The sequence below is a fragment of the Gymnogyps californianus genome, chromosome 20, assembly GCF_018139145.2.
Source record: "Gymnogyps californianus isolate 813 chromosome 20, ASM1813914v2, whole genome shotgun sequence".
In the NCBI taxonomy this organism is placed as follows: domain Eukaryota; kingdom Metazoa; phylum Chordata; class Aves; order Accipitriformes; family Cathartidae; genus Gymnogyps; species Gymnogyps californianus.
Genome location: NC_059490.1, coordinates 3,429,918 through 3,658,416, shown reverse-complemented (window position 1 = coordinate 3,658,416; position 228,499 = coordinate 3,429,918). Strand labels below are relative to the sequence as shown.

General features: G+C 46.1%; 5 protein-coding genes across 8 annotated transcripts; 3 read left to right on the top strand and 2 right to left on the bottom strand.

Annotated features, from left to right (window-relative positions):
• Positions 1 to 11,001: 11,001 nt before the first annotated feature.
• On the bottom strand, positions 11,002 to 72,307 carry MYBBP1A (MYB binding protein 1a). The gene is made up of 27 exons (XM_050909101.1): positions 72,140 to 72,307; positions 71,950 to 72,045; positions 70,998 to 71,081; positions 70,523 to 70,597; positions 69,985 to 70,092; positions 68,982 to 69,172; positions 68,523 to 68,690; positions 67,049 to 67,166; positions 64,361 to 64,650; positions 63,352 to 63,459; positions 62,622 to 62,747; positions 61,639 to 61,842; positions 60,861 to 60,969; positions 60,384 to 60,471; positions 59,115 to 59,266; positions 58,309 to 58,398; positions 57,481 to 57,621; positions 56,602 to 56,766; positions 55,383 to 55,540; positions 54,398 to 54,532; positions 53,033 to 53,141; positions 50,578 to 50,709; positions 48,628 to 48,696; positions 26,734 to 26,847; positions 14,954 to 15,055; positions 13,649 to 13,773; positions 11,002 to 11,656 (listed from the first exon to the last, which is right to left on the bottom strand). The coding sequence occupies exons 1-27, from the start codon at positions 72,305 to 72,307 to the stop codon at positions 11,122 to 11,124; spliced, it is 3,960 nt and encodes a 1,319-aa protein (XP_050765058.1). The 3' UTR covers positions 11,002 to 11,121.
• Positions 72,308 to 73,545: 1,238 nt separating this feature from the next.
• On the top strand, positions 73,546 to 85,578 carry EIF4H (eukaryotic translation initiation factor 4H). Of its 3 annotated transcripts, none has more exons than XM_050908816.1 (7): positions 73,546 to 73,615; positions 79,326 to 79,507; positions 80,482 to 80,546; positions 80,656 to 80,755; positions 81,429 to 81,494; positions 83,388 to 83,546; positions 83,671 to 85,578. In XM_050908816.1, the coding sequence occupies exons 1-7, from the start codon at positions 73,557 to 73,559 to the stop codon at positions 83,805 to 83,807; spliced, it is 768 nt and encodes a 255-aa protein (XP_050764773.1). In that variant the 5' UTR covers positions 73,546 to 73,556; the 3' UTR covers positions 83,808 to 85,578. The 3 variants fall into 3 exon arrangements, with proteins under 3 accessions (XP_050764773.1, XP_050764774.1, XP_050764775.1); XM_050908817.1 differs by having other exon boundaries at positions 81,429 to 81,500; positions 83,397 to 83,546; XM_050908818.1 differs by lacking the exon at positions 81,429 to 81,494.
• Positions 85,579 to 92,897: 7,319 nt separating this feature from the next.
• LAT2 (linker for activation of T cells family member 2) lies at positions 92,898 to 110,313 on the top strand. The gene is given in 13 exon segments (XM_050909185.1): positions 92,898 to 93,017; positions 98,484 to 98,589; positions 99,365 to 99,404; positions 100,967 to 101,010; positions 101,902 to 101,956; positions 102,608 to 102,651; positions 103,232 to 103,270; positions 103,852 to 103,882; positions 104,027 to 104,082; positions 105,920 to 105,985; positions 106,821 to 106,883; positions 107,757 to 107,841; positions 110,251 to 110,313. Coding segments are annotated over 13 exon segments (768 nt in total). The 3' UTR covers positions 110,270 to 110,313.
• Positions 110,314 to 114,544: 4,231 nt separating this feature from the next.
• Positions 114,545 to 122,699, bottom strand: RFC2 (replication factor C subunit 2). Of its 2 annotated transcripts, XM_050909015.1 has the most exons (11): positions 122,578 to 122,699; positions 121,629 to 121,698; positions 120,342 to 120,383; positions 119,826 to 119,932; positions 118,553 to 118,654; positions 117,840 to 117,940; positions 116,996 to 117,153; positions 116,562 to 116,627; positions 115,996 to 116,076; positions 115,535 to 115,648; positions 114,545 to 114,857 (listed from the first exon to the last, which is right to left on the bottom strand). In XM_050909015.1, the coding sequence occupies exons 1-11, from the start codon at positions 122,697 to 122,699 to the stop codon at positions 114,747 to 114,749; spliced, it is 1,074 nt and encodes a 357-aa protein (XP_050764972.1). In that variant the 3' UTR covers positions 114,545 to 114,746. The 2 variants fall into 2 exon arrangements, with proteins under 2 accessions (XP_050764972.1, XP_050764973.1); XM_050909016.1 differs by lacking the exon at positions 118,553 to 118,654 and having other exon boundaries at positions 122,578 to 122,696.
• A 22,942-nt stretch (positions 122,700 to 145,641) lies between these two features.
• On the top strand, positions 145,642 to 227,793 carry CLIP2 (CAP-Gly domain containing linker protein 2). The gene is made up of 16 exons (XM_050908906.1): positions 145,642 to 145,701; positions 162,004 to 162,225; positions 183,738 to 184,276; positions 196,023 to 196,147; positions 200,605 to 200,818; positions 201,805 to 202,002; positions 203,167 to 203,270; positions 205,695 to 205,755; positions 211,863 to 212,807; positions 215,433 to 215,490; positions 217,224 to 217,307; positions 217,744 to 217,900; positions 218,416 to 218,575; positions 219,172 to 219,357; positions 222,825 to 222,887; positions 223,521 to 227,793. Exons 2-16 carry the CDS (start codon positions 162,114 to 162,116, stop codon positions 223,530 to 223,532), a joined length of 3,018 nt encoding a protein of 1,005 aa, XP_050764863.1. The 5' UTR covers positions 145,642 to 145,701; positions 162,004 to 162,113; the 3' UTR covers positions 223,533 to 227,793.
• The last annotated feature ends 706 nt before the right edge of the window (positions 227,794 to 228,499 follow it).

The window sequence follows — 228,499 nt, the reverse complement described above, 5'->3', positions numbered from 1 at the left end:
TCCACAACTCTCCTCATCTCAGTGCCCTGGTATCAGGCCCTGCAAGGGCACCGTAGGAAGACTTCCAGTGGATGACTTTTACCTGTCACCTGAGGCTGAGCAATGGGACAGAGGAGAGAGTTTCACTGCACTGGGTATGCTGGTGGTTGTTACAGAAAGGCCCAGAAGAACTTTGGACAGAGATACCTAGGGGCTCTAGAGTTTGCTCACTATGCTAAATTCAGCCTTGCCTAGGAGGTTCACAGGTTTTTAAAATACCAAAATCCATCTGGCTGAATTGCTTTACCTAGGGCCTGGTAGTGCAATACTGCTGTGCCAGTGACACCATGCTTTGTTTACATGCATATCATAGTACACGGATTGTCAATGCTAATTCTCCCTCTGTCAGTATTTTCAAAGCAGGTGGCCGATACTCTACCACAGCTGTTTCCTTTGGAACAATGCTTAGGTTTAATGCATGCCACGCACAGTCCCAGACTACTCTTACTGGGGTGTCACTTTTATCTTTATGAAGATGCATTTGAGATCTTTAATATACAAGGCCAGTGTCTGAACTGTGTTAGTCTCAAATGCAGAAATGTGTCTGTAAAACAGTCAGAGTGCCATTTCACTAGAGTCTTGGTTCCTGCACTTGGCCTCCACAAGCCGAATTTATGCTCTGTCAGCTTGATGCTGCAACAGTGTGGGGAAGGAAGGCGAGCACGGGCCCTGGAGAAAGAGTCAGGCTTCCAGAGAAAGGGCACTGGTTCAGTGAACTCCCCACTCCCTTTTTCCTGTTTAGGTGTCCCCCGCGGTTTAGATACTCCCCTCCAGTTTAGCACACACCTCAAGTAGGTGAATGCACCTCGCTCTTGCGCTCATGTTTAACAAGTGGCTGCAGTTGGGCTGCAAGTAGGACTAAATCAGAAAAGGAAATGCCAAACCGGGACTGGATGCGAGTGAAGGCTGGAAGCTGGCTGTCCTGATTGTGGCGTAAGTTTGTTCAGGGACACAGGAAGGTACTGTTAGTAGATCTGGGTTTTATCTCTCATTCGCTTCCAGGATGTGCTAGGACTTACAGTACAGCACGGTAGCAGAGATGGTCGGTAATTCCAGGTACCGGCGAACTGGTGAATACTCACTGCATAGCCAGTCTCTGCCCAGGCAGATGGGTTCTCAGGGTGACTCCTATAACAACGTGAGCCCTTCCTCCTCATCAGACTCCACAGGACTCTTCTGCACAGGTTGCTCTGTCACCTAAAATACCTTAACAATAGCTTTAAGACTTGGCTAAACAACTGGAGCCAGAAATTTTCCTCGAGTGCCTGGGCATCCTCTGGAGAACAGCACGCGGGTGCTAGAAATAATAAAGCAAAGCAAATCCAAAACAATGCTTCATTTCCCACCTCGTGCCACTATTTACATTTGTAGGGGAAATACCGCCTCTATAGTCTAGGAGCCAAACACTTGGCTTTAACAGCACATGAATTTCTGATTCTCATTAAGAAATTCCTTGTTAAGCTGTTTAAAAAGAAACAAAAAGCAACCCGACAATTAGTCATTTCATCTCAGAGACCAAAGAAGATTAGTCCCATTTCCTGAATTGCTTTTCTGATAGGAGCTCTCTGTTGTAGCATTTACTGTCAACAAAATGAAGCATTCCTGCTGAAGTTCAGAGATTAGGAATTGTCCTTAAACTTAATTCTCAGGAGTCAACAACGAAAAGGGAACTTAAGTGTTTTGTAATTTCACTAGCTCTCCTTGTTCGTGACAAGCCCCAATCCTTGTTGGAGAAGCACAGCGCTGTTACAGGAGGCCAGCTTTATCTGCTGTGCATATGAAGGAAATTGCTGTGGCTTTCTTTGTAACAAGGAAAGAGGGAAGGGAGCAGGCAACGGAGTGAGAAGTGAGTCCTACCTGCAGCAGTTCCACACCAAGGGATCCCTGAATCCCCGCTCCCACATGTTCCAGGCTAAGACAGAGAAGCCAAAGCAGCAGCTATGACAGCTCAGAGGAGACGAACAGAACAGAAACTCAGCCTTTCCACCTCCTGCGGATGCTGCTGCTCCTTTACACGTTGATGACCCGTATTCGAATGGCCAGAAGCTGAAAGGCTGCATTTCTTGTGGAGTGTTTCTTGGTTTAGCTGTGAAGAATTGTTCAGTTAGTGCTTCTAGAAAGGTATTTGGTCTATTAGAGGGAAACCAGCTCACTTAGGTCAAGGGTCTGTAGATTAAGGCAGTAAGAGGTACATCAAGTCCGGACATGAAACATATGTATTACTGACAGAAACTGGACCTATGTTGCCATATAAGTCCCTTCCCTGGATTCTAACGTACTGTTCCCTGTCCCAGGACATCGGCCCACTTCTGCCAGTATGTGACTTGGGGAAAGTCACTGCCTAGCCTCAGTTTCTTTCTGTGCAAAGCTGAGATACTCGCTGCTGAGATGCTGTATAAACAAGCAATGTTGTGTTTCTGTACTCTAGTAGAGGTCAGAACTTCCCCGCTATTAAAAAAACAGACTTACAGTATTGCATTATACTGGTGCTGAACTCTGGACTTACTTAGCAAGCAATATTGTGCTGGTTTCCCCTATGACTCCATTTTATGTCGGTATAGATGTAACCAGGCGTGGAAGCTGTTAGGGCCATTTGGTTGTTGACCTTGTGGAGCAGTGGAACAATTTTTGGTATACACATAGGAAGTGTTTCTGGAATGAGAAGTCAAGTCTAGACTGAATGCATATTACTTATATCCAAGCTGAGTAAGAGCCCTCATTAAAATTAGTATTTCTGGTTTTATAAAGAAAGGCTGTTAATAGGAAAAGAGAATTAGTTTTTAACAAAGAATCCACGTATTTTAGTATCCATCATACCGAATGAAGCAAGATTCCAGCCTGTCACTTAAATAAGTAGTTGTTCAGGTCATCAAGGTTATGTTTGTGGTTCTAAACTTCTACACAAAATTAAATAGTCCCAATAAGGACAGAAATACCTTTAAAGCCACTGATCTCTTGGACGTATAATCACTTCATGTGAATGCCTGAAAATTAGAGTACACAAACAGGAGCCCTTGAATGCATTTGAAAACATAGGGGAAAATACTACCAAAAGGCAGCGAGCACTACTCACGCCCTCTCATCCCAGCACATACACATCTCCTCCGGCCAGGGAGCCAAGCGAGGGGAAAGGTCTCCAGGCTATCGGCTGGTGCTGCTGTGTCTTGCCCCCACTCCCTGGTACCTGCTGCCTCACCCTGCTCCTCAGGGCTGCGACTGCTCCGTCCCCAGTGCTCTGCCCTGTTCCCCACCTCTGCCCGAGGGCTGACCGTCTCCGATGGTTTGGCGCAAGGCACAGGCTCCTTCCAACGTCCCTGCGCTCTGGGGGACTACAATGTTAGATGTGGCCTTGCTGCATTCATCAGGGTCCGTGCAGGGTGCAGGGTGTCCAGAGTGCACCAGGGAGGCTCCAGGATGCCCCTCAGTTAATCATGAGGGCTTTCTTCTACTCCACTTCACAAACGGTATTTTTTTGTAAGCTAGCATTAACTCCCTCCACAGCTAATACTGCATTCGCACCGATGCACCCACTACAGAAGCAATTAGGTGGCTAGTACACAGCGAGAGGAACAGAGGTAATGGGAACTGCACAGAGAGGCAAGAAAATTACCCAAAAAGCAGCAAGCTGCCAAGCCAAGTAACTACAGTGCCTCCTGCTGCCATCGCTCACAGAGCTAGAATCTGGGTGAACCCAAGGGCCTCTCCCCTTTTATAGACAAGCTAAGAGAGAACCTCAGGGTGACTAAACCCTATAAATGAACGGCTGTACTCTGGAAAGCAGAGTTCCTCTCTGCACCCTCCGTCCTAATTGTTTTCTTTTCCATTTGCTTTATTGTTTGGTAAACCAGCACTTACAATCACTTTTACTACGTGATGTACGGGACTATTAGTATATTTTCTTGTTATACAAGGGAGGAGTATAAAATAGTTTTCTGATTTCTTTCAGAAGCAAATGACTCTTTTATTTTTTAAGAGCAATTGATTGTGAATCTCAGAGTATAAAAAAAAAAGATAAATAAGCCAAATATATACCTTTATGTAAATTAAGAAATAAAAGTATTTAAAACATACCTCCTGGCTCCCTTTCTTGTGTCACCTCTTGCTCTGGTTGCGCGCTCCCGTGGTTGCTGTCTGCAGGGCTGGTGCCTGGGACAAGGCTGCCCCGAGCTCCACCAGCCACACAGCTCCTGCCAAGAACACTTTGATGTGGATGGCAATGAACCTACCTGGACAGCAGCCCGCCTGGAGCTCCTTTAAAAAGTAACACCACGAGCCGGGAAGGTCAGCGGGAGCAGAGGGGTGGTGGGTGGGAAAAGGCAGCCTCCTTTTCCCTCCGAGTTGGCTGCCTGGATCCAGCCCGGGATCAGAGCAGGGGGGGAAGGAGTCAGCGGTGGGCACAGAGGCAGGGTCCCGCTCCATCCCCTTCTAGGCCCCTCACTGCACAGCAATGACCCATGTCAGAGCTAAAAGACCTGGCTGATCTGACGGATGAAAACAGCTAACGTGGTGGTAGCTATGGGTCAGGTGCTCGGGAAGACGGGCAGGGAGCAGGCCGGGAAATTGATCCCCGAGTGGTAGCCATGGTAGGCACCAAGGCTGCCCTTCTCCAGGGATCCTGCGCCAGCCACGCCTGCCAGCTTCACGGGATGGTGGCATCTCGCTTGTGGGCGAAAGAAGGAGCGAAGGGGCTGGTTCTGCTGCTTCAGGAGCACTGCAGCTCACCTGTCCTCCTGCCCTGGTCTGCAGTGGCAGCACAGACAAGGCGGGTTTGAGTCTCCCCGTACCAGCCGTGGAAGAGACCTCTCCTACTGTGCCCTGCAGTGCCTCCCTTCAGCATTCTTTTCCTTCAGTGCAGCGCAAGTGTCCTGGCCAGGACACCCCTGCAAGCAAAGGATTTGTCACTTAAAACAACCAACCCTGATCACCTGTTGGCAGTGCATCTCAGGGCTTTCAGCTTAATCATACTGTGTAAATGACTTTATTAAGCATAAGTTTATAAACTCTGATGTTCCAGCAGCTAAGCTTTGAAGCTCAGCAGCTTTAGCTTCCATCAACCAACAACTGCTAACATGACTGTTCACATTTTTTTTTGCTCATGGACATACACGTGTGTGGGTGCGCACGTGCACACACAAACACACACACTCATCTCCACCCCCCTCGCCCTGGTCCTCCCCACGCTGTTTCGCAGCGCGCTCACCAAGGCCAGCTGCAGTCTGACAAACAAGACAACCACCTCGCTGCATGGGCTTGCACAGGGTGACTACCCTGACCACCTCCAACTCATGCTGACACCAGAGCTGCGCGTCACCTTGCGAAGCCCGAGCTGGCTCGTACAAGCTGACGCCATTTATGCTGCAGGTGTCCTGCTCTGACTGCTGGTGCATTTCCCACGGTTGTACAAAGAGGTCCTGACTGCATGGCAACCTCTCTTTCACTCCCGATCAACTCCAACGCACTGCAACCATCTCCTAGTGTCCCTGGCAAAATCTCTGTATGACATGTAGTATATTACTTCAAAAATAAAACATTAAAGTTTTAGCATTTGAAAATAAGCTTAAAAGGACACACCGTTTACCTCACTAGCAGTCCGTTCAGCCTTCCCTGTGGTTATATGCAATGACCAACAGATGCAAGTCAGGAGGAAATCCCTGTGGCCAGGCTTTTCCCCTGCCAAGAAGAGCCATAATGTGAAGCTGGTTGCTGGGGGCAGAGGTTCCACGTGGCTGGGGAGCCCGGGACACCCCTCGCAGCACAGCCAGTCTGTCAGGAGAGTCACTGCCCCAATCCAAACCAGCACCAAGCAACTGGGAGTGTCCTGCCACCCCCAGCACATGCTGCTGGCCTCCTGCTGAACAGTGAACTGGCTGGTCTCTCTAGTCTCACAGCACAAAGCAGAACACTACAAACTGTGTTAACACCCCAGTTTGACCCAATTCCTGTAACCTTAGGGCTTCTGATTATAAGGAATTACTCCTTTAAGAGACAGGAGCAAAATGTCGCCACTAAGCCCTGCTTCCACTACAATTTGGGGAGGACAGGTTCTCCTTTGCCTGAGAAAGGGAGAAAAATAAAAATACAACTCGCCATTCTGCATGCTGGACTCACAGTGAAGTGTTTCTGAAGACAGCAAGACCAGGTATGCGTCTTCCTTGTCTTTTAGGTGTCTCCCAGTTGTCGTGAGCCTGTCCCAGGCCATATTTTACACATCTGGAACAGCTGAAAATAAGCTTGGGACTCATGTCTTGGCAGCAAGAGCAACTCAGAAAAAATCTCTGGGTTTGTCCCCCGACACTTCAAAGTAAAAGCTGTTGCAGCTACTTTTCGCTGGAAGAGGACTGGCTGCTGCTGAGTTGATCACAGCTACTATATTTGCCACTTAGCATCGATGCGCCGAAGCATATTGGCCACAAGCGACACATCAGCGCCAGTGCATTGCCCTGTCCTATGCCACTTCCCACCCCACAGGAACGCGCTGCTGGCACTAAAACCCAGGGCTTCTCCTGCATCACCAAGATCCCACCGCTACAGGGCAGCTAATTCCCCACCAGCCTTGTTAGCAAAGTGGCTGAGCTACTGTTTGCCTTGACCCCTGCGGGGCCTCCTGCCATGGCAGAGGTTTGAAAGCGACAGGCTGATCAAGACTGATCTCATCTGCAAGGATGAGATTCAGAGGGAGGACGGAGACCTGAACACGCCTGTTCCAGGACAGGCTTAGCTTGGGACAGGTAGATTTTTAATCCCCTTTGCAGGGACCACATTTTACTGCCCAGCTTCACCTGACTGCCACATGCAGCCTTACTCCCCTCCAGAGACGAGCCAGCCTTGTCCCAGCCTTTATGCCCTGTCCAAATCCTCCACTGGCAATTCAGCACGGACTCTTCTGCCAGTCATAGGCAGCGGAGAGAGTCTTAACCCACCTTGGGACCAAACGATCATGACTTCAGTTAAAACAGTCTACAGCCTTCACACAAGAAGCAGGCACCAGGGGAAAGCGGTTCATAGCTCTGCTCCTCCCAGGACTCCACATGCCTGGGACAAAGGCCAGGCTCCAGCAGTGCACCCGCAGAGGAGCGCTCCCTTGAGCTCAGTGCCCCAGGGCCTGCGGCTATTGTCTTGCATTCAGAAGAACCCTTGGGCTCTTATCACTGCCAAAGAGCTTCCGAGCCCAGGACAGCTGAAAAGAAGCTTCATTAAAATCAAAGCATGCTCTATCCCCTGAAGCCCTAAAGGTCCAGCGATAGACAGGACATGAAATCAAGTAAAATGAAACCTTTGTGATTGTTAAAAGGCACAAATAAGTGCCAGTGAAACACGATTTGACTTGGTGCATTAGTGACTGCTTTCGATAAACTGTGCATCAAAGCCAGCCTAAGGTCAGGTAATTTAATTGGCAAGAGAGTTGTTACCGAAGCACAACTCACACAATGCCTCGCAGCTTTCCTGTCCCTTCTCCCCTTGACCGCTCTGCAAGCGCTGGAGACTAAACACACACGGGAGCACGGCAGCCTCCACACTGGCCCGGCGGAGGTCAAAGTCAACCTCTCCAGCCTGGCAGCCGACAGCTGGCACTACCCAGCTGCCAGCCCTGTCAGAAACAACCGCTGGCACGGCTTCGGCCTCATGCTTTGACCTTACCTGGTCTCTTCCCAAAAGGACAGTGACAAACTGATCCACATGGACTCTTAACCTCTGTGACCCTGGCAGATACCCTGGAGTGGCTCAGGTAGCCTCCGTGGCCCCAGCTCACACTCATGTGGGCAAGAACTCACCCGGCAGCAGTGGCCATGGCAGGAGCGTGGCAGCTCGGGGGTGCCGGGCAGATGCGCTCTCTGCAGAGACATGAGGGTTCCCTCCCTTTGCTGCCTGAGCTGCCTGGATAGAGTGCTCTCATCCAGCTCACTCCAGTGAGCTGTTCAGTCAAAACCTACTACTTAAACCAGTCACATATTGGCAGCAGCAAGCTGGAAAGAGTAGATACAGAAAATGCTGCCTATCCCTAGTAAAAGCACTGGCCCTGCCATGTGCCATGTGCAGGGGAAGCAGGCTTCAGCCTGCTGCAGCAGCTCCGCTGAGAGCACGGTGAAAGGCTCTTTCTATAACACTGTTACTGTCACCAGGACCTTCTGCTGTCCCACAGCTTGGCTGTGGTTGCATCTCTGAGCCTGCAAGCGATGGAGAGCTCAACTGGTCCTTAAAACAACTCAGCATGCTCTACGGGGCAGAGAGGGGGGAAACACTCGTAGGCAAGGCTTCACCCCAGAAGGCTCACAGAAGCAGAAGCCCCTGTTGTGAGGCCACAGTACCTGCTCTGCCCATCACCTGCCAGGCCCAGGAGCAGGCTCACATTCCCACAGAAGAGTGAGGTGGCATCATCCAAACTGGAGAGCCTGGTGCGGCATGGCCCTGGCACTGCTCCAGGCTGCTCAAGGCCCTGTTGACTTGAGCACCAGGCTCAGCTCCCACAACACAATCAAGCTGCTGCCCTGCTGCACATCCGAAGAGACAGCCCGGTGGGCTCTAACGCTGTCTTCCCACTCCCAACACACCCACGTACCTGTGCGCTCACCTTGCTTCCCACCCACCGCACCTGCAAGCCGATTCTCCTCTAGTTCTGGAGGGGCACAGGTACAAAGTCCCAGGCTGTCCTACTTCCAGGCACAGAAAGAAGGAAAGAAATTGTTAGTGAAGACAGTGTTCAGATTTGAAAGCCCTGCTCCCCTTCAGAGCATCTCCGGATCATGAAACACGGATGGCCCTGACCTGCTGGCCTCTTGTATGCTCCATTTGCATAATACACGAAAAGTCATCACTCAGGAGACATCTGCAGGGGCTTAGCTGGGATTAAGGTTTTAACAAGGCAATGAACCAGCTTTCAGCATTAAATGGCAGAGGCAGGGCAGCATCCCCAGTGCCAACAGTCCCCTCTGAAGCAGAGGCGCCCTTTTTCTTGGAGACAAGATTGGCAGTAATAATTGCCAATACCTCCTGGCTGGGAACAAAGACTTGCAGCTCTTCTGCAGGCTGCAACAGCAGCTATTGCAGTCAAGACCCTACAACAACCTTCAGATTCGTAAGTGGCTTGGGAGAAAAGGTCCAGCAGGACGAGTCCAGCCCTAAATTGCTCAGGGCTGGTTGGTGTTTGAGGTGAGGAAATTCCAAGTGTGGGAGCACCACACAGAGATGCAGGCACCAGCCACGTCAACTGAAGGTCTGATCTGCATTGTCCTGGCCACCTACCTGCAGCCTAAGCCTCCATCCTGCTTGGGGACGAGGGGCTTCCTGCAAGCCCTGCTGAGGCTGGAGGCCAACAGTTAGTGTGTGCGGGCAAAAGGAGAGCTTCCCTTCACATGCTAAGGGACCTTGGCAACCTTGCAGAGCTCCCCTTCACCTCCTGCCCCAGTTTGTGCCACTACCTGAAGGGCGCTTGACTTGCAGAGTCCAGCTCCGGTCCGCCTACTCCTCCTCCACACAGGCTGCGTCCTCCAAGGCAACAACAAAGTGCTCCTCAGTCCTGCCTCCCCTGAGGGCCAGAGGAAGCCAGCTGTGAAGGCAAAAAGCGAAAGGCAGGGAAAGGAAGGACGTTCTCTGCTGAACCCCGCCAGCAGGTGGGCACAGGAACTCCAGGCCTCACCTGCTGCTAACAGGAGCCAGCGCACTTGCAGGATCCCTGCTGTGACACGGAAAGGAGAAGAGGGCTGCACCTACCCAGGGTCTGCAACCGAACGTGTCTGCGTCGCTGCCAGCAGCTGTCTGCCAGGCAGTTTCATGCCATTTGAGAAAAGAATCATTGCAAAGGCAGATAAATAGCCAGGGGCAAACACAGCCCTTTGCAGCTCTTCTCTCACTCCCTCCAACAGCAACATGACATTTCCAGTGCCCTTATCTATGTCTGGTGGTACAGACCCACCTGCGGGACGAGAGCCGAAGGCACAGCAGGAACAGCCCTGCTCCAGGGCCCTTCACTCTGCCAGCAGCCGCCTGCTTCTCACAGGAGCCAGCACCAAACTCCTCTGCAGGAGGAAGAAGAGCAACTGGGCCTTCGTGGGGACTGCTCCCTCGGGTGCTGGGAGAGGAGTCAGGGCCAGCCACCAACGCACACCTTCCGACCTCCAGCAGCAAGGTGGTCAGCAGGTGGGGGTGAGGAAAGGAGGGAGGAGGCTTTAGAGGCAACTACAACATGAGCAGGGTTTCAAACACTTTGAGACTCAGCTCTCAACAAGAACCAGGTACCCAACAGATCTGAGAACCGGTCCTGGTGCTCTCCAAAGGGGTGACGGCATTCTGGCATTCAGGAGCCTGGGGATAAATAAGCAGATGCAATGCCAAGCAGCCACCTTCATAAGACTGTTGTAGGCCTGCTGGTAACAGGTGCCTTGCATGGCTGCACAGAGCCTGCTGGCCTGGCAGACTGGCAAATCAACCAACCAGTCCAATTGTTTCACTGTTTTGTTGATGTCCCTGTGCTATCACAGGGGCCATCACCCCTCCCGCACCCAGCAGCAAAAAGGCAAGAAAGGCAGATCATAGTAGTTACTGATGACACCTGAGTGGCCAAACTGTATATATTTGACTCCAGAATGTGCATGTGCAAGCCCATTTAACCCCAGGCATTTAAAAGGCAGCATCTCCCAGACTGGAAAAGCTGTGAGTACTGCTGGGCCTGCGCAGGACAGAAATGTGCCTTCAGGGGTTACTTCTGAACCTCCCACAGGACTTGACCGCACGACTCAGGTGTGCTGGCACACCTACCGCAACTCTCCAAGAAATCCAAACAAGCCTCTCACTTCTGCCTTGGGAAATCGTGGAGACAGGAGTCTGTGCTCCCAAGCACAGGCTGTTTGGCACTGCCAGAGAAGAGAGAGTGGGCATCTACCAGAGCCTGGAGGGTATGTGACCTCCTGAAGCTCCCTGTGCTCTAGGCTGAACCCTCCACACAAGTCAGACCCGCAGCTTTAGAGCTCAGCATCATGGAAGGTTTATTTAAAGTCATGGAGGACATAAAAACTATAGTTATAAAAGATATTAAAACAGTCCTCTGAGCCATGCTAGCCATGCCAGGTCTGGGTGAGTCCATGGAGTTTACTCCTGTGGCACTGGAGTTTTTTCCTCTTTTCTTTTCTTCTTGGCTTTGCCCTGCTTCTGCTGGTCGGCTTTGCCCTGCTTCTGCTGGGTCTCCTGGCTGACACCCCCCTTGGTTTTCTTTGCAGCTGGAACCTGCTCAGCTTCATTGCCTGCATCACCTTTTCTTTTTCTGTTCATTTTCTTCTTCTTCTTCTTCTTCTTGTCAGCCACAGCATCTCCTTCATTAACAGCTTCCTCCCCACTGCCCACCATTGCCACTCCATTCTCCCTGGCCCCTCTGTTCTGATTCTTGTGTTTGCTGCTACCGGGCACGAGGCCTTTCTTCTGCTTGGGGGTTTCTGTTCCCAGGGGCTGCTCCTCTGGGGCTGCTGGTTCTCCATCTTCACTAGTTACTGGTGCTACCCCATTCTCCTGGACGCCTTTCTTGCGATTCTTGCGTTTCTTGGTCTCTGGCAGGAAGCCTTTCTTCTTCCGCTTAAGCGGCTCTGCTTCTTGCACAGGCTTATTGGCTGTCTTCTCTTTCTTGGGCTTCCTGCAGAGAGAACACCACAAATCAAGAGCAACTTAGTTTACAGCCAGGGAGCAGTGTGATCCATGCTACAGGCAGTCCACGAACAGGCAGAAGCACAAGAAAGGTGCAGGAAACACAGGCATGCTGCGAGGATGAGCATTATCCCTGGAGGTGGTCCTCAGTCTGCACAGGGACTGGTTAAAAGAACAGCGGGAGCCGGACCAGGACTCAAGAAGGCACACGGAGACTTGAGGAAGAATCCCCATTCCACAGACCAGATAACGCTGGACTTACCACCTTCTCGAGCGCACCCACCTATGGGCCCGTGCAAGGCTACTGAGACACTGTCTGTCCAAGGTGACAGCCCCAGCAAGGCCTTCCCTGTGCTAACAATCCCAAGAGGTCTTCCAGTAAGAACCCCCAACTGACCATTCCAGTCTTATCTAGGCAGCCTTTGCACGCATGCAAGACAGCCTCTGCTGCTGCTGTTCTCTGACAGAGTCCGTCAGCAACTTCACCACCACCCAGTCTATGCTGCTCTGCACCAGCTCAGTCCCCAGACAGGAGTCCTGAAAAGGAACCAGGCTCCAATTCCATGGCCTGGTTTTCAATGTGAAGCTTTTTGGAGAGTTTTTCAAGCTGCGTCTCTTCAGGGTGGAAAAATGCTATCCTGACAACCTGATGTTAGCCCTTGCCTCTCAGCACTTCCACCAGGATCCTGTGCACAAACCACACCTGCTGTAGGCTTGTTCCAACTCACCTGCACAAAGATCTCTGCGTGTCACAGCAAGATGGCACCAACAGTGATAGCAGGCTGCACCCCTGAACCCCAATCCCTTCCTCAGACAGCAAGCACAAGCTCAGCGTTACCTACCTCATCAATCTTCCTCCTAGCTGCAGTCTCTACTAGCTCCTAAACCAGGCCTTATCATTGTGCCAGCCCTGGCAGCACGATGCCAAGGGACCTGTGTGAGACTGGAAAAGGGCCCGGAGCTGTGTCACAGGGCTGGGTGAGGCCACTGTGCCCTCCAAGCCTGTTCAAGGCATTAGCAGGGGCCACAACAACAGCTTCATCTGCCTTGTATGATCCCTCCCTGCCTGTGAGCCCTCTCACAGCGAGCCACATGCAAGCATTTCCCTCGGAGCCTCTTTCTGGGCTGAGATACCACAGACCAGGCCACCCACACACTGGGACCGCAGCTCCCAGTCATGAGCAGAGCACCCAGCATTCCCTAATGCTGTGTGTCTCACTAAATACTGCCAGCAGCAAGGGGAAACAAAAGTTCTGATTGCAAGCTATTGATAGAAAGGAGGAAAAGATCCTACGCTTTTTTTTTGCCCTGGAGCAAAAGTCAAATCCAGCTGCCATTTAACACAGGAGCACTAAAGCATAAACACTGAATGCTCCCCAGCTTTCAGAGCTGCAAGGCAACCACTCCAAGCATCAGGCTGGGGATCCAGACACTAAGGAGCCCAAAAATCACTGGAGAGGACTGAAGGTCCTGGCGTGCACCCTCTGGTATCCAGTCACTTCCCAGGACAGCTACGCATTCCCTCCAGCCTCACATTTGCAGAATCAATCCATAGTGATGCGGGTAGGAGCTCAGTGACTCATCCTAGCCTAGAAATTCCTCTGCGACTTTGGCGATGGCTCTTAAACCAGGCTACCACTTGGGACTGCTGAAAGCAGGCACTGTATCCTTGGGTGATCAGCCGTCTTACCTCTACTGGCAAGACATGATCAGATATCAGACATGCCTTACAATCCTTTCCCATCAAGGACCAATCCTAAGCATGTAAGCACCTGGAACAATGAGCCTAGCATTGTTCCAAACAAGCAAAACAAGTGTTTCAACCTCACCAGCCCAGAAGCTCCATTTAACTCAAACTCCAGCCTGAGCTCAGTGCCTTGACTTCCTTTCTCTTCCTACTTCCCCACATCAGTGAAGACAAGTAGGACAGGCAGTCAGTCCCCCAGGCAAGCCAAGAAGCCAGAGTGCCAAGCATACATACGTATAATTCAGCCAGCGCATGACGTTCCAGTAGAGAGAGTCGAGACGTGCCGAATTCCCCATGCCTTCTGGCTGGTTCAGAGCTACCAGCACTTTGTCCAGCTCCGTCAACTTCACACGCAGCTTCTGCAAGAGGCAAGTACAAACAGACAATCTGCAGAGTGAACGCAGAAGGGGCACTCACAGCAGCAGGGCACAGGCCATCCTCAGGATAAGACTATGGCAGGAATAACCAATCCTGCCTGACTTCTCCAAGCCGCTGCCCTGAGACCATTTGCAATACCACTTCAATTTGGGGGCAAAAATTGGTGAGTCACACCACGCCATCAGGTACAGGGTTTGCTTGAAAACTCGGTCTCTAGCATGAGAGGCATGAGTCTAACAGCTAGAATTGTACTGGCATAAAAGGGACTGAAAGGTCCTTTGGTCCTCTTTCCTTTTCAGTCCGTGGCTGGGAGCAGGGGGAAGATGACACATGACTATGTACCTATCTAAAAGAAAAGCAGCAGCATTTTCAGTCTGGTTTCTAAAGGACGCAATCATGCTGCCTCTGGCTGCCTCTACAGCTTCCGTAACCCACTGGATAATTTCAGTAAAACCAGACAGAACAGGGTGTCTCAAAGGCTATTCAGTTCTTACCAGAGCCTTGGAAATAATCTCTCTCCTCCACCCACTTTCCTATTAGGTCTTCACAAAGAAACAGGCTGTGGCGTGAGCTCAGGGCTTATCAGTAGGAAACTGGGCTTCAGCAGTTCTGCTGCTTGTGGTATTTTGCTCCAGTAAATAAGACCATGCTGGAGACTTATTCTGTCACCTATAGGAAAATCTTCTCATGTTCAAAAAAGCCATTTTTCATTAGGGAAAACAAAGCCCCAGAACAAAGCTTCACTCTCGCTCACAAAGCTTCTGAGTAAGTCTCAGTTTCTGGAAACTAAAATCTCTGGAGTTCCGTGGAGGGGACAGAACAATCATCTGGGACAAAACCCAGCTCACCCTCACTGTACCCCAGGCTGTATTTCTGCTGATAAGAAAGAAGATGCCACATGTGTTTGCAGAACACTGCACAATCCTTCAACAAGCACTTGGAGATCAGCTCACAAGAGCTATGGATCACCGCTTCAGACATGAGGGCTTTTCTGTCCTCAAATCCAGCTAGGCATTCCCTCCAAGGGTACCTTCAGTAAGAAATGAGGTGGGATGTAGCGATGGAGCAGCCACAAGGTAAAATCCAAGCATGACATTTAAAAGAGGCCTTGGTGGTATTCAGAAGTACAGCCATTTGCCACACATCAGGTCACAGACTCACCTGCTCCGTCACAGTTTTGAGGAGGAAGTTCAACAGCTCCAAGCTCTTGGCAACTTTCTCTCTGTCAGCCTTCAGGATACACTTGCCAACCATTTTCAAACTCTGCAAATTAAATGGGGAGATGAAGCATGCATTACATGGGGGGGGCGGGGGGGAAATCACTCTTCTCAGGAGAAAGCAGAAAATGAGTAATGATTGGCAGGATTAACCTGTCACCAAAATGACTCTGGAACACAAAACCCACCAAACTCTGAAAATGCTCCAGGAGGGCACATGGTGGAAGCTGCTGATGCCCAGGTTAATTAAGAAACAACTGGACAAAATAAGAGCAAGCATATCACAAAGGCACAACCCTGCTGCTCTCCCTAGTTTCTAAGCTAAAGCACAACTGGCGACATGTTGCTGCCTCCTGGAGAAAAAGAGGAAAGACAATATCCGCCCCTGCCCTGGCAAGGCCAGGAGGCTGCCAGACAACAGCCTCACCTGAGGGACAACAGCTACTCGGCTGCAGAAGCTGGGATTTACATGTAAAATGCTAATGTAAAAATCCATTAACACTTACGCCTAGGAAATCCCAGTTGCCAGCACTGGAACAGCGCTTGTCAATCAAGCTTAAATTCACTGAAATGACTGAGAGAAAAATCTCATCTTTTTGTGTTCCCTTTATGTGCTGCAGGGTTTCTGAGACACTGAAAGGTGATTAGAGGAAAATCACTCCAAAGATAGGTCAAATAAAAGCCAGAGTTATTTACAAGTGGAGAAGGGCAGAAAATAGCCATAAAAAGGCAGCTGGATCAAAGAGGCGGCCCAATGGCTCAGGGGTACTGATCCTCTGCCTGCAGCTGGTCCTCGCAGCCCCGCTTACATGGTAGTTTTCTTCCCCACTATATTTCTGTGTGGATGCATACACCACAGCAAGCCCTACAGCTTGCATGGATTACACTAATATGAGAGAGGATTTGCAGGGACAAGCTTATTGGAGACAGTGGCGTGCCCCATCACAGCCTATTTCTCTAGAGCAAGCTGCACTTGCAGCCAAGCCTGCCTTTGCTTTGAATTTGAACACACCAACTCCGTCAACGGGTCCACCCCAACAGGTCCACCCCAGGCTCAGCATCCTCGGTTCCTCAGGCAACACGCATCGCTGATAAGTCACTGCACCAAACCTGTACCCAGCGGTGGAAGGTCATAGTTCTCCAGGAGATGCAATCTCACCCATTAGACCATCTATTGCTTTTGCTCCATTCAGACTGGAAGTAATTTTAAGGACTCTGAGCAAACTGTTCTCCATCTATATCAGCATAAAGCTGGCAAATAAAGTACAAATCCTTGCAGACACTGAGATGTAAGAAATTTATTCCCCAAAGCAAGCTCTTTCAGTAACGACGCCCACAACAGAAAAATAATGATGGCCATCAAGAGCGTAAGGAACAGCTTTAGCAGAAAAAGTGGGGAGACCCGATAACATATCTGCACGAACAGCAGCCTTCAAGTAGAATTATTTACTATCTGTACAGGACTCCACACCCTGGGAGTATTTTTTTTCAATAATAAAGATACAGTTATTTCCTGACCTGGATGGTCCACTCAAGCCCTGTATTAGAAAGCCACCATTGTTCTGCTTGCTGGAATTCATGCCGCAACTTCATCTGACTATCAATAACTTGCTAATTACTCTCTCCTGATACAGATAGCTGCACTGCAACTCTATTCCAGAGCTGTCATTAACCTACAAGGTCATACAATTCAGCAGCTCTAAAGTCCCTCAGGTAAAATGACAAACAAATATAGGGCGTGTGATTTAAAAGAAAAAAGTATTCACATGTAGGATATAACACTCCATGGGCCATGCACACTCCATTTATTAGGCTTACCACAATTAATAATAATCATCATCAAATCAATAACAAAAACAAAACAGCCTGATTTGCATAAAAATTTTCTTTGCAATTTGAAGAACAAGATACTGCCAGGCTAACAGTCATCACTTGTGCTTAAAGTAGCTTTCAGAGAGGCTATTAAGTTGATATCCCTGTTTTGCTAAGTTGCATACAAGTTCACAGTGAGAGAAAATCAGTATGGATTGTCAGCTCTTCAGGACAAGAGGAATCAGGGCAGTACTGTGAGAAGGAGCCACAGTGAAGTCAACTGTCATTTCACCTTTTTAATATACAAACATTTTAGAATTAAGAAGGTGTTAAAAATAAATTGCATTTTCTCTTCACTGTAGACGAGTGATGTAGATGACTGCATTTAAATTGTGCTGGCTTGATTCTGTCTCTTCTTCCTGCCATCCCTACTTCCCAGAATTGCCCTGATGCTTTGAAGGGCTTGAAACAAATCCTACTGAAGTCAACAGAAAAGTCCTATAGCTCTCAACAACGCCTGAGGGGCTGATTTTCAGACGTCTGCAAACAGTTTTAAGTGCTTGGGCAACTGGGACCTGCATCTAGTTTGGGGTGCCCAACCAAATTCATGTAGACCTGCAGAACAAAAAGGGTGGCTTGCCCAGCTGGAGATGGAAGATATCACTGGTGTAGCAACATCAGTGCTGTAAGATTAAGCATCTATATTAAAAGCAGTGTTTTGCATGAGTCTAGAAACACAAGCACAGTTCCACCAGCATAAACAGCCAGAAGCAATCCAGTACAATTTAGGTGCTCTGCAAACAAATAGCTACCTACTGAAATGGATCACTTTTAAACAGCTCTCAAAGACCTGAAAGGAACAAGGAAAAGGGTGGGGGTGGGTGGAGAAGCCAAAGGAGCAGCAAAGAAGCAGCAGATAATTCATTCCCACAGAATGCACAATTTTCTCTAGTCCAGAAGCAGAATGGATTGGCTTTCAGGAAGCTGGATTCAGATAAAGCCTTACTATTTCTCAATATGTGTCTTTTCCCTTTCCCTTCTGCTACAAAGGGTGTAAAAGAAATTTACTCCAAAGAGCACAAAAATGCCAGCACCTTTGTATGTGGTATGGTTGAGACAGTCAAGCTTCCTTAAAGACTTGAGTCCAATTCCTGCTCAGCTCAGTGTCACTTATTATCCTGATCTCATCACCACTCAGAGGACTGCCCCATTACGCATTCCATGAGATGGTATCTTCTGTCAAGCATTGCTTCACCCTTGTCCTCCCATAGCCCGGAGTGTATAGAGTGGAGCGTTTGCTTCCATGGGATTTGCGTTAGCATATGACATCAATACAAACATGCTGCGCTCTGGTTACTAAAAGAAGCTGACTTTGCGCTGGGGCTGCTGGCAAGCCTTGGGGAACTGCTCCTAAGGAATGAAATCCCAAGTCTCTTCAATGGGAACTGGGTCCAAACCTCAAAAGCAGCTTTCCCAAGTATTTGTCATAACTTCTTGCTACGTAAGGTACCGACCATTGTCTGTACGTTGTGGGTTCGCAAAGCAGATTGCTTTGGTCTGCTCCCTCACTCAGCTATCCGAAAGATGAAATTAGCACTGCCACCCCAATTGCATAGGTCAATCATTTTACAGACCTACCATGATTTCACTTGGGGAATGTATAAAATACAATCATAAAATTAAAGCAAAAGCTATTATGTAACAGATGGCAAACTGCAACACATGGCAAATATGCCTTAAAAAGAATAGTATTTCAGTCATCTGCAGCATCCTTAGGAGAGCCTCAAACACTGATTAGATCACAAAAGACTTGCACAAGGTTGGCAAGTATCTCCATTTTACATAGCAAGACTGAGGCACAAAGCAGGAGTTTTGCTTCCAGCTATGCTACAGGTCAGTGGTGGAGGGTTAAGAGAAGACCCAGAAGAACTTGACTAACCACCCGTTCTGTGATTCTCTGCCATGTGCTGTTCACAAAGGTATCCAACTCTCCCTTCCCCTGCCCTCTGAAAGCATTACCAACCTGAGTCACATAACCCAATCACTCAACACGACAAGCAGAGAGACCACGTGACTTACACTCAACAGCTATGCTTGCATCCCTTGCTGATAATGTTGTTTTTCTCCCATTTTCTGCTCTTCTTACTCTGCTCCTTCAGTAACAGCCAGTCCCACTTTACAGGGAATCTCAGTTCCAGTTATAGCTCAGTAATACCTGTGGCTGTTAATCATGCCTGTACATCTGAGCTGTCAGCAGATCTGGGCAGGTCATTTTCCAAAAGGAAAAAATATGGAGGCAGTTTTCACAGCTGGAACTCCCATCTCATCTCAAGCCAATACAGCAATACAGTTCCTGCCTCACCCTACGTGGATTCAGCTGGCAGAGATGGTTTTGTCTTGTTATGTCAAACACGCTACTTCCAAAAGCGTGCTTCTGGCTGTTTCTGGTGGAGGGCACTCCTGGACCCAAGGTTCTCTGCTTCTAGGATTTCTACAAGGAGAACAGCACACCCCCAGCATCTTATCAATTAGTGTTTTCTCTTATATTCCTAATTCCTGTATCACACATGGAGGTATCCCAACTACTGCAGGATCCAACCTTCGTTCCATCTCTCATTGCACTTCACAGCATTCCTTCATCTTCACAAAGTATAAAACAAGTTTGTTAGAGCACAGGAGGTGAATACCTGCAGTAATTCAGTCATACAAGTAGGACAGAGGGCTAGCAGCTAGTTAACCACACAGCTCCATGCCTCAGTTTCCCAGGTAGGATTTTAGTCTAAGTCCAAGACTCCCCTGAAACCTGCCATACAGCAAAAGCGGTGCATGTGCATCTAGAGCCACTGCCCAACTTTCCCTGCAGGGGAGATGGCAATATGCTGTTATATGGAGTCAGGGAATGTTTCTGGAAATCTCCACATTCACACCCGCCTGCAATCTCAGCCTGCCTGCACCTCTGCCCCTTTCACAGGTACCACAGTGGGAGACACACTCAGCCCAGACTTATAAGACACAGCAGTATCTCAAGGGTGCAGAGGAGTGTTCTGCTACCAATGAGCACGTTTCCTAGCTGGAAGTTTGAACACCATTTAATATTTATGCATTCCCAGCACGTCCTTCAGCCTATTTCATTGTTCAAAACAAACAGCCCTTCCCCTCCGTGGGATCAGCCTGACAGATCCATCACTGCTCCGTGAGCTGGAGAAGCCCAGCCAACTTGCATTCTTTCCGCACGCTGTGCTATCTCCATCCTTCCCCCTCCTCCCCCATAACAGAATTGATGCTGATGGATAAATGTGCAGATTCATGGCTGAATACAGTGCCAAGTGCCTTCCGCAAAACACATACCTCCACCCACCCTGCACGACCTTACACCCCCTGGCACAGCCCAAGGTTGCTAAGGTAAACTCTCTTCTCCAGCAGCAAATAGTTCAGCAAAATTTCCACCCTACTGAACGTCCACAGTCACGACGAGAAAGCGCTTAAGAGGTCTGATCTCAGTACGCTGGCTGCTTTCACACTGACTGTGAAAGCTAAAGCTTTGCCCCAGCTCCATGCTGCATGCAGGGTCCCAGAGCAAAGACACAACCTGGCATTTTGCTGCCGTTGTGGCTCAGGTCCCTACAGTGGAGTCACACCCAGAAGGGCCCCAGCAAGTGGGTTTGGGGCCCTACGAGTGCATGCCCATTACCTGAGCCAAAGCACAAGATTTCCCATGTCAACATACAGGTAAGCTGAGAGGTTTGGGAGGGGCACAGCCTTCCTCTGCTATTTAGAGGCTAATAACAAACTGACAACCAAATGAAGTATTTCAGTATTCTGTATGCTCATAGCTCCTGTTATTATCCAATGTAAGCACCCTCGCCTCACCTGTAATTATTCTCACATTTCTCCTGAGAGGTAAGAGGTAAGCCAGCATCATTCCCTCCATTACACAGAGGCTCAGAGAGGCCAAGTAACATGACTGAGTCACGCAGACCATGACAGAGCCAGGAATCAACTCTGAGCTTCCCAAAACCCAGACAAGCCACCCCCAAATACTTCCTGTCATGACAATATTCACTATACAACAGAAGAACCCAAGCTAGAACTTAGGGCTAAATCATGGAAGACAAAGAAGGGAGGAGGGAAGAGTATGCTTCTTCACACCAGTTTCCGTCTATCCACAGAGCCAGATCCATTTCCAACTCCATGCACACAAGGCACACAAGCACACAAGGAGAGGTTCTCACACCACCCACCTGAACAGCACAGCAGCTGCTGCCGCCGAGAGCACTGAAAGGGGGAAAAAGAAGCACTGACGGGGGAAAAAAAAGCACTGACAGTCCCTCCTCCCTCCGTTCTCTCTCACCAAGTTTCTGAAGACTGAAAGTATAAACGTTCAAAACTTTTTTCCTTGCATCTCTAGCAGAAACAAGTCATCAAGAAATGCTCACAAAGGGAAGGGAACCACCAAGTTTCTGCCTGTCCTTGACCGAGAGAGAGGGAAGGTAGGGGACTAAGCAGACCCACATGCTGAAGGGTATAAGTAAAGGGCATTTTTTTGCAATGTTTATTTTGGCTGTTATTCGAGGGAGGAGCCCAAAAATCCAGAAGCCATTCTCACAGAAAATGTCAATACTTTCCCAAGTTTAAAGATCTGATTTTTTTTTTTTTCCATAGACCATATGAAAATGCAGCAGGGAAAAATCCTACAGGACAGCTGAGGCAACAGAAGAGAATGAATTCTCCACAGAGACATCCAGTATTCTGAAAGCACGTCAAAGATATCAGTTAAATCGCTACTGGCCTCATTTTACAAGCTAAGAGGCTGAGAAAGGTCAATGAATTAAGAATTTATAAAGACGGACAGATAAAAGTTCAGGCAATCTTCAAGAAAAAAATTGAAGAATGGCTTTTTTAGAGATTTGATGAAGTCACTGTTAATAATTTATCTCCCTACAAATTGAGACACCAATAATCAAATGTGATGCCCTTCAGAAATGAAGGGCATGTCTACACTGGAAGGCTATATAGTATATCCCTCTCTCCCCTCCCCATTCTGAGCGGCTCCAGCTAGTTATTTTAAATCCCTAGCTGAACAACACAATAGCAACAAAACCCTCTAATGCCATACAATAAAAGTCTTCAGAGAGCATACAGTAACTTTCAAATGATATGAGTCTTGGAAAAGAGGTCTTGGGTTATCTATACCATCCCTTGCACAGGCCATGTAATCCCCTGTCTGTCTACATTCATGCCTTTCTATAGAAACACGGTTGCCTGCCCAGTCCAACTCTACGTAACCACCTAAGTGGAAGGAGGCATCATATGCGTCTCATTAGGATTATGTGTATATTTATCTGAAAGTCTCCAATACTGGTGACCTGGAATGCTTTGGTCTTGCACTGAACTTAGGTATCAGATTCTGTGAGTATTTTTACATTCCAGGATGCTTTGATCCTATTTTGGTTTCAAAAAGCCAACCTGAACACTATCTGCTCTGCCCGTCTCTTATGACATTGACAAAATAAGCAAAGGAAAAAATAGTAAATTTGGGCCCTTCCTATGATGTACTTACTGCAGAAGACGGACAAAGGAAACCCTCAGGAAACTGCTGTGTACAAGCCAGAGAAAGCAGTTTTAACAACAGTTTTCTGAGGGCTGTTTTGAAGTTGCTCAGCTGTGAAAATATATGTTTTCTGGAATACTCCTCAAAATCCTCTCCCACTTCTCCCTGACTTTCACATCGTAACTGGGAGTTGCGGCATAAGTTGGGAGTTACACAAAGCACCTCAGTTCAGGAGGGCAAGCCAGTGCCTGGGAAAGAGATGACATAAAAAGGTAATGAAACTTTGTATTCAGATCCTGGAGCTTCCTGCCCCAAATCTGTCAGTGAGTTACTAAAAAGTTGGCAGGGCTTCAAGATCACTCTAAAGCCAAGACAGCAATTTTGTAACGTATCAGAAAGAAAACAGAAATATATCTAACAAGGGGAACAAACACCAAAAAGTTCCCACAATGACAACTAGGAAAGCTGAAAGACCAAATCGACAGGTGCTTGATAGAGTCAAAAAGACAGCGTGAGCCCTAGCAGCAACCCCAGAGATCCCTCGCCAAAACTGCGCGACGGTTTCCTGCATGAAATGGGGAACTTGTGCCTCTCAGGTTCTGCCACTAGCCTCATTGCATGACTCCGGGCAGTCTGAACTCACAACCGCCAGCATCCTCCTTAGATAACATGGGGACAGAGATTGCTATCCAACACGCTGGGCAGTTCTGAAGCCAAGTTAAGAAACACTCAGATTGTCCATGCACAAAGAGGGTCTCTGGGATGTCTCAAGAGACCCAAGTTTGATTCTTGGCTCAGCTCCCAGCCAAGCACGTCATCTGTAAAACAGGGTGAACGACTTTAGTAAAACTAAATACATTAGCTCTTGGGCTTCTGCAAAATGCTTTCTTCATTACATCAACAACTCACTGCTTTGAATTTCCTTTGTAAAGTGCTTTGAGACCTACCAAGAAAAGAACAAAGCTCTCAAGGAGGAAGAAGTCTCTGTCAGATGCTCTAACATCTCAGGTGAGCTCTGTCACTTACAACATGAAGCAACTCTTTATTTCTTTATACTGTAAACACAACCGAGTGGTCTAGACACCCAACATTAGAATAAACTTGAACTGTAGCAAGGTTCTGCTTTGTGTAAAGTAACTATTTAGGACTTGGGAGGCCAAAACCGTGCCAGAGCTATTTCTCTGCTTCCTTACCTTTGCAGTCCCAGGGCTTGTGGACAAGGCTTTCTGCCCAGGTGACCCATCATAATAAGCCAAGAGCACCAACAGCAAGCAGGGCTCTCACAAGAACAAGTCATCTCCAAAGTACCCGCCAGGATATCAAGACTTCCCTCGCTGACAGTAAGGAGATGGCAAACGTGAATCCCTCATGACTGTGATATGTGTTTTATAAGCATGCTTAAACATTTTGGGAACAAATAAGGTCAAGTTAGCTTATGTAAGCACAAGAGCCATTGCCTCGCAGCAGCCGGAGCTGCTATTTCAGGAAGCTGTCTCTTCATTTAAAGTTCCCGGCCATTCATTCTCCCTCATCTGCCTCTTAGTTTTACATGCATAATTCAATGATATCCAAGACTGGAGTTTTCTTACATTGCTTCTTTCCCAGTTCCAGCACATATCACTGCCTAAAACCATCCCAGGCTCCCTGCTCCTCACCAAGTGATCTGCAGGTATGCAATGCAATCACTGAGGCAAGACATGAGGATGAGAAAGCAGACACCAGGAGATAGCATCCTCTCCTCTCTCACAGCCTTACACCTGCAATGGCAATCCTGCACTTCAAGAGCTACGAGCCCCATAGCTGCAAATCTGACCAAGGACACAGAGAGCATAGCAAAGCCTTCAGGTGACAGCTTCCTTGTGAACAATACTGCTGCTTGAATTACAAGCGTACATCAGTATAGTCAAAGAGTTGGCCCTCTCAGGTTATTTCAGACTTCTCCCTGGGTCAAAGAAAGGTATAAAATTCTGCATTAATTTTTTCCTCTTAAAACAGCTATTTGTGAGGGATGGTGGCAGGAATGGCCAATGACAGCAAATGCAGACCTTTCAACCAGAGGCAGGACAACAGAACTTCATCATTTTCCACAGCATCATGAATTACAGCTCTCAGTCCAGGTTCTCATGGGTAAGCACTCACACGCCAACATCTGCCTACTTACATACCCAACTCCGAAATCATGGCTGACCTGGAATGGCCCGCTGAAACGTCTCAGATGAAAAGGGACAAGACTGAGCTGCAGGAGAAACTCTCAGTAAGGAGAGGCATGTGTGGACATCAGGGACAGAAAGGCCTATCGTTTAGCCCAAGCTCTTGCCTGACACAGTCCAAGAGAACTCACCCCATAATTTCAACATCAAGCCCATAACTTCCACCCAACCTGCAGTTTCTCTTTCAGTCAAGCACACAATCTCCACCTGGCGATTCAGAGCTAATAAACTCTTCAGCAAGTTATTTTAATGGTGGATTACTCTCTTTGACAAATACTACTTTCTGCAGGTTATAAATTTGCTCAGTTTCCAGCCTCTGACTTCTGCTACGAGTCATTTTTTACTATCTCCAGAAGAGATCAGTCATGATATGAGTACTGTTCTACTACACCCATAAAGCCACTGCATGTTTTTACAGCTATTACTCAGATAAGTGAGCATTTCTGCGCCACCAAAAAGACACAGAATACCTTTTGCAGCTTTAGAAAGTTTTGCAGCACAAGTGTCAGCCTTTGGCTATGAATCAAAACTATTATATGGAATATAAAGTCGTTGATCCCTCCTAATTACAGCAACATTTAAAGACACGCAGCTGCCCCAGCTCCAAGGAGCCATACCAGCACTGTGTTAGTGCAAGGGGGGAGCAGGAGGAAGGGAGGCAAAACCCAATACATATATGTCCGCCAACAGAGCATTCTGTAAAATTATTATGTCGGGGCTTTTTCAGGCCAAAAAGAGAACTAGCACCTATATGCCACTGCCAGCTAATAGCATGGGAGGCCTCCTGCCCGCAGGGTATACCTTGGACAGCCCAAACAAACTGACAATATTTCCCAGGAATTTTTCTTTAAAAACAGATGACCACAGAAATGAGAAGCACTGAGGAAGCTTTGGTAGCAAAGCTCATTAAAATACTGGATGGGTTGCAAGTTGCTAAACTTTCCCTGACAAGAACAACATAAAGGTATTGTAAATGTTTGTGGTTTCCCAGTGAATCACCGAGTCCTGCAGGTATTCAGCTGCTAGAGAGGAACATGGAGATGACCGGGTTGGAAGGAGTGGCATGTTTTATGTAGCTGGAAAATAAAATCATACCTCACTCCACCCATTGGATTCCTGAGGTAACCATTAAATAAAAGCTATTTAACGAAACCCAGGATTACCTGCTTCCTCAAGAATTATAAACAGCACCTCTGAATTCCTTGATTTAAACTTGCTTAGATTTTGTCCCTCCTTGACAAAAGAAAACAGAGCTAATCATTCTGTTCCAATATGGTAAATTATAGAATGGCCTAAATTACCATGCAACCAGCATTTGAAGAAGTAAGTAAAGAATGAAAGCTACACTTAGAAAGAGGTCAATACTACAGTTACGTAGGAACACCAAGACTGGAATCTCCCATGTCATCAAGTTAGTCACCACACCATAACATTCATTTGGCTGCTTGGTTCTCCCCACGTCAATCCACAAGATATATTTGAATGGTATTTGCTTCTTCAGTCTCCTGTCCCACAGATCACCTCCTACATAATAGCTGCACCCAAAAACTGTCTTCGGGTACAATCCACACTTGCCACTGAATCAGGAGCCCTGCAATTTCTGTCACTGTTTTTTCTGTACAAATTATTTTCCAATGTATTTTAAGGTTTCCCTGATAAACAATATTAGCAAGGGAGTCTGATCCAGAAGGCCTGCAACGCACCAGGAGTCAGAAGTCTAGTGCACCTCAGCTCTATCTCTTTGGCCCTGAAGTTCATTCAAATACAGAACTTCCATTACATTTTCTGAAATTAAGTAAATGTTCACAACACCTTTCAATTCAAAACTTATTTTTTAAAACCACCTTAAACTGATCTGTATGAGTGTATTCCCTAAAACTCGAGCTCTGTCTCTTGGATCCATACACAAGCACCGCTGAGCTGTACCAGGCACATTTCTTGCACTCTGTGAAAATACATCTAAACAGTGGTGTTACAAGAATGCTGTAATCCTGGTGGACACTACTCAGACCTGGTGCAAACAAGCACAACCCCCCTAAGATCTGTTAAGGCGAGCACAGCTGCAGACTCCAGCTGAGAACAAGCACCACACTAGTAAAAGCAGCACCCATTAGGTGCTATCTATACGTTTAACATGTTGAAGCTTGTTACCTCTGTCACTTGGCTGATGCTTTCTCTGATCAATTGCTCCCACTCCTCCTCTGTCATGAAGAGCTTCAGTTCACGAAGTAGCAGAACCTTGTGGAGAAGCAAACAGGCCTGGGCCTGAAAGAGAAAGGGGAGAGGAGACATGAAACTCCACACTTTCTAGGGAAGGTGCTAGCAATGCAAATACCCCGCTGAAGCAAACAGCTAAGCACACCATCCAGGGAATACCACGTTACAGATGCTGCATATCCTCACCAATACGTATGTTGCTCTGTTAGAAAACATTCTCTGGATCCTAAGAGAGTCACTCCTCAGGAGACAGGGTGGTGGGTTTTGGTTGAATGCACATACTTAAAAGAGAAGGTCAAAGGGGAGGGGAAGGATCATGCCACTTCCAGATTTAGGCATTAATATCCAAAATATGCTTTAGTAGCTGCTCTGAGTGCATCACTTGCAGTCTCCGAAAGTCTTCAGGCAGCCCTTCGTGTGACTGTACCCTTTACCATGCCCTGATGAATGCAGTAGGCACAAATAAACAAAAATAAAAGCCAGCAGGTTAGCAAATGCTTCGTTTCAAAGAAACCCTAGATGGAAACTGCTGTTCAGAGCAGCACTCAGCCTTGCCCTGGAGTCAAACTTGCTCATTAAGCCTCTATGTTAACACAGCAATGAAAAGAATAGCCACTAGAAAACCAACAGTAATCTGCAATCTTCTTACAAGTCCTTTTCTACTCCAGAATTCCTATTTTAAGGCTTTCTTAGGTACAAGAAAAAAGCAGCAATGGACAAAAGCAAATGATAGAAATGCACAGAATATACTAATGAGGATTAGTGCAAATAGTTTAGAGGATTTAAAGGGAAATTTTTGGTAGCAGCATGGAGTTAGTGAGCAAATTCTACCCACATATAAAGAAAAAATGTTGCCTCTAGCTGTCAGCACACAGACCGAAACTGATGCAGGTACAAATACCAAAAATCATTGGGAATTACATCAAGAGTTAATCTCATCCAAAGAAAGCAAGGGCTGCCGTTTTCTAACCACACATTGCAACTGAACCCACCCTACAGAAAACAACTGAGCAGAGTTTGTAAAAACTCCTCATCAAAGACACCATTGAGATCAAAAGTCTAAGAGGCCTCAAAAAAAAATGCAGCCTGGTGATACCCATCCTGGCCTCCAGATACCTCTTGGGTCCAAAGGACGCAACCTGGAAAACATGTAGCAGGAGGCTAAAAACTGGCCATATGGTACCCACACTTCTACTGGAGCATTTTTAGGGAACTATTTACTGAAGAATTCAAAGTGAGGGAAGAGAAGAAATCCTTGGACCTCCTGAAAGCAATAAGACCATCCAAAGTTGCAGGCAGTCAAACAGACCACCTCAAGCTGAAGGAGGTCTGTGTTTCCTATATAACATACTCAGGCTTCTGGGAGGGACAGGACACTGAACACAGGCCCCCACCGGATAATTCCAGCACTTGTATTTGTGTTACAACAGAGTAATGTCACACATCTATGTAAGCTTACCTCCAGTTTGCACCAGTATGGCCAACAAAGAGAATTATCCAAATAGAGCGAGCTTTCACTCACAAACAGAAATTCTGTTCTTTACTCGAGGGAGAAAATGCGGCAGGGAACCAACAAGACTACGTCAAAAGATTTACGTTGATTTAATGAGAGAGAGCACCCTAATGTCATATTCAAGGCAGGCAAGCTTACATATTCCTTGTAATTATGGGGAGGCTGTGTCTTACAGAACAAATTATGGCATGTCTGCACGCATGTACCAAATGTAGTGGAAAGTCACTTCAGTGCAATTATAAAGAGAACGTGACCCTCAGAGTAGATGAAAGGTCATAATTCACTCTGAAAGGCTCAGGCAGGGTCATAAACCTCAAGGCACCGTCTCTTCTTTGACAATTACAGAAGCATTCATACTGCAAGTGGGTGCAAGCACAGAGAAGGGTCCTGTTAAGCTATCCTGAGAGTACCTCAGGACTACAGACTTACTCAAGAGGCGAACAGAGGACCAGAGGCAACAGTGACAAGGGCCTGCTCAGGAATTGTACCAGTCAGCAGTGGATGGGAACACTGCAAGCCAATGAGGAAAAGAACTGGAAAGAAATCAAAGCCATCCAAAGGAACAAGGAGCTCTGGAGACCTGAGACTCAAATGCTGGACTGATGGAACAGACCCTGAATGGGACCTAGTCCTCAGTAAGCACTAAGCTTGAAAATGACTTTAAAAGAAAGGAAAAAAACCCACTGAACATTCTCTTCTCTGTGTCATAAATGAGGAAGTCAAAACACCCAGTCATCTGAGAATCCTGGCTGGTGCTATCATTCTTTAGTAATTTTGTCACACTCATAGCTTTCACACCTCCAGCCTGTATATTAGATTCAAGCAAAGAGAAAATACGTTTTGAGTTTCATGTAATTAAAACATTGCTATTGCTGTACTCAAGACAATCCTGTGTTTCCTGATTGTTTTTTAACCCAATGATAATTTAGTACTAAGCATGATCAACTTTTCTCTTTTGAAAGAATAAGAATAAAATAAAAGATTTACTTGCTGGTTGAAATAAAATTTGGCTTAAGAACACCTCAGTCAGAGAGCAAACGTGACACTAATAATTACAAGGTCTTCAGTGCCCAGTACCATGCTATGCTGTAGTTTAAGGTTATTATATTCATCACAGAGTCAGTGACTCTTCTATTCCTAGAGCTAGTTATTAACACATAGCTCTCATATAGCCTATTTTTCCAGAGCAAACTGCACAGTTAAATAGCGAAAGTTAAACCACAGGGAGAGGAACTGATGTCAGCAGAGTCAGCCAGAAAAATCAGGGGCAGAAACAAAACTAAAACCCAGTTCTTCAATTCCAGTCCAAGGGTAAACCCAATAAGAAACAGCACTTCCCACTCCTCCGGCTGATGCCATCCCATCTCAGCAAGTTCAAACCAAAACAGGAGGGGCACCAAGTTTCTTCTTTAGAAAGAGGTGCAACCATCACATCTCGCTCACAGCATCCATCAGCATGTGAAAAAGGATCCTGGATGTCATCAGAAGATTGCTTAACAAGTAAATGTACTCAGAGAAAACAATCTAGCAACCATGACCACAAAACTGCCACTGTCAGGGCTGAGAAATGTCAAACCACTGGCTGGAAGGGCATGAAACAGCTCCCCATAGAATAGTCCCTGGCAGGATTTGCAAAAAAGATTTTAAACACTCAAAGAGGAATCGCTTTCATGACCTCCAGGAGCTGCACCAGGTAACATATGCTTTATCACCTAATATAAGAGGGGCTAAGAGTATGAGCACTTTGCAAAAGTAAGGAAAGACCCAAACTTGAGTCAGATCTCTAGGAACCATTTCCTTGAGGTCACAAAGAAACAGCGCTCTCTTTGTAGTTCATTTTCCTTGTTTTATCTTCTCAAATAAATGGCCACAATGCAGCTGAAAGTAGACACGTTAGAGGTGTGAACATCTCCGCATTTGGAAGTGAATGTTCATCTCCCCCTCGCACCTGCTTTAGAGGGCTAGTCAGAGTTCCCAGATCCCACAAGCCATCTTACTTGCCCATCTTGACACATCACACTAGCTTGATTTTTGGGAGCCCAGACACTCAATGTTTTTCATAAAAACAGCCTCAAAAAAACCGAGGCTACTCAGAGGATTTTTCAAGCCATTTCCTGGAGTGAGGCTCTTCCCATTGCTAGCCACTTCTGAAAACACACACCACTACCATTTGGTGGTGCTCCTGTGACAATACTCACAATCCAAAAAGATCCTTTAGAAATAAAAAATAGTCACAAAATCTACCTATTTTCTTTTCTGTGAAACAGAGGTTCTAGTGTGTGTGCGCATGCATGCAAGAAAATACATGTGTGCAAGAAAATTGCATGAATGCAAGCATGCAAGATGTTTTCATTCACACACATTTAAGAAACATACAAAGCAGCATTTTACAAGCTCGTGCTCAAAGACGCAAGCCCTCTCCTTGCTGAGCAGTAGAGAAAAGAAACAGTAGAAAAAAGAAACTTTCCCAAAGCACACATCGCCTGTCTGATTCCTGTCTACTTTCTTACAGCTTCCTCAGAAGCAGCTGGGACCTGTTCACCAGAGGAGGCACTGACCTTACACAACCAACCCATTCCTACTTCCTCACCAAGACTTTTGAAGTGCAAGGCCACACATGGAACACCTTAGGAGAAGCCAAGCCACCCCAGCTAGTGCAAATCTTTTGCATCAGAACACTATCAACCCCCATAATTTCTCACAGTCCATCATTTACCCTTACCATGTTCACAATGTGTCTTTCATACATCATACAGGGACCAGCTGCACATTCTACCATCACATCACAGACCAGCAGCAATTCGAAGTTTGGAAAGTACTCCCACAAAATTCAGCACAGCCCTGGAGCTCAACAACTACTTAGTTCTGTCCCTCTCCCTCCTGCCCTCCCCAGCATCACTGGTATTTTGGAATGTCTTACAAGCATTTGGCAATTTTGGAGGCTGCCAGAAGAATACTGTTCCCAAGAATATCATAGAGGATTCTCTGCATTTTCTCAGTGCCAAGTCAAGCCTGCTGTGTTCATGACAGCCCTACGAGAGAGCCAAGTATTATCAACACTTCGCAAATGGACAAAAATAGCAGAAGACCCAAGAGTCCCAGCTACCAAACGCCAGTCCAGTTCAGAAGAGAAAGTTGTCGTCCCCCCATATGCACAATTGTTGAAATGAGAATGTGTGAGAATAGTTAGAAGCAGTTGACAGCCACATTAGAGCTTTTTATTAAGGGCGGAGGAGAATGCTGCAGCCCATCCTGTGCCCTAGGAGCCACCCAGTTGCCCAATCAAAACATTTTCTCCTTAATGTCAGTTTTTAAAAAGAAAGACCATAAAATAGTACAAAAATAAATAAAAGTGAAGTCTATTCAAGCAAGGATAGTAGATACATATATACACTCCCACGTATATCTATCAACCATATGACTAAATGAGGTAGAAACGCTCATTATCAGTCCATGTGGGAGAAGAGAACAAACGGTAACTAACTGCAGTGCTGACCCTGTGATTTTTCTGCCAGCTTTGTTTATTTCTTTCTTATCTACAATGATTACACAAAATGCCATTCAGTATAAACGGTCAAGATTTCTTTCTGAAATAGTAAATGTGCTCACTGCAGTAACCGAGATGTGCTGGTAATTCCCAGATGGGCTCACCTACCTTATTTAGATGCTAAAAAGGAGTGCAAGCTGGCAGGGTTGCTGGGTTATACAACCTACCTTTACCCTTCGCAGTAAAGGACAAGACATGCAGCCTGACTATTAAAAATGGCAAGCAACGGATTAACCCCTACCAATTCAGCCACTGTTTTCTTATTGAAAGCAAATATCTAGCACAGGCATAGTAGCCATGTAGGTCAGAACAGCAGCTCTCCCCAGTCACCATCCAGGTGACTCAGCACCCAGGTGAGCTGGATGGAGGGGAATAGATCAAGATGTCTTTTAACCACTGCAGTTGTGAAAGAAAAGCCAAAACCAAATAAGCCTTTGCAATGATGTAGAGATTCTGTGTGCAATGGTGAAGAGATGAAGGCATGACCTAAATTCAGGGTTGTTTTTCAAAGGAAAGCACACTGTTAATAGGAAGACACTTGTTTCTGACGCAAAAAGAAACGCTTTTCTCAGTCCCAAGTGTTTTAGGAGGCTGGCTGGAGGTGGCTTTGCAAGCAAGTGAAAAAAGATACCACACAGACACACTCCTGTGAGAAAAGACTTTGAAATCAGCAGTCACCCACTGCCACCATCAGAGGAGCAAGAAACTGAAGATATGCCCACACTGCAACATGCCAAACACCAAGTCTGAGTTTTCACACAGCCATTTTGTCAGATGATTGCAAAGCAGCTTGCACGCCACATCTGATTAATCCTTCCAAATTCCCTTATGGCATTTGCAGATTACAGGAACGAGGCAGTAAGTTTAACTGGCTTGCCTGAAGCACATGGCAGGACAGAAACGTCTCATTAGGTCTGACCCAGGACAGTAGTTGAGCTACATCAGACCTCCTTGCACATTGTAACAGAAGCAGTAGGAAGTTTAAATGCTTACCAAAGACATCAAGATGGACTTTCCCCACCTTATGCCTATCATTTTTGCATCATGGACAGAGTTTTATCAACATGAAGCATGTCACCAGTGTGGCAAGAGCTTCTTTTTCCCGTTATATGTATAATACATGTATTAAAAGAAAACATTACCTGGAAAATTACAAGTTTGTGCAACTCTAATATATTTTCAGAACTGAAGAAGCATCAGGAGCTTTAGTGCTATCATCATTTCACTGCTCTTGGAAGTCCAGGAGACAAAAATATACAGGTGGTATCACACCACAGAGGCTACTGGTATTTCAGAGCACTGATGTCTCCCTTCTGGCATACACTCTACAGCAGCAAAGCTACAGCATAACCTGACCTGCCAGCACATCTGATTTGGTGCCAGCACACGTTATAAAACAGCAGCTCTCAGTATGTAATCCTCAGCATTAAGACTATTCTACAACCATAGGGATATGGCAAAAAATAATTGCACTTCTAGAAATTCTCACCTACCAAGCCCTTTGAGACTACAATCACATGAATCACATACTGCATTCGTGACAAATGCTACCAGGAAAGCTGGGGTAAAAGAACATATGCCAAGAATATGGGAAATTCTAAATAAGCTTTCTTTGAATTCTAAGAAATAGTCAAACTATGAAATAAATTCCTCAGCTATCTGCAATTTGTTACATGTTTAAAACCGCCCCCCTACCCCAAACCCACAGCAAGCTCCAGCTTACATGACTATTGGTTATAGGAGAATAACCTGTCATTTATTACTACAGGGCAGGATATCCAGAGCACCACAGCAAAAGTCTCTTCCAATTACTGTCAAAGCTTTTGTAAAAAGAAAACAAACAGCACGCAAATCCACGAAGCAAGTGCCAATCTATCCCCATTTCTGCTCCCACAGTTAAACTACTCTATTTTTACGTTTACATTGGGTGTGGGATGGAGAGAAAGGCTCCAACAGAGCAGTCTTGAGTTTCAGGGCTTGCTTTTCATTTCTCTACCACATTTGTTTCATACATTTGAGCATTTCTGAGCCTGTAAGCTACAAGCCTGTTTGACAATGGTTTGGCAGGCAGAGTCCAAGTTAGGAACAGCCTAGAAGCTTATTCAAAAGGACAAATTATGAGAGGAAAAGGAGAATAAGGGCCACAACAATGGTGCTCCCTGTTCCATACAGCAAATTCACAGCAGGCTCTTCAGAAGCAACGGCAGTTCAATGTATGCTATATATATGCAAGTTTCCTAACCTTCCTTGACACATTATAATCAGAACTATAAAAGACTGAGCACTCCAACACTGCGGGCAAGACAGTCTTCTTGGCTGAGAACTGTCATGACAATATTTAACAGAGGACTTAAACTTGTGACTAACTTAAAACTCTGCAGTTTCACACAGCCTGTTAACCTCAACAGGACCAAGCTGCAAATTCTCTGGGGGAGGCGAGAAGGAGGAAAAAAAAAGGATTCTTTCCGAAGTCAAGGACAAACGAAAAATTAGCCTTCAAGATCCTTAACAAGTATCCTCACTGAACAAGCATCAAATGCCAGTTATTTACTTAAAACATACAAAACTTATTTGAAGGCTTTAGATGTAAAAAGTGAAAACCAGAGGTGATTGAGAAACATCTGCCATATCAATTTACCTCAATCCACAAGCTGTAACTGCAGTATTTCTCACATGGCACATGCACACACACATTCCATATATGTTTCAAATTCAAGGGGAAGGGAGGATAAGGCAAGCCTTTTCTTAAGCCTGGCTGTGGCTTAAGAAAACTATTTTTCAGAACAGAAACTAATTTTTAACTTTCTAACCACTGCTGAAACAAGGCACACACAAGCAGTGGAGGCAAGATTCTCATTTAGCAGCTACCTAAAAGGTTTCAGAGTGGAAAGTGCTAGCGCCTTCTGGGCTCAGCAGGACTGTTATGACAACATGGCTGGCATGTTTGGTTATGCAGAACTGCCCAGGCCACGACACCTGAGCATCTCCATAACTATTTCATGGTTTAAAAAATATGCTGCCAATGCTCCAAGGCAGCATCATAAATTAGACATCTACTTTTACCCCAAGTTTACCCTGTTGTCCCCTCTGATTAAGGGACCCAGGGAGTGCCTTTCCTGCACCCTGTTCCTGGCTGCCTCCTCTGTCCTGCCTGGCCCAGAGACATTGCCAGGCTAAAGCGGAGCTTGAAGCCCCGCTATGCACCACGCTGCAGCAGCCAGTATGAGAAAGCCTGCTGTGCAGAGCTCCTGTCTGCAGGGCCTGTTGCACACAGGGACATGGGCTAAACAGGCCTGCGTGACAGCACTGCCAGAGCGCGGTGCCTAGGCTGTGTGGCTGGCTCTCAGCAGGAAAGCCGTGTGATCCGTCACTAGACAGACTCCTGGTGCCTGCAAGCAGAGTCAGAGAGAACTCATGCTGGCCCAGGAAAGACGATGAAAATCTCTTCTGCATGATCACCTGGCTCAGGAGCTGAATTCAATATTTCCTGCTACAATCTAGTGTCTTCAGACTAATCAATCGGCTTTTTCAAGACATTCCCTCAGCCAGCCTTGACAAGGTCCAATATTGTTGTCTGAAGCAGGCAGAACGTGAGCAGGATACAATTTGGCCAGCACCGAAGTTGTCCTACCAGATGCCAGTTTCCAAGTCTGCAAATTTGCCCTCCTGCCTCCAGGAACAGACAAGGCACAATAATGCAGGAGAAGTAAACGCTGACCAGAAACCCCCACCCATCAAGCACTACCCCCTGCTCCCACACCTTCCCTGTGCACCAAACACCACACTCTGGGCCAGAAAGGGGTTTCCTCTTAGCCCTCCCTCAGTCTGGCCTTGCCAAAAAAACCACCAAATAGGAGATTTACGAGCCCAGGAACAAAATTCTCCTTGCCAAGAAGTGAGCAAAACAAATGATATTTTACAGCTTAAATTAAGTTCCTGCGACAAATGGATGAGAAAAATTCTGCAAGGCTAGTTAATTACAACATGTAAAACGTTTAAGTGACACCTAAATCACATTTTACAACTTTGGATGAGAAAGGCAATCTTACTCAGTGTACTCCCACCAAACATCCTAGGTCATCAAGCTCTTACAATTCTCAGTGTTTTAGAATGCACTGCACTGCAACCCAGTTTCATGCAAAGTTGATTGTTCCTGTTCTTCCTTCCTAGTAAAAAAGCAGATCTCCACAGATACAGCAGGATGCTTTCCATCCAGGAACCTTTAAACAACTCACAACAGCTTGCATATTAGCACTTTGAAAATAATTGTCACACATGAGACATTTTGCTCATCTGATCATGTAGATGATCTGTTTAGGCCTTCTTGAGTGCAAAAAATTATCAATGAACTCTGTTGGGTTTGTGGGGTTTTTATGTTAACTTTGATTTCTAAACCTCTGAAACAGCCAACATCCCTCTCTCTAGCTAGTTTCCAAACAAGCTAAACAGTAGTTTGCAAACATAAAGGTTTGTGTGTCCCCTTAAGCTGTTGGAACACATGACCCTAGTAACTCCTAGTGCAAGCTGACTTCCCAGTCACTATCTCAGCAATGGAAAAAATGGAAAAGCAGTCACCTGCTCATCACCTGCTAGGGAGCAGGTGAATTGGGTCTCTCACCTCCATGAGAGAGGCTCAACACCAATAACTCAGGGATGGTGGAAATCTCTTGCTAAAATGCCTGCAAGTAGGGGAAAACCAAATACACAGGATGTGGTGCTACACTCAGATCTTGGTCCCCGCTTCGGAAGCTCTGCTTTTGGATTTGAGGTTTCACTACCTTGCTTACCGAAAAAGAACAAAGCTCCCTGGAAGACAGCAATTGAGACAAAGCTGACTGTGAAGAAATCTCCATCTTTCTACCCCTCCTGCTGACTCCCCTCTTCTCTTTATTTTTATTATCCTTCATAAACCTCTTCACTCATGGCTCAGATGTCCTGCTTTAAGCAGCAGCAATGAGAAGTTAAGAAATCTATACAATTCTACTACTATTCCCAAGGCTCTGAACAGCAGCTGTCGCATCGATCAGATGGGCTGTTAACTTCATTCTGCTGCTACTGAGTACTTGCCTATACTACAGAAAGTTTTATCACATTAGCTACGCTGGCACATCCTCCTCCTCCACAACATGAAAACAGCTATTGCAAGACACAAGCACTTAAACCACCACCGCTCAATCTGGCTGCAAATGTGGAATGAGCTACACCCCACAGCAACCACCCTTATATAATGCAGCTGCACCTACACGAGTTATGTCAGCCTTAGCCCTACAGGTAAAAATAGTCATTGCCTTCACTGACAAAGTCACACCAGTATGGTTTTTTTAAATGTACTTGAGCCAGCAGAAAACCCAGGGCTAGCAGTCAAGACACTGGAGCAGCCTGCCTGCAGACCAGGGCATATATACAGTATTCACTTACATACAGGTTTCTTCATGCCCTAAAACATCATTACTTAATTTGTTTAATCAGGGACTCTGCAAATCACTTTCTCTCCACTGCTGCTGAGGAGTGGATTTTTTCCGTGCTTGGTTCCCCTGCAAACAGTGCTCTGGAGGATGTTCTTGTCAGAGCAAAAGCCTCATCTTGCACTTGCCTAACCAGAGGAGCCCATTTGTGAGAGCCTGCTCACTGTAACAGGACATTTGTGCCCAATCCAAGTAGGCACACGTACAGCTGCTTCCTTCAGCACTGTTCTGTTGGCAGCTGGGAAAGGAGGGGGAAAAAAATAATTAAAAAATAATTAAAAAAAAAAAAAAAATCAAAGCTCCCTCCTACGGTGACCACAATCTAACAAGAACTAGTGAGAGAAATAAGATGTTGCTAGATTTTAAAGGCAGTAGAGATGAGTCAGTACACACAGGGAGAAGATTTGACACTGCAATTTTTCAGAGGATACCTGCACGTTAAATACTGGGCTTCACTGGCAGGCTTTCTGCCTGAGATGAAGGGTCTGCAGGACATTTGGGCAGTCAAAACAATGCACATATAAAATAGCACACTGGACTACTGGGCCAGGCCTGGCTGATGGTATTAGATGCTAGCTTTGAATATTTCATTTGCATACAACAAAGATACAGCTAGTGAGCATTCAGGGCAAGGGAAGACATTATTTACCTTGTGCTCTTCCTTTCACCAGAGGCCAACAGACAGACCCTCAGGACACAGCAATCCATACAGAACAATCCATATATTGGTCTGCTGCTTTGGTGAACACAGAGATTCATTTCTCCCAGGGGAGAGAACTTACCATATCAGAAAGGCCAATCAGTCTTAATGTTTCCCTCAAAAAAAAAAAGTCAATATCTTATTATCCTAAATTCTTGAAAAATAAAAAGATACCATAATTAAGTGAGCCATGAGAACACAAGATAAATCAGTAGCAGAACACAGATTAGTGCCTATGAGCACTGATGTTTTCTTGCTCTTTCCGCAATGCCCAATTACAGGACTGAAACATTGGTGGGGAATACTCGTACCACACGGCATACTGAGAGCGGAGGAGAAAAGAACAGCAACGGATTCTGTGCAATGCATCCAAGCCTCTCCCTTCCCACATTAAAAAATAATAATAGTAATAATCAGGAAATATGCCCATTTCGCTCTCCACTCCCAAATACACTTCTCTCCCAAGTTAAGAACAAAGTCACAATTTAAAAAAAAAAAAAAAAATTCTAAGACAATTTGGTTTCTTAATATGGCCCTGTTTATTTTGGAGCATTTCCACATAGCTTTTACAAGCTCCTTACTCTACACACCAGAGTAAGAAATGCTCTTTTGCTAAGAAATCAAAGCAAACATTCTCACAGAATGTCCCAGTAGCTGAGGCTCAAACAAACATCACCAAATATCAAGAAACCTCTTGTGAAATCATCTGGGGTGCTTGCTATTATTTCTCTCGACCCTGGCCTTCCTCTTGAAAAAAAACCACATCTATCCCCAAAGCTTTCATTTTGTCAATTTTTATTTTACACACATACACATTGTATTATCAAACGTCAAGAAGCTCCACTGACACCTCAAGTTACTTGCACACATTGCTAAGACTAAAACCAAAACTGTCCCCTCCAGTGCCCTCACCTGGCTGCTCCTCCCAACACTTTCTAAGTCAGATGTCTCCTCTGCACAACAAAGCCAATTTTCCTCAATTCAGGAGAGACATGCAATAGGATTTTCTTTAGGCTATTCAGAAAGTAGCTACTGCATAATGCAGCCTCTTTAAAGAGACTTTGCTACAGTCAAATTTAATAATTTAGGAGATTTAAGAGCAGTACGCATTCAAAAAAAACCCCCATGTTGCCTAGGCACTGTGTGCCTTTTAGCTGCTGTCCCCAATTCACTAGACCAGTCTTGATGTTGCAAGGACAAAGGTTTTCATCTTTTGAGAATATTTATCAGCAGATAATGAGAAATTAGAATTCCAATTCACTCAAACATCAACTATTGAAGTTTAGCTTTCAAGAAGTATAAAAAAGAAGTACTCACACGTCAGTAAAATTGTTAGCTTGGAACATTGAAACAAACAGCATTGCTAAGCAAAAAAAAAAAAAAAAGTTGGAAATTGTACTGGGTTGAACTTTGTAGATTCATCAATTCAGACGCTCGCCAGCAGACCTTTTCATTTTGCAGAATCCACTGAGAGAAGCATCGTGACATGACAGACTGCACATCGCCCTTGGGGAGAGGGACGTGGCTTGAGACCCTATTCTGCCAGGAGGTTGCTGAGAAATCCTGCAGAGAAATCCGAACTCTTTTCTTGTGCTTTAACTTTTGCAGAGTGGCATTTTAATATGTGCCAAGGGAAAGCAGAAACAGATGCAGCCAAACCCCATTCCTCCCACATCACCAAACAACAAAATGGACCTACCACTTTCTACACGAACTCTTAAGAACATCCTTGTCAGTGAATACAGCCCAGGTTGGCATTTCATTTTACGCTGCAGAAGCCCTAATCTTTCTTCACTTGCCAACAAAACACCCTTCCAACATGCTTGCTAGTATTTCCAAACCAAGATCCAATACTCCACTGTAAACACAGCAGAAATCATTACCCAGAACTTCAACAAAAAAGGATTCTATCCTGATGTTTTTGTAATATTTTGTAGCATGAATATAACTTGAGCCCATATGACTGAGATAGTCACCAATTTCATCACAACCACAGAGATTTCTTGCCCTCCTGTTTTTGTTATGCTGTTATTAAATACATGGCAATGACCTTGCCTCCAAGCAAACTCTTCCCAGTTGCTCTACACAAATATCTACTCATCAAATTGTCAAAGGGGCTATGTTTGTCAGGCTGAGCAGAACACACTTGGGTGGTTCACTCTCTTTTTAAAAAACTATCAACTCCCCATGTGTCAGATGGCAAGTTTAATTTAGTAGGCTAGGAAACTACTCAGTCTTGGAAAATCACTGCAATATGGTATATATCGAACTCGGCAAGTCCATCTGATATGCAGGGCTGTTAATGCTACTGATCAGTCCCAACCTTGGATAGCTCTTGCCAGCAGCTGTGTCTACAGTAACAACTAAAGCATATGTGACCTTTTAATTTTCTTATTTCTTCCCAGCAACAGACTAGAATGTTTCCTCCATTACTGAGGATTTGCTACATGATCATCAACACAATCAGCTGAACAGCAGTGAGCAGAATAAACACAGTCTATATCTCCAGAATCAGAATGAAGAGGCAAGTAGGAGCTTTTTCATGTTCTGTTTGTGCTGCACTGAGTATGGTGGAATATAAAGTCTGGGACTGCTAACAGGGCAGTTTCTCTGTGCCAGTTCAATTAATGCCTGGTATCATTATGGATTTGTACGTAGGCAATGCAGGCATCTATCTGCTAGACACTTTTTGCAAAAGACACAGGGGCCATTAAAAGGCACCAAGAAATACAACAAAAAAACCCAATATGACAGAAAAAATAAACAGACATAAATAGCTAACAACATGCATGATGCTCCAAAGAGACCCTGCAGACTCACTGACAGAGGTCCCTTGTTCAACTGAAATGCACCACGAGCACACAAAGTTCTCAATGCAAATACAAGTAAAAACTCATGCCATGGGATTTCAAGCACTCAGCTTAAATGCAGTCAGGAGGACCTGAAAAATTTAAACAGATCTTTTTAAATTTTCAACCATCTCACACAAGCGAGAGCAAAGGGAGACAGAAATGTGGCCTATAAAACAGTCCATCAGAGAGAGCTATGTCTTACTATGGCATCAGACACCTTTCCAAAGAACATCAGAGACTATTTATAGATTCTGTCGATGTCCTCCAACTCACCAAAGGAAGATAGTTCCTTTGAGCTATCCCAATGCAAGAGATGCTCTCAAAAGTGAAAGGTTGGGATGCAATAATCCACATCCACAACCATCCTAAAGGTCTAGGAATTAAAAATCTCTACACAAAAACGTAGAGCGCACTGGCCCTGACCCAGCAAAGCACTTAAGCATTCAACTGTTTCCCCTTTGACTTCAGAGGGACAGTTTACATACCTAGAGCTAGTACATGTCACAGGGCTTTGCTGGCTCATGATCAGATAGCTCAAAAATGTGCCAGAGCCCAGCCATAGCTCAGCTTTACCTTGCAAAACACAGGATCTCCTTGACCATCTCCTCACACAAAACAAAAACAGGAACAGGAGCAGGACACTGACTGGAGCCAAAGCATGTCAGTTTAACATACATTTTCCAGCTGCAAATGATTTCTCTTCATTGAAGAGAGGGTGCATACTGAACAGAGGAAGAGAAAAAGGAAGAAGTCTGCAGGCAACAGCCACCGTAACACTGTATCACACAAGAAGGTATCACTGCCTGTGGGTAACTCACCCTCTGAAGGTCTGCTCACCTCAACCGGACCCCTAGTGACACCTCTATGGTGACAGGCGCAGCGTGTCCTACCTCTGCCGAGGGGATGGAGGATGCTTTGAAGGAATGGTACCTTTCAGCCATGGCCTATTGCTTAGCTAGCATCAGCAGCCCGGTTCTCATTTCTGATGCAAAGGAGGTAGAGCTGAACCGGTGCTGGCACCTATCTGGGGAGGTTTATTTTGCTTCATTGTTAGCAACAGCTTATGCAAAATATTCCATAACAAGTCCTTCCTATACCACTTGCTGGAAACTCTCTGTGAGAATGCAGGCAAGGCACGGTGCATTAATGTAGTGATCCATTCATCTATCACAGCACGAGGAAGAATACTCCCAAACATACACACAGAGGGGTGCTGGCATTTGATGCTTTGCAGTGGTTTTAGTGTTCTTGCTGTATTAAAGTTTAATTACTTTTTAACTTCGATATTTACATAGAACATAAACTGTTCAGAAGGATAACTGTCAACCAGCCAAGACCTCTTTGGCAGGACTTTGGGATCATATTTTATTCTTCTGGTGATGGCAGCTCTGGCACAGAATTGCTTCAGTTCTGTAAAATTATGTCTATATATGTTTGATCCCTTTGGGGAGACTGCCAAAGCACCAAGATTAATTACCAACTTACCTAAAATACACTCTCTATTAGATAGATCTTAAAGGGTTCCTTGTCACAGACTGCTTTATAAGAACACATTTTGAAATATTAATGAATCTATATGACATAAGATGACATTTTGAACTCTGTCTCAGTGCCCATTCCCATCTCCACACTAAGTAAAATGAATTTTATTAGTTTCATGACAGCTGTGCGCTTGTATCAGCTTTGCAGAGTTCTAGCCAAATCATAGAAAATAAACTCATTTGATGGACAAATATAGCATCATTATGCTCCCAGCTACGGCAACATCCTCAATCAATATAGTTTTAAATGTAAATAAGACAGGAATGTATTCAAACTGATGTGTGACCACAGTGCAAAAATAACTGCAAAGGCTCTTAGTAATTGTGTTGAAATGTACACTCCTAGTGCCCTTCCCAAAGGAAAAGAACAAGGGACAGGTATCAAATCATTTGCGTAAACCCTAGGAAAAAGTCACAGACTAGAAGTGGTCTAAGTGTCTGCCAATACAAGCAAGATGGGGACAACACCTTACTCCTGGTAGCAGCGGATGTTTCATTTACTAGTCTTCCTTTCCAAACTGGTTCCAATACCACTGGTCAACAAGCTGGATTTCTCAGGGAAAAGCATGGTTGTTCCAGTCCAGGCTTCCAGAGAGGCTGTGCTTCAGCCTGTTTCCAGTTCAGAGCTGGCACGTGGAATATGCACTTGCCTGCAGAAGCCTGCATCAGCAGTAAGCCTGGGTACTGCAATGCAACCAGGAACACATTTCCCTTCTTCACCTGATCCTCAGACTAACAGAGTAAGTTTTTAGGGTAGAAGCATTAGTTCATGGACTCATCCAGTCCTCTGGCAGTCGGAGCACGTATGAGAATGGGCGGGGGGCACTGCAGTAAGAACCTCACCACAATTAGCAATGCACCACCGAGGGGTCTGTGCTGCAACAGCATCAGAGGGACAGCACAAGACTGCACAATTACAGAACTAGATGTTACTGTAGCTATGCTCATCATACTGATGCTGCTAAAAATAAACCAGGAAGACATTCCTCACCTAAGGCTCAGGAGGGTTCTGGTATGTAGCTGAGTCATGCAACAATCATTAAATTAAACACATCTTGATCCCTGGTTTACGCTCCAAGAGCACAAGCCAAAAAAACAAGCCTTTTGTGCGTATTGAAAAAGCAACACTGCACCCACTGAAACAAGGCACAAGGAAGTAATTTGAAGGTCAAGGTCTCCTGGAAAACAATTGCAGTAGTAAGATCAAATTGCATTAAGAAAGGAGGAAGCGAGAACAAGCTCACAGACATTTTTTTTCTAAACAGAATTTGAGAGAATGTGTTTAGTGCTTGTGGAAGACATCAGACTGACAGCAACATCCTTAGTCAACAAAACAGCACAAGCTTCCCCCACCTGTTAGCACCACACACATTCTGCTTGGCTAACTGCAAGGCTTTGCACTGCCCATGGGATCATCTGTGCCAGAAGCTTAACACAATTCATTAGCACTAGGTCAACTCAAAGGTATAACACAAGCTCCATCTTCGATGACTTGTCATTTTCCCATACCAGTCTTATCATTGAAGACTACATCTCTAGCTGTCATTTGTACCTAAGCTACTTAGAGCACATGTATGTATGCAGGTATGCATGTAGGTACGGGATTCTAGAAATGTTAGCTATACTTTACTCAGGTGTAAGTACCTTGTCGGTAAGAGAAAGCTATCAAATCTGCCTATATGTAGAAAAAGATTGTGATGTGTGCACTGGTCCCATTTTCCTACCACTGAAGACATTTCTGCTGGCCATTACAGCAAGTACAAGGTCATAGTGCGACTGGTTTTCAGGACCTCAGTCCTCAGAACTGCATCCAACAAGCTAGATCAGACTACCCAAAAAATGTCATCCTTTACCAACTTCTTTCTTTTTTACTTTAACTTGTAGCACTTCTCACACACTAAAGGTCCTCTTGAAAGGCTTCACAGTAGCTGCTTACAATCTAGTGATTTCATATAGTTTCTATTCACTTCTTTCTACAGTAGACAACAGTGCAAGACCACATCCCAGGCATGAGGCAGGTCATATTCTGAGAAGACAGTGCAGCTTTAAGTTTTATGTTGGTTTAACTTATACATACGGGAAAGCAAGGATCAACAAGAGTTTAGGAAAAAGATCCCAACTGCTACTGTAGTAAAAAAAAAAAAAACAAAAGACCAAAACCAAACGACAGCAAAACCCACCAGATTTCTCAGTTCAATAAATGAAAGACATCCAAACATTAGTGTGTTCATTTTTTAAAAGCCTGAAGTATTTTAACTTGCACACAGGCACCTTTGGGACAGCAGTCTTCTTTAGCTCCACACTTCAAGGAATGCAGAGTTTGAAAAATAGGCCAGCCAACAGGTAACACTGAGCATTCAAAGCACCAGCTGCCAGAGTCACAGTGCATTTGAACTGGCAGAATATGACTCATAGTGTCCTGCAGTCAGTGTGGTCTCAGAAAAGGTGAGAAGACCAGCTCAGATGCATGAACTGCCTGAAACAAGGTGATTTTGCAGATCCACTGTCACACAGATCTTCATCTTGTATCTTTCTGATGTATAGGTTTAAACAGGTACTAAGTGAATTCAGGGTGGGATGACAACCCTCCTTCCTTGGTCAAGCATCCCTTGCCCTTTGTTCTCACAAATGACACCAATCTCTCCAGCTCTTTCATTTTCCAGGGAAACTGCTGTATTACTGTCTCCTGCAGGCATCCGTGCTCCAGGAGTAACATCAGAGGAACAGAACTTGGCCACACGTACAAGCTTCAGTTTCAAGTTCAGTCTCACTAAGACCATTGCAAATTCACCTTTCCAGTTTAAAACTTGTTATACAGGTTGAGCTTACTGCTAGGAAAACCTACCAACCCAACCACTGTGCGCCAGGTTTAAAACTGCCTTAAGAGCTCTCACCCCCCAAAATGCTGTTCGTTTTATCTCACAAATTACTTCAATATGGAGGTGAACAACCTTACTGCTGCTTTAGGCATGTAGAAACAGTGTCAGAGAAAAAAAGGGCTGATGATGTCAGTCACACTGTCTAAAGTTTTTGTTCTAAAGCTTCCTTTTTTTCTGCTAAGCTTTGCATCAAGATGCACCCTCTGATACACCTGCCTTTGGATATCTCCAAAGGACCCTTCCCTCCAGCAATCACACAGGCCAAAGCAATGCACCTCCCAGAAAGGCATGTAATACCCATCCAATAGCTACAAACACCTCTGTCTTTACAGACGCAACACTGCTGCTGAGGGTTCGACGTTCTCTGGGTTTTAGAGGTGAGAAACTGAGGGAGACAGGATGCACAGAAAGGCTGCAGCAATGCAAGACCCAGTTGCCCGAGTCATCGGCTACAGCCACTAGTCCACACAGACAAACTCTCCTTTCCAATATTCTCATACTCACTTCACAGAAGCAATAATTTCATGTTAACGAACACTGCCGTTTGATGAAATAAATCACAGCTTTCACCCAGCCACTCCTGTCCCTGAACTGACTATCCCTGTGCCCTGAACAAGACCAGTGAATTGATCAAAGCTAATTTTAACAATGCAAAAGGGGGAGGGGGGGAAAGTATGTGTGCAAGGGGAAGGTAAGTTTTGGTAACAAATGGCTGGGGTTGGAGAGGCCAGACTGCTCCTCTCCAAGCCAATGCCAGCTGAGCAGCATTTGAACGGCTCCTGAGTTTCCTCCTCAGTTGTAACTGAGGATCCGCTCTCAGTTACAACTGCCCAGAAATTGAGTTTGACAGACCTGCAGCAGCCTACAAGAGAAGGCACAGGAACAACATTTCACGTACAGTTTGGGTTCGCTGTTGCTTGACAAGAGCCCAGGCAGATCCAGGCCTTGCCGTACACTGTGTGGCTTACTGAGCACACAGGGAAACATGCTGCAAATCACTTCAACCAGGCTAGCCCAGGGCCATCACTTAGTGATCAAGTTTGACTTTACACTAGAGGCCTCAGCAAGAGCAGAGACCCTGAAGTACGAGCTGGACATGCACGCCAGTGGCCAAAAGATCTTGCCTTAAAAAACTCAGGGACCAGTCTGGCTGAGAGGAGAGATGGAACACACCCCCTGCCTCCACACTGCTCTCACAAACTCCCAGGTATTTGGGGTGAGGAGGAAGGAACACCCCTCCTTACATCCTGCTCATGAACCACACTACCTTTTGTTCAAAACCACCTAAAAGCCCAACCTGAAGGTGCATCCGCTTCTCCTACCCCCTTGGGAAGGGCCTCCCCCAGGCCAGCTGGGATAGTGGCCAGCAGCCCTGCTGGGCCACAGCCCCAGGGTTCATTACCAGGCCAACACGAGACACCCGGCCAGAGCTGTGAGCCTCCACCTTCCCGTGCAGAGCACGGCTCTCCCCACCCAGCACGGCCCCGAGGACTCCCTGCCAAGGGGATGTGCAGAGCCAAGAAGTCAAAATCGCAGTGGGATTAGCTGTTCATACAGATGCAGCAGGCATAGCCACAGCGATCAGCATTAGTAACAAGAGCGTTAGAAGGGCAATTAAGCCTCATGTCTCTGGGACTAAGCTAGTTTAATGATAGAAGCCAATGTTCAGGGGCTGAAAATCGGAGGCTACCCCACTTACCTCTTGACCATTGGGGCTGGCCAAAGTCAGAGTATCAGGAGACCTTTGATGTCTTCAGGACTCTGAGTTAGGACAGCCCTTTTGGTAGCTGAGCCCCTCTACCTCACTCCCTCAGAGGCTGCCAGGAGCTGCAGAGACTCCAGAGAAGTTATCCCCCTGCTTTACCCACGACATCACTTTGCCACATACACCCACCTAGCTTGCCCCCTAACCTACCCCCAAGGATACCACCAAAGCACATTTGCATTGAGAATCAATGGGAAAATTTAATTGAAAACCTGGCAAATTGGTCATTTGATGAGGGGAAGCCAGAATTCCTGAAAAGGAAGCAGTGTGCAAAAAACGTAAAGCTGCAACTCCAAACTCCACAAGCTTTACACAGCTTATTCTCCATGATGCCTTTGTTTAAACAGCAGTATATCCATGTTCTCTATCCAGTCTCCCACACACAGTGCACTGCACATCCTCCCCTACTCCTCCCACCCACAGATAAACAGGCTCTGGAAACAAAGCTTGAGCAGATAGCTGTGCAAGCCCTGAAAGAAGGACAATGCTATTCCCTGTGGGGAAGCAAAGATACCCACATAATGAAGCTGTCTGCTTGGGATGCTGTTCTGGTCTCTTGAGGATAGATCAAGTATGTGCCTTACAATTAATTTGTTTGTTATTTGTGTAACCCATCCTTATTTCTATCCACTGAAATTAATAATAGCTTAATTCACTCTCTTTTTTTGTTCTTCTTTAAATCAGAGCCATTCCTGTTGGGTAAAAGAGCCTGAAATGCAATTTACACTGACAATGTAAAGCAGCCTTACTGTAAACACACACCCTAGCCCTTCACATTCCCTCCAGTGATCAGAAATAATAAAACAGCTATTTATGAAACAGAAAGGTCAATCTAGGATGCACTTCTGCAGGGGACAGATGCATGTTACAGCTAGGTGGAGGGAAAGTTTGAGACACAGTGCTACTGACCTAAAGGGGTTTTGGTTATTAACTGTGTGGAAGGCACCCCCACTGCAGTGAAAATCCAGACAGGCCTCATTCCCTGCTCACGCAACAGTGAGCTGTGCACTCACCCTGCAATGTTTTATTGATAAGGCTCCACTAATTTTGTATTAGTCAGGCACATGCAATCAACCATCAAAAATCAGATCTATAGTACAGGTGGTTTTAAACTAGACATAGAAGCACATGGCCTAGAAAACACAGGACAGCTGGCAAGGCACGGAACAGACTCAAGAAGCTAACCTCGAGTTAGCATTAAGAGGCAAGGATTACAACAAGCTGCTTTAATACAGAGGAATATCTTACCAATAAGAAAGTAACCAAGGAATAAGTGACTGAAGGCAACCCCTACAACAATCAGGCCTCAACCCTGAAAGCTGCAGGCAGTTTTTAAAGGAGATGCTACCAAAGAACCCCCATAAGCTAACTCCACAACTTCAGTCACATACCTGAAGCAGCAAGGCAGTATTTGCAAAAGCTCTCCCACCTGGAAGCCCACTTCTCAAAACTGGGCAGCCCTAAAGGCAGCAATAAGCATATTAAGCATCATCTGCGCTGCTGTGACTGACTGACTTCTCCGACTGACTGTTTAATACAGCTTTGTTTGTTTGCTTTCCTTCTTACCTGCTGATGTTGCCTGGCTCCCGCTGTGATAGACTTGACAAGAGTATCTACTAATGGCTTACACATGATCTGTAAGAAAGACAGACCCAGTCTCTTATTAGTGGTTTGCTGACAGACAGGTTTGTTTTTCAAGCAAAACAGTCTATATTTTACACAGCTTCTTGAGCGAGAAGAGAATGCCACAAGAAAGAAAAGTGCCCAGAGATCAGCAACAGCTTATTTGAAAATTAACAGCTTTGCTCACACGAGCCCTGGGTGAAATCTTGATCACAAGGAAATCAGCAGCAAAACTCTTAAATTGGAAAAATCAGGCAAAGATTGCACCTCCTGTGTTCTGCCTGGTTCTTGATTTAAGTCTGCATCTGCCTGATACTTTACGCAGGCAGTTCACTTTGCACAGAGGAACAGTCCCAGAGGCAAAGGAGAACATGCTGAGTTAGACTGGAGAATGTTAGAGCTTGGGGAAAGATCTGAACCCACGTGCTAAAGGGGCCAGAAACAACCGCGTCAGGAGGAAAGCCTCCCTGGAGACAGGTTATCTTAAAGTTGTCCCCTGCAACAAGTCTTAATCAAAACAACCTTTCTACAGGAGGGGTAACTCTCAGCAAAGCTTGATGAACCTCTGTTCTGGCCTAATCCGCCAATTTCTATGTTTATTGGCAAAATATTTCCAAATTGAGGGGCACAAGGAATCCAGACACAAGAAATGAGAAAGCATCTGGATTTCAAATACTTTACTGGCATACCTCTAATGTCATCTATCAGGCACTGGAAGGTCTGGCCCTGACAAAGCACGGACAGCAGTTTGCTGCACAGTTTACTGACATATTGTGCAGATGGTTATTCCAACCACACCACCTGAAATGGCTTCTTTTTTGGGGTAAGAAGACTACTAAAAGAATAGACAGCTCTAGCAAGTGGGCAAAGCCCAGATTTAAACAGGCCAGTATCTGTGTATATCATTACTTTTGTTTCATAAAAGGGATGAACTTAAAGACTTTAAAAGACATTTCTGCAAGGAACAGTGATGTGGAATCCACAGGCTCTAGAAACCTGCAGATGGGATCTTAAGCTTGCTGTCCACGTGGGCAGCACACAACCCTTCTCTTCCCCCTATTTCACTAACTTACATAGGTGGCATCGTGGGCTGGTGTCCTAAGAAACCTGGTATGCGAAGGAACTCTCTCCTGGATGGATTCCCTCAGAGTCTGAAAGCATCCTCCCCCAGTTACACAAGCCTGTGTCTCCCCCCACCCTCCCGTCAGACATCAATTCTAAAAGGTTGAAGCCCTTGAGAAAGGGTTTCTGGCAACTGTCTCTATCTCACTCTGACCTAAAAATCCCTAAAGAACCGTATGACATTCAGACCCAAGGCCTGTTTCTTAAAAACTGGCTGTCCTCATAGTGGAGACCAGCTCCAGGCATAGGTCAAGTTTGCAGGAAATACCTCAAACATTTCAGACACTGACACCGTCTGAACATCCGGCTTGCAGATTAGATTCCAATTAGACTCTATGCTCTACAGCCTTCTTGGAAGAAAAATGATAAACTGAGCATGCAGTCAGAGCAAAGCTGGACAGCAGCTACATTAGCTGTTTAAACAAGCTGGCCCCTTCTGCCTTTGTGCAAACCTTGCTCATCCACATTGTCTTGAATATAGTAAAAAATTAGAGCTTCTTAGGCTATGCTTTAAAGAGCAGCTTTCTGTTCATCTACATTCTCCATACAGTATCCCAATCCAAACCACAAATGAGATTCTGGCCTTCTGCAGCACTGCTATCAAAACATGCAGTATTAAGAGTCTGAGCAGGTGAAGATCCTAGGAAACCTTACAGCAGTTTTAAAAGCCCGCAATAAAGCGGAGAAGTTTCTCTCCCTACTTTCCCCAGAATTACAACTGTACTTTGGAGCCACCAGAAGACAACAGAGCACGCAGTCAGTAACACTTACCGGGAAGCGTCTGAAGAGATCATGGAACATGGAGCTTGTAAGGGCACTGTTCCGTTTAGTCAAGAATTGTGTCAGTGCTTGCTGATATATTACAGTTACCCTCTCCATATCCAAACAACCTGTGCTCAAAAGCTATAGGGAAAAAGCAGAACAAAAAAATTTCCAGTGAAACACAAGGATAAATCACTAGCAATGAAGTAATTAATTCCTACCAGTGCACACAGATTTTTCCAACAACTAGATATTCTTGGTAGCTTATATGATACAGGCATATGAGATACAATACAGAACCATGAAGAAACAACAAAGTGGGCCCCAAACATGCTCTCCCAAGTACCGATAGCCATACGTCCATGTTAGTGAAGGGCAGCACAGCTTTCTAGTAAGAGCACATACACTGCATGTAGTGTGGGGGCTGTACTTCTAGGTTTGTGGTGGACATGTCTAACACACATGAGGTTCACAGAGCACTCAAAGACCATCCTGCAGCAGCTGTGATGTGCACATGGTGTTCTCAGCTGTAGAGCTATCTGAATCTGTAGATATTAGTGTATGTAGATATCTAGATCTACATACACTTAGCAGCTATGTCCAGGATTTCTAGGTACCCAGCAGACAAGCCCTAGCTCTGATCAGGGATCCAGCAATCCCAGACTGTGTTAATGCTCCAATATCCCCCTCTGGTGGGGAACAAAAAACCCAGACATGCAGCAACCAGCACAGGCCACACGGATCTAAACTAACCACACAGGGGTGAATGAAGAGCGAAGTGTGGAGCATCGCATCCCGACGTTCCTGTCTGTTCTCACATAGCCAGAGAAGCACAGCTCTCTGGGAAGAAAGGAAAATTAAGGCCCAGGAGGTCAAAGCCATGATCTTCACAAGAGTGGATGGGCCTTTTGTGAACCTCTACCCAAGCAATTGTTCGATGGCCCCATAGCAAGTTAAAGCCATGTTAATGTTGTATCCCGTTCTCAGGTCAAACTCCCAGTGCTACTGCAGCTGAACACAGGCTAGAGATGGATCTTGAAATACACGACCCCAGTTTCCTAGTGAAGTGTCTATACTTAACACTGATTTGACATACACATCTGCAGGGAAAAAATGGATTCCTCCTCCCATGCAGATGTTTACTCTAAAAAATGTCTTCTGTAGTAATAGGCTTTTCCATAAATTTGGCCACTGCGTCATAGGGTCTGCTCTAGTTCCACTTTGCTGCTTACTGAAAAGCTCCAGATTATGCTCACAAAGCACTGCTCACTGGAAACACACCACACCTTTGTCTCTGCTTCCCCACTGCAAAACCTTCCTGGCCTCAATACAATGTCAGCGCCAGCAGAATCACACAAACTGAACTGTGTTACTTCCCTCAAACCAGCAACTCACTTCAGCTGCTGGCTGTGTCCTTGGCTGATCGAGACCACAGCTCTGTTCCTGCAGGAATAACAGCCTTCCCTGTGAAGGACAAGGAAGAACAAGGACGCCGCGAAGCATGTCTCACTCTAGCCTCAACGTCAAGTATGTTGTTTATATTCCCCATAGATCTCTGTTTTTCTTTCCAGAAAGGCCCATCACAGAACAAGAGCTGCTTGGATTAACACTCTTAGTCTCTCACTAAGCCTTAGAAACATTGGCTATCTTTTCAGCTGCTAATAATATCTCAATGTTTGTAATTTCCAGGCCCTCCCTTGTCATGAGGTAGCCCTGTTTATTTTCCTTCCCCACAAAATGTCAACAGGATTAAGGCAATAATTCCTGCACACAATTCGAGAGGTTCAGAGGCAAGTATCAGGCTAGCTGGTGAAACACTACTTGCCAGGTTTCTAGTGGAGGTGACTGCACTGGGCTGCCCAATATATAGGGTCACCAAATTCAGAGACCTGTGAAATTCAGCGGACAGTTGGTAGAAGGGAACCAGACAGTAAGGCTCCCCGAGTAATAGACACCCATAGCACAACCAGATGAAGAGTCTCCCTGCAAACAACTACCACTGAAATCAGGGCTGCTCCACACTTTCTTCACCCTGAGATAACTCAGCCCAAACCTCTGAGAGACAGGAGTTCACTCTCATCCACCACCGTCCTGTGCCTCCCTGCTCCTCAGCACCCTCCCAGAAAAGAACTCAAGAGTGACTGCCAAGAGATTAATGGAAAAAATAGCAAATCAGCCAGGAGAGCAGCATAAATATACATCAGGCTTCTCAGGCAATTAACCTGGATCCACTGTACATCAGCAGCCCCTGGTGGCTATGGGCAAGCAAGCACTGCAAAGGCAGGAGGGCAAGGGCCAGAAGGGGATGGGGAATGTGACAGCTTTACAGAAAAGAAATCATGCAGACAGGTATCTGCAAGCAGCAGGAACAGTGAGACCGAATAAGCAAGGCCCACTCAGCGAAATGGGGTAATGCAACTTTACTGGCAAAAAACACTGCCTCAAGAGCAGCCTGCTGTCTAACCTGAGAAGCCTGTGGGATGTCGCTCTGTTTCTCTGGCAGAGGGGTAGGAGGAGTTGATGACTTATCGGACGTGTTTCCTCTCAATACTTTGAGCAGGTATAATGAGGCACTAAAAAAGAAAAGGAAAAGGGGAGAACATAGCAGTTACCACAGTGTCACAGTGCCACTGCAAAGCCACCTGAGGGCAGAGGTCAAGTCATGCAGGCAGCTTATTCTGTACCAAGGGGAGTTAAAGAGTCCCGAGAGGGCCCCTTCTCTCAGTCTAACCCACTCTTGCCAGACCTGAAGACAAATTAATCTTAGGAGGCTGCATCATTTCATTATCTGTCACTGCAGTCAGACATCCCCACTATCAGCCCGGTTTCCTCAAGCTCATGCTTTTGACTAGCACTGCTTGAGGACTTCTGCATTTGCCCAGGATTTCTGAGCCTGCACAGCTCGGCCAGCGATGCAGTGCAGCCCTCTCAGCCCAGGTTGCTGTGTGCCTGGAGAACTCAGGCATACCAACTGAGAGAGCATGCAGACAGTCTGCTGCTTTTGAGAAATGCTGTATTAACTGGGCACGGCTCCACTCAGGACTGCCACTGCCAGGAAGCTGTCAGGGAGCCATGCGGCACACACAGCCAGCCCTGTGCTGCCAGGAAGCACCATGGTTCCTGCACAGCCACAAGCCAGGTGTGCTGCAGAGCCAACACTGCCCGATGGCACTGGGTTGACCATGCAACATGGCACCCACTGCATACACAGTTGTGTTGAGAAATCCCAGACGGACTATGAAAGTCCTCCTGAAACTACCTGCAAGTCACAAGAGAGCCTACTGGTAAACGGCACTCCCATTTACACCAGGAAACAGCAAGATTGCTCATGTTTCCTAACAAATACACATACGGCTTATCCTAATTCACCTGTATTCACCAGCAAAGGAGTGAATACTGGTACGTACAGTCAGGACACATGACCATTATTGTCCTCATTGTGCTATCATGGAGACAGTAAACCACTGTATTTACAGAATGATCAATGTAGACTGACTATAAGTTACACTCATCCCCGCACTGAATCACACACAATTCATTACTCCCCGATGAAGCCTCAAGGAAGCGCTTCCTATCACTATCAGCAAAGCTGTACCAGACCATTTCTGTATCACAGAGCCCACAGAAGATAATCACCAAAAAATGGACATCTGTTTGAAAATGATTCAGACTGCCAGGATGACTGACTAGTCCTCATGTAAGACACCGGCGCTGGCACCTAGCCTTCATCAAGTCTCTCGCTTCGCTTAACTGTTTTAACATGCAACATTATGCCTGCTTACAGACCAGCCCACAGCACCGAGTAGAGACGCTCCTTTTTAACATTCACCTGAAATAATAGAGAGCCACTGAAGAGTCAGTGTGCTTGCAGGCTTTCTTCACAAGCCTCTCCACAAAAGCGTGCAAATCGTCTCTCAGGGCATCCACTCTCTTGCAGTACTGCTTAGTTCGGCACAATGAGTTCCTGAAAAAGCATTAAAAACAAACCCAAAGCCATTACCTACAGAAAGAGCTCTGGGAAACAGATTGCTATGAACCCTTATCACTGGGCTCAGGGCGACACATAAACAAAAATGGTGCTAGCTGTGGGCAGCAAAAGAGGCAGTCATTGCTGTGGCAAGAAGGGTGAGAAGACATATCGCTCTTCGCCCTCAAGCACCTATTTAGGCATCAGAGTCAACTTTCCCCCAGAGCTCCCACAAAGGGGACTGGCTGCCTCAAACCCTGTTACTGCAGAACTGCTTCTCAACAGGGGTACAGAGCAGCACTGAAAATGCTTTAGAGCAGTGCTGAGGATGTCAGGGAGTGGTGTACAGAGGACACATCATGACACACACCATGCATTATGTCTGTGCCTAGCTTGTATCATGCCTCACTTCTGGCCGTGAACAGAGAGAATTTGCACTCTGCCTGTCTCAATAATAACTTGTTGGGAGTTTCATTCCAGCCACAGCAGCAACTCTGTAAGCCTAGGGAGTTGTTGCATGGTCTGACTCAGAAGTCAGAGGCCTGTGGAGATATTCAGTGATATGGCATCGTGCCTGACATACCAATGTTTGCTCTTAAGGTTTCCACCTGCAAACAGGTTTGACACTTGAAGTCCCTTAGACTACAAGACCCAGATCCTAATTTCTTTCCTGCAGGTTATGACTAAGCATTGTGTGCGTGTGTGGTGCTGGTAATCTAACTCTTCACAATCTATAAGCATAGCAATTGTCTTCAATCTTAGGAAGACCAACTTCTGGGATTCAACCAACACCACTGGTGTCTATCAAAAGCCATTGCCTATTATCTGGAGGACTAAGGACACTTACTTGAAAATATTGGCTGTTTTCTGGAGGAAGTCAACCTCCTGCTTGTCAGAGTCTGAGCTCATGCATTGTTCAATCACCCGAAGCAGGGGCTCAATGATGTCAAATACCAAGGGGTTCTCCGATTGCTTAGTCAGGAACGCTTCAATCAGATCCAGCACCTGCAAAGAGTTACTGACGTGAGAACTAATGCAGACAGGGAAACATGATGGATCTACCCAGAGCAGCTCCTTCAGACTGGAGCGGGCTACACAGCAGCTGGAGGGGGCTGAAGAAAACTATTTGCAGCTGAGATCTGTAACTTTCTGCTATCATTTGTACTGTTAGGGCATGAGAAACTGAAAATTAAAAATTTGAAACTGAAGATTAAAGGCTGTCTGTTGACTTCAGCTTTATTTTGTGCAGTGACACCATTCAGAAACAGCAGTTATGAGAATCACTGTCACCTGACCAGACCTGCAGTCACTATAACTTGGCACAGATCTCTGTTAGCACCATTGACTGACAGCTCTCACCCCTGCAAGCCCCCCTTGACTTCCAGACAGTGCATTAGCATAAAATCAGCCTCTTATAGCATAGCATCAGAATGAAATGCAGTAAAGCCAATGGCTCGCTACACCGTTCAGCCTTCATCTTGGCTAATTTGACACCAGATATTTCCATACGTGAGCGGCTGGAGCTGTCCCTGGATGCCTGAATATCCTGGACAGTCCATGCTGACACCAGGTGGCCTGAAGTCAGTATTACAGTCACAAATAACTAGGGGGTGTAAAAGATAATCCTCCTGATTATACTAGCATAACAAGCCAAAAAAAAAGCTTACACTGCAAAATTACCAGAGGGATTTTATGCATGTCACACTAAGGCACGTCAAGCTTGTCCAGTTTACAAAAACTGACAGGCACCTACCTTTGGGTAGGTCTGGGGAAGGATCTAATAAATTGAAGCATTTCAGATCAGCAAATGGAAACCACGGTTCACTTTCTGAAAGCACAGTCCTGTTTTTTGTTTTGAAGTAGGCCTCTGAAGCCCCAGTCACTGACCACGATATTGCTGTGCCAGGTGCTGTACAAAGCCAGAACAATCCAGTCCCAGCCTCCAGGAGCTTATGACATACATGAATGTCCAAGCTGTTTAGTGTTAAGTAGCTCACGGCATGCAGTAGGCTACAACTAACGTGCCAGTAAGCCAGAGGTCTTCACACCAAACACTTATCTCCCACCTTAATCTTGAAATCCCTCCGTAGGATCTTCTCTTTCCGCATCCTGTCTTTCTCATCCTTCTTCGCCTGGATCCGTTTCTGCTGCTCCGCAAAAAGGGCTGAGATGTTCTTGTCAAGAGCCATCATAGCCTCATCATCCAGCTCTTCATCGCTCTCATCTCCTCCCTTTTGTTTTTAGAATGCAAAAACAACATGTCATTTCATGTACTTCAAAAAGACAGTGGGGAGAGAACCACAGCCAAGAGCAGACTCACAATCACAGTAGGGATGTAGCTTCCTCTAGACCCAGAATAACAACATGGGGAGGGAAAACAGATGCTCAGATCAATGACAAATCTAGCTCATATTTCCTGTCAGGTAATCCTGGCTGCACAGTACTAATATGTAGAGCTAGACGATCAGGAGGGGGAAGAGGCTGAGGTTTTGACACTGTGCTGTTGCTCCTTCAGTAAAGAGGTTAATATGTTACTATGTCTGTAGCCTTTATAGGAATCATTAAACTACACTCCAACGCTGCTACAAGAAGTCTCCAGAGTGGCCTACAGAGATCACGCTCCTCCACAGAGGCCAGCCAATGCAGGCACAGTATCTCGGTGCTTCAGTTCACATCAATCTCGTTTATTACAGGCAGGAATACAAGCTATATCAGGCTAGACTGGACAAGCAAAAGCACTCAAGACACACTAACAATAAATAAAAGAACAAGTGACTTATTCCCATAGCTTGCTTTGAAGATCCTGACCTCCTGCTTCAAATGCCATACAAAGATGACTGCCAGGGTTATCACTGCATGGGCTCAGAGAGGATATGGACATTAGATAATCTTCCACCACCCCAAACCTCCTGGTATTTGTATCGAGGTAGGCAGTGAAAACATACCAATGCATTCCCTGCTTGGAGAACATTCATCAGCTGACTGCGAAAATCATCATCAACTTCTTCATTCTTTTCCTCATCTCCGCTGTCATTCTCTTCTTCAGTGTCGCCTTCATCTGAGGAGTCCTCGCTTCCTTCCTCGTCCTGAGGAAGGAAAGTTCATCTCCTGACCCCACCATTCTTCAAGCCCTACTCAATTCTCAGGTGTATCACTGTTCAGAAATAAAAACTCAAGTCTCCCCTCACCCCACTGCCCTGCTTCCAGCCCTCAGATTCAAGTAAAGACACCTCAGATAATGAGATACCATGTCTTGACAAGAGCTAAAAGCAGAACATAACACAGACTTCTCTGTCATATTAAATGAGTATCAAAAAGAAGCTTCCAAGGAACATCTAAAGTAACAGCCCCCATCTGACTCTCCTTTCTGCTAATGCTTGTAATGCTTTGTGACTCGAATCTCTGCAGTTCTTAAAACCCAAGATCTTGAATTCAGATGGCTGTGCATCACAGCAACAATTCAGTCTGTGGCTGCAAAAAAGAGGGGCCTGTGCTCATTTCAGGATGCAGTCATTTGTTCTCAGGAAGTCATCTATTCAAACAGCCATACCTACAACAGCATTTTCCTTCAAGGCCAAGAGACTAATAAACATGCACTTCCAACAAGCCATTTGTGTCTTGCACTTTTGAAATAAATCTTAATAGAGCAACAGCCATTTTACTCAAGACAGCGAAATGCAATTATGTCTATTACCACAGATCACGAGAAATATAATTTTTAAAACAGTGAAGGTCTGAAGGGTATTTGTCACTGGCAATAGCGCATCAATTACCGTGTCCTGTGAAGATTTGATCTTTTTGTCCGATTCTTCCATCACAACAACAGCACTTTCTTCATTTTGCTCTTGGTATGGGTCAAGAACCTGCAAAAAAGAGGGACTTGTGTTTTTTCAGTGTTTTGTTTTGATGCATTTCCTGTGTACAACAGACAGGAATTTCAGCACAGTAAGCCAATTGAATAATGAAATAGTAAGTAAGGGCATTCAACTTTCTGGCTTATAATATCATGTTCGTTAGTATGCTAAGTTCTTTCTATAAGAAACAAAAAAGGTGGAGAAAACTGAAGAGGTTGGTGACATCACACATTCTGATTTGTTACAAATGAAGTATTAGGTTCATCATATAAAGTACCTGACATCTCATCTTTGCAATCCACATATTACTCTCTCAGAAGACACCACCTTACTCAGTGGTACAACCAATTCAGATTTTCAGTGTCACTTATTTTTAGCACCTCTGTGCTTAGCCTTTCTAGAAAAAAGAAGTTGTTACCATTTATACTCACATATAAAATCTATCAGCTATATAAACTGACCCAGGAATTCCTTCAGCCTAAAACTACCAAAGAATACAGCTTAAAGTTAGCAGATCTCAGGCTCCCATAAAACAAAAAAACAAACAAAAAAAAATCCAAAAACACAACTTTCTGTAAGCTACATTTAAAATTCAGTAGCACACATTGTCAGACATTTTCTAAATCAAGGAGGCTTTTATTTAATCCCAAAATAGAGACATGCTTGTATATCTGTTAGGGACAAGACAGGCGAACAGTACAACGCCCTGCTAGTGCCTCACTTACATCCAGGATCAGCTGCAAGCCCCTCTTGGTCAGGTTAGGGCATATCCGTACAAACACGCTCTTGGAAATCCGACGTATGAGTAGGCTCGGCTGGGCAAGGAGGGAAAGGAGGATTTCCACCATCACCTCAACCCATCCTGGCTCTGTGTTGTCTACACAGGAACAAACAAACAACGACAGGAAGGGGCAAAAACACTGCACTGGGACATCAATAAGAGACTACAGAAAAATTCACCAAGGAAAAAAGATAGTCCATCTAGCTGACTATTAGAAGTAGTCATTCAGCAACACAGATCAGAAATAATCAAGCATCAAGCTAGAGACTGTTGCTGTATTGGAAGGCTACTAACCGTAGGGAGAAACATGCTTGACATTGTCTTTAGGCCACTGCAAAGCCCTACCAGGTAACAAAACCTACTATTCATTAAATCATTACTTAGATTAGCAGTTCTGCAAATCGTGTAACACTGACTTGGCCGCATTAAAGCAATCAGCAGCTAGTCAGCAAAAGTATATACATCTTACAGCGTTTCCAATGAAACCAGGAGTCACAGCAGCCCATGAAAAGCGCTGACATTCGAAACTGGTCCATTAGTCCAAAAGTCTGGGAATCCTGATCTACATACAACCAAGCCACCATAGAATTACAGCTTTTATTTTCACAGTACTCTCAAATTTACACAGAGATTTAAGGAGAACAAGACCACAGTTAGAGAGGAAGTCAAAAGACCAAGCCAGGTTCTTTCCTGGTCAAGTCCCAATCTAGCTCCGCAGGCCCTCCACGAGGATTAGCCTAAATCGGCAAACAGGCTGTATCTACACACAGGACACATGTAGTCTGCCCAGAACTTGAGCTCTGAAAGCACCAAGTTTCAGGCCTGCTGGCTGTTAGGAGAGCCCACAGCTTTGCCCAGGCAGATACCACCACTTCAGTCAAGCTCTTGTCCAGAACAGAACAAGAACTTAAAAAGAGTGAACTCCCTTGGACACTGCTCATCTGAACAATGACCAGCTCTGAAGCACACCTATCCTTTAAGAGGCACACAGGAAAGCAGCCCACTGAGGATGTGGACAGAGAGCTGGAGCAAGAGACAGGAGATTTAGAAAGACAAGGAAAGAGAATGAAGGAGAGCGGATTCTCCTGGGGATAAGTGCATCAAGCCAGAACCGATGCAGTCAGAGTGCTTCACTAATGCAGAACTGCCGTTTTCTGTCTTTTGATAAACCATTAACAATCCCACTCCATTTCTTTCTGTGAGAAGGACTCACCAGTCTTTTTCTTCTTAGGTTCTTTGCTGAATGCCCTCTCTGTGCAGTTCAGAAGGTCACTCAGAACATCCATTGTTTCAGACTGATTCTGTTTGATCACAAGCAGACAGTAAACACCCTGTCTGAATTCCCCACTACCGACAGCAACAGAAGGAATATACCCTGAATCTAAGGCCCTCTCTAAATATATACAGATATTAAAATCAGCTACTACAGCCCCTTTGCAGAAGAAAATATGAAACTAAGTAAAAATTGCTCCACTCAGAAGCAAGTCAAGGGCAAAACTAATGCTCAGGCCAAACTTTGCCTCTAAGTTGTCCACAGTCAGTGTAAGATTATTAACTGCCAATTGCCCATTTCTAGAAGCCAGAGGCTGTGAAAGATTGGATCTCTGAGCACAAACTCTCCAGCTCAGTGTTCAGAAAGCCCAGCTATCAGCCCATTTTACACCACTCAAATATGCTTCAGAGGTCTTACCTTGAAAAGATGAATGGCCATTAAAAGCAGAAGTTGCTGGAAAGCAACGACTTTGGCACTGTCTGATTTCTTTTCCTTCTTCTGCAGATTCTTCACAGACTGAAGTGTTCTGAAGAAAGAAACCCTTTTGAGTCTTTCATAATTACAACAGCAAATCCTGTCTTACGATCAGACAAAAAACATGACCAAATCTATAGTACCATTTTCTGTACTTAACATTTAATTTATTGAAATTGGACATACATACAGTACACAATCTTAACCCAACAATAGTATCTCACCATGTGTGGCTTATAAAAAACTCTGCACTTGGGCACGGGCTAGATTCCTAATACTACAGCCAAGGCACAGACCTTTATGGAAAATCAAGCTCAGAATAGAGAGCCAGAAAAGAGTCACTGAGATGTTAGTACAGGCATTATTAGGAGAAAAGATTAGCAGAGTTACTATCATGTTTGGGAGAGGGACTATGAGCAAAAATGGAAAAGTACATGGCCATCTACACATAGTTAACACGCAGAAGGAACAGGAAGAAAGGAACGGGGTGATGAGAAACCAAAAGGCATCCTGAAACCCAGCCACACGTGCAGATACTCAAAGGGAAGAAACAGAACTGCCACTGCCTGTGCAATGGCTCTGCTACAGCAGCCAGAACAACAGCAGGAGGATGAGAGAATACAATCTCTCTTTTACTGGCCCAAAGAGAGACTAAGACTAGGGCTTTTCCACCTTCTTCATCTCATCAACCCAGCAGCACCCAGCCTCCCAAGCCTCTCACCTCTCCCAGGCATCCCTCTGTTCCTTGGTAAAAGGCTTCACAGCTTTGACATGCTCACTGGAGAGCAGCTTGTTGGCATACTCAACAAGAAGAAAGATCCACAGCTTCCCATCTGCAGTCACACCATGGATGTGCTTCTCCCTCAAGGCTGCAGCCTTCGCTGTATCCCCCAAAACAGTCAAGGTGTTTAAAGTCTGAAGTAACCTGTAAAGAAAAACAGCCAGCACGTTACGGTCAGAGGAACCAGACGTCCTTCTCACACCTTCCAAAATAACGCCCACCGGTAGAGCACTCTCATCCCAGAGCTCTAGTCACTCACTGCAACCCAGATTCACAGCGCCTAAGTTTCAACCCATGCACGTATGCAAGCGCAGTAATGTATAGCTCACTGTCTTGGTGTCCCCAAGCACACCTGGTGCCCCCAAGGACACTGATTATTATTCTCAGTTGTTTCCCATTCTGTGTCCCACCATGTCCTCCGCTTTCCCTCTACTGAGGTTGGAGCACCAGCTTTGGCAATCACCTAAAAGCATCTATTATTACCAACTCCATCTGCCTTAGTACAGGGAGGACTGCGGGGCCATCAGCAGCTTGCATGCAGAGCGGACAGAAAGCCAACAGCAACCCGCACAACCACACCACCTCTCTCTTGGATTCTTCCACTTCTAGCTTGCAACAGAGGCAACGGAAATCTTATGAAAAAAAGCAGTCTGAGCTCAACTCTACACCTACCTGATCATCACACACATACTCAGTAGGTTTGCCATGCAAAATTATGTTTTTATTGGACAAAACTTAAGGATCTTTGGGAAATCTGTCGAAGATCTCCTTAAAAAAAGCCGTTCCCTGGTCCTGGAGTCAAACAAACACTCCAATAGCACCTCACAATCCCAAACCTCTTGCCTTATCATTTGCAGGCCGATCTTATCCTCAGGAAAAAAAGAGACATTTCCAAGCTTAAAGCATGCAAGCAAAATCCTTACCCAAAGAAGTAGTTTTCTGCCATTGAATGAGCCTGTTCATCTAGGGGGTCTGATGGAAGGACACTTGCCTCACGTATTTGGGAAGTCTTTTTCTTAGTCTCAAAGAAAGCATGGAAGAAGCAAAACCTAGAATGGACAGAAACAAGAACAAAACTAAGAGCCAGCTTGGTCATAACAAAGCAAAAACAGCCCATGTGTGCAAACCAAATAGCGCCACATATTCACCACATTTTTATTCAAGCACTGGAAAAAAGTCACTATTTACAGTAAGACCCTTTCCTCAAGGTACACAGGGTAAAGAAGAGAGAAGGATACTCAGGACTTGACAAAAGCGAAGTGCCAACACTTGAGGCCACACAATACCATACTCAGACTGTCAGATTTGGGTCATATTCTCCAAGACTTTTAAACTGACAGATAAACACTTATTAAGATCTGATGCAAAAATTACAAGTAATATCTTCAAGCAGTCTGTGTAACCAGGAACCTAAAATTTACTGAAAACAAATGGGACTAAGGTGATTTTAAGTGCCCGAACTACTTACGACAAGAGTTTGTCCAAGTTTGCAGAAGGTATTTTGAAAACAGAACCTAGTCTCCTAAATGATTTATGTTATGGAATATTTCCACTACTGAATTTGCCTAGTGTCATGGGGACAGCTTACTTGGAATATTGCTGTAGAGCTAAACAGAATTATTCCAAGCACATGTGGCATTAAGTCTTTCTCACCTGGAAATGTCCATCACAAGGCTCTCTTCTTTTTTCACGGGACTTTCAATGATGTTAGCAAGTCGGTGGACGATCCATTTTCTTAATCGAGCAATCTTATGTTGTGCTCTTTCAATAAGGAAGTGGACATAATCAACAATTTGAACACTATCCCAAAATAAACACAAACCACACAATCCCCTGCAGCAAGAGGTGACTTCCAGATATTTAGAGGCTTTACACTAAAGATGCCAAAGTTATGTAGTAAGAAAGCAACAGGTACATAAGAAGAGATATAATCTTCCCAAGTTTGCTTTTTACTATGCAAAAGACAGTCTATTTACCCCACTGAGGTTCTGCAGTTTAGCAAAAAGCACTTCAAGAATTGCAGTAGTCAGTAGAGTGAGCTTATAGCTGCACAAGTAACACACAGATCTACTGTTTTAACAGCTTACAACTTCTTTGGAAGAGGCTAGTAAGTAACCCAGTACCCACAGCACCAAGTTGTGGGTATTCAGCGAGCAGCAGCACCAAGGAGGATAGAACTTTTCTCTTCTCACTACAAATGCCTATCAAGGATATAAGTATTCACAGGCTACTCCTGAGACATGGAAGCGGCTGCTTTGTGTGGGCCAAGGAGACAAGAGCACTCAGGCCAGTTTAATAGTCAGATAAAAGGGATGCACAATTCCTACAACGACTTGAGAGTCTGTAGTGAAAAAGGAAGCCACTGGACATTTTTGCCAAAGCAGCTGTCAGGGCTAGAAAAAGGCTTCTTTGGTGATCCAGTCTGCTTTGGTCAGGCTGGCTGGTTCTCACGTGCTTGCTCCTATTTGCAGAATTGAATTTCGTCCCAGCAAAAGTCAGATGCTGGGGCTAAACCTCCTGGAACAGAGGAAATAGAACAGGCGACAATTGTCAACTCATGGCAAGGGAACCAGCAAACGTTGGCTGTCCAAACCAGACTTCACACAGGTAGCTACTCTAACCACAAAACCGAAAGAGGAAGGTGCATCATCTATACACTCACATGTTTACATTTTCTTGGTTCTGTTTTTGCCGGTTACTTGAGAAGTCTAAACAACAGTCAAAGTCTGGCCTGAGGAACATGTCTTTGAGCCATTCAACATATTTTTGCAATGCCTCTGGCTGCAGGTGTCTGACTACCCTGGAAGAGCTGGACAACACTGGATAGCCTTGATTGGTGAGAGTAGAGAAGCCGATCATCACTGCCAGCTGCCTCTCCAGGTCATCACAGCTGTTCAGAAATTCATCTATATACGCTTCCATCTCTGGAGCAAACTTAAATCGGTCTGGAAGCTGAAAAACACAGTCAAACAAGCAGGTTAGGAACCTCACACTGAGTCTGAGTGCCTTTGTAAGTACAAATCACTTTACAGATTTGACTGCAGTAAGTAAATTAAAGTCACGTGCCTGAACTTTTGTCATAAGGCATACAGCAGGTCATCAATTTCACCTCATGGTCTTCCTCACATAGGAGCAACCACTGTAAGCACCCACAGAATCCTGTCATGTACCAACTTCAACCCTTTAATTCGCACCTTCCCAAACAGTCAGGTTTCAGCGGGCTGGACCACACGCTGGCCAGCACAGCTAAGCTCCTAGGCTGATCAGCTCTTATTATGGGTGAAAGTCCAGGGTGTTTCTCACATCATCTGCCTTAGACTTTCCCTTGATTTGGGAACTCCCCCACATCAATTCCGGTCTCATCTAGCAGCCCTGGAGCCTGCTGACCTACAGTGGGTAGAACAAATCCCACCTCCTCTCCCTGGTGTCTCAGAAGTGTTGAGGCATTCTGAAAGGAGGGGGAGTTGACACGTTTAACCTAAAAACCATATCCTGAGGTGTTGCTGTTTTGTGCCAAGTCCTATCCTCAGTCTTGCGACTGAGCCACAAGGCATACAGCTGGCAGGCTGCTGGCCTTGGAACACTGTCCAGCAGCATGCAGACCACCAGGACATGCCCCACCTCACCACACATCCCATTTCCTTATGTTCTTTCATAGCCCACAGTGTTCAATCCCACTCATTTGTTCTGGAAAAAAACAAAAGCATAATTGGAGAAACCTCGAAGAGGGCAAGCTGTGGCTTCGTTCCAAAAATGCAATGCAACTTTCATAAATTAGTAAAACAATTTGTTTGGTATAGTGTCACGATCAATACAGTGACCTGTCGGGAGCAGAAACGGTAACAAAAGTCTAGGGAACACTGTTTTTTTAAACAAAGGGGCTATAAATTCCTAATTAATGACAAATCCATCCAATTATAACGTAAATACCCCTGCAAGAAATCTCACACAAAACACAACTTAGCAAGCTCCTGCTGCCACTGTTGGAGAACTCAATACTTGTGCATCAGTATGAAAACTGGGAGAAAAACTCCAGGAGAGACTGCTGTAAACAGGCTGGTAACTCACAACAGGAGTTTCATCAATCATCTCTCAACAAAAGCAAATCAAGTACATTTGCTCCCCTGTTAAAAAAAATTGGATTCAGGAAGATAACTGTCAGTAAATATCAGACTCAAGCTTTGTCTAGTTCCATCTCCAACAACCAGAATCCCATAAGAAAGTACAAGATAACAGTATTTGCTTTCCAAAACAAACAACCTGTGTCAAGGAACAAAACAAAACAAACCCACAAAAACAACAACAAATTCAAACTAAGATCTTTTCTACTTCCTCATCATCAACAATATTAGGGCTTTCTCTTTCCATTTAGTCGATCATTGTCTTCAGTGGATTTGTACATTTCAGATAGGAATTAAAGAAATTTTTGATGCACGTGGAAGAACACAGCCTAATTCACTGTGCAACAAGCATAAAAAGCAAGAAACAGGAAAACAACTAAGTCAGTGGATAAACCGTGGAGAAAGTTGGCCCCTACAGGGAGGCACCATGGTAAGCATTATTTTCAGAGCAAACCCACACATGTATTGCTGCTTTGATACCAGAACAGAAAGACTGCAAAGTCCTATTCCTCCCAAGAGAGGGCAATGCTTTTTGGGCCCACATGAGGAGACTTAGGATTATGTTACCACAAAAAGCCAAGCCAAAGCCTGGTTTTATCAGTATTCCCCTTTTATTCTTCCTCCCTTTATTGCAGGGCTGTGTTGCTTGTTGGCTTCCCAGGAGGGAAGGAGGAAGAGGAGTTCCAAAATCCAATTCCCAAATAAAATTTGTGCTTAAACCTCAAATGTGCTTATTGAAACAAGCACTAACATAAACAAAAGCATGAGTTGTCCCTTTTTGTCTTTGCCTTCAAACGTTCATGCAACACCCAGCACAATGACAGACAAAAAGGAGCTTCTGGACACGCAACATCAAAAGGACTGTTAAAGGATGACATATGACATTGTCAATATGCTGAGGGCTGCCCTTCCTCTGCTTCCCCCATCGTTAGAGCTTTCTCAGCAACATCAATGAAAGCAGGTGGGTCAGAGCTGAACAATTTCAAAACCCTTAAAACAAGTCTGAACGAAAAATACACAAATAGGCAATGACAATTAAACACAGTCTATGCTCAGCCCGCTGCAACCAGTGGTCATACAGTAACGTTGCTTTCAGTAAGAGTCCAAAGTCTAAAATTCCATAAACTTTTTTTATACAAGACAACGTGAAACTAGAAAGGGGGGTGGAGAGGACTTCTACTCAGGACAGGGTCTTTAGCCCTGAGCACGAGTACTTTCAGAAGACCTACCTGAGTCGTTACCACATGTTCTCCATAGTGCTGCATCACCTTCCCTTTGAGAACCATCTGTAGCTGATCCAGAGACAACAAGGGGAGAGCACTGCCCAGCAATCGGTAGCACATGTAACTGAGTGGAAACAAAGAAGATTCCCTCAGGTAGAGGCACAGCAGTAAAGCCACACTGGGTAAGACAGAGAAGAAATGCTGGGGCAGGCTACATGGAGCACGTAGGAAGGCAGAAGTAAAAAATTCATGGATCCTATGTTCAAAAATCCTACTGCCCAAAGTTTCTCTTCTGACTAGCACAGCTGCTAAGATCTCTCCCCGTAGCATGTCCTCCGCTGTCTAGAAATAGATAAGTCCTCACCAGCAGTTCGTTTCTCAGTCCACTTTCTGGATCTCTTTCTCCCCAGGTATTTCATTTCCACAGGCCTAATAAAAACTTAGCTTTTGACTACACAACTTTACTTAGTTTTGACAGCAACTTGCTGTCAAATTTGATCAGAATTGCCCAACTGGCTCAGGAGTTATTAGCTGGATAGCACTAGCCTCATTTCTGCAGGAAATCAGGCTAAAAAAGCCACACTGTTGAGCATACAAAGGGTATTTGCCGGCTTACCCAAGCCAAGTCAAACAAGACTTAAACTATACTCAGCCTTGGAAAACGGTTTCCTTTCACTGTGATACTCATATAATATGTTAAGAAAATTTTTTGTAGGTGCACCTTTACAACTTTTAAACTCTCGATCTAAGAAAGATTTAAACCTGGCCACAGACTGCCTTGCTACAGTCCAAATTAAATTATGCTCCCCCAAAATGCTCACATATTTGTATTGCGGATTTAGCAGCATTTTTATACAGCATGAGTCTCAACAGACAACTTAATCCTACTAAGATCTAGTATTTGACTTGGAAAAGGAGCTGAAATAGCTACTGTTATGATGTCAGCCATAGCCATATCCTACTTAAAAACACGGACCATGTCATAATCCAAACGTATCCAGGCTTTTTAATTCAATCCATCCCACAAAGCACAAGTCTAGCAGTATTAGACACAAATTTCAGAACTCGGGTTTGTCTACACAGGAGCTGTCCTAAAACCACACAAAGCAAGCCGAATGACTCTCCCTCTCAACCACTTAGAAAGAAAGGGACAGTACAGCTCCTCTGACAAGTCTTGTAGAAGCAAGCTATAGATTTAAGACACCTTTATGCCCAATGAGGTGCATCATCTTTATGTGCTGTCCTAGTTAAATTTAACCCAAAATTTGTTATATGTCGCAATTCTAAGAGAAATCTTACTAACTGCTGGATTTAGGCTCCCTATACAGTTTCTCATGAATACCTAATCAAAAGCAAGTGTTCTCACATTGTTCATGAGAAACCATATGCTCCATCCTACCACAGGGCAGCAGCAGAAAGACTGGGGCAAGAAACAGAAGGATAATATGGAAAACAACAAACAACGTATGTTAAAACAAACCTCACAGGTCCCGATTTCTCCTTCAACAGCCCATTCTCCACACCTTCCTTCCAGAACAGTTCAAAGGCACCTTCCTTCAGTGAAACTTGTAACAAATCAAACACTACACTGGGCAATTTCTTGTCCTTCTTCTCAGACTTGGCAGCACTTTGCAGAAGCTCTACAAGCCTAGAAGAAGAAAGAAAATAATGTGAGAGATCTGGCCTGGAAGAGGGCTGCTGAAGGCCAAATTCATCCTGCTGAAGGACACAGAACATTTCCTGAGCACTGCAGGCTGTGCCTCTTGGGAGAAATGACAGAGCTATAATTTAGGAGCCCGCGTAACACGTTAGCACCTAACTCTTAACAGCACCTGCAGTGGCAAATACAGGCAGGCATCAGAATGAAAGCCACATTTCTCTCACTGCTAGCCAAGAGACCAAGAATGTTGCATTTAATGCTCCTTATTTAAGAACTTACCTGGGAATATTTTCCTCATTTACAACAGTAGGCGAGCCAAACAGCTTCTTCAGATTTTTAGGTTTCAGAACACCAGGGAATTTCTGTATGCCCACAAGCAAAAGGTGCAGGTTCTCTGGAGATGTGAAGGCTGAAGCGAGGTCACTTTGCAAGATGCCAAACAGGACCTCCTCAAACACAGTTTCAGGAACCTAGACAGGAATGAAGATGAAACCATATGAGAAACATCTGAGGGTATTTTACTAACTTGCTGTGTAGTATATTCAAATATCTGCATTGTAGGGCATTTTACTAAAAGCTTGCAGTGTTCTGGAAACTTTAGAAATAGTCTTTATGGTGACACAACCAAAAATAAATAATGGATGTGTCCAGCACTGCCATACAGTCCCCAGGTGCTTAACCACGTGGAGTAGGACAATATGTTGTCAGCAGACAGCAATTCTGGTCAACTGACTCCAGCTGCAATTGTTCTCTTGCTGTCTGACTGCTCCCGTCTGTACAGCTGTGCAGCTCAGGGAGGACGAAACACTCTTGTATTACCCTTTAATTATATTTCCCAAAAGTAAGTTACTTGTTTCAATAGGATTTGCTGGTAAACAACAGTGTTCAATGGTTTTAGAGAAAAAAAACATCCTTTCACTCCGAACAGCCCAAATTTCAACCTTAGGCCCAGGCTTGGTGCATAAAAAAGGAGGTTTGCTGTCCAGAGTTTTCAGCATACTTCTACTCAAAAGAGCAGAGGGTCTAACGTACCACCCAAGCAAGTCAACTGGGAAGAAACAGACTACGGGTTTGTCCATGATGAAATCAGACTAAGCTAAACCAGAGCATCCTTCCCAGAATAAAAGCATCTGCCCACTGACAATATAGAAAAGAGCCCCCACAGTTTAAACTCACTCTTCCACACACCCCCTTTAACTTTCAGCTATGAACAAACTAAGGAAAAAGCAGTCCCCGAAGCAAAGTCCTCCCTCCTCCCACCCACCACATGCTGTGGCTATACCTCAGACGTGATGTCAATAAGAGTTTTGCGAGGGAGATCTCTGAGGTGTGCTTGGTGATGTGCCAGCTGCTGGAGAAGCTGGATGCTCTCCAGCAGAGCTTTCCGGTCCTAGAAAGGAAAGGTAAGCCAAAAACAGAGGACATATATCAAAGATTAAGCTGAAGGCTCAAGTAATAATCCACTCTTGAGACCCTTACACCTACTTGTAATAAGAAACCTACGCAATTGCTTCCCGATAGGCCACTCAGCTTTTCCTAAAATGGTGTTTTCTGGCTGTATATGACAACAGATTCCTTCCTTCCAGGAGAGGCAGGAGCCACCTGTGCTATCTGACACAGTTCCTACATTCTAGTCAGGAACAGACATTTAAAAGGCACAAAAAGTCCATGGATAACGCAGAAGAAATGAACTGAACTTGATGCTTCAAGTCCCATCTCACCAACTAGCCAATGACCCAGCCTTTCTCTCTAGATCCTCTCTCCACTTCAGACAGCCCTAGAACCAGGACTGACAAACAACATAACAACAGTAATGTTACCTTAACAAGCCGGCCAGATTGAAACAGAGCCATAACTCCAAAAAAGTTTCCAAAAGCAGCATTTCTCACAAGTTTCTGAAAGGCAAAAAAAAAAAAAAGGGGGGTTAAAAATCCACTTCACTGAGCGGTTAGATTTCACGTTCAGCTACAGCTCTGATCAGTGGAACAAAATGGCTGGAAGATCTAGCCTTGAACACCCCGCCATATGAAGATAACATACCGAAAAGCACCCCCCTGCACTGTTTAAGAATTGTCCTAGATTATCTTTCCGTAACACAGACGAATCTCAGCTGAAACAGGGCCAGATGACAATGTCATCAACTTCCAGTTTTCAGAAATATTTCCATTATTTCATTATAGTCACGTGCTTTAGCAAGAACCCCAAAACTACAGTATCCAGGCACAAAGCCTTCAAAGAACAGAGAATGGTTAATTTAAACTAACTGTTGGCCAATGCTGCTATGAGCCGACTCACCTTTTTCACTTTTTCCAGATTGTGTTTTTCTTTTATCTGTTCCAGGACACTGCAAATTGGAATTTCCTCAAAAGCCTGCAAAACCTGAGGAGATGGATGGAATAGCTCAGTCTGCAATTCTTCCATTTTATGAAGTTTTATTGGGTTCAGCCAAAATAGAGCTGAACAGTTGTTCAGCATAGCAGCAGATGTGCTGCTTTATTAGGCCAGAATAGAGACAACTAGATCAGTAAAAGATGTGTCAGAATAGGAACTAGTGTAGACATAAATATACCTGCTGATATTCCTTTTTTTTTTTTCCCCTGTACATGACATAGCAGGATTAATAATGAGAACATTTTGCTGCAACTGCATGACCCTGTAACAGAAGCAATGAAACTTTTCAGCATGGGCAAGGCCCTGAACTAAGCAGGAAGAACACAGGCTCTTCTACATTATCCACTTCTTAGGCAAGATGAGGTCAGATCCCACTGCTGATCCCAATTGCTGGGACTCTTAGGTATGTTACAGACTCAAACAGCACGGAGAAAAAAAACTTTGAAGTGTGTGTTAAAGGGTTGCCTTTTCAGATCTCGCACATAAACAGCCCAACACCAGGAGCAAGTCAGTTTTAAGAAGTCACAATAGTTCTAAATGCAGCATATTTGAAAACCTGGTCAAAGTTTGCAAATTAAGGATGGTTCTTGAAGCAGGGCAGAATTCTGTAGCCTGAGTGTGATACTGGTATAGCTTATACCTTTATAAGTGTACTGTTTCCAAAACAGGCTAGCACCATTTAAAACCGCACAGTTTTTCTATGCTGGCTGCAAGAGCCTTCCCTGCCATCTGCATGCAGAAGTTGCCAGAGGGGAGCCCTCCAGCCTCCTTACCAACAGCAAAGCGGGACCCCAGGAATCGACTGGGGCTGGCGAGGGGCCGCAGAGCGCTCTGCTCTGCTCTGGGAAACACTGACCTGCGCCAGGGCCAAGCTGAAGCCTGGGCGGGCGGCCTCGCGGGTGGCTCCCAGTCCTTCCACCAGACGCTTGAGGGTGTACTTCAGCTCATCGTCCTGAAAGAGAGACCCAGCTCCGGCGGTGCCTGCCCGCACCCACGGCCCCTCCGGCCGGCCCGGCGCGGCCCCGGCCCCCGGCCCCCCGCCTCACCTTCCTGCCCTCCCGCAGGTGCCGCAGGAGGTTCTCGGTGGCCGCCAGCCGCACCTCCTGCTCCGGCTTGGCAATGTCCCAGAAGAAGTCGAGGAAGGCGCGGCCCTGCCGCAGCACCCCGCGAGGGTCGGCGACCACGCCGCCGCCCTGGCCCTCCAGCTCCGCCATGCTGCCGCTGCCGCACGTGGGGCCGCCGCCGTCCTCCGCCCGCCCCGCCTCTTCCGGGGCAGCGGGGCCCGACCGGGGACGGGCCTGTCAGCCCGGCCGAGCCGCGGCCTCGCTTCCCCTCCAGCGCCCCGCGCTCCCCTCAGGGCCGCGCTCCCCTCAGGGCCGCGCTCCCCTCAGGGCCGCGCTCCCTCAGCCCCGCGCTCCCCTCAGCCCCGCGCTCCCTCAGCCCCGCGCTCCCCTCAGGGCCGCCCCTCGGCGCCACATTCCCCTCCCGGTCTCACAGCCCGGCACCCCCGCAGGCCTTGCTCGTCCCTCCCCTGCCCCAAGGGCTGCCTTTGCTCCCCCGTGCCCTGGTTAGCAGCTTTGGAGGGAGGTTTGAACCCTCTCCCCGCGGGGAAGCGGGGCTCGGTGGGGGAAGGAGGCTAAAGCCCTGCGGGGCAAGTGGGGCACGGAGCGTGCCGTCTGCCCTTCTACAATACGGTGGTCCCCAGCCGTGCGGGGCCAGAGGACATGAAGCATGTTGGCACCGTTGGCTGTCCTATGAGAATCTGTATGTCTCGTGGTTTTATTATAAAACCTGAAATAATAGCGTAGGAAAAGGTAACAAATCAGCCTGTGCAAAGGGTACGTTTTTAAGGACACCAAGAAATGTTCCGGTGCAGCCCATTATCTTTATTTACAATAAAATCCAGCACTATTCTCCAGCTGCCGTGCAAAGATTGTGCACGTTTGCCGCCTTCCTTCCAGACTCTCTCAGCTGATGCCAGTCGCAGCAGCGCAGAGAATAACTGTAACGCCTGGAGCACGAACCATCTCTGCCTTTGATCTTATCCGCAGCGACAGCACGACGGTCTGGGGACACACGAGAGGCCAGTGACCAACACACCGGGGCGGTTCAAGCACGCTTCAGAGCCAAAGGCCTAGGCTTGTGTCACCAACAAGCGCCCAGCCCTGACCCCCGCAGCCCTTACCGGAGGCTATCCCGGGAGCCCCCGGCAAGGGCGGCGCAGGCAGAGCCGCGGCCGGGCCGGGCCGCGACGGCCGGTGCGCGTCCGTGACGGCGGCAGGGCAGCGCCCAGGCGCCGGGAGTTCCTGACAGGCAGTAGCATAGACGGCCCCGGCGGGGCGGGGAGCTGGAGACAGGCACCGCGAGGGGCAGCCCTAGCCCGGACTCCGCCGTATATAAGCGGCGCGGGGTCCTGCGGGCGCGGTCCTGTCACGCTCGCACGGGGAGGAGGCCGCGGTGGCGATGGCGGATTTTGATCCTTACGACGATCGGGCCTACAGCAGCTTCGGCGGCGGCCGGGGGTGAGCGCGGCGCTGCGAGCGGCGCCAGGGCCTGGGCCGCTGGGGAGCGCCGAGGGCTCCCCCTGGAGCAGGGAGGGAAGGAGGGAGTGGCGCTCCGCGCCCCCTCGGCCGGGCGAGGAGGGGGCGCGGCCGGGCAGGGCCTAGCCTGCCCCTTTGCCTGTGGAGATGGCGGGCGGGTGCGGCGGGGGGGGGGGGCGGGTGGAGAGAGGGACGAGGGGCCGCTGCCTCTAGGAACCTTTCGGGCTCGTCTGGCCCCGCTGCCTTCCCTTTTCCGGGGGATGGGGGTAAGCCCGGCGGGGCGCGTTTCCCTCCGGCCATGGCGGGCCCGCTTTGTGACGCGAGGAGGAGGCTGTGGTGTCCCGGGAGGGGGTAGCGGCCGTCCGCTCGCTACGCGGAGCGAGTGCCGCAAGGTTTAGGGCCTGGCGGCTTGGGAGCGCCGGGAAGGGGCGGGAGGAGGAGGGTGTCGCTGTGTTCCCGCCGGCCCGGAGGCGAGTGGAGGGGGGGGGGGGGATTTAGGGAGGTGCTGGGCCAGAGCCAAGGTAGGCCGTGAGGAGCTCCTGCAGGGACAGACTGGGAGGTGGGCGCTTCCCGTGAAGGACTGTAGGGGGGCGAGAGACCCCTGCCTTGGCGGGACGAGCTCCGCACGGCCAGGTGCCCGGCGGGTGGGGGGGAGCTGCTGCGGCGCCCCCCAGAGCGGGCAGCATGGTGATGCCTGCAGCGGGGAGGAAATGGGAGGGCTTTGTCGTGCCTCCGGTCGGGGAGGGCTGTGAGCCGCCGTCCTGCGTTATCCGGGGCTCCGGGTGCTGACTCCAAATCTCTGATCCTTAGGAATAGGGCTTGTCTCATCTCTGTTTCTTTGCTGGAAAGTGCGTATAGGGGAGGAGCTGCAAAAATAATAACGAGCAGTTACCAAGTTTGTCTTAAATCAGGTTAGGAAGACACAGTTAGCAATTGACTTTTTTGAAGGTTGGTGCCATATAAGTTTCTGTGTGCACTAAAATAAAACAGTAGGCATAAAACTATGAAATAAACTGTCTTTGTGAACAAATCTTAACAAGTTTGCTATTTTATAATCTAATCTTCCAAGATATGTTTCCTGATCAACAGTGTTCTTGTCCTTTCCTGTTCTCAGAGGAATAAATCAGTTTCATTTCAGACTGTTTGGGCAGCAGGGAGGAGCTACTGCTGAGGTTATAACAGGAGTAAGTTTTCTTGTCTTTGGAAACACTCTGACACTTAAGCTTTGTAAGCTCATTTTTATGCATAGATACCCTTTGTGTCAAGAGATGTCCCAGAGCAAACAGATGATGTAGCCACTTACAATTCTGTTATTTTTTTTAAATCCTGTAACAAATAACCTTGACAGCAGCCTAAAGTGGCACTTGACACTCATAATAAATTCAGATGTTACTATACAGTCTATCCTAGTCAATGTAGGCACATTCTGTGAAGTAATAAAATTAAAGTTAAAATGTTACTTTCATATTCAGATTTCTTTAACAGAGTACTTAAACTTGCTCTCAGGCAAGACGTGGATACTTGTTTTGGTGAACTAAAGGTGTCCTGCTCATTAGCAGATGCCTTTGCAGATGAGAAAATGTACTTACTCTGAATTAGCTGTAGTTTTAAGCCTCAGATGCTACTAATATTAGAGTGCAACTTGTACTTGCATCTAATTTATCATTATTAGTAGTAAGTTACTAACAGGTAATTCACAATTTCAGACCTTAACAGGTCTCCGTGCTTTGTATAAAGTCTCATAATATGTGTACCATAATGAAAACATGACTGTTCTTCAAGATTCTGATTAAAGAATCCCATGTTAACTTGAAGTGACTCCTAGTCATTTTTAGGCACTCTAGGACTGTAAGAATAGTGTAAACTCAGGTGAGATATAACAGGTTTTGTGGAAGTTGCATTTTGCATAACCTTTGGTCTGTATAGAGAGTGAGCATAGGATTTAAGTGTGACAGATAGAAAACAGTAGTGCCCAACAAGTTCTAATGTATGTAAGATATCTGCCTCTTTCTCATACTCTTCAAAATTATGGTGGAAGAGCAACAGAATATGACTGTGGTGTGATGAGACAGGATTTTGCTACACCTGAGGTGTCTGGTAGAGCACTGATTAAGAGCTGAAGCATAATACTATGGTATGCAAAAGTCACTTTATTCCAGATGAAGAGCATGCTGCTGACATTAATAACAAAAGGCTTACTATAAAAGCTTTTTAGTAAGTGTTTTGGAGCCCAAAAATTGACACAAAAACCTGTAATTGAGCATACTGAGGCTTAGTTGAAACTCTGAACATCTGTAGAGCTGCCCAAAGTTGAAGGAAACTGAGTATCCCTCCTGACTTGCTGGTAGGCTGTTTGTTTAGGTGTGGCTTTAAGCACTGGGCTTAATGCTGGGCACCTTACTCAAAGGTTAAGATTCATCTGCTGATGTGCTGTACAAGTGAGTGAAAATGGAGAGCTAGTCTTTGTCCTTCTGGCATTTTGTGTCCTGTGTCTTACCCATTTAGTGTTAATAAGTGTCTCCTAATTTTTAGGCTTGGGTAAGCTTTTTGTTGAAGACATCTAATGCTTACTGTAGAGACGTACTGGATTGCTTGAATAAATTGGGTATGTATTTAGAGTTGTGGTCTTGGAGACTCTTGACAAAACTTGCATCCTGCTGAGCCTTATGCTGCCTCTGGTAAAGCACTAATGTTGGAATCCAGTTAGGCTGTTGTCTCTGTGCTATGCAAAAAGATAAATACTGAGCTATTGTTTTGATCCTTAGTGAAAGGCTATTAAACTCAAATACTAGCTTTCAAAATATTGTTTTGAACTTTTGACAGATCTTGTTTTCTGGAGAGAATAACTAAACTTTCTAAAAGAAGCTTCAAAATGATAGTTTAGTTGTTCTTTCACCCCAATATGGCCTTACAATGTCATTAACTCAGTCCACCAAAAAGTCAGTCTAATTATAGGGATGTTTGCTTCTGCATTTGCTAGAAGCAAGCTTTCCTCTTCAGCTTTCTGCTTTGGTTTTCTGAAAAAGAAATCAAATAGTTGTGTTTCAGATTCCCACATTAAGATGACATTATTACCTAATTGTGTCTGAGCAAAAGTTACACTGAGTGGGAAATGCAGATATTCATTTAACACTTTGGTGTGACCCACTTCACTTAGCTCAGATATGTTTTTAATTATAGTTGACTTTTGTCCTATTTCGTTACAAATGAGAGCATCTTCTTTCAATCTCATTGTTTGGTTACTGAAGTCAGCCTCATTTATTTATTTTTTTTTTTAATTTCACTGTTTCAGTGTTGAAAAAAATGTAGAGAAGTGTAGAAACAGTTTCTTTGTGTTGCTATACCTGGATTCTGTAGGAAACTTAGTTTGGAACCTAGTTATTGACCATTCCTGTTCCTCAAATAGAGACTAAAATACCAAATACATAGTTATATATTTGATAACTGAGGCCTTAGTGGATCAAATTCAAAAAGAATACTTCATTTTCTGACTTAGTATCAGTAGGGATTGCACAATAGGGCATGGATTTCCACACACCCCATGAAGTTCTGGTGTGCTATGGTAGAAACAAGGTTTGTCTGTAGCGCAAAAAATTCTTCTGGGGATTGCTAACTTGCGGGTGTGGTTTCAGAAGCAGCTCAAATTGATCTGAGTGGAGGCTGCTGTTGAAAGCTGTAGTTCGAGCCCTTGCTTTCGTTCTCCTTCCCGTGTTGGCGTGAGTGCTCTTTGCAGCTGTCCAGATCACCTTGTTGATCTGGCTGAGAATTCAACTTTAGGGCGAGTTTTTAGGCAAATCAGCTCACCGAACGAGATGACTGGCAGTTCAAGGAATGTGTAGAAGGAGGGAATGCTCCTTTTAAACTCAGCTGAAGCAATTGTGATGTTCCTATAGAACATAAAAATTAAGAATTTTTTTTTTTGCTGCAAATTAAATGTATGGTATTTTAATAGCTGGTTTTAAGGCCATAGATGAGAATTAAGGACAAAGGCGTGGAACTGATTCTATGTATTATGGAATTCTTTGGAAGGGTAACTTGGCTTTCTTGGAGTTCCTCCTTAAAACTTAGTCATGTGGCTAAAGTTAATTCTGCTCTACATCCACAGCACCCAACTATAGCAGCTTTAGTTCTCCAGTATGTTTTTGACTCTGACTTGTTAATGAGACAAAGGCAGATGAGGAATATTGTCAAAAATGCTAAAATATGAACCTGGGTGGACACTAATTAAAGATATGTAGGTTGTGATTCAAGTACATTTAGCAGCATGCTGATAGAGTTGGTAACAAATGACTCCTGCGTGGAGCTGCTACCATAAAAAGGCACAAATGACAGGAAGAGTTAATGAATCTTATTTAAGATTTCTGTATTATCTGATTCATTAGTAATAAAATATTTATTCTGGAATGGCAGACAAGTACATTGCTTGCCCAATGGATTTCCCGGCTGCATGCAACCAGCCAGAATAAAAGGAAATAATAAAATTATTTGACCTTCTGTATTTTAGGTAGGACTCCTCAGAAATCTAATTAGTCCATGTCACACCAGCAAATCCTCGTTTGGTACAGTTTGTGTTCCACCGTGCTTTTAAATCCACAGTGAGCCTCTGGGAAAGGGAGCGGACATGAACAAAGCCCAGTAAGAGTAAGGCGTTGAAGAGAACATGGGCAGAGTAGTAGGTAGGCATCTCAGGTAAAAGTCGGAAGATTGCTTAGGTGGGGCAAATGGTGTTGGAACCAGTGACAGCGGCATCCTGTAGTCTAGAAGTCCAGGAGCTATAACTTAAAGTTGCCTTGTGCCCACAGTGCAAATCTTCCTCTCTGTAAAGGAGATCAAAGTCGGCTTTGGAAGATTAGGCTCTACAGGAAATTAACACACAGATGTGTTACATTAATACAGTAAAGAATTTAGCTGGTACAGTCTAGCTTTTCAGCAACCAATGCCAATAGCCTTAACTGAGACTGGGGGAAAAGATAGGAAAACTTAACCTAGTTTACCTCAGCCTGTAATTCATGAGACACAAAGGAAGAAGTAAACATCCAAATAGCACTGAAATTGGTTTCTCTGCCTTAGAACACCTTCTTCAACCAAATTTTTTAATATGTGTTCAACTCGAAGCATTCCAGTCCAGATATCTGACAGTTATGACAATAACTTCAGAGTTAGGAGAAGATGTTTCTGTTAAGCTAAAGGCTGCTGGAATAATATAGATGATTGTGGAGTGGATGTTGATAATATACCATTTAGTTAAAAGCATTGGATCTAGCTTAATTTCAGGATAAGATGACGAACCTGTGCCAGGCAAGTATTTCTTCACTGCTATAAACTGATCTTAAAATCTGGTCTAGGATGTATTTTTTAAGAGGTAATGTTTTTGAGTAGGGGCAGTAGAGATAACCTTACGTTGCTTTTCTTAATGGATTGTGGGATGATGAAGTAGTTCATTCATCGCTTCGTTACTGAGTCACCTGTAATGGGTTTAAATATATTGTTCATTTGTTTTTCCACTGAAGTACTGCATCAGGTAATACTAGAAAGGAGTTGGCCAGTAGTGGAGGTGGCAGGTACAGGCAAAGGGATAGAAAACTAAGGGAAGTTGTGGAAAAATCCACTTCTAAAAAGTCAAACAGCACCTGAGCAGTGCTATATGCTATATTACTGGCTGTGTTGGGAGTCAAGTTCTTCTTTTCAACAGGTCTCGCGGTGGCGGCCTTGGTTCCCGCAAACAGAAAGAGCTGCCAACAGAACCCCCTTTCACAGCATATGTGGGAAATCTACCCTTCAACACTGTTCAAGGAGACATAGATGCCATCTTCAAGGATCTCAGTGTAAGGAGTGTACGACTAGTCAGAGACAAGGAAACAGACAAATTTAAAGGTGAGTGTTCACAGTTGTTTTAGTTGTAGATGGCTAACTGGTTGGAAAAAATGAGGAACTTCTAAAGTCACTTTAATGGGGCATTTCAGTCTAAAGCACAATTAGCTTGTTAATCTGTGTTTGTTCTTTATGTTGACTTATGCAGGCTTCTCATTCACTAACAAGTAAACATCTCATTTGAATGAGATTCACTGTTACTTCCATCATTTTAAGATACAGACTAACCTGAGTGACAAGAGTCAATATTTGCCCTGCCATAAAAGGACTTTCTCAAACCTTGTTTGTCTTGTATAAATGCTAAAAAAGCTGAAGTGTCTGACCCACTTAAGATCCAGGACCTTAAGTGTTGAGTACTTACACAATCTTTCTTCAGTTCAGAAGACTCCCATTGCTTCAGCTCTTTTTTTAGTAGACAGGGAGAAAAAGCAAGTAGATAAGCCATTCAGACAACTGTTTTGGAGGATGCAGATCTGATTTCCATTGGAATTGGCCAGTGGAAAGGGAGTATATTTGTAAGTTAGGGGAGAAGAAGGCTTAACTCAGATAACAGAGGGTCTTAGAAAAGGAATAAATTCACTAAATGATGTGATGACACAAAATCAGACTGCTGGCCAAGCAAGTACTTCAGCTTCTTGTTTAAAAATACTAGTAACCAAATGTCAATATTCAGCTAAATAACTGTCTAAAGGCATAGATCAAATCTCATCTGTAACGAGAGCCCTATGGTAAAGGGAATTAATCAGGCTCTTGGCATTTGTGTAGTGCCCATACAGAGTTCTATTTCAGGATTTGTCCCCATCATTAACAGGCATAGGTAAATGCATTCATCATTAATGGTGTTTGGTTTCCGAGTTGTGTACATCTTGCACTTATGTCATAGCTAATGTTTGAAAGAGAAGGGATATGCAGGAAGAGTAGCTTCTTACAAAGGCCTTTTAAAGTGCTGGTATTAACTTGTGAGGTTCTTCTTACAGGATTTTGTTACGTAGAGTTCGATGAGGTGGAGTCACTCAAGGAAGCTCTTACGTATGATGGTGCAGTAAGTATACTTGCAATTAATTTGTGAAATAAAAAGATGAGCACAAGTCTCAAACTCCTTGGCAGCCCATATGATACATTCTGAAGAGATTCTCCCCTTTATTTAATAGCTTTTGGGTGACCGATCACTCCGAGTGGACATAGCAGAAGGCAGAAAACAGGATAAAGGTGGCTTTGGCTTCAGAAAAGGTGGCGGGCCTGATGACAGAGGTGACTTCCGTTTTTCTAAATAACTTCTTAAATGTAACGGTTGTAGTTATGACTTCTGATGCTAACTAATGCTAAGACAAGGCGTGCAAGTAAACACGAAGATTACATAGGAAGGAGAAATTCTGTATGTATATACACATTTCTAACCTAGCTGCTGCCGCTCCTGAAACGTCTGGAATATAGATGCGCTTTGTGTCCAAAAGCTGAATATGTTGTCACTCCTAGCCCAGGAAGTGAGACCAATACCCCTAGTAATATACAGTGTCTTGCAGAGGACAATCATAAGCCCAACAGTCTGATCTGCTACTATTTTATTATGATGTAAGAAAAGTGAGTAAGCTAAGTAAGCACAAGTAGACAAATACTTATTTTGGACTACCTGTCTCCTGTTCCAGTGTAAAAACAGGCTTTGCTGTAGTTGAAGCTTAATTGAACTAGACTCACTAAAGGTTTCCATTGAATGTGTATTAGAGAAACTTTTCTGACCGCTTATTCTTGGTTAACTTAAACTGACCTTTTGTTCCTATGCAATGGAACTTGGTAGTACCAAAACGAAAGGATTTTCCAGCAGCATGACTTTGGATATTGAAGGACTGAAACTTTGGTTTGGTATCCCCTTGATCAGTCTTTCCCACAGCTTCAGACCTGAACACAATTGTGGCTTTTTTCCTAGGAATGGGAGGAGGTTCCCGAGAATCCAGAGGAGGTGGATGGGATTCCAGAGATGACTTCAATTCTGGTATCAGTATTAACACTTATACAGATAGGCAGCCCAAAAGGCACAGAAATGTTCTCATTTTCATGTCAGCTACATTTGTCCCCATTACTGTTTTGATTGAATCTACTGTGTGCCAACTTTGGACATCCTACAGCTGCAGTGGGATTCTTCAGGGGGAATGTTCCATTGCCTTATAACAGAGGAAAGAGTCTTGATTGTAAATTTTATGAAACAATCCTAAATGACAGAATACTGGTTCAAACGTAGCCTATCGTGTCTAGGTTTTAAGCATTTCTCAAACGTGTGGCCAAGTACATTTCTGAATAGTAGCAGAAACAGACAGATCATGTGGAAAAGCTGATATTGTATTCTTTCAGAGCAAAGGCTTTCCCCTTCTTAAGGAGATGTGACATCATTATATGTGTACCCCTGAAGCAACTGACTTCTCCAAAGATGTGTTAGTGTTCCAAAGCACTTTTAAATGCAAAATGTTCCTAAACTTTTAGACCTGTTAGGGTAATACAAGTTGCAGCAAATGACTGAGCTTGCTGAGTGGAAGGTAGTGATGGAGCCACCAGGTTTGCTCTTGACTTCCAGTCAGTTTCTAGCTATTAGAAGCCAGGGTGACATTAACACAATTGCTGTTGTCCTCTGAAATCGTGGGTTTGGTCCATTTTCTGATGGGGAGATGCTGGCAAGTGCAACTTTGCCATGTCTGGTCTCTGCGTAAGTGGAATGGACAAAGTAGAAGGAGCGGTAACAAAGTGTGCCCTTGCTGCTAGCATGAAACTGAAGCATGGTGCTGGAGAGAGGAAGCTTGCTACAGCGCTGTGCTTAACCTGCCTTCGTAGCTAAGCATTCTGGTGTCATAGCTTTATACCTTCTTTGGCAGCTTCTTCAAATGTGGATGCATTTCAGCTTGTTAGATGCTGGATGAGTTATTTGTGAGCCGAAAGTTTAGCATTTAAGTCTTAGTTGCTACAGAAGCTTTTCTTCTCAGGTTGTACAGCCTTGCTCTGGATCAAGGCTTTAAAGATGGTGGTTTGGCACTGAAGTAAGGGACAGTCCTGCAACTCTGCCAAATACTGAAGTGGAAAGAAAAACCTCAGATGGGAACAAAACAACTTTCTCTTCCAGGTGGCTTCTGAGAAACTGAGTATATTCCCCTTAGGTGTGCTATTAGCCTGAAGTATCCTCCTCCCATTGAATGCTGGGGGGGGGGCTTGGAGAGATCCTCTACGATAGTCATTGGTACAGACTGGAACTGTGGTCAGTGACAGAGTTCTTGATTTTTTTGGATACATAAACTGAAGAAACACAGTCGGTTTCATATTTAAAGTCTGAATTGGGTTTTTTCCAGCTCTTTAATTAGTCTAGTAAATGCCTGGTCAGTTTGTAGTACAACTAAAAAGCCTTGGGGTTTTGCTCTGTTTTTCAAAGGCTCTGTTTTATAAGGACTGTGTATTTCATGACTCCCTAGCTATTTTCCCATTTGCTCTGCTCCTGCAGATTTCATGCTGAGGCTGTAGCCAGTGTGATCATCTGGCTACAGAAGTACTCTGAGTACTTCTAGTGTTGTCTCTGAATTCAGCTAATGGTGCTAACAATCTGAAGTTGCAGCTGAAGCTCGTATTTTAAGCTCACTTGATGACCCACTCTCCAACACTCCAATAAGGCTCTAGGTGGATAAAGCAGTTTCTGAACTTGGCATAGTATACTTGGTTTCAAATGGAATCTGTATGACTCTTCTAGAACGTGATAGAGATCTGTGAAGCAATCTGTCTACGAAGGCTCTCAGTGCATCATCTTGGACTGACAGCAGTGATTTGCAAGGTTTTCCGGTCATCCAGATAAAAATCTAGATTAAAAGCATTGCAAAATGTGGTCTTTAAATTCACTGTCTTCCGTCTTCAGGATTCAAAGATGATGACTTCTTGGGAGGCCGGGGTAGAGGAACCCGCCCTGGAGACCGGCGACCACCGGGTGCCTCAATGGGAAGTGGTGGCACTGGTCGCTTCAGAGATGGGCCTCCCCTTCGTGGATCTTCCATGGACTTCAGAGAGCCAACAGAAGGTAAACTCGTTGTGTCTTCTGTAATTCAGCCTTCCTTCATGAAGGAGACTCCTGCTTTCTTTGTCAGGTTAAAGCTACTACCCTTGACAGACAGATCTTAAAACCTTAATGTTTTTTCTTTCAGAGGAAAGAGCACAGCGACCCCGACTTCAGCTCAAACCTCGAACAGTTGCTACTCCCCTCAATCAAGTAGCCAACCCAAACTCTGCTATCTTCGGTGGAGCCAAGCCCCGAGAGGAAGTAGTAAAAGAGCACGACTGAGTTTGGGGTTAAGAGGGAATGGGGAGGCGGGAGAAAAAGCAAGACAGTACAGAGTGACTAGCTCTGCTGGAATGTCAGCCCTGCAGTTTACCATTCCTGCCATCTGGTATTTGTCCTCTTTGAAACCGAAAACACAGAGCTTGTGAATGCATGTCAGCTGTTAACAAGTGGTTTTTAGTACGTTCTTGGCTTTGCTGTATCTAGTGCCTGCTTTGTGCTGAGTTTCCCTCTTCTGTTTCCTTCCAAGCAGCACAGTTGCCAGTAGATAAGGCAGTGTAGCTGCTTCCACCAGTGTGGAGGTCTCTGGACAAAGGTGCTGCTTCACTTCTTCCTTTCTGGGTTTGTTTTACTTTAGAAGCACAGGTTAGACTTAGTTATTTCCCTGTATTGTTTCCTTTTACTTCCTCAGTGCTCCTCTTCTGACCTGCATGTCTTGTTCTGTATTGCTGTGGCTCTGAAGAGGAAAACTGGAGAGTCCAGATGAGTTGAACAGAGAAATTTACAGTTCTAACCAAGTAGTGAAATACCATTTATGACAATTGGTGATAGAGTTACTGTGTACAGCAGAGACCCTTATAAAACTACGGGGGACGGCTGCCCTTTCACACAGGTTACCAGGAAGTACCAATTTAATAGATGCAAATAAAATTGGCGGACAAGAAGCCTGGTGAATAGGTGGTGGAATCGGTATGGATAAAGCATCTGCCAGCAGACTCTGGCTGGTGGCTGTCTATTGACTTCAAAGTGGTATGATGCTACACCTCTGAGCTCAAGGTTAGTGCTGCCAACATGTGCCTGTTTGAGCACAACTGCTCACTGGCTCTTTCTGCTTACTTTTTTGGGTTTTACATGTTTGGTAAATTTTTAAATGAAGTTTCTACAAATAAAACGGACTTTTTTTATTTTTGTTTAAGGAGTGTATACTTTGCCATGCAGTATGTAATCGCCATTATCCCCTGTATTTCTTTGCCCAGTGGTGTACAGTTTTAAGACCTCTGCTTTCAGAATACCTTGAAAATGGGCAGATTAGAAATGGTTCTGCTATAGATTCTCTTCGTGTAGAAGTTTGGGTAAAAAGCATCTCTTAATTGCTGCATCTCTCTTCACTTGGAGTGTTTCTTGCCAGTGTTGTGTGAGAGGAGGGAGGGGAGGGGAGGCTGGAGCAAAAGGAGAGGGATCATTAATGTTTAAAAACAAAACCTGGGTTGACAACACTGAAGTGTGGATCTGTCCAATGCATGAGAAGAACTTGGGCCCCTAACGCTAGCGCTGACTGCTTTCAGATAAACCAGCCAGCACACCAGAGTACTTTCTTGCAAGAGGAGTTTGGAAGCATGGCTGCTTCACTACCAGCATCACTGCTAGTAGTGAGTTTCTTCCCTGAAGTTACCTTTGTAATGTCAGAGTCCCAGCAATTTACAGAACTACTCTTTCCTTCCTTCTGCCTGTCACTTAATCTGCTTCTGAGATAAGAACCATTTGTCTAACACTAATACTTAATTTAAGACAGACATGCATTTGTGTGGTTGTATTCCAAACCAATAATTGATCTATTTACATCTTCAATGTGGAAAAGATTTTAAGAACAAATTCCCATATAAAAACTCACCTCTAGTCAAGACCGTTGACTTTTAAATGTAAAAAAAAAAAAAAAAAAAGGAAAAGAAAAGAATTCCAAACACTTAACACGTTCTGCTTCATAACAAAATAAATTTATGGATATGGTATTTTGTGAATGATCTTTTAAATAAAAGAAAACATTAAGTAATAATTAACATTGGTCTTTATTTGAGTCTGCTATAGCATGTTTTTTTCCTCCCCCTCAGTTTTCAAACGTTGTGTTAATTTGGAAATTTGCTTCTGTAAATTTTATGGGGAAGCAGTACCAGACCCATTCTTACACAAATAAGGGCGGGGGGGAAAGATGAAGGGGAGGAATCTAATCTAAACAAGTGCTGGAACACGCAGGACACAGTGAAGTCAAAATTGTGTACAAGTGGAAGTAAGCCCAAGTTCTTTGTCCTGTGGCTTCAGTGTAACTTCAGTTATATTGCTAAGGCTGCCAGGCAGAATTTGGAAGTACTGTAGCTTGCAGGTCGTACGGCTCGTCGTGCCGTTTCCCATCGGCTGGGTTCTGCTGCCCTCTGACCAGAAGCCCCTGCCCGGTACAGGGCAGAATGTGTGTCCTTCCAGTTTGAGTCGTGATCAGTTTAACGTGGAGTCTTTGTGGCAAGACAGAGTAAATAGATGAGCTTGCTGCTGTCTTGCCCAGTTTCTCCCAACTTTTTCAGCTGCCCTGTTTCCCACTAGACGTAACTTAATGGGGCTGTTGTCCTGTGTCTTTGAAGTATATGCATACTGCAGGGTAAGCTAAAAGAGCCATGGTTTTATTGAGGAAATGAGCTCTGACCTTCCTGCTGGTTTTACTGCTTTCCATAGCATGAAAGGATGGAAAGTGTTCCTGCCTTCCGGCTGCTCAGTCCGCTCTCTCTTCAGAGCTGCTCTTACAGCAGCCTGAGCAGAGAACCCAAATCCTGCTCTGGAGCCACTTGCTGAAGCAGCGTGTGCCCTAGCACCTGACTGTCCTACACGAATAATAACCTGCGTTTTCTATGTGAGAGTAGGGCTAGCTGGGTGGAGATAAGTGTCCTTCAGCTGCTACCACAGGGCTTGCTCATAGCTGGTCTTTCAGACCTGGTGGTGGAAGCAGTAATTGCATCACCCTGCCTGGCGGGAGGTAACGCTGGTTTGTGAGAAAGGTAGAGAGATGGAGAATGGCTCGTCTTAGTCCTACCAATATTTTTCTGTATCTGCTAATATTTGTTTGGTCAAGGGTTTCCCACTAGTGCATGCAGCCTAAACCCAGTATCATTTAATATCTTTTTTTTTTTAGCAGTTCTTTGTATGCAAACGTTAATGCATTGCCTGGTTTCTTTGGAGCATTCTGCATTATGCTTCCCGTATGGCTTAGGGTCAGACTCCTCCAGTCCTTTTTCTTTCCCCCCTTCAAAAATTTAATTGATTAATGTTTTCCTCTACAGAAGCATATCAAACTAGCTTGTGTCAACAGTTGACAAAACTATATTTAATATATGGATGTGGCATTTAAGTTTTGAAGGAGGAAGCAAGATTATTTTTTCCCCATCCCACCAGCAAAAAGCAGTTAAGGTTTAATCTGTAATGCTTAATTTTACCTGCAGCTTAAAGCTAAGCCTGGCATGGCAAAGCCTAGACTGAAGAGGTTACCAGCAGTGGTAACAAATGGATAATTCACTTTGTGGCTATTCCTATTCTCACCAAGTTATTTCTAGTAGCTGTGCAGAGCTTTCTTCAAGCTTGAACTTTAAAAAAATAAAACTGAAGTCAGGAATGCAGCAGACAGGTTTTGGAACTGGAATTGGCTTGGCTTTGCTACTGTAGAAGGTGCGTTGTTGTGTTTCCGCAGTTGGGTTGCAGGCGGGGAAGGCTGGTGCGGTGGCTCTGGAAGAGCGGTGGGACAACGCGGGAGTAAGCATGCGTCTAACGTGCTGCAAAACTCCAGTCAGCCACCAAAAAATAAAACCCGCTGAGCTCCCAAGGCCAGGAACGGTCCTGGGAGAGCTAATCCCAGTCCTCTAATGGCAGCAGCCCAGTGCTGGCACGGGCGTGTTGCCAACTCACTGGGCCGTGTCAGTCTGTAACAGCATCCGAGGGGGCTCTTCGTGCTTGTGGTCGTGAATGTTGTTCTGATGGCTGAAGAAGGAGGCGGAGGAGCGTTCACGTATTCAAATGATGGGCTGGTGATAGAGTCAGGTTGAACGTAGGCCCTCGAGGGTGGCGTACTTGCCTTCCTGAAGTAGCAACGAGATGTTAACCTACTACTGAGATGCGCTGGCACTACTAAGAGAGTCTCCAGTGCTGACTGTGAATTTCTGAAGTTCTGCTAGGTGTCCCAGAGCTGGCTGGGGTAGAGAGTGAGTGTGGCCAAGACTCGCCGTCCCAGGGCAGTTTTGGATGATGCTGATATTTTTCAACTTGTCTTATGAATTCTATTATAGTTTCAGTCCTGACTTTAGCACATAGTATAGTAGGAGCATTTGCTACCTGTAGTACTAGCTGCTGACTTGTCTTCAGAAAAGATGATAAAATCGTGAGAATTTTAGAGCAAATCCTGTGATATTGCAACCCCTCCTTTTTGTAGAAAAGATTTAATAATAAAGCCAGCAGATTTTGAAATGCATGTGCGACCCCCTCATCAGAGCGCTCGCGTGTAGCAACTCGCAGAGCAGCCCTTGTCCCGCTGGCTGCTTTGAACAGAGCTGTTCGGAGTGACTGTTGTCCAGGAATCCCCGTGTTCACCGAGAGCGTGTTTTGGACAAAGGCTGCCTGCGTCAAGTTTGCTCCAAGCAGTGCAGTTTGAAGCCAGGCATAGATCACTGGTTTTCTATCCCGACCTCATTCCCTCTCAGTGTGTGAGGGTACGTCTCATGATTATTCACGCTGGCTTACAGCAAGAACACGGGCAATAAGCTGTTAACTGCAAGCATCTCTAAATTTGTGTGAAGTTTGTGTTTTACATTCTGATGGTTTCTGTGTGTCGCTACCATACGAGAGCGAAGGCTCTGAAGGAACAGGGCTGTTCGTATATCCTGGCAGATTCTAGCGCAGAACCAGTTACCTTTGTAGTTCTCAAGGGCGCTTCTCTGGGCTGGATTCTTGGGATGCAATTTTGTAGGTGATGCTTGTCTTCAATTTTTAGAAGGGGGAGTTTCTGTGGCTGAAGAGGAATTTGATCTCCAGCTGAGACCGGAATTTTCTAATCTGGTAGCTGAATCCTTCCTCTCAAATGCCACTTACCCACTGCAGGATTTTAAGGAATCAAGTATATTTGAAGTGGCAGAGGGCCATCTTTTATTGGGTGCATACATTTTATCTATCTAATCTGCAATTTATTGTGTTATTTGTGATACCACTCACTATAGCGGTATTAAACCGAACCAATTAGAAGCATGTAATCATCTTCTTTGACCCTGCTTTCTGAAAGGATTTAATCCTTCAGTGCCAGACACGACTCTCAAGCCTGATGCACATTAGTAATAGCAATATCTTGATGACATTATATGTTCCGGACTAACTGGAGAAACGTGCTACCAAAGCTATAGGTGTATAGCTTGCACCTATCCTGCGCATTAGGGATCGCAAGGGAGCGTTGCTGGTTCCTCCCCGTGTCTGCTCACTTAAACCCGAAGCTGAGATGGGCACAAGAAACGGGAGATCAGGTTCTGGTTGCACATGCGGTGCCACGGTGCGCGTACGGTGTCGCTGTTATTAGGTCTAAGATCATGTTCCTCATCTTATTGTAGCTGTTTGGGTGACTAAATCTAAAGCATTTTATGGTTTCCTTTTCCATAGCTGCAACGACACTGTTACATGACATTGCCTGCTCAGCGGCAGGTTAATTTTAACATCGGCTTCCCTCATTTCTGTCCCCTTTGCAGCAAAGTGCATCCAAGGGCTTTAAGGACTTTCGGCGCCGTTACAGGAACAACCTGCTTACCTGTAAGCTCACAAATTCGTGTGTAAAGCTCTAGAGTATCCCAGGGTTGATGTTTTGGGTATGTTACTGCCGGGAACGCTGCCACCACCTTTCTGCCTAGTAGGTTTCAGCCGGGTTAATGTTCCCTGTGGTAGGGATTTGCTTCCTACTGTGAGATTGTTTTGTTCATGTCACCGTGCTCCCAAGATCTGCCTCTTTCTTTTAAATAAACCAAAAAATCACTAAGTACCTCTATAAACCCCTGCAAAATCTGTACTGTAATGAATCTGTATAATTTGTATTGCTGTATAAAAAAATCAAATAAAAGCATTCAAACCTTCTAGGTTTTTGTGTTCAAATTTAAGAATTATTGTGTCTACAAGGATGAACTAAGCAGGGTAAGAATGGGAAGAAGCTTTATAGCGCCATAGGGATGTAGAGGATTAGTCTTTGCAGACCTTACTTGGCCAAATTTTTGTAAAGCACCCAGAAATCCTAGCCGTGAGCTGTCTTTCCACTGGGTGGTAGCAGCATGTATCTTCAGCTGTAACGGCGCTGCTTTCGGTTTCGGCTCGGTGAGATGAGATTTGCAGCGGAGCGTGCAGCTGGGGCAGGGGAGGGGGTGGCACTTCCCCTTTAGCTGGGGAGATGCTCCTGCGACTGCAGCTAAGAGGAAAGCCGTTTCTTGGTCTGTACAAAACCGCGCGTGCAGTGCTTGAGCGCGTCAGAACATTTCCTCCGAGACGTGGCTTTCGTGACGGCTGCCGTGAAAATTTGGCGAAACAAATAATTAGTGGTTGGGATGAGACGCGTGCTTATTCTGGTCCCAAAGCAAGGGGGGATTTGAATGCTGGTTTCCTGCGAAGTGGGCAGCGCTCGACTCGCAAAGCTCGTGAGCGTTGGGAGAAAGAGCCTGTTGGAGCTCGGAAACCTTTCCTCAAAGCTGTCAGCATTGGGTGTGTTTCTGCAGAAAGGTCAGGTTGAGGTGCTGCGCTGTTTTCTAATTGTTGTTTCACTGCTAATTTCTGATCGGCATTAGTCACACCACCTGGTTCAAGCAAAACCAGCTCAGGCCCCACCTTTAGCTGAAAGGATGTAAACTGGCCCCCAGGGCATTCAGTCTCCCAGCCCCAGCAGGTAAGCTGGGCAGGGCGGAAGGTGGGAGTCTCACAACCTCTCTGGGCCCGAAGAGATCTCTCTACGGCTGGTTAGCTAAGTGTCAGAAGGAGAAAAAAGAGGGTTTGGTTAGCTGGTAAGACTGACTGAAGGAGTAGATGCTATGTGCTTCTTATGGGGGGGAAACAAAACCAAGCTGAAATGGGTAAGCTTTGAAAAGGACAGGGAAAGGTGAAATTGTAATGTGGCATTCTATATAATTTGTTGCAGTAGATAAAAGCATGATGCTCCTGTGTCTTTGACCTTTTATCAGACCAGAAATGGTTTCTAGCAGTAGGTCTAGATGAGGCACAGGGGTTACAGGAGGGAGAGGACAGACACAGGGTAGACGCTGGTATCCCGAGCTGGGTTTGGTGTCGGAGGGGTTACTGTGTGTGCGTCGGGGGGGGCTCGGTCTGGCCTTGCGAAGAGCAGAACCCCTGGTTGTGTTGGTAGGTGCTCGGAGTGAGGGCTCTCGTCTTAAACCCCCACATCAAGCCTCTCGTGAGAAATACAAAGAAGGGGGATGGTGTCTGTACCGCTGTCTGTATGACTGCAGCAGCTATCTTCTAATCCAAGTTAGAAATCAGGGTGGCTGATCTCTCAGAAGGACTGATGTCTTCCAAGGGCATCGCTCTACCCAAGAGCTGTTGTTACGCACTGGGGGTGACCCTGCTGCTCTGCACCGTCACCAGTCCTTGCTCCCCGTGCTGCTCCCCGGGCATGGCAACAGCCTCTACCTGCTCTAGAGAGGCTGAGCAGTCGTCTGTGTCAGTCCAGGAGACAATGAGGGCACTTAACGCGAGGTGCCTTAGCTGCAGCCCGTGCCAACTGTGGTAACGTCCGTACTACAGCAGTGAGTCATCTCTGAAGCTGTGAGACCCATCAGAGAACCTGTAAGCAAATACATGGTACCTTTTTAGCAGTGGCTGTTCCTAATGAAATAGATTTCTGGTACGAAAGACGAACTGTAATTGTCTCCAGCATATTCAGAGCAACAGTTCTGCTATAAAGAATGCTTTTGTAAAACTTCTGTTGTCAGCTTATGTTTAAATACGTAAAAAACCTGCTAGAAAGCCCCTAATAAACTACTTCATAGCTAAGACCTCTGCTAGAAATGCCGATTTTGGAGCAACTGTTTTAGCAGTCAGAAAAGCATTTTGCATTATATAGTATCCTTTACACAGAGGCCAGCCAGAAACCATGCAAGCAATTCAAAGCTGGGTCTTGCTCGTCTAATCTTTGGTCCAGGTTATATGTACTGATTTCAAGATAGGCTTCTGCACCCGAATTTTGTGTGGGAACGGCTCTGGAAGGTGCATCAAAGCAATTATTTTTGTACCTCGGGTTAGAATTGGAAGAGGGAAAGTCTAAATGTGTTTGCACATACAGTGGTTAACTATCTTATCAAAGCAACGTTTCCTCTGAAAGCTTGATGGCAAAGTTCCCGTCCCAGAGTTGCAAAAGTTGTAAACAGTTGGCTGTTTCATCATTTTTATGATAGAAGAGGCGCCTTCTGTCATAGAGAGAGATGGATGTAGATGACTGGTTGTGGCAGCCTGAGAGTGCCCTCATTTAAATATAACAGAATTTCCCTTTACTGAATAACTTACATGCCCGTATGTAAGAGGCATTACAGAGCCTGAGTGAGAGGCAGCATGAAATGTCGTTTTGTTTCCAGCTGTAGAGCGTGTGCCCAGCTGTCAGTAGCACTCCGGTAGCTACAACTACTCAGGGCTGTTACGTGCACGTGCAGGCTTTCCTGTTCCTAGAGCAGGATACATATTTCATGTACTGTAACGGGGTTCTAAGCCAGTCGATAAATTCCCCGTTATTCATAAACCCTCTTATTCTATTCAAGCACAAAAAAAAATTAAGGAACCACTAAGGAATTTTTTTTTTTTTTGGAGTACAGTGAAATTGTGTCTGATGTCTGCAAACTGCCAACGCTGGAGCATAGGGAATAGTTTTGTTCTTACAGCTCCGGACAGGAGCTCCAGGTTTGGCCGTTAGCAATGGTGACCTCAGGCTGCCTTTGAGACTTGATATCATCTTTTCTGTAAAAATGAAGAGAGGACTTGCTATTTGCTTTATCTGCTATGAGTTTTTCCAGGCAGCATCTGCCGCTTCCAGTGTGCGGTGTTAAATCCTGCAAAGGCTCTTTGCTTAAAGGAAACTTGAACTTTTTGGGGGCACTGGGCCCATCTGAAACTCAAGGGCTGCTTGGGAAGGGACCTTGGCGGTGTGCGTGGTTCCTCACCATCCGAGCCTCTTCCTTTCCCTGTGGCTGATCAACCAAAACGCTCCTGCGAGCGGCTGCCCAGGGTGAGTTTGTGTAAGCACCGCCTGCGGGTCCCGCTCGTGAGCCGGCGAGGGGCTGACCGACCGAGCGGCGGATGTTGGGGTTAGTGATTCAGATGATGACAGGAAACCAGAAACTGGCTAACGAGCCCCGGAGGAACCGGCTCCAGCGTCGGTGGCTGCGGCCGTGAGATGCAGGAGGAGATGGGACGGATGGGGGAGAGCGGCTGAGGCTGCAGGTAAGGTGGGAGAGGGAGGGATGGGGAGAGAAAGGCGCCCGGGGGTGCGTGGGGTTTGTGTGAAGGCTTTGGGGCGGGTGGGGTGTCCCGCTGATTTCGGTGAGCTCGGAGATCCTAGGCTAGACCTCGGTGACCCTTTTGAAGAGGGTTCAAGGTCAGCCCTGCAAAACTCCTCTGAAAAGCGATGTGCTGGATGTTACTCCTCGCTGCTGCTCATGGCCATCACCTGACAAGCTCCAAGGTATGAAAATTACCAAATATATCTTCTCAGCAGCACTTACACGCCTCTGGACCCAAGGTGAGAGTGCCCCGTACAGTCGGGATTGCCCGTTTTGCAATGCTGTTCTTTACATCTCCCCACTCCATCTGCTGATGGCAGCATGGCTTTTTTTCATTACATTATTTCTGCATTCGCATCTACTAAGACATTCTGGGAGATTCAGGCTGAGCTGAGCTGCCCGCATCCCAAATCTGTTCGGTCCTGCTTCTGGCTCCTGCCTATGGCTTCTGGGGCGACTGCAGCCCGTGCTGTCTCCCCCTCCAAAGCCCAGTCCTACGAAATAGCCGACTTGACCTGTACTTTCTGGGTTTTCCATTGGTTTCAGGGCTGACTGGCATCATGTACATGAATATATTTATTTTACTGCATGTAAGTGCTTGAAATTGCTAATCCTAGATGGAAAGAGCTTTGTCTTTGCATCAGTTTTCTCTTGTGATCGATGTTCAGTGTAATACGGGCCGTGAGGTAGACACTTCAGCGAAACAGGATAATTATGGGATAATCTTGTGTGATATTGGCTCATTTTCATTGCTCTGGACTACGTAGGAGTACTTAGTTACATACGTACGAGTTGCCTATATCCGCAATTGCTAATGCGGCGTCCCCCTGGACTTGGCAGCAGCGGCGGAGGACGCTGCATGGCTTTGCTGCTGCCGGAAACAAGGGAAGTTAAGGACAAATACAAGCTATTTCTGTGACTTACCTCCTTATGCTGGCGTGCTTGTTGTGATTAGGATTTGGCACTGTATTTTTCCACCTGAGGTTTTTTTAAAGCGTTTTACAAAGTGATAATCTATGTGAAAGCTGATTTATCAATTCCAATTTTCCCTCTTGTCCTATGTTCTACCGAAATGCATCTCCTGCTCCCCTGGTATGAAATAAAGCATGGTCTGCTTGAATAGCTGTACAAACCCCGACTTTATCTATATGGCAGCAGCTTTCCTAAGAAAACTTAACGCTGGTATAAAATCTGGTAGGAAATGGGACGTGCAGACCTCTGGAAGGGAGCTTTTCTGGAGGCTCAACGCTGGTCATTGAAGTGGTTCCAACCACAGGAGCTTCCTTGGTCTGAGACTTTAATTTCTAAATTGATGGGACTTTCTGTGGCAATCTGTGCAACATAGACAAACAGAAAGCAGCGTTTCTTTTCTTAGAAATGTTAGAGACATTGAGTCAAGCTGCATATTGCATCTGTTCAACAAGTCTGTGCGCTAAATCTCATATGGCGAGGTTTTAAATAAACTCTCCACTTTATATTTCATGCCGGTGACTCATCCAATCAGTCTGAATTAGCCTTCGTGTATTGTGAACTGGTGCAGACCACAAAACTTGCTGGAGGGGAGAGAAGACTGTTCTATATTTACCTTTTGGGCATTTTTTACAAATAGGTTGAACACATGACCTAACCCAGCAATTTCGGTCTTTATCTTGCAATGTGAACTTGGGGGGTGGGCTTGATGTCCGCAAAGGGCTCAAATGACTTCATCAGAAATGATCTTACAGAAAAGCAGCCGTTTTTGCCGATGCCACATCAACACGTTCCTCACCCTCCTGGATTTTCAGCAAAAAGTTTGAGTACGTTTTAAGTACTCTTAAAGGGTTTTTAAGTGAGCTTTTTGCCTCTTCTGCTGCTGTTGGAAACTTCTTCCAGACTTCCCATCCGTTAAGAATTTTATTTCTAGCCTGTGCTATACCCACTAGCCAGTGGGGTTTTTTATTTCTAGCCAGCTTATTCCCACTCATTTTATATGCCAGTGTTGTCTTATTTAAATGTAAACAGCTTTTCTCACTTTGGTGTTTCTCTCTTGGACAGATTGACAGTGAATGTCCACGTACTCTCACTCTCCGCTTTAGTAGACTTAGAAGCGAGAGACCTTTCAGTCTTCCCTGATAAAACAACCTCTCCTTCCCTTCGCTCTTTATAGTGAGCCCTGTTACTGGGTTTAATCCTTATTTTAGGACTAGAAACCTTCCGCACCAGCAGCCGGGCTGACAAGACCTGGCACGTACAGAGTGAAGGAGCTTTTGCAAGTTTGTTAATTCTTCCCATTTAAAAAAAAAAAAAAAAAAAAGTCTCTTTGCTTGCTAAAAATATCTGAGGCCATGAAAAAAGCAGCCCCTGTTCGTGAGGGTGTGCTTCCCCCTCGCAGGAGAGGGGCTGTGCTGCAGAGATCACGACTTTATCCAGCCTCCAGCGCGTTGCTCTCCCTGGAATCGCTGATTCGGAGCAGCTGCTCCTGGGGATTTTGCGGGGCCGCGGTGCTCGGTGCTCAGGCAGTGCTCGCTGCCGGAGGCACGCGCCGTGGCCACGCCGGCTTTCTCGTGCAAGGAGAAACTTCTGCCAGCGCAAAAAGGGGAAAAAAACATACAAAAGGAGAACAGAGAACTGTATAAACAGAATCAGGGCATTGCAACACTGTCTGAATTTCACTCCTGAAACTGGATGGAAATCTGTTTTCTCCCTGTGTTTGAATTTAGCATCTTGAAAGCAAGGCTGATCAGCAAGTCATTAACTCCGTACGTCCTTCTGATATACTCGGGCCTCATCACAGACCTTAGTGGCTTGAGTCTATTTATTCTCCTCTCCTGTCTCCCCAAGGCGGAGAGCAGGGAAAGCACGTTCAGCCTTCCAAATATTTTATTTATATCCCGCCAGCCATGAGTAAGTGCCTCCAGCCTTCTGCTTGTCATAAATCTGTTCATCGCCTCCTTCCGTCAGCTCCTTACGAGAGGAGGTTTTGTACCAAAAGAAAGGATTTCCATGGGCTTGGGTGTTTGGCGAACACAAATAGTAACCCCCGGGCTGGCGGTGTGCTTGTGACTTGGTGCCCGGGGGAGCTTGCAGTGTGGGGGACGCCACGATGGGGATGGGACGTGCGGTGCCCCGCTCGGCAGCCCCTGCAAACAAGCACCTTTGGTGTCCCTGTCGAGTGAGGGGCTCGGGAGCAGGCTGGGTTTGCTGCGTTACTGCCCCACTGCAGAAATAAAACCAGCTCTAGAAGGGAGATGGCGGCCTGTCCTATAATGGTATAAACTAGGTCAGCGTTGTCAGGCGCCTTCAGCTCTGCCTTGCCTTAACTTTAAAAAAAAAAAAAAAAGAGGAAAAAAAAACCCCAACAAAACCCACAAACAAATCAGCAGTGTTACAGCCCTTTGTATAATGAATTCCGGTCACCAGCATTGGGCCAGCTTCCCTTAGCTGCCTCTTGCAGATGCTTTAGAGATGACCCACAGCTCATGATTTCCAGGGGGGATGTTGAGCCGAGGAAAAATGATGTGAGAAACCACATGGTTTTGACCTAGGCTCCGTCCCCGACATCCTGGCTGCGGCTGGGGGTGCTGGTCCCGGGGTGCTGGTCCTGCACCTCTGAGGTGGGTCCGTGGGGGTCTGGGCATGTCATTAGTCTAAAGCGACTCCTCCCAGCTTCTGCAGAAAGTGCTGAAAGAAATTTTGCAGGGAACGGCCCCCAAGGGGTCTGTAAAGAGCAAAGCCATGGTGGCGCGGGTGCCGGGAGCTGCCACGTCCTTGTGAGGCCAGGCAACCTCAAAAGGAGTAGGAATAAACCCAGTTTGCTTACCAGCAGAGAGGATGGTCTCAAAGCCAAGGCATCTTCCCGCTGGGTGTAGGGTCACTTTTGGGCAGCGAGGTCGTGCTTGGGCACCGCTGAGAGGACGCTGACACCAAAGCCCCGGCAGCTCGTCCCCTCCTTCAGCGATGGCTCCCTCCTGGCAGGGACAGGGCAACGCTGTGCTCCAGGGGCTGCCTGGAGCAGAAATGGGGGACTGTGTCTTTCCTTCCCCTGCCGCACGCTGATTTACACCATGATTATTTACACAGTGCCCCGGTAATTGGGACACTGGCACAGGACTGGGACTCCAATGCCAAACTGGACCACAAACCTCCCGCCGGCATCCTTGGCTGCGGCGCCGAGCGACTGGCACGGGCAGGAGGGTGCTCGCTCAGCACCGAGAGGCTCGGCTGCTGTGAGGAGGCCTTTGGGCTCTCTCCCGCGTGAAAGGGGTGTCGGAGTGGCTCGCAGTTTCGGCAGAGAAATGTTATTTATTCCGCTTTACACAAGCAGAGGCAGAAGGTGCTGAGCAGGGCAGAATCAAGCTGCTGTTTTCTATCATCTGTTATTGATAGTTGTTTAGTTATTTCTAATTATTTTAATTATTAATCATTTTTATATATATATTTCCCCCTAAATATATATTTCCTCTCCCCATCCATAGTGGCTATACCAATGCAATACAGGCTTAAGTTGTAATAATGGAGATTCAAGTTAGGCGGTAGGAAAGCTTCCTACCGGGCAGAGCAGCGAGGTACTGGCCTTTGGCAAGTTGAAGCGTCTCCATCCCTAGGGGCCAAAGAAGATTATTAAAAACAAAAATAAATTAAAATAATCTGTAAGTAAAGAAAATCTGGCCCCGGGGAATAGGAGTGGGCTAAACGATCTGTCCCAGACCCAGCAGGCTGTTTTCTGTGATATTTATAGGATATATTTTGTGTTTTAAAGGAAGAAATGGAAGCCAAATCATGCTGATTATTACAAAATGTTAGCTGCTGTTTGTGGAAGAGCCTGTCATGGAAAGGAGGGGAAGAGCTGGTGTCTGAGCCAGCTCAACGCAGGAAAAGGTGTGGGGAATTTAACATTTAAAGTAGCTCTGCGCTGCAGGGAAATAGCTGGAGCGCCTCATACGGAGGTCTTGGCAGCTTTGAATATTTCCAAGTGCCTCCCTTTTTGCCCTCTCTTCTAGCTGTTAAAAAATAGTGTCTGCTGACAATGTCTGATGATGGCAACATGGGTTATGGGATTGGGAATGAGTAAATCCAAGTGGGTTTTTCCTTTTGGTGCTGATGTCCTCAGGGGAACCCCATGAACCTCTTCTCTTTCCCTGCAGTAAAATGGGCGTTCGGCTCCGGGGTGTGCTCAGGTCTTACTGGAGCGGAAAGTGTGTGCGCAGCCCCTCGGACCGGAGCAGCACGGGGAAAGGGCATTGCTTCTGCCGCCCCGTAATAGAATCCCAAAGTCTCTTCTGCATCCTCAGCAAACGCCCAGCTCTTTGGGGGTGTAAGGGCAGATAGCACGTGGCTCTTTGCGGGGGGTATAAGCTTTCCGAGCGGCGGCTGCGCAGCCCCGTGTGTCCCCGATGCTCACGGGATTCCCCTCGCCGCTGTGTTTCAGGCTGGATGCGGCCGGGCCATGGCGCAGCTGGAGCTGCTGTGGGCGGCCGCCGCGCTGATGCTGCTCGGGGCCACCGTCAGCCTCTGCGTCAAGTGCCAGCTCTCCGGTAAGGTCCTGCCCGCGTGCTTCGGGGTCCTGCCCACGGCTCCTGGCTGGGTTGGGGGGGGTCACGCTGGGCAGACCCTTTCCTCTGGGGCTGTCCCCCCTGGGCAGGTTTGGTCCTGCTCAGCCACGTGCCAGCTCGGGGAACTTTGTCCTTGCGGGGATGCTCCCAGTAGCTTGAGCTGGGAAGGGTCTCTGCTGGTGGCCAGAGAGCAGCTGGGGGGGAAGAACCCCCCCGACCCTGCAGCACCCCTTCCCCAGGGCGCGTGCAACGCCGTGGGCTGCAGACCCCTCTCCATGGTCACCGTGGTTGGTGGCTTTGGGACAGCCCACCCGGGAGGACCGTCTCTGGATGCACAGATCCTGCAGAGGCTCTGGGGCAGACAGGCGGGAGGAGGGCAGGCACGGGAGGAGAGTCTGGGGGATAAATTCATATATACATTAAATACAAAGAGAGTGGGGTGAGCACCCACCCCAGTGGGGGTTTGAGCCCACCTCTGAGTACTGGGTGGGTTTTACGAGGGGAGAGAGGCTGCAGTTTGGGGTTTTGGGGACAGGAATGGCTGGCTGGCTTGCTTTGCGGTGCCTGAGACAAATACTACAATTAAAAATGGTTTAAAAAAATTAATCAAAACCCTATCGCAACTGCTGCTCGTTGCCTCCGCTGTGCTCCCGTGCTCCCGGTTGAAGAAGTTTTGTGAATGTGTTTTATTGGTCTTTCTGATCTTTAACTCCCAAATCATCCTTTTGTAAGAACTTTTCTTTCCCTTGTCTTCCAGCTACCAAGCGAGAGAAGCAGCCGAGTAAGCGGAGGAGCCAGTAAGTTGCCTTTCACAATCGCGTTTCTCCCCCAAACAGCTCACCCGGGGTGAGACCCTGGCCACAGCCAGACCCGCTCCATGCCTCACGCCTGAAATCTGGATTTATATAAAATAAAATAATCCCAGAACGGGGTGTGCAGGGCGGTGTGCCCCGGCCCAGGGCGCTGCTGAAGGGGTAACGCCTTGACAAAGAATAACCCAAAATGAAACTGAAGCTCTGACCGTGATGCCTATGAGTCATTAACTAGTTGGAAAAAGGTCTAGGAGAATTGGAAGGGCGAGTCCTTATCCTGTCCTCTTGTGCCCCAAGGTGAGGCAGGGAGGTTGGTCACTTCATAAACAAGACCTTGCCCTTGGCTGGTGCTGGTGGGACCCTGTGCCAGAGCAACCACCGACCCCGCAGCATAAGCAGCGAAGGAAATGCGATTGTACACACACGCACACCCCCTTATTTCCTTCAGCAACAGACAAACCACAGCTAAATGATATAAAGAAAAAAAAAAAAGCTGGCTTGTAACCTTTGATATAGGAGCAAACATGGTGCAAAGGGGCTCTGCAAAGGCCTCCGTGGGGTCGGGGTGTTTGCTTTTGTCTCGCTTGCCCGGGGCCGGGGGAAAGGCTTCGGTGTGGTCCATCGCAGACCGATGGAAAAGCCGGCACGGGCTCCATCCCCCGCGGGCTCGTACTGAATCGTCCCAACTTCTTGAAATTTATACCTGGATTAGGTGGTTTGACTTCAGGCTCGTGGTATCGCGTGCTCTTTTTAGAGATCTGTTTTGGGTTAGTTTGGGCTTTTTGTGAGCAAAGTGGCTTAACTCTACGCATTTGCAGACTTTACAATGAGGTCCTTTGACCCCTCATCTCCCCGCCAGCCCTGTGCCGTGAATACCGGCTTGGGACGCGGGGGGTGACCCAAATGAAAGAGGGGGAGGAAGGGACACTTTCAGGGTCCCAAAATCAGAGTGAATAAGTGCCTGTATGCACCTGCAGTAGAAGAGCCATTGAATCCTCTTGTGCTCTGAAGAGCAGCTCTCCCGTTAACTAAAAAGTAAAGAGGTTACTGGACATGTATGTGATTTTTATTGTTGATCACATATTTTATTTTTTTCAGGTTGATGTTAAGGGATTTTGGGAGGGGCAGGGGCAGCAGTGGAGGTGAAGCAGTGGGGCTGGAAGCCATTTCAGGGGTGAACACCCAGGTTTTTGTGGGTGAAAATGCTCTTCTGGCCATAACTGGTGCATAAAGTGTCAGAGTAGGAATTATCCTAAATGATGTTTTCCTCATCCCTGGGTCCTTCCCTTAGCTGATGTTCGCTGCTCTGCCAATGGTCCATAAGCACATCTTGACTTTAAAGGGTCAAAGAGGAGTCTGGGAAGCTGCTCCCAGCTCATTCGGGTCCAGCATGATGCGCTGAGCGATGCACCTCGGCATTTCACCAAGCCCAGCGTGGAGGCTGTGCTCTCTTCCCTCCGCTCACCAGACAGGGAGGTCTCTTGCATCTTTTTCCCTTGTCGTAGACCCCCAAATTCAGCTGAGGTTGTACCTCTATTTTTTTCCAGGCTCGAAAGCCAGCAGAGGTTTGAGGTGATTCGATCCCATTCCAGTGAGTATGAATGTTGCACGGGGCTCCTGCGTTGCAGGGTGGGGGTCCTGTGTGCACAGAACAGGGGGGAAAGTAAAAAAAAAAAGGGTCACCTTGAAGCCAGGTGGTGAAATAATATGAGACCGAGCTTGTCCAAGCCACCTTAGATGCTTCTAAGGATGCGAATTCTGAACTCTAGGAAAAAATCTCCCTTCGCATTGAAAATAAATCACTAAAGCTATGTGATTGAAATGCAACGCCTTATTAACTTGGGCTCTTCAAACCGCGCTGTTCGCCCTGCGAAAACGACAGTGTGGGTGAACCTGAATCGATAGGAGTGACTCATTTATCATCACCCCCTTACTGCTTCCTGTGGCAAGTGGGGTTAGGCGCTGACCTTTTGATTTTTATCCTGAAGCGAGCTGCTGACAGGGTCTGTAATAAATGTCACCGTCTGCAGACGGGCTCTGCGGGGCCGCTCCTTTCCCTGGGACCTTGCTGGGCCCGAGCCCCATAACCCCCCTACGAGGCTTTGCTTCAGCCCAGCCCGACCAAAGCTCATGACGTAGCGATGCATCTCGCAGTGTGAAGGGAGGGGTGCTGAGCGCGGGAAAGGCCCCCGAATCAAGTGGGATTGGGGGAGAATAGGCGATAAGGCAGCAGTTGGGATTGTAGCTTCCTCCGGTGTGTGTTTGCTAGCTCTGCGGTCTGCACAGACACCAGCTTTTCCTCTATTTGTTTCCCGTTTTGGCCATTTATGAACTTTCAAGGAACGATTTGGAAGTTTATTTTGGGTTGCATTAGAAAAATGCTTGCCAGTACCGGGGAATCCTCTCTGGTGGATGCTCTGTGCTCTTTGGAATATATGCTGCTGCCATAATAATTAACACCTCATTTTGTTCTTGGTGCTAGCTACAACCCGAAGGCTGGAACAAATTAAGGAACCTGAAAACTTGTCAATAGCAAGGTAGGTAAAAAAACCCAAACAAAATCTAGCTGTAGAGTCAAGGTTGGATGAAGTTCACCCAACAAGTGCAAATGTTTGGGATTTGGGATTGGGTTCTGGACCCTATTGATGTGCCTTGGGCTATACTTAGAATCATAGAACAGTTTGGGTTGGAAGGGACCTTTAAAGGTCATCTAGTCCAACCCTCCCTGCAATAAGCAGGGACATCTTCAACTAGATCAGGTTGCTTAATTTATTGATGGTCAATAGTGGGTTTAGACTTTTTCTGGATTTTCTTCAGTCTGACTGCATTCTACGGGCAACCATTTAAATTGAACCTAAGGAAATGAGCTGTGGCTGTACGTAATAGGTACATCACGAAAAAGAAATGGCCATTCTTTGCTTATAATCAGTCTGACACAAGAAATCCCCTTCTCCCCATCACCAAAACCCCCAAGAACTACGCAGCCGCAATAACTCTGCTGCAATATTCAGGCATAGTTATTCCCATCTTCGGATTTGACCCCAAACTCTTCATCTCCCATTACTCGATGTGTGTCCTTGCAGGAAGGTTTCATGGATGGTCCTTCTGGCTTAGTCGTTGCTGTGGTTTGTAACCCCTGGTATGGTTTGCTCAGACCTGGGATTTTAGCTTCCTTTTCTCCCTTTCAGGAAAACCACTGAGGAGCTCGGCGCCTCCCGCCATACGGGATACGGTGAGCATCTCCCCCGGGACAGGCACCGGTTCAATGCTCTCCCCATCCACGCAGCCGTGGGGGAAGCACCTACCGCAAAATTCCTAAATGAGGATGTTGCAAATCTCAGCTCGTTTGTGTAGGTGCCTGCTGGGAGTTCCCATCGGTTTTGGGAAGACGGAGCCTCCGAGAGGCTGTTTACTCACTGCCGGACCCTGGGCAGGGCACGGGGGGTTATCCTGGAAACAAGCTGGGCAATGATAAAATTAACTCTTGTTATTAGCACCTACCCACGATGCTGCACAGCAACGCTTAATAAGATCTAGCCTGGGTCTGAGTTTAAAATCCAGTGCTCGTCCTGCTACGGCTGACCAGTCGTGGTTAGAGCCACAGGGCCAGATTATTTAAAATATCACCCCTGGCTGTCCCAACACCTCTGCCCTGGGGCGTCCAACCTTGCAGCCGTGTCCCTCGGCCCCGAGCAAAGAGCTGAGCGGGGGGCAGAGCTGCTGGTGCCAAAATGCTCGGTGGCTCCGTCATCGAATTGCTCCCGTCGCTCAGCCTGAGCCCGAGTTTAACGTGCCCCTCTGCTTTTCCCCAGGGAGCAGGACCGAGCCCAGGTATCAGAATTTCCTGACAGGTAAATGCTGCAGCCGCACGTCCCGGGGCTTGGGGAGAGAAGGCTGCCGAGGCGATGAGAGGTTACCGGGGATGAGAACCGGCGGGGAGCGCGCAGGCAGCTGACACTGCAGCTGGCAGAGCTCCAGCTTGGTTAATTTAGTGATTGCTTTATAAGACACGCGCTGATCTGATTAACAGTCAGAGCGGAGGGGGACGGGATGCTCGCGAGCCCTCCGCTCCCTCCCAGGGCAGCGTGAGCTGGCGCTCGCCCCAAGAGGATTATTGGCGTGTGGGGCTGTGCTCTCCTTTCCCAAACCGGGGACGATATTCCCGATCTCCCTGCCAGCTGGCGGGATCTGTCCATGAGAAGTGGTAAGCCCTGGTTTTCTCAGGGCCTGGGGTGGATCGGGGCTGCCTCCCCCTGCTCCAGCCTCCCGGCTCTGCTCGTGGATGGGCTTCGGGGCCGTGCCGGGGCTTTCTGGCTGCTGGGGGTATCTGCTCTAGCTGTGCTCGGGGAATCTGTCCGGCTGTGCTTTGGGATGGCGGTGTGAGGTTATGCAATGGTATGGTGTGCTGACAGCAAACCCTTTGTGCTTGCAGAGGACTGCCTGCAAGGGGACGCTGCCTATGTGTAAGTAACCGGTTGCTGCCAGCCAGCACGATCGAGCGGAGCCGTACTGGTCCCAGTGTGGTCCTGGCTCTCTTGTAGCTCAGGCTGAAAAGCCCGTGGGCTGCCTCGGGCAGGAGGAGCTAATGGCGGCTGCTCTTCTCGCAGGGAGCCCATATCTCTGGATTACTACAACTGTGCCAGGTTCTTCACACCACCCAACGGTAAGGTCTCCACGTGAGCGAGACGGGTTTCTTCTCCAGCCACCAGCCCGGCTCTCCCATGGCTCCAGGGAGCTCGCAAGACTTTTCTTGCCTAGATCTGAGCATTATTGCCGTATGGCCTGAAGCAAGCGTGGGTCCAGGAGGCACGTTCGTTAAGGGGTGTACCAGAGCCATGGGGTGTGAGGGATGGCCCAAGCCCCCATCAGTCCATCTGTTGGCTATAAACAGGACAGCGCAAACGCAACCCTGGCTCCGATTGCACAAAACACTTTGTTCTTACTCTGTTTCATCTCTGGGCAAATTATCCATCGCTGCAAGAGCGTACAGGGTAACGAGGCCGTTTCCCTGTTCTTAGCTCAGTCTGGTTTGCATGAGCAGAGGTTGCAGCCCCACAGGGTCCTGCCCAGATGCACGGGAAAGGGCACGTCCTCGTCCAGAAGCTTTTTGCCAAAGGGCAAATATTTTGTGTCCTTAGTTTAGGAAGCTAGTGAATGGAGGTGGGATGAAACGTGCCACTCCATTCAAATGCATCTTTTCAAGGCAAATATTGCATCTGTGAAACGTTTTCGCCTCCCTGGGTACTCAGCACTTCTCTGCACTGACTCAGGCATCAATCTATTTTTATCTAAAATGAATTTCAAAACATGAATTCTATTTCGTATTTAAGGAGACTAGTGGGAGAAAAAAAAATTCAAAAAAAGAGGAAAAAATACCAAAAAATTTACCTTATTTAAGGGAAAAAAAAAGGAGAAAGAGAAACCTGAATGTATTAACATGAATGTTTTTATATCTCTTATTAGTTTTAATGCTTTTTCAGTGGCTGAGGTAGTGTCAGGGTGTAGCTGTTGCGGAGCTGCTCTGAGTGGCTCACTTGGCTAATGCCTTCCCCTCCTGCCTGGCGTGGTTTTGGGCAGCAGAGCCCTCACTCATGCAGGGACTGCCTGTCCTGGCTGAGATCGGTCAGCTTGCTGAGCTCGGTGCTTCTCCCCTTCGATGAGGCTTTGGAGAAGCATTGGAGGGTCGCAGGGTGGGCAGCAGCGGTGCTTATGCTGTCTGCAAACTTTTCCAGCTTAGGTGCTGTGACCACACCAACTGTTGGGTGTTAGTGGTGTTGTCAGCATCGGTGGATGCAGGTTTTGAGGTTAGCAATATAGGAACTCGTGTGGTTTAGCTGCTCACGGGCCCATCCAAAGAGCTGAAATAACCAGCAACAGAACAAAGAGCTTGGACTTTTAAATTCTCTCGAGCAGATTTTGGTTCTAGATGCTGTTAGATTTTACGTGCTTGGACTGGGGCTCAGTTCCTTCCCAGAAACTGAGAAAAAGCCCAAGACGACACTGCAGTCGCAAGTTTAACACTCGCCAGGAAGGAAAACCCCCTCCTAACTGCTAACCTGGGCTGGGAGCCTGGAGGTTCACTCCTCGCCAGAGCCAGCCCTCCCCCTGTTCACCTTAGGGGCTGCTGTAGGGCTAGTAATTATGCTTATTGGTTTTTATTCCTATCCTTAGAAAAGTCCCGGTGCCTCAGGACCAGCTTTGGCCGCTCACCCTCGGGTGGCTCCGTGGGTGGTGCCGTGGCCGCAGAGGCTCGGCCGGCGCTCCACGGCATCGGTGATGGTGCTCCCGTGGGGCGGCGATCACCTGGTTTGACTGCGTTGGGGATGCCCCGTCCCTGGGTCAGCGCAGGCTGTCACAAAGACTGACGATGTTTTAGTTAACGTGCGTTTCGTTGTGGGAAACAGCCCTCTCCTGCAGGTGCTGAGGGATCTTCCCACATCACCTATGCTTCCTTAAGTCAGTCAGTCCTTTGTCGTCCCCCCCTTTCTTCTCTCTGCCAGAGAAAGAGGAGGATTCCCATTCCTATCAAAATGTCATCATTGGAGTGTCTCACGGCTCCGATCCGGGTAGGTGTCTCGCTGTTGTGGTTCGTGCGTGTCGCACAAAGGTATCTGGAAGCACAGACAGGGATGGTGACCTGCTCAGCCGAGGGGAAAACCCCCTCGTTCGCAGGCTCAGCTCTTCCTATCAGCTCCGTGCAGGCGGAGCCGGGGTGCAGGGGCTGCCACAGGCACAGAGTAGACCTGGAGCGTTTCCCCCTTCTGCAGGAAAATGCACGTGGTGATACCTTACTGGCCGAGAGCTCACCTCCAAGCTGATCCCTTTGACTTGGAGGTTTCTGCAGCAATTCAGGAGCTTTGGGGTCTGCATTGCTTCTCTAGGTTTTTAGTGTTGTTACAGCCAAGACTGATCACGGTTCTAGCCCCCAGCTCAGGTTTCTCACCACGTGCAGCCCAAGAAGGCTGCAGCCAGTGAGCCGCTGGAGGATGACGTTGGACCACAATGTCTGCTTAAGGGCTTCCAGCTTCTGTCCTGGGATGTTGCAATCAAAATAGGAAGTCGATTTGGTTTCCTTCAGCAAATTAACACAACGCTTTCTGCACTGCTAAAGCCTGCCCCGCTCTTGCCTGGCTTTGTACGGAGCAATTAGAGGAGGCAGGAGCAGCAGGGACCAGTCTGATCCCTGTCTGTGCCTGCAGATATCCAGGCACGTGGTCAGGGCTGGAATAGCGATGAGGCAGCATCAGCAGACCTGCGGCAGGACGGCAGCCGCCCGGCTGGAAACTCAGCCACGTGCACGGGGTGGTTGGGGTGCGGCGGTAGGAGGGGGGTTTCACAAAGGTCCATTTTTAGTCCACTTACTGTTCAGCATCATCCTGTCCAAACTCTTCTTAGTCACAGATGATGCTGTAGACTATGAGAACAGCACAGCGATACACGTATGGAAACTCCAGCAAGTGGAAGGTATGTTCTCAGCAATTGTTTACTATTTAAGGATGGGGCTCATGGGCAGGGTGCCTGTCGCACTAGACCAGTATAGACCACGCTCGGGGCAATGCAGCCATCGCCCCCGTCTTGAGTTATTTTTTCCCCAGTCGTCCGTGATAAACATCTAAGGCAATGTGCAAATTGCTACACGCACTTGTAACTGAATGCTGCGGTGATGGGACGTGGTGTTTCTTGTTCTCGAAAGGCCACCATGTAGGTGGCTGTGCCTAAACCCTGACCATGGGATGCTACAGAATAATGTCGCTCTTCCTGTCTTATATCCTCTTATGTTTGGAAGTTGCCCCGGTGCAAGCTCAGCCTTGTAATCCCCTCTGACAAAGAAATGTGCAGCACGCGCATCCAGTGGGTCAGCCCGCCACTCTCCTGCAGTAACCAGGGGGGCATATTTCTTAAGCTAACCTTTAAACAGCAGTTTAATCTAACGTGTGGCTTCCTGTGAAGCACAGGGTGTAGTCTGGCCTGGGAGATAGTGGCGAATGTATACGTACGTATTTAAGAGCTTTCTGTCTCTGGTGTGGAAGCTGCCTAAGAAAACTGATTCTTGTTATCCTGTTTGTGCACTCTCTAGATTAAATCTAAGTCCGTCTCTTTTGGCTCTGAAAAGCTGTCCATGCTCGCTGCTCGCAGAGCATTTGCAAGTTTGCTGTGACCATTTTGAAGCCCCTTCAAGGAGACCTTGGCACCGTGATCTGAGATTTCTTAGCCCAGGCGCAAAAACGTGTCAGCACCAAAGGCTGAATATTGGCAGGACGCACAGCGTGTCTATGGCGTGTATGTGGATTTAGATCAACCCGCTTACTGACCAGTGCTTCCCATTCTCGCTCGCAGCTCTGCAGACAGAAAGCCCGGATGATGAGCCAGACTACGTCAACACGGCTCCTGCGTCAGGCCTTGCCCCTCTGTCAAAGCAAAGGTAAAAAGAGAGCAAACGGTTGATGTATTTATTTAGGGGTGGGAGGATTGTGTTTATGCCGAAGAGAGCTCAGCTGGAGCTGTGTACCTTGCCGGTGGGGCCAGCCGGTGCCCAGCAGCCCACGCGGGCAGTGCAGGGAGCAGGAGCAGCCCGCTCTGTGCAGTGCCACGTCTCTGGCTGATACCAAGCTGACTAACGCAGACCGTGGAGACAAATTTGTCAAAGTCTGTGTCCCAGCGCTGCCCTCCTCCAACAGGAACTTAAAACCGCTTCAGAGCAGCTTCGGGCGGCGCTGCTACGTGCTGCTGACGGGAACCCCCAAAACCTCTCTGGTCTGTGCAGCTCAGAGGCTGAGCAGAGTAAGGGATTCCCTGGGCTGAGCTGAGCCCTGCCTGCTCTGCTACGACCGCATATCCTGCTCCGTTATCAGCAGCAACCTGATGCTGATGATAAAGAATTACTCAAGGCAGTTGAACTAAAAACCATCTGCGGAGAGCTGCAGGAAGATTGCATGACAATGAATAAGTGGGCGATATAACACAGTGTCAGTAAATGCACGGTAATGTATGGAAGAAAAGCAGCGCCAGATATACCAAACACAGGGACAGGTTCTGCATGAGTTGTTGCGGCTCAAAACGGGCTCTCGGAGGCTTTGCAGAGAGCTCGCAGCAAACACTGGCTGAGTTCTTGGCAGATGAGTGTATGTGGATCGCTGGGAAAGGGAAAGAGGAAAATAAACCACCGCTGTGCTAATGTACAGATCTGTGGTGTCTCTACCTGCTGGTTAGAGCATGTAGTGCTGGTCACCCTGCTCCAGACTGGACTCCAGTTGGGAGGGGGACTGGGACCAGTATCGCTCTCCTTGTCGGGTTTTTACCCTCCGAGCACCTGCAGAGACCCAGCAGGATCATCCTTATGCCACATGCTGGCAGCTCCTGTTACAGGGTTTTATATTCCCCAAACAGCGGACACCGGCAGTGGGCAGCCCCCAAAATCAGATCTTTCTGAAGCCGTGCAAAGTGTTAAAGATTTGTCCCCGCCATGCAAAGCACAGTCACCCTATTGTCCACGTTACAGCGTTTGCTTTGAACTTCAGCAGCCCACCCCAGCAGTGTTAGCTCTGACAAAGACTGTGCTGGAGGGGAAGCTGCACCAAAGGCAGGTTGTGCTTTTTGGTCAAGGATTCAGTGTGTGTCACCCGTGGCACGCAAGTCGCTTCCCAACAGCATATGCACGTGGTCTGGCTGGCAGCAAATACAGCTCAGCCTGCCGGACGCCTCTTCCCCTGCCCACGGACACCCACTGCTCCCCACGGTCCAACACCAGCCTCCGCTGGGATGCAGCTGAGCACGGGAGCCCCGGCCCGAGGAACCTGTCGCAGCGGTACCTCGCTGCCAGGCATCCCTCTTTGCTTGAGCTGGAGCAAACCAAGAGAATATCATAAAAAATGGACTGTTTCAGATGGGGATGCAGAGAAACTTGCTTTTTTTGCTTTTACTTCTTCTTTTCGGAAGGTTTTTATGGAATAGCCAGGCATTGTATTGGCTAAGCATCTGGAGGAAGGAAGCCAGATTATCTATGAAAAAATGAAAAGTGCTATAATGGTAACTTTTATAAGCACTTCTGCATTTATTCCTCTTCCACAGAGAAATTTTGAGGAGGAGGGGCTTACATTTCTGCATTAGTCACAGCGTGGCCCTGCTTTTTGTTCTGATAGTGGCTCCATGGCACCGGGCACACCAGACTGCTCTGTTTGCTGTTTGTAATGGGGAGAGCACCCACCTCGTTCAGAGCTGCGAGAGGAACAAGCAGGGCCGATCGATAGATGCCCAAAATGTTTAGCAAAGCTGCTGCAATGACTGCACCTGATTTGGTGGAGAGCCACCATAAATCCACCTCCCAAAGTGATAAATGATGCTGGGAAGGTAGAAAAGGGAGGAATAGCTGTCCTGCGAAGCACTGGTGATACAGATTGTCTGGGAAAACCTCCAGTCGTAAGCCCTAGTAAAATGCTATCGTGGCTGTATGTGTAAATAGCTTCTGGCAGCTCTGTAAGTAAATTACAATTGCCAATGCAATTTTTTCCATTATAATGATGCCTCTGTTACAGCCTTTGCTAGCAGAGTAACGCTATAAAATCCCCATGTCCAACCGACAAATGCCAGCACAAGTTCTCCACCAAGGGAGGGTGAATTCAGAAATGGGCTCCTGGCACCTCTGTGCCCTCTGCTCTGCTCGGGGATCATCGTCCGGGAGCACGGCTGGGGCTTCTGCTTAGACGTGGACATTTTGTAGCGTACCTCACTACTTGTCCCTGGAAAGAAAACGTAACAGGCAGCAGAGTTAAGAAGTTGAAAGCAGGGATTAAAAGTCAGTGGACTCACTATTTTTTTCCCCTCTTCTTTCAAGTATTCTGCGTAAAGTCTGAGGAAGTCCTTTGCTGAGCTGTAAGAGCACACCCAGCGAGCGTGCACACAGGGAGAGGGGAGATTTCGATCCCTCAGTGAAATCTCTTCTCCAAATTGTGCCCAAGATCACGTAGAAGGGGTGCTGCTGAAAGGAAGAAATGCTCTGCTTGAAGTCCCACAGAAGTCCAACTGCAAACCTGCAACTGGAGAAAGCACTCTGCCCAGCAGTGACCACGGGCAAGCCAAGAGCTCATTATCCCATCTCATTTCCCTGCACGTCTACTCAGGGGACGATGGCCAGTCCGTGCAATCTTTTCTCCTGTCAAGCATGAAATGAATCTTTAAATTGCTGAGCAGTAATGCAGCCAGCTACTTAATTTGTCAGGGTGACTCGTGCACGATGGTATTAAGACATAGGGATTATGTTCTGATCTAGTTCCTATGCTCTCCCACAGAAGGGGTTCCCTACAAGAGAGGACGGAGCAAGGCAGAGGTTGCTTTTACAACAGCAGTGGTTCTCTGGAACTAAATGGGGTATCAACCTGTTCACAAAAGCTAAAGACTAAAGAGGATTAAATCCCTGCCTTATCCACAGCCTGTAATTCACAGTGTCTGTCTATGGCAGTTTTCCTTGTGTTTCGGTATCCGTTTTATAACGATACAAAGACCCTGCAACAACTGAGAAGGTCCGATCCGCGGCTGCCAGCCTCAGAAACTGCACCCGTCTTTCAGTATTGCCGTAGGAAACATCAGCCCTGAAACGTAACCCTTGTCTCTTGAGCCCTGATGCACAAATTTGGCACCGTTGTACCACTTATTTATTAAAATTGAAATGCATCCAAAGAAAATGTGGTGTTTTATTACAGTTTGCTACGATGCAGACATTGTCTGCGTGGTTGGGTGAGACAGACTGAGATGGGAGCATGTGAGATGACACAGAATGGTGTGCGGGATCTGACGGGGAGAAAACGTAGCTCCTTAAAGCCTTCTTCCTCAAAATCGGTTCAGAAAACTGTGCTTCAAGAAGGGACGCAGCCCACACTCACGTCTCCGGGACAGGTAAGAGTGAGCAGAGAAGTGGAGCTAAGGGCAAGCGAGCCCTGGAGCGGGAGAAGGGGATGTCAGGTGCTTCCTGCTGCAAATGACTGGGCTGTATTTTTAGCAGAATCGCTGAGACCACGGGTGGCCACTGTTCGTGTAGCTGAAACAGTGGGTGGTTTGGTGTTTGGCTTAGGAGAAGATATAGTTGTAGCTCCTACAAATGTATTTGTTCCTGCTTCCACAGGACTTCTACAACAGAGAAAATCTAGTGCGCTTCAGGGAGGTACGCAGGCAGGGAGCTGCAGTTGCTTTCTGCTTGCCCCAGCTCCTCCCAGCCCCGCTTCTACTCACACCCTCTGCTTTCCTGATGTTTAAATGCTCTGCAAAAGGTTTGCACGGGTGGGGGACACCAGTGTCCCAGTGAGCCTGGAGCAGACACGGTGACAGCCACAGCCTGCGCTGGCTCTGCATGGGCTCACAGACAGGCAAGGAAACGAGGAGATGCCTTCATCACTGAAACAGCGTGCCCGGCTCTTGCAGGGCTGTGACATCCTTGGTGACCCATTCAGCACCTGAAGAAGCTCCCACTTTCCATGCAGTGCTGCAGACTGTGGATTTTTTGCTGGAGGGGAAGGGCGAGCTCCATTTTTCAGTGATGTGCGGTGACGTTACACCTCCTGGTGATTCATCTCGTAACTGGAGGGAGCCATTAAATGATTAGGAGAAGATTAGCAGCAGTAAAAGATCCTTGGCACACAGTAATAGATCCAGGTAGAGCTCCCAGAAAGTTCCAGCTGTTAGGTGAGTGCGCAGCCAAAACATTAAAATACAAGATTTACTGCTCTCCTTGCTAAGCAGGGAGGAGGATTAGACCAATTAGATTTTCCTGGTATAAGGTTCCTCCACTGCCAAAATGGGAGTTTGAAAGTTGTGGAGCCGAAGCAGGCAGGGCAGGAGCTGGATATGGATAGCTTCCCTCCTCTTCCTGGGAGTCTGAGCAAATCCCCCCTTGCAGCTCTCCAGAACAGCCAGCTGTAGCGAGGGGTAAAACCGTTCTTAGCTTTGTAAAGCTCCTGAAGTACTTTTCAGCCAGTGATCTCATTACGCTGGAAGATATCCAGGGACTGTTAGGGGAACTTTTCATTGATGTTATTACAGTCTTGTTCTGAAACACCTTACGGTTTTTCTTCGCAGTGGGTGAGTACGTACGTGTGAGTGTGTTCACTGACACACTGTCCTTTCAGGACTTGTTTTTAGGTGTGCAAGGATTTCTGGTGCTCAGTCAAAACTGCCAGATCCTGTGTTGTCTGAACGTAACGCAAGGAGAAATGACATCTCCCCTGGGTCCATGTATCTCTTTCCTCACATTAGGTAGGCAGCCAAGTGAGCAATTCGCTTCCTGTTTTCAATTTAAGACACATTAGAAAAGTAGTTTTGGCACTGCTGGTGCGGCTCGCAAATGGAGCTGGGGAGCCTTGGCTAGCTGCCGGAAAGCAGTAGCTCTGCCCTCAGAGAGGGTGAGCAACCACCTTTGGCAGAACCGGCTGCGTCGGTGGCCTCTTGGACCCGTACTATTCCTCTTCTCCGAACAGTGAGTATGATTATGTCCCCCCAGTGCTGTAAAGGATTGGCCCAGAAGAGAGTCAGCTCCAAACTGGAGCTGTGAAACACAGCTACTGAGTATAGGTGAGAAGAAAACCACTTCAGCCAGGTAGGAACAGGAACTGTGACCCTCCGTGTTTCTCACCCTTCCACTGGCACCAGCACAGCAAACCAGACGATGCGCAGGTAGGTACATCCACTGGGGTACGGAGCAGCCCTATGAATCCTCCAGACACGATGTTGGCTATTTTATGAAACTTCCGCAGTAACACCTCTTCCGTCCCTGTTCAGCAATGAACATATTTAACTAGAAAGCAAAGACTGAGTAGGCTGGCCGTGATGTACAGCCAAAGGAAAAGTAACCTACTCTTTAAATGTGCCTTATTTAAATTTTGGGGGACGAAAGCTGTGATGCTGTGTCTGTAGAGAACTCAGCAGCTTAAGGCCCTTACACAACTAATAGTTTAGTATTATTTAACAGTGTTTGTGCTAGTAGTGACAATTTGCTGGCTAGGAATCAAAAGGTAAGTTCGATAAATTGAGTATTACATCCATTATTCTGAGAGCTGTTTGCTTTATTCCATTTGGGAGCAAGCTCAGATGCGTCTGCGCTTTAGCTGTCAATTAACGTGCTCTCCTGCACTTTCAATTAAAAAGGGTTGTCTTCAGGCTCCGTCAGAGGAGCTGCAGAAAGTCTTGACGGGGCAATTTACGACGCTACCAGCTCTTGCTGCTGAAACTCGTCACCCCTGTGGCTGAGTCAGAGAAACGGAGGGTGTAACCGGCCACTGCTTCAGTGCAGGGGCCAGTCTTCAGGCTGAAGCCGACTGAACGCTGCCAGTGAAGATCAGTTTGGCACTGAGACAGCTGTGGTGCGGGCAGTTGAATAGTTGGGGTGGAAAGCGTCAACAGAACGGGCAGGGTGACGTGCAGGCACCAGTAACTTGTACCTCTACCATGCTTTCTTTGACTGCTATAATCAGAACGTAGTTAATTATACGAAGATTGCTCTGCTTGGAGACACGTATCTCACATCTGATATGGAAGTGGTCAAATTCAATTTATATTTGCTTTCACTCTGCATTTCACACTTTATTGCGCATCTGCGCTGGCAAGGTGGTTTCCAAAACTGAACAGACAGGAAAGCATGATGCTGTAGCTTTTTGGTATGCTGAAACTACAGTAAAATGACATTACCTAACCTGGACAAGCAAGAACAGAAAAGGGAACTCAAATGCACGGCATCCCAGAATTTGGTAAATTTTTAAAAGAAATATCCAAAATAAATAGCTGGCACCATTAAGAAATGTGTAATATTTCCCCTGTATTTGTTTGGTGAAAATATCCTCCTTACCCACAGCACATAAACAGCACCCAGGAGTGGCACCTGCTCAGCATGCCTCAATTACAACTTCATTAAATGCCTTATTTCGTGCAAGTTTTTCCTTCTTGGTCTCGGTAAGACCACCACTCATGACCAGGCTTGAAGCGCAGTCACTAACAAGGGGATTCAATTTTTGTTTCTCCTGCCATTAGGTCTCGGTACCACTGACCTAAGCAGTTTTGTTGAGTGCACTGGACAGACCTCATTGCTCTGGACTGGCACAGTCCTCTCTTCTACCTCGGTTATACAACAGGTAAGAGTTCTTGGGTTAAAGTAAATTTTAAAGCTTTAATGGTCTAAATAAAAAAGTACAAACCAGTTTTACAATAGAACCTGGTTATTTTTCTGCGATTTAGCAAAACCAAGGGAACAGGCTCTTTGCATGCAGAATTCAGGACACACACGGAGCTGCTGCCCTTGCACGCCAGGCCTTCACCTTCCAGAACGCCGGCTTCAGCTCAGTGAAACATCTAACTCGCTGCAGGGGCTGCGGTCTTCTGACACAGCCTGGCCAGCAGTCCAGCCATTTGTAAAAGTGAGTTCACACCTTCTGCTATCTTCATATGAGTGTACCCGATTTCCTGGGGATAAAGACATTGTAAAATCTTCCGTTTTCTCCCCCAGTCTACGTACAGTATGACTAACGACTAAATAGAACATATAACCCTTACTGCTAAGAGACCACCTTCGAGTCACTCGAACTTCAGAGAAGTGTATCTTCTCATGTAAACCAATTAGAATGCCTTTTTTTTTTTTTTTTAAATCAAAGCCTGTATTTCCCCACTTCCTTTATATGCAAGGCGCATACATTTGAAGACAGGTTTTAAATATGAAAAGTGATTCCATTACACCAGTTTACCATTTGTCAACTGGCTCTTAATACAATTTAATATTTTACTATCTATTGGACTAGAATCAAGTATGCGCTTGAAGAAAGTTCTCAAGCAGTTAGTTGAGGCTTTGATGTAAATAATAAATTCAGCCAGCATGACGTTTGTTATTAATTCTAGTTGATCACTAAAGTGACTTTTGGCACTTCTGTGGGTGGTTAGACGTTAAACTTCAAGTGACCATTCTTACTGACAAACTGATGATGCAGAGTGGGAAAGAAAGCAGTAATGAGTTAAGGAATACTTTTTTCACGCTAATATATAGCAAATCTTAAGGAGAAAACCCTGAGGATGCCCCTGTATTAGGGATCACATCCTCTTCTTAAAAAGCCCCAAAAGACCCCATGAGGAACTAGGTTAGTACTAACCTTGATAAATTCCAGTTTCAGATATTCTGGCATTTGAAAGGTTTTACACACACGGAAGATGTTGCCAATCACATCTTCTGGAGCGTATCCAAGTCGCCACAAGTGGGCAAGAATCTGTGCAGGCAAGAATAATCCCTCATTTATCTGCAAAACTTATCAGCTGAGTCAAGTATATTCACTTTTGGAACAGCTGTATATAACTACTGGAACTGCATGTACTATTTATCAGATGATTTAACCTCAATTGTTTAGCAAGCAATTTCAATACAACTTGCTTTTTTGCTTGTTTGGCTTATTCATCTGAACAAACCTCTGCATAAAAAGGATTTAATTCATCAACTCATCTACATGGTATTGCCCTTATCTTAAAAAACAACACACACTGTGAATTCTTCAAAACAAACAAGAATTCTGTAGAGAAAAAGTGTCTGTCTACGCTGACACAACACATGAAAACCAACCTTGTACGCTTCATCAATATTTGCATTTACGCAGTGTTGTATCATTTCTTTCACAAGCAGAGGATGAGGCTCGTCACATACCTATATCCAAGAGAAATATTACCCTTCAAAATATTAGAAGACTCTGCATTAAACCTCTGGTATTTTCACTGAGCTTCTATACAGTTGAAGTACTGAATCAGACACATTCTATAATACAGATTAAATTTTAAGTAATATGACTTTTCAACTATCCTGCCACGGCAGACTCAATAGCACGAAATGAGAACACCCAAGCAATAGATTCAAAAGTTATCACTGTGCAATTTCCCAGCAGTTATGTGATTCGTGTGCTTTGAGAGAGCTGGAAAGCCACAAAGTCTCGGACGCACCATTAAGGACTGCTAGCGCTCTCTTCCTTTTCAGAAGGCACATGCACTTCTTTACAGCCTAATGCTGTAATCGCTACATACATAGTGCTGTCTGCAAACTGGCAAAGCACCTTCAAAGGCTTATATATCTGATGGAAGTTCTCACACAGCTGTAGCGCTAAACTTCTAGCATCACTCTTTTACGCTATTACTAACCTTAAAGACGTTTTCACTGTTTATAAAGCCAAATCCAGAATATGTGGACTGTAAGTTGTTTAATGCCTGTGAAAGAAAAAGTAAGACTTCATTTATTTTCTGAAGTGCTCTATTTCTCATTCCCCTCCTCAGGATGAAATACACTTTTCAGAAAATGATGCCAAAGAAGCAGTTTTCAATTAAGCAACAGAGTAAACCGCAAATGTATGCAGACTTTGTTTCCTCCCACAAATTTGGTATCCAGTTCTCACCAATTCACTTTTAAGGAGCAGATCCACCTTAAAACCTCACAAAACCAAGTATCTTAGTTACTCTTGTGCCACAGGTCACAGCCCCTTTGCTTTACCTCTCCAAAGATAAATCCTTGAAAGCCACAATTCAAAGGTATTTTGCTTTAAACAGAAGTCTTTGTTTCATTGCCTTTCCTCTTTTACCTGTCTCATATCTCCTTGGGCTGTGAAGATAATGGCTTCTAGTCCATCATCTGTATATGGTACATCCTCTTTCTCAACAATTTTCAGTAGCCTTGCAAGGATCTGTGAATCTGTCAGCTTGGTGTAACGCAGCACTGCACACCGGGATTGAATAGGTTCTGAGGACAGAGAAGCGTAATTAGCATTTCCCTCTTTTCTCAAAAAAATACCATTTGTTTTCATCTTGGAGGAAGATATCTCAGCTTCCAACTCTTCATTTGCCTTCTTTTAAAGAACATGTCAGCTCCAGACAGAATACAACATCTCCTTAAGCGTATACAATTGTTACAGTCCTTCACTTGAGCCCAAACGTGCTACTTGAGTTTTCCCAGATATGTGCAAATATATATGAAGCTCAGCTTCTTCTGTTCTCTTGGTTTTCTGAATGTATATGTTTATCATTGCTAAACAAGAAAAGTCTAAAAGTCTACAATATGTTAGCCTATAGGCAAACTTTTATGTTTCAGAAAGCAGGACAACAAAAGGGGTTCAATACCCATCAAACAATACATCAAACATCTTAAACTGTAGCAGGGTTGGATGGAGATTAAGCCCAACGTATGAGAAATCTGCTTCTGCAGTCATCCATAGCACTATCCATCAAAAACTGCTGTTCAGAGGGTTCACCAGCTACACAAATATACTGTTCTTCTATTAGCTGGAGGTACTGGTGGTTTGATTTTTCAGAAGTACCACGGTTTCTTGCAACTAGCAGGTCCAAGGTATTTCTGAAAACTGCCTTGGAAGCTAGCCAACAGTATGGAGAACATATGACAAAAACTCCCAGGGACTAGCAGCACCTTACCTATGATTTTGTCAGAGGCATTGCACGCAAGTGCGAAGCGCGTTGTTTTGGAATAAATTTCCATTGTTCTTCTCAATGCTTGCTGTGCTCCATCTGTCATGCTGGGGGAGAAAAGAGTTAGGACAGATTTTGCCCTTCACTGACTTATTGGTGCAGCCTAATAACTATTTTTATACAAGCTTCAGAGTTTACTGATATTAAACAGTGCTTTGTAAATTACTTGATATTCTGGCTTGATAGACTAAGCAGCTTTTTCTAGTCATGAACAAATCACCCCGCAATGCAGGTAGTCACCGAGACCTGCATAAAACTAACACGCAAAACTAAATCATTCATACTCTGAAGAATACTGCTAAGAATACTACTACTTATACGCAGATGGAGGAGAATGTCCTGTTTTCATCCAGTGAAATTGTCTATGTAAGCCAGACTCTTTTCCAAGGGAAAGAGCCAGTAAACTGGAAGATGCTACTTCATATCCAGCTAAATCACAAAGTGTTTTACCCCAATATTCAGTATCTCCTTTGAAGGAGTGATCTCTGCTTGATATGAGTAATGTCATAAGAACACTGTTCAATGCATATTTATTTCCTAAAAAATTATTTTTGATAGCCTGATAGAAACATCTAAGACTGTCCAAGACAGCAGCTCCACAGACAGGATAGATGCAACACATTTCCATAGTAGCTGAGGTTAAGAAGAAAACAACGTACCTGTCTGCTTCATCAAGGATGATTATTTTATGCCGACCTTTTGGAAGTGTGACCTTTTGCTGGGCAAACATTTTGATTTTGTTTCTCACAACATCAATGCCTCTGGAACAATAATTCAAGTGATTCATGATCAGCTGGGTGAAATTACATAATAGATTTTATTCAGCAGCCACAGTGGCTAAAGCGCTCCTGAGCTCCCTATTCTCCCGCTGTTTGTTCCTGCCCCTTCAGCTGTGCCAGTATAACTGTTGTGAAACCATGTTGTAAGCCAGGCTGCCGAACTGATTCAGATTTAAACACCAATACTCCTCGTTTTTGGAGGCTTTGAAAAAATAATTTAACAGTATCAGTATATATGTATCAGTAGCCTTACAGTACTGCCACAAAATTACTTATGTTTGGCAAAAGGCAGGAGTAATAAATGAACAAGGGCAGAAGCGTTTAATGCTGCTTTGCTACTTTGCCAGTACTTCACACAGCTACATCCACAGTCCCAGCTATAACTCAGAAGAGTTTAAGAAAAACAGCTGGACAGACTGCACCATTTTAGCGCACCACGGGTGCTTTCCCAGACAGAGTCCCAACAAAGACTTACTTTTAAAAATAAAGGATTTTACTTTTTTGTTCTGTTCAGAAAATGAATGTTGTGATTCTATACTCTTCTATAACTGATATTAACAAAGGCAGGTAAAATGTATTGTACTCATAAACAACCCTCTAGGAAATGTCCTCAGAATACTTCACGATGGGTCTGCTACAGAACTTGGGAAATATAATCAGCCCTTAGTGCCTGATCCTTGGAGTAGAGTCAGTGTCCTCTACATACCTAACACCCTTATCCCACATTTTAATCTCCAACTGCCCTTACAGCGCTAATTTCTATCACTTCACTTTTTTTTCTTAAGCATTTAAGAGTTCCATTATAAACAACTTGTTCACTTTTTGTTCTTAGGAGGATCTTCATGAACACAGGAAGCTTAACTCTTTAAAGTAAATTCAAGAAAACAGTACCATTCTGGATTCTGCACTCCAACTGTTTATATTTTGGTGTATGAAAGTATCTATCAAGTTTATAAAACATCAAGTAATAATATCTATGTTGATAGGTGGCCACCAAAGATTGCCTAACTTTTAGTTGGAAAAGCGGCATTAAAATAAGTACTAGAGGCCTTACCATAGCATTAAGCCCCTCACACTGGCCTGAGTTGAACTAAAAATAAAAATGGATACTTGCTGCTGCATGAAAAGTTTGATAAGGTTTATTCATTCTCACCTGTCATTTGAGGCATTCAGCTCCAGAACAGCATCCTTTAATGCAGGACCAAGCAAAGCACGAGCCAAGCACAGGATACTGGTGGTTTTACCTGTTCCTGGGGGACCCTAAAAATGCAAAATGCAACAATTGCCGATAAGTTTAATGTCTTTTTCTAAGCTGTACTCTCTACAATGCTCCCCAGTCATGAAAAACAGCTGCCACAGAGGAACTGCAGAGAGAACATCAGACTAGAGGTTGCCTGAGTTCAGGATCCTGCCTCCAACAGAGGAGAAGCTGCAGGGAGAAGCACAAGACATGCTTCAATAAGCACCTGAGGGCCAGGTCAGTTTTTAACAGAGCGCTGTTCACTATTTGTGTATTCTGCCAAGAACAGTGCTCTGTGACCATACAATCAACATCTCTCTTACCAATACATTCAGGCACAATGCAAATCTATACTGGGAGGCTATTGTGGCTAGATTTCAGAAGTCAGGACCAACACAGTGAAATACAGCACAAGACAACAATACTTACAGCAATTATAATATTTGGTACGTTGCCCTCTTTTGCAAAGACCTAAGAAAGAATAAAAATTTTAAAAATTACGTAACAAAATAGTGGGAACAAATAGTTTCCAATTCTATTTTAATAATGAGAAACAGAGCTACAATTTCTTTTCTTCCCTCCTGCTTTCATTTTTTGAACCTTGCTGCTTTCATGGGTTTTTTTTGTAATTGAACCGTTAGAAGTCAGTCTCTAGAATAATATGGGAAAACTTAAAAGCACTTAATCCCACAGGTCTTTAGTACTCTTGCCTTTCCTTTGCATCTGTTACATTTGCTAGTATAACCTTTCTGTTAACAAATACTGTGTTCACAAACTAATTTGTCAAGGAAAATATTTTTCTTCCAGAAAAAAATTATATTTATGTTTCTTTCTGTTGTTACATAAATTATATTTATTCATTGAAACAATATTATTATAACAGCTACAAATTTTCTAAGCTGTATCAAAACACGGCCAATTTAAAAAACATCCAATTCAGCAAGGTATTATTTCCTTAGAACACCACTCAAACATGTCCTAAAATAAGTAATTTCTTAAGTATATGTCGTGGTTTAACCCCAGCCAACAACTAAGCACCACGCAGCCGCTCGCTCACTCCCCCCACCCAGTGGGATGGGGGAGAGAATCAAAAAAAAGTAAAACTCGTGGGTTGAGATAAAGACAGTCTAATAGGACAGAAAGGAAGGAAATAATAATGCTAATGATAATAATAATAAAATGACAATAATAGTACTAAAAGAATTAAAATATACAAAACAAGTGATGCACAATGCACTGGCCGACCGATGCCCAGTTAGTTCCCGAGCAGCGATTTGCCCCTCCCAGCCAACTCCCCCCAGTTTATATACTGGGCATGACGTCATATGGTATGGAATATCCCTTTGGCCAGTTTGGGTCAGCTGTCCTGGCTGTGTCCCCCCCAGCTTCTTGTGCCCCTCCAGCCTTCTTGCTGGTTGAGTATGAGAAGCTGAAAAATCCTTGACTTCTTAGTATAAATGCTACTTAGCAGCAACTAAAAACATCAATGTGTTATCAATATTATTCTCACACTAAATCCAAAACACTGCACTATACCAGCTACTAGGAAGAAAATTAACTCTATCCCAGCCAAAACCAGGACAGTATATCAGAAAGTTTTTTTCCACATACTCCAGTATGGATGTAAAAATACAAAGTGCTTTTACTGGTCTGTGGATCTATACAGAATTGGTTTTTGAGCTAACCCCTAAAAAAAATGAAGGGACAGCTACACACCTCCAATCGGCTGACTGTGTCTTCATTTCCAACTATTTCACATAGTTTCATGGGTCTGTATTTTTCCACCCTGTAAAAGTAAAACCCCACACACTTCAGCACATCTGATAAAACTTTAATAGTGCCTTACACTGACAGAAAAGGGGGATTACATTAAAATAGCATGGGGGAAATCCGACTGGATGTGTCTTTAGTGCAAACACTGCAGGGTCCCCCCCTCACTGCTAAGCACAGCATTCCACAACACTAATTCCTGAAAGGCTGTTTTACTTCCATTAGTATAAAAAAGAAAACGGAAGAACAAAATGCTCAACTCAGACACGAGTTTGGTGCCTCAGTCTGACATGACAGGGCTAAGGGGAGATACCGCTCTGTGCACCCTCTCATGGTTAACACAAGGCAGGGCTGACTTTGTCTGGACTCGATAAGGACTTCTTGCTTTCTACCCTAGGCTGCCCGGTGCCCTCTCCCCGCTCCCACCTCACAGGCCCCAGCCCTGCCTGGGCAGGCTATTAGGTGCAGGCAGAGCCCTCACCGCTGCCAGGACCCCCCACTTCCCAGGAGACCTAGCTCCTGCAGCTCGGCGGGCACGGGGGAAGGCCCTAAGCGGGCCGGGGCCGGGGCCGGGGCCGGGGCCGGGGCCGGGGCCGGGGCCGGGGCCGGGGCCGGCCCGCAGAGGGAGGCAGGTGCCCGCCTACACGACCCCCTCAGCGGAGACGCCGTGCGGCTACAGGCCCAACAGTGCGGCGCGAGCCCCCGCCTTCCCGCCAACAGCACGCCCCGCCCCCCGCTCGCTCCATAGGCTAACCACGCCAAGCCCCGCCCCCCGCCACGCTCTGCACCAATGGCCCTCTGCTCTTCCTCCCTCCCCCGGCCCCATCTCGCAGGCGCCCTATGGCCGCCCGCGCTCCCTCGCCAGCAGCCGCTCCCCGCCGCCTTCGTTGCTCACCAGGGCAGCTCGTAATGGCCGCCGCCGGCGGGAGCGGCCCCCGGCGGGTCGGCGGCCCCCCGCTTCTCGCCTGCCGCGGGCCCGGCCTTCTCGTCCTCCGCGGCCTCCACCTCCATCTCCATCCGAGCGGCGGCTAGCCCGGTCCGGCCCCTGTCTCCCCGCCGCCTCCGTGAGGGGAGGGCCGCGCTCCCGGGCCCGCCTCGCGGGGTGGGTCTTCCCCCGCGCTCCCTGCCCGGCCGGGGCGGCCTGCCCGGGGGCGGGCGCTGTAGGCGCTCTCCCTCCGGCCCTGGCGCCTTCGGCAGCTCTGTGAGGCCGCTGAGGAGAGGCGAGGAGGCGGCAGGCCGGGCCCGGGGGGCGGCAGGGCTGGGCTTTGCTGAGGAGGGACTGGCGGTTAGGCGTGGGGGCCGCTCACAGCACGGCGGGGTGGGCTGGTGCTCCGCTGTTTTGGAGTCTGGTGGCTTTTCCTGCCCTACTGACTGCTTAAGTGTTAAGATAATTAATAAAACCATTAATATGTTTGCACTTCAGGAGTCTAAACCTTTGTTTCATCTTCTAGCTACCTTTATTTCCCCCTATAAAATGAAAATAAAAGATGTGTCGCAAAATACCGTAAGTACTTATGTTATAATGGGGGCATGTGGTTGTGGTGCTACTGTTAGAATTTGGGTGTCAGTACTAAACTTCAGTAGTTACTGGGGCCTTGGTACATCTTTAAGCTCTGCTTATGCTCCACATAATCAATGACATTTGTGTTAGCTCAGTGAGCAGAGGATCTGTCCTTCCATCTGGGCTCTGATTCCTTGGGAGGTGTTTCCAATTTAAGATTGGTGTGAGGCAGGAACTTGGAACTGATCGTATTTGAAGCCCTGTGTGAGCTGTGATGCTATTCTAAGGGAGTAACTTCCTATCGCTTGCCACAACGTTTGCATTCCAATGTTATTGTCAGTGCCTGTTACTTGGTGTTTTGAGGTTGGCACCTGAATGTTTGCAGAAGAGAGCATTGCCTTCAGCCTGTGGAACTGCTTCTGCCTGTGGCCTGACAGTGATGGAGTTTGCTGAGTTTCTTACAAGGCTCTCAAAGTCCAGAGGGTGAAGCTTACGTTACACAAAGTGCAGTCTCATACCTGAGTTTTTGTGTAGGGTGGTCAGTGCTTTAATCTTGTTTTGCGTATTTATTAAGAGCTGTACGTGGTTCCTAGTGGATTTAGGATAAGTGTTATTTAAGGTTGAAATTGTGGTCTACAGCATTTACATGGCTGGCTGAATTAACTGTGGATTAACTTCGTCTCCGTTGGAGGAAAAGTAGAAAATTAAATAACAACACAATTATGTGGCATATGAGGGTGAGACAGTTGGCATTTTTTTCAGTATTCAGACTGTTTGTAGCACACATACCGGATGAATACATTGTTCCTGTGATGCCTCAAACTCACTATGTTACCCTTGTCTTTGGATTTAACTTACTGCAGTACTCAGCAGAACCCAACATGAGACAGTGAAATAGTGCAGCTGCATAGAGCACTGCTGGTCATCAAAGTCTGTCAGCACAGCACACTGGACATTCTTTGGTTTCTTGCCAAATTAAACAGTTGTTATGCTCTTAGGAAGTACCAGCCTCTAGATAAGATATGATTTTCCTGGCCAGCATTAATTCTCCCACTATATGTGTAGGATTGCTGCTGATAAAGCACCCGAAGGGCAGTAAGAAAGGCTGTTCATAAGAATTGTTGCAGAGAGCCTGATGACAGATTTTTGTGATGTGTTTCTACTAACCAGTTGCAATGTATGTTTCTTCGGAGCACAGTCTTCTAAAGCACTGCAGCCCCTGTGTAGGCAGTAACACCTCGCTTATCCACAGAGGTTCTGTAGTTTACCAAACACGGAGCAAGTATTTATTGAGGGCACAACAATATTGATAGGGATGTGTGGCAGGCGGGTAGGCAGACCTGAGCTGAAAGTTTTAAAACCCATCTGTCCCAAAATCTGACCTGTTTTTATTGTAGTCTGTCTGTTGAGATCACAGGACACATCCCGGATAAAATGAATTCCAAGTTCAGTGCTGAAACGGCAGAACTCTTTTGATGTGTCATCAACAGTGCCCGAATACACATGCATGCAGATGTACTGTATTATCCTGAAAGGAGAATAACCCCGAGTTTAAGATTATTCTTTCTGACCTATCTCCCTCCCACTCCAAAAGATATATAGAAAAAGCTTACTAAGTATTTGTAATCAGTATAGAGTACAGGTAAAGGCTTTTTGCTGATGATTTAGTTAGCAAGGGGAATGTTCCTCTTGAGTGTATTCAAATGGCATCTACTACTAGTAATGGAGATCGCCATCAGAGAAATAAATAGTGATCTTGTGGTTGTCCCAGGAGCAAGGAAGTCCCAGCTGCAGGTGCTTGATGTAGGGAACGGGTCCTTTAAAGACCGTATGGAGGCTCTTCTCAGATCAGCTCCAGTCAAGGGTCCGTGCTCTAGCCCCTAGAGGGAAACTGAAGCCCAATGCAACAGATTTCGTCAGAGGGTTGGGTAAATGCAGAAGTTGTGGCACAAGAATTGCTGTTTTGCATGCTGTGGTTGGTGAAACTGAGGATAGCTTGTTTTGAGTTTGAACAAGAAGTTGAAATTAGTGAAGACATTAAAAGTGAGGCAGTAGTTGAAGACAGGGAAGAGCAACAGTGATGAAATTATGATGGGGGATGTGAGGTGTAAAATCCAGAGGCTACAGAAATAAAGCATAAGAGAGGAAACTAACTTTAGGCAATCATTAGTGAAAAGTATGTATCTGTACTGCATATTTAGTACAGATAAGTAATAAAAAAATTCGTATAAACAGTGGTTTTGGGAGGGAGGGGAGAACTGTTTAGTATTCAAGGTCATTTTGCTTTTGGGTTAAATCTGTGAGTTCAGCTTACCGTTATTGTTAGGGCTAACGCTAATACACATTATCCAGCAGATCTAAAAGGCCAGGGGCTGAGATCCTAAATTATAGGGTTAAGAGAAGCGCAGAGTTCCTTCGGCTGTCCATTCCCCGTCCCCACCAGTCCTGCAGTCTCAGTTAAAGCTGTCACCTCCTATTGCAGCGTGCTGTTGTTCAGCAGCCGCAAGTAGGTCACGTAGCACAGATGGTCTTGCTGCCAGGGAAATGCGGAGTCTGCCGTCCCCTTTGAGGCTATTCCCTGTTCGCTTGCTCTCTCTGTCGCACAGTTAGGTTGGAGACAGTGGAATGAATTCTGATGCTACCAACCATTTTATGTTGTGTTCGCTGAGGCTGAAAGCATAAAGCAAAGCTGGTACAAATACCAGGAGTGAAAGTAATGATGGGGCGGTTAGAAGGGAGGCTGGACTGGTGCTTTATGGAATAGGGCATCACTGTATTAGGGGGTTTCATGGGCTTGACGTGTCTGCACCCAGACTGACAGGGGCCCTGATTCCTGTAGAGCTGCCGTGCTTGAGCTCTAAGAGCAAAACCGGGGATGACATTGTCAGTATACGCAGGGTATTAATTTGTTCTCGTAGCATCATAGCACCCTCCCTTCTTCATGTATTTATCCATAGGCTGTCCCTGGGAGGTACAGTTGTGCTGATGTGAGCTAATGTTATGTGTGCCATTTAAAATTTCTTCCTAAATATAAAGGCTGAGGTCACACATTCACTCTCTGAGTGTGCACACTCACCAGCACACTGCCATCTCCTAGTTTATTTCCCCATCCACTGCCTCATCCTTCCTCTCTCCTTAGCATCTCTAGTAGCTGCAGAGCAATGGCAGCTCACTACAACAGTGTGGGTAAATACAGCATGACATCTGCCCACCCTGTTACCTGAGTGCTTTTATTTACAGCATCTCATTGCTGTTTACATTTTCATTAAGTACGTTTAAATGTTTTTTCGATGCTGTCACACGAAATTATAAGGAGCATGCTGTCTCAGTCTGCAGTTAGGAAATTCATACTGCTAGAAGTGAGACAAGTCGCAAACCAAAGTGACAGAGTAGCTGGAAAGATCAGTTTCAGCTTATTGCTACCAGGAGACTCTAATGTTGTATACCTTTACAATTCTTTTCTATAAGCACCTGAAAATACTTAAAACAGTGGGTTTAGATCACTGCAATTTTAAGCCAGAGAAGCTTTATTATGATTTTTATGCATGTGTTAAGGAACAAATTATAATTTGTCCAGTGCTTTACACTAGGTCACAAGAAAAGGATTCAGGAACAGTGACCTGCTAGTCCTACTCTCCTGCTCTTTGGATGCTTAAGACTAACAATGTAATTGAAATTTCCTTTTTTTTTTTTTTTAAAGCATATAATAGAGAATGACGAGTGTCCAGTACAAGACCAGACGTGTGGTTACAGCTTTAGTCAGTAGAGGGAGTATGGACACCTGTATTAAAAGCCACACAGGGTCACCCGTGACAGCCAAGAGAATAGACTTTCTCCTAGAATTCCTCTTTTGTCTGCAAAAAAAGGTAAATTCTTTAAGCATACATTTTCCTAGGTGCCAAAATGCAGCTGTTGGCTACTAACACTGTTGATAAAGCTGGAAGCGTAGGGGAGGGGAATGATCCTTTGTGCTTGCCATGCTCTTCTCCCTGTGGCAGTCGCCCTGTGAGCACTGGGCTGCTTGCACCTGCAGCTTGGGGCTGGCATGGAGCAGTACCTTTTCTCCTCCATGTCAGGATCTCGTGTCACCATTAGTGACTGTGGCAGGGTTCTGTTTGCACAAACACCTGCCTCCGGGGAGGACACGGACTCCCCCTTTTCACCGAGGAAGCCAAGAAAGTGATTGTATGCATGACTTCTGTTGCCAAACGTAGATGTTGCGAAGAGCATCCTGCAGCAGCGAGTGCCTTGCTGGGACTCCCTTGCATAAGAGGAAGGATCTTGATGAAGAAGAAAGAACCTGATGGCTCTGAGAGCCTTCTGCTTGAAGACTCAGCCCCAAGCTGGTGCAAAACCAGAGGAGTGATTTGAGGGCTGTGTGAGCTAAGCTCTGGTGAATGGTACCATCCGATAGTTTGAAATGGAGGTAGACAGTCTGGGTTCATCCATTCTTTTACCAGTGTGCCACTTAGTTTGTGTTTTCAGATGTAACACTTAGTCTCCGTGGCCTCCATTTCCCATAATAATGGGAATATGGACTGACTTGATTGATGTTTATGAGAAACTTCAAAAGAAATTTGCAATGAAGTTGATGCAAAGTGGATTTTATTTTTTTAGTAGCTACAGTATTGCTTGACTTTTGATCAGACACAGTTCAGCCATGATATAGTACGATACTTCTGTTTAGTGCGTCCAGCATTTGTACTTTCTTGTGTTCTTTCCTCACATCAGCAGTCTGGTAATATTCTCCACTGACTGTCCCTAATTGGTACTGCGTGACATTACGCAATCCATTTCAGCTGTATCTAGTCTCTTAAATGCTGGGCAAAACTTGATCAGAGACCTTGTTTGGCTGAATGCAACAAAATAAGTATTAAATAACATTCATTTGCATTCATTTTCTGTATGTAAAAGATGAAAATGCAATAATGTTGTTTATCAGGAGCCCAGGAACTACCAGGCTGTAGCACTCTGGATTCCTTCAAGTCTGCAGAGCATGGATTTAGAAATGTCAGAAGGAAGAGCTGCAGTATTCCAAACCAGGAAGTTCCTAAAGCATAAAGGAGGAATTTAGCAAAAGATTAAGGTAAGGATCGAGTCTGGCTTGACTGTAGAGTGTTCATGATAGAGGAAGTGAGAAAAATCTGACAAAAATAAAAAAGTGATTGTTATCTTCAGACCTCTGTGTGTACGGGTGAATTTTACTCAACATGTTTGGTGTGGTTTTGCCTAGATATGCAATGAAAAATAGGACTTGTACTCTTAAGATTTGTTTTAGTGGCTGCATATCAATTGGGGATTTAAATGATGACATGGTATATTATATTAAGTCTAGAGCATAATACCAAAATATGCACTAGGACTTTGATTGTCCCAAGAGAAAATGGCTTGTGAACCTTTCCTTAGTCTGGGAGAACAGGAAAGGAAACAGTCCTGCATTACTGGGTGAAGGTGTATTCTGTTTTACGATGTTAAGGTCTAGCAAAACCCAGGTGCTGCACTAGCTGGCACGGCACAGTTAGAGTCGGTCACAGCCCAGCGTGGTGCCAGGTCAGCCCTAGAGCTCCAGGCAGCATCTTTCAAGTGAGATGTGACAGGACACTCCTGTGGAGGTAAACCTTTGGATATTAACCCTGCAATCCAGGCTCCATTCCCTAAATTTAGGGCTGCCTCCCTGAATTTCCCTTGCCTTAATTAGGTTCAGTATATCCTCCAATTAAAGACATTTGTTGTTCATTGTTTCTAGTGCTACAGTATTGAAGTTATTACAAAAGTCTGAGAAATGGGGGTGAGGAGAGAAAAAGTTTCCCTTTCCTGCATTAGTCATCTGGGTTTTGCCCCTTCCAAGTGAACAAATCCTATCAGAGCGCGCCTTACCGAGTAAGTGAGACTCACCTGCCGGTTTGAATACAGTCAGGTTGGAGTATATCCTGGTGTTCAGTGACTTCCTTGAAAATACCCGATTTCCCTGCTGCCAGGTTGCTCTTTTTCTACCGACCCATTGTAAGGTGGTGGTCCTCTGAAACACAAACGCAACAGGAAAGGGCAGCAAGTTCCAATGTCGAGAGAGCTCCATTTAAGCAGTAGACTAATTTGTCACTTCATTGATACTGCATTTAAGCGCTATGTAAGAACAGGACATTTTAAACAAAATGAGTCAGTTTGCCTGTCTTGTCTAGTATCCAGTAAATCTTGCTTTAATGGTGTGTCAAAGTAACAGAGTTAATCTAATCAATTAAAGTTAAACATTAGCTTATATATCCCTTCTTTTGTAGTTTTTTTTACCTGCACTTCCTCAAAGCAGCTTTAACTGTAGCAGGAAGGGAAAATGAATTGAAAAATGTCTGTTTAAATTGACTTCTGGTTAGAGCACTTAAACTACTTCTCTATTCTGAGAGTTTTTAAAGTGGTTTTGTTGTTTTGGTTTTTTTTTTTTTTTTGTAATCTCTGTTGTAGACATTTGTGGCTGAATTTTGTTGAGGGAGGAATTGGGGTGCATACGTTGGTAAGGGAGAAACTGTCAGTAACTGAAGAGCAGAGAAGTGTCCTGGCTGTGAAGGCTGAAGTTTCTGATACCAACTCAGAATTTGCCTGCCTGAACTTCAGTTTCCAGTGGGCTTTGTGCATTTGCATGCTGGAGGCAGCTGGATGCGTTTGAGTGGGATTTTTAAAATAAGCTAACTAATGAGAAATGAGTGTAGTTCTAGTCCTATGGCAGTGCAGGAGAAAACTCCCACGGACTTGAGTAAAACCAGGATTTAATTTAGGGGTGGCCTTTAGGGGGTTTTGTTGTTGTTAAAATTTCTTTCTACAACAGTAATCTTAGGTGATGCTTGCACTGATAGAGAATTATTTCTTCTGCCCCTCACCCCCCATACCATAAAGAGCACCTTAAATATTAATTTATTTTTTATCTAATCCCACCATATGCCATTATTAATCCATATGCCCCATCCCTGAAAGTGTTCAAGGCCAGGTTGGATGGGGCTTTGAGCAAGGAAGGTGTCCCTGCCCATGGCGGGGGGGTTGGAACTAGATGATCTTTAAGGTCCCTTCCAACCCAAACCATTCTATGAGTCTATGATGCTATGATATGTTTTACTGCCACCCAGGAAAGCTTTGCATATAAAATGTTGACATTATTAAATGAATGTTGGCTGCGGCATCCCAGGGCGCATTTTTCTGCCTTTCCTGATGTGTGGGGTTTTTTATTGTCTTGTTTTTTTCCCTTCCTTTCATTCTGACTGCCCTGCTATGACTTGTTTCTCATTTGCTCAGCCCTGCAGGGGAGATATTCTGAGGGCTAATATTCATTAGACAGTAATTAAAACAATGAAGGATGGATGTTAATGTAAAATGCTACATTTCTTTTGTAATTTTCAAGAAATAAATCTTCCCCTGCATGTATCCTCTTTTAGGAATCTGTCAGAAAGTAATAGGTAGCTTCTTTCTTTCCCTGCAGATTCCAGAAGTCTGCAAGGAGGAGTTCAGGCTTCTCAGAAAGGTCTTTTTATAGTGTCCTGTGCAAAATAATTGGAGTTCAGAAACAGTCAACCCCGATGGTAAGGCTTATGAAATTAGGAACAGCCAGTGCTGGGTGATAGGTTTGAGCTGTGAGGGGACTGACGGTTGCTCCTCTGCACACAATTAGAGCTTACAGGACACTTCTGTGTCTCCAGTTAGTAGCCAACAAATGACATCTGCAGCTTCACATCGGTCTTCTCAGGAAGTGAAGGATTGCAGAAGATTGTTTTCTCTACTGATGTTAAGGGTGGTCTTTGTTATTGGGGGCACAAGGAAATGGAAGAGGGCTGTCTGTCTATGTGGGAAGACAAGATCTCTTCCCAGGAAGGTGCTTATTCTGAGCTCAGGTGTGCTCCTATTCTGAAGGCACATGCAAAACAGCCTTTAGGGTGATGTAGTTTTAGGACATGAGAGGAGTGTGGCAAAGTGGGGAGAGAGATCACCTGGAGAACTCAAAGCAACAGCTTATGCAAACGGCTGGGGTAAATATCAACCTCTCCAAACCAAACCTTGGAGGGATCCCATCCTGATGTGCATCCACGCCAACCGTGCAGCACGCATTCCCCCTGCGATGCAGTGACTCCCTGCAGGACCCCCGCTACAGGACAGCAGCCGAGTTTGTTCCCTGCTGCGCTGGGTCACCACACAGGACATTCAGGGTGCTGTTTGCCCTTTGTGGTCCTCGCAGGGTCGCAGGAAGGCTGGTAGGAAGGGAGCTTTCATGCTTCCATCCGCCACCCCCGCCTCTCCTTCTTGGTGTCCTGGACACTTGCCAGCTTGCAACCAAGTGCCCCCAAGAAATATTTACTTCCTGTTTTTTTGCTCAGACCTCCAGAGGCCTCATTTTTCATGAATAAAATATGAGCTGTTCTCCTGGAGCCATGAAGGGAGGAAACCACTGCCAGCTGCTGTGGCCGCTGCTTTTTATTGCTGTGGTTGCTGATGCCTCCGCCCTCGCAGGCAGGGAGGGCAGAGAAGAGAGGAAACAGCTCCAGGGTATAGTCTAGTGACGGTTTCCAGTGCGAACTGTGCTGTCTGGAGCCAATACTGAGGAACAGCTCGCTTTGTAGTACCTTGTTTCAAGCAGTTGTAACCGAGTTACAGTTACAGTAACTTGGTTGTAACTGAGGAATTTAAATGTTCAGTTTGAACTGAAATTATCTGTGATTTATCTTTTGCTCAGAACACATCACTGGCTAATGTTCAGTTTTCAGACTGTTGTAACCAGCGGATATTTCCCTGGTGTTCCCCCTCCCCCTTTTTTGGGGGGGAGGTGGATGGGGGTGGTTGTGATTTAACCCCAGCCGGCAACTAAACACCAGGCAGCTGCTCGCTCACTCCCCCCACCCAGTGGGATGGGGGAGAGAATCGAAAAAAAGTAAAACTTGTGGGTTGAGATAAAGACAGTTTAATAGGACAGAAAGGAAGGAAATAATAATGATAATGATAATAAAATGACAATAATAGTACTAAAAGAATTAAAATATACAAAACAAGTGATGCACAATGCAATTGCTCAGCACTTGCCGACCGATGCCCAGTTAGGTTCCAGAGCAGCAATCCACCCCTCCCGGTCAACTCCCCCCAGTTTATATACTGGGCATGACGTCATATGGTATGGAATATCCCTTTGGCCAGTTTGGGTTAGCTGTCCTGGCTGTGTCCTCCCCCAGCTTCTTGTGCCCCTCCAGCCTTCTTGCTGGTTGAGTATGAGAAGCTGAAAAATCCTTGACTTAGTATAAACACTACTTAGCAACAACTAAAACATCAGTGTGTTATCAACATTATTCTCATACTAAATCCAAACCATAACACTATACCAGCTACTAGGAAGAAAATTAACTCTATCCCAGCAGAAACCAGGACATTTTTGTATTTGTCCAGATGAATGTAGAGTTGTACAATTACTTGTCTTAGCTGAATCACATCTTGATTTTTCCATCTGTTTCCACAGTTTATCAAGATTATTTTGCATTAGCTTCGTTTTTCTGCTTTTCTTGCAGCTCCTCTTGTCTTGGCACCTTGTTCAGATTTAATAGACATGATATGCAAATAATAATGTTAAATAATAGCATTTACCCTCTTGGTGACTGTACTTGTGCTCCCATACTTTGAAGACAGAACTTAATGGATGAGGTGAAGGGATGTCGAATGCCACTTTCTTACCCATATGACTAAATAGCAATGCATTGTCTTACCCACAAAAGTATTTAGTATGTTCTTCCTGGGCTTTGGGAACTATTATCTCCCTAAACATCGTTTGTCCTGGAGATTTCCAGGCTGCCAAGCAAACCCTTTCATGCAGGTATTGCTTTTGACTATTAGACTGGTACCAGAGCTGAGAACAGAGACTGATTCCTACACTGTTACTGCTTCCCTCTCTTGATCTTTCTCTTAACATAGTTCCTGAATTCAGTACTCATATCAGCTGAGAACAGGCCAGTTTGCTAGATATAAGTATATTTTTATAATAGTTTCCAAGTCTACTCTGGGGTGTAGTTTTCCAGTTCTGCATGTATGCTTGCTAGTAATATTTTGATAGAATCTTTAACTGAATGGCTAAAAATTTCATTCATCCAGGCAGCACACTTGCTGGAAAAAAGATACTGCCAATATACAGGTGGTGAAACTGAAACAGGAAAGGTTGAAATGTCTTGCACGAGAAGAGAGAGTTTTGGCCTAGAATGTGGCCTTTGTCCACTATATTGAGTACAACTGACTTCTTCCTTTAATTACTTACACAATTACATTTGTGCAGGTTTTATGCATGTTAATAAACATGCCTATACGCAAGTATTTACATGTTTGTACATGCAGGACATTTGTGTATGACACTATATAGGTTTACTTGGTTAAATACAAATTGACCAGTAGCTCAGAAAAAGATCTTAGACGCTGAAAAATACTATTTTTAACCCCTAAACATGAAACACAGATTCCCCCACCCCTACAATGGTTATTTGGTGATTATTTGGTTATTTCACTCACTTCTCTGGGTGCTAAAATGAAACAAATGCAGTTGTTCAAGTTATTTGTTCAGTATTTAAGTTGTCATTAATGTAAGATACTGTTTACTGCTGCACTACAGGAGGATTCAATCAAGTAAGTTGCCTCCCAAGCAGACAGAGCCGTATAAATTGAGTGTGCCATAAGTCCTCTGTGACTATACCGTTCTTCAGAGACAACCCTCTTTGTCCGATCAGTGAATTCCTAGTTAACAACCTCCTGAAATGCATGCTGACATCAGGTGATAAACGTGCTGAAAGGCCAGAAAATCTTATATACTGTCATTAGGGTGAATATGAGCTGGGCTTGAGCTGTTGGCTTTCTCTGCCGTTCAGGAGTTCATCTCCTGTAGATAGATGATACAGTAATACAAATGCCACCTGCACTGAATTACTTCAGTTTAGGAGACATGTTGGAGTGGAATGGAGAAAGACAGAACTGCACACACAATCTTTGTTGAAAAATTAATATATAGCAGCTATACGAACAGGTTTGATTGTATGGTTTATCAGTCAGCTGCTTCACTGGGCTTAACTGTTAGTGGATGTGAAGGTTTGACACAATACAACCAGAATACAGCAAAATGCCCTTTACGAACATCCCTTGTTCCAGTGCATTGTAATATCCACAACTGTGCTTAGTAAATCTCATCTCAGAATGGAAATATTATTATTACTTCTTGAAAATAACCTCATGATAAAGGTGCTACAGAATGTAGTGTGCGTATGCATGCACATCGAGCGAAAGCAGTACAGATGAACTAGACACATCTCATCTGGCAGGACTGTAGGTTATAAATTGGTTTATTAGAACTGGAATTTTATGGAAGTGAATGATTGAAAAGACATCTCAGCTGCCAGAAATAGTCTTTATTTCCCCAGTACATCAGTCAGCGTAACCTTGAGCAAGGCATTTGACTTCCTTATGCAGCTGGAAGACAGGAATATAACTGGAAAATCAAATGCTGCAGCAAAGTGGATATTTCTTGAAGAAATAGGATTTACAAACTAAAAGCTTAGTGCTGTCTCTAATGGCATCCCATTGCACCGGTGTTCTGCTGCCTCAAAACAATATAATGCAGGGAAAGGCCTGATCCTGATAGGGGGCTGTGCACCTGCAAGCCACAATACAACAGTGCACACTTGGTATGGAGTTGACTTTCATGATGTCATTACAATTAATGTAATTAATTTAACGGGGATTGCTCCTACACGTGAAGTTAAACCTGCACTTACAACTTTCACTAAATTGGGGCCTCAGTTCCCTGTTGAAATCAGCAGACTGGGAGCATGACGTGCTTCCCAGTATCGGGTGCTTGGATGTGATTTCATTGCAATGGGTGACAAAACCACCCTCTGCTGTAGGCCAGAGGGTTGTGGAAGTGGAAAGTGATTGCAAATAATCTGCTGCAGAGATCAGAGACTGGCTTCCAGCAGAGCTGGGTGGCAGCACATCCTAGCTAAGCCCATGGCTTTGGCACTCCGCAGGCACGGTTCCCATGAAAACAAATGCCAAAATTGCTGTGGGACAGGTCTTGTTTTGTGTTGGGAATGACACCCGCCTCCTTCAAGCCTACACTGGTACGGGAGAAGTATTTCACCCTTCTGTCTCCTTCTGGGATACAGGTTTACAATATTTTTTATGCACTCCACACCTCTCAAAACAATACAGCCTCAAGGCAGCAATGATGGAATGAATCCAACAAGGTTCTAGTTTCTTTTCATCTGCTGCCCAGATTGACAGTACGTACTTCTAGATCTACCAGGTACACAAACTGATCTTTAAATACAGTGATACTTTTTTTTGCAATGTGAGGATAGGAAGAGTGAAACTGCCCTGCAAGTTTGAAGTGCTGTTTACAGGGTTTAACATTTAATATCCTCTTCATTTTCTATGGAAACAACTGCAGGGCAGAGCCCTGCATTACAAATCTCCTTGGCTGTTCTTCCCCAGATCAGTCATGTCAGCTCTGTGAAGGGGGATCTGCATGAGCTGGGGATTGTAAGTGGAGAAATTGTCAGACTTCAACTCCTTGACTATTGGGACCTAAAGGTCACTGCAGTATGTCATTCTCAAGGCAATTTTCTCTGGAATTGCAATATGATCGTGGCTTTGTTTTACGACCTTGATGTCACAAAGTATTAATAATCTCTTAAAACAAGCCCACTTGCAAAAAAAAAAAAAAAAAAAAAAAAAAAGAGATTTGATCGTTTGTTAGGTTTTTTGGTCAGTATTTATAGTCTGCTTAAATATCATAGCTTTTGGTGTGATACATAGGTATGGATGCGAGTGGGTGGGTTTCTCTGCCATACTTGCCTGTATACAACAAGGAAATGAGTTTTCAGTCTGTTGGGAGGGCAGCTGTTTCCATGACATTTTAAGCCTAGTTTGCAAATATCTTCATCTCTTTTCTTTAGCTATACATACAATTTGCATGCTAGATGGGTGTGACATGGTTTAATTCATATTTTTAAGTGTTTTTCACAAAAAAAGACTCTATTAATTTCTTATTTCCTTTCTTCAATAAATATCTCAGATAGTAATCTGCTATTTCTGTTCTTTTGCCACAAGCATTCTTAGATGTATTGCAAAGGATATAAAATGAAAAGTACAGGCGAATTACCTACTGGAACAGACCAGAAGCCTGTTAAAGCGAACATCCCCTCTGAGAAGCTGACTGTTATGACAGGCTCAAAGAAAAGAGAGGCAAACCTTAAGTGTGATATCAAACAATTACAGAATCTGTTCAGAGAAGTTTATTTTTCATCAAGAGTTAAGGGTTGTCTCATACTTTTTTATTCTAATTAGAATTAACATGGCTACCGCTGCAATATAATTATCCTAATTACCTTTACTATATTCTGGCATTGAGTTCCACTGGTTAATTTACCTTAATTGTATTTTTCCACTTGTTAAGTTTATATTTATTGCCACCCTCCTCAGATTCTGTTTCTTCTAAATAGGGTAACAGAACACAAAATTTACCTCCTTTCTTTCTTTTATATCTTCACAGCTAACAACTTGGCATTTTCTACCGGCCAAATCCGAGACACATATAGTGCATTTGCATTGTCTGAAGTTAGGACTGCAATGCACGCTGGTGTGACTGAGCCCTGACATTTGCAGAGAGGGACACGTAGCACAGTCTTGTCAGGAATACTGGGCGTAATTACTGCATCCCCTGTTTCTAAACACGGTTCTTGTGTGTCTGCACGCCTTTCGTTATGAAACGGAATAAGTGTGTGCTTTACGGGCGCTGTGAGGACTGTCAGGTTAGCAGCTGTAGTGCACACTGAAGATCAGGGCTAGTGTTCAGTTCTGACAGGACTGAGAAGGACTGAGCGTTTGCACTATTCATTGAGCTTGTCTGTGAGTATTTAGGACTGAGACAAATATTAGAGTAGGCAGCATAAGCTATTTTAACGTGTACCTTCCACATTTAGTCTGGTCAACTCAAAGCACTTTACAGATCAGGCCGGTATCATTGTTCCTCTTTCACTGGTAGTGAAAACAGTTGTTGAGATGGAGGGAGTTTTCATTTTACACCAGCAGTAAAACGAAAAACTAGATTAGAGTCCAATTGGCATGCGTCCCCGTACAATGCTCTATAGAAAGCCACACTGGCAGCATTCTCACGGTGATTCTTCCTTATTGGAATATATAATACCATTTGTGTAGTGTAATTAATAAGACTAAATTGGCAGGAACATGAAGAAGTGTGTGCAAGTTCCTGGATCTGGGTTATATCATGGCATTTGACAGACAAAATCCACATTATAAAGGATTTTCTGTAATAAATAATCTAAAATGAAAATGAACACCTGGCAAAGGATCAGGCTTTCTCAACCTTTCTATAGCCATTTCAGTAAGACTGAGATTTTTGGGAGTCATGACTGCCCTTGCCACCTGGCAATCACTGCAGCGATATCCAGTCGCTGAGTGAGGTCATTTGGGGCATCTTGCTACTCTGCTGTCACAAGACATATTATTTCTGTGTAAAGAAATAATCTCCTTTTAATAAAGACATCACACCGAGTCTTTAAACCTTTTAATGTCATACTGAAAAATGACAGCTGGGATCAGTGGATGGTTGAATGGGTTGATGGTGGAAACATACTATGGTGGGAAAACTGAAATTCTAACATATGGTAGATAGTTCCTCTGTACCAGAATAGCATGCTTCTGTTGCAAATGGACATCTCTGTGGAAAGAGAACAAAATGCAGTTTAATTACCATCCAGCACTCTGCCAGAGACAGGATAGCAGCCCATTCCCCTGCACCAATGCTGAAACAAGACGTGCTGTGGGTTTTGAGCTATGTATTTATGCTATGCTCATTACTGCAGTATTTCAGTTAGGTCAGGCAGGGTCTTTGGTTGAAACCTCTCCTTAATTAAAAACATACATATGTTTGCAGGAAGTAGAAGGCAGCTAGTTGTACTGTTGATGGCCTCCTACCTTTTCTGTATTCCTTCTGCCTTACACAAGAAAATTGCTAATACTCCACACCTCGGTATGGAGCCAGCACAGCTCTAGCAGAGCTCATTAACGTAGGCTTACGTCTCGCCCAGTATGCAAAGCTGGCTGGGAACCACTAGCTTATCGGCTACTTTAATGACTGGAAATGAGTGGACTGTAGGTGATCCTGCATGGGACTGCGTGTCATGTAAACGTCTTTATGCTTCAATTTTCTCATCTGCAAATTGTTACAAAGATTGTTTCTTGTGTGCTTTGGGATCTTCTGGGAAAGTGTGCCCTATGTTAAATTACAGTGTCAGTGCCTTTTTGGGGATAGCCTTGCTTTTCTGGAGAATTAAAGGCTAAGAAACTGAAGTGGCAGGACTGGATGTTTCAGTGGTCAGTGCCTGCAGCCAGGCCAGCTGTCCAAACCACCTCCATGCATTGCCTGCTGAAGATGTTTTAAAAGTCTGGCTTTTCTCTGAGTGTCAAAACTGGAGCTCGTTTCCCTCCCCTTCCTCAATAAACACAGCTTCAGTTGTAGGTACTGAGATCTTTTTTCAACTTCTAGGCACAGATAGGAAGCTTTTTCGTCCTGGCTCCCGTCCCTCATCTTTGATCTTCTAACACACTCCAGTTCATGCAAAGGAAACAGGACTCTCTTGCCTCTCACAGGAGCTGCATGTTCTGTAGCTCTGGTAGAAAACATCTGGTGCTTCTATTTGGTCTGAAACAGTATTTGTGTCAGGGCCCAAACAACAGGGAAATAGACTGCTTTTTTTCATAAAGTTACAGGCTGGCTCCAATTTGTTACAGACCCTGTTTGACCAGGTCAGAGAAAACAATAAATCTTCACACCCTTGGCAACAATGAGAAAGGTCTGGTGGCGTGTACTTGGAGCAGCAGCAGAAGAGGGGAATAATTTTTTGACATACAATGAAAAACAGTAAGTAAGCCAGAAGGGATTTTGATTTGCAATGCACAGAGACAGAGCTTGGATGGTTTGCAAACGACTGGTGCTGGTATACATGATGCTGTGGCAACTGGAAAAATGCAGAGTTGCCCCATTATGAGTGATCTTTGTCTCCCTGTATTTTCCTGAGGGGACACTGAGCTATACAGAGGTATACAGAGAATTACCAGAGGCTTTATAAAATAGGCTGCAGCTTCACCTAATGAATAGAGTATAGGACACCGTGCTGGGAGCTCTAAGGCTGGCTTTCTTCTCTAACTTGAATGTGTATAAAAAGAAATGCATGAACTGAGTGAAGTACAACATGATAATGCCCAGAGCCTGGCCACCGAGGTTCTGCACCCAGCTGTGCTGCTGCGTTAGAGTGGGCCTTGGGAAGATAAACTAATCCCTCCCAATTTCGATTCCTGAGTCTACAAAATATAGATGATGTTTGCTCACCTTTGAGGTCAGCAGGCATAAAAGTCCCTTTATTTGTGCAAGCCTGGCTAAGTGCAACTGTCAGTTGTCCTGATCTTTAAAAAATGGACTAAGCAAAGGACAGCCTGATCTTTAGTTTTCATTCAGACAAGCAACAAGCTTTAGGGCAATCAGAAAGAAAATGAAAATAAATATGTGGTACTGGGATGGGATGGGAGGGCTGCTTAGAATGGCTTATCCACTACTTAACCTCTGGTTTTTTGCTGTGTTGTTCCCTGCCCCCCACCCATAAATAAGATATTATAGTTGTTAGTGCCAAATCTCCCTTCAGTCTCTCCATGCTCTGATCCTCCTGTATTACTTTCTTTTGGTCATGCTTAGTTGTAGATGTTCGACACTGAAATGTAGATGTCGATCTGATACCATAGTAAAACTCTATGTAGTGATTAAGTGTTGTCTGCTAAATATTAGGCTACCAAATAAGGCATGCATTGTCCTATTCAGTAGATAAGAGGAAGGATATATGGTCAGGATGTCCTTGTAATTAGAAACTAGGTAGGCTTCAGTAGGTCTTTATCAGTTTTGGGTATTCGCAAGAAATGCAAAGTATGCAGAAGTTAACTGAGCCTGCGCAGAAGCAGAGTTCAACCAAGGGACATCGTGAGGAAGACTATCGAAGACCACCAGAGGACCCCCAAAGACCACCTGAAGGGTCAACTGTGCATGCGGATCACTCATTGAGGACGCTGCAACTTTACGTGGAGATGAGGCTTGCGAGAACCAATAGGAACAAGGGTAACCAAGCGAAACTGTAAAAATACTGATAACTGTTGCTCGAAAGGTATAAAACGCTTTACCGTGTGTTAACCAGGTGTGCACGTTAGGTGAAGCAATTCCCCATGCATCCGGTGCCGTAATAAAGAATGCCTGCTTTCTAAAACTCCAAATTGAGTCTTAGAGAGTTTTTCTCACCGACTTTTACGGCAACAGATCAACATATTTCTGTTTCAGCTGGATGATCACAGGTGTGTTATTTTTTCTCTCCATGACTCATTTACTTCATCTGTAAAGAGGAGGTTCATCTTTAGATGAAAGATTAGTGATAATCTACTGACTTCAAAAAAAAGAGCTGTTCCAAGTTCTCCACTGCCAGTGTGATCTTGTGTAGGTCATTTGGACAAACATGGTATCAGAGGACAGAATTTCAAGAGGCCTCCACTTAATGGATGTTGAATTTCTCTGAAAATCCACTTGCCTTTGGACTCATGGATAGGAAACAGTCTTTGTGACGAAAATTACACTATTTCTTCGATCATGCAGTGTGGTCCATTTTATTGTTTTGCATTTGTGTGGAGTGCTGTCCCACATTCCTCAGAATCATTGCTACTGCAGCAAGGTAGTTTACTTTAAAAATGTAGAACAACAGGAACCAGACTGTGCTAATGATTAAATTATACTGATAGTTTAAGTAACAGTTAATGCACTAATTTCAGTATAGGAAATACACTAAAAAAGCAGTAAGAGCTCCTTTTGATCTTCATAATTAATGAGAACTGCCATGATCCTTCAACATATTTCCACCCACACTTTCTTTTATGTTAACAAGTGTGTAGGAACGCACAGCAGTCAGCCTAGTAGAAAGCCTTCTTTCAGAGCACTTTCCGTCACACTGTACAAGCCACGTGCGCTCCCCTGAAGGATCCTGGAGCCAGATCTTGCCCGTGTTGAATCCTGGCCGGCAGCCTAATTTCTTTCAGTGAAACAGAACAAAGTCAGGCCTTCAGACAAGAACGTACCCAACACGTGTCTGATCTACATGGACCCAAGTAAGCATTATCAGCTGTGCTGAGCGTTTCTGGAAGGAAGATGAGTGGAATTTATATCACTTAACTTTAAACATCTCATTTGGGCTAATTCTTGACCACCCCTGTAATTCATGGATGGAAACGAGCATTGTTAGAAAGTAATTAATCCATTTTAAATGTCTGCAATATGATGAGGGGAATTGCACCCCAGTGCCTGTTTCTCTGCACTCGTTATATAGCAAGTCCAGACAGTTGGCTCGGATATAGATGTCTGAAGATAGACGAGAGGTTTCTTTCACCTAAGGAGATACAACAGAATCTGCTGGATATTAGAGGCTTTGCAGTGGCTCTCGGCTGGATAACAAATGCCTGAAAACATGGTGCCACTTGGCTGAATCGTTGCAACTGTGCAAGATCGTAACAACGTAAAAGCTGTTTACAAGAAGTTTCTGAACTGTAGTCTTGGCCTGGAATGGGTAAGGCCTAAAGCAGTCACTGATCCTGAAGATAAGTAGTTCTTTCAGCAGCTCTGTAATCAAAGGAAAGAAAACCAGCTTTTCTTTAAATCACTGCTTTAATCTTGTTTCTCCCACCAATGCTGGAATTTTGTGCTCTGCCACCAAATGCAGCAGGCTATTTATAGCGTCAGCTTGAATGAATTGTAAGAACTTACGCTCTTGTTGCGGCTGCATCTTTGAGATGATGGAAATCACATAACTGCAAGTTGACAGTAATGAAGTTGCACAATATTGTCAAATATAGTTCTTTCTGCCACCACTCAGTTTCCCCAGTACATTGGCAGGGCAAAGGGACATATTTGGCAGGGATTTCTAGGCACGTAGTAGGGAAAAGGCTGAAAGGATTCAACTTGGAAGCTTTTGTTGACTTCTGGGGTCCTGATGCCACCACTTCATGTGGCCTATATGCTCTCTGTAGCCTTCAAATGTAGCTGCCTTTGGGGAACAAGTGCAGAATCAGGGCTTTAGGAAGCGTAACCTATTGGTACGTGACAAATCAAGTGTCTCATCAGCTCTTTGCGGAGAGGTGCTTCGTCTCCTGCTGCTGAGTAATAAAATGGAAAGATACTTGAATGCTTTGGCCATTTCTTATCTGCTGTCCTTATTCAAACATTATAGATAACAGCAAAACACAAAATGTTTGCTCTTTTTGTTTCCCTAGATGCATGCGTGAGTATTCCCTTGGTTTTTACATTGCTTTGTCTGTGTAATGCTTCGGTTTGTCAGGATAATTTAAAAGAAAACAGCTGTGAAGCTTTTTAGTGATCCCAACAGCTAATGCAAATACTTACCGAATCAGAATAATGGATCAGTCAAGTGGAGACAGTTTTGACTATCTGTGAGAAGCCACTTTTCAAAACAAAATATATATCATATCCATAAAATAGGAGGGTAGTGTATAGCAAGAGGTTTATCAGGCAAATGTGATAGCCCAGAAATGTCAGAGATTGCGTACCAGCTTTCTACACGTAATGGTTTAATTGAAAGTCATGGCTCTGCTCACGTGTGTAAAATTAACAAGTCCTCATATATTCATAGGCTGAAACTTGAGTGTCTCCTGTGCTTCTCCGTGTCTGGGATCCTCAGTGCAGAGTTGTTTGCCTGCACGCAGCCCCTGTGAGTAAATAAATGGTTATTGGGAAATAGTAGTGCCGTTCTGCAGAATGATGGAATTTCAACATTTATTTTCATCCTGAAGCTTTGTTTGTGAAAAGCAGGTCCAACACAAGCTGAGGGATAGCTTTGTGGGAGAGCACTTGATGGCAAAGACACAAATTCAAGTGTATGGGTACTTCAGCTACATCACTGCGAGTGCTCTGGCCCTGGATGATTTTTCCTTCTCTCCCTGGAAATTCCCCTGAGAAAGCTTAGTCAGAGAGGCAGATTTGTCCAAATGATTCAAAGAAATGACTTAAGAGCTGTGAAATTTTTCTAGCTTCATCTTATTGAAGCCACTGGGCTCGATTCTCCTCTCGGTTTTGCATCAGCGTTGCAGAATGCGTGAGCACGAGGGAAACCTGACTCCGTGGTGTGCAGGTCTGCCTCTTCTTCAGGGAGCGTGCAGGGCCTGGCACAGCGGCCTTGGATCGCAGGACGCCTTGAGTCACTACTGGACCATAAAATATAACAGTCATTACAATATATGACTATTTGCACACAGAGCCCTTGGGACGACTGAGTTCTAAAGAAGAAAACAAAAGCGCTTGTAAAATTCAAGACTTCTGCCGCTGAAATGGAGAAGCAATGAGAAACGCGGCAGCTTGCAACGTAGCGTGTCAGTCCTGGGCCCCCGTCCTGCAACAATTCGAGACTGAAGACGGGAAACGGCCTTGAGCCGCTGCGTGTACCACAGACTATTGGCAGGCAAAATATAACCCAGACTTGCTGACCTTTGTCGTAATGTAGACATGGGGCTGTAAATTAAACGTTTATACGGAGGGTTTTTTAGTAAGAACAAATTAGCGTATATAAGATACAGCATAAAATTGTGCAATTGATCAAAAATGAGAAGGTTTAACTTCTGAGCAATACCTGATTTGAAATCCTACCCTGAAGCATCTGAAAACATTAAAGAGGATTTTTTTTTTCAAAACTGCTTTAAATTTACACTCCTCCTTCTTAAAAAAATGCATGGCTCCATGTAGCACTTCTCGTTAGTCTCTCTAGAGCTCACAAACGGAGGTCACCATCATCGCTCCATCACCATTTTGCTAAGGAAAGAAACTCAGACCTGACAATACGGACTGGCAGAGCTGGCAAGCCTGGGCCGAAGCTGGATGGAGAGGTGAGACCTCCTGTTGGAGTCCAGAGCCTGATTCACTAGGCACCTTCTCATCTAGCTCTTCTCCTGGTGACATACTGTCTCCCTAGGCAACTACAGATTAGAGAGGAGACAAAAAATCTTGTATCAAGAACCGCAAAGCAATGACTTGAGCTTGGATGTAGGGAAAATATCAAGGAAAGACAGTGAACTAACAGTTGAAGCAGAGGCGTTGGAGTCAGGTGCTTCAGGTTCTATTTTTGGCTTGGACCAGCCATTTCACTTCTCTTCGCTTTGGCTTCCCCTCTGGAAGATGGAAAATGAGGATGCCTGCGGCTGCCTCGTGGGGCTGGATTGTCTTGCTGAGGCCAGGGCTGTCAAATCTCGTATTCTGGATGATGCTCAGTTGACCTGAGCTTCATTCTTCTCTGCTTTGCTGCATCTCCTTCACTTGCATCTCCGCTGTGCTTTCCTGGGCCCACACAGCGGGTACAGAGCAGAGTCACAGCACCAAATTTCGGGACTGTTGCCAGGTGGGACCCTCCTCTGTTGCTGCACGGCCTGGGGCCTTCCACCATAGTGTCTGATGTGCAAAATCACTGCCCGTTGGGTGATCTGAGGTGTCTGTAGAGCTAGTAAAGTACACTGGATACAGTTGTGGCCCTTGTAGGAAGCACTTGCACTCCTGTCTGGATTAAAGACGCAATCTCAGGGCACAGGCACTAGAAATGACCCTGCATAGTTGTATCTCCATCTAATGTCAGCCCAGGAACGGCTCTGGGAATTATCAGCAGAGAGGTGGTGAGGGACCAGTGATGATTTATCAGCTCAGCCCACCCTTCCTGGCTTTGAATGAACGAGTTCCCAAGGCTGCAGGTGCTTTCTCTTTGCTGCATTCCCCAGAAAATCCCTGGTAATTAGGGCTCTCTCCTTTTTTCCAGGAAGCACCGCCAACTCCTCCTGCCCTTCTCGGATCAATCGAATTCGCTAGCACGTTAATTCAGGTGTGCCTAGAGAGCTCCTCCTTTCCGGAGACCAGACCCAGAGCCGCAAGGAAGGGAGGCCGCATCGCAGCCGAGCAGAAGGTGAACTTCACGATTATTTCTTTTTTAAGGAACGAGTGCTCAGGGCTGCAGGCAGCCAGGAGGAGCCTCCGCGCTGTCTTTCCACCCTCCCACCCGGCTTCCGGCGGCGCCGGAGCCCGGCAACCAAGAGGATTTCGGCGCGGGGCGGCCCCGGGGGCCGGCCCCTTTGTTCGCGCGGGCCGCAGGGCCCGGCCGTGCCCCCGCAGCGCCCGCAGGCGGCGGCGCCCGGGAGGAGGAACGGAGCGAGCGAGCGAGCCGCGGTACCGGCCCCGGCATCCTCCTCCTCCTCCTCCTCCTCCGCCCCCAGCGTCCCCCGCCCCCGCCAAGCCGGGCCGCCCGCCCAGCTCCCTCCTTCCCGGCTCGGCTCCGCCGCGGCCGCGCAGGGAGTGGCACGGCGGCCGCCTGCCAGGGGCTGCAGCCTGCGGCGGCACGGAGGCTCCGGCTCCGCTCCCCGGCGGGCTGCGAGAGGGTAAGGGGGACGGGGAGCGGGGCGGGGGGAGCGCCTCTGCGAGCCCGCGCCGCGCCGGCAACAAAGGAGGGGATGAATGAAGCCGGTGCGGGAAAATCCCGGAGGCAGCGGGGTCTGTGGCGCTGTCCGCGCCGCCATCCGCCCCGCGCGGGCTCCTTGTGGGAGGCTCGGCCGCGGCGAAGCATTGTCCTTGGCCGGGGGAGGAAAGGCACCGTCCGTGTGGCGGGGCTGCGTTGTGTGCGAGGAGGGACGGTGCTGCCGCCGCTGCTCCCCGCTGCCTTTGCAGCCCCGAAGGCTGGGGAGGAGCGGGGCGCCCACCGGCGGGTGGGGAGCGAGCTCGGGTGGGAGCGAGTGCGCGGCGGCGGGGTCCGCTCGGCTGCCGCCTGGCCTGCTGCACACCCACCTGCACACATACACACACACAGGGCTACAGCCCTGACAGGCACCTCCGCAGCTGGGTGTTGGTTTGGTAGTAAACACACCCGCTGGGTCACAGCAAATGGCTCTGGCTGGGAGCAGCTGGAGAAGCAGGGGCCTGATGCTGGGAAGATGGAGATAAGAGTGGGTGTCAGCATTGATTGCTCAGTGCCGAGTGAGTTTTGGTTTTGAAACGGGAGGAAGATTTTCTTTTGTCTCTGGGAAGCTGGACTGCTTGCCGGGCTCGGTCTCCTCTATGGATTTTTGTTCTTTAATGATCCAGATATCAACGTTAACTACATACTGCAGGATTTGATGGGGTTTTTTGTCTGTCACAAGGAGGTGTGCTTCTGAGGAAGGCCCAGTTGGGTCGGGCTGCTGGCACTCACATGCTGCTCGGGTTATGAATGGCAGGGCGGATCGAGCAGGTCTCTGCCCCTTGCATCTCCTGATACAAAACAGCAAATGGTCTGTTTGGGGAAGCATCCAGGGATGGAGGCAGAGGCACGCGTTGTTACCTCCGGGGTGTCTAGGCAGGCTGCAACGGCGTTTCGGAAGTGCTGGGAGACAAAGCACTGTGTCGGCACCGACTGTTATTTGCTGCTCTGTTGAGTGTCAGTCTTGTAGGCCTTCAAACCTTGTCTCAGAAACTCATCCTGCTGGAATGGATGTCAAGTTTCACCAGCCCGTCCGTTACCGTTGGCTAGAAGCAGTTCCTTGAGGGTGACTTGCAATTTGGGAAGAATTGGTCTGTGTGTGGACAGAGATATATTCGAGGTGCCTGGCCAGGCTTGTTGGCCTTAGCCTCTGCCCTGCCGCCTGCTAGGCAGCATTCCTCTACCCAGCGGTGCTCCACGAGAGCCTCTTTAATCAGCACGGGTCAGTGCTGCCCTGTCATTGCTGGGGAGGTGATCCTTTAAACATGGTGCAGCTGCCCGGTCTTAAACTTGGGTCTGGGATTTGGCATTTTAAGAAATTACCTGCCTGCTGTTATAGGTATATACTTGCCAGGGCTAGGAAGGAGAGAGTCTGCATCAAACAGCTGTGTTCTCACGAAAAGGTGTCACTGTGCCTGCCAGAAATCACTGAGAGTACAGGACTTCAAAGGCTCAGCTCTGAGACAAGCCCCAGGTTAAAATGTTAGCACCAGCCATTACAGGCATGTCAGAGAGAAGCTGTGCTGGAACCAGTCTGTCACCGCAGGAGCACTCGTGTGGGGCCTGCCTTCAATTAAGGGAAAACCCGTGTGTTTCAGGAGATGCTCTTAGGATAAGTATGGACTGGATTATCTACTGAGGCTGAGGGTTGGTATGTGCTTGGCTTCCTGCCGCCTCTAGCCTTGGAGGCTGCCATAATTTACTCCAGCAAGTAGCAGTTCCTGGTGCATTTCCTCTTTCTCCCCACTTGTGCTTTTGCTCTGGCAGAAGAAACGATGAAGAACCCAAAGGGGGATTTTCCAGTGTCAAGGGATGCGGCAGTTCTTCTTCCCTTGTGTTACTGGGTGGTTAAAATGGGTAAGGGCACAAATTCCACCTCCTGATTGAGGTTGCTGGTTTTAATTATCAAAATGCCTCCTCTATCCATGAAGCTCAGGGGAATGAATAAATTCCTTTGGGGAGGGGGATGTCGTAATTCTGGTGAGGACAAGAGACTATATAAAGCAAGTTCTATCCCCCAGATACATGGTGTCGGTACCACTTTGCAGGCTGTATACAATACATGGCAAGGTTTATATACTTTTAAAGCTCTGGGAAAGCCCAGGTACAGGTAGCTAGACCTGAACATGACTTGTTGCTAACCTACGTTAGACACTGGTATGCACTTATTTATAGAGATATCTATAGGTATTTATAGAGAGATCTATTTTTTTTTTAAATATCTTTTATAAATACCTTGTGGCCCTTTCCCCCCCTCCATCTCCCAAGGGGTCTGAGCACAAGAATGACCAAGGAAGTTGCTGACACGGGGAGAGAAAGCATGTTTTCTGCTGCTCTACTGCTGAGCTAAAGACAGCCAACAATCTCTGGCTCTTGTTCTTTTATCGCTGTTCTTGTGATATTTACAGTAGAATTTCAGGTCTTGTTTGCCTGGGAGAGCACCTTGGCTGATAGTACTGGTGATGTCAGACCCCAGCAAGACTGGGGCTTTGTTTTACTGGTCCGTTTTCTAAAACAACCAAATTAGGTAAGTTGCTGAATAAAGACGACAAACTGTCCGAGGTCACTCCAGAAGCCCAGGTTAGAGAAGGGAATTGGACTTGGTCTTCCTGAGTCCTACTCTAATCCCGCCTTCTCCATGCGGCCGTCCTTCCCATCCTGCGTGAAAGCTCTTGTCTCTGTGGCTGATGCCGACAGAGAAACACAGAAATCTGTCAGGGCATTGATGCACAAAGTCTCTTTCTGCAGTACCACTGTGCTCTCAGAGCATTTCCCCCTGGTCTGCTGAGGGGACCCTGTGTGCTGTGTTTGTCTTTCGTACTTTGTTGAACTGCGACGCTAAACAGGACAAATCAAATTTACTTTCCTCATAGTTGGATTTAATTTCTTGCTCTTATATTATTGTGCAGTACCTCTTGCTGTAGCTACCAGTGGAAAAATGACTTCATTGCATGTGACTCTGAGTCTGGAACCTTAAACTGATACTGCTATTCCTGAAAAAAAAAACCAAACCAAACCAACCCAAAACAACCCAAAGAAAGCCCATTAAAAAAACCCCAAACCCACAATATTTCTGCATCAGACTTTTTGGAAATCATTCCCATGCAGTGGCACTGGTTTTGTTATCTCCCTCTAAATGAGTGAAACTGTGTCTAAAATAGCCATGGTTGTTTCAGATGCAGCATAAGCAAAGAAAGATGTGTGAAGAAATAAAACCAAGCATTGTCATATTTTGTTGTCACAGTTAAATTTTTTTACTTCAGTATGTTGGAATAAAATATGATGCTGACTTGAAAAGGCACTGAAAATAGGTGGTACTTTCAGTGATTTATTCTTATTATGCTAGTGTTTACCCACCTGGATAGTTGTAGAGAAATGTGGCACAGACTAGCAAAATGCCCTGCTGCGGGTTCTGAGCCAGCAATGAAGTCCCCATCTCCCCATCTGTGCTGAAGCACAAAGGGAATCTGAAGTTTGTTTGGTTTGAGAGTTAGTGTTCTGAACTCTATTGACTCCCTTGATAACTCCATTTGTGCCTGGGAAAGGCACAAATCACGAATGATTATTTTTGAGAAGTATTTATGCTCTGTGTCTATAAAGTAAACACTTCAGAAAGACTTCCCAAGTCCTCTGATGTGTTGGATATTCAGAGATAGTGATGCCTAATAGAGTCAGGCAACTAGTCATCTCTGACACTGTTTTTTGAGTAATCTTGGGAAAAATCTTTTCCTTCTCTGTATCTGTTTCTCCCAGGTACAAAATGGGTGATGCAGTTCTGACCTCCTTTGAGGTCTGTGAATGAAATGATCTGGGGATGTTGGATATTTGGATCTTGGAACTCTTTAATCACTTTTTGGTGCTTTTTAATCCTTTTCCTGTGCTCCCTCACACCGTTCCTTTAAAAAGATAATGCAAATAAAATTGTACTGCTTGTGCCAGAGCTCTTGGTCAAAATTAATCCTATTTTATTTTGGAGAATAACTTGCGTTGTGTAGTAAGCGCTACATGGATATTGGTTACACTGAAAGGACTTTGCAAAAATTTGGGGTGGCAGAAACATCAAGAGGTCATCTGATCCATCTGTCTGTTCCAGGTTAGGTCTGTCTTCATCTCTGCCATTCAAGGCAGAGGTTTGAAGATTTTATTTATTTATTTATTTATTTTTAAAGACTAGTGTGGGCAATGAGGGAGTTTCTACAGCCTCTCTGGGCAGTCTAGCTCGGTTTGAACTACTGTTGCAGTTAGAACTGCATAGTATGTGTCTTCCCCTTTGTTTTATTTGTTGTCATTGTCACTTTGTGTGTCTGTCTGTTATTGTACAAAGGACAAGTACAAAGGTGTTTCATTGACAAAACCAGCACAGTTTCTTTTGCAGCACATCCTCTGGAGCGGCAGAGGAAGGCTTCCAAATGAAGGCACCAACTTCTGGCATAGTCACTAACAAAGGCTTTCTCTGGCTGGTCTGTTCTTTTTCTTCCTTTGACATATTCCTCCCCCCTTTATTTGTTGCATCATGCTCTGAAAAATTCGGTGTCCGCCAATTAGTGCTGGAAACTTTTCAGTAATCCTGACAGGCGCAAAAAGCAGCTGCCTGTTGAAACAAACAGCGCTTTCCCATCCCTTGCAAATACTCCCATTCATGACCTGCAAGCGCATCCCCTGGATGCAGAGGCTGTCCTGGCTGGGGAACAAACCTCCCTAGAAAAAGAGGCCTCTCCTGGAAGATATGGAGAGGCACTTATGTCATGAGATGTATCTAATGGGCTTTTTAGCCTCATATTTGGCTGTCAGGTATTGTGTGCTATACTACCTCAGTGGCTCTTGTCAGCCCTCTGCATGAAGCCTATCCTAGTGATTAATGTCTGCTCCTTAGCTAGATTTAGCGTATAGCTGTTTGTTTTATAACTGAGATCCTTGCTGTGCAAACTAGAGTAGGTCAGTCTGCAACCTTGAGTAAGTGGGTTTTTTTTCCTCTGGACTTCTGTTTCCCAGCTGGTAAATTTAGGATGTTCTAGCTGATGACCAATCTGCCAGCCGTTCCTAATGGAGATTTAATGATGGACAATATGGCACAAAAAGGCAGGCTTGTGTGGAATATGTTGTTGAGGCAGATGAAGCTGTTTTGCCTTACCCAGTTCATATTTTACATGTCCATTTACATAGGCTTTTACTGGGATCTATGAAGTAGCTTTTTGAACTTGCTAAATCTCTTCCATAGGAAAAATTTAAGTTTATATGTATATTTATATATATTTCCAGTAAATGATACTGACAATAAGCTCGCAGGAGGCATTGCTTAATCTTGATGTCTCCTCAGCATCTGCAAGCACTTTTTCCCTTTTTATCTCTGAATTCTCCCTCGAAGCACATTGACTAGGCCGTAGGAAGGTGTGGGAGCACTTCCAGCACACTGACATGGAAATGTCAAAGTCAAATGGTGCTTTTGGGTGATCATATGGTTCAGGTTTATGGAGTCCTATGATATACTCTGCCTTAGGGTGCCGGAAACATTGATTGCCATTGTTAGAAGAAGTGACAACTTGGTTTTTGCTCTTCCTTTTTGATTGAAACAGGACCGGTCTGCGTTAGAGATGTCGTGCCAGCACTCTGCATTGTAATGTACTCAGGCTGCTGCTTGTAACTGCTCTATACTTGCTTGGCTAGATGAGATTATATCTTGATCTCTGTACAAAATCATGATTGTGGTCTTGCCTGTGTTAGAGGAGAGATTAATGACACTTGCGGTATAGAAACAACCTGTTTCTGTAAGAAGTGAAGGAGCAGCTAGGGACACGTGGTGGCTCTGTAAAGCTCTGACTAGAATATGTAGTGCTGCAGTACTTCAGGAGTGTGGTGGGTTGATCCATCTGTCCTGCCTACCTGCATGCAGGCCGGGTTCACCCCGTCAGCATCACTCTTGTCTCCAGAGAGATGAAACTTTACATCCCATTTTCAGCACGGACCCATGTAGCCAGACCTGTTCCTTTTGGCCGCCAGCGTCTATACGTCGAGCACTGCTGTATGTGTTCTTCCCAATGGCACGGTCATGTATAGATGGAAATGCTGATTAAAACTGGGCTGTGGAGCTGTACAACTCTTGCAAGGTCTCTGCTGCTGCTGCAGGAGGCTGGGATTGACAGCCTTTCCCAGATGTGTGCAGCCCGTGCTGTGACAGCCTCCCTTGTCCTAGCCAGCCCAACAAGTCCCGCTGGAGCACGGGCAGCACGCTGAGCACGTTCAGTCTCCACACCTGCTTTGCAATCTGACTGTGTAGGATGGTGTTTTCTTTTTTCACCCCCTAGAAACTGTAATCTCTAACCTCCTCTGGTATAACATACTAGGTAGCCCTCCCATGGTGCTGATGTGGCTTAGTGCCTAGAGGCTTTGAGCTGGGATCTGCTTCTCTACACGTAATGCAATCCACAGTAAATGACGGGCTCTGCAAGGCAGGTGGTAAGGTGTGGGTGACAGGAACCACAAGGCGGGAGGGGATAATGTAACAATGTTGCCAGATAAGATCCAATTTGATATAACGTGCCAAAATTATTATGGTTTTGGTCATTGATAGGGATGTAATTTGAATAAGAGACATGTTCCTTCTTGTACTATAAGGTTTGCCAGCTATCTAAACTCCTGGCTTTTCTAAACACCTTTGTATTGGGGTTGCAGGTGGTAAAGTAGGAAACTCCATGATTAACGCGTACTGGCCGAAAGCAAACTTTCTAGATTACTGGCCTCCCTGTCTCCACCACTGGTTATGGTGGGAGCTGTGTAGATATGTCAGTGTCAGCTGAGGTCTGGGGAAATCGCAGTATTTGTAGAGAGGCTCAGGAGAAAACAGCAATTAGTGCATGTAGCCCAGAGGTCAGCTTCTTAAGTGGGAGGCTGAGTGCAGGCTGGTGAATCAGCAGGGAGGAGGAGGAGGATGCTCCAGGGAACAACTGCATCCAGCATTGCTCTGCTGCCGCCAGCGCAGCGATGGGAAGCAGGATGCTTGAGTGTGGGTAGAGGGGATGGGGCTTACACAGTGCCTTGATGCTCCGGAGAGAGTGGGTTTGCTCCTCCCTAGCATCTTTGGTTTGGTGATCTCAGATCATTCGGTAGGTACCAGTGGTGTAACCCTCCTGGTCTACCACCCTTCTATTCGCAGGCTTGGTACCGTTATCATCCCTCTTTATGTGGCAAGGAGATTACTGACCACTGTGGAAGAAGAAAGCAGGAGTCCTGGCTGTCAGTGCTGCATTTCAGCTGTGAGATGATGGTCTGTATTTCCTTTTCAGCTTACCTCCTGTTGTATCTCAGCTTACTCTTAGCAGTCAGAGGGTGAAGGTGGGTTAGTTATTCTTTCAGCTTTTGGGAACAGTTGCCTTGTTTGAAGGAATGAAATTATGTTAGCTCATAGTATTTGGCATAGTTTGTCCAAGGCCTGGTGAGACGTCGCCTGGGATGCAGCATGCATTTTGGGTTGCCCATGTCTAGAACAGACTGAATTCAAGTGATGGAGATTTAGAGAAGGTCTTCTAAGATGAACCAGGAAACGGTGAATCTCGTCTCGGGACCTCTCAAAGGAGAGCATTGCTTGTTCAAAATGACATAGTGAAGGCAGAGAAAGGGTAGAGCTGTCTCATGGGGGTTGGACACAATGGGAGAGTGTCAGAGTTGTGCAAAGGGCACAGTAGGTACGTGGGCAGAAGGTTGCCTTGAATAAATCTGGACTGGCAACTGGTGGGGGGGGTTCCCAGCCAGCAGAGGCTGAAGCTAACACTGCTGAACTGTAGGAATGAAAAATCTTGTAAGGTGGTTTTATAACTAAACAAAAGGGGTTGCATCAGGTGCAGGGTGGGCCCTTCCTATCCTGCATCCCTGCCTGAAGTTTCAGCAGCTTGTGGAGAGGCAGGGTTAATTTTCCCTTAATGTGACATTGTTTGCATTGGGGTTCTTCTGTGGGGGTTTCTGTACTAGACATTACACCTACAGTACCAGTGGCCCAGGGCAAGGCTTTGCTCTTGTTCCTGCTGTAATGACCAGGTCTCCACTGCATACCGAATTGCATTAAATGTGTGATTATGTTAACATGGTGTCTTTTCCTAGTGCACTTGAGGGTGTGTGTAGCTATTGGGCAGCATTAGTGGAGCACAGTGGGGACTTCAGTGGCAAGCCCAGTACGTCCCAAGGTATTTTCTGTTACACCAGAAACATGTTACATTCCACTCCTATTTTCTTTGCTTTTAACCAAATCATCTGCAAGTTAAAACCAGTACAACTGCACTACCATCAGATAGGCTGTCATAACACCGCACTGAAAATGAACACAAAATTCCTAGTTTCAAAAAAACTTCAATGTGCAAAGAGAAAGAGAAGAAACTTGCAAGACCCCTTGTTTCCTATTTTCAGCTATTTGTTGCTCCAGCCTTTCAGTTACAGTCTACAAACCAAGGCTGGCCTGCAAAGAAGTCTTTGTTGCAGGTGCAGGCTGTAAAAAGGGGGAAAAAATCAGGGTGGGAGGGACCTGGGTCCTGTTTTTGTTTCATAATCGAAGTCCAGGGCAGAGGTTAGATTACAGAAGTGCACAAATCAAAATCTATATGTTAACCTGAGCTCTAGTGAATAACAGCTTAAGTGCCAGGGTGAACTTTAATGCTGCACTAAATCAAGCAGTCAGAAGCCAGGAAATTCCAAATGTTCAGATCCTTCTGCAGCTCTGCAGAGGGTGCGTAGCATGGCTGAGTTATTGTAGAGCTCATATTTAATTAAATTGTTTCTCCAATAGTAAAATACCAAGCCATTATAATGGAATATGTTTATCATGTATCATTGTCTTTCCTGCACTCTGCCTGCTCTCCTCGTGTTTCTTTTTCAGGTATTGCTTATGACAAATAACACTTTCTGTGAATAGGAAACTTGGATTTTGTCAAAGCCACTTGAATTGTAGAGAAACCTTTTATGGAATTGAGTAGCCATTGGATCAAATCTGAATTGACCTGGAGGACAGCAGTTCTGAAATCTCTGTGTATATTCTGTTCCCTTCCCATGTGAGCTGTGCAATTTTGGTGTGGTGCCCCTATATATTTCTGTAGGGACGCTGTTCCATGCCCCCGGGGCTTAACTCCAGGGAGCAGAAACTCATGTAGATCCAAGACCATCGCCAGGATTTTCCCCACAAATTAGAGAGAGTTTTGCTCTGCAATTAGTGCAGAATTGTTGCTATCTACTGTGTCAGTCTTCAGTAGGTGTTTTGCCAGCATGGGGAGCGTGAGCTCATCAGCAAGCCCATAATTACTCCCCAGTTTGTATACGATGACTTCCGTGAATGCCCTTTGTTTCCCCCCCCCCCCCCCACTTTGCCTCAGGTTTTGCCTTGTGGTTTTTAGTTACTGCAATGGGATGTTTTTGCACATTCTTCTTTAATAACCATTGTTTTATAACTAAATCACAGGGTGATTAGTCTATCATAGTGGTTAGAACTAGCTTAAAAAATATCTTAAGTTTTTAAATAAAAGGCCTCTAGGCTTTCCCTTTGTGTTCTGTGCTAATTATTACAAAACTTGAGTGAGAAAGACAACTAAACACAGGCTTTTTTAGAGGTTAACAACCTTTCAGACGTGTAAGGGAGACTACATAGTACAACAGAGCTTTATGGCTGAAGAACCTATGTGAGTTCTTCAACTGCAAGGGAGAAAAAACCTGACGGCTGACAGAGGATACCGGGATCCCCTGGTTTTCCCTGTGTGTAACTGAAGGCAATATGCTCCTTTCTTTCATTCCTGTAGTACTCTACCCCCATTCCCTCTATGGGAGAAGGAAAGGTTTTCTTGGGAGAGGAGTCTGACCTTAATTAAGAATGAGTGTCTCTTTTATTTCCTCTATACTTCAATTCAGTGAAAGAATTTAATCCTGATCTGCCATGTGCTTCAGAAATGGGTTTCTGATTGCTTGTCAGGAGGAGTAACTAATCAGAGCAGTGAGAAGGCGATGGTATGATTACCTTGGATCGGATGGAACATCTTAAGGGATTAAAAGATAAAATTGCCCTTTCTTCTCAGCATAATCTCAGTCTCTATTGGCAAAGCTGCAGTTTGGCTTTATCAGATCCTGTCTCTGTGTTGATTGGATTCATTTCCTGTCCCTTTCGCAGAAGACTGATCGGTTTGAGTCTGGCCTTCGGATTTTGAGCTCAAGGCAAAATTCTGTTCTTAAAATCCCTAGCCCATCTTTGCAGCGTGGCCAGTGTTGTGGGGTTGTGAGCCTGGGGCACCAAGTCTTTACCTGTCCTTGCCTCTGGCATGCAATCCGTTGGGCAGTAATGTATCCTAGAGTAGCAACTCTAGGAGATGGAGCTTTATTGCCTGAAAATCTCATTTTGCTGGGGGTGGAGAAGGTGCAGAAAAGCTTGGAAATATGAATTGGATGCAACCAAATGCTCAGAAACAAGAAATGAAATAACTTTACATAACTTAAAAAAAACAAAAAACCCAATATCTTTAGGCCAGTAAAGGTTTTGTATAAGGCCTAATAAATGAATACCAGAGTTGACACAGAAAGCTTTTGGCCTTTATTCTGTATGCTTACTGTTGAAGTTAGTGAAGAGCTCCTCCAGCAATTAGTGGATCAAATTCTTCTCTAGCAGTTTGTTTTCAGGGAGATGTTGGGCTTCAGGTATTGTTTTCAACACTTACAGTGCCTGATGCTGAAGGTTTCTGCAAGCAGTAATGCTGTTTTCAGTGGGAGATTCTGCATGGGGAGTGTGACACGTGCGAGAATGAATTGCTGGAACAGGCAGTTGTGGGTCTTGTGGGGAGCAGGGGTTGGTCTCGGGCTGTGCTGAGGTAGGTTCACTCTTGTCCAGAGTCCCAGAGGTTCTTGAATGACAGAGGCTAGGGGACCAAACCCAGAAACCTCTTCAAGGCTCTGTACTCTTTCTGAAATACAAAGCCAGAACATGGGTAGAAAATTAAGTTCCTGCTTTTATGTTTAAGTCTCCTGAAATGCGTGCAAAGGATGTGTCAAAACCAAAGTGCTGTTGGACCTTCCCCAGCTACACATTGTATGGCAGCACGTGGGATTGTTTCTCTTTCCTGTAGAGGATGGGGATTTACCTTGCAGACGTAAAATGCACTTTCCATTACTCCATATGGAGTCGCTGTTATTACATTGTCAGAGCAGCTGCAGACAGAATTCCTGGTCTTTCCAAGCTGTATCTTTATTACTAATACAAGTGTCTTTGTGCAGATTCAGCCACACCGCCACATCTTATGATAGCCCTGAAAATGTCTGACACTCTGCTTGCGGACGTGCTGCCATGGGGCTGCATCCCAAGCCCTGGTGTTCCTCATCCTTAGTATGAACATGAGGAAAGCTGGCATAGCGTTTTAAACAATGGCACAAACAATTGCTTCTCAAAAGATTATCTTAGATGGGAGTAGGTAAAAGCAGAAAGACTTTATTGTGCAAACCTTTCCCTATCCAAATAGTTGTCTTTGAAGTCACTGATTATTTACATGAGTCAAGATTGTTTGGAAAAAAAAAAAAAGTGTTTTACTGCTTCTCTGCATTGTCTTTATCATTAACTTTCTGTACAACATGATAACCTTGATTTCCTTCAGTCTGATACCTAGGTACTGTTCTTTACCTTGTCCTGAAAAGGTGTGCGCATGACTAACTGCAAACTTCAAATTTAATTTCTTACATGTGGATTTCCAAATTTAGAAAATTAGAAACCTAAATCTTGGTACTCACTTTTTTGGCTACATATTTGATTTTGAGAAATAAGGAGTTATTTCCCCACAAAATACTGTATATACCCAACTGTTACAGCAGTGTTCAGATACAGCTGGTCTAAATTCCACTTGGGTCTGCATTCAGAATGAAATCCCTGTGCCTTGCCTAGGGCTTCGTGTTGAGTAAACACTTCTTACATCAAGATCCATCCAGAAGGAAGCACCAGGCACACAGGACGGGATTCAGGCCAACTCAGTCTGGTGTCTGGAAACTTGTTCCTGTGTCTTGCAGTTGTTTCACTCAATATGTCGAGGTGAACAGATCCTTAGATTGGCATATACCCCTGAGGGCTTTCTCCTGGGGAGTGTGCTGAAGCTGGGAGTCTGTTTTGTTGCTTATGTCCATTTTGAATGGGATGGTATTCCATGTGGCAAGCAAGTACTCATGTGCCTTTTTGAGGGTAGGAGGGATGGATGAAGCAGAGAAACTTGCAGATAAGCTATATTGCCAAGACTGACAAAGGCTTTTGCTTCCAACCCTTGTTTTGTGTTATTCCTCTAGCACATTTGAGAAATAATTGAAGTCTAAGCACCTCCAATTGTTTCTCTGTTTTTAACGTGTGCTGTTCTGATGCCTGGCCAGTGTTGTGGATACTTGAGCATCCAGATACATTGCTCCTGGTGAAAGGTATTTTTTGGATGTACCTCTGTATTTAGTTGAGAACCGTTCCCCTTTTTGAATCTGAGCCTAGGTGACTCAGATCCAGCTGTCCCCTTTTCTGATGGAAAGATGGAGAACAGAATATTTTGGTCATTTGAAGCAGGCTTTCATATTGTGCATTCCTGGGATGCTTTTCTTGGTTGTGGGAACAGACAGAACCATTCATCCTAGTACGAAAAGATTGCAGGAAGAATGTAGTGGAGATCTAGAAAATCCTTGTAATCTGTGTCATCTTGGAAAAGGAAGAAAAACAAAATAAGCAGAGCTGGTGGCCCTGCAGTATCCACAGGGGCAGATGGGGTTTTTTTACAGTGTGCTGGAGAAAGTCACATGTCCATGAAGTTATATGGGAAGGCAAAGCTTACAGCTTGTGCAGGTAATATAGGGAGTAGGAAAGAGAAAATGGCTCGTGTTTTTTAAGCCACATGCAGCATCATATTTGCCTGTGTTCAGCATCTACTGCTGGAAACAGATTTTTCAGAAGGGCTCTGTTAATAGAGCCTGTTGGGATGGTGAGGGTACAAGACAGGAGCTCGGGGCAAGTTGTTATCTCTAATGGAGCAGGGCAGTGCCCTGTGGAGATACTGGCCTGTGTCCCAGGCCGAGGATATTTCTGCAGCACAAAAGCTGCATCACTCAGCTGGGAGCTAACCTGGGACTTGGATGGCTCAGGGCAGCGTTGCTCTGGGCAGTGAAGATGACCTAACGGTGTAATTCAGAAGAGCTCTGTGCTCGGTATTCAGAGGTTCCTAAAAATCTGCTCATATATTTTTATGTTGAAGTGGGGGAGGAACTAGTGACAGAGGAGGAGTATCTGTCCCTAGCAGCAGGCATAGACTTCTTTAAAAATGTCCCAGACATTTATTTTTATCTATGTATTTCTAACAAGCTGCATTTACAGTAAAATTTACTCCAGCTCATCGTCATTTCCCTGTGTGGTAATGAGTGTGCAGGTATACGCTAAGGCAGTCGTCCCCGGTTCCTGGCTTTGGTCAGTCTGCAGCTCGTGGAGATGAGAATGACACTTTAGATACATGAGTTAGCCCCCATCAGACTTCCCTGTGAACCGACATGCAGCAAGCATAGCTGGGCAGGGAGTAGCTGGCTGTGATGCAGGGTGGCACTTCAGAAGTTTTTGAATCTGATGTGTGGCGTGGAGACCCCAGTGAGTGCGGCCGTGAACTAGTCGTGGTGATTGTATTTCAGGATAAAAGAAGCTATCTGTTCGGAGGGTAGCTTAATTAGCAGCCTGTGGAGCTCATTTGTTTTTCAGCATTAGTATGTTGAAAGCAAATGTGTTTGCATAAAGGTTTCTGGCAGAAATCTTTATGCAGTGGGAATGCACTTCCTCTTATTTCTCTCCCCCTGCGTAAAAATAAAACCCAGTCATCCGGAGAAGGAGCAGAATATCACAATATCCTGTGACTTGTATGGCCAGCTGATCTTCAGGGATAATGAGTAGTGGAGGGAGAATGAACTGAAGTTCCCTGTCTCTTCATAGATGAGCAGCAAAATAGAGGAACAGACTAAATTCACTGTCTCCCTAAAGTTTATGTGGTTCTGGCTGCGAAGTTAGGGATCCAGAGACTCCCTCTAACAGAGGCCTGAAAAACTGTAAAATATTTTCATTCTTCTGGCACCCTTTCCTGCTTAAATTCTTCTTTACTACTGTTTTATCCTTCTCTTGTGTCCTTTTATCCTTCCCCCATCCACATTCCTGGTTGTGGATTCAACCAGCCATCATGTTTTATCTGGAAGAACCAGCATCCCCACCTTGCTTAATCGCAAGTACGGCATCAAACCTTGTAACCAAAAGGTAGGACCAGGCGATGAGATGTGTAAATCTGGGAGTAAGGGCATATTGTGAAGAGAGCACACCTTCAGGTTGAAGGTGATAGAGGTGGGGCGAGACCTCTTGGTAGAGCACATCGCCTGCCAGCAGAAGTGCTAGAAATCAAGTTGCTCTGTAAAATCAAAGCTAGCCCTGGGCAAAATGTGTCATATGAGATGGAGTGGGTGGGAGGGAGATGTCTGATGGCTTGACAGATAGGAGGAACCAGGCTGATCAATGTTTCTCACCTCCAGATTCTGTTACTCATCTCCCTGTTTTATGCTAAATAGAGCTGGAAACTGCAGCCTCCTGTCCAGCTCTGTGCCAGCACCTGGTCCTCGCTGGCTCTGTCGCAGGAAGGCTGTTTTCTCTCTTCCTTAACAAGAACTGCTTGCTCTTGTCCATTGTTCCTGCTGCTGGTGATGTGATCTGAGCATCCCGCTTCTCATGAACAGCCCTGACTTCTGTGTAAGCTAAACACTCCCCAGTTGGTGCTGTCTGCAGGTGTCTGAAGCCACCCCAGGTGTTGAACACCCTTTGTGGGGGACGTGGGGAAGAGATGGGGCTTGATCCCTTGGGTTTTCACTCAGACTCCCTCCCCAGGCTGTCTCTGCTGATCCCTCCTTTCTTTGTCTCTCTAAGCCGGTGTGGGACGACTGACTCTTACTGCCGAAATACTCTTCGGTGTCGCAGATATTTGTGAGCCCTCAGGAATACAGTTTTGGAATTCTCCTTGCGGTTTTTCCTCCTCTGTGTCTGCTTGCAGCTTTCCCTGGAGCCCTGCCAGCCCTCCCCTCGCTCTGACCTAGCCTGTGTTGAAATCCTTACTCATGCCTTAATCACTTCCCGTCCCTGCTATTGCAGTTCCCCCCTCGCAGCATCTGTAAATCTTTGCTACATTAATTCTCTGGAGTGCTGCCTGCAGCAGGCTGCCTCCTTCCTTGGCCCGGGAAGCAGGTCTGGGTGTCCCCCGGCTTCTGGCTGGTCCTTGGTTTGCTCTCCTTGCAATTCCCTTTGCCGTTATGTCGGCGTTGTCCCTGGCTCACTCTGCTGCCACCTTCTTTCCCTCTGCATCCCAGCCTGCTCAGTCAGCCAGCGTTAGCTTCCTTTTGGCTGATAGTCTCAATTTTTTGATTGTTTTTCTTTATCCATTAGAAATGTTTTTGCATTTTTTTAAGCAACTTAGTCATTTCCTTTATTTTTCTTTTCTTGTCATAAAACTTTTTGCTTGAGGAGTTGTGTGCTTGTTAATGCAACATCCTTGCAAGGAATTTAGAGGTTTTATTCTGTTTGCCTACCGGGAAGGGAACGGCATAGGGAAGGGTTATGTGACTTCACTAATGAGCAGTTGGTAGACTCATGCTTAGGTTTCAGAAAGTTTTTTTTGCGGTCTTACTGCAAATCCATGGGGTCAGATGCCCTTTTTCTGTAACAAGGTTTTGGATTTGTTCTTAAGGAAAGGAGCTGAAAGCCCCATCTTGGACATTGGCCTCTTCCTTCTCCTGTCAATTTGGAGAGGCCGCCCTGAAGTCTGGTGAAAACGGGGGCCATGCACCAAAAGGTCTGGTGCCAAAGGTCATTAGTGTGCCTTTGGTAAGGGCTCTGACAGCAGAAGTGGGTCTTGGCTGGTGCATGAACTGAGACTTTAGAACTTAAAACCAGTCAACGATTTCAGTCACTCAAATCCCAAACTGAATTTAAATTCTTGTTCGGTGGTTCTAGGAGGTTTCAGCTTTGGTCCAGGACTCCAGTGTTAAAGTGAGACTGCAAGATTGAGGAAAAGAATGTAACATTAAGATGGGAGATGAAGGAAATGATCACCCTTGTTTTACAGGAGAAGAAATGAAAGATCCTGACTCTCCTAGGGATGTGAGGAGGGAGCTGGGCACTGCTTTCTGGGAGCCTGTTCAGTGCTCTCCCACCCATTCTGTCTGATTTCTTTGTGCTCTTCTCTCCCAGGTCTGTGACAATGGAAGAAGAGGTCCATCATCGAGAAGCCTGAACAGTGATACCAGGACAGCTCTTTGAGACACTGGCAATACGAGCCTGAGATACAGAACACAGCAAACATGCTGAAGCCAAGTGGACTTAAAATCCCCGGCAGGGCTGGGAAACACTCCAGCCCAGTGGGACGGGCATCAGGGACCACTGCAGCTGCCATCACCACTGGTTCAAAAGAAGGTAAGGACTTGATTTGGCAGGGGCATGAGCTGACCCAGGTGATTACCTGGCTTAAAGGCAAAGGCCTCGTGGTGCCAGTGTTCAGTAGCATGTGAAATTCCCCATCTGTACATAGACTGATCATGAGCACGGATCAAAACAAGTGTAATGGGGTGAGTAAATGGCCTGCCTCTCCCAACTAATGCACAAACCAGGCAGGTTGTGGAGTGGGTGGGAGACAGATGGATCATCTGGTGTTTAGGGCGACAGAGAGAGGTGCTGCCTCCTGTCTTGCTTGTTTGAGTACTCGTACCTGTACAGACACTAACACTTGAGAAGCTGGTAATAATTAGGCAGATGGGAACCTCCCCCATGACCTCCTTAAACACTGTCCCATAGCCATTGCTTCTGGCCTGTGATAATGCAAGAGTAAGAACCAGGCACTTAAGGTGATTTGTCCTGTGTGATTACTTCAAATTAGTGCTTTTGTTTGAACAGAATCACTTGAAGCACTGGGATTTGAATAACGACTTACCTAGACATACATACACATGCTTTACTCTCCCTTGATCTATATCCAGTGTATACATAAGCTATACAGACTGCCATTGTGCAGTATAATTAACACTTCAAAAGCGTTTGAGATGTGTTTTGCTTAGGACTCATTTTTCTGGCTTCTTTGACTGATGGATTGTTTTTTTATTAGATACAATTTAGCAAATATTCAAGGTGCAAGTTTTGTATGTAATGGTTTTTGTTTCACTTTGTTAAAAAAGGCTTTCCTCTTGATTCTGGGGAAAAGCATCAGGATGATGTATATCCTATCAATCACTTGTACATCCAGTATATTACACTTTCATTTGAGAATGTCGCTGGTTGCTTCTTGAGATCTGTCAACCTCATGTCCCGTAATAATTCAGGCCACTGCCCACATGCCTGGTTACTTTGCTATATGTTTCAGTCCCAAAAATATATAGCGTTTGGCAGAAGCAGGAAAGCCTTGTACCTGTCAGACAACATTTTTAGTAAAGGGGATAATATTGGACAAAATTTGCTTTAGCATGCTATGACAAATTAGTCTGTGATAATGATACTGCAAAAATGAGGGTCACCAGACAATGCTATCTCTTGTCAGAGTAATGCAGAAGTGTTAGTTATTTAAACAAAACAAACAAAAAACCCCATCTCTGTGAAGTTTCTGTTGTGCTGGGGCATGTGTCCTTGTCCCATGAACACCCGCCATCAAGAGGGTGGTTCAGGCAGAACCTCTGCACAGGACTTCCATGCAAAGACCCTGCTTGCTGCTGAGCGACCCTGGCTCTGCTGCGTTATTACGTATCAGGGGCTCTGCTTTGCTCATGGATTCCTTCAGCTGAGCTTTCTCTTCTTTCAGCGACTGATAGCGTGTATATCATCGCTCCCACTCCGTAAATTCTTTCCTTGAACAGTATTGCAAAGGCCATAGTTTTAACTTGGCTTTTTGCACATGTGCAAGATCTTGTTTGAGGGGCCAGTCACTGCATGAGATCATGGGCTGAGTTCCAGATCCTTTGGTGTAATACAGCATTGTAGGGAGTGGAGCGGCACTGCTCTTCCTCGGCTGAGGGTTTGGCCCTACATGTAGACATAAACGTTTGAATTGCACTTTTCTGTGTTTGAGTGGATTTTAATATTAGAAAGACTAATTTCTTAATTTAGTATCCAAATCAAAGATACTGAAGTCTCCTTATATCTATTTGCTAGAGGGAAGCACAAATTGACAAAGGAAATTCTGAGTATAAGGTTTATAGGTGTGGCTGTTTATTTTGAAGTTATCCCCCAGACCCGTTTCTGTATTTCCCCCTTGTTTCTCCTAGCACCTAGCTGCGATTGAGAAAAGAACTTGAAGGACGCCAGTGAAGTGACTATTTAGCTACCAGTTGTGAATCTCTCGAGGTGCTTCATGCTGGATCTATAATTGCAGTGTGGTGTGAAGTTATTTTCAGTTGATTTTTATCACTTAAAAAAAAAAAACCCAAAAACCAAAATGAGGGAAGTGATCCGAGGCCTGTCCTCTCCTCGGAGGCTTTGCACAGAGGCATCTCAGCAAACACAGTCGATGTGTGTGTTGCGGTATGAAAGAGTTAGTCAGCACCGATAGTCAGCACTGGGGTCCGATGCAGCCTTTCAGCTGAATGCAGCGCTTGTTTGCTGGAGCTTCTTTGTGCCTTGTTCAGCTATAGCCATCTGTCACTGTGATAGATGTGCAGCGAAGTCGGCCGAGCGCAGGCAGAATCTGCACCAAACTGAGTTTGACCTTTGCCTGAGAAGTTCCAAAATGAGTTTTATTCCTGGAAAAGTGTGTGTATGGAGAAGGGGAGAAGTCTCAGGATGGTGGGTCGGTGCTGTGCAACCGCTGTGCTGTGAGCTGCGCTGCTGCTCCTCGGCGTGCCTCTCAGGATGGTGCAGGGGGCTTTTGGGAGTTGCAGAGCTGCCGGAGCAATCACAGCACTGAGCTGTTCCTACCTGGAAGGTGAGAACAGAGCACAACGGGGCTCTTTACCCAGCGTGTGCTAGGTGGGTAGCTGTGATAGTGCTTGTAGCATCATCTTCTTGCTCTGTGTCCTGCACAAGAGCTACCGCTGTGCCTAGGCATGGCCTGTATCTGCTCTTCCTCCTGCAAATCTCTCCAAAGGCCTGGCCAGGCCCTCACTGCCTCCTGCTCCTCTCCTTTCCAATGATAATCTGAAGTGGTGAGCAAAGTGTGCATCCCAAAATCCTGTTGACTTGCCTGTGTGCCCTTCTCTGAGAGTGGCAGCGCCTGTGCTGGCTGCGGGGCCCAGCCGCAGCACAGACAATCAGGAGATTCAGCCTTTGGTGGGGAAAAACTCCAAGAGAAAATACTCTTTTTTTTCTGTCAAAGTGGTTTAATTCTATTTCAGAGCCAAGCGTCCACATTGCTAAAATCCTAACCACAGCAGGCACTGACGTAAGCTTTGAGAATGCCTGCAGCCAAAGGATCTGGTGGTAGATGCCCATGGAGACTGGATTTCATTACCTTTCCTGGGATTAATCAGGTCTGGGCCACAGGAGGGTGATGGACCTTTGCCCCATCCTCGCTTCCGTCTTGCTAACCTGCATCACTCAACCTGTGGCCTCTAAGTGCATCGCTGCTGTTAATTCATGGCAGTACTGATAACTCAACTTTATCAAGAGGAGGTAACTGTAAGCCAGCATGAGGGCTGTTAGCTCTGGTAGTGTGCAGTCAGCACTGAGTGCTTTCCCCAGTGTCACGGCATTGGAGCCTTTCTCACGTACGGAGGGACAATGGCAGAGATGGAAAGGCTGAAAACAATTTTCTTTTGTGTGTTTAATGTGAATTAATTTCTTCCCTCTTCTGTCACTGTCCAGGGAAGTGTCTTCATGTGATATATTGGTGTCTGCTGGGATGAAAAGATCCTCTGAAGATACCAAGCTTTACAACAGGTCTTAAAAAGTTGCATGAAGGAGGCTGTGTGTGAGGCATTTGAGAAACACTGCAGAAACCATGAGCTCTGCTCTGTGCTGTGTTTGAACATTTCCATGAGGTCTGTGAACTGTGTCTGTGTGCTGAGAGCGCTTCCTGGGAGACTGTCAGGGTTTGCCTGACTCCAGGGGGATCGGAGTGTACTCGATTTTTGTGAACTCATGTGTTGCCTCCACACTTATCTGCCTCTTGCCAGAAATGCCAAAAGAGACTTCTCCATTTTCTTAGGCGTTTGGTGAACCACCTGAGCCCTGCAGCTTGATGGAAGAAAACCAGTGTGGTTTGGATTACAAAATCCAGAGCTGCAACACTGGTCTCTCTGAATTTGCTACCTTGGGGGGAAGACAGAAATCTCGAAAGCTTGAAATACAGTTGCAAAAGAAAACCATAAGTCTAATAAAGTGCAGAATTAAACTGTAACAATGTACAGTCTGTTGGCTCTGAGCTGTCTCTTGGCTCTGGTAGCCTGGGGCTGGCTCAGAAAGACCCCATATTGAGGTTATGTCTTCCAGATTGGGTGTCAAAAGAAGGTGCTCGTTCTCCAGTTGTACCTGAGAGTTGTCAGAGAGCCATTAGATGCAAATGAATTTTGAAAATCTTCACACTTGCTTCCTCCTACCCTCCCATAAGCTGATCAGTCTTCTCTGCAAAAGTGCAAGTAGATGTACTTTCCTTTATTCTTAGTCTGGAGTACACAAAGATGCTTTGATTTCTTCTTTCTCTTTTCTCCAGCACTCTGTTCGTATTCTTTTGTAGAAAGTCAAGTGTCTCTCAGCCATCTCTCTTCCTTTCCCAGGCAGTGGAGGTGTACCCTGTTAAACATTTCCATGTACTCTTGACAAATCACATCTTATGTAACAGAACAGAGGATTGATGCGGATGTAAGATGCTGTGTGTGCATGTATATATAATTTCACAATTCATGGCTGTAGGTTTCTATAGAGACCAAATATGATGTAGTCGTAGCATGTGCAACAAGCTGGCTCAGTAGATCAGAGTTATTTTTCCTGAAAACTTATTCGGAGCCCCTGTTTCCTACCAGCTCGTGCAGTGTCCTCTTTGAAATTTCCTAGAGTGGAGAGTTATTGTGTCTCCTATCTGAGCTGGCACTTTCAAAGACCCGTGAGGTGTAAGGGCTTTTTGTGGTGGTATTCTGGGTTAGGTGCATTGGCTTGTTGTGGGTGGCCGCTGGTTTTTTTGTTTGGTTTTTTTTGTGTGTGTGAAGGAGAGCTGAAATGTTTTTTTCCACTGAAAGTCAGTGGGGGACTGGCACCTGACATAGGTTCTTGGAAAACATTAGCCTCGATGAGTGGTGTCCGTGCTGACTATCCCCCTCCCTTCTCTCCCATAAAGCTGGAACAATGGAAAAAATAAATTCTGCTGCTTTGTGGTAACTATTTTCCTTAAAACCAGACTGGAAATTCATCTCTAGCTGTCTCAGGAGAGGACTTCCCACAAATGCGTTGGCTTATTTCCCATGCTTCAAGTAAAGAAAGTTACTGCTCTCAACCCCACGTGCAAGAGAGGTGTCTGTGCAAAAGGTGGGGGTCACTGGTAAAGGGCTCAATATAATGTTTGGATTTCTTGTTACTTATGAAGTTCATGTGTCTTGGTTTCTTTCCCACCCTCCTCCTGGAAAAGCCTGCTTTTGCCTGGAGTTGCAAGATGGAGAGAGAATGGAAGCTGTGATGAATGGGTCCACACAGTCCTCCCAGCTGGTGGAACAGGTGAAAGCCGCTGGGAAGGGAAGCGTTCACATTTCAGAGTGGTTTTTGTCTGCTCAGAGCGGCATTAGAGTAACTTGGTTAGAGGAGGAAGTCTTGCCTTTCATACCGCGTTTTGCTGTCAGCTGGCTCTGGTGTTCATTTACAGTGCTTTTTATGGTTCTTAAATCTCTTCTTCAATTAAAGAATTCTGGCAAAAGGGGGAGGAAAAAAGGAAAATTAGTATTTGCAGATGGAGCTGGGCAACACTGGGACTTCAACACTGGAGGCAAAAAAGCCCAAACCTGTTACATTTTCTGTGAGACTTAAATGTATCCAGTCTGAAGCCAGCCTAGATCTTGAATTTTACAGATGGATCCTGTCTTTCTGAATGGGCAGGTGCAAGTATCTGTGACCTGAACATCATATTTAGGCATGGATACGAGTATCAAAACTGTTTTTCAGTGGGTGCCCAGTTTTATTGCCAAACCTATACTTTGATAGCTAAACTATACAGCATTGCCAGGAGCCTGGGAATGCTTCTCATTTTCATGTAAGTGTACATACGTTATTTTTTGATGAAAAATAGATGCAGAGAACTATTAATATTTGGTGGCCTAATGTCCACCTTTGCAAACCCTGTATGACGCTTTTGTTCACTAAAAGTAACAGCGAAGCGGACTGGAGCACTCCCAGGGCCATTAAAGAGCACTAGATGACTGGCTCCGTAGGGTAATTAAACTAAGTATGTTGTAAATGAGGGGTTTATAAGCCTGAGCTGTGCTAGTTGTTGGGGTAGTTAGTTGTGCTTGGTCTCTGGTTGCTAATCGGCTGAGGCTGGTTACGTCCTGGGGGATAGTTACTGCTGTGCTGAGGGGATGAGCTTCGTGGTGTTGAGGCAGCAGCTGGGACGGGTTTGCTGGGTGCAGTCGTTGAGTTTGCATTAGGTGGGATGCGTGATCAGAGCTGTCACTCCAACCTGAATGTGATCAATCACTCCTAGCATCGGGGAGTAAGGAGAAGAGGCCAGCAGAGGGCTGGACAGACTGGACTCCATGGGCTACATCCCAGGTCCCTCTTCACAGTTAGAGGAGGTTTCCTTTGAAAATTGTGTGGCATAATCTTTTTATCAGGGTTGAATCTTGTTTTGAGTCTCCTGGGGGCAGGGGGGAGGGCGAGGGAGTTAACTTTGTTTTCTGGTTTGTTTTCTAGAAATGCAGTTATCTTCTGAGGGCTGCTTCTAGTTTCAGAGACTCAGCAATTCTATACGGATAAGTCTCTTTGCATACATCTAGGCCTCATCATTGATGAGCTATACCTGCATGAATTCTGCTGGAGGAGTCTAAATCCCACCACCACCTTAGCTCCGCTGTAGGATTAGTGCCTTGTTCTTACCTTCCTCAGTGGGAAATCTTCATTCCTTTTTATTTATCTGCAACAGGGTTAACAGCAACATCTTGGTAAATTAACTTGGAAATCAGTTGTTCGCCCCTCAAGTTTCTCAGGATTTTCCCGGAGTAAATTGGCTGGATGCATAGCAATAAGAAGTAATTTCTGTTGCCTCTAGGACTATTTTGCAGTAAAACAGAGGGAGGGAAGGTGTCCTTGATGAGGCATTCCTGCCTCGGTAATAAGAGAGAGCTTGAGCAGGTTATTCTCAGGTAATCATTGATGGTTTGGGAGGTCTTAACACAGGCTTTTTTATAAAGCTGCAAGAAAGACTGCTGAGGCTGTCTCGTTTTGTATCAATCTATTAATTCTCATTCCCAAATAAATATGAAAGACACTAAACTACTGTTTTGTCTGAAACAAAAGAAACGGGATTGTAGTGTCCAGAGCAGCTGATTGACTTGCACAGACATAGAGAGCTAATTCTTGTCTATTCAAAGGCTTTGTGGCTTTCAATTAATATTAACTTGGGGTGCTGTGCACTGGCGAATTGAGAGAAAAGACCCCACATGGTGGGGCCAGAGGCTGCTATTATTTCTAGCAAACATTTGTTTTTGCTGTTTTGCTTCAGGCCTCATGGAGCGATTGGTATTGTCAGCTCTCTTCTGAGCGCTGTCCTCAATTAAATCCATGCTGCAAGCATGAACGGATATTCCTCGAGTCAGATTAGTGATCGTTGCTGGAAATGCGTCATTGGTGTCTGTGAAGTTTGATTAGGTCTTGCTTTATTTTAACAGGTCTGTGTGCACAGCATCTTCAGTTCCTAGGGGAATTGGGAGGACGAGGTGCCAAGGAGCATGTTTTAAGATCAAATGCCTCTGACTACTACAGTATCAGCAGATTATCAATTAGTGGTAAGAGCTACAGTATCCACATACACACAGGCAGTCATCTGTTCAAGAACTTATCAGATATCTGAAGGAAAACAGGAGCGCATTTTCAAGGGCTGCACAGGAAAAACTGCACATGAGAGTTGCTGGCTTGCTGATTTAGGATTGATGTACAGCTCAAATGGAGAAGTGAGGCTGGGAGGGGAACCGTGGTGGCTGATGGTCAGTGCAGCTGAGGTGTAGGAACTGCGACAACCACCGGAGAAGTTTTTCTGAGCGGTCATTAGAGCTTGAGCGTGTTCCTTCATCGTTACTGCGGGGTGACCGAAGTGCCCTGCGTGTAGGTCGTGTCACGCTGTACAAATCCACTCGCTCATGGACACCGATGCTCTCGTGAGACCCTGCATATTTGCTTCTAATCCCCACTGCGTATCCAGAAGCCAAATGTTTTCTGGCACGGTTGTGGACCAACCGTTTCAGTATTTGCATAGGGCTTGTATTCAGCTCACACATCCCTTTCATGAGCCACTCTGTCTGCCATCCTGCAGTCTGAAATATGTTTTGTACTGGGGTTTCTAGGGAGTTTTTGGAGGTGGTGGTTCCCCCAGCCCTTCTGGTTCCGCTCTTGAAGAGGGAAAGGACCTTTGGCAGCATTCCTCTCCCAAGGAGAAGTGGTTTGATGCACTCTAAGCAATAAAAGGGCATTGAATCAATCTTGATTTAATCAGCTTTACAGGTGACATCTAGAGACACCTGGGAGTCTGATTTTAATTGTCTTAATCATTAGATACTCTTAGAAGGATTTGATACAGCTAATCCTTAATATTCAGCACGCTCATTGTAGAATGAGATGCGAGCACACACTGAAGGCATATGGAGGTCAGACGCCCTCCTGCTCTCTCTGTCTGTAGCTCCTTGCAGAACAGCAGGGAAAGGAAATCTCCTTCCCACAGATGTTCACCTTATGGTGGTTTGAATATAATGAACCAAATCCTATTCAGCTGGGCTGGTGTAAGTCTGCAGTAACATCAGTACGCTTGCGGTTACACCCGTTGGAGTAAGGGTGCAGCTTCGGGGCAGAATCTGCTCCTGCGTGTTCTGCCTCGAACAATTGAACTGGTCCTGCGAAAGCAGATTAATCATTAGAGGCCTGAGCCAATATTCATTGAAATCAAAGGAAAAATTCCCTTTGGCATAGACGGATTTGGGATGAGAATCCATAGGATTACAGTGGCATCAGACTGTTGCTACATAGTATTGGCTATTGGTCAGGTTTAACCATCAGACACTGACCCTGCATGTGAGCATCCTCCTTGCAAGCAGTTAAATAGATGAATTGGTCTCCACAAAAGCCTTAAAATATTTAGAATACAGATATTTTTCTCTATTTATTTTGGGTTCTGTAGGATATTTACTTACTTTTCTAATAAAGATGCTAGAAAGTAATATCCCCTTAAAAGAAAGAAATTTTTTATGTGGTAGTGAGGTCTGTAAGAAAACTCCATTTATCACAATACTCACTATAAAACAATAAGAGTTGTCAAAATTAGGCTGTCTGTGACTTAAGCAGCTCCACTCAGAACACAGTTGATGGTCTCTCTACTACAAAATGCGACCGTTTCGGCAATGCTGTTTTCCAGCACAGTAAATGTGTGTCCTGTGTGCTGCGTCTGGGTTGGGATGGCCTGGAGGATGCAGCAGAGCGCTTTACTCGCATGGTCTTTACAGAATTCTTTGTGAGAGAGGAAATATTTGTGCATGGGGATTTTAAATGGTTGCAGAGGATGGCAGTGATGAACTTTGCCACGACTACCATCTTAAACCAAACCGAGAATTCAGGAATTTGTGTGATCTAGCGCACTGCCAGTGCTCTCACTTGCAGGCCAGCGTTACGCAGGAGTTAACTGCTGCTACAGGAGTGTTCCCAAGCTGCCTTATGAATTCCTACCAAGCGCGAGCTGTAAGTCATTCTCGCCTTCTGTAATTATAAGCCTGCTATCCACATATGAAATGTCTCTGTTTAGAGACTCCGAATGCTTCGCCACCACCTGTGAAGCCTGGGGCTGTGAGGTTGGTCAGTATTATCTGTGTTTTACACACAAGACAACTTAGAGAACTGGGTCTTGGCCCATGTCATCCTGGGAGTCAGAGGTGAAAGTGGAACAGTTATCCTGGCCAGCAGGTTTTTCTGGCCTCTTGCCCTCCCGGTCCTGGCACCAGGAGCAGCAGCTTCCCTCTCTGACGCTGCTTCCCGTAGTTCTTTTCATGGACTGAAGTGCTGCATCTGGAAACATTAGTGCATTTGTGATTTGGCTGAGGGTGCGCAGTCACTGACATCTAGGGCAAGTGTCTCAGTCCTGCACTTGGGGTGTGCTTGCCTTATTTCACACTTAAACCTGTACAGTTGTTTAGGACTCACATCCTCAGGGATGTGATTCATCATCTTCGGAGATGACAGGAGCCTTATGTATTGCTATATAATTTATTTCACAGAATTGCTTATTGCAGAACATTGTATTTGGAGGTATCTGCTCAAAAAAACCTGCCAGAAATTAAAGGGCTTGATGTAGACTTTGAACAAAAAATTTCAGATAAGGATGGTATGATGTTGAGAAAATCCTGATCCCTAAGAAGAGCTTGGGGCCATCATCCTTGCTGATTGACTGCTGTCCTGGCCAGGTGTGTTCAGAGCATAAAAGCATAAAACTGATCATCTGATAAAGTTCTGAAGAAGTGGCATAGGAGAGAGGGATAGTTCACATGTGAGTTTTTCAAACCAGTAAGATGTACTGGGATGGGGAGCGTATTGTCTGCTCAAGGGTAGTCAGGGTGCCTGGTGGGACCATGTGCTGAGATTTTTGTACAGCTCAACTAGTCAGCTCTCACAGCTTTGTTCGTGATCTCTCACTTCACGTTATGGATTTCACTACCACCACCGCTTCTCACTTCGCCCACCATCACCCCTGGAAGGGTATAATGTATCATTTCTGGTGATCACTGAGACTTACAGCTGTTGGGTTCGAGATACCTGCTGTGGGTTTCTATGTTCATATCATAGCTCAGATATTTTTTAGGATCAGATCTGGATCATGGTCATATTTTTTCTCAAAAAAAAAAAGGATTAGACATCCACTGCAAATAGGTGATTTGGATTTTCTGCAAATAGTGCCTGTTAATGTACAGCTCATTGCCTTTTGAATTGGATACTTAGCTGTTTAAGCCAGATATTTGGAATAAAGTAGATGACTCAGTGTTAATCTGCTCTCAAATATCCTTTTTATTAGATTAGGCAAAACAAAAACAGCCTAACAAACTCTGCATTCTGCATAGCGCGGATCTGTGTACAATCAGTCTATTGTGTGACCTTCGCGGGAGATGTATAGTCTGCGTGATCTGCGCATGGATGTATGGCTGCAAAAATAAATGGCCGATGAAGTAATGAATCGAAGCTGTGTTTCAGCACAGTGCAGCCCTAGGGCTGTGCGCAAGTTTGTTTGGCAATTAAGACATGTTGGTCTTTACCTCTCCTACAGTTCCCCTGGGATCCTGGGGATGCTGCAGATGGCCCCTAAAGTGTCCCTCTTTCAGGGAAGTCGGGTGAATGATTCAAAGGGATGGTATAATTGTAGTGCTGTCATGTTTCTACTGAGAAGGGAAAAAACCTACATAGGAGACAGAAAGCATGGATGCCATCCCAGTGGTTCAATTAACAGTGGCTTAACTCTCTGCTGTCTTCCAGGATAGCTGGTTACACTGAAAACAAGCCTCTCTTGGCATGCTGATAAGGAGCTAACTAAGCATCCTCCTTCGTTATTACATGTCAGGTGTTAAATTTTTGTACTTTTTCCCTCAAGACTAGCTGCAGACAGGGCATGAGAAAGTACCTTTCACGGCTACAGGCTGTGAGCTCGTGCAAAGAGCAATCACTGTGAAGATTAGCCCAACTCCTGCCAGAGGGAAGCAGAGCAAAGTAATATCGGAAACTCAAAGAAAAGCTTGTGCTTGTACCTAGGAAATGTTTCTGAGGGTCAGCAGGTATCAGTCAAGAGAGAAAGAGTAGGGAAGATCTTACTAATGTGGTCTATTGCTACATGTCTAGCCCTTCACATGGGGAAGACCTCCCAGGTGCCAGCAGAGCACTCACTGCCTGAGCTTGTAACTTCCAGCTGCGCAAATGCACCCCTGGCTTGAATTAAAGAATGCTTTAAGCTTGAGCTGGGGACACGTGGGCCTCCGAAGTGCTGCTGGTCCTGAGCTGATAGTGCAGCAGGAGCGCAGGTATGAGCAGCATGGCTCATCAGCTGTCGTGCGAGGCAAAATGCTGCACTACAGTAGAGCTAATCTGACTTGAATGGGGTAACCAGATCATCTGAGCGCTGTAAGGATGTAAGAGAGGGTTATAATGCTTGTTATATAGCTGGAGTAAGTACTATGCCCAAAGGCAGTCTATGCCAAAGTCAGAGTCGAACTAGGCTCCCTACTGGTCATTTAACCTTCCTTTCCCCTGGATTTAGAGGTGCCGCCACCCTGCTTGTGCCTGGCTGCTCAGGTTATGTCCTGTGAGTAAATATCCTGAGTTACGCACACACAGCAACTTCTCCTGCATCACATTCCCTGTACAGGCTGTTGTTCTTGGAGCTGCTGATCCCCTGGTCTGGCTCCAGTCTGATCATAAAGTAATAATTACTCTCTTGATGGACCAAGCCAGGCTATTTTTTGGTACCTTCTCTTCTACATTTTATTGGTAGTGAGCTAATTCACTCATTTCTGAGTGAATACGTCAATGGCCTTTCTGTGTGCACCTGCTTGAGCAATGTACTGCTTGGCGGCTCATCTCTTTCAGTTAGTGCCGTAGCTGGTTAGGAATGGCACCAGAGTCCATCCGAGTGGGTTTTATGTGGGAACGATGCCTGAGCAAAAATCCTACACTTAGAAAGGCTGTGAATTGATTGCTTTTCTGGTGGAGAGAAAGCACTATGCTTTGCTTGGCTGCTCTTTACAGTGTTTGGTACTCAAGATAAATTTCTCCAGTTCAGAAGGTGTCCTGAGACTGCTCCTCTCTCTGTGCTAGTGCCAGTGCTCTGCCTGGGAAATCGTTTATAAATGTCTCATTAAAGACCTGTGTCTGCCTCCTTTTCTTTCTTTTTGTCATCGGATCAGCTCACTGAGAGCAGCTGTCTTCGCTTCCGTAATAGCAGCCCCAAAACCATGCTTGTGCCTTACAAATTCCCACAGCCTAAGAAACCGCAGACAACTGTGCACGCATGTATGTGCCGGGGTTTGCAGACATGGCGGGTTTAGACTGAGCTCGTTCCTAAGCTTTTCCATGCTTCTTTGAAAAGACAAGGCTCTAAGAAGTTAGCTTTGTGCTAGATTTATAAAGAAGCCAAACATATGGTGTGACTGCAGCTATGCGACCGGAGAGCTGGAGACACGTGTGAGTGCGTACTGGTGATTCAAGGGGAGGTTGTGTTACGCAGTGCATCGCTTGGGCTGCTGGAAGGAAGCTCACCGTGCGGGGTAGGAGCCATCCTTGTAAGTGTATCTCTCCCAGTTGGCGTTCTCGCTCTCGGGGCTGTCTCATGGGTTACCACCGTACTGGGCTACCCCAGGCTGCTTTCTAACGCTCCTTTCTGTCCTTAAGTCTTCTAGTAGTTGCAATGGGCTGGGCAAGGTAACCCAGTTTGGATATGGGGCTGGGGGGGCAGGACGTACTGAATCTTTACAGCCAAGAGCTTGTTTAAATGGAAAACTGTATCCTCTAGTTAGAATAAGTGAAAAAAGTGAAAAATGCTTCCGAGTGGAATATTCTCTAGTTGAAGTGATTTTATTATTTATTTACAGAATAATGAAGCCTGTATTATTCCATAATACACCAGGGGTTACTTTACATAGTTCTAGTTTTTCAAATGTGTCTGTGACTTATTTCTAGAGGCGGGGGGTGGCACAAGCTGGGGAGGAAGGCATGGGTGCTCCCTTCTTTTTGTCAAACCTGAAACACCCTTAAAATTGTGGGATTTTTGTTTTCATTATTTTCTGGGAAAACAGGGTGCTGCTCCAGAAGTGTGATAGATGGGCCCTGTTTTCAGACTGGAAAATGTTGAATAGCGTATTGAAACATGAATCCTGAAAGAATATACTTACAGTTTTAAAAATAATAATTATGTAAAAATTAAGACTGTAATTGTGAGATGAATAGATCCATCCATATGCTGCAAGTTAATTATCCCTCAGTGAAAGAAACCTTGTGCATTTTCTACTAGTCACTTGCCTCCCTGGTGCCCTGTGCTGCCAAAACCTGTCTGCTTTGCATATTTTGTTGAATACCATTGTTTATTTGAAAAACTTAAAATCCTCACACATAACAAATATATATCTTTGCTGTTTGTTTCTTTTAAGAATTATACTGGATCTGATATAGCATAGTTGGTAAACCCCAGGGTCCTCCATCCCTCCTGTCTCCAGCGGGCACCAAGAATGCACGTCTCGCCTGTGGCAGAGCAGATTTCATACCAGTCAGCGTCCTGAATGAGACCTTTCTTATAAAGCCTTTGTTCAGTACGTCTGAGGTTCAGTGCCCTTCCCAGCTGCCCTTGTGAAGACAAATATCTGCCTCAATGGGCATCTTCTTGCATTCAGTGCAAAGCAACTTTGTAGTGGTTCTCATTTGCTTTTGCTTGCTCATTCATAATTCTCGATCACTTTCTTACTGTCCTCTTTTCCTTCCTCCTCATCGCAGGTTTCTTTCTAGGTATGTCTCCTCTCTTTAAAGGAGCTAGAGCTAGTGATGCCGAAGTTGTATCGGATCTTAATATCCACGCCATGGGGGTTATTCCAGGGAATAGCAGGGGCAATAGATTTACAGGGTGCCAGATGCAGAGCTCATCTCTGTGCCAGATTACAGCCCCAACTTTTCAGCTTTGAACTTGCAGAGCTTTCAGTTGTTGTTTCCAAGTCAGCCATAAATCCCTCGGGCTGCTTCCTCCCACAATGTGCTGCCAGGCATTCGGCTATTGCCTGCAAAGCATTGCTTTCTCTCGCAGTCACCTCTTCCCTCTCTGTTTCTGCCTTATCCTGCAGCTTGAAAGGGCCATGATAAATCTTGCAGAGAACAGCTGCTTTGTTGCTGTGCTTGACAATTTGAATTTGGGTACGGCAGAGTGGGCTGGCTTTCACTTGATTGCCAACAACATCATGTTTATGTAATCCAAGCTGCTTTGAGAAGCTCCAATCCCTGTGTGGGAACCTAGAAATTACATGTGGTGAGGCCTCACCATCACCGACCGCTGTGAAGGCAGCAGGCAGCCAGCCCTTCTCCCGTGGGAGACCCCGTCAGCTGGCATGGCTGCTGCTGACACTGCCACGTGAAGCCCTGTCTCCCTGCCTGCGCAGGTGGCAGCTCCTGGAGGTGCAGCACGTTGTACCTCCTTGTCGCTTGCCTGGTAGACCAGCTACTGTAGTTGATAGGGACTGAGGCTTGAGTCTTCGACAACAGATGCTCTGGACTGTCCTTCTTCGTTCCCTTCTCTGTAGGGGAAGCTCTAATCAGCTCTGCTCTCCATCGGTTAGTGAATTTCTGTAGTGTTATGCTTGGAGATGAAATGGTATTGCAGACCCAGAGAGGCTGACAGTAATTGCGATGTAAAAGCAATGGGTAAAAAACACAGAGCCAGGAGCTGATAGGTACTTGACTGTAAAGACAACACACTGCTATTCTACATCGCCAGCTCGTAGTGGAGGGTGGTGGTCTGTTGAATGGGAAAGTATCATCCACTACAAATGTTTGATGCCCCAAGTACAGGCTGCAGCTTGAACAGGGGCAGTGTCTGATGTCCCAGCTGAGACCACATCCCCACGTCATCACCTGAGCATTGAACGAAGCAGCGAGCCAGGCTGCTCTAACGCGTCTTGGGCTCTTACCTAATCCTTGTGGCAGTAAAAACATACATTATTCCTTTTAGCTGGCACCCCTGTGGCCAGCAGTGGGGTTTTCCAGCTGACAAAATCTGTCTTGGCTTCAAATGGGCATTACGGTCCCCTGGTCACGGGACCGTCCTGGAGCCCTGCCCGGGCTGGGAGGGAGCAGAGCTGGTACCAAAGTTTTTTTGCTAGTTAGTTTGGTCACAGGGCTGCACGTTGAGAGATGCTCACGAGCTGCAAGGCATGCTGCCCTGTCACAGGTTAGTGACACCTATAGCATGGGCCGGTGAGATGAGGATGTACTGTCTTTGGGTCTTGTGACAGTGACGCTTCTGCCAGGCTGGTACAGCTTTTCTTGCTGGCTAGTAGATGAGAAGCTTATTGATTGCCAGGAGAGGGAACGCAGCCCAGGAGTGGACAGGCAATTCTGTGCTGCACGTCAGGCTGTCTTGTGATGTGGTGGGATTTGAGGGTAAAAACCTCTGAAAATTAAAATGGAGAAGGAAAAAGACCTCTCCTAGGGGCACGGTAAAGCTCTTTTGTAAATATCATGTATTTTCTCATTTCTCCCTCCCTTCCTGGCATGAGATGCTACTCTGGTGTATCTCTTCCCCACCCCCACCCCCCCCTTTTTTTCCCCTTTCTTTTAAATCTAATGTGCCTCCATTTTATCAATTAACTGCCTGTCTCCTGATTCCCATGGCAACACAGCAGACTGTTGCATTTCTGATTCCTTTGGCAGTTGGGGTGCCTGGCATGTGTCTCGGGAGCAGTAAGATTACAAAAGGGTTCTGCAGGGAGTAGGAAATACATGGGCAACACTCACTATGCACCGCTTCTCATGCTAAACTATTTTTCTCTTCCTCTCCCTCCTCCCCTTTAGAAACAAGTTTCCTTTCCCCTTTGTTTCAATTGCCTGATGATAAGAAATGAGCAACTGAAGTGCTGTGGGAGGTCAAAAGATGTGGAGGGAGTGAGGGGATGCATGGTTTCACTGGATGTGAATGGCACTTAAACATAGCATGAGGCTGAGCATCTCATCGGGGATCCTGCAAAGAACGTTGTTCCTGCTGTTGCTGCAGAGCCAGTGCTCCGTTCCTCCTGCTTCAACTTTCAGAGCTTACTTGAAGGGGGGTTTCTTGCTCCTGTACTGTACGAAGCTGTCTCTTCACCCCTTCCTACGGCAGATGTTTCCAAGAGCTGGAAGAGTCTGTCCCCTGTTTGCAGAAGTCCTTGTGCTTCCAGGGATTTCGGACACAAGGCTTTCATTGACGCGGTAATGAGAGCCATGTGAACAGGCTGAAGCTTCAGTTAAAACCTTTAACCTCTCCAGCTCTTGGCTGATAGGAATTTGCTTGGCTCCTGAAGTATTGGTGCCCTGTCAGTGTGGGGTACCCTGTCACTGTGGGCCCCTGAAACTGATGGGACAAGTTTGCAAAGAGGACCCGAAGCACCAGGTTAGGTGCCGTGGTTGTTATTAATGTGTCATGCGTGGGCTTTACGAAAGCTAAAGGGAGAATAGAGATTTGGAGTTGGATAAGATGTGCATTTAGCGGATGCTGTGTATGACTTTGATTTATAAGTTGTTGTTCAGCCCTGAAAGCTGTGACCTACAGGAAGACCATTTAAACCGAAAAGAATGAGCTGGCTAATGAACACAATAGGGTTGTAAAGTTGGAAAGCCCAAGTGGAAGAGATCCTGCTTACTGCTTGTTGTGTCTTGGAGCCTGGTCCCAGCGAGAGGGAGGGAGGGAGGAGCTGCTGTCGCAGTCCTGTCTAGCAAGCGCAAGGTTTGTGTTGGACGGAGCAGCAGAGGGAGATCCTCCTGGACCAAGGAGGAAAGAGCTTTTCCCATCGCTGGCTTCCAGGTGAGCTGCTGAGTTAGATGCCTAGTAGTGACATTCACAGAGTTCCTGTGGCTTCTTGATCGGCATCACCAGGTAATGGCAGGGTTGGAGTAGAAAATACTCAGTATACATTTTGTTGGGTTTGTTTCTCTTGTGTAACTATTCTCAACTTTGTACCTGAGATCTGTACCCTCGCTTTGCTGTTAGCAAGTTTCTTGGAACTTGCTGGTGTTTAACTGGGGAGTCTGACTAGAAGAGAAGATTTTTCTTCTCCAGAAACAGCAAATTCAAGTGACACAAGCATAGACCAGCTCTTAGGTGCCTGTAGGCTGGAGAAAGCTCAGGAATCCTGGGCTCTTGGGTGGCTTTCCCCTAAGCTGTAAGAGCTGCTTGGAGAGCAGGTAACTCCAGATGTCAGGTCTTGGAGAGCAGTGCCATCAGCTCATGCTTGTTTTGGGCTATCCTAAGATACTCATGGGATTGAAGACAAGTTGCTCATCACTATCTTTTGCCTTCTGAAGGGCTGGTGACTAGATACCTACCTGGGAGGATCAGAGCTTAGTCTACTCAGACTACTCTGGATGTTGTCTGGCCATCTAGTTAATGGGTCCATCAGACCTGAAGCCAAGAAGAATGAGTTTAGCTTGATCATAGTGGCTCTTGGCTTCTCTGAAAGCCTAGTGTACAAAAGCCTGTTAGCTGCACTGTAGGGAAGTTGGTGGCTTAGTTATTATTTTATATGTGGGTAATGAAGGTCATGTAAAATGCCAGGTTTCTATAACATGGCCATAATGAAGAAGGTGAACCTTCTGGCAGTTCCTCACTTAAATCCTATTTTTTGAATAATTCACCTCATGCTAAAGAATAATAATGCTTCTGACTGCACTGCTCTGCTCGGGAGTCTGTAATTAGATTGTTTCCCTGAGATGTTATAATTACTGTAGTTCGGCAGCCCTGCCTGTCAGACAGGCACCTAAAATGAACGGAGTGTATAAAGTCCCACTAAAATTTCGGCTTTTTGGGGAACACAATGTTGCACCAAAAGTCCAATGAACTGTTCTTTTTTTTTCCAGTCCAAGTCAGTTTTTGAAGGTGTTTGCTCTTGCAGTGAAATACGGTGAGTCTAGACGTGGTTTTAAATCCTGCTGCGTTGTTTGTTCAGCCTTGGGCAGCCTTCCTGCCTTTCTTTGCTTGAGCTTTGCTGCTGAAGGGTTTGCTTATCCCGGCTATGTTGCAGAGGTGTTTGTGAGAGTTAATGTAACCTGTATCTTGATCATTAACTAACAGCCGTCATAAAGACTGCTAGTGTGCTGAAACTCAGGCTCCAGTAGGACTAGAAAAACAGCTTTGATCTTTTGTGAGTACAGATGCAGAGCCCCCCCAAATTTCTGTGCTTATAGTTCCCTGTACAGTAGAGTTGAATTCGGCTGTTCTGCTTGGCACGTTGCATACGTGTGTCGCAAACATGTCAGTGGCACGAGATCTGTGTGTTATGGCACTCTGCCGAGCATGAAACCAGGATGTAAGTTGTGTTTCTGATTTAATTTATTCTCAGACCCATGAAAGGAGAGATACACATATCACAGACATTGTTGGTGATAAACCCCTGTAGCCATCTCTGGTTATTAAACTGAAAGAGTCTTAAAATGTAACTTGCTGGTTCCTAATCCGGCTGCTTTACTGTCTTGTGCTATTAAGCACTGAAATGAATATGGTGGCCTTATTTTCTGCTTATGGTTGTTTTTATGATTCACATGGATGGAGCCCTCTTTCCTTCCCACCCCTTTTTACTTAAAGTCTTTTGTAAAGATCAAAAGCTCTAAGCATCCTCATAGTCTTTGTTTTTCAGTTTTTAAGGTGAAACCAGTTCTTGGATGTAATGCCATCCCTCTAACGTAGCTCATTTTGATGTACTGTCTTTTACAGATTCAGAGTAACACAAGCTTGAATGTCAGACATTTGCCAAAAAAAAAAAAAAAAAAAAGTTAATGAAGAACATGTGAGGTTGAGGAAACTTTCAGAGCAGGGCCCAAAGGCCAAGAGAAGGTTTCCTCCCAGGGAGCTGGCTGAGCTCTGCCATGAGCGCTACGGTCTCGGTTGCCACTAACCTTTTCAGTTGGGAACAGTATTTACGCTAGTGCCCTTCCTGTGCCCATCACGGGATGGGCCTCTTGAACACGCCCCGTGTGTTGTGCTGTGCATGCCTCGTTTGGCTAATTTTCTCAAGGTTTGCTCCAGCTCCAGCCCACCAAGCCTAGTGAGCAGGTTGGAGGCGATTCTGTTGATAAGAGGAGTTTGTACGATCATGCCTTAACTGCTGCTCTCTCCTTATTCAGATCAGGCTCAGACCAGCCAGAGGTACTGCTGACTTCCAGGAGCCACAAACAAACTGGTGCCATTGTGCCATAGAGATTTGTCAAGAGTGTTGACTCTTGAGTCTAATGAGAACCAAAGTGTCAATATTAATCCCTCTTAATGCAGCTGGTTTAGCAGAAACTGTAAGTTCTTTATGCTCGCGCTGAAGCACTGGTGCTCTTTTCTTTCCCTGACATTACACCTTTAGCAAAGCTTTGAAGTATCTTGGTTTGAAAGCTTTTATGTTCTTCAGGATTTCTAGGAGCTGAGCCTGATCTGTCAGGCCCATTACTTGTGAAGGAGCTGTAGAAATGGTGCAGGCTGAGCCATAGTGATGGCTGAGGCTGAACAAGTTTCACAGTTCATTTCAGATAAGCACTCAAGTTTGGCTTGTCTCTGCAGCTCCTTAGGCTTTCTCTGTCAGCCTTCTCTGGTAGCAAATAAAAATTTCTTCCTGGGTGTGCTTTAGGCTTTTCTGGTTGGTGGCACCCAGAAATTTCAGCTTAAAGTTTGGCTGAAGAGTCCAGGTAGCTTTCATTGAGTGCAGGATGTGTGGGACCAAGTCCTATGCACACACCAGCTGTGGGGGAGAAGCGCACTTGGGACCTCAGTGCCACCAAGAGCTGAGGATGACTGAAGGTCCACGGTATATGACTTGCTGGATCTTATTTTGCAAGCTTATTTCCTCAATCTCTGGTGTGATTTCTTTTAGGGCTTTACTTAACCTCCCCCTTTAACCTTCAGAGAGTTTTAATGAAGTCCATATGTCCTTCTCTTTCGTTCCCCTGGGGCCTAGGCTGAAAGCCCAAAGTTTGTGATAGGAGAGTTTGACACGGGGGTCAGCAAGAGTGGGGTCACGGCTAACTCGTTTGCTCGGGTTGTCTTTGCTCCCCTTCAGATGCCAGTCACATATTGAAGGGCCTCCTTGTGTATTACAGAGAGTTTGGCCGATCGAGGGTGTGCTGGAGAGTGTGAGCGGGCCAGTGAATTTCCAGCATCACTTGCAGTTTTCCTTCTCCCAGCGCAGCGAAGCATTGCTGGAGGTCTGGCTTTGGCTTAATGGGCTGATGCCGGAATAAGAGCGTTCTTTATTGCAGGTTTTATTGAGTTCAGTGCACGGGGGTGTCAGCCCTGGGAAGGCTGTGCATGCAGGGGTTTGTAGATGCTTCCTGTTTATAGATATGCTGTTTATATTGAACATACCCCAGGTTTCTGCTCACTGCTGGGTTCTGCTCCAGCAAAGGGCAGAGCAGCAGCTGGGAAAACTGAGTAATTTGCAAAGGCAGCTGCGTGGTCCCACAGGAGCTATTAGTGCCCTTGGTGGGACTCTTGATGCTTGGACTGACTGTTTGCCTGTATCCACACACACGGAGTTCTCATAGCGCCAGGTACTAAAACATCAGTGCTTCACTCTTTTCTTTTCTTTTTTTTTTTTTTTTTTTTCTTTTTTTTTTCTTTTTTTTTCTTTTTTTTGGGGGGTGGGAGGGTAGGGATGAAAGGATGACTTTGGCATCTTTTTTCAAAGCAGCAGTTCATTGGTCTCCTTTTGATCCTGAAGCACTTACCACCACTCCTGTCCTTTTGAGCTTATTCACCCTAGTGCTGCCACGCGAAAGACCCTTTGGTGCTGTGACGGGGCTGGGGGCACTGTAAAGGGGGATGAAGACATGGGGTCGGTTCTTTATGTTGTGTGCGAGACCTGCAGAAACTTGGCAGCAGATGGAGATTTCTGTGCAGATTGCTTTGCTGCCGAGGAAGATGTGTAAGTAACGAGGTCGCTCAGGTTTTAACCTTCGCCCAGTGTAAACCTGCAACCTAAGTCGTTGTCTCAGATGTTTCCTTTTTGTAAATGCCCTTTCCTGGTGTTTTGGCTGCCTTTTAGGATTTCTCCTCATACCAAAACCTCTTTTCCCTTGATTCACAGGCTCACCTTTACACAAGCAGGGTACCACCTCCACCACCAGCGCTGAGAAGTCGGGTTCAAAGGTTGCCGAGGTGGGCGATGATTTCCTGGGAGACTTTGTGGTGGGCGAACGTGTCTGGGTAAATGGAGTGAAGCCAGGTGTGATCCAGTATCTTGGGGAGACGCAATTTGCTCCGGGCCAGTGGGCAGGGGTCGTTCTGGATGACCCGGTGGGTAAGAATGACGGCTCTGTCGGTGGAGTACGTTACTTTGAATGCCAGCCGCTGCAGGGGATTTTTACGCGACCGTCCAAGCTGACGCGGCAGCCGGTGGCCGAGGGCTCGGGGAGCGACGCCCCCTCCGTGGACTCCCTGACGGCTCAGAACTTGTCACTGCACTCGGGGACGGCCACGCCACCTCTCTCCACTCGCGTCATCCCCCTGCGGGAGAGCGTCCTGAACAGCGCCATGAAGACGGGCAACGAGTCTGGATCTAACCTCTCGGACAGTGGGTCTGTGAAAAAAGGGGAGAAGGACTTACGGCTTGGAGATCGCGTGCTGGTGAGTTGATCGTGGGGTCCCCTAGAAAGGCGAAGGACAAGAATTTGTCCCCTCCCAAAGTGTTCCTGGTCAGGCTCAGGACAAGGCAAAAGGAGGACAGAGTTGGTCATGAGGTGTGGGACAGAGCGTGGTCTTAGAAGGGGACGCCTGGACCAAGCAGGCGTTGAACTTCTGCATTACTGTTATTTGGGATGCTGTGTCTTCTGGACTTGTCCCTCTCTTTTTCACATTGATGCAAGAGAACATATTCCAGAGTGTTTCTTGTATTGGAGAAGTCCTGAGCAGTAGAATGACATCAGAGAGAGCAACTCAAACATGAGAGGGAAATAGAAGAAAAATCATTTATTATTATTTTCTAATCCAGTGATACTCTCCATAATGGTGTTTACTGGGCCTTTCGAGGAATTTGCAGCAGAATGTCTTGTTGCATGTGGTCGTACATACTCTGCAAGTATTTGCAAGAATCTCTCCTAGCTGGTCACTCCCCTTTTGGTGCTTCAGTTTTTATATGTTGGATATGACACTAACTCCTTTCCTGTACAGAAAGGAACTTGCAATTATCTTTATAAAAGGGCAGGACTCTGGGAGAGATCACTGTACTGATGGATGGGTTGTCCACATCTGATATCTGTTGTTGTTTTCATTATCTAGAATAGAGTACCTGATGACTTTAAGCCAAAATGCCACACTTGTGCTAAAAATGACTTACTGGAAGTTTGCCCTCAAGCTTGTCACCATTTGCGTCCTAGCAAAGGAGTAGTGCTTTCAGTGGAGGTGGAGAAGGAAAAGAAATATATCCAAAACATGGAAAAACAGTTTAGTTTTGCAGTTCTGTGAAAGAGAGGTTAGTTTTGTTTAGTGTGTATGATACATACTGTGATATCAAATATTGGAAGAGCCAAGCGTTTGAGCACAGATCTCTTGTAACTGTATCCCCAGTAATATCCCTGGATCTAAAAGATAAAGGTGACTGACCGACAGCGATGACAGGTTGTAGAGGGTTGGTCTTTGCGCATCCTGGGCAATCTGGCTCCTGTTTAAAGTTAGCTGTGGAGCGTTTCCTTTTTGGGGCACCTGGTTCCAATACCAATAGTGGTAGTAGGGAAGTGTAGACAGACTTGCCGTGTGGTTAATAACGGGGGTTTGGTAAAACTTGGCTCCACAGCCGATGTGAATTGGGAGGAGTGCGTGCAGGAGGGTGTCAGAGGCAGTCTCAAATGTCCTTTGTGGTCTTGGAGAGCGGGTTTTTCTGCTGGCGATAGCAGCAACCCTGCGCAGGCTGCGGCTCAAGCTGATGGAGTTGATTCCTTTGCTCTCTGCAGCCCCATGGGGACCATGGGCAGCTGGGCCACGTTAGAGCAGCCCTAGGTGGCTGGGGAGCACCAAGCGGCTGTGACAGACCACACGTGTCTTCTGAGTCAAAACTTCACGTGGCACAATCTGCTCTGAGGATTTCAGGATCTATTGTCCCCAAATGTCAGGCACCTCTGGCATTACAAATACACTTTCGAAGCTAGCAATGCACTTGCACACCAAAACGCTGTTGGGTTGTCCAATACTTTTCATCTTATTTAAATGAAATTTAAAACAATTTGAAGTTTGTTCATTTTCAGAGGAAAAAGAGTGAAGATGGGTTCTGCTTGTGCCCACTGGATATGACAGTAAATCTAGTGCGAACACATGGGCTTGTAGACCTAGCTGTAGAGGCAAGACAGTTTTATATTCTCAAATTTTCCCCAAAATGTGCATTTCATTCTGTATCACAGCAGGAGCTGACAGCTGCTCAAGGATTTGTCACTTGTCTGTCTTCTTCCTGACTTCGCCAGAGGCTGCCACTCTTCCCTCTCCATCCCTACTGTCAGCAAAGCTGCTGCTGTCCCTGCTGGTCCCAGGGGCAGGGGTGGGCAGGGAAAGGTGGCAGAGACATTCTCTGTTCACACATGCACTGATGCTTCATGTTGATGTGTTAAAGCAGCCACACGTGGGGGAAAATGGACCTGGGGAATCTGTCCTCCTTTGATCAGTTTATTTGTTCGCTCCCATTTTCTCCTCTGCCTGTTGCAGGGAGTGGGGAGAGTGCTCAGGTGAGAACTTCCCGTTTTAGGAGCAGCAGTTGTAGAAGGTAAACTGCAAAATGTAAAATCTACAGTAAACTTGGCTCTGTTCTTTCTGAACCAGTCAGGCAATGGAATAGCATTCTCCAGGCTTAATTGTTTAACTCCTCTCTTCTCCTGACTGTAAGCTCACCGAGGCAGGGTCTGTCCACTTAATACGCTGCTTACCTCAGCAGGGCCCACACAGATTGAGATTTCAGCATACCCATGCAATACAAACTGTTAGCATCTCTCCCCTTGGCTTCTGTTGAGTTGGTTTCTGGGGTTTGGGGGTGGTTTTGGTTGTTTGTTTGTTTGTTTTTAATGAAGGTGAATCCTTAAAAGCCCTCCCTCCCTGCCTGCTAATTTATCCACCCCAGATGTTTATAAGATAAAATTTGTGCTATGATTTGTTAGTGTAATAAATAGCTCCAGAAGAGCGAATCTGGAATGAGCTCAGCATCTCACTGGCTCTGGCAGGAATGCTCAGCTTACAGAAACATCAGGAATTGTTTGCATGCAGTGGTAGAGGTCCAGGAAAGGAACAGATAATGAAAACAAGAAGAAATAATTTGCTGTTATGGTTCAGTAACATGTGCTTGGCTTGGCAGATGGCTTTTTTTAGTAATGGAGATGTCAGCTCATCATGTTTGGTGTTTGCATACATAAACAATAATTCTGGGTTAACCTGAGTTGCCTCAAATGCCCTGAGTAAATCTTTGCTCTTGTCCTCTATGGATTGGTACAGTTTTAGTTGTCTTTATTACTCTTAGTCCGTGCTTTTCTGAAAGATTATCTTTTTATCCGAGAATGGCTTTTAGGCAGATGGGATCCACCAAAGGCTTTTCAAGTGAGGGAGGACGTGTGTTTTCTGTGGCTGCTCGGTGGATGGAGCACAAGGTTGCAGGGGTCCCTTCCAGGTCTGTAAGACAGACACCTGGCTGCTCTGCGTTCTGGTCGTTTCCTGCTAGTGGTTTTCTTTAACTTCATTAAAGTCCATTATAGCTTGAAGACATTTTTGCTTTTCAATGACTTTGTTCTGAGACCCTTTCTGACTCTAGCAGTTGCGAAAAGTGACTTTTAGCTTTCCATTAGAAGAATTAGATAATATTTGCCTTTGGCACTTTCTAACTCGGACTTTTTCCCAGAGATGCAAAAATTGCATTAAAGAGATGAAAACCCCACCCTAATATTGTAGAACTCGTCTCTTGAAGTCTGGCAAATGAAAGTGGAACAATTAACCTTTGCTTTAGTAAGAATGGAGCTTCCCAAAGCATGATAATCGCTGGAGTGCTGCTGTTAATGTGAGGGCTGGCTTGTTGCCTTTCTCCAGGGAAAGAAGAGATGGAAACAGAGCAATGGAGCAGTTGAGCATTTTCTGCTTGGGAGGAATCTCTGCTGTTGTTTTCGCCTAAGAAAATGTAGTTTATATGCTTTGGGGGGAGGCTTTCTCAGCAGCTGAACTCATTCCACCCTAGATGTGGTTGCTTTCTTAAGAAGGGTGGGAAGGAGGTGGCTGTTCTCTATGTCAGTCTAAATAAAAAATAATTAAAAAAAAAAAATTCCTCTTAACAGAGGTATTCTGCCCTTCAGCCATCCTTCTGTCCCCTAACTGGGATTGCACTCTTCAGTACTGAAATGTAGTAATAAACAAGACTATTTAAGGGCCAGGTTCTATCCCAGTGGCTGATTGACTCTGTTGCTGTGGGGTGTTGCCCCAGGTACCCTTCGGATGGATTCTAGGTTTGTGATTTTGCTAGAACTTGTAGGCGGCCAAAACCAGAATAGATGCTGGAATAGCAGAAGCAGCACTAGCAGGGGGATTCTGATGGAGCGGCGCATCGGCTGACGGACGGGCAGGACTGCAGCAGCGGCCTGGCTAGGCTGGTGGAAATAGATTCTGGGCTCCCCCCTGAGCGTGTGATTTTAATCATTTTCTCCTCTGTATGCTGCAAAGTGTTTTTGCCTGCGGTGTGTTGCAACCTCTGGCTCCTGGCAAATGACAGAAAATTCTCATGAATAAACTAATCATGTCCTTTTCTTTAGCATCCCCCCTGCACGCCCCCGCCCCAACCCTGCTCTGCCAGTCTGAAGCTGCAGAAAGCCTTTAACCACCTGAGTGAAAAATCATTTCCATTAGAAGCTCCCCTGCGAGGAGAATTGCAGCCTAAGCCCTTCTCCTTGGGCAGAGACAACTACTTGCTCTGCTGCTGCCAGCTTGCTTTGAGCTATTTCAGTGCCTGAGACTGAAGCCTTGGTGCTGCGAAGGCACGTGAGGTGCTACGAAGGAAGGATTTGTGCTCTTTATTTTCCTGGTTAACCGTCAGCGCTCTCCCAGCTTTCTGGGGTCTTAGAGGTGCAGCAATGCTCCTCTATGGGCTTTACAGACGAACAATCACAAGACTTATTTCCTTATTGCAAACCAGGCAGTAAAGAAAGAAGGATTCTGTTCTGTAGTTCTACCAAGGTAGTATTTTCAGGGAAAGTGTTTTTAGTATTTTGTTGCCTGCTTTCAGCTCGGTCCATAAGGAGACCAGCAATTGCTGTGTGATGACTGGAGAGCGTAGCCGTACGGCAGAGTCCAAGACCTTGCATGGGAGCGTGGGAATGACAGATCTCTGTCCCTATGGAGGTTTGTGACGGGCAGTGGGAAGTGCAGTCTTCCATTTGTTTGCAGGATTCAAGAGACAGGAAAACATCTGGGTCTCCTAGTCCAAGCTCTTTCCTCACCATAAAAGATTGTTGCCCTTGTGTGGTGTGAAATACAGCGTAACTGCTGCTGTCACAGGAGCAAGTGTTCCCTGTCACTGCAATGAAACTAAGAGGAAATAAATAGCCCAAAGCAACCGCCCTGCCCCGCTGCCACATTAACCCTTTGAGGCTTTTTGTGCACGCACACACCCTCCTAACCATTCATTTGGGCTGATGCATTGGCCAGTCCTTGTCTTCTGTGTGCAACATCTGTCATTAAATAGGAGTTGTAAGTGGCCTGTGGTGGAGCAAACTGTATTATTAACATGGGCAGACTTTGTATCAGAGACAGCCTCAGGAGGGTATGCTGTAATTCTAGGCTTTCCTCTTACACCACATCCCTAGGACGTTATTTTTTCACTGGTGCCTGAAAGATAAATGTGCACAAATGTCTTGCATCAGCAGCGCTGTCAGACTCGTCCCTGTGCAACGCTGACTTGTGCTGTGGGGATGGGAAGGCACAAAGATAAGTGGTTGGATTAAAAGAAACTATAAAAATTCCTGTAACTTCACATAGGAAGGACTGTCCTGTAATTCCCAGCTGTGTCTTTCTCCTCTCACCCTAAAAGCCAGTTCTGGCATTCACAGATGACATAGTGAGTATCTGGTCAGATGAAACTGCTGATGGTTGGATGCCACCTGAAGTAAGTTGTATTTACAGACAACCCTGACAACAAGCCAGATCTCCACCTTACCACCAGCTTGCTGAACGCTGTCCCTGGCTGTCAGCTGGGACACAGCCCCAGTAAGTGATGGCAATGCATTTCCCATAGGTATGCGCGTTTACCTCCTTGTACTTACAGATCATTATTTCATGTGATCTGTCATGGCTGGACCCACACCCCCATGCTGCTGCAAAAAGCACCCTCTGTAAATCAAGTCTTGTACAATAATCTTCTGCCATCAATGCCTGGAAGAGCTAAATTATGTGTGGTGGGAAAACACAGCTTCTGCCTCTCTCAGCTTGGGTGGAAATAGGCTCCTTGTCTCAGTGGACGAGTGTAGGGGGAAAAAAAACCAAACTTTTTTCCCCAAGGGAAAGGATGGCTGCTTCAGTTTTCACGCTGGATACAGCCTGCAGCTACAGCTCAAACTGGAGCAAGCAGCACTTGTCCAATAAAGGTAAGCTCCAATTTCTTGTTAGTATCATCCAATAACAGTGTAGAGTAAGCTTATGTGCTGCACATTAAAAGTAGTTGAAGGTCCTCAGAGTAAAGAAAGTGTCCTGTGTCTGCCCTTTCCCCACAGTCCCTTTCCTTTCTCTTCCCACAGGCGGGCAGTAGGAGAGTTTCATGGCTCCGCCAGGACCCAGCATGAGACACGGTGAACCCTGCAGAGGAGGCATGTCAGTGTGCTGTACTGGGGCATTCGTTGTTCCCACCTTGACCCTCTGGTCAGCAGCACTGTCTTGTGGACACGCTTTGGAAAGCAGCTGAGAAAATAAATTTAGATGAGTAAATTAGACCTTTAAGCAGGCAGCACAGCATCATCTCCGTGGTTTCTGCCTGGGGATATGCTCAAGCAGGCGTCTGCAGCCATTGCTGACCCCTGAACAGGGCATGACATGGTGGGGAACAGTCCCTGTTGGCCTGAATGACACTTACAATTTTATTTTTCTTTTCTCTCTGAGCAGTTGTGGTGGGTTGACCCTGGCTGGACACCAGGTGCCCACCAAAGCCGCTCTATCACTCCCCTCCTCAGCTGGACAGGGGAGAGAAAATACAACGAAAGGCTCGTGGGTCAAGATAAGGACAGGGAGAGATCTCTCGGCAATTACCGTCACGGGCAAAACAGACTCGACTTGGGGAAATTAGTTTAATTTATTACCAATCAAATCAGAGTAGGATAATGAAAAATAAAACCATATCTTAAAAACACCTTCCCCCCACCCCTCCCTTCTTCCCGGGCTCAACTTCACTCCCGAATTCTCTGCCTCCTCCCCCGCCAGCAGCGCAGGGGGACGGGGAATGGGGGTTGCGGTCAGCTCATCACACGTTGTCTCTGCCGCTCCTTCCTCCTCAGGGGGAGGGCTCCTCACACTCTTCCCCTGCTCCAGCGTGGGGTCCCTCCCATGGCAGACAGTCCTCCACGGACTTCTCCAATGTGAGTCCTTCCCACGGGCTGCAGTTCTTTGTGAACTGCTCCAGCGTGGGTCCCTTCCACGGGGTGCAGTCCCTCAGGAACAGGCTGCTCCAGCGTGGGTCCCCCGCGGGGTCACAAGCCCTGCCAGCAAACCTGCTCCAGCCTGGGCTCCTCTCTGCACGGGGCCACAGGTCCTGCCAGGAGCCTGCTCCAGCGCGGGCTTCCCACGGGGTCCCAGCCTCCTTCGGGCATCCCCCTGCTCCGGCGTGGGGTCCTCCACGGGCTGCGGGTGGAGATCTGCTCCACCGTGGACCTCCATGGGCTGCAGGGGGACAGCCTGCCTCACCATGGTCTTCCCCACGGGCTGCAGGGGAATCTCTGCTCCGGCGCCTGGAGCACCTCCTCCCCCTCCTTCTTCCCTGACCTCGGTGTCTGCAGGGTTCTTTCTCTCACATCTTCTCAATCCTCTCTCCGGCTGCAGTTACTACTCTCCGTAACTTCTTTTCCCTTTCTTAAATCTGTTATCCCAGCGGCACTACCACCGTCGCTGATGGGCTCGGCCTTGGCCAGCGGCGGGTCCATCTTGGAGCCGGCTGGCATTGGCTCTTGGCCATAGGGGCAGCTTCTGGCAGCTTCTCACAGAAGCCACCCCTGTAGCCCCCCTGCTACCAAAACCTTGCCACGCAAACCCAATGCAGCAGTATTGGAGTGTATTGCGAGCAGTGCATTGCCCACAGGCCCTGGGCTGAGGACAGCTGTTAAGAGGTTCTTGCTGAGAGCAAGAAACTGCGGTGGGGTGAGCAGGGAGGACGTAAGGGGAAAAGAGCAAACGCAGGCTGGAAGGGAGTCTGACTTGCAGCAGCCAAATTGAGAGATGGCCTGCTGCTAATTTGGTAAATTGTTTAAATGATATATTAGCAGCTCCAATGAAGACAGTGTCTGGAAGGATTAGCATCATTGTCTTTTCAGCCCTGGGTTACTGGTCTGGATCCAATTTTGTCATTTTGATGAGAAAACCATAGTAAAACATGATGTCAGTGATACTACAGTTAGCAGGGAAGGCGTGTGGATGTCCTTCTATGAGCGCACATTGCTTTTCAGACTCACCAATTAGGACACAGACCTGTTAAATATTCCTGGCTTCATTTTGTTGTGAAGGTCAAGCCCAAGACTGTCTCTTGAGACTATTGAAGATCTTTCGTTGAGGAAAGGCCAGGTCAGGAAGATGGTCTTTAGTCAAAGGCATGAAAAAGGCATTGGAGCTGAGGCAGAGAACTTCAGTCTGGAGCTCAGCTTTCCAAGAGATCAGAGGCGTGTGGCTCAGGGTGCTTGAATCCAGCTGGAGAGGATGGAACACCATGAGCTTGTTTAAGGTTAATCATAAGTGTTTTTACCTGAAGCAGAGAAACTTGGAACATTGATGCTGGTCAAAATACCCTCCAAAACAATATATCACTATGTCAATATTGTTTCCGTTTTTTGGAGCTTCAATAAAGAGCTGGTTTTAGCTGCTTTTTGGTTGGTTTGGGGTTTTTTTTCCAAAATCAACTATAACTAAAAACAATAATACTTTATATTTGGTAAAATCCCATTCTCTTGGACTTGAATAATCTCAGTAATAGTTTTGGTACGGTAACTGTTAAAGGCTTCTCAGAAAAGCTTTGGGTGTTTTGTTCATTTTTGAATGAAACTTGTCAACTATAAAAGCCATGGCATGTCCGAACTGCTGGGGTGTAGCTGAGCTCGCTGGCAGCCTTGTTAACTCTCTGCTCTCTCGTGCTTTAGCAGAGACAGGTTGCCCTGTCCAGTCTGTCTTTGCTTAGCTCCAGACACTCGGCAAGTTGAAGGTGTGATTGTGGCTCTGATTAACGTGCCAGGCTGAGAGATGCGGACACGATTTCTGTAGATAAACTCGTGACTGAGGGTGGCAGTGATGCCAATGGCAGGCTGAGATGTTCATGGGATGGAAATCCTCTGGTCTCTAGTGTGATGATGGCAGTCGGTTAGTGCAGTAGGCGCCATCCACGCTCGGCTGTCTTTCACGCCTGGATTGTGGAGCATGGTATCAAAGCTAGGCGTGGGCAGAAGGGGCGGCTGTGAGCTACCATGAGTTATGCTATGCAATTGCTAACCTCCCTGGCTTTCCCTAAAAGCTGCCGTTTATTCTCCTTCCAAGGCGATACCTCTGATTTATTGAAGGGTCTGATAGAAACAAACGCTTCTGTTTTGATGAGGCTGTTTCGTGTGCTGATACGACCTGCCAGCTGGCTTTTTCCAAAATGCATTATTTATTTTAGCAGCATTAGCAGATTATCAGGGCTGAATAAATCTGCATGTCTGAGTCAGATGAATTTTCTGGGCTCTCCATCCATAAGAGTTTCTGTGTGCCTGCCAAAAGATAGGAAGCTCAATGAGAGGGTCGAGCACTGGCATGTGAGCGTGACAGCTCGATATTGGCTTCCGACTGTACTGCCAGCCCTGTCGGGATGCGGGGAGCCCAGGCTGTTGGAGAGCAGATGTGTTCATTCTGGCTTGGGGAGAAGATAATGCTGTATGGCGAGGGTGTATTTTATAGAAAAGATGGCAGAATAATTAATGCTTGAAAGAGCAAATAAAATACATTGCTTTGGAAGCAGAGAATCACATTGCCTTTTGGGGCAGTCGTAGACCTGGCCTGCGCTTAACATCTTCACTGATGTATGGCTTTCGGGCAGGAACGTGACCTGCTCTCTTACTGTGCAGTTTTGGTATTGGCATAGTTAGTTAATGTGTGTATTAAGTCAATAGGGCTAGTTATTTTCTCTCCAGTTTGGAAACAGCTTTCTCAAAATAAGTAATATCTATGAGGATGTAATTGAGCGGTCCTAATGTTTGTGTGGGCGGAGGAGAGTGCCCCGGAATAACATGGTAAGAGTCACGCTGATGGAGGGAGCTCATCAGGTTTTTAAGGTGTTTACACGAGGCTCTGTGGAGTCGGGATCATGTGGCTTGGTAAAGGAAATGTGGCTTAATATCTGTAATTAAAACTCAATAAAAATAAAATTGAGGGAGCTTACCAGCAATGGTAAGTTCCTATAAATGACATTAAGATGAATTACACCTATATTGAGTTCAACCTGCAGCTAAAGAAATGTATTAGAATGGCATTCAATCATTGCATTAATAATAAGAGGCTAAATCTGTATAAACTCAAATAAATCAAAAAGGGGACTGCCATTTGACTGTGAGTGATAGGTAAAGAATTTTACTGCAACTGTTCAAATCTGTAACTTGCCAAGTACCTAATACTGAAAATGAATCATCTTTTTACTCCTGGACGCAGTATAGGACCAGGAAACTTTCTTGTGATACTTTTTCCTGCTGGCAAATATTTTCCTCCTTCCTATAGCAAAGAACAACATCAACAAAGGTTTTTCCATAAGCAGCACTTTGAATCCCTAGTGAGAGAAATTACAGAAGACTAACTCAAGCTGCGTGCTGCAGCGCAGCCTCCCAGGACTTGAGGTAGGACCCAGACTTCAGAGCTGTGTTCCCCAGTCCATTCAGGTGCAGTTATTTTTAGGCTGGGAAAACTCTTTCTCCTTTGCATAAGCAATTTTCAGAATTTTTAGGGTTCAGAATTGGTCAATCTGTAACATCCCTACCCTGGAATACACAATCTGGAGATTTCTGCATTTGACTATCACTGTTTTCTGTAGGAGAATATTACTCTGTTGATACTTGTTTATGTAAAATTTAGTATTAAGAAAATTAATGCCCACCAGTCATTCAAGATAGAGCTGCAAATTTAATTTTAAATGTGTTTTTTTTTTTACGCTTTCTTCCTTGAACCTAGGCTTTAGCAGAGATAGGCTAAAAAAGGTTTAAATCATATGCTGATTTCCTCGAAGTACGAACCTTTAGAAGAACCCTCCTACTTTTCCATCTGTCTTTCCTCAGCACAAGTATCTCAGCAAACCTGTAGGAGCTTCCAGTGCAAAGGCAGAGGCAGGTGCTGCTCAGTGAAATGTGCTCTCATAGCAGTGATCAAAACACAGCTTCATACATTCCTGACTTACGCTCTCCTAGAGTCTACTCAGCATGCTGAAAGCTTTAAGTGTACATATAGGAGCAAGAGGTGTGATTTATATTTATTTCTCCACAGAGGGGAAAAAAATCTGTGCTAGTGGAAGCCTAGCAGTGAGATGAGACCCTTTCCCATGCAGCACGCTAGTGCCGTGAATTGATGTAGAATGTGTAGATAAAAGTGGAGTGTGTTTTCTGTACAAAACACCTCTATTTTGAGAGGTTTGCTGGGAGGGCTGTTCGCTACGTCCTAGCAAACCCTGCGTGGGGACAAGCTGAAGAGTGATGAGTGCCTTCCTGGCTCAGCTTGTCCCTTTGATGTCCTGTCCCAGTATTGCTCAGAACTGCTGGCTGAAAGAGCACAGGACTGAAACCCCGTTAGTGCAGATCTTGTTTCTTTACAGAAGGCAGGTATAAGTGCGCTTGGAGGGCTTAAACTCCTTCATGGCCTCACAAGTAACTTTGCGCAATTAGGTGACGCCTTGAAATATGTTTTCATTATATTTGTTCTGACATCTTCCAGGCAGGCCCAAAAGTGGGAGTTTGTCAACTTGCTTGTAGTTATTGGGGAGACATCTTTAGTGCCAGGAGAACTTGATATGAAAACCAGCTGTTCTGGTTTCATTAGATCTGAAACAGAAAATACTGATGTCTTTTTTCCCCGCCGTCCTCTCTCCATAACTGTCCCAGCCTCAGTCGCCTTGTGGCAGTGCCGGCGCTGCCGTCTCTAACCCTCAGCATCTTATCTCCAACAGGTTGGTGGGACAAAGACAGGAGTTGTGCGCTACGTGGGAGAGACGGATTTTGCCAAAGGCGAGTGGTGTGGTGTGGAGCTGGATGAACCCCTGGGGAAGAACGACGGGGCGGTTGCTGGTACAAGGTACTGTGCGCTCTCAAACCCAGCCTGGGGCATGTAGGGTCCTACACCCTTCCGAGGGTGCCTGGGGGTCAAATGCCATTTGGACCTGGGAGGAAGAGTTAGGGCTGTGTTTGGCTGGACGTTGCGGGCTGGGAGGAAGAGTCCAGTTTTGAGCCTTGTAGGCTTTGGGATAGTTTTGCAGGGAGATCAATAGGAACGTCATCACTGGGGCATTTTAAAGCAGGATCAGATAACGTCTGTGAAGAACTAACCTGAGTGGCTTCAGGAAACAGGAGAGAGTAGGGAGAGAAGATAAACTTATAGTGGGATTTAAGTTTTGCTAGAAATTGATTCTGTGATTGTATTAGCTGTGCTTTCTACTACACATTCCCTTCATAAACTTTCTTCTTGCACTGTATCTATAATTCGCCCTGTCAGAACTACAGAAGATAAAGATTTGACTCTGTTTTTTCCTCAGCTTAGTGTTATTTGTTCTTTTCTTTCTGGGGACAAATTTCCAAAGATCTGAAAGAACAATTGGTGGTCATTGTCTGTCCTTGTACTAATTCTGTAGTGTGACAGCTGTCTGCTGATTGATCTTACCACCTCTGACTCCATAGGCACCTCCACTATTTTCTTTTTTAAAAAAGCCCTTGTTTAGTATCTATAAAACTAGGCAGGGACATCTCGCAGGCTTGCTGGGAAGCTGTTTCTGTTCACGTGGAAGTTAAGTAAGGGAATGACCTCCAGCCTCAGATCTTGAGCTTGGGGACGTTCAAATCTGAGTTACACAGCAGCACTTTGACCCTGCTTCAAATACAAGTGGAACTGATTCCTTGTCCTTCACAAGTTCCTTTAGTGGGAAATACTGTTGATTTCTTGGAGCTTCTTAAGGGAATCTTGCATTAGAGGTGAGACGGAGCTTTGAAACTGAGGAGCTGAGAGTTCCTCCCTTAGATCTCAGATTCTGTGATAAAGGTTTCTTGTGTTGGGTCGGTCTCGCTTTGTCCAGCAGCCATGTGTTTTCATTTAAAATAAGAGAAATGCTGCCTTGTTCAATGTCAGGACAAGAAAGCAGTAAATGATTGGCGGCAGATGGCTGAGTTCTAGCCTATTCTCAAAAGAAAAGAACCGGGATGGTAGAGAATAAGTCACGGAGTGAATCGAAGTCCCTGCTTTCTTTATCATACAATACAAATTATCCCTGAGCTTAATCTTCAGGGTACTCAGAAATGATTTATTGTCTCTGTGCATGTGGAAGGTGTGGAAGGCAGATGTGAGTGTACGGGTGCTCTCTCTGCCTCTCGTCCTCACACCTCTGTTGCTGTGTTTTGAAAATCCAACTTTTGGAAGTACTCTGTCTTCTGAAACTGCTACATCTTGGCTGAGGTTGTTACGGTATGTGCCCTGTCTGCAAGGCTTCTCCTTTGCTTCACTCTTTATCAAGAGCAGGAAAAATTGAGCTCCACAGCAGGGATCGGGGAGCAGGAGTGAATTAAGAGGCTTGGATTAAACAGGGGAGATTGAGGGAAGTCTATAAGGCATCCCTGCCCCTTGCATCCAGGCTGATTTTGCAGATGATCTAGCAGTAATGGATGCTAGCCGATACAGCAGTAGTACACATGGCCTCTCCAGCTGAAGGGCACTCTGTCCACCAAGGATCTGGCTGCAGATTTGCAGCATTGCCCTGTTTGTCCTTTGAGCCTTCATCCAACCTGCTGATTTTCTTATAGCATGTGCTGATTTCAACAGCAGTGTTTTGGAGGAGAAGCCAACATAGTAAAACCGACTCCCTTGGTGCATGCAGGCACCCCTCAGCCAGTCTTCCCCATGTTTGCCATGGCCACACGGGATTCCTGGTACTGCCCTGAGCTTGTCCTGCCAGAATCAGTCTGGGCGGAGACCGTCCAGGACTCTGGAGTCTCTCTGCTTTGGTGGTTGTTGCCATCTAGTGAGCATCCTTGGCCTGGCTGCCCGAGACCAGCGCTTGCTGCCGCAGTAGCAGTCTGCTACAAAAGGAGAATTGAGTCCAAAGAGCTGACTCTGAGACAGTGGAGGCGGGTGGCAGTAGGAGAGGCAACGTGTGGGCAAACGAGCGAGCAAAGGACGTTGTAACCATCTTTGCTGCCATGGGCAACCCCAGATGAGTTGGCGGTGAATTGGCTGAAATTCAGAGGTCGCTCTGATTTTCCTGCAGGTTCAGGAAGGGGCTCCAGGTCTGGATGCGCATCAAGGGAAGGTTGAAGGGCCGGGGTTTCCCGAGCACCTTGCGGCTCTCTGGTGGAGGCTGCCTGCAGGCTGTGGTTCAGTAGCGGTGCCCGAGAGGACAGGATATCAAAGTGGTGAGCCCCACTCCGTACATCGGATGGGTGCTGCTGAGATGCTGAGGTTTGCTGCAGCTGCTTTCCTGTCTGCACAGGAGGCTAGAAAGGTGCTGGTGTGGTTTTTTTGGTTTCTTATCCACAAAGCCAAGCAAGTTCCACTTACTAATCTCTGGTATATTAACCTTTACCTGCTTATTTTACTGTTCTTCCTTCTCTGCCTCTGCTCCTATGCCTACTAAACTGCTCATACCTTTGCTTTTGCATAGTCTGAAACATGTCAGCCTTGGACACTGAAGATTTTTTTAATCTATTTCAAAATTTCCTGTGCTGTTTCCCACCTGCAGTTTGCATTGCCATCACAACACCACTTTTCTTCCCTGTTTCTTTTCTGTCATGTGAGTATAGAGCTCCTTAGCACTCAGTGAGAGTAGCTCTTGGTTTTCAAGCAGATTTTTTTTTTTTCCTGCCAAGTGTTCTGGACCCAATTCCTGCTTCTGAACTATAAAAGTTAATTGCAACCACTTCCAGTCTGGACTAAAAGAAAATGAGCAGACATAGTGATGCAAGTTTGGACTTGCTAAGAGCTGTCAGGGGGCTTTTGAGGGACTTAGCCTTTGGCATTGTTGTACAGCCACAAGTACCAGTCTTTGCTTAGACCAGATAGACCTGTGGAAGGGGCTATGCCATGCTGTTGGTCCGCCTGTGCCTACTGCAGTTTGAGAATATGATGCTGAGCAGGGCTTTGGCTGGTTTGCAAGAGGTCAGACTGATTTGCTTCCTTGGGTCCCTGTTCTGCAGCGAGGTCAGCCTGCGGTATGGCTGATTTTCCAAACCCAAGGGCCTGTGTTGGCAGCAAGCAGAGGAGGCTAAGTGATTTTGGGTTGTAGAGGGTTTTTTTAACGATTGTTATAGAAAAAATTGGGCTTGAGCAGATGTTTGAAAATGAATCACTTTCTCATCTGGCTGGAGATCAGGCTGTTCACCGGCCTCCCAAGCACACAGAGGTCTGCCTGTGACACAGCCGTGTGGCTGCCAGCACTTAAAAATAAAAGGGAATTGGGGAAGCAGCTGCTCGCATCTGGAGAGAGAGGACTTGTGCTAGCAAAGCTGGATTTGTGTCATTTATTCATTAGGACCTGTTTTTTATGTTAACATAGGACAGACTATTATATGGCCCAGTATTTAGTCCTAGCCTTGAGACGAAGCCTGTGAGAAAGAACTCCTAAAGGAGATGGTTTTCTGTGTTGGCTACTCCCTTGAAACAAGGGGATGCGACGGCTGGCAGTGATCTGGTTTTACTTGCTCCAGTGCAGCTGGCCAGCAACAGATAAACCCTGGCTTGAGCTGGTCGGCCCAAGCTCTGAAGGGGTTTCCAAGGTTTGACACTGTGGGTTTTGGCTCATTTGTATTCTGAAAGAGGGCTCCAGAGAGACCTAATCATCGGACTCACTGCAATTGTGGAAGACAGCTTGCACTGTAATTATCTGATCCTCCCTTTTTTATGCTTGCTTCTTTCTAAGTTTGTTTGCATGGGAACCAGTTTCTCTTTCTCTGCCACCCAGAGGAGATGGCGCACACTGGAGTTTGCTCTAATGGTATTTTTAGTTTCAAGGTTAGGAGCAGCCATTTTCCCCTTCTGTTTTGGAAAGAAAGATTTTTACCCTATAGAACACTTATACAGAGCTGTGTGATTCAGATCTTTTTATTCAACACGCTTTGCTACGTGACTTTCTTGCAAAGCAGGGTCAAGAACACACGCAGGTTTTGGGAAGGTTGGTGTGTTGGGAAGGTTGGTTTGTAAGGAAGGCGTGCATGTGCTTTCACTGTGTTTATGTACTGGGATCTTTGTGCTATCCAGGCTACCAGATGGGTCTTTACTGGCATCTCATCAAAGTGCGCAGCAACCAGTGCGTGGCAATTATCTTGGGTTTCCCTGCTTAAGCACCACAAGTGAAAACATGGAGATTGCCACTACTCTAAGTGGCAGGAAAGAAGAATAATCTTTCGCTTGCACGCAGGAAACAACGTCACAGCAAAGCACCAAGAAATGAGCTGAGGGCCGGGGTTGCGTATTGCTTAGCAATGCCATTCTGCAAGGCTTGGGTGAGATGGATGCTCGACCGCTTCTGACTTGCTGCATCCCCTGTATTACAGGTATTTTCAGTGCCCTCCCAAGTTTGGCCTCTTTGCTCCCATCCACAAGGTGATCCGGATCGGGTTCCCATCAACCAGCCCTGCCAAGGCAAAGAAGAGCAAACGAATGGCCATGGGAGTGTCTGCCTTAACCCACAGCCCCAGCAGCTCCTCCATCAGCTCCGTCAGCTCAGTGGCATCGTCTGTTGGGGGCAGGCCCAGCCGCAGCGGGTTGGTAAGTGGCTCTTTCTGCAGACTGTGCAGCCTCGGTCTGCTTCTGTGACCCAGCTCTGCAAAGCGGGAGGGTTGGGGTTTTGTTTCAGCAGCTGCACTGGGGCAGCTGCTCCTTCACTGTCAATGAGGTGAGGGGAGTGGAGTGTGGGATACTGTTACCCACCTTACAAACAGGACTCCCTCCATGGACACGAGAGTCGTAACAAACACGGAGCAATTGTGACCACTAAAGAGCCTGAACTGCTATTTGCAATGGGACAAATCTCAGCTCCACTGTCAAGAGCAGGTTTTATATAGGATCCCTGCTGAAAAATGCCGTTGCTTCTTGTCCCGCGTGGCCGTGTAGCAGTGTACTGCTGTATTGAACAGCTATGCAAAAGCTCCTACAATGATTGCATTTTACTGTGGAGGGGTGATGCTGTCCTGGATCATGTGCCTTGTGCTTTGGCAGGTACTCAAGAAGGCAGACACCAGAGCAGGCAGCAATATTATTAAAAGCTCTGACTCTGCCGTAGTGTGTGCTGCATAGCACCTGCAGTTATCTTGGCTGGGGATGAGGGTGCAGTATCCATTACTGGGAGTGGATCCGAAAAGCCCATACCAGTCTCCACTTGAGATCAGTCCTCCCAGCTGAGCTCACTGTTTGGGACTGCACCAGTGCAGGTCATCAATAAAATGTATTCAGGAAGGCAGATGATACGATACATGATAACCTTTCCTGACCCAGTTTCCACCCCACGTCCTGTCCTCTGGGAAATGGTCCTTTCACTGCAGTGTAGAAGAGCTATTGAGCTTGTGAGCAGTGTCCAGATGTTTTGCGGACTTGTTAACGCCACCTGTAGGGTCCAGAGCTGGAACTGCAGCTCTCTACAGCCTAATAAATGATCAGTAGGTGAGCTGCATTCCAGGTTTAACAGGGGACTTCAAGCTATTCTAGACTGGGAAGGACATAGCTTTACCCCTGTCTCTTTTCAACTCTTTTTCCAGCTGACAGAGACCTCCTCTCGATATGCCCGAAAAATCTCTGGCACCACAGCTCTCCAGGAGGCACTGAAGGAGAAGCAGCAGCACATCGAACAGCTACTGGCAGAGCGTGACCTGGAGCGGGCTGAGGTTGCCAAAGCCACCAGCCACATCTGTGAGGTGGAGAAAGAGATTGCCATCATGAAGGCCCAACACGAGCAGGTAGGAGGTGATACGGCTTTATCACTAGCACTCACATATCTGGCATCCTCTGAAAGTTTCAGATCATAATGTTACCCCTGTATAGCTTCCTGATGTCAAACCTGGGCTCTGAATTCCTGCCTTTTATGTGGAGACAGCTTCCTGCACGGTGGCTTAAGCTGAGGCCCTTTCCCCACTCCTGCCAGTGTCACGTGTGCTCTCCCTGCCCCGAGCCAGGAGCAGAAAAAGGGCTGTGCCAGGAAAAAAGACAGTAGATAGCTTCTGTCTGGTGGATCAATACATTTGAATGCTGAAATGCAAGTGGAGGGCAAACTTGTTCCCCTTAGCCACCCAATCTGGCCTTGGCTGTGACTGCATTGCAGTGGTTTTTTGATGCTGTCAGACACTGCTGAGAACATCAGCTCAGTTCATATGTCACTGCTTTCCTGCCAGAGAGGATGTTTTTATCACATTAATAAAGTCAAGAGATCTGTAAGGAAAACAGGCTGATCATATTAGCTTTTTTTTTTTTGCACAATCATTTGTACAAATGATATTTTATGCACTTGAATGCTTAAAGAGAGGAGTTGTGTTTGTGCTGTTCATCAATATGTGGCTCTTCAATGACTGCTGTTGCCCTAAATTCTTTGCTCATGTTTATAAACCCCAGTCAGCTACTAGGGAGCATGGACGGCACTGTATGTCTTTGTGTGGTGGGCCACACCTGCCTGTCAGAAATGCAGGAGAAATTGGCAAATCAACTGCAAGCTGACATCTTCCTTGTGTATAGTATTTTCCAGTAATTACCAGTAACAAATTAATTAACGCAAGTCTGAAATGTCTCTCTTGCTTCATGACCAGGGCTGAATTGCACCCGGTAACCTCAGACCAGATTTTCAAAACTGTTCAGGCTTCAAATTCTTAGCTCTTAATCAGAGCTGGATTCTCCAAAGGGTTCAAGTCAGAGAGGCACTGAAGCATGGATCAAATTTACAGCTGCTGGAGATTGAGCAATTTTTTTTCTTTTTGATACCTACATACTGGGCTCTCTGGAGAATTTGCCTTCTTGCCATAGCATCCTCTGATCATCAAAACCTTCTGTTCCCTTGTTCTGATCCTTTTTTAAACAACTCTGTACTTCAAACATTGTTAACTTTTGTGACTCGGGCTCTTTTTTTGCTGCAGTACGTCACGGAGGCAGAAGGAAACCTCCAGCGAGCACGAGCCTTGGTGGATGGGATGCAGAAGGAGAAGATTGAGCTGTTGAACCAGCTGGAAGAGGAGAAGAGGTAAAGCAGGAGTGGATGGGTGTGGAGGAGGTGAAGTCATGGGGGAGATGAGGCTCTTACCTGAGAACATCATTCATTGGATCTAAGGAGAGGAAAGTGACTGGGAAGTCATCTTTGGATGTCTTCCAGTACTTCAAATATGCTGTGTTTTACTCTCCTGGCCACTGTGGTCTGCCTGCATGTAGGGAAGGGATGTGCTGCTTCAGGTAACGGGAAGTTTAGAACAATTTTGCTGCAGTTGCACATCTGATGTGACTCTTGTCTAGGGTTGGGCATGCAGTACTGCGACTGCCCCCGTTTGCTGACAAACTGCTTGCTAATCACAACTGAACAGCGAAGTATTTCCAATTGGTCTTTTATGTTCCTAAGTCTTATGGCTCTTAGAGGAGACTTGATGCTGTATTCGTTCGATGGGGTTGCAGTGAGCTAATCTTTGTGATGTGAGCAGTCTCGGATTTTTTGAATATGCTCAGCTGAACCTGCCCCGCTGTTGCAATGCAACTGAAAGGCAGAAGACAAACAGCCAGCCAGGACAGCTCATACTTGGGATAGGGGCAGCTCTGTTTTGTTGCCAAAAGGAGTTTCATGATTTGACACACTTTCCTGCCAAATGCATGTAGCACTTTTTAAGAAAAAAAGACACCGTCAGCTTCCATTCCTGCTTAGGACTCTAAGTGCTGGCACTTCTGTGATGACCCTGATAAATATTTGACAGGCTGCTTGCATGTCCTAGAGCATTTGACTGTGGCAGATGTTGCACTGACAATACAATGGTGGCCAACAGTTGATCTACCGCTGCCAGGAGAAGGCCAGATGTGGCAGTGAAGTTATTGAGGGTTTTCAGCCATCTTCCCTGTTGTTCAGTTCCCGACACAAAGCAGGGAGAAGCAGCATTATTTGCCTGAAGGAACAAAGGGCTCCAGTAATATCAGTTACTCTGAGATTTGATAACCTGACCAAACGCAGGCGTGTCACTGTGTAAAATGGAATTACTCAGTAAAGGTGGGGTTAACTCATAGCAAGGATGTGGACAGTGACAAAGCCTTGCCTTCAGATGTTCTTGGCTAAGGCTACAGTATAAAATAACAGTACTGGACAATAAACAGGACTGTGCAGGTTGAGCCATCCCAGACCCCTAACCTTTCCGTACAACCTGGCTTTGCTAAAGACCACTTCTTTCCCCTCTATTTGTGATGTGCTGATCTTAAGGACATTCCTTCTGAGGAAGGGAAGTCAAACTGGAGCACAGCCTTACTGTAGTGTGATTCATCGTCTCCCCACATCCCAGAGGCCCCATCTATGTATATATGATGATGCATACATTTCCTCTCTGGGTAAGAGTGAAGATCTGCTTGTCATTCTTGGAGTCCAATTGCTCCATATATATAATTAAACTCTTCAGTGGGAATAGAAAGACATTTCTGTGTATTAAGTAACTGAAAACAGCGTTGATTTCAATTGAATGATGCCCCTCCTGAGGACGAATTGTTCTTTCGTGCACAAGTCTCCCCGTTCTCCTGGTAGGCAGCTCACTTTCCCAGCTCCAGGAGGCCCTTTAACCCAAGACAGCTGAGTTCTTTCCTAAATATCAACAGATGCCTCCTCTAATTAGAGGAGGTTTAGACAAGGAAGCTTGTTTATGAAGTTAGATATGTACACTCACAGCTATTTTTATCTGTAACGGAATCAGGGTCCTTACATCTGGCTACCAGCTCAACATCCTCATTATTGCCTTTTTTTTTAATCAGTTATGCGAACAAATCTGAGTTTAGCAGAAAATGGAATTATTTTGTATCGTTACTGGATTTTCTCTTCAGACTTTGTAAAAGAGTCCTAGGCATATCTGTGTTTGTGCATGTAGTTTTGTATGCATGCATGCATGACTGGCCTGTACAATCTCTGCTGAAGGCTTTTCTGCCAGGGTAGCTCACCATTTCCATGTTGTGGAAACATTAAGCATTGCCCACCCTCTGCTAAGGAGGCAGAGGCTCTGATTCCCTTGGAATATTTTGTATGGACCCTGTGCACTTGGCACAGGAATCGCCTAGTGCTCGGCTGCAGGATAACAAGGTTTAAGTAAACCAGTGAAACCTGGTTGTGGTTTTCATGTTTTCAGGATCCCAGTGCCAGTGAACAGTAGTTGTGCTTGCTGAGAGGTGGTGCAGCAGAAACAGCATGTCTGTGTGTGTGTGTACCTTGCAAGAAGGCAAATGTTTGCTGTGGGGAAAGCTTGCTTATTAACTGTCTTGCTCCGTGGGTCTTGCTGTTTAGCTTCTGCTGAGCTGTTTGTATACAAAGGTTGTCTGTATCAGTCCCCTCTCAGACTTTGATTGTGCAGGGGAGGCCTATGTGCAATGGCTGCGTAGAAAAGGGGTGCTGCTCTGGGTGTTACTGATTGTTCTTTGTGTCTTTTCCCCTCCCAAGGAAAGTGGAGGACTTGCAGTTCCGTGTGGAGGAAGAATCCATTACGAAGGGGGATCTGGAGGTAATTCCTAAGACCCTTACCAAAATGTGGGGTCAAAACCTGAAGTTGCATGTGGGGCCTCACTTCAGTAATTTCTGCCACCTTTTGCTCAACTATGAACAATACTTTATCTTTACTGATGGCTTTGGACCTGCTGTGAACACCATGGTATAAACTGTCAAGATTGTTCTTTGGTGTGTTGCCCAATGACTAATAATGCTAGGAGCTGCCTAGAATTAATCACATGCAGCCAGCCTGGCTTTAAATGTCGCCACGAGTTGCCAAGCCGTGTTAATATCTGACTGTATCTGAATGCATTTCAACATATGTTTTTCCACTGTGGAAATGAATTGACTGCTCAGTCGCTGTCCCTGCAGTGTCCTGCTATTAGCAGCTAATGGGCACGCACAGTCTCCCAGTCAGATGCTATTCTATTCCAGCCAAAATGCCGTGTATCGTTTGACCTGCGGTATCCTCATGTGGAGTCCTCTGCCCACGAGCGGGGCGTTTGACACTAGGATACCCCTTCATTTGGAAGGGCTGTTGCTCAGAGCAATGCTGTTGCAGTGAATATTGTGCAAACTGGAAGTGGTGTCGGGAGCTTGCCCTTGAGTTGGAGGCTTTTCTGTGCGGGGGGGGTGGAAAAAGGAGAATATTTCTGTGAAAGCAAGGCTGTGCTCTACACGTGTAAATCAAGGGACTTTCCCTTATCTTTAGCTAGAGTGCTAGGTTAATAACAGCCAGAAATGTCAAGGGACCTGCTCCTGTGCTTCACTGTCAGTCATATCAATAAAAGCCCGGGAAAATGGGAAAACTCAGCAATGGAGTATGTTGCTATGGCTTTGACCCTCTTGGTATAAACCTCTCCTCTTTATCCAGAAGCTGAAGCAGAGTAATGTGTTTGACAGGGTATAAATCAGCAATGCACTGATAGCAGAGCTTTGCTAAAAGACAGCAAGTGCAGTTTCTGCATAGTGTGTGGGTGCAAAATCAGGTTTCTGTTGATTCCTGGGCTTAGACGATAGGTTTCTCCCAGTGCTTTAGAGAAGGGTGGTTGATCCATCCCTCACTCCCTTTGAGAGCAGCGAATTGTCCCTGTGTAAGCTTTAAGTGTTTAAGCCTGGCTGTGTAATAATGGCAATGGGACCAGGGCTAGCTAGCAGGTATATTTAGATATATTTTTTAAAAAGCCACCACGTTTTAGCAAGATGGTAAGCTGCTGTAACATAAGTGCTCCTATGACTGCAGGTCCCAAACTGAGAATAGATCTGATTTTCATTTGGGCTGGGAAGGAGTTGCTTTGCAATGGGGATGTGGCCAAGCTTCTTGCAGGCTGCCAGGGTCCTGTCCTCACTTCCATGTTTGTCTGTACAGAAGAACAAATAATTTCTTAGGAAAGTCATGGAGCAGCTTGGTTTCCTGTGATCCAGAGAACTGGGATGTTCCCCCTGAGTCCAACACCAGTGACAGCACAGGCATTGACAGAGGGCTTGGCTGTGGTCCGTTTTTACATCCTGTCCTGTCTAATTTGGATGCTCAGACTGAATGATTGACACGCTGGAGTTAATTCTCACCTTCCTGCTTTGTTGTAGAGACATTTGGATTTCCAGAAGAAAGTAATTCACTTAAAGAAAAAAATCTCCTATTGGAAATCAGGGGGATAAGTGCTCCTTCATGGTGCAGTGTGTTTCCTGGGAAATGGTTGCTCCCGATATTCTTCATGTAAAATCACAACAAGGTCAACCAGTGGCTGCTAGCACAGCCCTTCGCATCCCTAGCTAGAGCTGAACTAACCACCCAGATACCAAAAGCAAAACCCAGTGACAGTTGTCTCCCCTCCTCTGGTCTTGTAGTCCTCTTACGCCAGCAGCCCTCTTCTGAGTACTCAGAGGAGAATGTTTATCTTGTACTTAACAGCCAGTAACAGACATGATGGTAAGAAAAGATTATCTCCTCTGTGGTCCCTGGATCTAGGGTTTCTGCTGAAGGCTAGGCTAAGTCCCCTGGTATTTCTCACAATAGCATGTAGGTTTTGAACAAATCTAAGACTCTCAGGTGTTGAGTATGGCAGGCAGCATCCCTAGAAGCTCTTTGGCCAAAGAAATCAATGTGTCTGAAGCCTGGAGATATGGATCAAGTTTTTGGACTTTTGATAAAGACGGAGCTGCAGGTTTAGCCTAGAAATGTAGTTATGAATTCAACCCATTTTTGATCCTCGTTGGCAATGCTGATGCTATAGTGCTTTAGAAGGTGAAAAGCAATTGCAGGAAAACAAAACCTTTTAAGGAAGGCTTTTCATGGTGGGACACCATGGTTTATAGGAATTATTAACCTCTTCAAGGAACTGTCTCATGCTCATCTCCTGGAACCTGCATCATGCCTTGAACACCAGTGGGAAGTCAGTGTGTAATTTATGAATAGTAATTTAAGGCTAATAGCTAGAAGTAAGTCTGAAATTCAGATCTGAACCTCCTCAAAGTGTAGGAAAACTTCGGATTTGAGGCTCTGAGTCATACTGGCTGTGCAAACCAATTTGCATAAAATAAGAAATAATACAGTACTAGATGTGCATCTAAAATTTAAGGACGGTAAAACAGTCAATCTAGCTTTCTTCCCGATTATTTTTCTCCTGTGTTTTCATGTGTTTTTCCAGACTTGGAAAATAGCAGGATTGGTAGATACTGAGCAAGAATATCAGGTGGAACTGAGATAGCTTGGCTGGGAACTTGAGTGTCAGCCTCAGGAGTCTTGAGAGAGTCTCTTTGGGAGATTCAGAGATTAGTTTTGTAGTAGGTCAGGATCTTCAGGTGATATCTGATGTGCTGCCACCAGTTAAAGTAATTTCAAAAGTTTGTGTTGCTGAAGTTTCACTTGGGGATTTTGAGCTAGTGTAAATTGAGGAAAATCCATTGGTATCAATGGAATAATTATCCCTGTAATATAAATCAAGCCTGGAGTTCCATCTTGAGATGTGGAGCTTTGCAGAGAGCAGGAGAAGCCACTCAGTACAAAATTAAATTTCTTTATTTTTCTTATCAGGATGCATTCAGCCAACTTTTGCACTTAAGTGATATTATTTGGGGGTTTTGATAATGTTTGGGCTCTTGAGACCACATCTTTTTTTCCTCCTTCAGGGGTCAAATAGACCACATAAAATATGGAGTAGTCTGAATATATCTGGCAGTTGAGATCTTGACCATCTATGAATACATGTATAATGGTACCTTTCAAGCCATAAGAGAAAATATGGATTTTTACAAACTTCAGTTTCCATTGTTTGTACACAACTGACCAAAACTTGCTTTATTGTAGGAAAGGGCAGAAATCCTTAAAATTGGTTCCAATAGGAAGAGAGGGAATCAAATAATTATATGGAAAATGAAGGGCAGAAATGGGGGTTAAAAAAATGGTTCTGATCAGGTTTGTTTGCTTTTTGGTAGGTCCAGTTTAATTAAAAGGAAAATGTTGGTTTTGTAAGCTAAAAAAATGTGAAGGCCAGAGTCTGCATGCATTTTGCCATGTCTCCTCTCCTCTTTTATTTATGGGAAATTTTACATGATATTACAGTGGTCGTTGTGGAGTCCTGAGGTTTGCCACCAAGTGCAGCTGTATAGTACTTCTGCTTTAAAAGTGAAGGGCACTGAAGCAATGCTCTGAGTCAGTGCTCCTGGATTGGGGCAGGTTACATAAACTTCTTGTGCTTAGTTTAATCATCTGTCTAAAAAAGCAAAAAAGCAAAAACAAAACCAAAAAAATAGTTCTGTTTTCTTGTGTACAAGGCTATTAGAGTTTTAGTGTGCAAAAATCACTTCGAAATTCATAGCAGCCCTGTTCAAACCTGAAGCACTGATTTATATAGCAGTTTGGTATCTAAATTTCTCTGATTTGCTTTCAGTGCAGTGTATTCTTGGTTTTAGCAACATGCTATGTACAGTATGACCTGCTTTTTTTTTTTCCACTTAGTGCAGGGTTCAAGCTGTCTCCGAAGCAAAAAGAGGATGGGAACTTCCAACTCTTTTTAGTTTACCTTGTGATTCTTCTTGAGGAGAGATGTGGAGAATCATTGCAAGGTCTTTGCATTCTCTTATGTGGTGCAAGGGTCTTGTACTGGTGGTCTGCAGCGGTGGGAGCTTTGCTTTTTAGGAAGTGTCTTCAGTATAGTCTTGATGCAGGAAAACACTGACGCAGCTTTCTAATGCAGAGGGATGTTTTCCCATCACAGATTCCATTTCCTTGTGAATAGCCACTACGAGTACCATGTAAAATCCTGTAGTGACCATTTTCTGTTTGGTTGGATTTTTCCTGCTTGTTTGGATCTTTATTCTCCTCCTGTTGTGAACTGCCTTTCCTTGTCTTGTACACTGAAGATGATGTTGCAGCCTTCTCTTTCCTCTCTCTCTCCCTTCCCCTTTTCCCATCTCCACTGTTCTTTTTTCCCTATGTGTGACCAGACTCAGACGCAGTTGGAGCATGCCCGAATACGGGAGCTCGAGCAGAGCCTGCTGTTTGAGAAGGCACAGGCTGAAAAACTCCTCAGAGAATTAGAGGACACCAGGGTAATCGACCCCCACTTGCCCTGCCTGCAGAACAGCGCGCTTGCCCCCTGCGTTGATGCTCATGACGCCTTGCTTTGGGTTTCTTTCTTTTGGTTTTTGTGGGGTTGATTGATTTTGGCTTGAATTTAGGCTTCCCTGATTTTTTCGTTTGGTTTTTATTTGCTCTCTCTCCTGGAAATGGTAGTACGATATAATTTCTAGCTTTGCTTCTTGTGTGGGGACTTGTTTCTCAGATTGAGTTTGCTTCTTTGCCCCATGCCACCATTTGACACATGAGCTCTTCACAATTCATCTTTCAATTAACATGCCCGAATAATATCTGCACCCTGCACAATTCATCCTGCCTTGAGGCTCCCCCGGGCTGTAGTAGGAAATAACATTGCAATCAGCATTCCCTTTGTCCCCCCTCCAGTTGTGGGAGCTGCCATCTGAAATGGAAGATACTGGTGAGTGCAGGTGGACCAGCTCTGATCCTTGGCCATGCCTGCAACAGGACAGGCTGCCCAGATGAACAGCGCACCCGACCCTAAAAGCAGCCAGATGTGGAAAGGGCTTTTTCATGCTGGTGTGGTGTGGGAAGCGGCAAACTTGCAACAGTGAGCTTGCTTCTCACCAATGGATTTTAAAGCTGTAGAAAACACAAACGTGAGGTTCTCCAAAAGGGCCTAATGGTTTGAACGCCCCTGTGCCCATCTAAAATAAAAAACACCCAGCCTCCTGGGCTGCTGGTTAGTGGGGGAAATGGCAATTGAAATGGAACGGAATTGATCGCTTGTGTTTTGGCTTGGTTTCCTTGTTTCTTCTGCCTTTTTCTAATATTTCATCTAGTCGAATCTCTTCTTCTCCATCCGTAGCTGCAGCACCCTGAACTCCCTGTGACTAGCAGGTAGTTCAGCCCTGTTAGGTTACATTCAGATGGTAAGACATTGATCCATAGCCCTTATGCTCAATGTTAACCATAGCCAGATTTATTGTCTTGCATCCTCGAGCCTTCTACGTTATTTTTACTTTGCTAATAAACTCTAACAAGTACTCATGTGTAGAAATCCCTTTTCCTTTTTACACCAGGGTAAACAAATTACGATGCAGAAGGGAGGTCTGTAGGCTGAGGATTGCTGAGCAATAAAGGAAACATGATATGTTTAATGCTGGTTTCAATGCTTGTGATATTCCTGCGTGTGCAGTCACATTTCCTCTGTGCATCGTCTGGCAAGATGCCTAGTCTGGAAATCTAATGCCCTTTCAGGACATTATTTTTCATAAACCACTGTTGCTCTCTAGCGAATTTCAAGGGTTGTTGCAAAGATGTGTGTTCTTCTATGGAAAACGAGAGGTTCATGTTAGAAAAAATAAATTGCAATTGGCACAAAGACATTACTGTTAGAGTTATCAGTGATGGTTACCCTGGTGCAAAACTGTACTCAGATTGGAGGGTGCTGGGTAGTCTTTTCCTGTTTGTTTGAACTTTGACTAATGTACTTTGGATTTACTTCCACTGGAGCGCACTTACTAAAAGGAAGGATGCAGCAATGAGAGGTGGGGACTGACTTTGTCTTCTCTGTCATGTTGCAGTTAACCACGGTAGCAGAGAAGTCCAGAATCCTGCAGCTGGAGGAGGAGCTGAGCCTCAGGCGCAGCGAGGTGGATGAGCTTCGGCAGTGCCTCAGGAGCTCTCACCAAGCAGAGACCCCTGAGCATAGTCTTGGCTTGCAGTCAGAGGCTCTTCGTCTACGAGATCAACTGCTGTCTGCCAACAAGGAGCATCAGAAGGAGAGCAGCCAGCTAAAGGAGAAGTACGAGAAGACATTAAAGAAGTACCAGCAGGAGATGGAGAAGCTGAAATCTGTCAATGAGAAGTACTCGCAGGAAATCGTTGACCTAAAGCATAAAGTTCAGCAAGCCACTAACGAGAACATGGGGCTCATGGACAACTGGAAGTCCAAGTTGGACACGTTAGCTTCTGACCACCAGAAGTCTCTGGAGGACCTGAAAGCCACATTGAACACAGGCCCCGACACCCAGCACAAGGAGATCGTGGAACTGAAGGCAGTGGTGGAGAGTATAAAGATGGAGCACCAGCTTGAGTTGGAGAACCTGAAAGCAAAGCATGACATTGAGACGGCTGTTCATATGAAGGAGAAAGAGAGTCTCAAACTGAAGTTGCAGGAGGCTGTGGATGAAGTGGAAAAAAGCAACAGCAACTGGAAAATGCAACTAGAAACCAAAAGCAATCAGCACCTTCTTGAGCTCCAAGATATGAAGGACAAGTGTCGAGATGCTGAGCTGAGGGTGCATGAACTGGAGAAACTTCATGGTGAATATAAAGATCAGACACAAGCGATAGCTTTCTTGAAAGAGCAGATTTCTTTGGCTGAGAAGAAGATGTTGGACTATGAAACATTACAGAAAACAGAAGCCCAGAGCAAACAGGAGATCCACAGATTGCAGGAAAAAGTGCTTGTCTTAGAGAACAAGCTGCAGTCCATGGAGGCCCTGCATCCTTCTCAGCATGCAAATGTATGACTTCCAGGTCGTTTTGCTTGTTTATCATCACTGTTAGTAACCCTTCCTAGGAGCAGCCCTCAGCTGCTGCTTTGTGCAGTTTTCCGAGGCTTTTATGCCTCAAAGTATCTGGATGTTTTTACCTTCCATTGATAGTGCTTTTTGTGCACTGCATCTCTATGCTGAAGGTGTCTTCCCACGCTTGAAAGCCAGTACAGTGGCACAATTAGAAGAAATAAGAGTCAAGAGAAGCAAGTGGGCCACATCTGGGCTTGAAGGCACGAGTCCTGTGGCAGCAGAACAGGGCTATTGTGGTTTGTCAGGGGTGGGCTCTCATCCTGAGCAAGCAGCGTTCTTAGCTGAAAAAGCATCATTTCTACAATACGGCTGTTGTCCTCCGAGGAGCTGCAGCAGCCTTAGTGTATTGTTGAGCAAGGCCCTTTAGGGGTAGGTGGAGGACAGGGTGCAAGAAGGGTCATTGCCCATGCTGAGATAGAGCACGTAGCTTGCTCAGCACGTGGAGCATGGTTTGAGAGCCTCAGTTAGGTGGCTGAGCTGATGGGGCTGGGTGGGAGGTATGTGCCAGCAACGCGGCAGAGGCAGTGGGGAGGCTTCGCAGCATGTACGGGAAACGCAGGGAAACGTTGACTTTGAGGATTAGGATTATAGTGGAGGAGCTGCTAGTAAGGGTCAGGATGGCACCAGGCTGGGGAAATAAAATGCCTGATTGAATACAAGTCCTGAGCCTCCCAGGGAAGGCTAGAATAAGAGCAGTAATAATATGAAGAGGTCAATTTTCTGTGGCCTTTGTGTCTTTTTAAGTCATCCTTATTTTTTTTTTTACTATTTGCCACAGGATGCCATCCTGCCTTTGTGCATGGCACAGGGGCACGTGGCTGGCTTTGCACTAGAGTGAGGGGGGGAGATTGCTGCTCATGGCTCTAGGCTGGACCCTTATTTGTGTTTGGATTTTGCATGAGAAATGAGCAAAAACCCAACTTACTACTTGTCCCTGGGGGGATGCAGAAAATGAAAATACGCCATGAAATGTGCATGTTTTAACAATACTTATTTGAAATCTATCGCTGGCCATGTAGTCACTGTTCAAGACTGAGGTGCCAATGAAGTGAATACAATCCCTATGTTTAATTTGCCAGCATGAACAGCCCCATTGAAATCGGTTGCACCTCTAGGTAGCAAAGTCAAGCCCATGAATTACTGTTGGCCAAGTCAGAGCTTCATGCCTGCAAAAAGGCACACTGAACTGGACAGGAGAGGCAAAAGCCCAAGCATGAATCTACAGCATTAATGGTGTTTCAAGGATTGCTCAACATGTTTCATCTAGTAAAGACAGTTGTGAACAATAAGTACAGCCAGGGCCCTGGGAAAAGGGGGTTGTTATTACAACATGTCACGCTATAGCCAATATTCAAACAGGAATGAATGTAAAAGCAGAAGCTGGAGGCTTGTTCCAGGGCCCTTTAGATAAATGAGAGGGCTCTGGGGAATATTGATATCAGATTAGAACCAGGGAGTCTCAAAATTATTTTAACTATGTGTCGATTAAAATAAGGAAAATGTGGGAAGAAATGCATGGGTGAAGGCCTTTGAGTATCACAGGGCAAATTCTATTTTTAAATGTCTTAGCTAATTTAACGTGACTGCAGTATTAACTATCCAAATATTTTAAACAAACAAATGTCTTCTGACCGTCTTTCCTAGACCTTCCAGTTAGAACCACAGCTGCACTTCCAAAGAGCAGTTAAATAGCTTTTCCGTACCAAAAGTACATCAGGCCGCGTATTTCCCCTTTGGGTGTGCTCCTGCTTCTGCTAGACGTATCCTGCAGCCCACTCGAGCTCTCGGGGACTGACGTCGGGGCTTTCGGTGATGGTGGCCACAGCAACTGCTTGATCTGGGGCATGTGCTGAGATCCCACCAACGGCTTCTGAACGTGAAGAGGCTTGAAGGGCTGCATTGTGGCTCTGCAATGGAAAGCTTGGCCGTGAGGTCTGCGGTCTCTGGCTTTTCATTGCAGTATAGACAAAAGAGGATGGGGAAAAGGCAGAATCCTCTATATGGACCAGCATTTGCTTTTTGTTATTTTCATTAATTTATTCATTCTCTAATAATTATTATTTTATCAATGTTTTATTACTGGTTTTATAACTTTGGGCAGTTAGATTCTTCAGAAGTTGAGGAACTTGTTGTCTGATAGGTCTCAAGCTGAATGCTAAAGAGCATTTGCACCTGAATATTTGCTGTGATTAACTACAGGAGACTGGTCTGAAGGAGAGCAGCTCTTCCGTCACTCTGCGCAAACCCTCAGTGTGTGAAAGCTGGGACCGGAGCTTGTGGGGAAAGCCTGATCTCTTTTCCCTCCTGGGTGAATCTCGCTGTTGTGCTCAGCTGCCTGTTGTGTGTGGGCACTCTCAGATGGTACCAGTTAGCCTTCAGAAGTACCCAACTGTAGAAGTGACTCCTCAAAAGCCTTTGTTTCCCTCTCAGGAAGGATGTAAAACATCGTAACTTGGGTACCGGACACACTCCTGCTTTGGATGGGGCTTTGTGGTTGTTAACTTTGCTTTGAATCTTTGGGTAAAGGGCTGTTTTACATCTCATATTTTACATTTATTTCAGATGATTGAAACTAATGATATTTCAGAAGAAAAGATAAAGATGAAGCAGACTATGGAAGGTATGAAATTTTATTGTTTTTTCTTGGAACACCCTGTTCTAGTGACTTATGTGTCTTCCCTTCCTCTAACTTTCTGCTCTTGCAGGGACGGCTATGTGGAAGGGGCTTAGGAAGCCATTTCATCTCTCAGATTTTGCTGGGTGGCATTTGTTGTCTGGCTTTTTTTTTTTTTTTCTTCTAATCTGGCTGAGCATATGCAGAGGTGGATGTTTTTATTTGTGTTACACATTCACCATGCAGATGGTGCAGGTTGGAGACAGATCTGGGGAAATGGGCGCGCTTCCATCCCATCACTGATTTTTACAGTAGGTAAAATCCAGACATTAAATGTAATTTGTTCATAGGAGAGGACTGCTAATGGTAGATATTAATGTGACTGGCTTAAAATAATGGGAGTTACTTTTTTTTATTAAGCTCACTATAAATCAAATCCATCCTTTTAACAAAACGTAGAATTTGTGCACTCAGAAAATTTGTATAAAGTAGCTTTGAAACTGAATCGCACTCAGCCTTCCTCACAAAGAGGGTAAGCTGTAACCCCTAGTCTGAGCAACAGCAGACCTGGCAAGATTAGAGCTGGATGGCCCAGATGGTCTCTGTTAGGAGCGATGTCCTACCACGTCGCTGTGCGTGGCATATGCTTTTGGGTATCTGTGAAGGATTCAGGGCTGTTCCAAGACAGGTAAGGTGCTTCCAGATCACGTCTTCCCTTGCTCATTCCCAGGAGACTCATATTTCTTCATTCTTCCTTTGGGTTGGTTTTTTTTAGCAGAAAACGTTATCAGCATAGATCGCAAAGGTGATCTCTAAAGAACTAACTTGTCACTTCTCTTTTCAAATGACATTTGGCTTATGGTAGCATAGCTTTTTCTCAATTATTCACCTCTAAAGAGTCTGTTCTCTGCAAACCCCTTGTTAAAGTCCTGCTGAGGATGTAGCAACCTAAACGGAGGTTACTGGGGACTTTTACTGGCTTAAACTTCACTTAATAGAAACTTTGTTTAGTTTGAGTGTCCCTCCAGCTGTTTGTGGATTCAGACAGAGGTCATATTTCCATCTGCCCTCAATGCTAGCTAGGCGCTGTCAGTCGGCCTCATCACTGTCTTTGCAGGTACAGGATTACATGTATGCTATACCAAATTGTGTGCTGATTGACAGGTAATTCTTGCCTAGCGAGGGCAGAGCATAACTAGGTCCAGCAGCCACTGCTCTTAAAATGGCCACTCAGTCCATGTGCGTGTTGTTTCCACGCTGAAGAAGCCATATATACATGTACTAAAAACAACCAGTTCAGACTTGAGCCACAGAAGCATCATACTTCAGATCTACAGCTCTGACTGTGGAAATGCATCAGTTCCAGAAAACATGTCTTTTAAAACTGTCTCTGCCTTCCAGTGTAGGAGGTAACACAAAGAAATGTGCTGAAAGTTCCTTTCTGTGGTTTTTATTAATGTTTTATTTCCTTTCCTCCTCCCCCCACCTTGTGGTTGCTTTCTTAAACCTGTCCGAGGTGGCTTCCCAGCTGCGTGTCCTGCCTCCTAATGCCTGGGTGGTGGTGAGATGCAGTGAGGAACACCCGTTACCTGTCTCCTGCTGCTTCTCTGCCGATGAAGGGTACCACCACCGTGCCCCTGTCGCACCCTAACCCGTGCCATACGCTCAATGCCTTCCTGATTTGCACAAAGCATTTTCCAAGCTTCTAATCTTTGTCTTGTCTTTTCATTCTCCCACAGACCTCCAAGACAAGCTGAGTAAAAGAGACAAGGAGGTGTCATCACTGGTGTCCCAGACTGAAACTCTAAGGGCCCAAGTAAGTGGTAAGTTTCCCTAATCCAGTGCTGGTGGGAACTAGATGTTTCCCTGCTTGTCTTCTGTACTGGTGTTGAACAAGGGTCCAGGTGCTGAAGTGGACTGGTGTAAAACATGACACTGCCTGTCTTTTAGTGGGTATTGTTGGTAAAAATTTGTTCAGGAGTTTCAGTCTCTCTTCAGTTGAACACAAACACTGCAGAAGTTATTTGTATCCTGTGAGGGAGGTTTTGGGCTCATTGAATGTCAAAAGCTGAAAGAGGCAGAAGTAAATGGAGCTGGGTGTGTTGTTTCCGAGATCTCCCCTTAAATAGGGCCAGGGCCAGATCCAGAGCTAACCAGGTCTGTGCTGTTAGGAGTGAGAATTGGGAAAAGGCAAAAAGCAGGGATGTAAGTAGAGGACTAAGTGACCTTTCTTCCCCCTGTATCCTCTGCTTCTCGTAGCTTTGGAAAATAAATGCAAAACAGCAGAAAAGAAGGCCGATTCGGTGTTAAAAGAAAAGAAGAGGCTGGAAGGTGAACTGGAAGCCTTGACCAAGAAAACACACGATGCTTCAGGGCAACTGGTCCTGATTAGCCAGGAGCTACTCAAGAAGGAAAGGTCAGTCTGCAGATCTGAAGGACGGAGCTGGAGAGGGGGGGCTCTGTGTGTGTTCGTGTTCGTTCAGGGTGCTGTAATTTACCACCAAAAGAAATCTAGAGCTTGAATTGTTGAAGTCCAGCCCCCAGCTTTCCTGTTCTTTAGAGATGCTCATGTGGGAATTTAGTTAAAATTAGGGGCTGTGAATTATCAAAGAGACTGCCCTTTCACTGCTTGCCAGGAGCTGCAAGACAGCTCAGTGCCCATGTAGATGCTGAATGAAGTCATCTACAAGCCAGCTAAGCTGGCTGCTGCCCTGCTCTGAAGTACGGTGCCCTGTGCAGGTCCCAGTCTCTTTAAAGCTGGCACAGTGGGGAGGACAGGAGATCTGAAGCCCCTGAACTGGTGGGAGTTGGGTCAGGTTTGCTCACTGGCCTTTCTTTGGATCTGTAGCCAAGGTGGGAGGGAGCACAGCAGGACTCCAGTGGTCCGTGGGCTCTGGAAATGTCTTCACCTTTTCATGCTACTTCTTCCAGGAGCCTGAACGAGCTGAGAGCGTTGTTACTGGAGGCAAACCGGCACTCACCTGGGCCAGAGCGGGACCTAAGCCGGGAAGTGCACAAAGCTGAGTGGCGGCTGAAGGAACAGAAGCTCAAAGATGACATCAAGGGGCTGCGAGAGAAACTGGTCATGCTGGTGAGGGCATCAAAACCCCTCCTGGCCTTGGCCTGGGGGCTGGAGGGCTCTGTGCTGCTCGGGGGGGGTCCTAGCCCTTCATCCTTGCTCCAAGTCTTCATGCTTGCTTTTGTGCTACTGAGCATCTGATGGGAACTTCTCGGACAGCGCCTGTGAGCTGTGGCCTGGCTTAGCAGCACCTCATTAAGCAGCAAAAGTGTCCGTATGTCCTTCTCCAGTGTTTTTCTGTTCCCACAGGTTTTAGATCCTTGGCTAAATAGGGCTAAAATTTGTGGGAGAAACTGAAGGTCGGTCAGCTACCCCACGTTGTTTTACACGTTCTCTGATCTAGGAAAAAGCAGTGTCCTCTAATTCCTGTGTACTTCAGTGTCCTCCAGTGGTTGAAATGTGAATAATTTATTTGAACTCTGCTGGGAACAAATTGGAGCTGCTGCTGGATGCACTTGATACGATTGCCTTCAGAGTTGTGCTCTGACCCCATCTACTGTTGAAATCGGAACACGGTTATATGAGTTACTGTGGATTTCTACTTTGCTTAGTTTCTGTAGTTATTGGTTTTAATCTAACATGCTCCTATTTTCCCTTTGCTGTATAAGGACAAGGAAAAATCAGTAACGGATCAGCGGCGATACTCCCTGATCGACCCCTCGTCAGAGTCGGAAGTGATCCGGCTGCAGCACCGGCTCGTCAGCACGGAGGATGTGCTGCGCAATGCGCTGGAGCAGGGCCACCAGATGGAGAAGCTCATGGAAGCGATGAGGCTCTCCTCCGAGAAAACACAGGTAGAGCATCGGCAATCATTTCCCGGGTCACTCAGCCCTCAGCGGTCATCTGTCTTGAGCAATCTCCTGGGATCTTGCCCCGTGCTGTGGGGGGTGATGCGGTCAGCTGGGTCCCTTTCTCTCTGCTGGGAACAGCCTGGCAAGGCTTTGCTCTGTCAGAGGTAGCTTAAAACTAAGAAAAGCCTCGCTAGTTGGTAATTACGGATCCTTTTGTGCTCTGCAAGAATGGTTGCTAAATGTGGTGTTTTGGGGAAGGTTGCAGTGTGAGTAACTGTTCTGTATGTGTACAATGATGTGTGGCTGCATATCCTTGTGCTACAGGCACTTTATAATATGAAAGCTGAGGGTTTCTGCCATCCCTGTTCTTCGAGAGGTTTATTTCCTTGCAGTCCATAAGCAGAAACTTTGGAGGCGACTCTGCGAAAATGTTTTCCATTTCTCTTACCAGCTCCTGGAGGCATTTCTGTGTCTGATCTGGGTTTGCTGGTGGACCATGAATGTTCCCGTTCCAGTTACTGTCTTCTCTTCCCAACTTCCTCTAGTCTCCCTTTGTTTCTTCTGACAAAAGCAAAATTGTTTCTGTTGTTTGTCTTGCATCCTTCTTTGTGAAATTGAAGGCTGCAAATAACTTGACTCTCCACATTTGGCTTTTTCCATCTCATACCTGTGGTGTCTAAGCCCTGACTGATTCCTCCTGCGAAGTGACCTGCCCCTTGTGCCAAGCTTTGTGCTTCATGTCCTTTATTGCTCTTCTAGCTGTATTTTCTCTTGTGTCTGCAACCAGGTCATGACTTTCAGAGCCCAGATGCACCAGTGCTCCTCTTGTACTTGCTCATTTAAATTCTTAGCTGAAAAATGTCTTTCTCTTGCAGTAATGAGCTACAATTCACATTCAAGCAGACACCTTAGGATAGTACAGAACAAGCCACTAGACACGGAGAATGGGCAGAGAGCTTGTTTTCCCTGATGCAGGTGCAGATATGTTGTGGTAGGTAATCTGGGGGGTATCAGGTCTTCTCCTCCCATGATGCTGTCTTCTGCACAGTTTGCAGATACACCAAATGGCTGTTTGCATTGCAGTGGTGCTTGCAGGGAGGCAGTCAGGAGGATGGTGCATGGTAAAAATTGCAGCCCTGAAAGCTCTGCTGGCTCAGCTGAGCATCTGTGGGTTGCAGACAAGTCTCTCTATATCCCGCAGTGCAGTGGCAGCAGCCGTCTGCCAGCACCAGACAGGACAGCTGTAGTCATGATGACAAGTTTGTGGCAGTCCAAGACATACTATAATCCTGTCAGTACCTCCAGAGTGACTTTAGCTTCTGCTGTAATTGCTATGTGTCAAATGAAAATGCATCATGACAACCTCATCTGTTGGAAGCTATGGGAGGGGTGGGGAAAGTTATTCTCCATTTGCTTTAATGCTACGTCCCTTGAGAAAAGGAAATCTTCCCTTTCACATTCCTGTCTCCAGAGGTGGTGCAGGTGGTAGTTATTTTCTACAGTTGGGGAAGAAATAATTAATCTTACATAAAGAAAGTTGGAATGGACCTTATGAGGTCAGCTAATCTATCCCTGGTATTACTTTGATACTTTCATGCTTAAGAAATCTTAGAGATACAACAAGATAGTATTATGCCTTCAACTGCAAACCATGGTACTAAGAGACAGACGGAGGATTATTGCGGGAAGCTAGGCTTCAGACTTCTATTGATGTCAGACTTTTAAAGTGCCTAGTTACAAGGAAGTCTGGATCAAAGCTCCCGCATTTCAGTATGATATCTGTTCATCCTTCCCCTTACGAAGGGGAGTTGTTAACCAGGGGCTTTCAGGCTGAGCCTGAGGACATTGCTGGCCTAAAGAGATCCTGGTGCAATAGTTAGGCAATTGATGGTTCTTCCCCAGAAGCCACGTTTCCGCTGTAACCCATTCTGCACTGCCTTCTGACCTCCCGTCTCCTCTCTGACAGCAGCAGCTGTTGCCCAGGGATCTGCCTTGGCATCGCTCTCCCTTTGTCTGTAAAGCCTTCACTTCGCAGCACGCTCAAGAAGGAAATCTCAAATTACCACAAGCTGCTGCTGCTGCTGCTGCTGCTGCTGCTCTCCCTTTGCAGGCTGAGTCAGCCGCCGCGCTCTGCAGTCCTTGATGGGCATGGCTGGCCTTGCTGTTAGGCAAGGGGGTGCAGGAGCTGGGGGAGCATAATGGCACCGTGTCTTCGTCTCATTGTTGAGTAATTGCTGCCTTGCTGTTTCCATGCCTGCAGCTGCAAAGTATTTGTCCTGTAATAGAGGAAGAGGATCGTTGCCTTCTCCGTGCCTTGGGAGACCCTGGTCTCACAGCTTTGCAGGAAATGACAAGGATTTGGCACTTGGGCCTTTTCTCGGAGAATTTGCAGTGATTGCTCTGGGACCTTTTTTTATTTAATTTCAAGCGAATTGTACCACTTTGTTCATTATCGTGACCATGTACTGAGACCAAATTTCAAACCTAATTCCTGGTATCTGATAGCTGCTCAGTGCACAGATCGGGTGTGCCGCAGCCAGGGTAGGATATGTTGCCTTGTGCAAGGCCTGAATCACCTGTGGTAGTGGGTGCAGACTCTAAGGCTGTGTCACTACAGCAGCATTCTTCTTGCCATCCATCCAGGTAGGATTCACTGCCTAGCAAACAGTTCAGGCTCTCAAAGCAGAGCTCAGTTTGAATCTCTGCCTGTTTTTCCTGCTCAAACTAAACCTCTGTCCCGTAGGGTTGATTATGCACCTTCATGGTCATGGTAAGAATGGAAGCTGGGTAGCTAGGACTCCTCTAATGATGGGTTTTAAACCTTGCAGTCTTGTCTCCCCATAATGTCTGGTTTTGCTGCCATCAGCAATTCACCAACAACTGTGAATCTGATTACCAAGACCCAAGCAACTGACATCTGGCGTGCTGTGACTTCAGGCTGCAGCTTTCTTCTCTTGTTTGTGCCGGTTGTACTGTCATTTTGAAGCTGAAGGGCTCCATATTATCCCTGCTAAAGAAACATTATAAATGTTTAAAAGTTCTTGTGCTTTCTAAAGATAGAACAGTCTGTCCTGGCTGCCAGACTTGTCCCCAGAGATGGGAAATGGGGAATGGCAAATGTCCTTTTCACTGCTGGGATGTTCGCTGTGCCGTGTTTTGCAGCTAACGCTGCCCTTGGCTGAGGGTTTATTATTGGGATTTAAGAGTCAGAAGTGAAGAGCAGGTCTGTATCCGTAAGGAACTCGGGGGATGTTTTGTAGCTGGGAAGGATGCAATCCAGCATGTGGGGATTGAGCCAGGGTGCAGAGGGCAGGACCAAAAGTGGGGTGGGATTTTTGCATTCTCCTTTCCCTGTGTGGAGTGGGCTGCTAAGGAAGGAGATGGCAGTCTTGCCAGACTTCAGTGCTTGTAGGCAAAACCACTAGGCTCTGTGTCCCTCTTCAATAAGCATTGTCCGTTCTCCATTGCAGACTGTTGGAAATTCTGGGTCTGCTAACGGGATTCACCAGCAGGATAAATCCCACAAGCAAGAGGTAAGTTATAAGCAGAATGTTGTTTAAAACAGAGACTGCTTCATGTGATTTCTTGCCTGCTGTGCTGGGGACAGCTCTTGGATGGAGGCAGTTCTGCCAGCAAAGCTTGACTGTGTCATTCCCACAGTGAAAGCAAAGGGCTTTGCACAACTCCAGTTCCCAGGCATGGTGGGAACCTCACCTTACCATTAAAACCACTTGAAGCCATCAGGAAGGTGCTAGTGAGATGCACACTGAGGTGCAGTGGGTGCTTGCTCTGGGAGAAGCAGTGGGAAGGGAGTTTCCCCTCAGTCTCCTGGGTCAGTGCCTGTATGACTCTTCTCCTGGCAGCCCCAGCTAGAACCTACTCGGTTTCAGATCTCTGCCGTCCCCTTTACGTGGGTGGCATTTGTGGGACATGCTGTCCTGGTCTCCCACAGTTTTCATGTAGGGCAAGACCTGTAGCCTCAGACTTCATCTCCTCACAGGCAGGATGGCCAGCCTGAGGAAGAGGCAATGTGACTTACTGGGCAGAGCAGCGGGTCAGGACATGGCAGGCCTGGTGGCATTCCACTCCGTGCCCCAGTTCCCTCTTCTGTAAAAAGACCTCTGTGCTTGCCCTCATTTTGCCTAACAAGGTCTCTTTTCTTCCAGGAGAAGCTCTGATAGAGAAGAGTTGAAGAGGATCATTTCACGCCAGTATCAGCTCCTGTGCACAGTCAGGAAAAACAATACCACATCTGGCTTTAGCACCTCCGAAAGACCAGATACAGTATTTTCACTTTAAAGCAGGACAATGTTTATAATATACTAACTGATGTAATCAGGACAATCCTGGAGTCCAGTTTTCCAAGACAGCCATTGTTCCAGGAGGGAGCAGAAAGATCTCTCTGGGTTTGGTTTCTTACTTGTATTGGTTTTGACTGTGGAATTTGTATTGCTTGAGCTGCCCTTGTCCCACCAGCTGACGTGGTCTGGATGACAGCTGCCCCGAGCGGTGGCTGAAGTGTCAGCGAGTCCCAGTAACCCCACAGGAGCTGCAAAGGGATTTGCTTGTGGTGTTCAACTCCAAAGCGCGTGCCCAGAGGCTGCACGCTTCCCCTGTGGTCTGTCCCTTCCCTTCCACCCAGCCTGGTGTCTTGAAGACCTGCACAAGCGAGTGAAACCTGCTGGGCTGACTGCTCACGCTGGCACGCGTAGGCTGAGGAAGACAGGGTGTGGGGACGTGTTTCCCTCCTCGCCTTCTAGAAGACATCGCTGTTCTAGAGCACGGAGGCTGCACCTAGTACTTGTATCATAGCATGTCGTGGGAAATAATCCGGTTTCAGAGGGATATTTATTTCGTTTCTCACCCACTGCTGTTTGGGGAAGGAGCTATGGTGGCTGTGAGTTTGCGGACGGGCACACCTCGCTCAGATGTGGTTGGCCTTTCTTTCTGCAGAGCGATTGCTGAGCAGGCCTGCCAATGCCCTGGGCCACAGCCAGGCTGCCCAGCCCGGTCCCCCTCACTAGTATGTGTTTTATTGGGTCTTTTTTGAGCACAGGACTCCACAGGACGGCTGGATCTCAGCATCGCTGGCCTGAGAGCTCCATACTGGCTGCAGTCAGTGTGGGACAGATGCCTTAAGGAGATCGTTCCCTCCTTGCCTGTTTAATTTAACAGCTAATCAGGGATTGCCTGGCCATTCTCCAGAGCTATCCTTGGCTCTTCAGTATGATGCCCATCCCCTACTACCAGGAATGGAGTAGGCTAAGGTGCTCCTGTGAGCATTCATGCAGTAGTGGCTGCCTGTATTTGATGGGTACAGCAATCCTCTGTGCATGACCTGAGTACGAGCTTTTGGAGCAGAAAGAATCCAAGGCTGGAGCCCACACAGCTCTTGTGTCCGTACACAGCAGTGCAGGCCCAGGCAAGGGTCTTGTTCCTTCTTCCGAAGGCTTTACTCTTCTGTTCAACTTTGCACCACAGCTCCCAAGGGACATTAGGGTGGAGGAAGGGGACAATATGCTCTTAAAGGTGTGAGAGAGTCCAGTTCAGATTCACTGTTGAATACCACAGGGAAGAGTCACAGCAATATTTTACCAGGCTTCCCCTAGTTAGTGCCTGACTCCTCCAGTCTTCAGAAGCTCTTGTGTCATGAGGGGGCATCTGTGAAAGAGAACAAGACAGAAGAGACCACGGAGAGAGGAGATCTGAGCCAGACGACAGGCAGATGAACATCACGGCATGTCAGCTTCATTGCTTTTTGCCCTGATTTCCTACAAACTTGTGTTACTTGTTCTTAGTGGGTTGCCAGACTCCTACTTCCTTGAAGGATGGGCAGCCAGAAGCAACCTGGGAAAGACTTGGGCTTCCTGGCTGCAATTCTGCCATGAGGAGGACGTTGCTGAATCTGGGCTACGATACAATACTGGACCCTGCTCACTTGTTGCAGGATTGGTGCGCTCTGTCCGTTCAAAGGGAGAGGAAGGTGACTTCAGGGGAGTAAAGCAGGTCAGAAAACACAGCTTAAATCTGGCGCGTGGCAGGGGGAGGCAGAGCTTGGGATCTAATTGGCTGGAAATAATTCAAGTGGGATCCCGTCCTGCCTTGTAGAAGTGTTTCGTCAGCTCTTACTAATCACCAGGAAGATTGCCACATCTCTGCCTAGCTCTGAGACTTTCCCAAGGGATCATAGGGGTGGTCTCCAAAATTCTCCTGGTTGCTGTATTCATCTCCTAAGCAATTTAGGAAAATCCCAGAGGGCACGTTCGTTGTTACAGCCCGTGACAGTGAATACCTCACTGGGAGCTGCTGTTTTTAAGAATTTAGGGCTGGTGTTTCCCACAGTGCTTCTGTTGGCTGGATGGTCTCTGAAGTCACGTCTGCAGCTCCCACTGGCTTGAGTGGAGCTAACAGTGTTTCTTGCAGCGCCGCCTGCCTCCAAGCCCAGAGCTTCCCGGGCACCGGCCGGTGGGAGAGCCCGTTCTGGTTTGTAACTTATTTTCCCTGATAGGTCTTCTAGTGACTTGTGACCAGCTGCCTTCATCTACAGAGGAAGGGTACCTGCATTTTCCACCACCCTCGATGAACCTTTGGCTCTGCACAGGGCGGGATCCCCCAGGAGCAGTTATGGGGACCATGTATTTGGTTCCATGAATCAGATCCAAAGTTGTCAGGGTGGCAGTGGTTCAGGCTGGAGGAGTCTCTGGCTCCTGTCTCCTCCCAGGGACCATCCCCTGTGAGTGGCTCAGACCTGTGGCTCTTCCCAGTCAGCTTGGGTGACAACGCAGAACAGCAGCAGATGGGTCAGAGCAGGTTTAAGGTTAGTGCTGATGGTCGTCTCTGGCTGTAAATAGCTGTGCTGGTCCCTACGGATCAGCCAGGAGCTGATGGCACTTCTTGGCTTTCTGCGGAGGCTGCGTGGTCTTTGTGTTGCAGGGCTGTACCGAAACAGGCAGCGGGGTGAAGCCAGGTCCCCTGTGTCCCCACCCACCTTGGGGTGCAGGTTCATGGGAGCTGCTCCCCAAACAGGACCGACTACAGTGTCAACAGGACATGCTATCACATGTGTCATCTGGGTTTCAGCTCAACCCTGTATAAAGTGCCCAGGAGGGGGTTTGGACACCAGCCATGTCCTCCCTCTCCAAAACTGGCACAGGCTTCCCAAGGGCACCTGCCTCTGGCTGCCCTTCTGAGGTTGTAAGAGACCAAACTAGGGACAAACTTGGAAAGGACAAGGAGGAGATTCCCCAGCCCCTCTATTTATTTGTAAGTTTAAGTGCTATTTTTGCCTATGTGGTGGTGTATAAAGTACTTCACGATATTTGGTCTTACTGGCTTGGTTCTTTGGGGGAGATTTTCAAGGGCGTTGGAGCACTGATGCACCCATCTCCTGTTGCTGGTCAGGGGCTGGTTCCTGTTTGTGCCTTCGCTCCCCCTTCGGCTTCAGCCTTGCTCTTACCTCGATCCCCAAGAGCTGGTACGGGGGGGCTGTGTTCTCCCCAGCCCCTCTCCCAGCTTGTGCGTGCCGTGCTGGTTTGGCATCTGGAGCTGAGACCCGAGCATCATGCCTCAGAGCACCAGTGCAGGGTGGGGAGCAGGAGGTAGCGCACTGCTGGAGCCCTTGGCACCGAGGGAAGGAGCGGCACCCCGGTTGTGAGACCACCCCAACAGTTAGTGATGCTTTTCTGCTGAAAGCTGAGACATTATCCAGTGAAAAAAGTCTTTGAAATGGAGACTGCTCCGTGTTTAGTGATTTCTTCTCTAACCCTCTAGACCAAAGGAAAAGAATCGGGCTTGGTTGGTGATTTCAGCTTTATCCCTCCTACAGCATCCGGAGAGCTGGAGCAAGGGGCAGCACCGCGCCGGTGCCGTACTGAATGATGGGTGCAAAGTTGCCAGCCAAGGCTTTACAGCTCCTGCCTACCCCCAGCCACCAGCGGTTCCTCTGGCTTGCAGTAGAGATGCATGAGGGTTTCATTAAAACAAAATGATGCAAATGACACTGTAAAAGTCTTAACAAAAATTCCAGTACTCTGTTGTTCGGCAGCTTTAGCAGCTCAACACTATCTTGTAGGGAGTTATTAATACACTAAGATCCTATAGGCCTCATGTAAGTTACCAGAATAAAGACAATACTAGATGTATAAATGGATGATAACCTTTTACCCGTACAGTATGTATTACAATTTTGTAGCTTAGTCATTTTTTGGCTATCAGATTTTGTTAGTATGATATAAAAAAAAAAAAAGACCAAAAAAAAAAAAGGTTTGACTGCTAATGTCTATTTTGTTATTTGATTCATTTTATTTCTTCCTCTGTACAAAAGCTGTACAAATCTCAGTCTGTGTAACTACTACAGATATGTATTCATGTACCATCCACCCCTGTCCTGGCTTGCTGGTGTGGTGAGCTCGTTACTAAACAATAAAATCTGTGGCTGAAGTCGGGCACCCCGGGGCTGCTGGGGGTGTGTTAAGGGTGTTTCGCAGTGCATGAGCCACGATGAGATAGAAATGGCTGGGGGTGAGGGGGGGCTTTCCCTTCACAGCTCAAATGTGGGGCTTTGGCAAGTCCCTCTTGCCCGGAGCCCAAGCAGTGACCTGGAGCCATCAGCGTTCGGGCTCTGCCGAGAGCAGGCTTTGCAAACAGCCGAGCGGCCGCGGACCTGCCCTGGGGGATGAGATGCACCGGGAGCCGGCATGCGGCGTTTGCTCTTCTGCACCCTGTGCTGGAGGTGAGGACAGCCAGACCAAACATCGGCTCCTTCCCGGGGCAGCTCTCCCGGCCCGCTGCTGTCGGGTATCTCCCGAGCCACAGGGTGATGGTGCTATTTATTACTCCATGATTATTTTCCCTCTGTTAATCTCCCCAGTCCCTCTCTGATGCATCCACAACACCCCGAGGCGAGGAGTGTCGCCGTGTGCTGCGCCAGACCCACCTCCCCTCACCTCGAGACTGGCACCCACTTGTTTGAGCGGTTCCACCTTGATTTTGCCAGGGCGGAGATGGCGGTTGCGTCATCCTCATCCCTTCCAGCTCACTTGCTGAAGACCTTTAGAGCACAGGGGAACAGAGATTGCTGTGGATCGATCCCAGGGGGGAGCTGTGGTTGCTGCCAGGGTCGGTGCCAGCCCCACGTGCGGGTCCA

Excerpts from the sequence above, each read along its gene's own strand:
- MYBBP1A (XM_050909101.1), bottom strand. The coding sequence starts at position 72,307 with ATGGCGGAGCTGGAGGGCCAGGGCGGCGGCGTGGTCGCCGACCCTCGC. Across the intron at positions 59,267-60,383 it reads ACCTAAGAAGAAAAAGACTG|ACAACACAGAGCCAGGATGG; the intron begins GTGAGTCCTTCT and ends GTTCCTGTGTAG. Across the intron at positions 48,697-50,577 it reads ATCTCTTCAGACGCTTCCCG|ATCATGTGTAAGCCATTAGT; the intron begins GTAAGTGTTACT and ends TCTTTCTTACAG.
- EIF4H (XM_050908816.1), top strand. The coding sequence starts at position 73,557 with ATGGCGGATTTTGATCCTTACGACGATCGGGCCTACAGCAGCTTCGGC. Across the intron at positions 73,616-79,325 it reads AGCTTCGGCGGCGGCCGGGG|GTCTCGCGGTGGCGGCCTTG; the intron begins GTGAGCGCGGCG and ends TCTTTTCAACAG. Across the intron at positions 80,547-80,655 it reads CTCTTACGTATGATGGTGCA|CTTTTGGGTGACCGATCACT; the intron begins GTAAGTATACTT and ends TTTATTTAATAG.
- RFC2 (XM_050909015.1), bottom strand. The coding sequence starts at position 122,699 with ATGGAGATGGAGGTGGAGGCCGCGGAGGACGAGAAGGCCGGGCCCGCG. Across the intron at positions 116,077-116,561 it reads ACAGTGAAAACGTCTTTAAG|GTATGTGACGAGCCTCATCC; the intron begins GTTAGTAATAGC and ends TCTTGGATATAG. Across the intron at positions 115,649-115,995 it reads ATATTGATGAAGCGTACAAG|ATTCTTGCCCACTTGTGGCG; the intron begins GTTGGTTTTCAT and ends TTGCCTGCACAG.
- CLIP2 (XM_050908906.1), top strand. The coding sequence starts at position 162,114 with ATGCTGAAGCCAAGTGGACTTAAAATCCCCGGCAGGGCTGGGAAACAC. Across the intron at positions 184,277-196,022 it reads GGCTTGGAGATCGCGTGCTG|GTTGGTGGGACAAAGACAGG; the intron begins GTGAGTTGATCG and ends TATCTCCAACAG. Across the intron at positions 219,358-222,824 it reads TCTCCTCCGAGAAAACACAG|ACTGTTGGAAATTCTGGGTC; the intron begins GTAGAGCATCGG and ends TCTCCATTGCAG.